The 243,793-nt window shown below is 44.1% G+C and overlaps 1 protein-coding gene and 1 long non-coding RNA gene across 5 annotated transcripts; one reads left to right on the plus strand and one right to left on the minus strand.

Annotated features, from left to right (window-relative positions):
- Positions 1-50,489: 50,489 nt before the first annotated feature.
- Positions 50,490-199,126, plus strand: PTPRJ (protein tyrosine phosphatase receptor type J). Of its 4 annotated transcripts, XM_075928125.1 has the most exons (24): positions 50,491-51,239; positions 138,729-138,868; positions 139,932-139,950; positions 141,262-141,483; positions 145,758-146,024; positions 148,999-149,262; positions 152,343-152,609; positions 156,126-156,392; positions 161,294-161,560; positions 167,762-168,046; positions 170,761-171,033; positions 171,538-171,669; positions 176,565-176,778; positions 176,926-177,047; positions 179,452-179,539; positions 182,127-182,168; positions 183,122-183,209; positions 185,577-185,667; positions 186,670-186,743; positions 186,876-187,010; positions 190,920-191,039; positions 191,744-191,904; positions 192,712-192,847; positions 195,598-199,126. In XM_075928125.1, the coding sequence occupies exons 2-24, from the start codon at positions 138,806-138,808 to the stop codon at positions 195,754-195,756; spliced, it is 3,756 nt and encodes a 1,251-aa protein (XP_075784240.1). In that variant the 5' UTR covers positions 50,491-51,239; positions 138,729-138,805; the 3' UTR covers positions 195,757-199,126. The 4 variants fall into 4 exon arrangements, with proteins under 4 accessions (XP_075784242.1, XP_075784240.1, XP_075784243.1 ...); XM_075928127.1 differs by lacking the exon at positions 156,126-156,392 and having other exon boundaries at positions 50,490-51,239; XM_075928126.1 differs by lacking the exon at positions 138,729-138,868 and having other exon boundaries at positions 50,493-51,239.
- LOC142829236 (uncharacterized) lies at positions 175,899-226,368 on the minus strand. The gene is made up of 4 exons (XR_012903667.1): positions 225,414-226,368; positions 201,368-201,413; positions 195,410-195,507; positions 175,899-176,031 (listed from the first exon to the last, which is right to left on the minus strand). It is a non-coding gene; the product is annotated as an uncharacterized LOC142829236 (long non-coding RNA).
- Positions 226,369-243,793: the final 17,425 nt, after the last annotated feature.

The raw sequence follows: 243,793 nt of genomic DNA on the forward strand, positions 1-243,793 counted from the left end.
CAAGTGGCAGCCTTTCCTGTGTGTCAGTACTCAGGGAGTTATGGGGTGGCTTCCTCCAGGCACCTCCTCCATACATTGTCACAAATAACAGGGCATATATTAGGCACCCGGGCACGGCCACCGCTCTGTACTGAATTGCACAGACAAGTCACTGTCCCTCTGTAGCAGGGATCTTGGCCGGATGCAATCACTCCCAAATCTCCTCTTCCCTGCAGCTCCTCACTAGCCCCTACTTAGGGAATTAAACTACATGGCACAGTGTGGCTCTTAAGCCTTGATTTTCTAAGGCTGACTCAAGTGCCAGTTGATTTCTACCGTGGGCACTCATCACTTCTGAAAATGAGTTCTAACTGAATACAGGTAGGTCTAGGTAGCATTGTGGCCTAGAGTCAGACTCAGGCTAGCCAGGCTCATGCAAGTGCTCTAAAAACAGCTGTAGAGGCAGTGCTTTGAAGTTGTGGCTTGAGCAGGAAATGAGGCTCTACCAGCTTGAATCTTTAATCATAGGTGTGGGAAGCAGTGGTGCATGAGGGAAGGTGGCACCCCCAGGCTCCTCACCCGGTACCTGTGGTCCCTGCTGCCACCCCGTGCACTGGGTTCTCAGCTGCTGGCTCTACACACTGGGTTCTCAGCTGCTGGTCCTACACACTGGGTTCTCAGCTGCTGCCCCGTGTGCTGGGGTCCCAGTTAGAGCCCCACACTCAAGGGAGGGGAGGTAGCAGAGTCCCTGGTGCAAAGGGCAGCAGCTGAGAACCCAGGGTCTCAGCTGCTGGCCCTGCATGCTGGGGCTTTGCTCTCATCCTCAGTTAGGGGGCAGAGGTGGACAGAGGCAAGGGGGCTCAGCACCCCCACTTTTAAAACCATTCCCATGCTACTGTCTTTAACTTCAAAGCACTGTCTAAACAGCTGCTTTAGAGCCCAAGTGACTAGAGACTTACTAGCCCAAGTCTGTCAGCCTGGGCTTCAAGGCTCATTCCCAAATGCTGTACAGACATTCTTCAAGGTAGTAATAGGTCAAATCCTTACTGGGTATTAATCCGCACCAATGGAACTGTGTGTGTTGACACCAGCTGAGAAGCTGGTGTGAAGTGTCTTTCATGAAAAATATGGAAAACCTTCACAGATATTCCATGTTATGTCTTGAGAACTTTCCCTCTACCTTAATAGGGGCATTGTACTACATAACATCCAACAACATATTTTAAATAAATCTCAGCTGCTTGAAATCAAAGAGGACTGTTTTTCACTATTAAGATCTTCCTTATTGTCAAGTGGCAATTCCCTTTGGCTTCTCTGTCCTTTTCTACAGGTGTAGATGTTCACAGAATCTATTGCTGACCCACGTTAGGGCCAAAGTCCTAAAAAATGCTCATTTGCATTTTCTGATTCTGCTGACAATGTATTCTACAATTAATCTGACAGCAAACAGAGACATTAATCTGGGGTTGTATAGCACTTGTACTTCCTGATGTGACTCAGGAAACCGTAGCTCTAAGGAAAAAGTGTTTAACCTTTTTGTCAGAGGTTAAACATATAAAAGGGGGATTTCAAGCTTTTATATTCCTGTTGTTGCCATATTAAAAGGAGCAATTGAGTGTAATTGTTTAATGGACTACATTGTAGTAGATAATTATATATCTATGATGTTCTTCCACCTAACTGTTTTTTTTCTTTCCCTGTAACTGATTCAGAGCTGCCGTGTATGAGCCTTCTTAATATACATGTTTCTTTGTATCTGATTATTTATAATAAAGTGCTATTAATTAATTATATTTGTTGCCTTGGACTGCTGTCCAACCCATTTCTGTATTTAGAGCTGCTCAGAAGTTTTCAAAGTTTGAAATGTGTATTACCCAAAACAGAGGTAGAAAAAAACTTGTGAAAATTCTCCATTTTTTCAGCCAGCTCTATTTATGACTGTTGAGGATTTTTGTCTAAGAATTAATAGGTGTGAGAATGATATTGGTTTGCTGATCATGTGTAATGCCTTTTTGCATTCATAAATTACTGTTTATTCAATTATCTATTTACCTGCACTGTGCAAGCACCTTGGAGCCCTAGTCATGGACTAGGGCACATTGTGCTAGGTGCTGTACAATTGGAATAAAAACATGGCCTCTGTCCCAAAGAACTTCCAATCTAAGTAAAATAACAAGCTCCCTTTAGCTCAATCCTATCTTATTTTAAAGCATTATCTCTGCTAATTTTTAAAGACACCCTGTATGTCAGACAGGATTTCTCTTTGTCAGGACAGATTTTCTGATTGCACACCAAGTAGTTGGAATTGTTTGAGTTTAGAAATGTCATCAAAATTTGAAAAATAAAAACATTCTAAAAAGCTTGTGAAAAGTTTTGGTTTAATGTCATTTGTTCTCCACTTGCCTGTACCACTTGCTCAGCAATTTGGGAAAAGCGTGGGGGGAGGGGAAGAGAGAGAGTTTAGGGTTGGATTTTGTAAACCTTAATAATGTTCTATCTCTATTAATTCCCACAACGCCACAGGTGAGTTGCACAACCATTCAACCATTAATGTTAGTTCATCTACATATATTTTGAAGAGGCACATTTGTTCAAATTTATGGCTGTATCTGAAAAATGTAATTTAATCCAGTTGATGGCAGAGGACAATGGTTTATCCTCTTCAGTGGTCTTGGAATGATATATGTTATATATAGCTCAGAGTATCACTCATTGTGTCATCTCATTTTATGTACAGCCCTGATTTAGTGTCATTTTTTTCACACGAGGGATGGACTCTGAAATGTACCTACTGATCTCCGATGTTTCTTGTAAATTCTTGGCATATAGGGCTCAAACAGTTAATCTGTTAGGATCTGAAATCCATATTTAACAGAGAGATATAGCCTGATTTTCAAATGTGTTGAGTATCTAGGAGATACTATCAAATTCACTTCTGAAAATGCTCCCAGTTTTATTTAGGTATCTAATTATGGCTTTAGGAGCCTGACTTAAGACACCAGTGTTTGAAAATGTTGAGCGAGGAGTCTCTTTCACAAATAGGAATGGAGACATTCTTTCATCTGTTACCAAGAAGACAATTTATCTTTGTCTGATGGAATGGAAGAGAATGCTAGCAACTCAAGCTATGGTTGCAAGGAAGAGGAAGTTACATGGGGGGAAACACAGCCTTCCTAATAATAATACATAATAGTTTACAGCTTCTCTCTGAGGATCTCAAACACTGTATAAATCTAGCTATTTCCATAGTCTTTGCTACTGATGTCACTAAATTCTTCAAGTCTGTGACCCAGTCAGGATCAGAACTCGGTCTTCAAAGGGTCTGTCCAGTGCCTTAATCATAAGGCCACTTTTCCTCAGTGAGTTTGAAGCTCACCACAATCCCCTATGTGGCATTCCTACCCCCTCCATTTTACACATAAGGAAACTGAACTACAGAGAAGCTAAGTGAGTGGCCCAGAGTCATTCAGCAAGTCTGTGGGAGAGCCAGGATTAGAACACATATTAACCACTATGTACAGGTTTGCTCCTGAATCGCTGTTGCCTAGGGCCTCAATTCTGCCATATAGTTAGATTGTTGTTACCTGGCTTGCGCTGGGTTGCTGCTCTCTAGGATTGTGTAAATAGGTGGTTCCAGATACAAGACCTACAGGGTTGGAAAGACAGAGTTTTGCAGGGGAGAATAGGATAAAAAACCAACCACAACTAGAAAATAAGAACAATTTTTGAGAGAATGTCCAGGGCTGGCCTTACCATGAGGAGAACTGAGGTGGCCACCTCTGGTGCCAGACTGTGGTGGTGGTGGGAGGGAGGGGGCACCACTAGCACCCAGAGTGTAGAAAATTGTGTGCTGCTGCTGGTGCATATGTATTCCCTCTGCTCTAGATGCACAGAGATGGTGGAGTGCCATGAGAGGAGTAGAACAGGAAGAAGGAAGAATTGAGACCTTTCAAAGTTTTGGCCCAAAAGAGGAGGCATGGAGGTGTCATTTGAGCTCCCTGCCTCAGGTGCCAAAATGTCGTGGACCAGCTCTGAGAGGGTAGGTCTACACTAGCACCCTAGTTCGAACTAGGGTGGTTAATGTAGGCAACCGAAGTTGCAAATGGAGCCCGGGATTTAAATATCCCGGGCTTCATTTGCATCTTGCCGGGCGCCGCCATTTTTAAAGCCACGCTAGTTCGGACTCCGTGCCCGCGGCTACACGCGGCACGGAGTAGGTAGTTCGGATTAGGCTTCCGATTCCGAACTACCATTACTCCTTGTGGAACGAGGTGTGCCGGTAGTTCAGAATAGGAAGCCTAATCCGAACTACCTACTCCGTGCCGCGTGTAGCCGCGGGCACGGAGTCTGAACTAGCGGGGCTTTAAAAATGGCGGCGCCCGGCAAGATGCTAATGAAGCCCGGGATATTTAAATCCCGGGCTTCATTTGCAACTTCGGTTGCCTACATTAACCACCCTAGTTCGAACTAGGGTGCTAGTGTAGACATACCCTTAGTGTTCATAGACATTCTGTTAAGTTGTTATCGGCACATTCATAAACTCATCCTAAAAATGTCACGGCCCTTAACGGAGCAGGACATATCTCTGCTGACAAATTGAGGGAAATTTGCACTAAAGAAAATGCATCATGTGAAATTAAACCTGTAATAGTGGGCCAGCCAAAAACGACATAATGGAACAGGAATTACTTTAATTTAACAGTATCATAACCTGGAGTTCAGGGCAGATTGAACAGAAGCATTAGTAGCTGAAAAATTATTATCTATTTTAATAATCAAAATTATGGCAACACAGAAAACCCACTCGAAAGCAAGCCAAAATCTCTTTTAGTCTGGTCTAATTTTCTTCATTCAAAATATTTATCTATTGTACATTTATCAAATAAAAACCAATGTAGTGATATGACCTATACTGCAGACTTTAGGCCCATGAATAAATCATATATTACAAAACAATTCAAAGCTGTCACAATGTCATTGCTAAATTACAGGAACTGTGGAGTAGTTTTGATTTTCCGTGGCTCTTTTACATGCTTCAGTTGCTGCAACTTTGTCTTCTTGTGTTATGCAAACTGGGACTGGCTGTGCTTTCTTTAATTACATCACTTTAACTGAAAGGATGAGAGTAACCACAGGGAATCATGCTGTCGAAAATCTGTGCGTCACCCCATGCATTTTTTCTTCTAAATCATCATTATAAAACCTCGGGGTGCCAAATTTTCACCCTTTGCAAAGCCTGAGTACATGAGGTTTTGTGTGTGTGTGTATGTGTGGTGGGGGTGGGGGGCTACTACCATTCAGGATGGACTCCTGACCCTCTAACTTGGAGTCAAAGTACAGAGCAGCAAAATACGCCACAACTTTTAGATTATAGTACTAGCCTTAAGCTACTGTTGTGCTATTATGGGGGACGGAGGTGGGGCTTTGAGGCGGTAGATGTATGTAGTTTGAGAACTTCTGGACAAACATCAGCCCTTCCTCCCACTTGCATCAGCCTAATGTGGAGGGAAGTAATGAAGAATAGAGTCACACTGCATGTGTATCTGGAGTCCCTCTACATAGCTTCTCTGTGGCTTGCACCCATGTCAATTTAAGGGTCTTGTACACTACCACAAAGGGGGCACAATTTGCTCCTAAATTAAATACTTTTGTGCACTTCTTCATCGTCCCAGGCTTTCCCCATCTCCAGTAATAAAGCCAGACATTGAACTGTCTTAACTTCCTGGGGTCTGCTATACTCATTCCCTTCTCTTAGCTTTAACAAGCAGCATCTTTTAACCTACTCTCTTGAACAGACCATTCACATTTTCTTTCCCTCTCTCTAGGGATCCTTAGTACCACATTTGCTTTTTCATATGGAATGGGAAGATCCTTGCTTGGAGGCGAAGCACCATCTAATGCTACCTTGCCTGAAGAATACCAGCGTGTTAATGTCCGCTATAGAGTGATGAAACCAATATTGAATTAACTGAATGGAAGCAAATAGTAACAACACTCTGCTGTCCGAGTTCAAGTTAGGGGTGGGGGGGGGGAGAGAACTGACAGTTTTACTATGTTCTAAGATGACTGACTGCACACAAATAACTTGCTGTTGTGACATTATGCTAGGATGTGATGAATCTTAAGTTGCACTGCAGTGTGACACAGCACCATTACCAGCAGAATTACTACGTAGCAATTAATAATAACAGTGGTTCAATCACCCTTGGGACTAGCCTTTTAACCTGGCTCTGTGTTTAGCTGCTGGTGTTGAATAGACAAGAATTTAAAGCTGCCCTGACGAATTCCTGACCTAAGAGTCTGTCACAGAATGGTAGAGAATCTAGTAGGGATTCAGAATGAAGGCAGTGATGTCTCCTCATTCAAATGGAAGAAGACATGCTGGGACCTTACGTTGGCAGCCTCGTGCACCATGCTTGAGATATTCACAAGTAGCCTGCGAAAGTCTGATATCCTGGTCATCTCTAATTTTATATACACTCGCACACGGTGGATCTAGAGTTCTAAGCTTCAGTAGGCACCAGTTATTACCTATCTTGCCATTCAGTGAAAGCAAAGCATTTTAGCAAGTAGATATGCATGCTGTTTGATATAAGCTGTCGCCTCCATATGCCGTGGATCCAGAGTTTTTGCTGAAATCCTCCTAAAACAAGTCATCAGGCAAATACAACCCAGCATAGTAGGTTTTTTTTTTTTGTAAGAGCCAAGATATCAAGGAGAGAAGGCTCTGAGGTTAAAGACATGGCACTGGGCATATTTGGTCCAGGTTACATGCTATGGTGTTTGGGAAAAGGGAGGTATCAGTCCCAGAATTAGCTTTTGTCATTCAGTTAATGGTAAATGATATATATTGAGGCTTGTATTGGGAAACACCCTGATGCAGAAAAGCTCTTATGGATGTAAGTCATTCCATTGGCTTCAACGAGACCGGTCACATATTTAAGTGAAGCATGTGCTTGAGTGTTATGCTGTCTGCATCAGGAAACAGGCTCTTGCACTACCTAACCGTGATGCCAGTTCTCATGACTTCACTGGGAATCTTGCAGTACCTGGTCTTTTCCTTAAAAGTCTCCCTCATGGATCATAGAATCATAGAACCATAGAGCTGGAGACAGGATGGCACGGGAACCTCAGCGTTCCTTTTAAAGCAACGAGTAATCTTCCAATTTTTGTGATTGCTGAGAAAAACTGGGAAGTGTGAACCCCAAATCTCAAAAAACAAAAAGGAAAGATCTCAAATGTAACCATCTCATTTTTATGCTAATCTTGTGATTTTTGGAGGCCGGATGGAGGAGTTTTGAACATGTTGGGTTGGCAGTATTTCCATGATGAGAAGGAGCAACCAGAAGTTTAAATCTGGAAAACTATATCCTTGAAGGAATGGGGAATAGGCTGGAGGTATCTTTCTCATGCAGGTGACCTTTGTGTCCCATTAAGTATCACATTTGTTCTCTTCCATTAATCAATTTTTTTTAGTATAGTCTTATACATGGCAAATTTTCTTGTCTTTCCATCCTCCTTAAGGAGATCTTACTTGGCTGTCTCATATATCCTCCAGTATTAAATACTGAAATACCTTCATAACACTAGGTTAATCCCCATATTAGTATATTCATTGGGAATTTGGGAATCAGGAGATCAGGTCTCATTTCCTAGCTCTATCGTATACCTCCTGTGTGATCTTGGGTCTGTCTATGTTTTCTGTTTTATTAGACTATAAGCTCATTGGTGCAGGGACTGTCTCTTACTATGTGTTTATATTGCACCTTTACGCTCAGGCATGACCATAAAACAATAATAAAATATCAGTAATAAGTTGTCAGGTGGGATAGGCATGTCTCCTTCTAGTTGTCTTTGCAACAAATTTAATAGTGAGAATGTTGTCTTCTCTGGAAAACAGGCATTTTAAGTGACCCTTCATATTTATTTTTTTCTTTATCATTATAAATCTCTTCCAACTCCCAAATATAAAAAAGACTCATTGGTGTAGAAATTGAACTTTGAATCCCGGGGCTGGCTTTTCTGCTGCTGTAAATCAGCAGAGTTCCACTGAAGTCAAATGTCAGTGTAGAGCCTAATTAAATACACAATACACTTGTCTTCTTGCTTCAGTATTTAAGGGGAAAGGAATTTCTTGGACAGCCAATTCTCCAGTATTTCAGTTGCAGTGACTTTTAATTGTGTTTCTTTGTAATTAGGCGTTTCCACATTTGGAAATCCTTTTGCATTGTCACATTAAAAGATGTCATAATTAAATGCTGTTATACATATTCAGCCTTATTGTATAAAACATAATGACCCTGAGCTTTTATCTCAAGAAACTCAAGTTTCAATACAGCAAACCCAGATGACGAATGTGAGTTGATCTGGAGAAGAAAGGAAACAGATGCATCCTCTTATTCTTAACATAAATTGTTGGCTTTTACTTTTTAGTTGAACTGCAGTCATATCTTTCTCTCAATCGAGTGCAGAGGAAAAGAGTAATTAGCAAAGTATTACTGTTATTATTATTTCCTGATATTAACTCTCCTGCTACTTGTCCATCTTTTTTGCAGGCAGAGGAATGCAACTTGTGTATTTAGAATTCAAAATGGGTTTTGTGTTGTTTGTTTTATCGAGTCAGTTCTTTTCTATATATTTTGTGCCACTTAAACTATATTGGTATAACTAAAAAAACAGCAAAGGGTCTAACAGCACCTTAAAGACTAACAAAACATGTACTGTATTTTCCAGCGTATAAGACGACTGGGCGTATAAGACGACCCCCTAATTTTCCAGTTAAAACATAGGTTTTGGCCGATACTCGCCGTATAAGACTACCCCCCCTTCCGAGGCAACACCATTTAATAACATCAGATTTGATTTATCGTACTTGCGCGCCCGGGGGCGACCCGCCCCATAGCCACGCGCCCGGGGCCGGCGCCCCCACCCGCAAGCACCGCGCGCCTGGGGCCGGCGCTACCTGTGCCAAGAGCCATGCGCCCGGGGCCGGCACTCCCCCCCGCCAAGCGCCGCACGCCTCGGGCCAGCGCTCCCCGCGCCAAGCACCGCGCGCCCGGGGCCGGCGCTCCCCCCGCCAAGCGCTGCGCGCCCGGGGCCAGCACTCCCCCCGCCATGTGCGCCATGTGCCCGGGGCCAGCCCCGAGCACTGTGTTGGGGACCAGTATCAGCACAGGTACGTTCTATACCCGGCGTATAAGATGACCCCCGATTTTTGGGGGATGTTTTTTAGTGTAAAAAGTCGTCTCATACGCCAGAAAATACGGTAGATGGTATCATGAGCTTTCAAGAAGCGGGTTGTACCCATGATAGCTCATGACACCATCTACATGTTTTGTTAGTCTCTAAGGATATGTCTACACTACCCTCCTAGTTCGAACTAGGAGGGTAATGTAGGCATACCGCACTTGCAAATGAAGCCCGGGATTTGAATTTCCCGGGCTTCATTTGCATAAGCGGGGCTCCGCCATTTTTAAATCCCCGCTTGTTCGAACCCTGTACTGCGCGGCTACACGCGGCACGAACTAGGTAGTTCGAACTAGGCTTCCTAGTTCGAACTACCGTTACTCCTCATTCCACGAGGAGTAACGGTAGTTCGAACTAGGAAGCCTAGTTCGAACTACCTAGTTCGTGCCGCGTGTAGCAGCGAGGCACGGGGTTCGAACGAGCGGGGATTTAAAAATGGCGGCGCCCCGCTTATGCAAATGAAGCCCGGGAAATTCAAATCCCGGGCTTCATTTGCAAGTGCGGTATGCCTACATTACCCTCCTAGTTCGAACTAGCCGGGTAGTGTAGACATACCCTAAGGTGCTACAGGACCATTCATTGTTTTTTAAGTTTTTCCTGTTACAGACTAACTTGGCTACCCCGCTGAAGATTTTATATTGGTATAGTTAAGGAGGAACAAGTCACCCTAGAATGGAGAGAGTTATAGCAATAGAAAGGTGACATACCTTATAAGTACAGCTTATTTATCTATGGGGAAAGGAATAAATTATACAAGCATAAAGCACTTTTATACCAGTACAACTGTATCCATATGAGGTGGAATTCTACTGATATAACTATTTGATGTTAAAAACAAACAAACAAAAATCTTTACTGAAACAGTAATATTGGTACACAATTGATTTGTGTACCAGGCAGGGAACTGGGGGAGTTTGCCCACAGTAATATGGAAATTCAATAGTAAATCCAGGTCTGCTGCCACCGGTGGCATCTGCCCTGGGGCCCAGTAATTCTATGCCACCCCCTTTAAACTGACTTCAGACTCTGACACTGACTCTGTTCAGCATGTTCCAGGTGGCTCTAAAGGCTTGGGGGAAGCATGGCACACTCCAGGCAGCACAGAGGATTAGCTGTCCCAGCTCTTCCACCCAATGCAACCCATGCAGGAGCACGGAACCAGGATCCTCCTACCCAATATGTTGCCTAGGGGCCTGGCATGGCTGTTAGCTCCCCTGAGTACATTCAAGATTTGAACCTATAACCACTATAGGCTAACCCAGGACTGACAAGAAGTCCACCTTTCCTTTGCAGTGCTGATCACGAAGAACAGGATGCCAATGTGCTCCAGCCCTCTTTGCTTGCACTGTTGTAATTCTGTCTGAACATTCCCAGCCAGGTTTAATAAGCACACCAGCCCTTCAAACATCTGGTGAGAATAATTATTCTAGACAGACACCTTAGTGTAAGGAGGAGACTAGTCGTTATCTCTGTATATATAAAATTTTTTCCTGCAGAATGACAGAGTGACGCCATCACATCATAGCATCCAAAGGCTGGGGGGTAGGCATGGGCGGATAACCCCCAACCCCGCCCCTTCCACCAGAGACCCTGGCGCCAAGCGCCACCCACTGCCAGCCTGGCCCTCTCCGGCAGCCATGTGGAGAGCTGGGGCTGGTGTGCTGCGGCCTCGGCCTTCCCAGGCCACCAGGGGCAGTGACAGGGCTGATGTGGCCTCGACCAGGTGGTGGGGGTGGGGTTTAGGGTTAGGCCTCAGCAGGGGAAGATGACGATTTTGAGGGGCCCAGGGTAGCACAATTTCACGGGCCCCCCCTTTGACACGGCGAATGCGCGGGGCTTCTTGAAACCTGAGGCCCGGGGCAGCCGCCTCACTCGCCCTGCCCTATATCTGCCCGTGGGCCTCAGCAGTGGGGGAGGAGAGGGAATGAGCCAGGGCTGCTGTGGCTGGGGTAGGGGGAGAGAAAGAGCCAGAGCTGCCACAGCCGGGGGTGGAGAGAAAGAGTTGGGGTTGCCACAGGTGGGAGGGGAGAGAAAGAGCTGGAACTGGTGTGGCTGTGGCCGGCAGGGGGGAGGGGGAAGAGATGGGGCTGCCACAGCCCCAGAGAGAGGGGGTTGGCGAGCATAGCAAGCAGGCCCCTAGTTTTTTGTAATGGGCTTTGGCTGCATCACTTACTCCTTGTGAAATGAGATTTTCAGCTTCCTCTACAATCATGATAATACTCAGTGCAAGGCAAACACCAACATTTGTGTTATTTCTCAAATAAACAACCTAGTGTGCACTTTTTCTCAGTGTATTACAAAACTAGGCACCTTAAGGTTTTTATGAGAGGATGTTGTTCGTATATATTTGTGGACGAGTCGTGCGGTGTGATCACCCCCTACCGGGTGGGCAGGGGGGCTCAGCGGACCCCTTCGTCCTCTAATTAAGCCCCCGGTCGGGATCCCCGGTCGTGCGTCCCATCAGGTGGGTGCGATCACCCCCTCCCTACCAGACAGGAGAGGGGGGTTCAGCGGACCCAGTGTCTATACCCCGCTTTAGTGGGGTTGGGGCTTGCGCCCCGAGCCTGGCCCCTCAAAGGGGCGATACCCTGGCCGGCCCTGCTGTCCGGCCACCGCAGTTCACCTGTTTGTGTGCGTTCCGGTTCTGAAAGGGGTTAGGTGCTCATGGGGGATTGGGAGGGGGACCTGGGCCCGCCCTCTCTCCGGGTCCCAGCCCGGAGCCATAAGTGCAGGGGCTCGTTGTCGCCCCTGCACAGTAGACGGGGGGTGTTTCCTCCCGTAACACGTCTGCCCACGGTCGCCAAAAGGCTCCCGCCCCGGGCTGCTTCCTCCCTTCCCCTGGCCCCTGGAGCACCCTTGCCGTTCCCCAACTCCTACCGGGATTCTGGGGTGCGGGTCCGGGGTTGTTCCGCAGGAGTCCTGTGGGTCCTTCTGTTCTCACGGATCTTCTCCTGGCCGAGCTGCTCTTTTCACGGGCGGCCAGGTTTGTCCTGGTTGTCCTCCGACCCGGGACTGGCCAACCGCCGGCTGCGGGGGCTGTCCTGGGAGCCCCTGGGATGGGGACGGGCCGCCTGCTCATCTCGGGCATGCACCCGGTCCGTCGTGGGCCCCAGTCCGTCTCTACCTCCCTGGGAGGAGGCTGCCCCCTCCCTCTCTGCTGGCAGGCCTTTTTAAAATGGCCCGCCGGGCCGAACGCGATCCGGAGGCCCCGCCCCTCTGGTGACGTGGTGGCTTCCCCAGCCAAGTCCTGGCTGTCACTCCCCACAACGGTCCCTCCCTGATCCCTCCCCGGGGAGGGGGCTGGTGGCCTCCCGCTGGCGCAGGCGCGGCATCAGGTTCCGGCCCCACCGCCATTCTCCGGCGGCCCCGCAGCGCGGGGGGTTCTGCCCGTGGCCCCGCTCGTCTCCCAGCGGCTCTGGCCATTTGGCGTGTGGGCCGTTGGCGGCCTTTCACAATATTACATTCTTTTTATAAATACTAAGTTCCAAGATATATTGGGGGAAAAAAACCTGTTGCACTTAGAGAGTTTTATTCAAGCATTTATCTATTCAATGTGAAAACATTCAGCAGCCTGTTCAGTCCCTTTTCAGCATTCTGCATCAAATTTTCCTTCACCTTCTACCATCACATGATAATCTTCCGTCATCAGCAGTTTATCATCTTCTCACACTGTGTTTTACATGCCATGCCAAATATTAATGAATAAAGCCAGTGGGCTAAATTCTGTTCCATGTTGCACTGATGTAATCCTGCTACAATCAATGGAGTGGTAACTATAAGCAAAATTTCCAACATCAGGACACTGCTGTACATGAAATATCCTGGTTATTCCTCTGAGGCAGACCTGAATTTGTAGGGAGAACAAACGCAGAAGCTCCTTTACCTGAAAAGCAGATCCTCTCTCTTCTGCAGAAACACACATGTCCACATATTTCTTGCATCTTGTAATTCTGACTCCAACCTCCCCCCCACCCTTAATAGCAGAAAATAGAGGCAACATGATGTAAGTTGTAGTATTTATAGAGCCTTGGTCCAAAAATTGGTCCTGCCTCCCCATGACAGACTGCTGTTAGCAGTTATCTATTGAGCCTTTTGGAAGCCACCCCCTAGCCAGTTAGGGTACAGCTACACTGGAATAAAAGACTCCTGGCATGGCTTAGCTGTCTTGGGACAGATGACGTGGGCTCATTGGGCTGAGGCTGTGGTGCTAAAAATTGTTGTGTCAATTTTCAAGCTTTGGCCTTTATTCAGAAGGAATCACTTAGGGTACGTCTTCACAGCAGGGCTAAAGTTGAATTAAGCTATGCAACTTCAGCTTCGTCAATTGCATAGCTTAAGTCAAAATAGTTTAACTTGGCTTTTGGTGCTGTCTACACAGCCAGAAGTCGAAGGAAGATCACTCTTACTCCTCATTTGTTACAAATCAGACTGGGAGAAGGCAGGTATATTAGTCCTAGAATGCTAAAGGTTCTTTTCCATCTGAGCTGAAAAGGGGGTACCTCTGGTCAGTTAGGGACACCTAAGTCCAACTAAGGGTTGCCTGAAGACCCTGGGGCTTAGTTATTCCAAGCCTCCTGCCCCCTCCCCATTGTTACTGGGTGAAACACTGAGCCCAGCAAGGTGAAGGAAGTACCTTGCCACACTTTTCTCCCCACTCCACTGAGCTTCCTGTGTGCCACTTTCCTGTCCCCCTCTAGGTCAGGGTCATCTCCTAACTTCCCAGTTCCCTTCCCCCTCCCTCCAGGCAGGGATTCTGTGTGCTCCCCATTTCCTACTTTGTCCAGGTTTTTTTAAAACAAGTGAACAAATTGCTACATAGTCCTGTTTTTTGTTTCAGATACACCAGACTAACACGGCTACATTTCTATCACTAAATTGTGTTATGTGCAACTTTAATCTCTGTTGGCTGCTGGTGGTTCCATGTGCTGGGTCCAACCCTACCAGCTGGGACTACCTCTCATGCTGTTCGAATTTAGACAGAATGTGTATAGGGAATACATCTATTGCTCCCGCTATGAAAGGAAAGCATGTATATTGCAGTGCAAAGTATCAAAACTGCAGTCTCTGAGCTGGCAGGAAATTTAATTTAGTACATGGGATTCAATGCTCCTCAGATTAAATGCTTTATTCAGATCAGAATGAATGCCTCATGATTGCCTTATCAACTGAAACATGCTTGGGGTGCCAGCCTCCAAGCAATAAAGGCCGTGATATACTACTGTACGCCACAAAGGTCTTTCTATTCCTTCCTCTTGTGCTGCTATAGATAGTACAGCTAAAGCAGGAAAGGAACCAAGCCCAGAGTTTCCAGTGTCACTTGTGCCCATTTAGCTCAAGCACAAAAAACTTCTTCCCCCAGAATCTGTAGATAATCTAACAGTAGTGATGCAGGAAAGTGAGCAAAAAACAAATGACATTGGTCCAAGCATGGGGCCTGTGGTGGCATTTTCCCTTCCGTGCACTGAATATTAAGCTTATTCATGTACTTGGCTTTAAAATGATTTTTACTTCAATCAAGCGAGAGTGGCTTTGGAGAAGTGCGGGTTTTCCTCCACAGATTTCATTAATATTTTGTTTTCCATGGGTGGTTGTGGTTCTTCTATAGCAGAGAGAAAACCAAAATCCTAACTATGACACCCTAGGGTGGAATCCAGACCAGTGAGGGGGTTGAGACATCACCTGCCTTGCAAAGTGGCTTCCAACCTGGGCCCGTCACAAACAGCATGTCACTCACAACCTGAGCGTTTGTGTGTAACTGCAGTCTGCCAGCATAGTTCAGTCACACTCTGGCTTCCACCAGGCTTGGTTATTACTTGCAAGGTGACCCCAACATGGCAATGAATTCCCTCCTAAAAATGTGTTCTGAGCTGACCAGCTCTATCCTATACAGTTCAGCTATTGTAGTTCCATTGCTCCTCAACACATAAGAGTTTGCTACTATAAATGGAGTTACTGACATCATTCTATTGAAACACAACACTGGATTACTCTTAGTTAAAGAATAAACCAATTTTATTTGACTACAAAGAGAGATTTTAAGTGAGTACAAGTAAAAAGCATTGAGGTCAGAAATGGTACAAGAGAAACAAAGATAAAACAGTTTCTAATACTTAAACTAGATTTGGTTCAAGGTGAAAGCCCGTATTCACATCTTTCCAATAACACTGCTGACCAAATTCTCAGGCCAGGATTTGCTCCCAAAGTTTGTTTCTTTTGTCTTCATAGCAGAGAGGGAGAGGGACAGAGAGATACCGTGGGGTATTTTGCCCCTCACTTTATAGTCCAGACCCTATTTTGAAATACATTTTCCTGAGGATTACTCTTATATAAAGTTAATTTCTGCTGTGAAGTTGGAGTCATAAAGTCTTGTGGTCTAAGAAATTTCATGCTGCTGTTTGCTGAGATGCAGATCTGTTTGTTCTGCCCTCAGTATTGCTGAAGAATGGCCATTTGATAAATGATTGCCCATCGATTTTGATGATGCATAGCTGGAGGCATCAGCGTTTCCATTGTCTTTGATCAATTGGTTTTCCCAGACTTGTCTGGTAAACATATTTCAGACGTAATTTCAGTTTATGTTTGTAACTTTATATATAATGTTGTTACACCCATTTCACCATCCTCCTTGTAAAAAGACAAAAAGTGGGGGAATGTAATAGGAAGAGAGTATGAGACATAAGCCCTTATATCAGAGGCCTCGTATGAGGTAGGACCAGCTCACAAGATGAGGTAAGAAACAGGCTGATATTAAAGCAATCCACATTCCTGGAAAGTGCTAGTCACAGAGCAAACACATCCCAATATCAAGTGGTGCCAGAGCATCCCAATACCAGAGATGGTACAAGAACATTTCTCAAGTGTAATAGGAACATGCTGACCCCTCCTAAAAGATAAGGTCAGGATGACAGTATGTAATAGAGATTCTTTGATGAAACCAACATGTACAAGGTGATGGGTGATAACTAGCCACGCCAGGGAGCAGTGCTATGTCAGAGGGGCAGTGCTAACTTGTTTGCATCAAGGTATAAAGATGTATCTCTGAGGGAGAATCTCTGTCAGCTGAGGGGGCAGTGGAAAGTCCCACGACTAACTGAGCTGAGTCCATTGTTATGGAAATACATCTTATAGCAGTGTTTCTTAAACTTTTTAAGACCGAGGAACACCAAACAATAATTTGTTTTTATGGGGAACACCAAGGATTACTTTGTTGAGAAAAAAAAAAAGCCTCCAGGGAAAAGCTGTTGAGAAAAAAAAAGGAGTCTTGCCTCTTTAAGGGCGACCATTCCCCAGGGAAAAGTTGTTGACCAAAAAAAAAAAAAAAAAAAAATCCCCCAAATCCCCCAAGAGAAAAGCTGTTGACCAAAAAAAAGAAAAAAAAAGGAGGCTTTTCCCTTTAAGGGCAGCCATTTTTAATTCTGTTTTCTCCGTGGCACACCTCCAACTGCCTCATGGCACACCAGTGTGCCACGGAACACACTTTAAGAAACGCTGTTATCGTCTCCTTGCAGAGTGCCAGGTGCTATTACTGTGCTTCATTGACAGTAAGCCTAGCCTGGTGCCTTCACGCCTTAACTAATCTTGTGGTCATTTGGCACTTCACTTGAGGTCTGCTATGCTGGCTGTCTGCACAGACCTGGGGCAGCGCACAGAGAGAACACACACACACACACAGCTGAACATTTGAATATATGTCAACAAAAACATATAGAGGTGAGTTCTGAGTCTTAAAGAAACCAAGCACAGGAATAAAAAAACACAACATTGGAGCGAGTGGTAGATTTAGAGTTAGTGGGACCTTGTGCTCAGTTCCATTTTTGGGGCCCCTTTGGGGCCCCAGCCAAGAAAAAGAACATTCACTCTTCCTGCTCCTCCAATTTTTCATTTTTTTCTTCATCTTCCTCCTATATTATAAGTAATAAGTAAATGAAAATAAAGTGAGGTACCTTGATTGTTTTTGTAGTCTAATTTTTTTTTCCACAGACCACTTGAAAATTGCTGAGAGTGTTGGTAGACCACTTAATGATCTTTCTTGTTTGTACCATTAGCTAACTATTGTAAAGTGCTTTGGATAAGAGCACTTTATAAAAAAAAACCATAATAACCTTTCCTCAGACCACCTGCATGGAGTTCTCGGAGCACAGTTTGAGAACTTCTGGTTTAGAGGAAAGCTAGTATTTGCAATAAGGTAACGTGAAAAATGTGTAAAAATAAAATGTATCAGTTCCGACTTACATACAGATTCAACTTAAGAACAAACCTACAGTCTCTATCTTGTACATAACCCGGGGACTGCCTGTAAACAGTTCCACAAAATAGTAAAAACAGCAATATCATACTATTTAAACTTTTCTGCTAAGGATTTGCTTCAGTTTTTGCACGTGTTTTTTCAGAATTTGATATGACTATATCTAACAAGGTTCTCTTGATCACATCATAGCTCATTTTCAAAGCCAAAACAGCATCTGCATGAGCAAACCACCTGGTGTCACAAATTCTTTTGACTGTCAAATATTTTATATTTGCCTGCTCCAAGAGTGATTGTAGCATACTTACCGATGTGTGGAAACTGAAAAAAAAAGCATAAGTGTTTTGAACAAAGTCAACAAAATGTGTAGCTCCCTCACAAGATTTGGCTGCAGAGTTGCTGATTAAATTTAAGGAATGGCTGGAACATGGTAAGAATAAAGCAGAGGGATGTGCATTGTTCAGCCTTGCCTGTAAACCTAAATATTTTTCTGCCATATTTGTGACATTATCAAAGCTCTGCCCACGACAACATTTGATGTCCAAACCGAAATTTGCAATGATTTCCAAAACCATTGTCTCTAGACATTCAGAAGTGTGGAATTTTAGTGGGACCAAACAAAAAAATCACTCTACAACTTCACCATTGCCAGTCACATATTTTAAAATTAATGTTAATTGGTCTACATGACTCCCACCTGGTGTTGAATCGACTATTATGGAATAATACTTAGTGTCCTTTACTTCATCAGTGAATTGGTTTCTGAGCTGCTCTGCCATTATAGAAATGACTTCATTGCACGTTTGGTGCGTTAAAAAGTTGGTCTTTCCTGAGACATAACACTGGAGAAGTGGGCAGAGACCCACATATGCTCCACCTAAAAGTGGGGGGGCACAATTCCATTGGGCACCTAAGACCCCCCACCTCGGGCTCTCCATCCCCAGCTGCTCTCCCCCTTGTCCGTGGGGCAGCAGCCCCATACCAGGTAGCAGCCAACACCAGCGCAACGTTACAGGGGCTGGAGGATTCAGGAAGAGGGGGGAGCACAACCATGCAGCCAGCTGCCAGAGAGACGCAGTGATTTCCTGCTTCAAAGGGCAGCTTTTTCCTGCCGGCTGTGCAGCTTGTGGGCTCTCCATCCCCCACCTCCTCACCCCACCCCTGGTAGCCACGGCTGGCCGGCCTCCCTACCCCGTGGGCAGCCACCACTCACCATGACCACATGGCAGCCAGCAGCACAGACACAGGCTGGAAGGCTTCAGAGGAGCACTGGGTAGCCACACAGCCAGTGGATAGAGCGAAATGGCACTTTCCTGCTTCAAAGCATCGCTTTTCTCTGGCTGGCTGTGCAGCTGCACCGTGCTCCTCTGAAGTCTTCCAGCCTGTGTTCATGCTGCTCACCAGCTCCTGCTGGCTTCCCTGTGGCTGCAGCCTGCAGGTGAACCTTCCCACTCTCCAGCCTCCCCACAGCCCTCTCTGCAGAAGGACTGGCCCCCCTGCATAGCAGCTGCCCCCTGCATTGGGGCGGGATGAATGCCGGACTTGATGCTGGACTGCCCAGCTCTGGGGGGCCCGTGTCGTTGAGGAGGCTCCAGGCCAGAGCACAGTATGTTTCATTGTAAATCTGCCCCTGATAGGAGCCGCTTGATCTAGTTGACCCAGTGCTTAAAACCTTATGGCAGAGGGTGGCTCATCTATACTTGGACTTCCAATGGCTGTACTGAACAACGCGAAGTGGGAGATGATTTCTGAGGAAACGTCCATTGTATTGGTAGGGCTACTGATAGAAGAATATAGCCCAGTATCCTGTCTGCTGACAGTGGCCAATACCAGATGTCCTAGAGGTAGGGAACACAACAGGCAATCCTCACATGATCCCTCTCCTGTCAAACATATCCAGAGAAACAGAGGCTAGGGACACCATTCCTATCCATCCTGGCTAATAGCCATTGATGGACCTAACCTCCATGAATCTATCTAGCTCTTTTTTGAACCCTGTTAAAGTCCTAGCCTTCATCACATCCTCTGGCAAGGAGTTCCATAGGTTGACTGTGCATTGAGTGAAGAAAAACTTCCTTTTGTCTGTTTTAAACCTGTTCCCTATTAATTTCATTTGGTGACCTGTAGTTCTAATCTTGTGGGAATAAGTAAATAACTTTTCCTTATTCACTTTTTCCACACCAGTCATGATTTTATAGTCCTCTATCATATCCCCCCTTAGAATCTTCTTTTCTAAGCTGAAAAGTCCAACATAGTGCACATCTATACAGCAAGTCATTATTTCAAAATAATATAGAGCTGGAGGACTTTTTACTCTGACTCATGGTAACCCTCATTTCACAAGGAGTAAGGGAAGTTGAAGGAAGAGTGTTCTTCCTATGCCTTCCTGCTGTGTAGACAGTGTAAAGAGCCAAATTAAGCTATTGCGACTTCAGCTATGCAATTGATGTATCTGAAGTTGCGTATCTTAATTTGACTTTTCCCCTGCAGTGAAAACGTTCCCTTACTCTATACCCAAAAAAAGCAGTACACAGGAAAAAACTAATAGAATTCAGATCAAATTCAGAGTTTTTCTGATATTATCAGATACATGCCTGCCAGCATGGAACCCAGACTGATCAGGGCAAGCACATTTGGGAAGGCATCATTCAATCTGTTTGCTAACATGTTGGCTTAAGTTTTGACACCCATGCTCATTAAAGAAATAGATTTGTTTGATGCAAAAATGATAAGATTTTTTCCTTTTTTAGGAATGACCACAATTTTTGCTTCTTTTCATAGATCTGGAATAAACCATTAAGCAATTCAGTTAAAGCTGGAATATTCTGAAGTCTCTTCCTATTAGCTGTGAGTTTGTGTATGTTCATTAAGTGAAGATAATTTTTATTAATAAGATTGATAAAATTCTCTGTTTTCACATGAGCTATGCTATTCTTCAGAGTTATGCAAAGGAGAGAGGCAGCATTTTTGTTGTTGTGAAGTTACAGAAAACGGAGTGCCTTTTATTGTAATTTAGAAGATCAATAGTCCCCCTTGTTTAGTGACTCTGATTTTAAAAGAAAAATCCTCTTCTTTATGTGCTGCCTTGACCTACCAGCCTCTGTTGTTAATAATAAAAGTTCTTTCAGAGAACTCTGAGAATAAAGTCAAGAAACAACTTTCAATAACCCAAACCAGCGAGAGCTCTAGACAGGAAAAAGAGAGGGTGGAGAAAGCCTTTTTTTAAAATTTTACATGGGCAATGTGTACTTTCTGGGTATGAATTTCAGAGTGTGTAGGCAAGGTGCTTCAGCTGGGCATGCAAATATACTCTAAGTGGAAAGAAAAAAATCAGGAAACTTTGCTAACCCTGCCAGTTATGAGGATATATTAGCAATTTGGCAGTGACCTGTTTTCATGATCACGACTTGTACATGCTTCTGAACCGTTATTGCAAAACAGGAGGAAGGAAGGGGAAGTTTAATAATTTTTTGAACATGTCTTTGCACAGCTGTGGGTAGGAGAGCATGAAGCATACACAGTTATGTTTTTGAATGGAAAAAAAACCCTACAGACATTTTCACTGGATAAAGATAAAAAACGAAGCACTGATGTATGCGTGTTGCATACAATACAAAAATGGCCATTTTATGAAAAGCCAAATTGTTGGGGCTGCAACAAGGTTCAGAACTAAAGTAAAGATAATTTAGCAATATTTTTAAAAAAGCAATGCCTTCATTTTCAGGCACCCTTCTTCATTGTGGTTAGAGAGAAAGAAACAAGTGCCTGCTCTGTATTGGAGAGTTTGTCTGTTTGCGTGTCTGTTTATCTGTTTGTTCAAGAACTCCTTCTAAATGGTAAGAGCTAGGATCACCGAATTCCGTATGCAGCTTCCTCTTATCATAATGTAAAGCAAAGTCAGGTTTTGATTGTGCCAGGAAAATGGGATGTGCCTGGAATGGGATGGCTTCTCCTAAAACCATACAGAAAAGAGACAGACTCACCAGGCAGTTGAAAGGGGCTGACTAGGGGCATGCCTTCCCCCCACCCCATCCAAACTTCCTACCCCCTCAGGCACTCTTTAGAGTGGGCAAGGGGGCTGAAGGCCCCCGCCCCCCAATTCATACGAGAACATTGCTGGCTGTTTCCCTTTGTCACAGAGAAATGGGGAAGTGCACAATTGGCTGCATTCCTCATTCTGGCTGTGGAGCACAAGGGCTGATGAACCTGGACCTGTCCCAGCCAGGGGACATGCTTCTCGCCTGGCCCTAAGCTGCTGCAGTGAGAGGGCTGGGGAAGTCCTCTCTGCTTGGAGCAGCCTGCATCCTGAACCCCTCGTTCCCAGCCCCACCCCAGAGCAATAATTTAAATGAAGCATGTACATTTTCATTTTATTTTTCAAAAAACCAAAACTTAATTGAGTTCAGGATCTGAGTGACACTGGGTAAATCTAGTAACAAATATTTAAATAATGGGAATAAAGACAGTCTGTTAAAGTTACATTTCAGAGGGAGTGTCTACATCAGGAATAAGATTTTCCAAGCGCAATGCCTGTAGTTGGGCTCTTTAATCCACATGTAGGCATCTAAGTAGAAATTACCTTATTTTCAGAAGTGCTAAGCACCTACATATTGCACTGAATTCAACAAGAGGAGCAGGTACTCAGCATCTTTGAAAATCAAGCCATATTTGAATTTGAGTGCCTAAAAGTCAATGGGACTTTGACTTCCAAGTTACTTAAGCCATTTTGAAAATGCCACCCCATAGGAGTCCAGCTTTGAAAATATTGTCTTAGGTACTTTTTTGAAAATACAAAACAAAAACAGACATAACCAATTCACCATCATCAAAACCAAACAACTCAACATTGCTTTCTCTCCAATGGAGCTGAACTTCAATGGTAGAAAAGTTGTAGCAAAACCCTAGTGTTGGCACAGCTACAGGGGTTTGTTCCTCTTTCCTGAATATTTCAAGGTCCCCGGTAAAGCACTTAAATATACTTAAATTTAAGTTCATGAGTAGTTCCTCTGACTTCAACGTGATTACTCATGTGCATAAAGCTGTGTATGCTTAAGGGATTCATTAGATCAAGACTCAAATGAGGATTTCAGACCTTTACTAAGGTTTTTCCACACTACTAGCTACTGAAATGTGAGAATCCTTCATTTGGGGATTCCAACAAGAAAGAAACTACTTCACTGGAGATCTATGAGCCACCTTGAGTAGAATCCACTTTGCAGTGTTACCTTGCTTCTATGTTGTGCCTTCTCTCCCCACCCCCCCAATTTGTCAAACATGGTTATTTATTAATAATTATTATTTTACAGGTTTCTTTGCTGTTCCAGTATCCCCCCAGTGATACAATAAATGTCAGTGATGGGGAAGGTTCCCCTCTATATATTAATGTGAGGCCATGTACAAGTCATGGCTCTTAAAAGACAAATGCAGACACTGGATTTCTTGCTAAATTCTTGCTGCCTTCAGCAGGATGAATCTGAGGTCAGTTCTCACTGTCTTGTGTGACATTCAGCAATGAGGAAGCAAGAAACTTTTTTTTCTTAAACAGAGCCTGGAGAAGGTAAAACATAACCACCAGTTCAATACCTAGAATAGTTTGTCCTTTCTATTTACACTGTAAATTGCAAGAGACATGCATTTTAGTTGCAAGTTCATATTGGTATTTATGTGTTATAAAGAAGCCTGAATTTTCTCACAGCTCTCATTGGAGCCATGCCATGACTTGAGACATACAGGGACTTTTGCCTGTGAAATAGTTGAGGGACTATAGAGGGGGATGAGGCTAGAAGTGATGAGAACTTAATAGAGTTCCCTGAGAGCTGCAAATTCTGGGTTTCAAAGGACATTGACAGAGCAAGACCTCAATGTCAACACTTCAGTGAATCATCTGAGTAGACTGAGGTCAGTGGTGGCTCTGACCAATATTGACTGAAGACTACACCAGTGCACTCTTGGGGATGTTGTTTTCTTTCGCCTGTGAGATAAAGGGTTTTTTTTTTTTAATCTTAGAAAACCGGTTTCTGTTTACAAAGCTTAACTCCATTACATCAACTCCAACGTACAAACTGTACCATAGTAGATGGACTCATGTTATTTGCACTAACAGGGACAAATAAAGACTATTGAGACCCTGGGCTGCAAACCTGGATTGAGTCACTGGCTCTGACACAGACTTCTGAGCTGACCTTGGGCAAATCTCTTAATCATTCTCTGACTCAGTTTCCCTGTCAATATAATTGGGATAATATTGCTTCCTTTCTCTGTCTTCTCTATTTCAAATATTAGCTTCTCAGGACAAGCTCTGTCTCTTCCTCTTTTCATGTTCAGCACCTCTCAACAATCAACGAGCCTTCTAGATGCTACTGTAATACACATAAAATAGTGACAATGGTTCCGAAGATACATTTGGGGCTTGTGACTACAGGTACTTTTGATTGCACCATGTTTCCTTAGCTTTTATATCAGGACTTATCCTGAAAGTTGCTATGACAGAAACCATAGCCCTAATGATCACATTTCCCATAGTTAATCTGGTTCCTGGTCTCAGAAATAATGACAGTTGAGCTCTGAAAGTAGAAGTTTAGCCCCATGGATATAGGGAAAGTGCATGGTGGATATAAGGTTACTCCAGTAGTGGCCCCAGAGCCATTGTACTGCTCTTTTGTACTGGGCATTGTTTCATTCCTTGCCTGTGTGCAGCTCCCACTGATATAAATCCCTGCAGCCGGCTTTGCACTAGAATCTCTACTGAATATTCTGCATTCGTTCCACATGAACACCTCCATTGACGTCAGTGTGAGCTTTGCTTGGGCATCAATCATAGAATACGTAGCGAAGATCTGAATGGCAGATAAGAGGCTGCCTCATACAGATCCAAGAGCTGAAATTTCCCCCTAACACACAGAGACTCTCTCTGCCTCTTTATAGGTGTTATTTGAAGGTTTGAAGATTTTATTTGAGTCCTGGCATCTACATGATTCTGTACCAATGGTAAGTAAGCCCCTGAGAGGGAGGGGTATTAGTATTCATTATTTGTATTGCAGCAGTGTCAATAAGCCTCAGACCCATTGTGCTGGGCACTGTACGCACGTCAATCCTTGCCTTACGGATGGAGGCATAAGGATCTTGTGCAAAAAGGGGTTTTTGCGCAAAAAGGAAACATCCACACTGCTTGTTTTTGTGCAAAAACCCCTAGAGCAAAAATGGATTGGAAGAGAGTTTGCAAATGAAGCGTGAGAAAATGATAATCCGTGCTTCATTTGCATTGCCTCTTCCGGCAAAACTTTTAGTGTAGACGTAGCCCTGGAGAGCTGCCTCCGGCATAGGCAAGTTGTGCTAACATTGCAGCGGAGACTACCCCTAAGATCCTTCAGGCAACGATTGACTGCACTGAAAAACAGCCCTTAAGCTGCACAGCATAGAGCAAGACTCAATGGGCTTAAATTGAGTCCATTTTGGTTGGATACTTCCTAATTGTCAGGGTAAGCACTGGAATAAATTGCCTCAGGAAGTTGTGGAATGTCCAACATGGGAGATTTTTAGGAGCAGGTTAGACAAACACCTGTCAGGGATGCTCTAGATAATGCTTAGTCCTGCCATGAGGGCAGAGGATTGGACTAGATGACCTCACAAGTCCTACCTAGATGACCTTTCAGTCCTATGATTTTATAATATGTTTGCATTAGCAGCGCAGAGTGGTCAAGTCCCCACTGCATTAGGAACTCAAAGGTCAGCAGCACTTGGTTTTCAAACCTCCTCCCTCCCACCCACCCACACACTATTTTTGATTGGCAAGCTAGCTTCTGTTTAATGCACCACTTAATTCAAACTATACATTTTTGTGTGAGGATGAGAGTTGTGTTGGGGCAAAACTTGTTATACCTCCAGCCAGCACTGCAGTGAAGACATACCTGTGTCCTAACGGACAGTGACCATCATCTGTGGCCTGGTCTCCACTTAAAACTGAGGTTGATATAGCTACTACATGCAGGGGTGAGAAAAATCCACAGCCCTGAGGGATGTAGCTATGCTGAATTAACCACTGAATTAGACCGAGAGAGGCTGTCAGAACAATGTTTCTACCAACCTAGTTACCATGCCTGGGGGAGGCAGAATTCCACAATGAATAAGAAAACCCTTCTGTAGTGCGTGTGTATACAACGAGGTTAAGCTGGCATAGTTACAGCGCTGTAGCTATCCTGCTGTAATTCCTGTAGTGTAGAAATGGACAGTGTCAGACAGTAACATCAACACCAGTTTTACTGAGAACAAATAAATTGTTGCATGAGGAGCCAAGATCAAGTAACAGACAAATGCCAAATACCAAATAACAGTCAGGTTTACATTCTTCATCAATTTCAGGGGGCTTTTTCAGCTTTCTCAGTCACTTTTCTTACACCTCTCCCCCAGTCTAGACACTTATCTGGCCCCCAATCTCCAGTTTCTGAGGGCTTCCCAAGTATTTAAAAATAGAAAACAACATTTCAAGGGCTCCCAAGAACCTTTAATCCACTCTCTCAGATGCACCTTTCTGAGATACGCAGCTGTTGTTGCAGATTTGCATTTGCGTCAGTACTGCAGCATCATTTCAGGGTCCTTTGGAAAAAATAGCTTAAAGGTGTTGTTCAGGAGAGAAATAAAAAGCAAATCACCTTCAGCCCCTTAGGCCTTGTTTTTCAGAAGTGTGGAGAACCCATATTGCTTGGTAGCTGTGAAAACCAGGCCCACAGTGTTTAGCAGGCTTCTAAGGATCATGGACTAATTCTTGTGAAAAGTGAGAGCAGCTGCTGCTTTTACAAAAGAGAAAGTAAAATGGAACAGCCTCAGAACAGGCCAGCTTTAGTTGAAAAGAACGGTTATGCTCCATTATTCAGGCTTGGGTTTACAGTTAGCTTTTCTTTTGGGAAAAAAATTAATCTGGCAACTGCCTATGAACTATTTCTGGCAAACGGCTTTCCTTATAATTAAAAGCACCTGTGCTGACTTTTCCTCGTCCGAATCACACTCGTTTCATCCAGGGCAGCCCTTTGAGTCCATGGGTTCAAAGGCTACAAGGCTTTTTCAATGGCAACAGCTCTGCTCAGAAATTAATAGGGGTCCTTTTCCCTTTCTACGTGCCTCAAATTTTGGGCGAGCCACATTTAATGAAATCTGACTTGCCTAAAGTATGCCTAATCCAGCAAAGAGCCCAAAAGCTGAGTGAATGCAGACTCCTAGCCATTTGCATAGCAGAGGCGTCTCAAAAAGTCAGGTTCTGATAGAGCATTGTCAGCCCCAAGCTTTCAGAACTCATGGGATTGGCTTGAAAATCACAAGACTTAAATAAACAAACAAACAAACATTCTTCTGGTTTCTGATCCAGTTTAGGTTCCTGGCTTTTAGGTTTTTCTCTGTGACCACAGGGGCTGGAATCTCATGGTATTTAAAATAAAAGCTGAGAATCTCACCACATCACAACCCCAGGAATTGGTGCTTTAAGAGAAACACCAAATATTTCAAAAGCTTCAGGGGGTAGCTGAGTTAGTCTGTAACAGGAAAAACTTAAAAAACAAGAAATCGTCTGGCAGCACTTTAAAGACTAACAAAACATGATGGCTACGTCTAGACTGGCATGATTTTCCGCAAATGCTTTTAACGGAAAAGTTTTCTGTTAAAAGCATTTTCGGAACAGAGCATCTAGATTGGCACAAACGCTTTTCCACAAAAGCACTTTTTGCGGAAAAGCGTCCGTGGCCAATCTAGATGAGCTTTTCCGCAAAAAAGCTCCGATCGCCATTTTCGCGATTGGGGCTTTTTTGCGCAAAACAAATCTCAGCTATCTACACTGGCCCTTTTGTGCAAAAGTTTTTTTGCCTGAACGGGAGCAGCATTTCTTACAGCAGGAAGTCAGTGCTTTTGCGGAAATTCAAGCGGCCAGTGTAGACAGCTGGCAAGTTTTTCCAGAAAAGTGGCTGATTTTCCAGAAAAACTGACCAGTCTAGACACAGCCGTAGATGGTATCATGAGCTCAGCCTACTTCTTATTGAGGACAAAATGGTGATAGTTAGTAACATTACTTGTCTCAATTATATAGAACAGTGGCTCCCAACCTTCTTCGAGCATACAGACCCCCTTCTCAATCTAGTAAAATTTTACAGACTCCCCCCCCAAACAAAATAGCTGTTCTCAAACATTCCATTACTTGATTGTTTGAAATGTAGAATAGTTCATGTTATCTAAAAACAAATATAGTAGTATTGAGAGATAATACCCTGTACTTTACTTAATGAGATGGCTGGAGATGTAGAGCAGATACCAGTTTCTAATTTAAATTTTCTGCAGACCCCCTACAATGCTGCCTCTACAATGTGGTCCACGGACCTCAGGCAGGGAACCACTGTATTTGAGGATATTCAGAGAAACAGAGGTCAGTGGAGTTACCCTGGATTTACACTGATGGAGCTGTGATCTGAAACTGGCCATAGGTGAGTAAACATTGGGCAGTCCCGTTCTAAGAAGTGCCCAGTAGATGGATCCTACTTCTCAGAGACTGTGGCATGGCCAGAGATGTGAGTGGCAGGGCATTTTCAATTAAAGGGTCTCAGCTGACAAATTGCTTACTGCAGCATTAGCCTTTGTAGCCCTCATTTCCCTCTGTATAGGGGGGAAGGAGAACTGAAGGATTTATTAGCAGCCACATCCCTGGTCTACCCTGGCCTAATTACCAAACTTCTCTCTGAATACACATGTGAGGAGTCTCTATGAAATTAGATCCATTGCGCCCCTGGAGAAGGGGGAAAACTGTGCCCCTAAAAGTTCAATAGCTTCCCAGCTAGAAAGAAAATTTTCCTCCTCTCTCTGTATTTTCTCTGTGGCTTATTTGGTAGGCAGGTGATGATACATTATTTATCTTGATCCACAGTTTTGAGACCTTTGCATAACTTACCCCAGTGTCCTCCTCAAGACTGTTATAAATAAATCACAGAGGAGATATGTGTGTTGATCCTAGAAGAAAGGGAGGAATTATTGACTGAGGTTAAAGGGTTTAAGATAAGAGGGTAAATAATCTCTTGAAACAAGAAAAGGCAAATTAGGAATTAGGAAGATACTCTGAACTGTGAGGTTAATCAGGCAAGGGAATCTTAGAAAAGGCAGGCTTGCAATATTCCAGCCAGAGCCCCAGCTGGTATAAATTAGCATAGCTCCACAGATGTTAATGGAGCTATGTGGATTTATACCATCTTAAGAATTTAGCACTTTCATAGTAACAAAAGGTTTCTGACTCCACTGTCTTCTGTCTTGTACCTCCTGTAGCCACTTACAACTCTGCACAGAGAGTGTAAAATGCCATCACTCTGATCTGGTGATTTACTCCAACTACACTCAACCAGGGGCGGCCCGTGAGCCTAGGCAGACTAGGCGGTCACCTAGGGCACCGCCGACCCGGGGCGCGCAATGATGACGTCACAGGGCGCTCGGGTGCCCGATGATTACGTCACAGCCATTGACGGCTGTGCAGGCGGGGGTGCCGATCGCGCCTTCTGCCTGGGGCGCCAGCTGCTGCAGCTGGCTTCAGGCCGCTCCTGCACTCAACTGCAAGAGAAATTGATCTTCTAGCGTTCTACACTACAAAGAATTTGATTCTGGTGTTTGATTTAGCAAGTCTAGTATAGACCCCAAATCGAACACTGAGGCACTGAGGGCAGCCCCCCGCTGGCATCCTGTATTCCTCATTCTGTGAGGAGTAAAGGAAGCTCCCTTCGGCCTCCCACAGTGTAGACGCTGTGGTGGCTCGGCTTCAAGTAAGCCAAATCCAGCTATGCATTTTGTGTAACTAAATGGCATACCTTAAGCCAACCTGCCTGGTCTTCTGTAGACCACGCCTAAGTGACCAGAGCCCTGCAAATCCATGGATCTCTTCTTTATATTTGCAGGTACCCACATCCGTGGATGAGGATGCCGATATCCGCTGCTCATTTTTGCAGATGCAGATGTCAACTCTGTATCCACACAGGGTCCTGCACCCGTAGCTCAAAATAAGCTATGCAATTTGAGCAACACAAATTGTGTAGTTTATTTCAAGTGCATTTCGAAATAAATCGCTATTCTGAAATGTCCCTTAATCCTCATGGAATGAGGCTTACAAGGATGTCAGAATAGCAAACGTGTTATTTTAAATGCTATTTTGAAATAACGGGCTTGTTTAAAAGACGCGGAATAGCTATTTCGGGATACCGAAAGTATCCCGAAACAGTGCCGCTGTCTAGACAAACCCTAAGTGACTACACAAGGTGAAATGTAGTGGGGAATAAGGTTGATCACATTCATTATCATTATTATTTATTTAGTCTTTATTTGTGTTATAGTAGGAATCCATGGATCAGGGCCACAGTTGCGCTAGGCATTGTGTAAGTGCATGACAGAGATGGTCCATGCTTTGAAGAGCCTATAATCAAAGTGATATTACCTCCAAGAAGGTATGTCTACACTACAGCGCTAATTCGAGCTAACAGTTTGAATTAGTTAATTCGAACTAAGCTAATTCGAACTAGCGCGTCCACACTGATTGGATGCTGGGGCGCACTTAAGGGCAGCTGAAACCGGTTCCAGCAGGGCATCAGGTCAGTAGTTGCTTTGTGTGGCTGCTGTCTGAGGCTATCTGAGGCTCGTGCTTAAAGGAATACCCCTGGACAGCCGGTTCTCAGCTTTTCCGCTTGCTTGCCTACCTCGCCGAGGGACAGCAAAGCGTTTTTCTCTGTGCCTGTCTGTGTCGGTGGTTCCCATTCAGGACGCTACCGCAATTGGCAACCCGGAGCCAGAGCTCGCCCTGGGCTTTCTGGTGCAGTTTTTGGACTTGCTGCTGCAAGCCTGCCAGCAATGGCTGGAGGCTGCCTGGCACCACCTGGTGCACGTCAGCCCCCTGCCTCTCCACCTGGCCGCCCTGGAGCCCGTGGAGGAGCCGCGGCGGCGCCCGGACACCAGCAGCGACTGGTGGGACCGCATCATCCTGGAGCGCTGGGGAGACAGACAGTGGACCCAGAACTTCAGGATGAAGATGGACACCTTCCTGGAGCTTTGTGAGTGGCTCGCCCCTGCTCTGCGGCAACAGGACACTCACATGAGGCCCACCATCCCCCTCCAGAAGGGTGTGGCCATCACCCTCTGGAAGCTCTCCATGCCGGACAGCTACCGATCCGTCGGGAACCAGTTCAGCGTGAGGAGATCCACCGTCGGAGCAGTGCTCATGCAGGTACGGCACTCACTGGCCACTGGGCCGGGGGGGGGGGGGGGCCTGCAAGGAGGGGATGGGCCACCACAGGGAAAATGGGGGTGGGGGAGAGAAGGCAAAAGTGCCCTGCACCGGAGGGTTCGGTCTGTCCCGGCCATACTACACGCCGCCCGGGGGGGTTGCTTCCGGGAGTGGGGCATTGAAGGCCTGGCGGGAAGGCCACGAACACTCCCAGCCACCCGGGTGCCCCAGTGATTCGCGGTTTGCTGTGTTTCTCTGCAGGTGGTCAAGGCCATCAACTGGGAGCTGCTCCACAGGGTGGTCCGCCTCACCGACCCAGACGCCGTCATCCGGGGGTTCGGCGCCCTCAACTTCCCCAACTGCGGGGGGGCCATCGACGGGACGCACATCCCCATCCGTGCCCCGGAACACCAGGCCTCCCAGTACGTCAACCACAAGGGGTACTTCTCCGTGCTCCTGCAGGCCGTGTGTGACCACTGGGGCCAATTCATGGACATTAATGTGAGCTGGTCCAGCAAGGCACACGACGCACGGGTGTACCGGAACTCCTCCATGTGCCAGAGGCTGCAGGCCGGGACCTTCTTCCCCAACCGCTACATCAGGGTCGGGGACGTGGACATGCCCATGTGCCTGGTGGGGGATGCGGCCTACCCCCTACAGCCCTGGCTCATGAAGCCGTACACGTGGCACCTCAATCCTTCCCGCCAGGCCTTCAATGCCCGGCTCACCAGGGCCCGCATCGTGGTGGAGGGGGCCTTCGGACGATTGAAAGCACGATTTAGCTGCCTCCTCACCGGCCTCGATCTGGCCGAGCACAATATCCCTCCCATGGTGGCACTGCACAATTTGTGCGAGTGAAAGGGGGAGGCTTTCCTGCCAGCCTGGATGGCTGAGGCTGAGCGCATGGCTGGCCACTACGCTCAGCCCCGCACCGCCGCCATCCGGGAAGCCCCGCGGGTGGCCGTCCGGATCCGGGAAGCCCTGCGGGAGAGCTTCCAGGTGGAGGAAGAGAACTGAACTCTCCCTGCATGCCCCACTGGGGCCTTCTTCCACCTTCCCTCCTACCCCTCCCTAACCTCCCTTCCTAATGTCAAATAAAGACACCTGTTTTGCAAACAAAAATCTCTTTTTATTGTAGATAACTGGGGTGGGGGAGAGAGGAGTGAGGGTGGGAGAGGGGAGGGGGAAACCTGGAAGGAGGGAGCTGGAAAGGGGTGGAAGGGGAGGAAGGGAAGGGAAAGCTCAAGCTTGGGGGGTCCTGCTGGCTCTCCCATCTCACAGCACTGCGTCGTGGGGGAGTGGGTGTGGAGGGTGGGGCAGGAGGGACGGGGGGTGCGGAGGAAGCGGGAGGGGAGCAGGGGCGAGAGGAGGAGTGAGAGCTGGGACGGCCGCAGGGGCCGGAGCAGGAGGAGGCAGGAACCTGTCAACCAAGGTCTGGAGGTGGCCTCTGAGGGCATGGCCCTGCTTCTCCAGCGCCTCCACACTCCGCTGCCTCAGCCGCAGGTCCTCCCGGATCCAGTGGTCCTGGGTGTGGAGCTGGTGCTCCAGGAACCGCAGGGGCCACCGCTGGTACTCCTCCTGGTTCCTGGCGCGCCTGCTGGCCTGGGTGCGGGTGGCTGTTGCAGGCGGGGTGGTGCTCCCTGCAGTCCCAGGTGCTGCGGCTGTGGTGAAACAAGAGCAGCGGTCCATTCTCCCTGGGGACAAGGTGGGTGAAACCCAGCCCCCCTCTGCAAGGCCAGGGCCCCTGCATGACACCCAGCTACTGCTCCATGGTGGGCAAGGCCCAGGTGCACGGTTCCTGGGCTCTCTCTCCCCCCACCCCTCCCGTACACATAAGGGGAGCATGATGGCACTCACATGTGGACTCCCCGGCCTCGGACAACACAGGCGATGTGCTTTGTGAGGTGCCTCGGGGGTTCTGGGTCCTGGGCAGGCTCCCTGAAGGCTCCTGGCTCTCGGCCTTCTCCTGCTCCTCCTCCTCCATGTCTGGGACTGGTCCCTCTGCCCCGGGGTCAATCACCACCCGGGGGGCAGGGACGGCGTGAGTCCCCAGGATGCGGTCCAGGGCCTCAAAGTGGGGGCAGGCCTCCGAGTCAGCCCCTGGCTGGTATGCCCTGGAGTAGGACTGCCGCAGGTCCTTTATTTTACAGTGGACCTGCTCCCAGGTCCGCATGTGGCCACTGGCGGCCAGGCTGGCAGCCATGTGGCTGTAGACAGCTGAGTTCCTGTGGCTAGTGCGGAGATCATGGACGTTGGAGGCCTCCCCCCAAACCTTGATGAGGTCCACGATCTCCACACTTGACCAGGCGGGCGCCCGCCTGTTTCGGCCCCGGGCAGGCTCCTGGGAGCCGCCAGCCTGGTCCTGGGAAGAGGCGGAGGGCTGGGTGGCAGCGGGTGGCTGGCTCATGGCGTGCCAGGTGCAGGGTCTGCTGGCTGGGTGCTGGCAGGCTTGCAACTGGCACAAGCACTGTAGCCAGACCGTGGCCCTTTAAGGGCTCCGGTGCCGGGAGGGGGACAGAAGAGTTTTCCTGGTTTGGCCAGAATGGCCACCAGGGCAAGCTGGAAAGGGCTAGCCTCCCACTAGTTCAAATTAAGTGGCTACACAGCCCTTAATTCGAACTACTTAATTCGAACTAGGAGTTAGTCCTCATAGAATGAGGTTCACCGAGTTCGAATTAAGCGCTCCGCTAGTTCGAATTAAGTTCGAACTAGCGGTTTGTATGTGTAGCGTCTATTAAAGTTAATTCAAACTAACGGCTGTTAGTTCGAATTAACTTTATAGTGTAGACATACCCAGAGCTATTGGCCCCATGGTCCTTGCCATGTTACCTCTGTGGCTGTATCAGCACTGAGATTTTATTCTTAACATATCCCACACCATCTCATAGGAATAGTGGGTGTGCAGCTATACACAAGACATTAGCACTTTCATCACCATGCCATTTCTGCTCAAAACCTCTACACAACATGGGCCAAATCCACTCCCATTAACAAGGCGTCACTAGGTTGTATCATGTGAACATGCCCATATTCATCAGGGTAGTATCTCCATTGGCTCTCATCATTGGTACCATCGCTGGAGCTGTGCGAGCGGTAGTGCAGCAATGTGAAATTTGAAGGAAATGTTCATTGAAGGCAGCAGTGGCGGCAGGCTGGTCCTGTCCAGTACACTGCACCAGTGAGACCTCTGTAGCTGGTATGGTGTACCAGAAGGACGCTGTTCCACTCCCAGCTCCTCCTTGAGGCGGCCTCTCCCTCAGCTGCACAGCAGCAGCCCCGCAGGAGGACAGGGCTGGGGGGAAGCTGGGAGCAGTATGGCAGCTGGATGAACTTCTAGTGTTCTGCTCCTTCCCCTGCTGCTTGTTCCTCTCAGCAGGGAAAGGAAGAGAACTCTCAGCTTCCCTCCCTCTTCCTCATGTCCCATCAGGGTTCTGCTGTACAGTGCTGGAGGAGACACAGCTCCATGGAGAGGCAATGGGGAAAGCAACAGAACTGCCAGCAGCTGCTTCAGGTGTTGTTCCACCCCCAGTCTCCTTCCCAGATAATGAAGGAGGTATCACGGGGAAGAGAAGAGTGTGGGGACCATGGCTAGGGGCAGGGCAGAGTCACATGGAGGGTCATGTGCCCCACCTTAGCTAGTGTCTCCCCTCCCCCGGTACTGGTAAGAAATTGATTTTACTTGCACCACGGATGGGTTTATTTACTAACATTTCCATGGTGCTTGCAACCAAGGCCCCCAAGCACCTCGTCAGGTTAGATCGCTGGGTCCAGGCTCTTTTAGATCAGTGGTGCTCAACTTTTTTTCATTTGAGACCCCCAGGGCCAGGAAATTTTTTGTTGACCCAAAAAAACCCCAAACGTGCCGGGAACATTTTGTTGCAACCCCTTTAATTTAAAGTGCCAGTCGCTCTTCTGCCACACACTCTGTTCCCGTGGTGTGTATGCCGGCCATGAGCCCACAGGTTGCGCCCCACTCTTTTAGATGATTTTTAAAAAAGCAAATGAATGTGTTTACATTTTTTTTTAAATGCTGGATGAACTGAGTGGCTCTTTCCCAGCTCTGCAACTACCCACAGGTGCAACCGCAGTGGGGCTAGAAGAATGAAGTCGTCCCAACTCTTGTGACTTTTTACCATGCTCTTGATGGTCCCTCCCAACTCCCAGTGAGGCTTCATTCTCCCACCTAATTCCTTTCCAACCTACCCACTCTCCGGCAAGTTTTTGGCTCTGACTTCACTGCCAACTACTAATACTATTTTAAAGGATATTTACTGAAATAGTATGTGCTAGGAGATGTACCCAGCATTGTTCGGGTCCTTATCTCAATTAATTTTCACTTTTCTTCACTTAAATCATTGCGATGAGAAACTCAGTATGAAGGTTGCCCTAGGGAGAGAGGACTATCCCAGCCCTTTCTCACCGCAGCAGATTGGGGCCAGGGGAGAAGCTCCACTCCATAGCCACTGCAGTGGGCACAGCCGGAGAGGGGTGCATGTCTCCCAGCTGCGACAGCCAGAGTGAGGAATGCAGCAAACTGTGCACTTTCCACTCATTTCCTGGAAAAGGAGAACAGTCAGCAATCGCCACATACAAATTGATGGGGAAGCTTCAATTAAAGGGCACCTGAGCAGTGGGAGGTTCGGGGCTGGGGAAGTCCTAGCATGCCCCCAGCCAGCCCCTTTCACCTGCCTATTGATTTTGACTCTTTTCCATATGGTTGTATGAGAAGCAATCCCATTCCAGGCACATCCCTTTCCCTGGAACAACCAAACCCTGATCTTGCTTTAAGTTAGGATAAGAGGAAGCTGCATATCAAATTTGGTGGTCCTAGCTCTTACCGTTTAGGGGAAATCTCTTGAACAAACAAAGGCAAAGTCTCTCAAATATATAGTATAAAAATACAAGCTGGTGTTTTCAAGGGGGCCTATGGAAGTGAGGCATTCGGTCCCCACTGAAAGTCATGGCTGCTGAAAATCCTAAGAAATTACCTGGCTCAACCTCAGCGTGCTTGGTAGGCTCTCTAGCATTGTGGTGCCACAGTCAATAGCATTCTATTGCCAAAACGTAATTTCAAGTCAAGCAGGATGTGTAACAGTGAACAAAGGCGACTAGAGCCCATCACTGGGGATTAGAATCACAGGCGCAGCGATTCAAATTCAAAAATCCCGAGTTCAACCACCCTCAATGTAATGTGAACTGTTGCTTCTTTGATGTCAGCTTTTGTTTTCCTCCCAGTGATTTGTGCCACTGACCTTTTTGCCAGGTTGCTTTGCACTCGTCATTTCCAAGCGATCTGAAACCATTCCAGTTCAGAAAAGTCTGGTTTAGCGCCACAATCCACTGCCAATATCCATCAGGGAGTGTCACTTTTGGAATATTTTGCTGATCTTAATCCATCTCAAGCTACATATATTAGCGTTACAATGACTGAATCTAGCTTCCCCAATCTTTTTACATCCGTTTAACCAGTTAATCAATAAGCTCTGCATGGGGCTGGCAGCTGAGGGCTGGGAGCCAGGAGTCAGCTGCTCTGCAGAGCTGGGACCCCCAGCAGCACCCTGGGCCTGGCAGGAGCCCTGGGGCAGCCATGGTAGCCTCACCCAGCCAGGAACTGGTAGCTCCATGGGGCCGGGATGTGGTAGCCCACCTGGGGTATGACCCCTGGCAGCCCCGGGGGCCAGCAACTAGCAGGAGCCCCCCGGTAGGCTGTGTAACCAATATAATTTTTATCGATGACGCGGTTCATATTTTTATTCATTTTTTACATCCCTAATCCTTACTATGCAAAAACCAAGTGATGTTGAGCTACAGCAGGTAGTTGCAAAAGGCAATGTTGATTAGATGGGGAATAGGTCACTTGTGTTTGTTCAATTATTATTTTATTACTAAATTAATTGATCCTGCTTTCTCCTTGCAGTGCTGTCTGACTCTAAACAGCTGTGAGTTTTTGGGTCTTGGAATAATCCTTAGTTCAATAACCTGTGTGACATGATGAGGTTGGTTTCAGGGATCTACATTTCAACTGGCACCCTTTAGCTTTGCCTGCACTTCTAAAATAAAAGCCCAGCAGCACTTTAAAGTGAAAGTATGGCCCTGGCATCAGCTCTTTCCCAGCGCTTAAGTAAACCACTTCCATGAGGGGAGTAACTAACTGCTTGTTTATACTGGCACTTTACAGAGCCGTAACTTGCTGCACACAGGGTTTTTTTTTTCACACCCTTGAACCAGACAGTTGCAATGCAATAAAATGGCCATGTAGACTTAGCCTTTGTTGGCTATTTCTACAGCTAAGTCAAGGACTAAATGGGCACTAGCCACAGGTCTGCCAGGGGGGATGGAGTGGGTGATTGTCCAGGGGCTCTGGCCCATCACTGCCAGCAGCACAGCAAAGCTAAGGCAGGCTTCCTTTCTGCATTGCTCTGCACTGCTCCTGAAAGTGACGGGCACGCCCCTCTGGCAGTGGCTACTAGGTCAGGAACCAAGGGGTCTTAACACACTGCTTTTGCCCTAAAAACACTAGTTCCACAGCTCCCATTGGCCAGGAACTGTGGTCAATGGGAGTTAGAGGGGTGGTACCTGTGATGGAGTAAAATCACAGAAGTTCTCTTAGGGTTGTACCCTGGTGTGGGATTAACACTGGTATTGTTGCAAAGCGAGATGGGGTCTGTCTGTTACTGACACTGATTGCACAACACAATACATCTGAAATTTCCACAGTATGCTCTTACCTACCTGCATTTTGGGAGAAAGGAATGTGATGCATTGGCTCACACATTAGAATATTGTATACCAATTGCTAACCCAGGGGTGGGCAATAATTTTTGCCCAGGGGCCACTTCAAACATTTTTTAATTAGCCTTGGGCCACCCCGGAAGGGGCAGGGCCTAAACAGGAAGGGGCAGGGTTACCCATGATTGGTCTGAGGGTAGGGAAGCCCCTTTGCTCCCGCTTCCCACTAGGTACCCATACCCTGGAAGAGGCTTGGTATTTTTCCCCATCTCCAGGCCAATCAGGGCCTGGCGGCGGGGGAGCGCTTGAAGCCTTCTCTACTCTGTCCCCGCCCTAATTGGCCTGGGGGCGGGGGAGCGCAGGGTTAGGGAGGTGGTGAACCTGGGGGCATATGAGGGCGGCAGCTTAAAGTGCTGTTAAACCCAGCCCACTGATCCCGAGTCCAAACAACACCCCTGAGAGAGAGTGAGGGAGAGAAAAAGAGAGAGAAGCAAGCAGCTTAACAATGAAAGTTCTTTATTTCTAGGTAGTAATAGGGATGTGTCGACTGGTTGACACACTAGTCAATTAGACACTCCTCCTCCCCCCCCCCCGGCTGCCTCTATCAGAAAGAGGCAGCGGGAGGGGGGGGGGATGGGAGTGAAGGAAGTGCTTCAAAGCGTCAGCGCTGCCTGGAGGCCAGGGCCAAACCCTGGGCTCCACGTGGTGCTCCCGCTTTGAAATGCCACATGCATGCAGCCCAGGACCAGCTGGGGACTCTCCCGCTGACCATGTGGCTCCTGCTGACCATGTGGCTGACCCTGGACTCCATGCAGTGCTGCCACTTTGAAACACCGCAGGTAGCACGGGGCCAGCTAAGGACTGCTTGGGTCCCCCGCTGCTGGCCCCGTGCTCCCCGCAGTGCTTTCGCCTTTGAAGTGTAGCAACAGCCTTGAGGCTATTGCTAGACTTCAAAAGTGGAGGCGCCCTTATCGACTAATAGAATAGTCGATGCAACTTGCATCGACTATTCAATTAGCCAATTAATCTAAATGTAACATCCCAAGGTAGTAACCATACAAGGGGAGACAAAGGGGAGGGTAACAGCTTGGCATTGTGGCATTACCCAGCCTGCTGAGTCCAGTGAAATATAACGAATGAGTCAGCTTGTGAGTGCTGATTAACTTGTCCTCTCAGGCATGCTCTGTTAGTGGATGTGAGTGTCTGTGTTCATCTGCTTCTAGGGCAGAAAGAACCCAATTTTGGGGAATATAGTTCCTGCAGAAGACTTTCATTGGGAGGGACTTGGCAGCAGGGAGAAGTATAGCTCTATATGAGAGCACAAGCAGCACACTAAGGCTATGTATACACAGCAGTGTTATTTTGGAATAACGACCTCTATTCCGAAATCATGTAGTGCGCGTCTACACAGCAAGCCTGTTATCTCTAAATAAATTTGAAATAACAGGCTTCTTGCTCCAACTCCTGTAAACCTCAGGCTACATCTACACTGGCATGATCTTGCACAAAAGCTTTTTTGCGGAAGAGTTCTTGTGCAAAAACTCTTCCAGAAGAGAGCATCTACACTGGCATGTGCTTTTGAGCAAGAGATGTGCTTTTGTGCAAGAGCATCCATGCCAGCGTAGATGCTCTCTTGTGCAAGAAAGCTCTGATGGCCACTTTAACCATGGGGCTTTCTTGTGCAAGTAATTCATGCTGCCTGTCTACACTGGCCTCTTGAGCAAGAACAGTTGCACAAGAGGGCTTATTCCTGAGCGGGCGCATCAGAGTTCTTGCACAAGAAGCACTGATTTCACACATTAGAACGTCAGTGTTCCTGGGCAAGAACTCGTGGCCAGTGTAGACAGGAAGCAAGTTTTTGCACAAAAGTGGCCGCTTTTGCGCAAGATTGCGGCAATGTAGACACAGCCTCATAGTATGAATAGTAAGGGGAGTCAGGGGAAGAGTGCTCTGTTTCAAAATAACTACTGTGTAAACAGCACCAAAAGTCGAAATAAGCTATTTCGATGTAAGCTATGCAATTAGCATGGCTTAAGTTGCATAGCTTATTTTGAGTTTAGCTGTGCTATGTAATGCACCCTAATAGAAATATTAACTTCCCTCCCCATAGGAGTAATCCTAATAAATAAGCATATCCCAGAGTAATGGGCAAATCTGGTAACAAATTGGTGGAATAACATGGGCAGCACGTGATCATAATCACAGGGTACTTGTTGAGTAGTAGCTGCAGAGTGGGGAAACTGAGACATAAACGTGAGCAAAATTTTTTTCTAGCTTCCTTTTTTTTTTTTTGGTAGCCTAAGCTCTTTTAGAGAGGTCCTTCTATCTTTCCCATAGAATATTAGGTAAAACTCTGTAAGATTTAAGTTAAGAATTGTGCTTGGAAAAATTGTAGGACAGTGCAATAAGGAATTAAATATTGTAAAAGTTCTGTGTGGTTTAAGTTAAGATTTGTGCTTGGAATTATTGTAGGACTGTGCAGTAAGAAGTTAAATATTGTGCCTTGAAAGTAAATATTTAAAGCTATATTGTGACTGAGTGCGTAAAGATCACTAGTAAAATAAGGGAAGTGGAGATGTCTGAGAAAACCCTTTTGGCTGCTCGCTTGAGACAGGAGAAACCGAAGAGGTTAGAGAAATGGGCAATGAAGAAGGGGAAGTGCCCCCTGGGAAAGGGGGTGTTTTAAGGGTGAAACAAGTCTGAACTTTGAGCAATACTGAACAACCATTAAGCCACAAGGTAGTGCAGTTGCTGCATAGGCATTGTGTTATGCATGTCTAGATATGGCTGAAATGGTAAAGGGATGGCAGGAACTTGGGGAATGGGTGGGGGGCAAGCAGAAGGCCCCTGGCAGTGAGGGAACTGGTGTGTGAGACAAGGGCGGCCAGGGAGGCTGGGGAAGAGAAGGCACTTGCCAGCTGTGGGAGCTGAGGGGCGAGAAAAAGGCCACTGGTTGGGGGAGGGAGGGGAGAAGAAAGCCCTGCAGAATGGGGACCCCCCATCACGAGCCCTTTCTCATCTCCCCCAACCCTCACTCTTGCACCCCCCACACGCCTCTAATCTTCTGCTCTGCCCTCTCTCCCCCATCCTCAAGGCCCTGCCCTGTCTCCTGCACTCCCCACATCACCAGCCCCCTCCCCTGAAGGACCTGGGCAACACCGGGTAAGTCTTCTAGTTAATATAAACATTTATTAATGTACACATATAGGCTACGTCTACACTGGCCCCAAATTCCGGAAAAGAGATGCAAAGCAGGTAAGTCAGCATAGGGAAATCCGTGGGGGATTTAAATATCCCCCGCGGATTTAAATAAACATGTCCGCCGCTTTTTTTCCGGCTTGGGGAAAAGCCGGAAAAAAAGCGTCTAGACTGGCGCGATCCTCCGGAATAAAGCCCTTTTCCGGAGGATCTCTTATTCCTACTTGAAATCTTATTCCTACTTAAATCCCCCGCGGATTTCCCTATGCTGACTTACCTGCTTTGCATCCCTTTTCTGGAATTTGGGGCCAGTGTAGACCTAGCCATAATGTATTGATGCTCTTTTCTTCTAAGGATTTAAAAAATAATTATATATGTCTAAAAGACAATTATTTTAAAAAATCATTAGAAGAAAAGAACATTAATAAAGTCTCGGGGCAGTCTGCATGTTGATTTTCTTAGCTAGTTTTTGTCCCAGTCTGTCTCATGTTGAGATACCCGCAGTGACTTCAGTGGCAGATGGATGTGCTAAGCCCCTGATCATACCCTTCGGGGACCTGATCCCTGCTTTAGTTAGGTATATCTATGGACACTAAATGCAATAGTGCAGCTATAGCAAATGGGACAGAATACTTATTTAGAATTTTATGATTCAGAGCCATGGACACTGGTTGACAGGAGGAAGGATGGTTGTGTGGTTGATTTCTTGGGATAAGACTCAAAAGACACAGGTTCTGTTTCTGACTGACCCTGTCACCTTACACAAGTCATTTAGGGCTTGTTCTTACCCAGAGCTAAGCTCCCCTATGATGTTGGCTCTTCTTCAATGGAAAGTAGGAGTGCAGAGAGAGAAACACTAAACCACTCCATATCTCAATTCCCTATGTGTTCATCTGTGATAATAACACTTTGACTGTCTTCTTTATTTAAATTGTAAGCTCTCTCAGACAGAAATTGATCCTTACTATGTATATATATGGCACCTAGCACCATGAGACTCTGATCTTTGTTACCTCGACTGCAATTAATAGAGCACAATACTGTGCTGGAGTATGTTCCTTTGTAAGCAGTAAAGAACTGTTGTGCTCAGTGTTCTTCCTTTCTGTTTGGACAGAGGTTCTTTTTCTCCTGACATGGAAAAGAACACAGTGGATTTCACCTACAAGTTGAGCCTTCTCACCATAATTCACTCTCCTTGTCACTCTGGGCAACTCCATTCTCTTTTGTACATTTTGTAAAATCTAGCCTCCTCCCAGACTGATTATAGGAGGAGCCTGAGGCCAACCCTTGAGCTCAGGGCTCAGTTCAACAACCTGATTATAAGGATTTAGAAACATTTTTCTCCTGACCCTTCTTTTCTGGGGGGTTCTACACCTTACAGCCTTGTTAACCTTTCTACCGATATATAATTTAAAAAAAAAACCCTGGGTATAAACAAAATTTACTGTGCAAGCCTTGAAGCAATAACACCAGGGCATTTCCAGAGGGCTAATGACCAGCTGTTAAGAACCAATGGTCCTGAGGTACTGTCATGAGCCACTAATTCCTAGGAAATGACTTGTGCTGTGACAGTGATTGCTGCAGTAGGATGAGTAGACAGAAAAAACATTTTGGGGAAAAAAAACCACCCACATTTTGTTAATTTTTCATGTGCTGTCCCTGCTGGTAGTGTGAATCACAGCTCTGCAAGCCAGACATTGCTAGAGATTCCTTTGCCCCGACCACTGGCAAAGTACGCTGTGAAAAGCATAGATTCTGAGTCAGCAAACCACTTCAGCATGTGCTTAATTCACTTACACACATGCTTTTGTGAATTGGTTTGTTTGCTGAATCAGGGCCTTAGGGAGAAAGAATAGTTTTCTGGCTCAGACATAGGCCTGGGATTTGCAGAGGTAGGTTATGTGGATCTTGTTGCTGACTTTCTACATGCAATTTACTGGTAACAGCCTTTCCCTCACTCTCTTTCCCAGTGTGTAAAACAGTGACTCTAATACTTGTCTACCTTCTAAGTGTTGTGAAGCTTAATTTAGTACTGGGACTTTTTTATTTATATTTAGTGACTGCTGTGGTCCTCATCACTGTAGTATTACATTAGAGTGCCGTTTACAATGCTTTGGAATCCTTGAATGGAGGGTGCTAAATACATGCAAAGTATTATTTTCTCCTTTTCAAAACTAGTTTAGAATGTGGTTTGATTATGGTAGCTATTTAAAACCAAGGGATATTTTTCATGAAGATTTTTACTGTTAACAAAGTTCAGGAAATACCTATTTACCCAGTAGAGTGTGATGTTCTTTAATGCTTGTATCAACAAAATCTTGCTTTTAACATTTATTAGGAGCTGGCTTGTGACGAAGACATTGTTGTGCTGCTCATATGTGTGTGCGAGGAGCTGGGAGGGGAGACGGCGCAGCTCTGTGGAGCTTGTTACCTGTGCACTCTAGAAGCAGCAATACAATGCAACAGCACAAAGCAGCACAGGGTTTTCTTGTAGCTCCTTTCCTGCATGCAGGCTGGACACAGTCTGCGTTGGTTTGGTTTAAGTTTCTCCTGTGGAAGGCACTGTCCCTGCTTATGACGGTGGAAATCAGGCATGACACCAATATAAAACTGATGTGAGGTCCAAATCAAGTCCTCTAAGTACATCCACAAGAGTAGAATTCAACAGCTTGGAATGAGCCCATGTGTTTCAAAGCAAGTGCTCCTGCTCTCCTGAAACACTCAAAAGACTAAACACAATACACACATAAACAAAAGACATTGAAATAGCTTTAGAGATCTGCTGCCTTAACTGACTAATGAAGAAAACGCTGTCCAAATTGAAATGTTTATGGTATGCAACAATATGATATGTGTGTTTTAAAAAAAAAAATCACTTCCGGCTTCCTGGGGAAAGCTAGAGAATGTTTCACAGGGAGGCAGATTTTGCAAAATTAAATCAGTACTTCCTATTCATTTTTTCTTTGTGTTGTTACTTTTCACTTTTGTTTTACTTCTATGTACGCTGCAGCCATTTTTTAAATCGTCTATGTGTGTTTCCCAGATCTGTTTGTCCTCTTCTATAATTCTGTATTTTTCTGTTTATGCAATTGTTTAGAACAGTGTTTCTCATCCTTTTTTTATAAAGTACGCTTTTTCAAAAAAAATATATATACAGGGCTTGCCAAACCGCGGCGAGCCCTGCTTGCCAGCTGCGGTGTCCAGCGATCTGCGCATGTGCAGATTGCCCGAACCCGGTTCTTCCAGGTTGTAATCTACTCACCACGGGCGAGTGGATTACATTATTTGTCGAGCCCTGTGTGTGTGTGTGTGTGTGTGTGTGTGTGTGTGTATATGTATATACACACGCGTGTGCACACACACAAGTACCCCCAGTACCTACAGTTTTTAGACACACACAAATTTTTTCTACTGTTGCAACACATTTGTGTAAACAACGTAATCATAATCAGGCGGGGGATGAAATTTTGGGGTGTAAAAAGTACAAAAATAATAAAGCGCTATAAAACTTAAAACACATTCAATTTTCTCCACATTTCAGTTGTGTTGACATACCCCCTAGACATCTCTTGAGTACCCTTAAGGGTACTCGTACCACTGGTTGAGAAACACTGGTTTAGAAGTCCATCCTTAGGGTATGTCTACACTACCCCGCTAGTTCGAACTAGCGGGGTAATGTATGCATACCGCACTTGCTAATGAAGCCCGGGATTTGAATTTCCCGGGCTTCATTAGCATAAGCGGGGAGCCGCCATTTTTAAATCCCCGCTGCTTCGAACCCCGTGCAGCGCGGCTACACGGGGCTCGAACTAGGTAGTTCGGACTAGGTTCCTATTCCGAACTACCGTTACTCCTCGTGAAACGAGGTGTACCGGTAGTTCGGAATAGGCACCCTAGTCCGAACTACCTAGTTCGAGCCCCGTGTAGCCGTGCTGCACGGGGTTCGAAGCAGCGGGGATTTAAAAATGGCGGCTCCCCGCTTATGCTAATGAAGCCCGGGAAATTCAAATCCCGGGCTTCATTAGCAAGTGCGGTATGCATACATTACCCTGCTAGTTCGAACTAGCGGGGTAGTGTAGACATACCCTTATTCACTTAAGCATTTGACAAAGACCCATGGAAGTCAATGGGATTTAAACATGTCCTTAAAGCTAAGCACATGGGTAAATGCTTTGCTAAATAGAAATGGAGTTAAGCAGATAAGTTTAATTCAGTACCTGCTTAAGTGCTTTGCTGAACTGAGGCTTTATTTAGCACCTTTGGTGTATGGATCTGGAATGAAAACATGGTTCCGGAGGGTATTGATTCAAGGACATAAGAATGGCCATACTGGGTCACACCGAAGATCCATCTAGTCCAGTATCCTGTCTTCTGACAGTGGCCAATGTCAGGTGCCCCAGAGGGAATGAACAGAACAAGCAACCAACAAGTGTCACCCATTCCCAGTTTCTGACAAAAAGAATGTAGGGACATTATACCTGCCCATCCTGTCTAATACCCTTTGATGGATCTATCCTCCATGAATTTATCTAGCTCTTTTTTGAACCCTGTTATAGTCTTGGACTTCACAAAATTATCTGGCAGGGAGTTCCACAGGTTGACTGTGTGCTGAGTGAAGAAGAACTTCCTTTGGTTTGTTTTAAACCTCCTGTCAATTAATTTCATGTGGTGATCCCCAGTTCTTGTGCTGTGGGAAGAGTATTAAGTGTTATGGGAAGAGTCAAGGGGTGAGTGCATATTTGAAACCTATAATTTACCTTTGTGTGATACTGCTGCAGAGAGAACTGGAAACTGAGTCTTGTGGAGTTTCTGACTGATTATTCCCTCGTGAGTTGGAGAGAAAAGTGGGATTTACCCCATTGCAAGTCACAAAATTTGAGCCCATCTGCCAATAAATAGCACCAGGTTCTCCAGCCCTCTGAGAATTTCAACACAGCCCGCTCTGATTGGGTATCTTCCCTACTTCCTCACCTTAGAAAAAAGCAGTCAGTCCAGTCAGAAGCAGGCTTTGCTCTCTTCCTCTACCTTTAGGAGCTGAAAGCATTTTCATGGGAGGGAAGGCAGAAGAAACAGCCAAACAGTGCAGCAGGATTCTGCTCCCTTTTCTTCCCTCCCCAGTTGTGAGCAATGTGATGCCTCCTCAGCTCCCCTTTTCTCTCCTCCCTGCAACATTAGGCCTGAGAAGAAGCAAAGGAAACCTTACTGCCATCTCTCTAGACATAGGAGAAGGTGATGAAAACCCCCCAGAGCTGCAGGAGGGAAAAACAAATAGGTATGGGGTGTGTGTGTGTATGGAGGGCAGATATGGAGGCAGAATTCATAGGGGCTGGAGAGACAGGACAAGACTGATTTCAGAGTTGGAGGAAAGAATTAATTGGTGGGCATGGGGGAGGGAGCTAAGCAACTAGTTGACTATTCGATAAAGAAAAGCAAAAAATTGGGGGTGATGGACACATGATTTTTTGAACCTTTATTTTCTCTGGACCTTGATTATACCTTAACCAAGAAATTTGGACTAGGGATGTAAAATCCCATTTAATTGGTTAGATGTTTAAACATAGTGTTTAACTGGTTATCTGCTTAAAGGGGAGTGCCCTTCCCCCTCCCTCTCCTCCCCCTACCCCCCGGCTGCAGGCAGGGGGCACTCTAGCTGGCGCAGAGCAGCCTGGACTGGGCCCGCTGTGGACACGCCAGACCTGCCATGGATAGGGGCTGCTCCAGTCGGTTGGAGCAAGGGTGAGGTTTACTGGTTAACCATTCACATCCCTAATTTGGACCTTGACAAAGAAAATAGTTATGCCTAATGTACAGCATCCTTGTCAGGAATAACCTTTGGTAGACATCTTGGAATATGTTTTATTCCCTGGGGCAGTGGTCTCCAACCTTTTCAACGACAAGGTCATTTCTTCAGGGTAAGTGCAATGTAAGATCTACCTCAAACCCAAATATCCTTGCCCCACTTCCTTTCCACCCCTCCTCTGAGGCCCTCTACCAACATGTTTCCTATTCCCCAACCATGGAATATCTCTCCTAAAATTGCAGTGGTTTGTGACCTAGGCTGGGAGATATTCAGCCTGGACCAGTGACAGATATAAGGTTAGATGCTTCATGATTCCACAAGACTAGAAATATTGGGTGAAATCCAGACCTCAATGAAATCAATGGGAGTTTTGCCATTTATTTCAAAGTTGAGGATTTCGTTTATGACCTTTATACTATAGAAAAGCAGAGATTTCCAACTTTTCAGTGGGACATAGAGCATTTGTTTCTGGTCCTGGAAGTTCCCAAGATATCTGACCTTTAAATCACTACATCGTGTTTACAAAAAGCTATTTAAAACAATGTTAAAGGTTATTAATATAATAATGTAATAGATATTAATTATTAACATATTGTATTTCCTGTCAGGGTGTATGCAGTTGGATTTATGGGGCAAGATTCTAGATCTTGTACTAGGCTCAGTTCATCCAAGACCTGAAGCGTAGGGGAAAGCAACTGTTACCCACTTTTCCATTCCTCTGATTCTGGGGCATCCAGAAGAGAGGGCAAGGTGGAGTGTCTATAGAATAAAGGATGGCCCAGTATGGTTTAAACGTTTGGGGGTAACCTGCACAGCTCACTTGTAGAGCCTGGGAAACATTTTCAAGCATATTTTTATTGTTGAAAAATGCTTTTTCCTCAGAATCAATGTATTTCACAAACCCAGTGTGATTTCAATGATTTAAAAAAAAAATCAGAGAAAAAATTCAAAATTTAAATGAAAATCTTTTTGTTTAGAAGGGGGAAAAAACCAAATTTCTACAAAATATTTTATATATAATTGTTTTATTTGAGAATGTTTTATGGATTTAGTTTGGGATTTTTCCAATCAGCTCTAGCTACTTGTTTAATGAACATTCGTGAGCCATCCCAAACAGATGCTCATAAAGCTTTGATTACCACCCCATCATGCATTCTCTTTCTTCTCACTAAATGTGTGTATAGAATATTTTAGTGAGTCGCTATCTAATCTTAGATGTATCTGTAAATAATAAATCTAACCTTAATTAGACAACAAAAAACAGTTACTGCCATGCTTTACAACAAAGGCTCTAATTCAGGGCCTTACTTTTATCTGTGACTATCCCCCCATGCTTTATGAAGTTTGGTTTATGAATATAAGAACATAAGAATGGCCATGCTGGGTCAGACCAAAGGTCCATCTAGCCCAGTATCCTGTCTGCCGACAGTGGCCAATGCAAGATGCCCCAGAGGGAGTGAACACAACAGGTTATCATCAACTGAATCCTCTCCTGTCGCTCATTTCCAGCCCCTGACAAACAGAGGCTACAGACACCATTTCTATCCATTCTAACTAATACGTATTAATGGACCTAACCTCCATGAATTTATCTGGTTCCCTTTATTTGTTTTAAACCTGCTACCTATTAATTTAATTTGGTGACCCCCTAGTTCTTATGTTATGAGAACAAGTAAGTAACTTTTCCTTATTCACTTTCTCCATACTTGTCATGATTTTATAGACCTCTAATCTCATAAGGCAACATTTCCAAACTCCTAATAATTTTTGTTGCTCTTTTTTGAACCTTTTCCAAAGCTGACATATCTTTTTTGAGATGAGGAGACTACATGTGTACACAGAATTCAAGATGTGGGAGTACAGTAAAACTCCAGTTGTCTGGCATCCAGTGGTCCGGCACTCCTTATAGTCCAGCACCACCTGGAACCCGGAAGTGCTCCAGGCAGCCGGACAATTGGAGCTGCTGTGCCCTGGGCTTCCCGGAGTCAGCCGCTGGTCAGTTTCAGCAGTGCCTGAACTGGGGAAGTTTGGGGCAGAGCAGCTGGAGTGCTGCTGGGTTGGTCCCGCAGCGCCGAGGGGCGGCGCTAGGGGACCAACCCAGCAGCACCCCAGCTGCTCTGCCCCGGTCTTCCCCAAGTCAGCCGCTGGTCAGTTTCAGCAGCGGCTGACTTGAGGATGCCTGGGGCAGAGCAGTTGGGGTGCTGCCGGGTTGGTCCTGCAGCACCGCCCCCCCGATTCCCCCACCCCACTCCAGACCCCTCATAGCCCCCCCTTCCGATAGTCCGGCATATCTGATAATCCAGCACCCCTTTGGTCCTAAAGGTGCTGGATTATCGGAAGTTTACTGTACCATGGATTTATATAGAGGCCATAAGAGATTCTCTGTCTTATTGATATCTTTTTTTAATGATTTCTAACATTCTGTTTGCTTTTTTGACTGCCACTGCAGATTGAATAGTCACAGAGAGGTAGCTGTGTTAGTGTGATCTTAGTAAAACAAAAACAAGCAGTCATGTAGCACTTTAAAGACTAACAAGATAGTTTATTAGGTGATGAGCTTTTGTGGGACAGACCCACTTTTTCAAATCATATTCTGAAAGCGAATTGGCATGACCATTATATAACACAGGGATACACTGAAAAAAGACAAACATTGGGAATGTTTACACAGCAAAGTTATTTCGAAATAACAGCAGTTATATCAAAATAACTTACCTAGCATCTACACAGCCATTCTGTTACAGGGAGTCCCTGGGGGTATGTCTACACTACCCCGCTAGTTCGAACTAGCGGGGTAATGTATGCATACCGCACTTGCTAATGAAGCCCGGGATTTGAATTTCCCGGGCTTCATTAGCATAAGCGGGGAGCCGCCATTTTTAAATCCCCGCTGCTTCGAACCCCGTGTAGCGCGGCTACACGGGGCTCGAACTAGGTAGTTCGGACTAGGGTCCTATTCCGAACTACCGTTACTCCTCGTGAGACTGAATTTTTAAACTGCTGTTATGTGCTGTTGAGATATGCACTCAATATCTGAACTTCTACTAAAAAGCATTTTACTTAGAAACGTAAAGTACCTGAAAGAACTTTTCTAAAGGAGTTATCTAGATTTTTCAAATCTGAGTGGAAGCACCTTTATTTTTACAAACAAGATAATGACAAATCTGTTTAGGTTACAAATTTTAGCTCTCAATCCTGCAACTCAAACATAAAGAAAACTTTGTGTGTGCTTAGCTCCACTTCTTAGGAACTGTAAAACTATATAGTTGTACACGTGCTTCAGTGTTTTAAAGATTTTACATTTTGTAAAAGCGATGTCTTTAAAAAAACTTTTTTCAACAATGGTTTTATCATTAAAAAGCAAACTAAAATAGATTTTAAGCAGATTCAGTCATTAACTTGCAGTGGTCCTAACTCAAGCATTACAACCTTGAAGCACCTCTTAGAGCTTGAAGGTGAGATTAAGAGGAAGCTGACTAGGAAACAAAGAAAACCCAACAAATGGTCTGGTAGCACTTTGTAGACTAACCCAACATGTAGATGGTATCATGAGCTTTCGTGGGCACAACCCACTTCTTCAGATAACTTTGGTCATCTGAAGAAGTGGTCTGTGCCCAGGAAAGCTCATGATACCATCTACATGTTGGGTTAGTCTATAAAGTGCTAGCAGACCATTTGTTGTTTTTTCTGTAACAGACTAACTTGGCTACCCTTGAAGTCTATGAAACCAAACTGAAGCTAACTTGTCTGTTTTCATTGTCCAAAGAGAATGACCCCTAAAAAAATACATTACTGTGAATTTGCAAAATGGGACATATAATACTAGCGTCTTTTGACACTGAAAGGAACTATTTCAGACAGCTTCCTGGGGGTGAAGTGTTTCACTAAGTCATTTCTGAGCACCCGTTTTCGTTTTCTCCCCCACTCGTGTTTCCCTAGTAGTTGAACGTTCATAAAGTACAAATCTAAACGTTAGCGGGGAGAGGAAATGAAAACTTCTTTTATTAGCATACTCAAGAACTGACTGGCCCTGGTAAATCTCACCCTGTTTGGGTGGTATGTGTACTCACATCAGTGCTTACGGGAAATCAGGAGTATCACAATGAAAATGTACATGCCTGATGTGCGTTGGTTTGGATCTGTTTTTCGAGTCCTGCTGTGGACAGTCTTCTGCTCTGGAAACGTTGCCCCCAGCCCCATGTGCTCCGAGGAGCAGCGGGCTGCAGGGCGAGAGAGAGAGCCACCCTGGGGAAGAATGTCCTTTTGCCAGAGCCCGAAGGGGGGAGGAGAGCGTCGCGCTCCGGCTCCATTTCCAAGTCGATTGCAGAAAAGAATGTGGGAGGGCTAGAAAAGTTTTGAGCGAGCCACTTCCTTGTCCAGCGCGCTGGGAGCCAGAAAGAGGGAACGTCCGAGTCAGGGGAGGAGGGAAGCGCGAGCAACCACTTCCCAGCAGAAAAAGGGCCTTTTAAACCCTTGACAACAAGCGGCCAAGTCCTCCCCCTGGCAGCGGCGGAAGCAGTGAGTGCTCGGAGGGGAGGCGACTCTCCGCCGAGCCTCGCTGGGAGTCCTGCCCCGCGCATCGCGCTCCACCCTGCCGGGGACTTGCTCCCGCATTTCCAGCTGGGGCGCGCTGCAGGCGGAGCCAGCTAGGGACCCGGGCCGGCCGCCGCTGTGAGTGTTGGGGGGCGCAGCCCTGCCATGCCCCTGGGAAAGCCAGGATCGGGCTAAGCGCGCAGCGGGGAGAGCTCGTCGGGACCATGAGGCAGCCAGGGCAGCTCTTCTTCCTCCGCCTGCTGCTCCTGCTCTGCCTCCCCAAGGTAAGGCGCCCTGAGGGAGCGCGGCCCTGCCACATCCCCCGCGCCGGGCAACCTGCCCTTTCTCTGCCCCTGGCGTCTCCCCCGGGCTCCCCGCCTCCCCTCTCCTCCGCGCCCCCCGCCTGCCCCACATCACCCCCCTCGCCAGCCACCTGTCGGGGCGTTCGCCGCTGCTTTGGCGAGAGGTTCCTCCCCTGGCCCTGGGGACTAGGCTCCGGGGCTAGGGCGCTCAGCGGCGTCTCGCTAGGGATCCAGTGGAAAGCAGTTCCCGAGACCCCCGGCGGAGTAGCGGGCCGTGCTGGCTGGGAGATGTGGGGCTGGCACCCCGGCGGGGAGGTGGGTCACAGCAACAGGGGCTGGAGCGGGGCCACCTGCCTGTGGGGCGGTGGGGGAGGTTTCAGAGCCAGGCAGGTGCTCTGCTCGGTCAGCTGGGCCGGCTGGGTGTGTCTGGAGGCCAAGTGCGCTGCGCTCTGACAGGGAATGCACTTCAGTTCATCCCAAGGGCACGGTCCTGAAAAGCGACCAAAGGTCTGGGGGAGGGTGGGAGGTGCTCCACTTGCAAAATTCCGTCAAGGAGCCTAGGCTGCAGAGGGCAGGACCCCAGCGCTCACCAAAAATCAGGCCTCCTCAGGGTGTTTCTGGTTGAGCACCTGAATACCAAAGAGCCCCACATCACTACTTACCAGTTTTGACAATCCTGGCCTGCAGATGAACTTTAGCTCATTCACTGGGAACAAGCACTGCCCAGAAAGCTTCTGAAGTAAACAGGCCAAGTTCAGTTATTAGCTTAAGGGCAGTGGAGAATTGGAAACTTGATGTCTTGAAGCAGGCCAAGAAAAGGTTTGATTCTCTGCTTGCTTAGACAAGTTTCACACTTGGGAGAAAGTCCACTTAAATCAACAATTTAAAGCAGGGGCAAGCAGCTTGCCATTGTTCAGTATCCAGCTGTGGAAGACCACCAGATATTATCAAAAAAGACACGATGCGGCTATTTCTTGCACATTTCCGTTTCTTTTAAGAATACTCTTCCCAACGTTTTCCACTGTGTTCTGATCCAAGTTTGGTAAAGGCTTATCATAGCCACTCAACATTTAACTGTTTATACCTCAGACATTAGCAGGATGCAGGTCACCGGCTGCGTTAACTCCTTCTAGAAGTTGGGAATTTTTAGGGAAATAGCCCACTTCTGTGTGGGAATTAAGCAAATCTGGAGGGATTGATTCTGGTAGAATGGAAGGCTTTTACCCTTCAAAATCCATTCCAATCATTGCCTCATATTTGTTGCAAAAATAATTTAGAGATCTAAGAGTAATTCAGAAATGGGATCCAAGTATGTCCCTTTCTAGATCTGAATACTTCTAAATATGGCAATTATTTTATTTGTTGAAACTTAGGCAAGGACTGTCTTTGGCCACCACCTCACAGTCTGACATCCTGGTGCCTTCATTGAGCTGCAATGACTTCTTTGCATTGAAGTAGATAGGATTCTGTTCAGGGGTCTGACTGCAGCATGCCTCATTGATTTCAGTGGGACTCTACACTGGCACGAGGAACTGCTTGCACTAATCAGCTTTCAGGATCTGGGCCTTAACTTTGGTTCAGCGTATTAATAAAAATCTCTCTTTAAATCATGACACCTTCCTAATTAAACTCTGCGAATCCTTTTCCATTTCTTTCTTTCTATCCTAAAAGGCCCATCGCATGCAAAGTAATATATTTGTATAACTTCGTTTCACCTGTGACTTATTTGCGACACTTCTGTGAATGTCAAGATCTGCTTGAGTGTTTAAAGTTATTATTTTGGTTCTTCTTGATCTTTTGGTAGTGTTTGAAAAATGGTGAAGTTCTTGCTTGAATAAAACTTAATTATGGTGGAGATGTGTCTTCTCTGAGGGCCTAATTCTGCAGACGCTTGCTCACATGAGTCATCCTAACCTGGGCCACTGATAGGGAGAAAGAGGGCAGCTGCCCCGGGGCTCAGCGATTTAAAAGGATTCAGGGCTCCTTTCTCTTACTGCCACTACTTTGGCAGCAGCCAGAGCCTGGCCATTTTAAATCCGTGTGCTCCAGTGCTGGCTGAAGTTCTGGCTGGGGGAGGCTCGTCTCCAGGTCTGCCCCTTCCTCCTGAGGTCTTTCTTCTTCGGGAGGCCCAGCAAAATCTGTCCTCAGCCTGGTCCTAATTCACATGATTTCAAGAGGGCTACTCACATGAGTAAAGATAATTTTTGTGATCTGGCTGCTACAGTGGTATAACTATATTGACTGCAATGATGAAATTTATAAACTTATTAAGGCTACATCTAGACTGCACTGCTTTTCCAGGATACCAGAGATATCCTGGAAAAGCAATACCGCGTCCAAGGAATGTGTCCGCTTTTTCAGAAAAAATTTCAAAAAAGCAGACATGCTCTTTCACCATCCCTTTAAACCTCGTTTTATGAGGAATAGGGATATGTCAAGAGCACCAAAGGGATGTGTAGATGCACCAAATTTCGGAAAAGCCTCTTTTGACAGTAAAACGGAAAAAGATTTGCAATTTGTGGTATGCAACCATTTCCAACTTACCATTGCAGTGTATATCTAGCCTAAGTTATAGCAAGATTGCATTTGTGAGTATTAACAACCTTAAAATTACACTAAATATTTTTGATATTAGAGATTTGACAGCACAGGTCCTGTTTTCAAAAGTGAGGCCTGTAACAGCATATTTCAGCCCTGGATGTGGTTGTTTGCATTGTTACTTAGGTGCATAAATGCCCTTTAAAATACACCTAATAACCTGAGTCTATAGGTGTACCATACACAGAACTCACACTGCAGTTACATCAATAGATTAGGTATAGAACTGTGATGTAATTGTTGATCTGAGTTTCCAAATAAATGAGAGGGATGTCTTATTAGGGGCACGATGTTTGAAATACAGGCTTGTTACGTTTAAACATAATTGGGTCAATTCAATACCTGCTGTAAATTGTTGAAGTCATTTCCTTTGTAGCACGTATGTATTTGAACCGTTTTTTGATTGTATTCTACATGAATAATAGCCAATGTTAACTATTACTGTTGAATCTTAATATCTTCGGCTTAGTAATTTTCATTATGTCCTAAGCGTTGGTTAAATTTCAGTTTTGAAACTGGAGTTGTTATAAGTCAACTTTGTTTATACTTCAAAATAAAAACAGTTTAAAAATAAGAGTTTAATAGAAATATAGAGCAAATTGGTCTATAGCAAAGATATAAAGTGAAGCTGATTTAGGGCTCAGTTAAACTTTAAACACTAAGAAAAATACAAGGCTTAAATATTTTGTTTCTGGGGTGAATTGTTCATTTCAAAGTTTGACCAGCTCTTAAACCAACTTTGTTAGGTAGATAGGTAGATAGGTAATGCTTATCTGTGGAGGCTAAAAAATTGATTCATAATGAGATGTATTTTGGAGTGCTCTCTTCTGTAAAATATTTTTGTATGCTTTAAATTTGTGAAGTTACACTTGGGTATCCCCTCCCCTCAAAGCAAGAGATTGTGTACGTCATCAAATATTTGTGCAGAATGGCAAACACTGGGATATGTTCTTTCATTCCTGTCTTTAACCCCAATCAGTGTGGAACAGTTGTCTTGAATGTTCTAAACAATGAACAGATAACTTTGATTCCTTCTATAATACTTTATAAATGCTTCATTTTTAATATTGCAGAAAATCATTGAATGGTTTCCTCTACGATGCATATAATGCATGTGTAGTCTGCATGTTCCGAAGGCTTGTAGTTGGATTCTAATTTCAATGCTTGCTGTGCTTCTATTAATGCATGTGTACACAGGCACAAATTCTCTTCTGCATCTTTGAGATCATAATCGAGGCCCACAGTGTGGATATATTGTCTGTGCAAACAGCATCACTATTAATAGTACTTCCTTAACTATACTACTTACGTGCACTCATGGTCAAGAATTTTCATACCATGTAAATTTTTTGGTTGGAATTACTAAATATGAGCAAGCAAGAGAGAGAATGCGAATGAATAAAATATTGTTTGGTTGTTTATCATGTAAGGCTGGATTTTACTAACCCATATCATTTTAATTTATGTACTTCCTTCTTCCTTCTAGAATGACAGCATACTGATGGGGAGCATTTTCACATTTGCTAAGGGTTAAAGGTTAGAAATTGTGGGTTTGAGTTCTACTAGCCTTAAAACCTACCACTGTTTTAATTAAATGCTTCCCCATTTAACTATGGGAGGAGTTGAAATTAATCTGCAGTTCCAAAATTGTGGTGTGTAGACTTGCCTGCAGACCTAGTTGGTCAGATGGTGCTGGTTTTTTCCCCCTTCGTGTTGCAACTAAGGCCATGTCTACACACTAGCACTTATGTCGACCAAAACTTTTGTTGCTCAAGTGTGTGACCCCTGCTTCCCCATTGAGTGACATAGGTTTTGACAGCATAAGGGGTAGTGTACACTCTACAAATATTGGTTTGCCTGCTGAGGTAGCTACCGCCATTTGTGCTAATTTTAATATGTCAACAGGAGAGCTCTCTCTCATCGGCAAAACGCAGCTACACAATAGCGCAGCTGCATCGGTACATTTATGCCACTCTAAGCTTGTAAGTATAGACATGGACTAAGAGCTGGAACACCTTGAAAAATAACTGAAAATGAGGAGGAGCCAACCTAGTTTGTTCTACAAAGGAGGGACCATTGTTCTGAGGAGGGTAAAAAGGAACCCCTCCGCTCAGGGGTGGCCCTAGACTAGCTGCCAGCAACTGGTGCCCTAGGCGAACCATGCTATCGGTGCCCCCACCTCCAAACCTCTCAATTATATTGCGCCACTATTTGGTGCCCCATTTAACTTGGCGCCGTAGGCGACCGCCTAGTTCGCCTATATGGACAGGCTGCCCCTGCCTCTACTCAAGGAGTGGGGCTGCCAGTAACAGTGTGCCCCCAGCAGGAGAGAGCTGTTCAGGAGAGACAGGTTTATGGAAATCCAGGATGAAGATAGCATATCGTGCCTAGAGGAGAAGGGGCCAAATGCAGGAAGAGTGTGCAGAAGAAGAGGAACAGAGCAGATGTACTTCTCCCCCCATCAATTTTACTAAACTAGTCGTCTATATCAAAGCTTTTCTCTAGGCACAGATGGAGTTTTCTCTAGGCACAGGCCAGTTTTCCCCAAATCAGTTCAGGCACATTTGAGTGCACTGCTATGGGTACGTCTAGACTACATGCCTCTGTCGCCAGAGGCATGTAGATTAGGCTACCAGACATAGGAAAATGAAGCGGCGATTTAAATAATCGCCGCTTCATTTAAATTTACATGGCTGCCGCGCTGAGCCGACAAACAGCTGATCAGCTGTTTGTCGGCTCAGCGCGATAGTCTGGATGCGCGGGTGTCGACATCAAAGGCATTTGTCGACCACCCAGGTAAGCCTCCTGGGATGAGGTTTACCTGGGTGGTCGACAAATACCTTTGATATGTCTGGTAGCCTAATCTACATGCGACAGAGGCATGTAGTCTAGATGTACCCTATGTCTGGGCATGGTCAGGGCTTTAGATTTTTCTCCAACTCTTTTTGGTACTCCTGACAAGGTGGAGAAGAGGAGTGTGGCCGGTATCTCCAATCAGATTAACAATATCCTCCTTGGGAGAAAAAGAAGTGGCCCCCAGTTAGGATACCTGGCAACTTCCCTAAACAACACAAGGAAAACATTTTTGAGCTACTGATGTACATTATACCTGCCTGTTCTGTGTTGGCCTGTTCTATTTTACTTCCATCTCTTTTTTTTTGTTTGATGCCTTGCCCCCTCCCTGTTGCCCTGCCACATGCGTGCTATTTTTTGTCACACCAAGTTATTTCAAAACTGAAATAATTTAAAAAAATTTAGCATGACTTAAATTAGATCAGAACTCGTGCAAATCTATGCACACGAGCTGTGTAATATCAAAGTGTATGTATGCGTGACACTATTTTCAACCTTAGAAAAGCTACATTCTTTTTAAAATGTGCTTTTTTTGGGAGCTACATGAAAGCTAATGTTGTATTTGGTTTTTGTGGTGCGTGGGAGCATGTCATTGACAAAAACAAAATTGTTCTCTATATTCTTGGCATGATATTGGTCTGAGATTTGGTCATGTGAATTTTGAAGAAGAATAATAAGGAAAAGAGAACAGTTTTGCCTGATCAAATTATTGATGCTGCCGAGGTTCTGACTCTGAGCCTCTAGCAAAAGAGGCAATAGACATAGTATGTCCATATTGCCTGGTCAAAGGCTTTCTTTGTATGAAGAGAAGGTCAAGATGTTTTCCCATTTTGGGTGTATATATTTCAAATCTCCAATTTTTTGGTATTCACAACAAGGGGAAGAAGAGGAGTGTGGTCTGTATCTCAAATCAGATTAACAAGACCCACCTTGGGAGAAAAAGAAGTGGCCCCCAGTTGGGACACCTGGCAGCTTCCCTAAACAACACAGCCTTCTCTCCCTAAACATGGTGTGAAGGAGGCAGGCGACTAAAAAAATCCTGGCCAAGAAAATGACTAATCTGTATTGCAAAGGCAGATGACTCTGTATGCAACTTATTTCTGTATTAATTCCTTGCCTTCTTTTGACAATATCGCGATAGTTGTCTGTCAGTTTGAAGAGTTATATTGAAGGTGGCCTTATTAGGAGGGCTCCCAGTAACCAGTTATTTATCCAAAGCGGCTTTGGATAAAATCTCAGCCCTGTATTTACTCATTAGGGCCAGTGGCTATGTATTTTCTTGAGAGACTTAATGGAGTCTTCTAATTCCTCTTCTTTCCCAGGCAATGTGAGATTTGTTGCTCCTGTGCAGTAAAATGAGACTGTCTGGTGGTTAGGAGGAAACTCTGGAGGTTTTGTCTGCTTATGCAAAGATTGTCTTTTTTTGTCAAAGTTAGACAAATGCATTCAGGCTTCAAGGAGCTCTGCTGCTCTTCCTCCTCCTCCTTTCTCTACTTAATGTTGAAATAGAAAGAACTTGTGTTTTGAGGGCTCTAGATCTGTTGCTATGTGGCCTGAACTCCCAGTGGAAATAGAGGAAGCCCTCATGATATGCAGCATTGAAAACTGGACCAGTGGTAACACTAGTTCATATAGAAAAGGGAACAGCTCTGCACCGGCCAGAATTTGGGTTCATTGACATAGTCTGTCTTTGAGGCCAAACTGTAGTTTCTGTGGATACTCAGTAGGCTACCGTGACACTATGATGTTACAGCAGTGCAGCTATACCACTGCCCCTGTGTAGCTGCTCTATGCTGGCAGCAACATCCGCATAATTAAACCACTCCCCATGAGTGGTGGTTGCTCTGTCAGCAAGAGTGTCTCCCGTCGATGTAGCATTGTCCACAATGGCACTTTTGTTGGTGAAACTCATGTCGGTCCAGTGTTTTTATTCACTCTCCGGCTGACAAAAGTTTTGCTGACAAAAGTGTTAATATAGACAAAGCCCTAGATGATTCCACTGCTCAGAGAGAGGGAAAGAGAGAAAGCTCATGTTAGTTTCATTACCATATGCAGAGTAGCTTTCCGGAACCATCAAAAAAAATGGCCGTAAAACCTAACCAATGATTCTATCACTGTATCAGGTACACCCTGCCTTAAACACTCGGCACTAGTTCTGAAACCCAATATTTTCAGAAATAATAGTGTCTTTGGCTGACAGTAAATTTCTATATGTATAATTGTAGCTTATTAATGTAAAAGCTGAAGAGGAGTTGAGCACTTATGTACATGTGGAGAAATGGGAGGCTTTTGTGATTACATTTGATTGCATTCTTTGGTTCTTCAGGAGACTTTTAGACCTACACAATGCTTCAGAATGAAATGGGAGGTAAAATAATGGAACTTCTCTACATCTCTAAGGACTCCTGAGGACTCTAGGGGTTGTTTGGTTCTGTTTTTCCAGTGACAACAGTCATAGGAATTCTAATGCCTTACTGACACTGGCGAACACATGCAAGTCTCAAAATTGCCTTTTAAATCTTATTGTAGTTCTGGGAATTATTACAAACACAAGTTTTTATTCTGTGTAAAACACTCTTAGTCACATAGTGTGTTTCTGGTCTCCTTGCAGGACTAGTGACTTCTTGTAAATCTTACCACAGTGTGTATGGCTCTTTAATAAAAAGGAGTCAGCACCAATTACAACTTGATTTTTTTCTGTGCCTAGTTCTGCTCTATGTGCCTAATATATGAGAACTTTGCAGTTTTGTCATCCACAGATTATTTTTTTTTAAAGAGAATACTCTTTCTGAGACAAACAAGGTAAGCCTGTTAGTGTGTGCATATATTGGCTTTTATATTACCATTGAAAGGTAAAATTCTAAAGCATTGCACTGCATGTTAACTATGAGTTTTTGACTTTAAGAGAAGTTGCACGAATATGACTGTGCAGTGCTCTGAAATCTCATCCTGAATCTTAATAAATTGTTGTGTTAGCTTTGAAACTGTAGAAAGAGAAACAGAGACTGGGAATGATCAATATCTGTAACTACTTTTGGGGGAGAAGAGAGTGTAAATAAACTGAACAATGCAATTTTGTGCACCTGTGTGGGAGAGAGAACGTCAGCGGGGCTTATCTGAGGTCTAACTCTGGACTTCTTTATATTGGTGAGATTCTCTGAACACAACTTGCACTAACACTGTAATCAGGGCTGTTAACAAGGGTAGGGTAAGCAGGGTGCTCACCCTAGTGCATCATATTCAGGGGTACAAAGACACAAAAATTAAAAATAGTAAGCTGCAAAAGTAAAGAGCATGACACATGCAAACATAAGGAGAGAGTGCACATAATTCATAGTTTGCCCTGTGAGTAAAATACCTACTTACCGCACTGGCTGTAATACCGGTATAAGAATCTGAATAGAAAAATCTTAAAGCCCCTGAGAAACAGTGTTATGTCAGACAAGGCTGTTTGTTCTTTGACATAACATAGAGGTGTTCTTGGACATAACGTAGAGGAAAACTTAATGCCAGCAGCATGAAAATCTGAATTCTTCTAAATGACATTTTAAAAAATCATTAGAAGATGGACAATGCAATTGGAGCTGATTGAGAAGTTTTGAATTTTCAAAATGTCAGTGAAAATATTTTGAAATAAGTTTACCTATTGCATAAATTTTGCAGCTTGTTGAAACCAGGCTAGAGCAGTCATCATTTTTTGAAAATTTGAAATCTTGCCCCCAAATTTAGGTTTTGAAGAGTTTTCACAAAAATGTGTTTTTTTTCCCTCCAGCTAGCTGTGTTATTAATATTAACATTAATGGTCTATCAGTGAAAATGGCCTTCATATTTTATAATTAACCACTTTCATGTTATCTGAAAGTACAAACTGGATTCATAGTTGGAACAGCATATATATGTACAGCTGTTTTACCAGAGCTGTTAGATAACTTTTTATTATGAGTCCTGGTTACTTGCAGTTACTATTTTAAATGCCATGTTGGAGGATGGGGCCGTTAAATCTTAGATTGGATCTATAAGTCTTGAAATTGTCATAACAATTCAAATACTTGTACTGATGCATGCTGTGCAAGCATTGAAGCCACACCAAAACCTTGACAGTTTGTTTATTTTTTAAGAAAACTCCTTTGCCTGTAGGTTATCAAGTATTTCCATTTGAAAATCTCCTGATGGACGCAGGCAACAAAACTGCTTTTCAATTGACTCATGCAGTCACAGGCTGCACACTGGAAAACCTGAAGCAATTTCATATTTAAGATGAAACCTCTGAACACAGTTTTTGGTCTTCCAGTTTCATGGCACGATGTGTCACCATCTTAACACCAGCCAGTCTCTTTCTTCCAATTCTAATTGTGGCTCGGTATTGCTCAGTGGTAGTGAGCCCAAACTGCTCTATTGGTTTTAGACAAAATTCTGTAATTAATTCTTCCCATCCTGCCCGAGTCTTTGAGCTCCTCCTTGGAGCTCAGAGAAGTCTCTCCTGCACTGTAGATTGCCCTAGTGGAAAGATGCAGTTCTCTCTGCTGTCCATCAAGATGACTCCAGAACTGGCTTGCTTCAAAGCAAAGCAAGGGTGTTCTTCCCACTGCAAGGGGCCAGCTCCCACAGTACTTTCAGCCTTGCCAGCTGAAGAACAAGGAGCTGTGTTATATACTCAGACTTGAATCTCTTGCATAGTATTTTTGTGCACTATTATGGGAGTGTGGGGCAAACGCCTACTGCCAGTGCCATGAATGGGGAATTTTGCTATTGACTTCAGTGACAGCAAGATCAGGCCCCAAGTAAAAGAACCCGTAATGGATTGCTCTTAGTGAAAAGCAATTCATACATTAAACTTTATTTTGCATTCATTTAGTTGACTAAAAAAAGCTAGAAATTCACATCTTAAGCAAAGTGTGAAACAAAGTTCTTGCCATCTTTATTAATCCAAGCTCTGTCTCTCTCTGTATAGTGTTGTGTGTATGTGTATAAAACTATAGTCTGCAAAGTATGGACACTAGTTTGAGGCATTTTATGCTAAGCTATATTCAGCAGAAAAAAATTGCAGGTTAATGTAACATTTGGAACTGCCCTAAATGGTGTTAATTTCCTAGCACTACAATATAGACCCACAGAATGTGGTTTAGCTGGTATTTAGCTATTGTCTTTGAATCAATCTATGTATTTTGCATGCATCTGTTGAACTATTTCCTGGTTTCAGAGTAGATGTACATGGTGCATGAGAAGTTAACAGAAGACTAGTGCTGATAAGTATTCTTTTTTTTTATTTGGAGTACAATAGCATTGTAAATAGTATTCGGTCGTCTTTTCTTCTGCAAAATGATTAAGGCCTGGTTAGAAGAATTCCTTTTTCAATGATATAGTTTAACAAACCTCCTCCACACAGTAAAAATGAAACTGTTTTGCTCTAGATTTGCAAAAGGCTGATCTGTCTATATACTCCATTTCCTCCTCTAAAACTCCCACAGTGTACCCTTTTTGGCTCAGCAGAAGTGCCTCTAAATCACCCAATATCACAAACAATTCTGGGCAATTGCCAAAGCAAACCCTATTCCATACAAGTGAACTGATTCTGTGGGCTTGCCCTCCTAGCATGGAGTTGAAGGTCACTCGTGCTGAGAAGGGCTCCAGTCTTCCTCTTAAAGTACACAAACACCCCAAACGTGTATGTGAATATGTGTGGGTTAATTAGCACTGCAAATGAACAACCAACATCCTGCTTTTGGGCAAATCTAAAGCAGTTCAAGTGCACACATCCACTTGCACAAATCTGACTTTTCAGCCTCTGTTTGGAACTATTGGGTCAATGTCCACATCATAGAAGCGACAGTAAGAAGCACCAATCAAAGTGTGCCGAAGACTTACTGTTGCAGCAGACTCTTGATACATCCTGGCCTCCCTTCATTGACACTTTCAGAGCATCTTTCTTACTGTTCCATCGCAGAAAGAATACTCACAGATTTCCATGTGAAACAAAAAACAAGTGTAGGAAAAGAGCTGTTTTGTGCACTAAATATCGTTATCAACCATTGTTGTGGGGTCTGTTTATCTCCTTTGCCTGCAGGATGTCACATTATCGACAGAGATGATCTCTGACATAACCTATCAATCTGAGACTTTCAACTTCAGGATGACTATTTGGCCCCAGTTAATACAGACCTGTATAGGAGAGGTAGGAGGCATTGTGCTTCACAACTTAGCTTCCCTGATAGCAAAGCCTTTTTTTTTTTTTACACCAAGAAAGACCTTTTAAGACTTCCTCTTCCCCTAAAATTGGAAGTCTTGCTGCTTTGCCTTCTGTCATAGCTAAAAAGAGGACCTGAGGTTCCTAGTAACAACTCTGAAGAGGTATAGGAGTAGCAGTGCATAGGCAAAAGTTCGATGGGTGGTGGGTACTGTTGGCAGGGGTAGGGATGTTAAATTTAGATTAATAGGCTAATCAAAGAGTCGATGCAATTCGCTGACCCCAGGCATGGAGCATGTTGACCCTGGGCTCCATGCGGCGCTGCAGCTTTGAAATGCTGCGTGCAGTCCCAGTCCCAGGCTGCGTGCAGCGTTTCAAAGGGGCAGCATCACGTGGAGCCTGGGGTCCGGCGCTGGGCTCCACGCAGTGCAGCTGCGTTGCAGCACCCGCTTCTCTTCCCCCCCCCCCACCTTCCTGCCTCTTTCTGATAGAGGCAGCAAAGGGGTGGGGAAGCAGCTAGTCAACTAGCTTGTCGACTGTCTGGTAAACATTTACTTATCACGTGGTCAACTGGTGGTTCACATCTATAGGCAGGGGGAAGTTGAACCTCTCCAGACACCCTGGTGTGGCCTCGCCCAGCCTCTGTTTCCAGTGTTCCTGCTCTTTCTGTTCTAGCAGGCCTGGGCTGGACTGGGGCCTGTTACAGGGACTTGGGGAGGCTAGGGTTAGTTCCCTGCCTAGCGCTGCAGTTGGAAGCACTGTGGTGGCACAACTCACTGGGCGCTCTGGGGGCTCTGCGGCTGCCCTGCACTACAGGGCCAGGGTTGGAGGTCCTGCAGGCTCTGTGCTCCCTGCCTGCCATGCATTCCAGGTCTTGGGGTTGGGGCTGGCCTGGGACCAGGGTGGGGTGGCAGTGGGAGAGGGCAGCTCTGGGCTCCAGCAGGTGACAGAAACAGAGAGGGAGGGATGGGGCCTCATGCAGAAGGGGATGAGGTAGGGGAGGTAGGGGAACCTAGCTCCCTCCCTATCTCTCTAACTGCTGGTTCACCTGCCACCAATGAAAAGCTCTGACTTGATGCTTTCTATCTCTCTCTTCCATGGTAGAAACCCTGCTGGGGAAAACGACCACTTCTTTAGCTTCAGGATAATAACTGAGACGTTCCTAAGGAGTTCCTTCCTTATGCAATACCATTGCCACACTTGTAGACTGGTAAGAAGAGATTCTGATGTCTCTTCTTTTGTGAATTTAATACAGTTCTCAACTCCTGAGCAGGCCCTGATCCTAAGTTCAGATTGTCAGCTTATGTGGCAAACTCCCATGCACGTGGGCAGGTTTTGTAAGCTCCCAACATGACACTCAGGTAGCAAAATGCACACGCAACCAGGCAAGAGGACCATGCCTTTCTAGTGGTGGTCTTGTCTTCATCTTCCTCCTATGGGGGGCTGCACCAGCTTGTCATATCTTGTGACCTTTACATTGTAAGCTTTTGGGGCAGCTATTACAAATTGGTATTGTGCCTAGCACAATGAAACCACAATTTGATTGGAACCCCCGGGCACGGCTATAATTTTTTATTTCCAGCTGATTTGTAGGAAGTTAACATAAAAGTTGATGATGCATTGTATCCATAAATATTCCCTTTTGAGCATCAACAGCATCATAAATGACAGCTGGAGACAAAATCTTCTCTGCAAGTACTTCCTCCTTTCTATGAATAAAGTATTCCTTCTTTCTGGTCATGAATAGGTTGTAAATCAGACAAAAGCTGGGTTGTCTTTTCATTTCTGAGTGAATTGATCGATTCTTGTCGCATTTATGCATAGCAGAGGTCTTCTTTACAACAGGCACAGATTAAAGATTGTTTCTCGTACTGTCAGGGGAAATTCACCTCTAGGCGGAGGGCATGCCTAAAGTTGGGATCCATTTAAGCTTTTACAAAGATGCTTAAGTATGACTTAAGCAGTGCACAGACTTTAGGCTGGTCGTCTGCACAACAGAAAATGTCACCCTACCACCTTTGGATTGATCCTGCAGTGCCTTAAGCCACAGTTAGTTCAAAATGGACTGGGTAGTGATGCTGCTTGCATGCAAACCATTGCACCATCAGGGCCTAACAGACTACACTATAACCTTGAACCTACAAAGGGCCTTTATGGCTGTGCAGATCCCTTTGCAAGATCAAGGCCAAAACGACTTCCTATTATATTGACACAGTATGTTGCAAAAATTGATATTATCAAGCTGCTTAGCCCTACATTGTCCATAACCATACAGACTATTATTCATTAAAATACACCTACCTGCAATCTTGTATTAACAAATGCTTTGTGTCTGTGTGTGTGGTTTTAGCACTAACCTCTTCATAAGTCCCACATACAGATAACATTGCTTGTGGGTTATCTGTGGTTCATGTGCACTTGCACAGCTGAGTGTCATATAAAATAAAAATAGCAAATCTGGAGTGTTCGTCTGCCACTCTTTAGAAATGAAAAGGTCAGTATGCAAAATGTGCAGGGCTGTAATTTAGCAGGCCATGGAGAATCAACAGTTTTAAAGGTCTGATACATTTCGGGCTTAGACTCTTTCCTGCTTCCTCTCTTAATAAACTTCTAAACCCAAGAGTTTAGAACAAGCAGAGTCTTCTAAACCCAAGAGACCTCAAAATGAAATGGGGTGGAGGTAGGGAAAACATGCTAGCTGTGTCTACACTGGCATGAATTTCCGGAAATGCTTAAAACAGAATACTATTCCGTTTTCAGTTTTTCCGGAAAAGTAGCGTCTACATTGGCAGGCTGCTTTTCCGGAAAAGCCCTTTTTCCGGAAAAGCGTCTGTGGCCAATGTAGACGCGCTTTTCCGGAAAAGAGCCCCGATCGCCATTTTCGCGATCGGGGCTTTTTTCCGGAAAAGACTACTGGGCTGTCTACACTGGCCCTTTTCCGGAACAGTGTTCCGGAATAAGGACTTATGCCCGAGCGGGAGCAGAATAGTTTTTCCGGAATAGCGGCTGATTTTGTACAGTAGAGCATCGTTGCTTTTCCAGAAATTCAAGGGCCAGTGTAGACAGCTCGCAGCTTATTCCGGAAAAGCGGCTGATTTTCCGGAATAAGTGGCCCAGTGTAGACACAGCCGCTAAGAGCAAGATATCTGCAACTTTTAAAAATCTGCAACATCTGTGCACAGTGTTTCATTACTGTAAGGTAAACTATATTAATCTTTAAAATAAGAACGAAGCAATCTTCTTGCTTCTTGAGATGGTCTTGTAAGAAGAACATGGGCTCACTCCCTGAAATTAATGGAAGGCAAATAGTGTTGCCAGGTTTTGAACCAGACAGTTCAGTATTTGAGCTTTCTGTTCGGGAAACCAACTGAGAAAATATAAACGTCCAGTATTTTCTAAATAAGATGTAATGTAGATTGTGATGTAATGTCAAGTGTTCCCAGTATTTTTGTTGAAACCATCTGGCAACCCTAAAGGCAAATTTAAAGCTTAAAGTTGCTGTAAGGTCCTGACCTAATGTCAATTTAAGCCTATGGGAATCCATCCATTGACTTCAGTTGGTACTAAATCAAGGCCTACTTGAAGATAATGTTGTAATATATAAACCCTCTCCTCTAGGTCAGTGGTCCCCAATGTGGTGCCCGCAGGCACCATGGCATTTATGTGTGCCCACCAAAACATCTGGGCTGGTGCCCCTCCCCCTCCTTGATGCGCGGCACATGTGTGGTGCTGGCCCCAGATGCGTGGCGCATGGGCGGCCTCTGCCCCGGGCACATTGCACGTGCGCAGTGCTAGCCCCGGGTGCGTGGCTCGTGGGTGGCCCTGCCCCCGGGCATGCGGTGTGTATGTGGCCCCAACCCGGGCGCGTGGTGCATGAGCGGCCCCGCCCCCAGGAGAAAGGTTGGGGACCACTGTTCTAGGTGATGGAATGTTCTTTTTTTCCCCCTCGCTCCTTTTTATGACTGGCAGCAGTGATAATAAGGCATGAACCCCAGGACCTCTGGCCCCTAACATGAGAACTATTTGAAGCCAGTAAAAAGAAATGCTTATTCATCTAGATTGTAGTCATCAGGTACTGTAGGTGAATTTAAAAAAGTATGCTACGTATCACCAATGACCTTTGTAGTTTATATATGTGAAGATAAGAGTAATAAATGTCATGCTGTAGAGGATATCAGCTGATCATCAAAGTCCAGGAAGAGATGTGACTATGCTATCTGTGTTCCATACTTCTTGCCAGAAAGGGTATATTTTCCTCTTCCTCTAAAAGTTGAGCTGACCACTGTAGAAGAGGGTATATGGTAATGGATTATACTGTGTCTTGCTAATGTTAAACAATATTATTTATTGTTGCATCCACAGCCACAAGCAATGTTTCCTCTAACTTTTTCCATCCATGAGCGGAATCAATTTTGTTATGTGCACTGAGGCATGTGCAGATGTGCACCACCAATGGAAACACATGCTGCTGGCTGTGGGTACTGTGGGTGCTCTGCTAAATCAGCTGGGTGGCATTTGAATCTTTCTTGTGTGGTTGCCCATGCACTCAGCCCAAGTGAGGTGCACGCACATGTGAAGCCATCTTGCTAATTTCTGTGCAGGCATGTATGAAGATGCGGTCTTTGTCCTAAGGTGCCTACCATTCTACATTACTATTATGCACAGATAAGACAGTGAAAGAACACTACTAAGGTTGCAAAGTCAAGCATTTCAGAGCTTAGAAAATGCCAGAATTAAAGTTCCATGTGTAATCTTTAATTTTGCCCCTTGTACCTATGTATTATGATACAGTCTTTAATTATATGATCACATTCTTCCATAAAACCCCTTGCCTCCTTCAGTGCACAGAATGGATGATGCTCATTTAATGACCAGCTATTAAATATTTTGTTTTAGCCTGACTATTCAGTGTGTGGTACTAGGCCTTATTTAAGTTGCTCACTATTCTACTCTGAAGGCGAATTATTAATTTTTTCAGCGGCTTTTCTACGACAGTTACCAGTATAGTGTCCGGGTGCTTCATAAATATTAATGACCTTCTCAAAATTCCTGTGAGGTAAGGGTGGTATTTTTTCCATGTCACAGAGGCACAGATTGATTAAGGCCAACAATCTCCACTGATTTTGGGAGCTCAATATGAGAAACCTATGATGTGATCTTTTGCAGAATCGTTTGGACCTGTGTGAAGCACTATATAATACTAAGCACAGTTCCTGTTTATTTCAGTTGCAGCAGAGTTTGCTCAGCACTCATGCAGATCAGACCTCAGGGTTTTAAGTTGGAAAATTAGGAACGCACAGTTAGTGACTACTACCAGTGAAATATCTGGCTTATTCCATGGGGAATTCTGTGCCACTGTGTAAGTACAGAATTAATGTCCCCAACAGTCTCGCCCTCTTCCGCAAAAATCATTGATTCTGACATGGAGGTGAAGGGATGCTGGGAAAGCAGTCACATTGTAATTACACTTTTGTCCACCAGGGAATGATGGGGTGCCAAAAGAAAAGGCAGTTGGCTCACAAGAAGCTGCCGGCCATGGAGACAGAGGGAGCAGAGGCTACCTTCCTCATAGTGCACTGGCCATGATGCCAGGTGAGAAAGCATAGGATTGATGGGGGGTGAAGATAGACACAGTGGAGCACACAGAGCTGCTGGAGGGTTACACAGATGGGGGTTCAGAAGGGCTAGTCTGAAGACAGGCAGGGTCAGGGTCACAAGAGCTAGTGGGGTTACAACATTGAGCTAGGTGCTGAATAGAAGTGGAGGTGCAGGGTCTCATGGAAATGGGAGAGCGGGGATAGGGACAGTTATGTCTGGCTGAGTGAGAGTGTAGGGATATATGGGGATAGGGGGAAGTAGGGGTTGTATGACCACATGAGGACAAGTGCAGATAAACCTGGCTGAATGGGAAGTGGAGGACAGGAGCAAATGTGCCTGACTGAATGAGTGATCCTGTGGGTCAGTCAGAGTCTACCCAGCGGAGGTTCCTTAAATCCATAACAATTCTATGCCTCCCCACCCAAAAAAAGTTCCATACTTCTCCTAGTTACACCCAACAACCCTCCATGTCCACTCCCTGGTTCCTTCCCCACAATTACTTCCCTCTCCATCAGCCACTGAGATGGAGGACCACTCATGTGGGCCACTCACTAGCCTAGGTTGTCCTTCATTGTTCTAGTGACTGTTCAAGCATCGTATAGGAACTTTGTGGGAGAGGCAGGTTGGAATTCATTTATCCAGAGAAGCATTCAACTGCCTTCACCTGAAGTTTCTGTTCTTGAAGTTTCCCATGTCATTCACTACATACCTTCTTTCTCTGAGCGTATGAAGCAAACGTATGAAGCCTCCTTCACTCACTCCACAGCTCAAATACACTTCCACATTTGGATGGATTTTCAGTGGTGATAGGCATATCCCTGACACAAAATCATCCCTCTGGTAAATTTCAAGTTCTTGCTTCAAAGCATGGAAGCGCTCGACCTGTTCAAAGAAAAGATTGCCAGAATATTTAATAGGAACAACATTTTCCCATAGGCTACAACTACACTGCATCTCTCTTGTGCAAAAGCCAATGCAAATGAAGTGCAGATTAGCATATTGCCATGCTTCATTTGCATAATTAAGTAAGGGCCATTTTTGCACAAGAGGCTTTTGCTTCTTCAGGAAGTATGACTCTTGCGCAAGAAGGGAGTTTTGTGCAAAAAGGAGCCATCTACACAGCTCCTTTTTGCGCAAAGCCTCTTATGCAAAAATGACCCCTAATTAATTATGCAAGTGAAGTGTGGCAGTATGCTAATCTGTGCTTCATTTGCATAGGCTTTTGCACAAGAGATGCAGTGTAGACATAGCCCTAGATATGTACTCAGAAACAGCTGAACTCTTCTGACTGATATTTAAAAAATAAATAAAATGATAATATTCAGTCTGAGGCAGACATGCAGCATGAAAAATTTCAGCCCAGACAGCTAATTTGACGAAGTTCTTAGCACCTGAGAACAGGATATTATAATGGGAAGTACCAGGCAACCTTAATAAGTGGTGCTTATAAAATTGGGTGGTATTAATGGATTAGAAACATGTGTGACTTCCTTCACCCAATGCAACCTCTCCTCTTCCTCCTCCTGTCTGTTCCTGTCATTGCTCTTCCTCCACAGCAAGCTTCTCTATGGTTTTGATGATACTATATTTGGGTGTTCTCAGTTTAAACCAGTGAGCCTGCCGCAGTGCTCTGTAGAAATCTAGTGCTCTGACAAGAGGAAACCTCACTGCACGCAACTGCAATGGAGCAGTGAAAAGACCCAGTATAGAGTTGATGACGCACTGCTAGAGATGACAGTCTTTCTCCCTCATTCGCCGTGGCCATGGGATTGGGAGGGAATGATCGGAGAGTCTTCTCAGAAGGAATTCAAATGGGAAAAAGGAGCCTTAGTGTGAAGTCATGGAAAAGGAAGGGGCCTTGCTATGAGTGGGGATGATAGAATTCTTTGGAGTGGATGATTCATGTAGCCTGGGGTGGGGAACCTTTTGTGGGCTGGGGGCTGCTGACCCACAATAAAATCAGTCAGGTGAGGGGCAGCGAGGGCTCCCCAATGCTGCGGGGGAGGAGCCCTGAGCTCCAGGGGCTGGATTCAGGCAAGCTAGGGACTGCATCTGGCCCCTGGGCCTTAGGTTTCCCACTTCTGATCTAGCTCATCTTCTGACAGGATTGATTGCATTATCCTTAACCTGTAATGACCCATGGAGGTCAAATCTAGCTTTTAATCTAGCAGTTGAAGCAGATGAGTTAGCAGCTTGTTCCACTGCTTAGCTATTCTCCTCCATCCCATTTAACCTAAATATTTCTTGCTGCAGTTTAAAAACATATCTATTCAATAAAAATCCTTTTCAAATATATGGGTTTACAGTTACCCTTCCATCAAGCTACCTTTCTCCAGAGTTCAAACTGAAGATTTCCATTGTCCTTAAGCCTCTTCTGAGACTTTGTTTCTTTCCTGTGAGGTTTTCTCCACTTTATCTGTGTTTTTAGTTTTTTTTTAAATGTGCCAAAAAGTACTGAACACAATACTCCAATTGATGACTAACCAGTGTGAAGTGGTGTGGAATAATTACTTTACTTGTTTTATATGGTAGAACCCAATATAGCAAATGCCTGTTTTGCAACAGTGTCTCATTGTTGACTCATTCAATTCATCATCCATTTTAACTCCCAGATCCTTCCATGTAGAACCAATTCCTGGTTCAGTATGTGTCCATTGTGCCTGTATATATTTGTCTAGTCTTTCATATTTGTACTTACTGAGGTGCACTAATTTTAAAAAAATCAGCCAATTTCTTTAATAATCTTAGTGTTATGTTTTCTTCTAGCTTTGAATTTAACTAAACACTCTTCATTTCCCCCTCCAAATTAGTGTTCTGATATGGTGAAGTGAACAAATATCAGTTTAATGAAAATACAGGTTGAATCTCTTGGGACCTGATTGGTGCTGAACCAGAGAATTTGCCAGACCCCAGGAGGCCAATATTGTCTAGCAGCATTACGAACACTTCCACTGCTTCCTGGGCTCTTAGAAGATAGTTAGGGGTAAATTAGAGCTAGCAGCACAGAACACTGAGAGCCAGGACTGGTGGCTATAAACAAACTTTATGAGACCATGAGAAAATTGGCCACATCCACGATAAGTGGACATCCAGCTAATTAAAGTCATGGCAGACCACAAAGGTTGCCAGACCAGAGAGTGCTGGACTGCAGAGTTTCATCTTATATTAGATTTGGAAGTCAGTCTTGTAAAACATCTCTCAGTGTCTCTCCCACATTGCTGCAGAATTCTTTGTAATTAATGTGTTCATTTTAAATTTATTTGTGATGTAATTGTTTTTTCTAATCTGCATTTCTCTTACTTTCCTGATGAGAATTTGAAGTGGAACCGCAGCCAGATATTTTATAAAACTGAGCAATATTATGTCACAGAAACATAGGAATTTCCCTACTAAATGGAAAATAGGTCCATCAAGTCCACTATGCTGTCTTTGATAGTGGCCAGCATTAATTGTGGCCTGTTGTAATTTTTTGCCTTAAATTTGTTATCCCCTTTTGTTATAAATAAAAACATTCCAAATTATTAATTTTATTAGATGTTACCTAATGCTGGTTTTCCTCTTGGGTTCGCTTTTAATTGTTCAGTCATTGAACTTACTTGGTCTCTGATATCTTCTTTTCCCTTTTTAAAACGAGATTGTTTTCTCTTTTTATGTGCGTGTGAAATCTTACAAGGAAAGGCTTCAGATTATCCATCCTTTATAGCCAATCTTTTATAGTTACCTGATTCGGTGGTGTCACTGTCTAGTTTTATGACTTCCCAGTTGATTCCACGGTGATGAAAATGAAAAGTGTTGTTAGTGAGATGAGATTGTGTTACCAATAAATGAATCATGGAATAAGAGGGAACTGTTTGTTAAATATTACTGCTATAGCACCTCCTATCAGAGTATTTTAAAGACCTTTATAAAGATTAGTGAATTAACCTTCGCAACAAGTCTCAAAATTAGGTATTATCACCTGTATTTTATAGATATAGAAAACGAGGCACAAGGAGGTTAGGTGACACTGTGAATTAATGGCAAAATAGAACTCAGATATTCTGAATCCCAGACCTGTAGATTAGCACACAGGACATTCTTCTTCCATGTAGTTCTAGGACAAAACTTGTGTTGAGTAACTAAAGGTAAGTATAGTCAACTGTGTCCTGCTATGAGATTAAGGAATAATTTTAGCACTACTAGTCAAGGCATATGGCGATCTAGGCTTGCCTGAATGTAGAACAAGAGACCAAAAATGAGCCTTGTGTCCCAAATAATTTGTTTTAGTACTTGGCTTTTATTTATGTAGCATCATGTATTGTTTGAAAGAGGAATATTTTTTGTTAAGGAAAAGGAATTGTGCATTGAGATAAGCAGCAGGAGAATAAAATATGACATGTATGTGGCTTAAAACTTGCCTGTCGAAACTTAATTTGATGTTTTCTGGACTTACTATTTTCTTTCTTTATTAATATTATCAGCAGGTTTTTTTTTGTTTGCTTTCGTTAGGTCTACAGAAAAACAAAAACAATTAATAAAGTAAGTTGTACTTGAAACACACATTGCTCTTGAAACATGAAGGAAACACTTTATTACAGTATTCTATACCGGGGGTTGTGGCAGAGCTGTGCGCAGTGCATTTCAGGAGGTGCAAAGGTGGGAGAGAGCCTCCCCTCCGTCAGCATGGGGAGACCTGCTTTCCTGCCTCTTTCAGAGCAGTGACTGGAGATTGCTGGCAGCGGGGGAGACCTGCCTATGTCAGTAATGAAAGGAGACAGATTTACCCTGAATGCGGGGCGGGGAAGACACCTGGCTGGCCAGCCACCACAAACAGAAAATGCAGGATTACTGGCCTATCACCACTGTTCTCTGGGTAGGCCCCAGGAGGATAACACTTCCCAATACTTTTGCTGCTAGGAGAAGCAGCTTTTAAGTTCAAGACTCTCCATGCAGTGCTGTGGAGTGAGGAATTGTGGGGTATCGGTGGCAGTGTTGGAAAGATGATTTTAAAATTTTGACCATAATAAATTACCCCAGTGAAGCACAAAATCTAAACTCTGCAACCAAGCTTGATGCCTCGGCTCCCAGGGGACTGGTGTTTGAGGGAGGGTAAGTGCATTAATAATCTCAAACAGTTTACTATCTGGCCAGTCCAGAAATGGCATTGAACCAATCTGCAGTGACCGTGTTTGGCCCTGCTAGTCTGAATTAATGATCAGAACAACCATGACAAATGGTGGGCAAACCAGAGCAGAAGATCTCCCTTAAAAATTAAATGCAGTAATATTTGTAGTGGATGGAGGTTGTGTATACTGAGGGTGTGTGGGTGTTCGATGGTTTTTGTGGAAGAACATATTTAACAAAGGGATTAATGAGATTCTGTGAACTGAAAACTATTTCTGAGAGTTGCTTTGAAGATTTTGTCTGAAGATTAAAAGATTAAATGGGGGTGGTTTTGTACTAAATGATGCTTGCAAGCAGAGCATAACATAGGGGAAGGAGTATTTGTCCAAAGAACTCCACCAGTGCTGCCGCATGAGCCACTGTATTGATAAAAATGCCCATTTGAAACAATTATCAATTAGAAAGTTTTAAAGCAGAGAAGACTATCCATATGCTATTTTTGGTTATTATTATGCAACTGAGCATGGTATAGTGCAGTGGTCCCCAACGCGGGCGCCATGGCACTCCCCGGGCCATTTATGTGCGCCTGCTGAATGATCAGGGCCAGCCCAAGCCATTCTTGCACCCCAGGCTCTGGGTGCGCGGCACATGTGTGGCCCTGCCTCTGGGCGCCCAGCAGCCCCAAAAGGTAGGGGACCACAGTCACATTTTAATTTAGATTGCAAGGGACACAGCTAACTCTTTTTTTCCTTTGGTTTTATCTAGCTAGGCCTAAGTGGAATTCACTATTGTTTGCAAAACAAACACACCCTCTGTCTCAGTATGAATCGTTTTGAGGTGACTACAAAGTATGATAATTAGTGCAATACTTTTCAAAGCCAATGTAAGGTCAGGCTGTTTCTATTTGTAAAAACCACAGAGCACATGTTGGAGGGTCTAGCTGGTGGGGAGTACAGAAGATGGGAGGCAGGGGAAAGGAAATTAATGTTGCATAGTGAATATTTGTTCTATAAAACTTACTCTTCTTCAGTGTGGTTTCTTGTTTTCTGTTAGAAAACAGCATTATGGTGCTTGAATTCTTTCCTTTTATTTTGACTAGTATCTGGTGCTTGTTGTGTCTCTTAGCAGGAATATAGAGCTTCTTCTGGAAATGCTATCCTGATTGGGTCTGCTAGTTAAAGTCTTGTGGTGCATGCGTATTAGATGGGACACTTAAAATTAAAAAGTGACAGTGGGATATAGGCAATGAAGTGTACTGCAATGGTTAGAAGGGCAGCAGCTCACTCATGTAGAGCACAGGTGTAGATATCCATTAGTGACATTTCACTTCATTTTGGTACTAATAATTTTATTTTAGAATCCTGTAGAAATGTTCAGATTATCATTTTGGACTCTGGCTTTTGTTGCAAATTGCTCTGATACTGTAGTTTTTAAAGCAGGAACAGTGGTTTTTTTTTTTTTTTTTTTTTTTGCTGGAGGGATAATTTTACCAAATAACATAGTTGTTTTTGGTTTTTTAAATCTAATAGCAGTTGTCTTGCAACACTGCCGGTTATCCCTTTGATAATAGTGACCCCATGCCACCGCCATGTATGTAACTCTGTCAATCATTGGGCAGTGGAATTCACACAGTGGGAACTATGCCCTCAATCAGGGATACTCAACGCATGGCCTGTGGACTGTATGTGGCCCGCGGGCCCTTTGTTTGTGGCCTGCAGTGCTGTTTGGATTTATGTGGGGCTCAACACGCAGTCCCACAGGTGGGATCCCTTAAACATGGCCTCCACTGGGAACATGCTCCACAACGGCAAGACATCTCCTAGGTGAGGTGAGCATTGAAAGACACAAGCAGATGGGCTGGCTTGAGCAGACAGGTACATGGTGTCAGCGTTTCTAGCCCCCAGGGAGGAGGTGCCGGGAGCAGCGGGGCATTGTGGAAAATGCTTTGAATTTATGCCCATCAGCGTGAAATAAGCTATTTGCATATATTTACATATATATTTGCACGTATATACAATCACACTTAAGTTGTGGCCCTTGGCATGTGCTGTGAGTATCATTGTGGCCCCCGAGGCTTCCAAAGTTGAATAGTCCTGCCCTAAATAATAATCTTTTCTACTATGTGGGTTGTCAGAGCTTTTGTTTAAACTAAGGGGCTAATTGCAACATTTGCGGCACTTGAAATCCCCCTGGAGTTGATAAGAAGGCAGTTAATAGCTTGTGCTTGCTTTTGGTATTTCTGATTTAAGGTTATTTTCAGAGGGTCTCAATTGCCATCAGATGTATTGCTCTGTCTGACTTTAAAGGAATATTGTATTCGTACTTGTTTGTCAAACCCACAGTCTGACATGGATAAGAATATACTGTATGCGATGGTGGGAGTGGGAATTATTTTAGGATAGCAAAGAACAGCTGGATGAATCTTCTTTTCAATGTGAGTATTTTAAGTCAGAAGCTTAGAAATTATTTTTAACATTGCTTTCAATTAAACAAAAGAATAATTTGCCAAAAGAGATGACTGAGCACCAACACTAGCGGTTTCCTGCATCAGGGAGGTAACTAATAGATTAGAAAAATCCAATGCCTATACAAAGAAATATTTTCCACCCATATCTCTCATGATGAATCACCCATGCTGCAATTAATATTGAGGCACAAGTCTGGTTCCCAGAATAGGATTTTGGTTTAAAAGATATTGTGCATATTTGGGCCAAAGGAAACCATTTGGTGAATTTTTATTAGCAATATTGTAATTCACTTCATATTATTGGGGCAGTAGGTTGTATATTTCACCATTGCAAAAAAGTGGTTTTTTTACAACCCCAGTGGGTTGGGTGGGTTTTTTGTTTGTTTTTTTTTTGTTTTGGTCTTTTTTTGTCTTACAACATAACCATTCTGAACAGGGGGGGCTTTCTCACAATTTTTTTTCAATATTTTTACAAATCCTAGGCAATTGTCAAAAATGCTTTCATAGCCATGATCTGTTAAATGGTAAATGCCAAGAAATGACAATTCGTAGAAGCTAGATGAATGCACTGCTTTTGATTGTACTGGCCTAGCATAAATACTGTACATAGATATTATAGATTAGTTATCTAATCCTGCATACTTCAGTAATATGCACTTTTATGATAGACTTATACATGTTTTGCACTCAGTAATTCTCTAGCTGTTAAAAAAAATTATCTATTTTGTACATATAATTTATTGATGTTAATTTTGAAGATTATCGATGTAGTCCTTCCCAGCTTCTCTTACCCATAGAACAGGTGATTTAAGTCAGTGCTGGTCACCTGTTCAAGCAGCAGTAATTCTATTTTGTATGAGCTGGTAAATTTCCAGAAAATGGAAAGGAATTTACAGTTTAATTCTTCTTGGTTATTAAAATGCAATAAGTAAATCAGTCAGTAGGTACTAGAGAAAGTCCCGGGATCACCTCTACTGCCAGAAATGCATAAGGTGTTAAAATCTCGTCTGGGGTGATGAAGAACAGATGCTACAGAGCAATGTGGGGCAGATGGGAAAGTCTGTCTTAGATGGAAATAGCATCAGTCATATAAAATCTTTATCCTCTAAAACCATGCAAAACCAGAAAAAAAAGCTGTGCACTGGTAGATAAATTGGATCTTCACTCAAGGGATTTTGTTTTGTTCTGTTAGCAGTGCTGAGCAGGAATGAGCAGTGAATACAGTGACCTGGCCAGTTTATAAAATGGGGGAATCTGCCATTTAAGTGAGCCCTATTAATAACTAAAAAGGTCTTCCTTTAAAAAAAAATCATCATTGCAGTGTACACTGGTAAGTCTCTGTCTTGGTACACAAATGTAATATTGTACTCTGTGCTATTTATAAACTGGGTGGCAGGGAAGAGGCTCTGGAGTAACTGATTCACAGACACAAAATACAGTGATAAACAGTGTTAACAGTGTGGTTTACAGTAATAAATTCAGGGTTGAGGACAAAGAACAAGTCGCTGTTCTCAGCTAGGATTGTGGCAAGGGTGCTGTCTCTCTGACCCACCTACTTCCTCGGCTTGGCACAGTGTCTTGTTATAGGAGCTTAAAGTCATATTCTCAGGTTGGCTCCAATGCTAAAGAACTGGAGGACTTGTAACTTAAAAGCACAAACAGTGGTAATGCTCTGTGTGTGGGGTATTCACCTGTTGATTAACTGCCAAAAGGGCTTGTGGGGATGTTGATGCCGAGAGAGGCTTGGAGCAGAAGAGTCTAGAGCTGATTTATTGGTTCATTAGATACATTTTTCCTGCTCAGTATTGGCACTAGGGTGGGAATGGGAGTGTGAACCTACCTCTTTTCCTCCTTTGGAAATTAAAATTTCTTTGATGAATAGAGCCCTGCATATCTCGGCCAATGGAGCAGGTACCCTGCTGAGAGACTTTTCACCCTTACTTGTGTAGGAGGTAGTATCACATTTTGCAAATAGTTTCATTAAAATCAAGAGGGCAATTTCGCTCATGGTGTAAATTAGCACAGTTCTCTTGACTTCAGTAGAGATGTACCAGTTTCCATCACAGGAATTTCTCCACCAGTAATTTCACTGAGCTAGTTAATATGAGTAAAGACAGAAGAACTGGGCCCTAAACTATTTTGGAAAAAATTCTGTTTTATTGAAAAATATGATAAAGAGATGTCAGTTATGTTATGAGTCCTGTCCCTGTACAGATAACCAAAGATTGTTCATATACCTCCAGGTATAGAGTATCTGTCAATTAACACTACAAAAATAGTGATAAAATCTAGAACTATGTACAGAAAGGGAAGTGGAAAAGAGGAAGGACACTCTCACGATTGCTTGTATTATGGTAGTGCCTAGAAGCCTCAGCTGATATCAGGGCTGGTCTGTGCTATGCCAGGTCCTGTTTGCATAATGAAGGAAGTCCTTGCTGGGGATTTAAATTTTGATTAATCAGCTAATCGAGTAATAAATGGAATTTCCATCGACTACTAGATTAGTCGATAATGGGAAATGGGGATGTGTGTGCTATCCCTGCTGCACATCTGTCTTTGAAATGGCGGGTGGCTCTTGCTACATTTCAAAGGCAGAGGCACAGTGGAGAACCCAGGGTGAGCGGGGACTGAAGTGGTCCCCGTTTGTGCCCAGTCAGAGGCACAACTTCTGGCACTGGGTGCAAGCGGGGACAGCTGATTCCCAGCTCATGCCCCCTCCACCTCTGTGGAGATGGTATTGGGAGGAGTTGGCTTTTAAGATGGCTCCCGCAGCACTGGCTCCTGCTCCCCCCACTTGCTGCCTCTGTTAGAGGCAGCAAAGGGGTGGGGGGAACTAGTTGAGCAGTGACTTGACTACCTGATAAGATAGAATGCTAGAACTGGAAGGGACCTTGAGACGTCGTCAAGTCCAGTTCCCTGCACTCAAGCAGGACTAATCAACATTTAGATCATCTCTGACAGATGTTTATTTAGCCCGATCTTAAATTTTTCCAGTGATGGAGATTCCACAACCTCCCTAGGCAATTTATTCCAGTGCTTAACCACCCTGACAGTTAGGAATTTTTTCCTAATGTCCTACCTAAATCTCCCCTGTTGCAATTTAAGCCCATTGCTTCTTGTCCTATCCTCAAAGATTAAGGAAAATAATTTCCCTCCATGTAACAATTTTTTAGGTACTTGAAAGCTGTTATCTTGTCCCCTCTCTGTCTTCTGTTTTCCAGACTAAACTAACCCAGTTCTTTCAATCTTCCCTAATAGCTCATGTTTTCTAGCCCTTTAATCATTTTTGTTGTGCTTCTCTGGACCTTTTCCAATTTCTCCACATCTTTCCTGAAATGTGAAGATGGGTGGGGAAAGAAACAGGAAGACAGTGATGAAGTGGCTTGCCCAAGGCCAAGCATTGGATGAGGTGGAAAGCTCGTACCAGATCTCCTGACCGAGTGTTATATTAGCTGGACCATGCTGCTCCCATTATGTGACGACAACTAGCAACTCAGTGTGTCATTCAGGAGAGGAGAATGTGGAAGGTTTTCATAAAAGGTGTCTGTGTATGAATTTAGGATAAACCTTGCAGAGGGCAATGGTAGGATTTCCAAGCTCTATTCAGTGGCCCTTGATGCAGGTCTATGAAAGCAACATTAAAAATACATTTAGAAGTTTGAGTTTTCAACTAAGCTAATGATGATATATAGTCATGTGTTTAAAAAAGTGTTCTGGTTAACAAGCATGTATGTACTTATCTGGCAGGAAAATCCCATTATTTACTTTTTTCCATTAGCAAGTCTGTGTTGGAGGGGACCATCGCTGCTTTCACTGGTAAAGGACATCTTTTTTCTTTCTAATGTCTGTGGGAAAGGAGAGTTGTCTGAATCGAGTCTTTGAGATGGTGTATTACAGAGAGTCACAGAAAATGTTCTATGTAAATGACTATCTGCCCTGATTAGATGCCTCAATAGAATCCATTGTCTTGATATTGCTATTATTGGAGATGGCTGGACACTGAAGTTTTTCAGACTGATGGTAAAATAATTTAGTGTTAGAGCCTCATTGGTTGGGTAGTGGCACTGCTTTGAATTAAGGCATAGAATTGAGTTAAAGGGAGTAAAAGATCTATTGCGCTGTGTGTGTTTGCCTGTTTTTCAAAGACTGTGCATCATTTTAGCATCCACAACAAAATACTTGTGTCTTAACTCGTCTTTTATTGCTGGTTTTTCAAAATTCTCTCTTGTTGGGCAAAAATGCAACAGTACCTACAGTAGTTTTGTGTGAATGCTTTTAAAAATGAAGTTCGGCAGGTCAACCCCTCAATTTGCATCATACTATAATTGCACTCAATCTGAGGAAGTGAACAGAAAGCCTGCTCCCTTCCCTCCTCACCCTCCAGTCCTCAGTTCCCTGAGGACATAAATTATATGTATTTAGCAACATTACAACACGCTGTAGTTTTCTTTGTAGCCTTTTGGACTTCCCTCTGCAAAAGTCTAAATAATCTGAGGGAATTTTCTTATAGCAAAGGACAAAGTCTGTACTTTTAAAATTATTATTATTATTTTTTTTTTTGCTGAGATAAGGTGAGGTCCCTTCTGCATCTCTCTGAATGCTGGTCAACTAGAGCACTATTTGTCTGTGCTGCTTATAGGTTCTCAAAAGGGAGTCCTTCCTAAATCTAAATTTTTTCTAGGGCTCTAGCTGCTCTGCAGCCTATAATGCATCAGATGGTATCTATGAAAAAAATCTAACTGCAAAGGTAAAATTTTATTCTGTGAAATTCACCCCTATGCATAGGGCCAGGAGAAAAATCTATGCATTGCTTAGATCTCTCTGAAGCTTTCATTTGAGATCTTAAATTGGATTTAAGTGGTTCACAAACCTAGTCTTTTTCTCTGCATGGAGGTGAATTTCACCCATACATATGTATTTCTTGGAGGGCAGTTGCTTGAAAAGATACTTCATTGGTTTTGTTGTTGGTTCATTTTAAAAAAGACCATCTTACTTAAAAATACAATAATATGACCAATAAATTGGCTCTGAAGACTTGGACTGGTTAATCGATGATGCTTGATTTTCATATAGGAGTCCCTTTTAGAATAATGAGACTTTTCTGAGAAGCTATATTGTGGGACACGTGTGTGGGTGGGAGAGCTTTTGTAATACAAACTACAGTAATTCCCTAACAGAATCTCAAGGAATAAGGGCACAAATGACACTTCATTCCAAATTGATGAAAAAAACAGAAACACCCTCAACATGATGCATCCAGTCAAATTGGTTCCATTCTGACTTCAGGAAAGAAACTCTGACTGGGAAACATTGATCTGCACCTTGTTTACAGTTCAGTTAATGTGTATTAAAGTTAATAACTTACTAGAATTAACCACTATGTTCATTAGAACATACTGACCTTAGTTCTTGTCACTGAATTTTTAACAGCATAAGGGGGGAAAAAAAACCACCACCACCCTGGCCAAATGAATGAAAGAAACCCTCCCACCTCCAACTCTCACGTTTTTCTTACATTTCACGAAGTGCTTTGAAAACTATAATTATTAGTTCACAGTACAGTGAATAGCACATGTAACATGGGCTGCAAAGAAGCCCACAACATTTAGAACATATAGAAATAGATTAATAGGATTCAGCTGGGCTACGTCTAGATTGCATCCCTTTTTCGTAAAAGGGATGCAAATTAGACGCATTGCAATTGCTAATGAAGCGGGGATTTAAATCTCCCCTGCTTCATTAGCATAAAAATGGCTGCCGCTTTTTTTCGGCACGGAGCTTTGCCGGAAAAAAGCGCCAGTCTAGACGCGGATCTTGCAGAAAATAAAGCCTTTTCCGAAAGATCCTTTATTAAGGGATAAGGGATCTTTTGGAAAAGGCTTTATTTTCCGCAAGATCCAGGTCTAGACTGGCGCTTTTTTCCGGCAAAGCTCCGTGCCGAAAAAAGCGGCAGCCATTTTTATGCTAATGAAGCAGGGGAGATTTAAATCCCCGCTTCATTAGCAATTGCAATGCGTCTAATTTGCATCCCTTTTACGAAAAAGGGATGCAATCTAGACGTAGCCCTGGTGTTGTTCTGCCTGAGTATTATACATTCTAACCACCAGAGCCAGATTGTGCAAACTGTGTAATACACTGTGTAATACTCACATGGGTAGTCCAGTGGACTTCCGTGGAAATGCTTGCATGTGTCTGTGGTACTCCGCATCAGTAGAGATTGGGGTTGCCAATACTGTGTTTTGCTGGGAGTCTCCCAGAATCAGGCTTTCTCTCCTGGAGGGGTATTGCAGCCAATCTGGGAGATTTTAAATTGCAAGTTCAGTGGAGCCATGGGACTCAGACAGTGATGCTGTGGGGCTCCCTGCCTGCCCTGCTTTAGCTCCACTGTGCCACTGACTGGAAGCTGCTGGAGGAAGGTGCTGCTTGGCCAGAGCCCACACTCCATACCCCTCCATCCCAACTCTCTGTCCCAGCCCTGAGCCCCTTCCTGGAACCAGCACTCCACAGTCCGAGTCTCCTCCTATACCCCATCCCCCTATTGCAGTCCTGAGTCCCTTCGTGCACTCGAACTCTCTGCCCTAGGCTCAGAGGAACACCATACAATTTTTTTTATGCGGAACACCAAGGATTTTTTGTTGAGAAAAAAAAGGTTGCCTGCCCCTTTAAGGGTGGCTATTTTGAATTCTGTTCATGGCACACCTCTGATTGCCTAAACCCAGTTTAAGAAACACTGCTCTAGACACCTTGGTCCCAGCTCAGAGCCTGCACCGGATCCGTTTGGCCCATTCTGGTGAAAGCGAGTGAAGGTGAGGAAGAGAGGATGGAGTCATCGGGGGAGCCTTGGAGAAGGAGCAGGAAGGGGGGGGGCAGTGAAGGGGAGGAGCCAGGGTCTTTGGGTTTGTATGATTAGATAGTTTGCAACACTGGTATGGGCTGCTAAATCTGGGCCTTAATTTTAGAACGTTAAGAATGATCTCTGTAAATAAGTGCCTGCAGCTGCACAGAGGGACCATATTCTGTTCAGTCAGAAGGATGTACATGAGGGCAGAATTTGAGCCATAATATTTGTTGGCTTTTCTCTGCAAAGAGCTTTGTCAGGAATTAGGGTCTGCAGCTGGGCCTGGGATCAGCTAGCCAGAAGGGATGTGAATGTTTAACTGGTTAACCTTAGCAGGCGAAGTTTACCAGTTAAGGTTAACTGTGGGGGAGGGGGAAGGTGAGAGGTGCTGCAGACAGGGCCTGCTCTAGCCAAGCTGGAGCAGCCCCAGCCTCCAGGATGTGGGGCCACTGTCAGCAGGGGCTGCTCTATCCTGGCAAGTGCAGCCCTTGCCAGATTAATTTCTCAAAATTAATGCATCTCTCCAGCCTGGCTGGAGCAGCTCCCGCTTGTCCCCCTAACTGGTTAACTAGTTAAACAATATGTGCAACCAATTAGCCAATTAAATGGGGTTTTACATCTCTACTAACCAATCCCTGCTGATGCACTTAATTGACCAGATCTCCAGATTAGCTGAATGGTGTTGCCAGGATTGCTCCTAAACCCAAGCATTAGCACTTGGCCAATAGCTGCTCAGCACTTAAGACTGCAGCTGCGATGGGCTGAACCTGCCTTCTTCTCAGCCTTGCTGCAGTGTTGTTCTTGCCTTTCTTGGTTTTTTGGTCCTGGTAACCAAACCTGGCTCTGACTCCCAGAGCTTGCCTCCTGCTCACACCACTGGACAAGCCTGCCCACATTTTAGTGTGTGACAGCAGTGCTCATGACATTAGCATTGCTTAGATATGTTGAGTGCACCTTCCTCCCCACCCCACTTTTGGCTTTATAAACAACCATTCAAAAATCCTTTCTCGCTTTGGTAACCTAGGATTTTGAGAGATTAATTTTTTAACCAAAAAAATGTGGCTGCAAAATATAACATTAATTCTTTGTTGTCTTTTTATAGATAAAGTTTTAGGCTCATTTCAGCTGTGTCATAGCTTCTCCAGGTCGAAAGCCAGATCATTAATGCCATTTGATCTTGTAGCATTTTTGTGGGTTATATAGATACGACTTCAGTAAAAATGGAAGCTGCAAAGACAGGAAAGGCATGGACCAATTTATGTGTCTCAGAGGCTAGAGCTGGGTTCACCACGCCCTACCCCTGCAGAACTGCTTGAATAGGGCTCAGAGATAGAAATCAGTCAGTTTGTACACACAACTGGTGGAAAATCCAAGTCATTTGTCACTGAACTGTAACACTATGAATGCAAAGAGGTATTTTAATGCCATGTTAAATTATTGAAGCGGACTTTAAAATTACATTTCTTTCCTGCGACTGTTAAAGCTAATTCTTAAAATGGCTGTAACTGAATATGATATGAGAACATTTTTTATTTTGACAACTCTATGTATGTTGTCAGTTCTGTAGCTTCCCTGATAGTCAGTTGGTCCCCTTGTGTGTGTTTCTCACTGGAGCACAGAAGTGGAAAACATCTAGACAAATAGGAGATGATCATGAAGCCAATAATACTGTCAGACATTCACGGATAAGTGTAGAATCTGAAACTACTTTTAATTTTTTTTCAATGGATAGGATTTCAAGTCGACAGTTCAACATTTCAGCTAAAATTCTAATTACCCCAAATTTGCTCTATAATGTGAGTATAGTGTATCCTAAAAGGCCCAATTGTGATTCTGTACACAAGGGGGCAGTTGCTACTGCGGCTACTTTAATGCTGAATCTCATGGAGATTTGTGGAATTTACAAATGCCTACTTTCTTTTGCAAGTTCATTGCGCTATTTAAAAAGTTGGGGGGAGGGGGAGAGCGTTAATTTAAAAAGCATGTGACATTTTTGAATGTCTGCATCTTGGTTCAACTTTTCATAACATTTTACTGACAGTCTGGAAAGAATTGCAAGACTTTTTAGCTCCTTTCACTCTCAATTTAAATAGGGAAAGTCTGAAAGTTTCTTTCTCAGTAGCCCTAAATATCTGCTCTGTATTCTTACTTGAATTTATACCATTATTAAACTACTTAGCAGAAGAAAGCTGAAAAATAAATATTTAAAACAAGAAAGCTTTATTCATCATGAGGAAGAGCTAATATATGGGTGGGCCACTGTTCCCTCTTAAGATTTTCCATCTGTGAGCGGAGTGGGTTGTGTCCTGTGCACCAATACTGATGCCATGGACGCTTGCTCGGATGTGTGCCACTGTGGTATGCACCAGTTAACAATTTAAATTATATAGATATTTTTGAAAGTATGTAAGAAAAATACTAAAACAAGGGATAATTAAAAAGGTGCATGATATGCACCCACCCACTCTGAAAACCACCCACTTGGCACCTAGCCATGCTCCCACTGTTCCATGGGCTCCCCAAGCCCTGCACTCCATCCTGTGCACCCTTTCCCATTAACCCTGCATTGTGCCCCATTTGCCTCTAACTTTTTCACAGTGCCCCCTTCATCCCACTCCCTACACTTTTGTCCCAGCTGGGTCCCCAACCCCCACCCTGAGCTTCCAGCATGTCCTGCCACACTGTTCTCCTGTCCAGTACCCTCCACTCCCTTTGCTCAGCAACACCCATGCCCAGCTGCCTCTCACCGTCTGGCTACGGCACCCTGGACATGGGCCTAGTTTGCCCAGCCCTAAGGCCGGCCCTGTGACAGGGCAGTTGCCTGCCACGTGGCTCCGGCCCTGGCCACCGGAGCTGCCACCGCCTCCCACCACATGGCAACTCTGGCCCTGGCCCCAGTACAACCCATATTCCTTGGTACAACCAAACCCTTGTTTTGTTTTAAGTTCTAATAAGGGGAAGTTCTATACCACATGTGGTGGTCCTAGTTCTTAATGTTTTGGAGAAATTCTTGATCAAAGAGACAAGCTCTCTAAATATATATATAGTAGATAAAGGAAATAGAACAAGGAGGCCTATAAAGCTGAGTAAGCAACAAAAAAAAGGCAGGATGGGCAAAGAAGCAGATGCTGACTTCTCCGAAAAGCAGCTAGAAGAGCTGTGTGTACAGCGAGGCCTGTCAACAGCCGATCAGAAAAATTCAGAGCTAGTGGCCATGGGGCAGTGTGCAACACCTGGTCCACACCAAGAACCAGAAAGAGTCATACAAGTCATGCAGGAGACCAAACAGATCGTTTCCCAGATGATCCCGCAGAGGCAGTGGCAATGGTGAGAGGTCCAGAGCTGCGGCAGCTGGAGGGGAACAGGCTGTCACGTGGTGTCTCCTGCCTCGGCCACCGGAGCAGCCGCCTGCCACTCAGCTCTTCTGGCCCTGGCCACCGGGACAGCTGCTTGCCATGCAACTGCGTGGCTCTGCTTAGGAGGTGGATGGGGAGGAATTTTTTTCTGTGTACCCATGCTGGCATGCAGCTTAGAGGGAACCCTAGGGTAAGCAATAATTGTTCATGGGGAGGGGAGATGTCATTCCCAAGATTTTGGTCAGTGGTCAAGGACTGCACACGTTCATGATATTAATGGAGGAAGTGTGGGGCGGGAATGGAGGACAGGTGTAGGGTCTGGGAGAGAGTTGTCTCCTGAGGCAAGGGTACAGAGGTTTGGGTTGTGACCTAGGGCAGGAGGGGGTTGTGACCTGGGGGAAGAGATTGGGGTGCAGGATCTGGAAGGTGGTCTTAGGAGCCACGTGTATGCTCTGGCTAGGAGGTGCTTACCTAAGTATCTCTCGGCCAGTAGCCCAGCGGGAGCCTCGGGCAGGCTCCCTGCCTGTCGTGCCCCTGCACGCCACTCAAAGCAGCTGGCTGTGGGGGCCATGTGCTTTCTGGGCGCTGCCCATCTTGATGGGAGTGCCCTCTACATACTGCCTGTGCCTGCAGACACATCCCAGGAGGCTCCCATTGAGTAGTTTCTGGCCATTGGGAGCTGTGAGACTGTGCTGAGGGCAGGGGCAACAGGCGAAGCACCTCTTCCAGGGGCTTGTCGTGCTTAGAGAAGAACATAGACCCTAAAATTGGTTGTCTTGAGTGGCATATGGGGTTGCAGAAGGCAGGGAGCCTGCCCGAAGCTCCCGCTTGACGATGGAATGGCAGTAGGATGAATTCGGCCTGAGGGCCATATTTTGCCTGCCTCTGGGCTCATCTAAACTACATTCCTATGTCCAAAGAGGAATGTAAATGAAGCAAATTGAAAGTGCAAATGAAGCGTGGAGTTAAATATCCCGCGCTTCATTTGCATATTTGTGTCTGAGCGCTTTTTCAAAAAGGGTTTTTCTAAAGTGAAAGCGCAGAATAGACGAGGTTCTTTTAAAAAAAACAAACCCTTTTTCAAAAGAACCCATACTTCTCATTTTTTCAAGAGTATGGGTTCTTTCGAAAAAGGGTTTGTTTTTTCCAAAAGAAGCTCATCTAGACTGCTTCCACTTTTGAAAAACCCTTTTTCAAAAAAGCGCTTGGACATGAATATAGAAATAAAGTGCAGGATATTTAAATTGTGCTTCGTTTGCACTTTCGATTTGCTTCATTTACATTCCTCTTTTGTCAGAGGAATGTAGTCTACACATAGCCTTTGAATTAATATAAAGGGCAGTTAGTCTGTCTGTACAACACACTCATTCTCTTCAGGTGTGAAATTTCCCTTTTTTCCTAGGCACCCCTTGACCTCCTCTTATCCATGTATGATATTTTGGGAACTGTACTTCAATATGTACTTAAATTTAAGGAACACAAGAGTTTAATAGGAAGTGCTTTCTCAACCTTAACCACTAATTACTTTGATGCTATAATCATAACTCAGATCCACAGAACACCGAAGCCAACTCCCTCCCCCTTTAATTTAGCTTTAAAGAAGATAAATTACTATTTTGTCAGGAAGGTTTGTGTTTAATTTAAAAGCAAAATGATTTACATCATAAAACAGGATGTTCAGGTAAAGCTAAAATACTTTCTAAATTAATTAGAATACTTATGATAATAGAGAGCTGTGGTTCACGGTCCTTTTTTAGTAAGAACAGTTTTAGTAAAAGTTACCGGACTTGATTATGTAGTAAAATAAATCACTGTGTCTAAATATTATTTTAGCAGTAAAACCATGCCATGAAACTTACAGACTTTGGGGGCAAAGGTTGGAGGAAGTTCCCTGAGTTCCCCCACTTTTCTTGTCTTTAATTTTCTTCTCCCACTGCTTTCTAAGACCTATGAGATTTGTTACTCTTCACACCTTTCTCTACATGCTTTGCAGTGCCAGTGTAATCAGATAATGGGAATATAATGAGACACTTCCCCTTACTGTGGATTTATTATTTTCATCATATTAGCTTGCACTCTCCATAGGTTTTTTTTCTTTTTATGTACAAATCTGAAATACTGTGGCTTGGCCAACCCAGAAGCCAGAGAAGATCGCTGCATTCCCAAACTCAGGGGATGAGGCTAAAAGAGGAGGAAATATGCCTGTAAGGATCCTGTTGTAGAATTCCTCCTGAATTATTCCAATAGAGAAAATGTTGTATTTGCACCATGCATGAAATTATGGCTCTATTAACTTGATATGTCAAAACTCAGATTGACTTCAGTGAGGCCAAGATTTCACAATATGGTTCTAAAACTGGTTTGTATACGTTTTATCTAGAACTCTAGTTCAATAGGAAGAAGCAAGATAACTGTTAAACTACTGCATCAGGCCTTTAACTTTGTGTTAGTGGCTGCAGTTTTATACCTAGCCATGACTATTTCTGCCTCTGGCGAACTTTTGTTTCAAACAGAAGAATGTAGTTTTAGTTGTCTGGGAGGGGGAAAAAAACAGACCAAACCAAAACCCAGATCCTCCTCTTGTTAATAATAGGAAGCAGAACTGCAATACTAAGACTACTTTATGTTTCCGACATCTGTCCCTGCCTTTTGCTCCACTTCTGCACTGAAGGAAATGGAGAGGATGTTTGCTGCTATTAAAGAAATGGTTTGATCTGCTTCTTAACACATTTAAAATTATTATTTTTTTTCACACCACTCTATAATTCAATTATTCTCAAACCCATTACTCCAAGGCCTCCAAGAATCACCACCACTTCTATTCCAATACATAAATAACTGCTTGGAATTTATTTTAGAAGTTGGAAGTAGCGCCCTTCCCTCTGCAGCCGCGGGGCCCTGCATGGCCAGGCTCGGCCTGTCCTAGGTGGCCCCGGGCTGTGTGCCAGCGATGGCCGGGCTGGGCTCGTGTGTCCTGCCACCGCCAGCTCCGCGTGCCCTCCCCCTCGCGCGGGCGCAGGGGTGGGGCCGTGCATGTGCCCTCCCCCAACCCGGGGTGCCGGAATGGCTTGGTCTGGCCCTGTTCCCAGCCAATGGGAGTGTGAAGCTAGTGCTCAGGACTGGGGCCCTTTGTGCTCTTCTCTCTCCACCTAAGAGCCGGGCCTACTGCCGGCTGCTTCTGGGGTGCAGCACAGTCTGGGGTGCCAGGACAGGTAAGTAGCCTACCTTAGCCCCCCCCCCCACTGGTCACCTGATCCCCCTGCAGCAATGAGACCCAGTGCCTGACATTTCATGACCCAGTAGTGGGTCGCATAGTTTGAAAACCATTGCTATCATATGCTTGAGAGGGCTGCGTTCAGGTTGCTAAAAAAGTTATGCTATTTTTCCATCTGCAGTCTTCAAGTTCTGCTTTTTCTTTCTGCATTAATGTTCTTGTGCAGGGGTAAGTGGGCACTTTTATTTACAAACAAATAATTCATGGTTGTTGATCTATGCAGTGTTTAGAGGATTATATGAAGAACATAACGTGTCTTTTCTGTTATTAATACAAAGTAGCTGTACTAGCGACAAACACAGATCAACTAATCAAATATTTTGCATCACGTGGTTTCCAAATGTTCCTTTCATTTTATTGTTGTTGCTGGCTTGAAGGTTGTTTGTACCTACTCTGAAAGACTAATCCTTTTCAGGAGCACCAAATCCAGATCATAATATTTGTGGAAATAACCTACATCAGAGGCGTGGTTGGAGTGGTGAATGCTTGCCACCTCTCAAAAATAAGGCTAATGCAGTATGTCTATCTCATCAAAGTAGCATTACTAGTGCTGACAAATATAGAGTTTTTATATTTCTAGTTAGCATGAAGCGAGAGGTTCCTGGATTCATGCCTACACTGGGATTCATGCATTCACTGTTTGAATTCAGACAAGTTACTTGACCTTCTCTTGCCTTGGGCTAGGTCATGTAGGGAGGAGAGTGAAAACTTGGGCAGGAAGTTAGTATAGGCCATCCTTGCTGTAAGTCCAAGATACGTTCCAAAAAACTTGAACTTATAGTGAAACAACTTCAAGTGAGGAATTTTTTTCCCGTGGCTGACTTCCATTTGCACAAATTGAGGATTTTTTTTGTGCAACTTAAGAGCAGGAAATAGGAGGACTTATAGCACAGCAGTTCCGACAAGTGTCCACCACTTTGCGCAGAATGGATGTATACCAGGGTGACTTAGTGGGGATGCGCTGTAACTATGGGTTACAGAAATGGTACTTCTGGGATTCTAGATGAATGAGCCACATGACCTCTCCCTGTGTGCAACTGGCAAAGGGGTTAGCAAACTGTCTATTTTCAAGTTGGCAGCTTTATGTCCATCACTCCCCATTTGAAACAACTCAAGTCTTTGAAAGGTACATGCACCCTATGTAGCCATTGGCAAAAAGTAAACAAGTGTATTTACTGTGTCTCATCACTTTAATACGAGTAAACTCTAGTCTCTGCACGTTTATTTCATTAAAAATATTGTCTAGTTTAGAGATGTTAAATTTAGTTTAATCAACTAATCGACCAGTTGGTGGAATTTCCATCAACTAATCAATTAGTCGATAAGCAGGGAGTTGTGGCAAAGTTAGCTCCTGGCCCAGGAGTTAACCCCGCTGCGACTCTGCCTTTTAAATGGATTAAGAGCTGACAGGCTCTGGGTCCCTCCTGCTGCACTGTAGTCTTTTAGCTGGTAGGCTCTTAAGCCATTTAAAAGGCAGAGCCGCAGTGGGGATAGCTCCTGGGCCAGGAGCTAACCTCTCCGCAGCTCCCAGCTTATTGACTAGTCGATGGAAAATACATTGACTAGTCAATTAGTTGATTAAACGAAATTTAACATCCCTAAACTCAACAATTTTCTGATGAAACAAAAAGAGCCTATCGGCTCTTACTACATTTAAAAAGCAGAAGTGCATCTGGAACTACTCATGAGCTGGGAATCAGTTGATTCTTGGCACGTGCCCAGTCCCTGCTATCCCTGCTTCCCTTTCCCCCGACATGGTGCTGACACAGTGCTGAGGGAACATGGCCACACCCATGACAAATGGACATCTGGCTAACTGAAATCATGCCAGATCATGGATATTACTGGACCAGAGCATGCTGAATGAGAGAGGTTCAACCTGTCGCTTAAACAAGCAAAGTGGGGTGAGTTGGGTTTGTCTGCCTTAGGGAACAGCTTGTTTTTTCTCTTTCTGTTTACGCATTCTTATGTGCTACCACTCTGAATTCTAAGAAATAAACTAGTGCTACCTTGCAACATTCCAGCAAGAATATTTATAGGTTTATTTTTTTAACTTGTCACTGTGTATTCTGTGAACTTAACACAAACTGAAGTCAAGCATGGCTTTCCACTCATTTGACAAAAGCCTGCACAATCAATGAGCAGGCATTGTTGCTTTCACAGGCCTGGCCTTCCAAATACTTGATGCCTGGACCAAATTCTGTGCTTTTGACAGAGCATATCTAATTGATGCAGTGATAAAAAGGCTAGACGTGACTCCTGGAGCTGGCTAGTGAAGTATCCCCCGCTGTTTACTCTCAGTGGAGCTGCACTAATGATAACAAAATATTAGTAATTCCTCCCCCTCCCCAAATTTCACTAGCACAGACAAGACTAAAGAGTCACATTGTGACAGGTGTGATGTTATCTGATTGAAATATGACTCTTCTGATTAAAATGTGGCATGGCCAGAAAGGGTTAACTAGCTTATAGGCTGACTGACCCAGGATCGACCTTTAATGATAAAAAGCTTCAGAGGGGTAGCCGAGTTAGTCTGTATAGAATCAACTTAAAAAACAACAAATAGTATGGTAGCATTTTAAAGACTAACAAAACATGTAGATGGGATCATGAGCTTTCATGGGCCCATGAAAACTCATGATACCATCTACATGTTTCGTTAGTCTTTAAAGTGCTACCAGACTATTTTTGTTTTTTAAGTTTATCCTTTAATGGATAAAGTGGACTGTTACATTAGGCTCGAAAAGAACTTTGATATGCAAATTTGCATTGTTAGAGCTGTAGAGTAGTAGGTGTTTGCTTATGACGTGAACAAACAATCCTTGTCTGTTACTATAGCTTTGATTCAAGATCAGAAGGGAATGTTAATATTTATGATGAAACTTGATTGAAGTGGAATGATTACTTCCATGTCTCTTTGAAGGTGGTGGTAAACTGTATGGGAACTCTTTAGTGGATAAATTACCTAGTGCTAATTGCCATGATATTTGGGAGATGGAAGAAGAGAGTAGTCCTGTGGCACCTTAGAGACTACACATAGACACACAGAAACACCCCCCTCTGGGGACTCATCTCTTATGACTTCCTGCTTTCCCCCCCTGAGCATCCAAGCAGGTATGGGACACAGAGGGATCTTGTCCAAAAGTGCTTTATGCCTTTGCAGCAGTCTCTTGGCCTGGAACAGAACAATAGGATTTTGACATAACCTTCTGTCCCCAGACTCTCAGAGGGGTGGTAGCCATATTAGTCTGTAACTAAAATCATGCTGGACCACTAATGTTGCCGGACAAGCAAGTGCTGGATTAGAGAGGTTCAACTTGTATTACTATCAGTGCCTGCTTTTCAAGGACTTTCAAGAATAAAGCACATACTTCTAGAAATGAGGATGATTAACCTTTTGAATTTCCATTGACCAAGCTTTGTGGTAGATTCTCCATCACTTGAAACCTTTAAAACAAGATGGCATCTCCCTAAAGGATTCGGATTGTTCACTCTAGTTCACTGCACATAAGAATGGCCCTACTGGGTCAGACCAACGGTCCATCTAGCTCAGTATCCTGTCTACCGACAGTGGCCAATACCAAATGCCCAAGAGGGAGGGAACACAACAGGCAATCCTCATGTGATACCTCCTCCTCTGTCACCTATCTCCAGAAAAACAGAGGCTAGGGACACCATTCCTACCCATCCTGGCTAATAGCCATTGATGGACCTAACCTCTATGAATATATCTAGCTCTTTTTTTTTAACCCTGTTAAAATCTTAGCCTTCACCACATCCTCTGGCAAGGAGTTCCAGAGCTTGACTGTGCACTGAGCGAAGAAAAACTTCCTTTTGTTTGTTTTAAACCTGCTGCCTATTAATTTCATTTGGTGACCCCCTAGTCCTTATATTGTGGGAATAAGTAAATAACTTATCTTTATTCACTTTTTCTACACCAGTCATGATTTTATAGACCTCTATCATATCCCCCCTTAGTCTCCTCTTTTCTAAGATGGAAAAGTCCAAGTCTTTTTAATCTCTCTTCATATGGGACCCATTCCAAACCCTTAAACATTTTTGTTGTCCTTTTCTGAATCTTTTCCAATGCCAATATATCTTTTTGGAGATGAGGCGATCACATCTGTATGCGGTGTTTAAGATGTGAGCATACCATGATTTTATATAGAGGCATTAAGATATATTCTGTCTTATTCTCTATCCCTTTTTTAATGATTCCTGACATTCTATTTGCTGTTTTGACTGCCACTGCACAGTGAGTAGATGTTTTCAGAGAACTATCTACAATGACTCCTAGATCTCTCGAGTAGTTGTAGCGAAATTATTCCCCATCATGTTGTACCTATAGTTGGGATTGTTTTTTTCAATGTGCCTTACTTTACCCCTATCAACATTACATTTTATTTGCCATTTTGTTGCCCAATCACTTAGTTTGGTGAGATCTTTTTGAAGCTCTTCACAGTCTGCTTTGGTCTTAACTATCTTGAGTAGTTTGGTATCATCTGCAAAGTTTGCCACCTCACTCTTTACCCCTTTCTCCAGATAATTTATAAATAAGTTGAATAGGATTGGTCCCAGGACAGACCCTAGAGCACCCCACTGTTACCTATCTCCATTCAGAAAACTTACCATTTATCCCTACCCTTTGTTTCCTGTCTTTTAACCAGTTATCAGTCCATGAAAGGACCTTCCCTCTTATCCCATGGCAACTTACTTTACTTAAGAGACTTTGGTGAGGAACCTTGTCAAAGGCTTTCTGGAAATGTAAGTGGTTCTCAAACTGTGGCAAAGGGTCCCAACCAGTGTTCCCTGTAAGCTGTGGGTTTGCGCGGCTACTCAGGAGAGATTCCAATGCTGCCCAGCTGATTAGCAGAGTTCCCCCAGTTAGGTTTTGTTTCTCTACTGGAAGTGCATATATAAAATTATTCTGCACATGGATGGAAACTATTTTAATGGGTTTGTTGTGGCGGGAGTTAAACATGATTGGGCCAAGGGGTAAAGCTTGAGGGCTTCAGCCCTGGTTGATAAGGCTTAAGCTTCATGCCTAGATGGTGGGGCTCAGGGTTCAGCCCCCACTTCTGGGGGCCTGTATTAATTTTTATTGTCACAAATGGTTGTGGTGCAATGCTGTTTGAGAACCCCTGCTCTAGTTCAACCAGAAGTTATGGGCTTGATACCAGAATCACTGAGTAAAATTCTGAGGTTTGTGTGATGCAGGAGGTCACACATGGTTATCAGCACAGACTTAAAATCCTATGACTTGCATTTGCTTGCCCATGATATTTCCTGTTGAGCAGGTCTAGGACATGTATATTACAGTGCTATGCAAAATGACTATATATTTTTCTTATTTAAATCTCTTCGGATATTAGGCGCCTAAGAGAAAGTAAGTCAGAGTAACTACAATACTTTAGTATCACACAACATGCTTTTCATCCTTTTTGTTTGTGAAACCATGAGTTGGTTATTTTAGAGCAGTGTTTCTCAACCTTTCTTTATAAAGTACCCCCTTTTTAAAAAAAAATATAAGTGCCCCCTTTAAAAAAAAGGGGTAGGTACCCCCAGTACCTACAGTTTTCAGACACACAACATTTTTTTCTACCATTGCAACATATTTATATAAACAACTTAATCATAGCTGGGCGGGCGATGAAATTTTTGGGTGTAAAAAGTACAAAAATAATAAAGTGCTGTAAAACTTAAAACAAAAATTCAATTTTCTGCAAATTTTCAGTTGTTGATGTATCCCCCAGACTTCTCTCGAGTACCCCTAAGGGTACTCGTACCACTGGTTGAGAAACATTGGTTTAGAGTTCATAACATGGGAATCTACTGTCCGAATTTTGTTTTTTCTCCCTTTTCCAGTTTACACCAGGGAATTAATTTGTATTTCTTAATAGTTTATTTTACCAAAAGACACTGTTTTAAAAAAGATGCATAATATTCTAATTGTACAAAAGCTTGTTACATTTTTAACTGAAAATGCTGATGCTGCTGTTGTTTTCTTGGCCTTGAAAATTATTTTTATTTGGTAGGTTGTCAGCTTTGAGCCCTAAAACTAACAATAAAACTGACTGAAGGTCCACAGATGTCATCTCCATTAATTTTTAAACATCTTCCACCAGTTGTTCCTTATGGCAAATGTTGTTATATCTAGTTTATTCCAACCTGCATCATCTCATGGGAGTCTAGCTGAGCATATGAAATAGAGCTGAGTGTTAATGGTGATGGTGGGTTTTGCTTGACCAATGCATTTTCATTTCATCATCTGAGAAAGATGCCACCAGCAGATGGTTAATATTCTTTTTTGGTGGTTTGGATTCTGTAGCTTCCACACTGGTATGTTGCTCCTTTAAGTCTTCTGAGAGCATGTTCTACATCTCATCCCTTTCAGATATTGGAAAACACTTCAGATTCCTAAACCTTGGGGTGAGTGGTGTAGCAATCTCACACTGGTACCTTCTTTAAGTTAGGTCAAATCAGCATGAAAATGTTCTTAAAATGATCAACGTGTGCTGGGTCATCATTTGAGACTGTTATATATGGTGGAATGTGGTAAAACAGAGCAGGAGGCGTACAATTCTCCCCCTAGGAGCTCAGTCAGAAATTTAATTAGCACGTTATTTTTTACTGAGCATCATCATCAGGGAATGGTGGACAAAGCATGAAGGGGCATGCAAATAGTCAGCATATCTGCCATATAAATACCTTGCCATGCTGGCTACACACGTGCTATGAAAATGCCTGTTCTCACTTTGAGGAGGCATTGAGGAGTATAATTAGGGAGAGAATCATGCTGATCCTCTTGGCCTCTTTTTACTTTTTAATTTTCACTCCTCAAGCATATCTAAGATGGATTCAAAAGAGAACTGAGTTCTAATAACTGATATGCATACTTCTGGGGTGAGAGGGATAGGCCTTACTCATGGAACTTTCCAAGTCAGCAAGGGAAAAGAAAAGAAAATTAGTCAATGGTTTTGGCTACTGCTGCAAAGGACAGAATATGGCACAAATCAAACAGTAGCAAGAGCAGGACTGATAGAATAGTTTTAATTTGGATAAGATGACACAAGTATAGTTGCACACAAACAACAGCATAATTAGGACTAGTAGACAACTAAGATAGTTGGTCACCAGCATCCCACTGTGCACCTCAAACTGAGACATGGCAGTAAGGTATAATACCAATCTTTTTAAAAATAATCTCAGATAGGAGCAACAAGAACGGATCTAGAAGCATCTTGACTGCTAGCCCTCAACCGTGATTCTTCCCTACTCTTGTACATGCATAGCCGAAGTATTAGTTAAGTTTTCCTGCAAGCTTATGGGTGTACAAATGTAAATATGCACCACACTAACCATAAGCATTCTCTGCACAATAAGGGTATGTCTACACTACAAAGTTAGTTCGAACTAACGGACGTTAGTTCGAACTAACTTTAATAGGTGCTACACTAGCGCTCCGCTAGTTCGAATTTGAATCGAACTAGCGGAGCGCTTAGTTCGAACTAGGAAAACCTCATTTTACGAGGACTAACGCCTAGTTCGAACTAGCTAGTTCGAACTAAGGGCTGTGTAGCCCTTTAGTTCGAACTAGTGGGAGGCTAGCCCTCCCCAGGTTTCCCTGGTGGCCACTCTGGCCAACACCAGGGAAACTCTATGCCCCCCTCCCGGCCCCGGACCCCTTAAAGGGGCACGGGCTGGCTACGGTGCCCGTGCCAGGTGCAAGCCTGCCAGCACCCAGCTAGCAGACCCTGCACCTGGCACGGCACAGAGCCACCCACCCGATGCCCCCCAGCCCACCCCCTCTTGCCGGGACCAGGCTGGCGGCTCCCGGGAGCTTGCCCTGGACCGCAAGAGGCGGGCACCTTCCTGGGCTAGTGCGGACATCGTGGACCTCGTCCACGATCTCCGCACTAGGCACAGGAAAGTGGCCGTCTAGGGCAGGAGAGCTGCCAGCCTGGCCACCCAGGACCAGGTGTGCATGAAAATCAAGGGGGTCCACTGAGACCCCCGACACTGAGCCCTGAGCTTACAATGGCCGTCCTGGGTCAGACCAAAGGTCCATCTAGCCCAGTAGCCTGTCTGCCGACAGAGGCCAACCCTAGGGACCCTGGAGGGGATGGACCGAAGACAATGACCAAGCCATTTGTCTCGTGCCATCCCTCTCCAGCCTTCCACAAACTTTGGGCAGGGACACCACTCCTACCCTCTGGCTAATAGGACTCCATGGACCCAACCTCCATCACTTTATCTCACTTCCCTTTAAACTCTGTTCTAGTTGTAGCCTTCACAGCCTCCTGCAGCAAGGAGTTCCGCAGGTTAACTATTTGCTTTGTGAAGAAGAACAACTTTCTCTTACTAGTTTGAAGCCTGCTACCCATTCCTTTCCTTTGGTGTCCTCTAGTCCTTCTTTATGGGAACTCAGGAAGAACTTTTCTGAATGCACCCTCTCCACCCAACCCCTTCTTTTAGAGACCTCTATCCTGTCCCCCCTCCGTCTCCTCTTTTCTAAGCTGAACAGTCCCAGTCTCTGTAGCCTCTCTTCATCTGGGACCTGTTCCCAACCCCTGATCATGTTAGTTGCCCTCCCCTCTCCCAGCCTTTCTCTTCCCCTCTCCCACCTCCTTTTCCCAGTCTCCCCCAGTTTTTTTTCAATAAAGACAGAGTCAATGTTGGAAGAAACGTTATCTTTATTTTGTACATCAATAAGAAGGGGGGCTAAGGAAGGGTAAGTGGAAGGAGGTGAGGGAGGAATGGGGTATGAGCCCCCGATGGGGAGGACTGGGCTGGCTCTGCGGGCTTCTGGGGGTGGAAGCTCTCCTGCAGCCCCCCAATTACTCCCTCTCCCCAGATGGCAGCCTGCGGCAAGTGCAGCCGGGCTGATGGCCGAGTGGTGTGATGTGCCCAGTGTGAGCACTCAGGGCACTCCAAGCCAGAACTTCTTTGCAAGCGGGGCACCCCTTAGAACTGTGTGTCCGGGGTGGGGGTCGGGACCCTTTAAGCGCAGCCCTCGGCTAGCCTGAGACAGCATCTCCATGCTCTAAGTCCTCCTTTTATGCCCTGCCGGCACTGCTTCCGGCCATCCTTAAGCCCTGTTCAGAGTCCACTCAATGTGGACTTGCTAGTTCGAACTAGCAAAACGCTAGTTCGAACTAGTTTTTAGTTCTAGACGCGTTAGTTCGAACTAGCTTAGTTCGAATTAACTAATTCGAACTAAGTTAGTTCGAACTAGCGCTGTAGTGTAGACGTACCCTAAAGGAGCAAACAGTTTATTTGGGCCGCACAGTCATTCCGGCTAACCCTGGCTGCAATGTCCTCCCTAATTTTAATTCAGAAACTCATACTGAAATAAATTCCTTGTCCTTTTAGGGGGAAAAAAAGTAAATTAAATAATCTTTGCACTTTTTTCTAAGACTAGAAGCGGAAATAAATTTTAAAAAGTGCAAAACTCCATCAGAAACAAATAAATGCATGCAGCCATCCAGCTTCAGTATAACAAAATGTACATGTCAGTCCACCAGTGGGGAACATTTAAAATGCTTAAGTTAAGCATGCAGGAGTTTGAATGCTCACCTGAAACCATGGAGTCCCAGACCTGTAAGATCTGTGGCCCTCTAGAACTGCACAGTCCTTCTTGCAACAGAGCTTTTCCCTCACAACCCCCAGAGTCCTTGTTGGTGTTTTTATTTTGGAGGGAAGGCTGGGGGCTTGCTACTTCTCTTCTGAGTTCTTCAGTGAATGGCAAAGCTTCCTTCCGTGGGTCTTTCAAGGAGTCTCCTGGATAGTCCTATCCCCCTCCCTCCCTCAGTCCACTGCAGCAGAGAGCAGACCAGAGCTGCAGGCAGACCTGGGAGTGGAAACAAGTTCTAAAATTCTCATAAAGCTTGCAAACAGTTGATAGGGGAAAATAAGTCAGACCCTCCTTTTCTCTGAGCTTTCCACTCCAACTGCGAGCCAGCGTGCAATGTAGACATGTCTTCTGGGAAAGTGAGTGAAAACAGCTTCCACTGACCATGAGAGAAGTTGTGAGAAATGCAACATAGGTAATCCCAGCTCTGGTTTCCAAATACGCTGTGCAAAGAGAGCTTGCAGTTTTCTGGAAGTTCCTTTAGCTTGCACTAACTGCTTGGCTTTGACAGTTTTTCACTAGTGTGAATTTTTTGAGAAAAGAACAAACAATGCTGCATGTTTGCAAATAGTCAGCAAGCTGAAAAATGCACAGACGGCAAGTGATTTATTTTCACAACTGATAGTTTGCATTGATGTTAGATAGCCTTAGCCTTATTCCTAGAAAAAAAATTACAGCAAACAAAGAAATCCATGTGTCCTCATTAGCTTCCATGTTTGCTTAATTTCTTTTGCTATCTCTTGTTGGGACTAGCCATGTTTAAAAAGTTCATTCGTACTCATCTCTCATTAGAGGGAATGGAAATAATAAGATACGAAATGGCAAGGCCAGATATATGCTGACTTATTTTTGAAGGCTTTTTTTATTTCTGAAAGTGACGAGCTGCCTTTTTCTAAAGCCACAGATATAAATCTTTTACTTAAATAAACTTTTAAGAAATACAATGAGCCAGTTAAAAACAAAGCGTGGAAGGAAGGGAAGGCAACTTGTTGGCTCGCTGTGATGATGGCATGTTAAGTACACAAGCACAGAACAAGTAAATTAAAAGGACCTAGTTCTGTAGTCTAATTCAAACTTTATTAAAACATATTTTACTGTGTGTCTAGAAAGAGAAACAGTCCTGAACTCTCTTGGCTGAAGATCATGGTAGGGCCTAGCTATTCTAAATATCCTAAAAATTAATTTAGTAGTTAGCAGAAAATAACTAATTTTAATTATCCAGCTTTACTCAGTAATTAGGCTTTCTTTTGCCAAAGCTATCAGACTGTAAATTTAAACCAGTGAGGGTAATTAACCATAGGAATAATTTACCAAAGGTCATGGTAGATCCCCCTTTTTTTGTTTTTTTGCTGGTGGCGGGGAATTCTGTGGCCTGCATAGTAGGGATGTGCATAGTTATAGGGATGTGCATGGTTAACTGGTGAGGTTAGAGCAGTCCCCTCACTACCTCTAGCCTCATGTGCTCCAGAGCAGTCCCCATCTGCAGTAGGAGGAGGAGCTACTTAGTCCAACCCTGCTTAATCGGTTAACTGGTTAAACATAACATTTAACCGGTTAACTAATTAAACAGGATTTTACGTCCCTGCTGTGTTATACAGGAGGTCAGACTAGACAACTGCAATGACCCCTTCTATGAATCTATGAATTGGTGATGAGCCAATGCGATTATAAGGCAGAGGTGGCCAACCTGCAGCTCTCGAGCCACGTGCAGCTCTTCAATTAAGGAAATGCAGCTCCTGCTGCTTCTGAGCCGCGCACCCGGACTGCTCACGGCCGGCCACTCTGCGCACGCGCCCCAGCACCTACTCAAGGCCGGCCGCTCTGCACACACGCCCCAACGCCTGCTCACGGCCGGCTGCTCTGCGCATGTGCCCAGCAACTGGAGGGAGAAGCATGTGGCAGCAGCGGCAGCTCCGGGACCCAGGCATTAGGTTAGAGCCAGAGGGGTGGTGGGGGTGGGGAAGTGCTTGGCTCTGTGGGAGGGAAGCGGGGGTGGGGGTACCTGACTCTGGGGGAGAGGAGGGAGATTGGGTTAGAGCAGGGGGGCTGCGAGTGCCTGGCTCTGGGGGAGTGGGAGGGCATTGGATTAAAGCGGGGAGGAAGGGGGCTGGGAGTGCCTGGCTCTGGGGAAGGGTTGGGGCATTGGGTTAGAGCGGGAAGGGGGCGGTTGAAGCACCATAAACTCAAAGTCTTTGTGGATGCAGACTAACGCAGCTAACACAGATGTCATATTTAAATTACAGGACAAAAAAGAATCAGCATGTTCCTGATTTACACAGTGTTTCTTTAAAGAAAATTCAAAAGGTGATTGTTTACCAGGCTGAAACAATTATTCTGAGATATGAGTCTCTTCCTTATTGTTTTTGAACCTCTCATATTTGCAGTCTGGGACACATCTGAATTTTTAGAACTTTAAAAAAAAAGCCATAATCTTCATAAGTAAAATAAATAAATAAATAAAAAATGTGGAAACCGTACCAGAGATCAACAAGCTGGAGAGAAACATTTCAAATTGTGCTAATTTACTTCTCAGTTCAGTTTAATTTAAAAAAAACTCACAGAACATAATAGGGCAGTAGTGTTAAATTTAAAAGACAGATTTTTTTTTTTTTTTTTTTAGTGTGAGAATATTACTGTATTTTTAAGGTGTTTTTTTTTTTTTAATTTGATGATTGTTCCTTATCAAGTTCTCTGAAGATGTATGGACTGGCTGTGAACTTTTTAAGTCACTTTTTTATTGGTTTTTGTCCAAAATGTCCTGTAACGTTATTTTTATCACTACATTCTGTGTACTATATCTATCTATCTTTCTATATATAGATATATAAAAATAAATATATAATATGTGGCTGTTCGCACTCTATCCACCACTGTTTTGGCTCTTCGTCTCTAACTGGTTGACCACCCCTGTTATAGGGCAAATGAATTGGAGGTTTTCCAGTTTGTGCATCAATAGAATAGTTAACTCACCTCAAATGGCAAAGTCCCTATTAGTGGAAATGGACTAATCAGAAGATTTTTTTTATTTTTATAGCACAAACAGATTAAAACCAGCTTTTCTTGTAAACCAACTTAATGTGATATGCAAATCACCAAGTCACACTATATGTGGAAACATGTCATGTTATTTTTACAATTCAGTTTCAGAATTTGCTCTATATCAACCTGTGGTTTACAATTGGAAAACAATATAATTTAAGCATACAATTCTTGTTTATCATTGATGTTGGGTTTTTTTTTTCAGTATAGAATTTTTCTGCTTTGTTTTAATTCTTACTATAGAATCCTGTGAGAGAGTATATTCTTTTCAAATGGATATAGCAAGAATGTGGATTTTCTGTTAGTATGTTTAAACACAACTTTTCTTATTTATTTTTTGTTTCAGACTTGAACTGGGTTTATTTAGAATGTAGCAGAAAACCACAAAAAGTTAGTGAAGCAAATAAAGGAGGAAGTGGTATAAAGATGTTACTTTTTCCTTAAAATATCATTATTAAAATCAGTAGGTTACAAAAGGGCTGGGAAATTATGCTTACAAAGAACAAGAGAAATTGAAATTTCGATCTATTGTCCTATATATAAATGAACAGGTGGACAGGGATTGAGTTGAAAATATTCTGCAAGAACTCAGTCCTCATGAGGACCTGCACTGATGGTGCATAGCCCTGTGGCGGGGAAGAAGAAAGCAATTCTGAAACAAACATAGAAGAGCAGTTTGTGTTCATTTGGGTAGTGTTATACCCACAGAGATCAGGCAGGTTGCCCAAGGTTCAAGGTCTTCTATATTTTGAGTTAACTAGTTATATTTCACCAGCCAAATATTTATCATCTTCCTTGAAAACTTAAAGTAAAAGTTGTGGTCATGAGTTACACTTGCAGAGGAGGGTCAAAGAGAGAGAGGTCCTTTACAAGTGGACTCTAGAAAAGATACCACTTTCCCTACAGTTGTTTGGACTCAGTATTGTAGGCGAGGGAGTATTTTCCTAAGAAAGTACTGGTATTTAACATGACTATCCCTCTGGAGCAGAACCCGAGAAGGGAGGTTGGGGGAAATACAGAGGTAAGCAGAGAGAGATTTCAGATTTTTCAGCACTGGAGGAAGGGGATTGAAGATGCACCTTGACCTGTCAGAAGGAAGCAGCTGGGGCTTCTATTTTATAAGAAACAATAATAGTAAGAGTGTGAGGGACCTGTACGGGCTCTGTTGTTTTTGTGTCACTGGACATTGCCCTGATGACTCACTCTGAGGTGATTCAGATTCAAGTCTCTCTGGACACCCAAAGGGAACAGGTGACTCTCTTTAATGTGCTTATTCTTCTCAGCCAAGATTTGACTTAAACCAGTGGTCTCCAACCTTTTTAATCACAAGATCACTTTTTCAATTTAAGTGCAATGTAAGATCTACCTCAAACCCAAATACTCACTTCCTTCCCACTCCTTTGATGCCCTGCTCACTTCATCCTCCTTCCTCCCCTGTCCTCACTCACTTTTACCAGGCTGGGTCAGGGATTTGGGGTGCAGGCTCTGGTCTTGGGCCAAGGGATTTGGAGTGTGGGAGAGGCTTCAGGCTTAGCCCAGGGTGGGGGATTGGTTTCCAGGAGGGGTTTCAAGGTGCAAGCTCTGGGAAGGAGTTTGGGAGCAGGGGGACTCATGTCTGGGGCAGGAGGTTGGGTGTAGGAGGAGGTTCAGGGCTGGGACAGAGGATCAGGAAGCAGGCTCTGGCTGGGCACCATTTAACTGAGATGGCTTCCAGGTGGTAGAGCTGTAGGGTTAAGTCAAGCTTACTCCTGCCCTGGCCCCGCACCACTCCTGAAAACAGCTGGCATGTTCAGCAGTGGCACCATGTGCTGCCCCTTATCTACAGGCACCGAGCCCACAGTTTCTACTGGCCACAGTTATCCATTACTGATCAATGGGAGCTGCAGGAGTGGTGTCTGCAGGAGACCCCCTGATCTGCCTTTCTCAGGGGATGCAGGGACGTGCTAGCCACTCCCAGGAGCAGCAATTACCATGGGGATAATTACTCCAGCCAGGACAGGTTAGGCATTTTAGAACTCACTACTCAAAGAATTAAATTTAAGTGTAAGAGAGAAATGAAAATTATACAGACTTAAACCCAACACTAACACACTTTTTAAGTAGTAAAAGAAGTAACAACAACATCCCCCCCCATGTATATGTTGGGTCAGGAGATGAGAGTGAAGGACTCTGTGTATGTGTGAGAGAATGACAGACACACACAATGTATGAGTGACAGATTTGCATTGCCAAGCTCCCTCCACCTCCTTCTATCTGTGTGGAGATAGGGTTCAGAAGTGGGGGGAGGAGGGATGCCCTGACATCAGCACCCCCCCTTCTCTTCTCAAACTCTGCACAGCAAACAGGAGGCTCCCAGGGGGGCAGCTCCAAGGCTGAGGGCAGATGCAGCATGACAGTGGGTGGAAGGGCAACTGAATTGCTAGCACTTGAGAACTTCCTGGCCAAACCAGTCAGGATCACCTGTCAGAGGCTCCAAGATCTACCGGTAGATCCGGATCTGCTGGTTGGCGACCACTGACAAACTCAATTGTGAATGAAATTCAAAGATTTTATTTCTGAGCTCGCCTCTCTCCAGTTCAGAGAGGTTCCTGCCACACTTCAAAATGTCCGGTTCCTGCCACACTTCAAAGGCTTCAGACAGACCAAGAGCAAAGAAGGCTTCAGTTTAACTCACTAGCTTTAGCAAAGATGCTTCCTGAAACCATAGCTTCCCAGGGATTCCACTTCTATTTCCCTGTTACTTGTCTGAAGCAGGGGGAGGGGGTGGGGTGGGTGTGTGTGTGTGTGTGTGTGTGTGTGTGTGTGTGTGTGTGTGTGTGTGTGTGTGTGCGCGTGCGTGCGCGGGACAAGCAATGTACGGGGCTGAAAGTTGGCAGTACTGCCCTAAAAGAGTGAATGAAAAGTCCACCCATGGACCAGCTTCTTTAGGAATTGCCTGACTGGATCACACTCAAAGCGCATCTAGTCCAATATATTTCTCTGGCAGTGGCCAACACCAGATGCTTTAGAGGAAGGTATGGAAATCAGGCAGATGTGGGCAGCACACAGATGGGCTGTGTCTACACTGGACCACTTATTCCGGAAAATCAGCCGCTTTTCCAGAATAAGCTGCGAGTTGTCTACACTGGCCCTTGAATTTCCGGAAAAGCAACGATGCTCTACTGTACAAAATCAGCTGCTACTCCGGAAAAACTATTCTGCTCCCACTCGGGCATAAGTCTTTACTTCGGAACACTGTTCCGGAAAAGGGCCAGTGTAGACAGCCCAGTAGTCTTTCCGGAAAAGCGCATCTACATTGGCCACAGACGCTTTTCCGGAAAAAGGGTTTTTCCGGAAAAGCAGCCTGCAAATGTAGACGCTCCTTTTCCGGAAAAACTGAAAACGGAATAGTATTCTGTTTTAAGCATTTCCGGAAATTCATGCCAGTGTAGACACAGCCATGCAGAAGTCGGGCAAGGAGGCCATATATCTGAGATTCACTGGTCTTGCCTTGTTTTCAAAGGGTTGATGCTATGGATGTTAAATTGTGGTTACTTAGCTAATTGTATAGTCAATAGGAATGCTCTGCAGAGCCGCAACTGGGGTAGCTCCAGAAGCCAGCTCCAGTGGGGATTGAGTAGTTCTGGATTGTGCCGGCTCTGGGAGCCACCTGCTTGTGGCTCTGGATTTTAAAAGCAGTAAAAGCTGCCGGCTCATGCCGAGTGCAACAGTCTCTGTTTGAAGTGGAAAGCCCTGTCCACTGCAAACAGGGACTGGTGCTGGAGCAGCTTCTTTTCACAGCAGCCAGGGCTGGCCATGGACCGGCCCCTGCAAACAGGGGTTGCTTCGCAGCACCCCAGCACTGGCTCGGTCCTCCTACTCCCACTGCCTCTGATAGAGGCAGCAAGGGGTGGGCGCTGCAGGGAGCACAGCACGAGCGGGGATAGAAGCAGTCCTGCTTACCCCATGTTCCCACTGCGGCGTTTCTGCCTTTGGAATGTAGCAAGAGCCCTGGAGCGAGCGGGACTGCTTATGTCCCCACTCGTGCCATTTCCCTGCTGTACCTCTGCCTCCCCTGGAGATGATGCTGAGGGGAACCAGCTTTTAAGACGGCTCCCCCCAGCACTGGCTCACTACTCAACTATTCAATAATCTTTTGCTTATTGGATAGTCAACTAGTCGCTTACATCCCTAGTTGATGCTGAGTTGGGATTGAAGGAGCAGTGTCAGAGAGTGGTGAGTCACCTTTCTGCTTCCACAATAGTTTCCCATGTAGGCAAAACTGGCAAAAGCTATTCCCCAAAGTACAGAATAGGGACGAGTGCACATCTGAGCAGTATGCCTCCACACGGCCAGATGTTAATGCCTTGGGTGAAAAAAGCAGAAGTTAGCTGGCGTCCGTATATAAAAATGGAAAATTCAACTCAACCTGAGCAATGCAGCTGTGTTAAAGGGGGAGGATATTTAAAGTTTTGATATAATCTTAAAGATGCAAAAGATCAGTCAAATGTGAGAAATGATTTGATATTATTCCCTGGTAAATAAACAGGTTTTTTTAATGTTCAAAACCATGAAGTGAAACCATCAACTCCCCTAAAGAACTGATTGCAACCTGCCTGATGTTACAACAGGAGTTAAGTATGAAACCTTATAAAAGGCAAAGAGGAAAAAAAAATTGTTAGGCTCCCAAGAGTCTAGCCCCATTATAAAGAAATATTCTCCCATGTGCTCTTCCCCATGTACTTTGGTCAGCAGCTGTTAAATGTAGATCTGTGATTCCTATGCAATAATTGATCAGCTGCCCTGGAATACCATAACTCTGGTTGGTACAAATAGCAGGTTATTATCCTTTTCTTTTCAGCTGACTTGTAGGCATTATAACGCTGCTTAGACAAAGGTGGGAAATAAATGGTTAACATTAGCCATGAATTGATTTCAATGAATCATACAGTAAACATTGTCTCCAAGGAATGCACTGTCTTCTCTGACTCATTTGGGAGTGGCTAGAGGGGGAGTATAGAGGGAAGTAAGGAGTAGCATTCCTATCACTGTGCCCTGTATGCTTTTGATTCAGTGGAATGTATCAAATAGCCTGTGACAGAGGAACTTCACATTTATTCCTGAAGTTTATCCACTGCCTTTTAGTGGAAGCTAAAGAGAAAGAAAGGAGAACAACCTATTGTTTTCTGTGACTGTGTTCTTCTGCCAACACCCCGCCCCCCCACCCTTCACATAACCCAGCCTGTTTTTTGGTTGACATTTACTTTGTGTACAGCAGTTAAATGGCTCTTTGCGAAGTTGGTGCTGCCATTTGCTGGTGTCTGGTGTAACTATACACCTTGTCACAGGTACGGCTTATGTAATGGAAAACATAATAAAGAAAGGAAACTCCTACATAAATAGTATAATGCCTTTATGAAAACATCTGCTTGAGATCAATGTAATTGGCCTTAAGATTGCTGATTGTGATACATTAAGGATTTATATTCTTTGGCGGGGGTGGCCAACCCACGGCTCACGAGCCACATGTGGCTCTTCTCTCCCAAAAATGTGGCTCACAAAGCCGCTCCTGCATGCCTCCCCCCCCCCCCCACAACTCCTGTCCCCGGCTCCCTCCTGGTCCCCGGCTCCCCTGTGCTCACCAGGGTGGCGATTCAGAATGTCCCTCCAAGATGGCAGCTGTCAATGGGAGCCTGATATGGCCAAAATGCCTGAGCTTGTTTCTTAAAGGGGCAGCCTTCCCCCCTCCCCTTTTTTCCCCCTTGACAATTCTGGTGTGACTCTTCGCATTTTTTCCGCTGCTGTTTCAGTTCTCTTTGTTAAATGGGTTGGCCACCCCTGTTCTATGGCATCTGTGTTGATAGAAGATCTGCACTGAGTGCAGTAACTTCTTTTTGTTAAAGGGGAAAACTGGTGTCATTTTCACACAGTAAATGTTAAAAATATTGAGTGATGAGTGTAAGAAAAATTTCAAAATTGGGAATGTCTTTGTGTTCAGAAAAAAATTATCTGTTAAATCAAGATAAAATGTGAAAAGGCTAAAGTATTTTCCCCTCAGATTAGTTATCAATTTGCTGTCTTCCAAGTGAGTAGCATATGAATTTGAATGTAGGGTGTAAGGAATATGCTGCAGAACAGATGGTCGCAGAAATGTTTTGCTCTGTTTATTATGTATCCCAATGAGGCACTGATATTTAAAGACAGCACTAGTATTGATCACTTTCTTAAACAAACAAAATTAAGTACGCTGTCAGAGATATCTTTGGGATTTACGGGGTCATATGCAGTACTTCTGAACAGGTGCCCCTCTGCCCAACAGAGGGTGGGGAAGATGGCAGTTTTTTAGAGATATGATTTTATAATCTTCAGCAACACACTAATGAAATATTTTTTAAAGAACATTTTAAACTAAGGTCCCATAGACTAACACAGTAAATTCAGAAATTGACAGTATATGGGTGTGTGGGGGTGGGGGATTGATAAATGCCTGTTAAATGACTTAATTCCCATTTGAATGGTTCTTTCTCAGGTACAGAGTTCTGCTATTAGGTCTGGCCTTTTCCACTTTTATGTTAACTAGATCTCTTCTGGAGGAAGCAAAGCCATAGAACAGGAAGAGGAGGGTGGGTGGACATTAAGATCCAGTAATGCCCCAAATATTTAGATGCTCTACGCAACTGCGTATTCTCAGTATGGGTAAGGATGGCCCTGTATGCTGTAAATTAATTGAAATATTAAATCCTGATAAATCCCATAGTCTGATTAGCTAATGTAATAAACTATATTAATTTTCACAAAATGCCCTGCATGTTATGATGATGTATGCTCCAATGGGCGTATAATAGATACAAAATAGTAAAGGATTTATTGAAAACTTTTGCACTAATAATGTGCTTAAAATGGCAATAGAGGCCGTTTCAAATTGTCAGAGATGAATGATTGGCCAAGTCCCCATCTCTTCCCAATCTCTCAGCAACTCTCTGTATTTTTTGGTCATTTATTGTTCAAATATCATTCTCTTTTGTTTCTTTATCTTCCTGTCTCCACAGAAGTCATACCTTTCAATAAAAAAATCATTTATCACTTCACTGCTATTTGTAATGTAACACATAGTAATTTCCAGTTTGCTATCTATATTATAATAGCTCAATGTGAAATGTTATTGCTTTTGATGAGCTACATTGGGCTTATTCTTATTTGTCTTTGTCTAAAATATGTATGTAACTACATACAACAAACTGATTTTTGGCATCCTTAATGGGTCATTGCTGGACTTAGAGAACTGGTGAGTTTTGACCGTTTGCCCAGCCATACTTTGTGAGGCAGCTACTGAAACAACAAGAGAGAGTGTACATCAGTCTTACCAGATGTACAAAAGAGCTTTTTAATCTTCAGTCTTCTTTCTGGAGTGGCATAACTTTTTGGTGCTCACCTTTGACACAAACTGAATCTTTGCATCCTGCAGGGTTACTCTGGATGTGTAAACTCCCAGGTTTGTCTTTAACTTTTTAAATCAAGGCAAAACCCCTTAGTTTCTGCAACTATAGTTCAAATGCTTTCCTGCTTGTTTTGGCTAATGAGGACCAAACAGTTTTGCTTGGAAAGAGGGTGCTTTAGTAACCCTGCCTTTGGTAGACATATCAAATGCTATATAATCAAAAAGGATTGTGAACACAACATTTACTTTACAAGGCCAGTTATTCATTTGCTGGAAGAAACATGAAAGTAAAAGTCAATCATACGGTACACTGATTTCCGAAGAGCTAAAAAGTTCCAGGTTCTGCAAAGCGAATACTTTATTAAAAGGCACCAGCTCATTATTTTGTAGAGTTCCCTAGACTTCTGCCTAGATCATGGTGTTTGGAGGCTGAGCAGAAAAAGTGACTACATGACACTCCATGCCCAGTTAACACCAATTGAGCCAGGTGGCCTTCAAAATGTTTTCTAAATTAAGACCTTGTTCACACTACAGAAGTTAGACTGGTTTGATACCCCTCTACCACCAATCATTCACAGAGCACCTTGTGTACTTTTTCTCATGCTTCTCTCCCACTGCTGAGGAGGCAGCAACCAAAGAAACTTACCACACAATTGTTAATAGGGGTAAGAACTGAGGGAGTCTGAATGAGCTGAGGCTCAGTCACCTGTGAGGTCAGTGTCTTCTGTCCATACTATCAATGACCACGTCCGAGTTGACAGACCATCAGTTACTCCTGGAAGGATTCTGCGTCACTGTGCACATGCAGAATTCCTGTCCCCTGCAGATTTGTTTTTTCCTCTGCAGAATCTACTGGAGAAGTGCTGCAGTTACACCTTTTGTCCACTGGGGTACCAAAAGAGAGGGCAGCCAGTGGGCAGAGAGGGAGGTGACAGACTGCATTCCTCACTGCAGTGACAGGTGAGGAGGCACAGGGTAGAGAATAGGACACATGGGGCTATCAGGGGGATCACAGGTTGGCTAGTGGGGGGACAGGCTGGGGTGTGGCCTCAAGAGGTAATAGGATGACAGCATTGAGCAGCGGCTGAATGGGAGAGGGATGCAGCGCCACATGGAGATGGGGGAAGATGCTGCAGAGACACATGGTGACATAGTGTACGGAGTGCAAGGACACTTGGTGCATCTACACTGCACCCTTACCTTGAAATAAGCTACACAATTTGTGCTACGTAAATTGCATAGCTTATTTCAAGGTAATTTTGAAATAGCTTATTTCAAAATTTGGTGCTGTCTACACAGTGCCAAATTTCAAAATAAAGTGCTATTCCAAAACATCCATTAACCCTCAGGGGAATGAGGGTTACAGGGATGCCGGAATAGCACTCCTGTTATTTTGAAATATATTTCAAAATAACGGGCGTAATCAAAAGATGCGGAATAACTATTTTGGGATACTTCCAGTATCCCGAAATAGCGCTGCAGTGTAGACGTAGCCTTGGAGATAAGGAGTAAGAGGTGCAGGGACAGGGGCTAATGTGTCTGACTGAACTGGAGAAACTAGGGTCATCCAGAGTCAGCCTGAGGGAAGCTTCCCAACTCCCTAACAGTGCCTTTCCCCAAAAAAACCCATGTTCCATACTTCTCCTCCCCATGCTTAACAACCCTCTAGTTTCATTCCTAGGCTGCTTCTCTCTCTGTGTCTCAGCTTTGGTGTTACCCCTGAATTCCCCGAGTCTTTGCACTGCTTTGAGGGGTGCAGGAAATAAGTTTCTTCATTGTAGTTTTGTATTAATGTACCTTGTAAGGAATCTAGTTATCAGAAAAACATTTACTGAATTTTGTGTGTTTATGTAGTATTACAAGAATACCTGCTGATGGGTGTTTTGAAATCAATGACTAAAATAACTGAAATGGGTGTGATTATAGTGTTAGTTGGGCAAATAAAATAGAAAGAATTTTAAAGTATTGTGCACAGAATTTTTAATTTTTTTGAGACAGAATTCCCTCAAGAGTAATCAGTGATGGCTGTGACAGCTGACAGCTTCTTCAAGCCGTAAGTTTCCTTTTGTTCCTGAACCCCTTTGAGGAAGACTAGGGCAACTTCATAACAGGAAACTTTAAGTTTTATTTCACTTGCACTTTAACAAAGCTGATTTTTTTCCCTCATCTCTCTCCTCCCCAGGTGAATCTTGGGGATTGTAGTTCTTGCACTCAAAACTACAGGAACCATTTAGGGACAAAGTTACAAATACAAACTTGGGATGTCAGCATGTAGACAACTACACGATTAACTGAGTAGCCTGAGCTTATCGGTTAATCCTGTTGACTACAAGCATTCCCCTCCCCCCCCCCTCCAGCTGCGTCTATATCAGAGGCAACAAGGAGGGGGAGGCAGATCCAGTGCCCGGGGGAAGTCGGCTTTAAGCCGACTCCCCATGAGCACCAGATCTGCCTGTCCCTCCCACCCTCATGCTGCTGCGTCTGATAGAGAGGCAGCAGCGTGGAGGTTAAGGAGGGCAAGGCAGGAGCCAATACATGCGGGGAACCGGCTTTTGGCTGGCTCTCCATGCATGCTGGTTCCATGGACCCACCTGGCCCCAACTTGCTGTCTCCTACCGAGGCAGCGGGGGGAGGAGGGCAGGTAGGAGCCGGTGATGTGGAGAGCTGGCTAAAAAGCTGGTTTCCCCAACATCAGTGGAGCCACCGACCTCCCCCTTCCCCCTCCTCACACTGATAGAGAAGCAACACCACGGGGTGACAGGGGACTCCCTGGCAGTGGGGCTGGAGCGCACTGGCTGTTGGCCCTGCCCCCGGGGACTATCGAATAGTTGTGTAATGGCTAACATTTTGTGTGGGTACATGACTGTTCAATCACACACCATCTAACATCCCCAATACAAATTGGTGGTAGCTATCTGCACCTAACTAGATAAAACACTTCTTTAGTTCACTGATTGAGATTGGCCTTTCTGCTACCTTCCAGAGCCTTGTGAGCATGTGTCATCTTTCTTGTGCGTGCACACACAGAGGCTCCTTGGAATGATCCACTTGTGTTTCACCGGCTCAGTCCGAAATCTTTCTGCCATCACCACTGCACTGTTCCCTTTCCTCTCCCCTAGCTATGTTCCCCCACTGTGATGCACCTCCCCTTTAGTACTGCCCCTGCTTTGAGAGATGTGCTCTTCCTTCAACACCAGATGATGGCTGCCACACCTGAATTAAGAGTGAAACTGACGTATAAATGGAAGGTCACAACCCCTCCCCCCTACTGTTGCTAGTGCTGGGTCACCTATGCCGGTGAGAGCAAAGTTAACAGCAATAAGGTAGACTTGGCCTATTACGTACTTTATCTAATTGCTGCCTAGACCAGTTCTTATCAGCATGATGCTTAAAGGTATAGCGGGACATTGGATGGCTTCATCTATGGCATTGTCATCATGGCTACGTTTTTGTTTTTTACTTACGGGTGTGAGCTATCCTACAATTAAAAACTCAGCGAAGACAAGGCATTTCAGTTCTACTGCAAGGTAAACAAGGCAAGGTCAGCACCAGGCCCATTGATGGGCGGGGGGGGGGGAGGGGAGAAAAATTGGGGCAACTGCCCCAGGTCCCAGTGATCTAAAAGGACCCATAGTTCCCAGCTGCCATCACTGCCACTACTGTGGAAGCCCCTGGCCCTTTAAATTGCTTCAGGAGCACCACACGGTGCACTCTGTACAGCTCTGAGGGCTGTCTGGGGGAGGCGCAGCATTTTTCAGGTAGCATTGAGGACTGACTTATCCTGAGCCCCACCCCTTGTGCCTGAGGCTCTGCCCCTTCTGGGGCCACAGAGCATGACATGCCCCAGCCTTGGCCAGGAGCCTGGCAAGGCTGTTGACTTTACCTTACAGTGTGTATCTTATAATACAACTAGCACATATACCTGGCGTTGCTTGGGTCCTTAAGGAGGAGCTCAGGGCAAGGGGCTTGGGACTAGGGTTGCCAAATACTCTCCCAAAAAATACCAAACACGCGGGCTAAAAATTTGTCGACCAGTCTCATCCAAGCTACATCCCATTTTCTTGGCTCAACCAAACTGTCTTATCATAACTTAAAGCAACATAAGAAAGCTGTACACCAAATTTACCATGTAGGAGGAGTTCTTTAACAGATACAGATAGACAAACCAACTCTCTCAAATATATAGTAGACAGGCTGTAATGGGTGTGTCGATTGTTCCGGTTGCTAATTAAACTTACAGAAGTCATACATTCTCTTCAAACCTGTTTTGCAGTTACTCATATTTTGCCTAAGGGTTTCTTGGCATTGCTAGGTAAATCTTTGACTGAATGATTAGCTCTATTGCTAAAGATGGAATAGATACAAGGAAATGTTAACCTTTAAATTGATCATTTAACTGTTTTGCATAAGAGGAGGAAGAGAAGAGAGAGCACCAAAACAAGTGTGTAATTAGCTTTTCTTGAACCATAATGAAACTACCAGTACTGTGTAAGTCTACATAATGTTACATAGTAGATTGTTAGCGGTCATTTTAGCAGCTGAAGTGCAATTACTACTACTTACCATTAATTCTGTTTCCTTCCTTACCCCCTGCTTATTTTATACAAGTGATCAGGATGCAGAGCATGGTGAAGGGGAATTATTTGCTTAACTTCTTTAGCGTAGCTGAATCAACAGTGTACATCATCACTCTGACCTTTTTGTGTGTGTCCTCCTTCTTCCTTGAAAATGAGCATATCTTTAAAAGTTTATCACTGATTTCATGCGCATAAGGAGTCTGGCATGCAATGCATTATGGTCTGTAATTTGTGTGTATAGCGTATTGTGACTATAGAAAGTTTTGTCATCATGAATTTGGTATGTATTTGTGAGGCAAGGGTGTGCTTCCATTACACATGTCATCAAATTGAGGCGGTTTCTTCTCCACCCTTTCTTATTCTATGCAAACTCTCATTCCAAATGCACCTATGCATTTATTTAAGTAAGGAGTTAAACTAAACTTGCATATATGTGTGCCAGTAGAAAGGTTGTGAAAAAGTATTAAAAACATAAGAGCCTGTGCCGTTATTTAAGTGTAACTTATAAAATGTGAAAAAGCCCAAAATGGCAGAGAACTTTCATAGAATACTAGAACTGGAAGGGACCTCGAGAGAGGATCGAGTTCAGTCCCCTGCCCTCACTTTGCATAGTAACAGGTCATGAATCCCGGGATAATGGAATATTCTAAACAAGGAGACATCTCAGCCATGCTGCTAGCTGTTTCCATCACCTCATGATGACTCTAGGCTATTCTAGGCTAACCCAATCCTGGAGTTCAGTTATATAGATAATAATAAACCAGCATGCATATGTGAAGAAATATATATAACATAAAATTGACGGATGAACCAAAAGCATACTAGCAAGTTGGATATTATTTTTGTTCAAAAATTCAAGTTTCTATGCCTCTTTTTGAGATGCTCAAATAGTTTTGGTTCTTTGGGGTTTTTTAATGGTGTTATTTTAAAATGGCAGTAGTCCTGTGTGTGTTTACATGCAATAGTACACGTGTACTATTTTTTTAAACTTTCCTTCTTTCTTCAAAAATGGCAAAATAGTTTTTCTTTACTTCCTCAACAGTAAAACAGTTCTCTGTTGTCACACTTGGTCTCAGCCCAAGCAGTTTGAGAAAATGTTATGCAACTGTAATATACCCTGTGATTGAAAATACTTTTTCACTATTAATTATAGGCATGGCTTCATCTGTATGTACTATAAATAAATGTATATCTATAAACTGAGAAGCTCTTGTTCTCCTAGGATGCGGCTAGTGTCTTGGTGATAAAGAGTGGTGTTACTTACATATTTAGTCCACAGCTAGAGATGAAGTAGTGATATTTTTGACAATTGCACTGCTTCCACGATGTGGCTACTTTGAGGAGACTGCAGCAGAAGACAATGAGTTGTGTATTCCAAAGAGTATAGCTATGACGGCTGGGTCAAATCATGAGGGTCATCTTCAGGGTTAACTTCAAAACCACTCTGGCAGTCTTGAATTGAATGAGAGAATGAACAAAACAAGAAACTACCTAGCAGAAGAGTGTTGCTGAGGACTTCATAAAAGTCCCGGCCTTTGGGCAAGGCGAGCGAGGCGGTTGCCTTGGGCCCTGCGCATTTGGGGCCCTGTGCTGTTCAGCTCCTGGCCCCGCCTACTCAGCCACTCACTTCCTGCCCTGACTGGGAGCATGCTGCCTTGGGCCCCACAAACTCTTTGGCCCGCCTGCCCATTCCAGGAAACTAAGGATTGTGGCTGAAGACTGATAGATAAGAGTGTTTGCTGGCTTTGCTCAGTGTATGTGAGACCCAACAAGCCACACATTTAAAATACTTGTATATTTTTAAATATACTGTGGCAAAGCTCCGGCCATGCGCCATGGGTCTTGTACTACTGGTGGATAGTATTAGCCTCAAAGGCTTGCTGTGGCCCTCCACACAGCCTCTTTCCCTTTAAAAGATGCAGAGACCACAGCTTACTGAGCCATACTCATCACAGGCTGGTTCATGGTTTCAGGGTGAAAACCCTGCTATAGTCCTGGTCTCCCTTGTCAGGGCAGTCTCTATGTTGGCATTGGGGAGGTTTGAGGGGAACCAGGGACCCTAAGACAGCAGCAACAGACAGGGTTGTTTTGCTTCCAATCTTGTAGCTTTTTTCCTGGTCCACCTCCCCAAATGATCTGTCTAAGGGCCTTCCCTCTGGTAGCTGCTAGCTAATCCTCAGCACACATGCACTCTTTCACTTTCACTCTCAGGGTATGTCTACACTACCCTCCTAGTTCGAACTAGGAGGGTAATGTATGCATACCGCACTTGCTAATGAAGCCCGGGATTTGAATTTCCCGGGCTTCATTAGCATAAGCGGGGAGCCGCCATTTTTAAATCCCCGCTGCTTCGAACCCCGTGTAGCGCGGCTACACGGGGCTCGAACTAGGTAGTTCGGACTAGGGTGCCTATTCCGAACTACCGGTACTCCTCGTTTCACGAGGAGTAACGGTAGTTTGGAATAGGACCCTAGTCCGAACTACCTAGTTCGAGCCCCGTGTAGCCGCGCTACACGGGGTTCGAAGCAGCGGGGTTTTAAAAATGGCGGCTCCCCGCTTATGCTAATGAAGCCCGGGAAATTCAAATCCCGGGCTTCATTAGCAAGTGCGGTATGCATACATTACCCCGCTAGTTCGAACTAGCGGGGTAGTGTAGACATACCCCCACTTTCACTTTCACTCTCACTTTCTCCCCTGTATCCTCCTTCCAGTCTGTCACTCTTTGTCTCCCACCTCTTCCTTTTAATGCAGCCCCACAGGCTTTAATTGTCTGCAGGTGTTTAATTAGCTGGCTCCTTAAGGCAAGTCATTAACTAGCCCCAGGTGTTCGCCTGCCTTCATTTAGTGACAGCAGTCTCTAGGAGTTGATTTGGGGAAGAGCAAGCTATTTGCCCAATGCCCTGAATACTTGTCCTCCAGGAGAGTGCAGCAGCCTGCTGGGTTGGGTCTGTCACAATAGATTTTCTATCTTTTTTTTCATAATAAACCGACACGTTTTAGGTGCCAGTATATACAGAAAAACTTCAACAAGTACAAAAGTATTGTCCCTCAAAAATTAGAAAAGGCCAAGTTATTGACACTGTGCTTAGATTCTCACATATTAACTGCTCTAGTCTCAGGGCACAGATTCTGTGGTACAAACCTCAACAAAACAAAAAATTAAAAAAATCCATGTTGAGAGGGAAGACGGTGGGCATGGGGAAGACACTTAGGAAAGGGGAAGGGAAGGGAGGCCTTTCAGCCAGGCCTCCTAGCAGCAATCTGTAATCACCGAGTTCTAGGATACTGTGTGAAGTAAATAGACTGAATATGTTCCAGGATTTGCTCTCTATCTCTATTGTTTGTGATTCCTTTGCATCCAAGTTCATTCAGTGTATGTTTGTGGGGGGAGGTGTTGGGGGTGGAGGATGGGGAGGAATAAACATTATTCTGTAGGGTCTGGATAGGCAATAAGAGAGTTTTTCTTTGGATTCCAAAATGTCTCTGGCACTTTTTAATTAGTTTTTGAAGAAATAGATTTGGGATATTGCAACCTCTTTCTTCAAACACAGAGAGAGGCATGTGAGCAGAAAAGTGTTAAATTCTTCTGCAGTAGCAGAGGCTGGCATGCCTTAATTTTTGTGCTCTGTTCTTCTTTGCAATAACCTGCTCTTCACTGATAACAGTTGTCAGGAAGTCTTGCTGCTGCAGGTGTACTTACAGCAAGCTACTTCCAGGTGAGATATTGCTTGTTCTGAATTGCAGCCATTTCTGTTCTCTTTTCCATTTTCCCTGAGGAAGTGTTCTCAAATAAGGTAAATGAATGTAATAAAATTACCCTTAATAACACTCAGTAATTTCTAATAGTTCTCTTAATCCCAGATATATTTCAGTTAAGTTTTCCAGTCTGGCAAAATAGCAAAAACTACAGTGAAAATGGTTGTTTTATGCTAAACAAGAGGAGCTTAGTACACATGTCTGCTAATTTTCAATATGTTTAATATGTAAAGTAAGACAGGGTATGTCTACACTAGCTCAGTAGTTTGAGCTAGGTAGGCAAATGAGGGCAACCGGAGTTGCAAATGAATCCACAGGATTTAAATATCCCGGGCTTCATTTGCATCTTCCCGGGCGCCGCCATTTTTAAATCCCCCTTAGTCCGAATTCCGTGCCCGCGAGTAGGTAGTTCGAATTAGGATCTCTGGGGCATTGTGGGAAGTGCTTTGTATTCATGCCTGTCAGTGTGCAAGGAGCTATTTGCATATATTTACATATATTTGCATGTATATACAACCACACTTAAGTTGTGGCCCTCGGCATGTGCTGAGAGTATCATTGTGGCCCCCGGGGCTTCCAAAGTTGAGTAGCCCTGCACTATGGCATATTATGTTTATATATTGATGACTAACCAATGAATTTGAATAAAAATGGGAAGAATCACTTAAACCCGACCATATTGCAAATCTTTCTTAAAATTTGAAATGTTTAGTAACTTTCTGTTTTACAACTTTTGCACTAGCCTGGATTGCTGGACTTGGACCATAATGTGGAAAGAGACTTCATGCTTACACACTGTGGTAATATGGGTAATAGAAAAATATCTCTATATATATTAAAGAAAACTTTTCCTGTGGGGCGACACAGTGACACAATCATATCACTCTGACATCCCACAGCTCTGCCCTCAGCCCCCCTGCCCAGTACTCTGGTAGGTATCTGGAGCCAGGTGGCCTCCCCCCTTCTAGGGGGCCTGGGAACCAGGTATCCTTCCCTCTCCTAGGGGAGAGGGGGCAAGCCGCACGGCCTTTCCTCCTCACAGGGAGGCCAGAGCCAACGCTGGGTGGCTTTTCTCCCTTGTGGAGGGTGGGGCTGCAGCCAGAGATCCATGGCTTTTCCTCTTCGCGGGGGCGCAGAGACGCCCCAGCTCTTTTTCACCAGCCAGAGGGGGCGCCAGAGGTCTGGGCTGGCTGCAGGGGGAAGAATGTGGTGTGTCCCAGAGGCCTGGTGTGCAGGGGGACTCCAGAGGCCCAGGCTCCCCTCCCTAGTGGCTGGAGGGTAGGGGCAAGAGGCTGAGGATGGTGTGGACCCTCCCTTCTCCGGTTGCTGGGGTGGGAGGCGGGGTTGGCGAATGCAATGAGCAGGGGTCACAGCCCCTTAGTAAAATTATATCAAAATACCAAAGAGGCTAGGTTGGTGGTATTTCCACCTATCCAAATGACAGTGGAAATATCAGAAAGGCGGTTTTTCTTTTTAAAATAAATATTTCCTTTAATATTTTTAATATAAAGCACAAAACCAAGCAAATGACGTGTGATGCAGCATGCAAACTATTTAAATCCATACGATTATTACCAGCCTCAGAACCAAACACATATGTACGTCTGATTCCTAGACATAAGAGGTGAAATAATATCTGAATTTCTGGAGGCTTATCTGATCTAATCCAAACCTACAAAATAGCCAAGGCCCCCTTGCTATGGATTGGAAAGAACTCAAACCAAGAAAAAATAAAACACGAACACTTAATTTCTCCACTAAAAGTTCTCAGTTAGTTAGGACTCGCGTTCTTCGTTGTTCTGCAGCTGCTCCACCCCATACACAGCTCTACCACAAAACCAGGCCCTTTATATTTAGCATCTCGCAGCAAACAAGTTGCTGTCAAATTGACCACTTTACAGTCATATATACTGTACCTGAATTGAAAGAAACTCAGGCTGTTATCAGTGAATTAGCTTTTCAAGTCTTAGTTTATTCATAGAGGCCAGTAGGATGGTAGAGTGATGACTGAGCTAGTTCTTATTCCTGTTGCTATTCAATTTCTTCTGGGGAGAGGAGCGGGAGAAGGAGGGGGGAAAAGTGGGAGGGGTTGGTTGGGGGTAGAGAGGGTGACATTCTGCCAAAGCACAAGAAGATGAACTTGTGGGAGCAATACAATGGGATCTGTTGTTTTCTGTTCTAAGTAGTACTACATGTTTGGGACTTCAGTAGTCTGTTAGCCTTTTGCTAAAGTTTAAGTCCATTAAATGACATAAATGTACAGTTGATTAAAAGTAAGCTGGAAAGACTTGAAGGTTCAATTTTTTTCCTTATTGGTCTGTGACAATAAGGAAATGTTCACTGAGGGTTACTTGGAACCATCCTGGAGACAAGCCTGAGAGACAAAGACTGGGAGCTGAATTTCATAGTTTGAAGACATTTAGATCTCTTTTTTGCCTTTGCTAAACTTTAAATTTTTTTTAAGTTCATCAAATGCTAGTTTTATTTCAGGAAATTTTACATATAGGTTTAACACTACCTACCTACTGCAATGCAGGATTTAGGAAGCAGCAGATGAGTTGCTGCTTAGAAATTCGGAGGTCCAGCCAATAACATATCAAATAAAATATATTAAAAAAGGAAGTTGGCACATTCAGATAACCAGGTTGGTAGTATGGAAATGCCGGTCACTATGAACAGAAATATAAAATAATTAATCTGGATTCAAAAAGCTAAGCAAGGAAGAGCTAACTGTAGGTCTGGTACAGTGTAATTACTCATAGAAGGATTGGGGACAGTTGCCAAAAAGTCTTCTGCTCAGTGCACAGCTTGTGTCAGACACAATTAGTGGTATGTTGTGTTATATAAGGCATTTGTTTGTTAACCCTCATGTGGAATGCAGTACTGATCACAGTACAGTGGGAACAATAATATTGCATCAGGGAGGATGTGAAGTAGGGCAGCAAAGATAATATATCTAAAGTATCTAAGTTATGAAGAAAGGTTAAAGGGACAAGTTGAGGTGATCCAACTGACGTAAATGCTTCTGACAGTGATTGCTAATGTTCACAGGGAGAAATTCAGTTTGATGAACCTTTTCATTTGAATGCACACAGTACTTTGTGCATAGTTACTTCATTTCAGGTATTTGTGATATTTAAGGAGCTAGGGAAGTTATATCGTCCAACGGAAGGTTGTGGAATCACCACCATTCTTTGACAAAAGAAAAACAAAGGGAGGGGGGAAGTAAAGTCTTAATGTATATTACTAGTTTAATTGATATCAATCATTTTGTAAGCACCTAAAGGATAATTGTATTATGGGGCATAGCCAGAGTGGATTTGTCAAAAACTAATCATGCCAAACCAACCGAATTTTCTCTTTGACAGATTTACTGTCTTAGTGGATAGAAGAAAGTAGTAGATTATATATATTTATTTTAGTGAGGTTTTCAATACATTGCCACATATTTCCATAAGGTCTAGATTAAATTACTATAAGGTGGGTGCACAACTTGTTGAAAGATCATACTCCATAGAGTAATTATCAATGGTTCATTGTCAAACTGGAAGTGTATTTAGTGGGGTCATGTAGAGGTCAGTCCTAAGTCTGGTGCTAGTCAATATTTTCATTAATGACTTGGATAAAGGAGTGGAGGGGTATGCTTGTAAAATGGGTGAATGACATGAAGCTGGAAGGGATTGCCGACGCTGACAAATTGGAAGTTTGATCTGAAATCAACAAGATGAAATTCAGTAAAGATGAATACAAAGTACTTCACTTAGGGAAGGAAGAATCAACTGTACAACTAAAATATAGGGAATACCTAGCTAGATTTGTATTACTACTAAAAAAGATCTAGGGAGTATAGCTGATCCCAAATTGAATACGAGTCAACAATATGATGTTGTGGCAGAAAAGGCTAATATTCTGGGGGTGTATTAACAGGAGTGTGGTATGTAAAAATGGGAGGCAGTTGTCCTGCTAGACTTAGTGCTGATGAGGCCTCTGCAGGCATGTAGTGCCCAATTTTGAGTGTCACTCTTTAGGAAAAATATGGAGACATTGGAAAGGGTCTAGAAAAGGGCAACAAAAATGATTGGTCAGGGTTTCAAAACCTTTTATGTGGAAAAAAGGATTTTTTTAGTTTTGAGAACAGAAGGCTGTAGGGGACCTGGTAATTGTCCTCAGTTGTGTTAAGGGCTGCTTTAAAGAGGATTCTGATTAATTGCTCTCCTTGTTTGTTAAAAGTTGGACAACGAGTAACCATGCTTAATGTGCAGCAAGAGTTTTTAGCTTAGCTATTAGGAAAAACCTTTTCCTAACTAGAAAGGTAGTTAGGCTTCGGAACAGGGTTCCAAGAAAAGTTCTGGAATCCCCATCATTGTAGGTTTTTAAGAACAAAAACCTGCAGTGGTTGGTCTAGGTTTACTTGGTCCTGTCTCAGCGCAGGGACCTCGAGAGATTCCTATCAGCCCTACATTTCTATGATTCTGTGAATCATGGCTCAATCATATGCATCTGCCATAATCCAATGCATGCCGATATAGTCGTTCTAAGATATGTGCTTTCACAATGCATTAACTTATCTGGCAGCCTGGGCTTGATAACGTTTAATCATACAAGTGCAGTTTTGGTGGTTTTATTGTGGCCTCTAGTGGCCTGTGGTCTGCAGCACAGAAACCTAAGTGCATAGCAAGAAAGTCTCCACACTGAAGGGACCCCCGGTATTTTTTGTCTGCTGAAATTTGTCTAGATGCTAAATGTAAGGAATAGGTCAAACTAGAGAATCCAGGACTAAAGAATCAAGACTGGAACTGAGTAGGTTTCGTACAACACGTCCTGTGTAATAAACAGATAATATTAGGCATCTGAGAACTAGCATTTAAACAGGAAAACATTAAATGGAAAATATTAGGAGGAAAACATGTTAAACATTTACAGGATAACATAACCATGCATTTATCAAGAATTAATCTTACCAGGAAATTGTGCTTGCTTGCTTGTTTGTTAGTTAGTTGTTGCTGTTGTTGCTGATGATAAACTTACAAAATGAATGCATTGAGGGAACACAGGGCATACATCTTATTTGGATTTTAGTGAAATATTTTGTAGTGTTCAAAGCAACATACAACATTGTATTGAGAAATGGCTGAAGAACCATTAACTAATAGTAGAAGATGGCAACGCATCAGATTACAGGGAAGTATCAGTTTGGCCTCAGAGGTCACCGCTAAGCCCAGTATTCATCAGAGGGTGGAGTAACACTGACTTTTGTAAATGATATTAAATAGGAAAGTTTTTGATGCCTACTGATGACAAAGAGGGATTGAAAATAAAAAGGGACCAGTTGTGATAGAACCTGCAGCCAGACCAGAATACTTAGCTGCCATGACTCACTCCTCCAACAGAGCCTGCAGTGACTCATCCCCCAGGCTCACCCCACTGCAGCAACCTATCTCTGAGCAAGGCCCAGGTCAGATGACCCCCCAGGTGCAGGTATTTCACAGACCTGGCCACAGCTGCAAGTGCTGAAACAGCACTACTTGGCCAGGAGCCCTTCTGCTGCCTGGTAGTATTACAGACTCCCCAGGCTTCCAGCCTGCTTTTGGACCAGTGCCTGTTCTTGCCCCCAGCCTTCTCCAAGCCTTGTTCCAGCCTGCTTCAGCCCTGTCTGTGCCTTACCCTGACCCTCCTGCAGCCCTGCACCCCTCTCCAGATGCTTGCACTGACTCCTGGACTCTGGTTTTAGCATTACCCTCAGCCCAGTCCCAAGCCTACGTCTGGCTTCTACTACCACGTCAACCTAAGGATGTTAAGGACTAGTAGGCTATATGATAAGCAAATGTTTATTGGGTAGTTGAGTCAACTAGTTGCTTCCCCCCACCCTTTGCTGCCTCTATCAGATGGGGGAAAGATGGAGAACTTCAAAGTGACAGCACTGCATGGAGCCTGGTAAGGGCTCCGTGTGGCACTGCTGCTTTGAAATGCCGCCACGGTGTTTCAAAGCAGCAGTGCTGCATGGAGCCCGGGTTCAGCTGGGAACTCTGAGTCCCTCACTGACATTAGGTTGCATGAGGGCGCTTCCGTTTTGAAATGCACAAGAGCCCCTGCTGGGGACTCTTGTACGTTTCAAAGCTGGCACCCGCGTGCATCCCAGGGCCAGCAGGAAGTCCCACTGACTCCGGGCTCCATGCAGGCGCTTCTGCTTTGAAGTGCACAAGAGCTCCCAGACTCTTGTGCATTTCAAAGCACGTGGAGCCCGCAGTAAGCGGGACTTCCCACTAGCCCTGGGCTACACACAGAGTTCTACTTTCCTCCTTTGAAATGTCCAACTTGTACATTTCAGAGGAGGAATGCGGAAGTGCCTATCGACTAGTTGAGTAGTCGATGGCAGTTTCATCGATTACTCCACTAGTAAATTAACCAATATTTAACATCCCTACTTCAACCATCAGGGTTGACCAGTGTTCCCTCTAAGCTGAGTGCTTAGATGGCCACCCAGGAGAAATTCAAATCCTGCCCCCCTGGTTAGTAGAGCACCCACAGCAGGCAGCATGTAATTCTATTGCTGGTGCACATCTGCACATGCCTTAGTGCACATAAAATTTATTCCACACATGTATGGGAGAAAAATTAGAGGGAACAGTGGTGCTGACGACCTATAGCAATATGGCAAAATACACAGGCTTTTATATGCCACTGTTTCAGCATATTCAAACAAGGGGGTGTTTCACCTGGGAATTAGTGTTGTCTAGTATTACACACAAGCAATCTGAAGATTGTCAGGGTTCCCCATTCCTGAAGACAACATTGACATTTGAGTTGTAGTACCAAAAATTATAATCTCATTTTGTTCTTATTTTATATTTGAACTCAAATTGCTTCTCCTACATGTTGTTGTTGAATCTTACAGGTGTTTTTAAAATACCTTTTAAAATATATTTTTAGTAAGCTTTGCAACTACAAGTTGAACCTCTCTAGTCCAACACCCTTGGGATCTGACCAGTGCCCAGCCAGAGAATTTGCCAAACTATGGAATGTCAATATCATCTAGCAGCATTACCAACCCTTTCAGTGCTTGCCTGGCTTTTAGAAGAGATTTAGGGGTAAATTAGAGCTAAATAACAGCGCAGAACACTGAGAGCCAGGACTGCTTGGTGTAAATAAACTTTATGGACTGCAGTAAACTTGGCCAGAGGCATGATAAATGGACATCCAGCTAACTAAAATCGTTCTGGACCACAAATTTTGCCAGACCAGTGAGTGGCAGGCTAGAGAGGTTCAGTCTGTAGAAATATGATTTCTTTTTTTAATATGTAATAATTGTTTTCTTTTAATACTATTTTATATTTTCCTAAGTTAGGAATTTGTAGATTAGGTTGTCAGGGGTGTGACTCCAAAACTATAAACTACTTCTGGGAGATGCAGCACAGCAACAGTAGAGGTGACAACAGTTTGTTGTGAAATAAACCTATGATGGGAAATTTTCAAGGAGGCTCCTTGTCTCTATGCTGTATTTTTAAAAACTGATCTGCCTCATCAGGCTGTTACAGACCATTTTGTGACTTTCATTTGTTGTCTGTAAGGCTGCTTGCAGGTGATCTTTACTCTAGACGAGATGTGAACGGTTAGCCGGTTACTCAGTTAACTGATAAGCCTCACCTTAAATGGGTAATGCTTACCAGTTCCGGTTAGCTGGTAACTGGTGGGGGCAGGAGCAGCTCTCTGCCTGCCATGGGCAGATGGCTACTCCAGCCCTCCAGAGGGCCTGCCATAGGCAGGGGCTGCTTTGGTGGGTGCTGTGAGCTGGAAGTCAGCAGGAGAGCTGGGGCAAGATCGCCGTAAGCTGGGGGCTGCTCCAGCCAGACTGGAGCGGTCCCCAGCTCAGATCTCACTTTAGTTGGTTAACCCGTCAAACATTAGGCCAACCTAACATTTAATCGGTTAACTGATTAACTTGGATTTTACTTCCCTACTTTACACCATTACAAATGTGTCATCACTGTGAGAACCTATTCATTTTTCCATTGCACACGCTCTGTTACGGTAATAGAGGGTGTGCCCAGGCTAACGCTTGGTGTCTGTGCAGGAATGTGCATAGCTTGTTTATTTTGGTGGTTGACTGCAAACTTTACTTTTACACAGAACAATGTTGAAAAGTCTCAGAGGGGTAGCCATGTTAGTCTGCAACTTGAAAAACGAGTAGTCCTGTGTAGGCACCTTAACAAAAATATAGAGAGAGTCTCGTGAGCTTTCATGGGTGAAATTTCGTGGGTGAAACTATTGTAATTCATATGTCTGAAAAAAACCATAAATAAAAGATAAGATTACCCGGTACTGCTTGCTCAGTTTAGGTTCCCCAGCTGTCTTGCTGATGTGGGTGTGATTGGTTGGTGAAAATAAGGCAAGTACAGTTTGGCCCTTAGGAAGGAGCTCTTTCAAATAGTACTTGCTGTTGTCACTGTCAAAAAGGCAAATTGTTTTCATTTGGAAACTCTCGCAAGATGCAAACTTGACTGTCTTGTCACTGAAAAGAGATCTTGTATAACTCAATATGAAGAATTAGGATTACTTTGGGTGTGTGTGTGGGGGGGGTGTCTGTGTAATACAATACATAATTTTCTACAAGACTAATTTTACATTTTTTTCTATTTACATTGTCTTTAGGGGGTAACTTTTATTTTTCTGTGTATTTATTGGAACTGGTAGAGGGTTAATGACAGGTTTCTTGCTTTAGAAAATTCCAGAACACTAGCAGGTGACACCATTGACTAGTTGATTCGTTTTTCAAGGCCATGAGCCACTGGTATGTACATAAATATATATTTTTCAGGAAACAACGTAGGTAAAGTTGAGATTGGGGAAAGACCTTTAAAAATAACTCATAATTTGACAGCTGTTAAAAAAGTGGCTTTCCCCAGCTCCGTGCAGAAGTTAGAGATTGGGGAAACTGTAAATGGTATATTTCTGTGTGGAGTTTTGGTTGCAACTTAATGCTAGGGATCGTGAGGGGTCACAATCCCAGAGGCACTGAATCATCATGGCAAGAATATATACCTCTCCTGTTATTCCAGGAGGATAAGGAGAAACACTATTCAGGCACCAGCTGGCGGTGTTGTGCATAGCATTAACATTTCTCTTAACTCTTGGGGAAATGCTGGTTGTTATCTGTGACATATTTCTTTTTAGTAGTTCAGCATATTGTCAGGCAAGTCTCTTCTACCTAAATCTCTCTGGAAGAATCATGTTAATATGTTCTGGCAGTTATGCATTATGTAGATACCACCAAATAAAGCATTACCTGGTGCCACGTCGCTTCATCAGGGAGTGGCCGTCTGCCTCCAAAGAGCCTTTCTGGGAAGAGGAGGAGGAGGAGAGCGTAGGTGAGATGGAGCAGCAGATGCAATGGGTGATTTTTCCCTTCCTCCCTCCCAATGAGAGTTCTTCACATAATTTAAGATACGATTTTTTTCTTTTAATGTTAGATCTGTTCTACAGAAACATATATTCTGAAAGCTAACTGCTAGATCAGGAGCCTGGTCCTTAAAAGGTCAGTAGTAGACAGACTGGAGACTCCACAGTCCTTTCTTGGTTTGTATTTTTTAATTTAAAAAACCCCACAAACTTATGAAAGCCTGTTTATCCTTTTCATATTTACCTTGATCAGTAGTAGGGTTGTTAAATATTGGTTAATTGAATAGTCAGTTAACTTCATGGGGCTCGTCTACGTTGGCCCCTTTTCCGAAAGGGGCATGTTAATTTCAGAGATCGTAATAGGGAAATCCGCGGGGGATTTAAATATCCCCCGCGGCATTTAAATAAAAATGTCCGCCGCTTTTTTCCGGCTTTTAGAAAAGCCGGAAAAGAGCGTCTACGCTGTCCCCGATCCTCTGGAAAGAGCGCCCTTTTCCGGAGGATCGTATTCCTACTTCAAAGGGCGCTTTTTCCGGAGGATCGGAGCCAGTGTAGACGCTCTTTTCCAGCTTTTCTAAAAGCCGGAAAAAAGCAGCGGACATTTTTATTGAAATGCTGCGGGGGATATTTAAATCCCCCGCGGATTTCCCTATTACGATCTCTGAAATTAACATGCCCCTTTCGGAAAAGGGGCCAGTGTAGATGTAGCCATGAATTCTTACCAGTTACTTGACTAGTCTATAGTCCCCAGGGGGTGGGGCCGGCAGCCAGTGCATTCTGGCCCCACTACTGAGGAGCCTCTTACCATTCTGCACTGCTGCCTCTATATCAGAGGCAGCAGCGTCGGTCGGATGCTAGGCAGGAGCTGATCCGTGAGGGAAGCCAGTTTAAAAACCAGATCCCCTCACGGACCACCTGCCTGTCACCCCGCGCTGCTGCCTCTGATATAGAGGCAGCAGCGCAGGGTGGCAGCAGCCCCTGTCTGGTGGCGGTACTGAGCCTGAACTGTGCCAGGCTACTTGCCTACCTGGCTCCTAATACACTTAAAATGCAGAGCCACAGCAGAGGTAGGGCCCAGATCTGGCACAAGCCAGGACTAAGCCATGCTGCTGGCCATCCTGCTAAAAAAATTTACTGGCAGGGGGAAATGCGTGTAATTTATAGCATTAACTTATAAGCATTCACTTATCATTTACTCAGTTAATCAACTACACTATTACATCTCTAATCAATAGCAAGCTTCAGTTGCAGTTCTTGGAAGCCAGCTATATGTATAGATTTTGAGGGTGGGGTGGGGAGAACTACTATATTGTCTGAAGTTTTATTCTTTTGGCTCAAGTAAAATTCCAGATCAGGCCCCTTCTGGGATGTGTACAGAAATTTAGACCACATGTCAAAGTTTAATCATTCCACTGCATTTAGTGTAGTGGGAGAACAATGTGGATGCTAGTGTAAGTCAGAAGGAATTTTTCCTTTGCTCCCACTGAAACTTCAGTGTGGGTTATTTCCTGATTTACCATCCAGTAGTAAGTTCCAGGTTCACTACACAGCATTTCAAATAAGTTATACAGTAACTAAAGGCACTTCTGCTATTTCAAGCCATGGCAATGTGATAAATAACTCTAACATCAATGTAATCTTTTTTTTCCCCCTAAATAAAGATTGTTCAAAGATGCCAAGTTTTGATTTTCAGATTCTTTCTTTCTTCTGAAACCAACACTACTAGGTTAGGCTATAGGGAGTGTAGCTTTAATTTGATCAAATCCACCAACATTTTGGATGGAGTAGAGGCTGGGTGAAAAAAAGACTCCATTTTGGACTGATTTATAGCATTAAGGTTATCAAACAAAGCCCTTTTAGCTAGAAAGACAATTCTGCTATTGTTTTGCGCATTGCACTCATTTTACAAACCTTGATAATGAGGCAGGTCACCTTATGGTCACTCTTGTTGAAGTCACTGGATTCCAGGAGAGACTAAGAGTATGTCTACTCTGGGAAGATTTGGCGACAAATGTGTTGTCGACATGCAAAAGTTGCCAAAAGTGAAAAATGGTCAAGGCAATTTTTCTGCCTCCCATTGTTGTCTTCTCATGGCCACATTACTAGCAACCTGTTGACTGAGGGTATGTCTACACTACCCCGCTAGTTCGAACTAGCAGGGGTAATGTAGTCATCCGCAATTGTAAATGAAGCCCAGGATTTGAATTTCCCGGGCTTCTTTTGCATAAAGCCGGCCGGCGCCATTTTTAAATGCCAGCTAGTTCGAACCCCGTGCCGCGCGGCGGCACGGAGTAGCTAGTTCGGATTAGGCTTCTAATCCGAACTAGCTGTACTCCTCGTGGAATGAGGAGTACAGCTAGTTCGGATTAGAAGCCTAATCCGAACTAGCTACTCCGTGCCGCCGCGCGGCACGGGGTTCGAACTAGCTGGCATTTAAAAATGGCGCCGGCCGGCTTCATGCAAATGAAGCCCGGGAAATTCAAATCCTGCCTGCCACTGTGTTCCTAGTGCAGGGCGGAAAAGAAGCACTCCAATAAGTTCTTTGTTTGCTCTCAGCTCACTCAGCTCTCAGTTATTTCCCAGAGCTTTGAAAGGGGAGGGGCACGTGCCTACAGGGCAGCAGAGATCACAAAACACTGTGCACAGCCATCAGGGCAGGCTTTGTGGGATACTGGCAGAAGCCAGTTCTCTGGACAAAACAATCAGCAGAGTCCACACTGGATTTTTTTCAACAGTAAAGGGAGGAGGAAAAGACAAAAGTCTCTTGCAAGGGTGGAAGTTGTTGTTGTTTTTGCCAAAACTGGGTGTTTTTCCCAACAAAAATCACATTGCAGTGTAAATGCTCTCACTGCTTTGTCACCAAAAGGCACTTTTTGGTGACAAAATGTGCCAGTGTAGGCAAGGCCTGAAAATTGGCAAAACACTTAAAGGAGGATGCAGGGGAAAGGTGGGAGGATGAGGCAGGGAAGGAATAGAGCCTCAATATATTAGACCCCAAAGAAAATCACAGCCAATCTACAAGGCTAAGAGACAGGCATGTCTTTGATATAGTTTCTGGTTATGGGACAAAAACATGGTTATAACACAGATTTGAAGTCCATCATTTTTGTCATAAAATCCCACTGAAATACCAAAAATGGGTGTAGTGTTTGATCTTTGCTTGGGGCTGGGAACAGGGCAGGGGTGGGCAATAATTTCTGACAGGGGGCCACTCCGAGGTTTTGGAAAGTGGTCAAGGGCCACACTTTTCCACGATATTAATGGAGATGAAGGGTCTGGGATGGAGTTTGGTGCAGAAGGGAGCCTGGGATTTGGGTGCAGGAGGGAGTCTGGAGTCTGGGAGGGAGTTTGGGTGAAGGAGGTGATTGTGACCTAGGGCAGAGGACTGGAGTGCAGGGGTTTGGGATGTGACCTAGGGCAGGAGTCGATTGTGATCTGGGGCAGGAGATTGGGGTGCCAGATCTGGGAGGGGGTATGGGTGTAAGAGGGGGACAGAGGGTTTGAGTATGCTGAGTGGTGGGTGGAGGCATAGAGTTTGGGAAGGAAAAGGCTGGGGTGGCAGAAGCAGGCTGTGGCCAAGAGACTTACTTGCCAGCTGCCAAACTAGCCTGCCTGCAGAGCTCAAAATGTTTCCCAGCCAGCCTGGCCATTTGCTTCATGAATAACTAAGTCGAGAAGAGGGGGCGTGGTTCTTGTTGGCTGCCTGTTACTCCAACAAGCAGCTAGCATTGGCTGGGGTCTGCTAGAAACTAGCCAAAAGGAATGTGCTAGGGACGAGGCGGCTCCTAAAACTTCCCCACTCCCTTCCGGTTTTAAAACAGAAATGAAGTCCTGCAGCCATGTTTCTGCGCGGGGCTGCGGGGCAAGCTGGGGAGACTGCCTGGGGCTCCCTGCTGCCTCTGCAGGCTGGATTAAGTGGTTAGGTGGGCTGCATTCAGCCCACGGGCCATATTTTGCCCAGGCCTGGCTTAGGGGGGATGAGAGAACTGTTACAAATATCAGAGGTCAAATCTAAATACACACAAAAACTGAAAAAATGCCATGTGCAAGAGAAGAGGCCACCAATGTTATTCTACGAATATAGTTTGACTTTATGTTTTTCACAGCTTCTTTCAGTGAAGTTGCAATGCTACTAGTGTGTGAGGCTTGAATAATGTCAGTGGATTGTCCATCTAATAATGAACACCAATTGATGGAATGTTTTTCTTCCTATTTTGTTTTTTTCTTTGCTGTCTTTAATAAAATGGCTTTATTCAGGGTTAAAAGGGGAGGAGGGGAAATAAAGCTTTTATGGAAAGAAACTTAACACGGCTATTTCTAAAATTAGAGCCAGTTTCCTTAGAGATAAACCCTCAACACTCAGCAAATGAGGAAGTCAGTGTGTTCTGTTAAAAGGCATTTTATGGATTGACCCTGCGTGCCTGCAAAGATATCCAAGGGGAAGTTTTGATGTTGGCATCTGCTTCAAATGTATTTTGAGTTCCACATTGAAGTGAGTTAAAGTTTGTTGTTTTGTGGAGTTAGTGTATATAGCACAAATACATGTGTTTAAAAGTGTATAAATTCAGCAGAGTAACTGATAAAAGACCTTGGGGAGGTCAGAAATCTGGAATTTATTATTTTCACTAGATCTGTACTACATAACTAAAGGCTATTTTATGGTATTCAGATAACTTGTTTTATTAACTCCCCTCATAAATCCAAGGTCCTGATTTTCAGAAGAGGAGCTGAGCATCCACAATTACTACTGAAGTGACGGGAAGCCATGGCTTTTTAGCTCTTCTGAAAATCATCAAATCACTTTCACATTCAAATCTATATTCCCTGACTCCTCTCTCCCTACTCTGGGCTTAATTCTTCATCCACTGAATTACTCTCAGGTGTTGTCCTTTTGGGTGCATGTTCCCTCAGCTCTGCCTATTACAAACATAGCGGGCTGATGTAGCATTTTGTTTATTTTGAAGAAGTTTGGTTATTCTTTCATATTGCTGTGTCTGAGTTTTCATATTGCTGTGTCAAGGGTTGCATGTTGTGCATTATTCCAAGTCCCAGGAAAACCGACATGCTGGGGATGTGCATATGTTGACCTGCAAACTTTCTAGACAATACATCTTTCTTTATTATCAAACTTAAATGAAAACCCATTCTTGCAGTAACATTTTTGATTGTGACTCTTTACAAAAACGTTTATTTTAAAACTTTTACAGAAAAAACTTCTCTATACATGAAATATTATACTTTGCTGATAAGCTGTGCCAAGAGTGCTCTTCCCCATCAATTAAGTTTCTAGCTAGCTCACAGTTAAAGAAAAAGGTGGGAGGAGAGTGAGGGGAGGGGGGCGGAGAGAGTGGGAGGGAAGGGAGTAGCGTTGTTATTTATTATAGTTCCTAGAAGTCCTAGTAGTCATGGACTAGGATCCTAGTGTCTTAGGCACCGTTTAGGGTTACCAGGTAGACGCCCCCCCAAAATACCGGACACACTTGATCGTGGGCGGGAGGGGCGAGAGAGACCGGCTGGGAGGGGGGCGGGGCTGGCCGGGAAGAAGGGGGCAGGAGGCAGAGCTGGCGGGAGGTGGGGGGTCAGAGGCTGCAGGGCTGGCCGGGAGGAAAGGGAGCGGGAGGCAGGGCTGGCCGGGAGGAAAGGGGGCGGGAGACAGGGCTGGCAGGGGGCGGGGTTGGGGGCCGCAGGGCTGGCCGGGAGGAAGGGAGGGCGGGAAGCAGAGTTGTGGGGGGCTGGACGGGAGGAAGGGAGGCGGGAAGCAGAGCTGGTGGTGCGGGTGGGAGGGATGCAACCACTGGCCACAGATGGAGTCCAACAGGCCGTGCCCCCAGCAGGCCCTCCCTCTAGTTGCTAGTAAAAGCCAGGCGGGAGTGCGGGGAGTGGCTGGGAGCCACTTCCCCCACTCGGCTTCTGCACGCAACCAGAGGCTCCCAGCTGGGAGACGGGGCCTCTGGTTGTGTGCAGAAGCCGGGCGGGGGGAGTGGCTGGGAGTCCCGGCCACTTCCCCTGCTCCGCCTCGCCTTTCCTGGCCCGGCTTTTGCACAGGGCTCCCAGTGCCAATTGCGGCCCCACCTCCCAGTCACCCTCTACTTTGCTTGCAATGTGACACAGTCATACCTCTTAGACACATTATTAAGCAGACTCCTTCCCCTCTCCCCCAACACACAGCTAGGTCTATGGAAGAATATTTCGATCAACTTAGCTATCAGGTGGCTTTACTATAGAAATGGAAGAAAAAAAAATTGCCATACTCTGTACACCATGCTTGTAGTATAGACATAGCCATAGGTCTCTCAAACTGAACGTCACAAAACACAACAACCTTCACACCAGAGAACACCCAAAAAAACCCACAGTACTCTTGTAAGAGTCAGTCTTGCCCAACTGAGGTTTTCTACACTACAGCTTAAGTCATGATAATGTATGCTGCTCAGGGTGGCTACATCTAGATTGCATCCCTTTTTCGTAAAAGGGATGCAAATTAGACGTATCGCATTGCTAATGAAGCGGGGATTTAAATCTCCCCAGCTTCATTAGCATAAAAATGGCTACCGCTTTTTTTCAGCACGGAGCTTTGCCGGAAAAAAGCGCCAGTCTAGACGCGGATCTTTTGGAAAATAAAGCCTTTTCCGAAAGATCCCTTATCCCTTATTTTAAGAGGGATAAGGGATCTTTCGGAAAAGGCTTTATTTTCCGAAAGATCCGCGTCTAGACTGGCGCTTTTTTCTGGCAAAGCTCCGTGCCGAAAAAAAGTGGCAGCCATTTTTATGCTAATGAAGCGGGGGAGATTTAAATCCCCGCTTCATTAGCAATTGCGATACGTCTAATTTGCATCCCTTTTATGAAAAAGGGATGCAATCTAGACGTAACCAAGCACTGATGTTATGTTGGTAAGAGAGCTTCTCCTGACGACCTAGGATCTGCCATTGGTGGAGGTAGTTTTATTTCACCCACAGGAGAGCTCTCTCCAGCTGTCACAGAGTATCTTTCCCCAAAGCCATGCAGCATAACAGCTGTGCCACTGCAGTGCTTTGCATGCAGACATCCAAAAAAAGTCGTACCTACAAGTCACAAATGGAATGATTCCTTTGCTCAAATATTGTTACTTAAGGAGACTATTTATACAAAACATTTGATCATTATCTCAGAGGATATGCACACCTAGTTTGCCTCATATTCGTACCTGATAAATTAGGAGTCTCTGCATTTCCACTTTCCTTTTCAGTTGTATTTAATTTATATAATCACATATGGAGCTTTTAAAACAAAACACTGGGATCACAGGGAAACCCAATAAAACACCAGGAAATAAGCCTTTAGTGATCAAAGGTTGAATATGCAGTAAAAAGAGACACTTGATATTTAGCTGCACAAAACCAGGGGATTCAGCACCAAAATTTTAATTGCAGTTTCAATGACCACACCTTTCTTGTGGCATGTAGCAATTCTCCCAGCTTGATCTAAGGGGCTAAATTCTGAAGTGGGATTGTCACCGTTACGCACACTCTGTTCAGTTTGGCCTACACTGTCAGGTACTCATTGTAGCCTGGCTGTATTGGCAACAGTGCCACAAAGCCTCCTTTGGGTTCTTACTGAAATGACGAAAGAGACAACAAAAGGAAATATGAAGAAAAGAGAGGAATTATTCTGATGGAAGAGAAGTTCTCTGAGAAAGGGAAAAACAGGGTATGAAAAGCTGAGCAAAAGTTGTGGCTACTTGCCATGTGGTGATATGCAGTCCCTGTGCAAAATGATTAGGCATTGTGTACAATGACTCAGTGTGGGAGGCATTTTTTTCCCCTGGGTTCCTGGAGAAGGGGAAAAAACCCTGCCTTTAGGACAACACCTGCCTTATCCACTCATGTTTCCAAAGCAAAGTCGTTTTGTTAATGTAAATACAGAAGTAGGAAGCCATTTGACAGAACATTAAGGGTACGAAAAAAATTAAAATCCTGACCTGACTTGTGAGAAGCAGCTTTATTCTGTGTTGTGTGCTTTGCTTTGTGGGCTCAGCTCTCTGTACCTTAGGATATGTCTACTCTACAGACCTTATAGAGTGGCAAAGCTGTACCTGGGCAACTGTGTTACTGTAAAGCAGGGCTACTCAACTTCGGAAGCCCTGGAGGCCACAATGATACAGCACATGCTGAGGGCTGGAACTTAAGTGTAGTTGCATATACATGCAGATATATATATGCAAATAGCTTCGTTCACACTGACAGGCATGAATACAAAGCACTTCCCACAAGAAAAAGGGATGTTAGTAGGGATGTTAAATATCACTTTATTGAATAGTTGATTAACCTCATCAATTCTTATCCATTACTCAACTATTCTATAGTCCCCATGCATTGCTGCCTCTGTGGGAAGACGGCTCGCAGGAGCGGGGCATGTTCAAGGAGCCGGCTGAAAAGCTTCCACCTCTTTGTTCCCGCATCCCCCTTGTTCCCTTCTTGGGGATCTGTGAACATGACAGGCTCCATATGACTAATTCACATTGACATGAACCAGAACTTTGGGTGAAATGTGTAATCATTAAAATGTAGCGTCTTTAACAGCATGACCAAAGGTGGCTTATCACTACAGTCAGAAAATGCAAAGTAGTCCAGTGGGTGGGAGGAAAGAAAGTGTTTGCTAACCTCATGTGGCATTAAAAGATGATATCCATTTACTAAACAAGCAGCCTCAGCCGGGGAGGCACACCATTGCAGAGAGGAGAGGTAGGAAATGTGTGTGCCAGATGATTAAGGTACCATACAGCTTTTTTGTGCACTGAATATTCAGTCAGAATTATGTATGGACAGCATTTTCCAAGCACCTTAAATAGTTTGTGGAACATGTAATGGTGAATATGTAGCAGAGCAGAGGGGAATCCACATCCTGTGCTAATTTTATTGTGGCGGGTACTGGAGTCAAGAATGATTGACTTCCTAGCTGGTTTGTTGATGAGGGAAGTCATATCCTTACCTTTATTCTCTGAGGGTATACACTTGCTCCCTATCTTGAGATAGGGATGCAAATGTAGTGTACCGAAATTGATAATTAAGTGTGGAATTTAAATTTTGAAATCGCATTATTGCAAAATAAAATGCCCCATGTAGCAGCATTATTTCGAGAGAAAATCCTTCTCTCGAAATAACTGTTAAACCTCGTTATTTAAATCCCGCGCTTCATTAGCAATTTCGGTACATTACATTTGCATCCCTATCTCGAGATAGGGAGCAAGTGTAGCCATACCCTGAGGTAAAACTGGTAGGCCAGCAGAATTGATGATCACTGCAGCCTGGAGTAACCCTCTGAGAGGCACAAGTACATGAAGTGAGACCAAACCTGAACCATATAAGATGAATGTGCTATTCACCTGAATCTCTAATCTCTCTAAATTTGCACAGTACCTCATCTACATGAAGTTTTACATTAGTGCAAAGCTAGGCATGATCTCATACAGGCCCCTAGTGTCTCCTTATCGTAGTATGGGGTGAGTCACATCGGAATGGATGACGAGTCTGGCCTTTATAAATCTGGAAATAATACTAGCGGGGGAGGTGCCAATGAAACAGTTTTTAGAGCGGGGGAGCTGAGTGGAGTCCCTCCCCCATCCACCCATACCTCTGTCCGTGCCCCTTACTGTCCCCTACAGCTGGGGCCGGGAGCAGGGCCATGGCTTTGGGAGAGGGGGACCCAGAAGTGGCAAGGGAGCTGAGACTGAGGGCCACAGCTGGGAGTGGGTGCAGAACATTGGACATAGGGCTGGCAGCGGGAACTCAGGGCTCCAGGCTAGCAGCCAGACCCCACGCAAAAGCTGGGGGTGCTGCAGGCAGCTCCTGCACCTATAGCTCCCATGCCTATGGAAGGTGTTGGCCAGCTGCTCAGTCCATTCAGGGTCTGAGGATGAGTCCTAGCCAATGCCAAGGAGAGAGAAACCTTCCTGTTCCTGGAGAATTTCCTTATACTCATGGGCTACGTCTACGCTGACACCCATTTCCGGAAATGCTTAAAACGGAACAGTTTTCCGTTATAAGTATTTTCGGAAAAAGCGCGTCTACATTGGCAGGATGCTTTTCCGGAAAAGCACTTTTTCCGGAAAAGCGTCCGTGGCCAATCTAGACGTGCTTTTTCGCAAAAAAAGCCCCGATCGTCATTTTCGCGATCGGGGCTTTTTGGCGGAAAATACTACTGTGCTGTCTACACTGGCCCTTTTCCGGAACAGTTTTCCGGAAAAAGGACTTTTGCCCGAACGGGAGCAGCATAGTATTTCCGGAAAAGTGGCTGATTTCTTACAGTAGATCGTCAGTGCTTTTCCGGAAATTCAAGGGGTCAGTGTAGACAGCTGGCAAGTTATTCCGGAAAAGCGGCTGATTTTCCGGAATAAGTGGCCAGTGTAGACACAGCCATGCAGATAAGGACTGCTAGTGCTAAAGTGATTCGCCACTTGTCAGAACTACAAAACCCTGGGTTTGAGGATTTTGAGGAAATGAAGTAGGGGCAAGAGGTGAATGAATGATGCTATTACAGGGTTACTTTCTTCCTTTTCTCAAAAGCTTATTGTGCTCGGTATCTATGTACTACTTGAATGAACTGTTCATACACATATTTGCAAGTTATATTAAGTAAATAATTTTGTCTGTTTAATTCCTACATGTCATTGTTAAAATAAATTACCATTATGCAGCAAAGGAAGTTTGCACCAGTAGGTTATGAAGATCTGAAAAATTTAGTTTGTTTTCCTGTCCAGTGTGCCTGCAGAACTGCTGCTTTGGTTTTTAGTGTGCATTTTCTAGTCCATGTTGTCTGCTGCCACCTACTGGTGGAAGAAAATAATTGTGGGTCAGTTCCACCACATCACTGGTTTTCAAAGGGGCACCTTAGGTGGGAAGGCAGGTGCCAAGATTATCAGGTGGGTGTGAGGACCTAGCAGAGCCTGCAGCCACTGTTGCCAGACTGGAAGAACTAGGAGGAGTTTGGGGCATAGTGTCTCCCTCTGCAGCAGCTTCAGGGAATGGCAAGCATGTCTGTTTCCTCTCCTCTCCTCTCCTCTCCTCTCCTCTCCAGAGGCTCATGTGCATCTGCCCCCTTGTAAGAGTTTCTCCCTGCCTGTGCAGGCTCTTGTGTATGCATGCTGAGGCTCACATCAGGGCCAAATGAGCCTGTGGCCTGTGAGTGATTCTGGGGAGTCCCAGGGACCACAAGGAAAGAGGTGCAGCCCAATTGGCTATCACTCATTCAGAACATATAAGAACACAAGAACAGCCATACTGGGTCAGACCAAAGGTCCATCTGGCCCAGTATCCTGTCCTCTGACAGTAGCCAATTCCAGGTGCCCCAGAGGGAATGAACAGAACAGGGAATCATCAAGTGATCTCTCCTCTGTCGCCCAATCTCAGCTTCTGGCAATCAGAGAGGGGATGCTCACAAGTGAGGAGTGGGACACCCTGCCCAGTTTCTTAGAAAGAAGTGGGAAATGAATCTCCAAAGCAGAATGCAGCAAGAAAAGCTTGGGAGCTTCCACCTTAAATGTGTGCAGGTACTAATGCAGCTTATTCCAGAAATTGCAAAGCACCTGCTTGAACTTTTGCTCTTATGTCGGCATTGCTATCTGAAAGGCTGGCGATTACAGTTCTTGGAGAATGTGCTCATGTTCAGACAGTTAGACATATGCAACAAAAATAACACTGTTTACAGTTTATTAATCAGATTTTTCAAATTTGCGTAACTTCAGTGAGCTTTGGATCAGAAACATATGAACTAGTCCTCCCTGAGTAATGCTTATTGTATAGTACTCTCTAAGGAGTAAGGAAGAATCCTGTAAATCATAGGTGGAAAAGACTATAGGCCCAGACTGGTCCCTTCCAAGGGAAGATGGCTCCCTAAGACGCATTTTCTAGTATTTTTTCTGAGATTGTACAGGTTTCTTTTATAATTATTTAGGTACAGAATAAAATAAGAAGTTGTTTAAACCTATTTTTATAACAACATATTTAATTGTTATTATTTTTCTGCAACCCCGCCATAGTAGAGCTGTAATCTTTGAACATGTTTTTGTTTGTTGGTTTTTCCTGTTAAATAAGTATTTTCTTGCCACTACAGGTTGGAACCTCTCTAAACCGGGGCTCTCTGGTTCAGAACATCCGTGGTCCAGCAGGACCACAAATGTTCCAGGATCAAAGAGTCCTGGGGGAGGGCTGGGCTGCTTCCAGCAGGGCTTACTGGGCTACCTGGTGAGACTGGGAAGCCTGGGGATGGGGACAGGGGAGCTGGCAGTGGGAGCGGAGGAGCTGGCTGGGAAGCCAATGGCTGGGGCAGGGCTCAGTGGGCCCGGTAGCAGAGAGGCCAGAAATGACCTCCCCTGGTCCAGCAAGATCCCTCTTCTGGGACCACTCAGGTCCTGGGTGTGCTGGACCAGGAAGGTCCAACCTGTATTTTGTATGTTTGTAAATGTTGGGTGTCCGTTTTGCATATCAAAAGTTTTGATACCTGCTAACAAAAATAGATTTGGTCTGATTAGCTATTCATTTTATGATGTTTAATTTCTCTTTTGTGCCTCCAATGCTTAGTTATCTAACTTCTATTAATTATTTTGTTTTCAGATAATACCTGCGGCTGTCTGTAAGTACCAGTCTATTGCTTCTCTATGATTTTGTTTAGTATTTTTGTTTACTCTTTGGACACAAGAACAAATGGCTATAAACTGGCCGTCCATAAGTTTAGGCTTGAAATTAGATGAAGGTTTCTAACTATCAGAGGAGTGAACTTGTGAAACCAGCTTCCTAGGGGAGCATTGGAGGCAAAACTCCAACTGTCTAAAAGACTTGAGCTTGGTAGTTTTATGGAGGGGGTGGATCTGATAAAACAACAGACAGTGGCACGTAGCCATTCTGTGCCTGCTGGCGCCAAGTACCTCCCATGACTGGTGATGGTACACTAGATGGGGAGGGCTCTGGGTTACTATACAAAATTACTTCCCAGGTATCTGTCTGGTGCATCTTGTCCAGAAGCTCAAGGTCTAACTAATCAATATATTTGGGATCAGGAAGGAATTTGACCCTGGGTCAGTTTGGCAGAAATTCCACAAAGTTTTTGCTTTCATTTGCAGCTTGGGCACAGAGCAGGGCAGCTTGACGCTTTGCTGGGAGCCAGCTGTTGCCCGTGCCAATCTCCGCAGCGGGGGGGGGGGGGGGCGGGAGACACCATGCTGTGAGGAACCAGCTGGTGCCCAAGGCACTGCCCCCTGCAGCATCAGCCCTCGCCTGACAGAGCCAAGACACACTCTCTCCCCCCGCCCTTGAAGCAGGGCAGCTCACTGCTTTGCTGGGAGCCCTCCTCTCCCAGAAATGAGTTGCCTCTCCCATTCATGCTTCCAGCTACAATAGCCAGCCGGCAGCACAGAACAGCAGGTGATGTGGACAGCATGTGCCCTTGAGCCGGACTGGGGTTGGGGTGCCCACAGGTCAGTGCTCACCAGTCAGGAGGGTGGGGGCCCAGGCACCACTGGCAGTGTTGGGGCTTGCCCTCCCCTTTGTCTGGCAGCCAGGTGAAGGGGATATTCACTCCACTAGCTATGAAAATGGTCCCTGGAAATCCACATCCACAGATATCTGCAGATAGACAGGTCTCTGCTTACCTTTCTTTAAGAATAAAGAATAAATGTTTATGGCCTTGGTTAAAAGTGGGGAGTGTGTTCATGTTAGCTTTTGCAAACCTGTTAATTGTCTTGGGTTAATTGTTTATTCCATTAACTCAAAGTGAAAAAGGCTGAGGAAAAAGCAGGGAACAGGAAAGCAGTATTAAGTGGTGATTTTGTAGTCTGAAGAAAACTTAATTAGCAGTAACAGAAATGAATGCACATACATGAAGTGAAATGCCAGAATCATATGAAGGTGCTTAACCATTTTTCTGTATTTTTTCCTCATCTTATAGGCCTTAACAATTGCAGCTCAATAAATGTAAATACAACGTCAACAGAAATAATTGTTACATCATCAGGCAACTTTACAATAAGTAACATAACTTTTGCAAATGGAACACAGTTCTTGAACTCATCATTGAACAACAGTTCAGTAAGCGGTCTTTTCCCTGGTGTACAATACAGTGTCTACTTTTCTAATGGTACAGACGAATGCTGCAAAAACATTACAACAAGTAAGTGACCAGAGGTTGGGACAGGAGAGAGTGTCTTTTCATTTTCTAGCTTTCCTACCATCTTTAATTCCTGTCTACACCAGGAGAAAGCCAGCAGCATAGTGGAGAATGGCTCTGGCTTGATTTCTGGCAAAGTGGTGAAGCACATTATGTCAAAGCCCCATACCTACTTAGCAGCCTTTGAAAACAGTTTGTAAACATGTGGCCATACAATATTTCATGAACGCAAGTGCTGTCAGTCTAGTGGTAGACTTTTTATGTAGGAAGGGTTCCTTTCCTTTCTCTTTGACGGTTTCGGCTGGCAGCATAGACAATTGTATAGAGTTGGGCTAGAGGAGTCTTTGGACTCTGACTTTTATATTTGAAATACATGATAAATCACTCCTGCAATTACTTATATAACATACATGGCTCTGTACAACATATCCAGATTGTGTGTGTGTGTGTGTGTGTGGGCGGGGGGGGGGTGACCTTGTATTCTAGAGCCTTCTCCTCACATTGTCGTACGTTCAGCAAGGCCCCTTTTCCCACAGTTGCAGTAAGTATCTTCTAGAAAGAGCAGCAGATAGTTGTAACAGCCTTCAACACCCTGAATGGTATGGGCGAGAGAAATGAGGTAGGCAGACATGTGAGTGTTGTGGAGCTCAGTTGTGTTGCTCCTCAGTCTTGGCTGACCAAACCTGACATTGAGGGGTGAAGGGGAAGCAGTGATTCACCATTAAGAAATGCCTCATTGGGGACAAGAATTGTTACTAAGGCCTCCTGAGTCCTGACTTCCTTCTGGCATAAGTAGAATATGTCAAATAAATCCTTACATGCACATGAATGAAAACCTAGGCCAGAATATCCTACTTGAATATGTCAGTGAATTCTTAACAAGTTCTAAGGACTGTCCTCTTATCAGTAAATGTCTAAAAGAAAGCCAGTTGTATAGTAAAAGATGGCACTTTTTAATGTCAAGGCCATGACACCGAATAAGGGAAATGCTTGAGAGATCAAGCATGTGATAATCCATGTAATGACAAGTCCTAGAATGGTATTAAGAACTTCAAGGTCAAAGTCACTAACAAGAAATTACATGAAAGCATATTGAGGTATTTTCACAAGCAAAACAGCTTGTCTTGCCAGGTCCATAATGACAAAAATTAATATTCATATTCAGTAGTTATAGGTCAAAATAAAACATGATTGTAAGTGACAAACGTTTGCACAGATTGCAGAGATTGAAGGAAAATCTACCACCGTAGAGACCTACATAAGTAAGTAATTAAAAACCTGTTTCAAGAAAACATTCTGAAATTATTATCTGTCATTTCAAACTCTGTCACATCATCACTTGGTTTGTTTTATGAAATTTCTACACATGTTTGACAGAAAACCCTAGTTTTAGTTAATCAGCTTGTAATGATTCTGTTTAGGTTACGTGATTTCTGCCCACACACTACTGCTGCAGTTTGTGTTGATTAGTAGCTTTAAGAACATAATGTAGGAATCAACTTGCAGTTGCGCTTTTAAGGCTGAAAAGAATAAATAATGAGGTGAATTTTAGGGAAGAACTATAAATATTAAATTATAAACTATTCCTTAGTTTGCATAATGGGGACAATCAAAGATTTCCAAGAGGTTTCTGCCTGTTTGTCTTTTGTTAGAATTATAGATAAATACTGAACATCAGCCTTAAATAAATTATCTTAAAATATAGGCCTGAGTTTTTATGAAAATTGGCCTTACAGTGGGCATCACTGCCAGAGTGGTAAAAAGGAGCTTTTACATGAAAGAGAACCTGATTGATACATTCTTTTTTTCACTGTTAGACACTGTTTGATTAATCCAAAATGGTTTGAGTGCAGATTTCTTATTTTGTGATGGGAAATCCTGGGATGTGAAAATTGCTTTGTAGACTCAGGTAGAAGTGATGTGCACATTTGACTGCTTCTCTTAGGCCTGTGTACGGTTTTTGATCCACCAGAACTATTTCAATTAGGGCATGATTTTTCTAGCTGGAATAAACGTACCTCTGGGTTTGAATGCAGTTGTATCGCTGTAAAGGCTCTCTCAGAGGTTTCTATACTGACCTGGATGTATCTGTTGATTGCAGATGACTATGAGCTACCAACGTGATGCAGCCATGTAAAAGACTGATGCAGTCCTAGAATGCATGAGGCGAGGTATTTCCAATAGAGACAGGGAAGCATTAGTACCATTAGAGAAGGCACCGGTGAGACCTCATCTGGAATAGTGTGTGCAGTTCTGATCTCCCGTGTTTAAGAAAGATGAATTCAAACTGGAACAAGTGCAGAGAAGGGCTCCTAGAATGATCCAAGCAATGGGAAACCTACTTTATGAGAGCAAACCCACAGACTTTGGCTTGTTTAGCCGAACCAAAAGAAGGCTAAGGGGAGATATGATTGCTTAACCCATCAGAGGAATAAACACCAAGGGAGGGAGAGGAGTTATTTCAGTGCCAATGTTCACACAAGAACAAACTGGTCATGACTGAGTTTTTACTTGTTTCTAACCATCTGAGGAGTGAATTTCAGAAACTTGCTTACAAGGAGCGGATTGGGATTTCAGAACTGAGCTTGATAGGTTTATAGAAGGGATGGCATGATAAAACTACCTACAATGGCATGTAGCTGATCTGCAACTACTTAGCAGCATTTATTTCTAATACAGGCAGTCCCCGGGTTACGTACAAGATAGGGACTGTAGGTTTGTTCTTAAGTTGAATTTGTATGTAAGTTGGAACCGGTACATTTTGTAGGGGAAACTCTAGTCAAACATTTCTCCAGAGCTCAGTTTTATTCTCTCACACCTCACTTCCCTCAGTCCTTTATTCTCAAGCTGAGGTGTCTGCTGAGAAAAGACGCTTCGCGTCTCCCTGGTCTGCTGGGGGGGGGGGCGCTAACTTCGCGTCTCCCTGGTCTGCTGGGGGGAAGCAGCTAGTGCGGGGTTGCCTCACCCCGTTTGTAAGTAGGGATCCGATGTAAGTCGGATCCATGTAACCCGGGGACTGCCTGTACCTGGTCATAGGACAGTAGGTGGGGAAGGCTTTGAGTTATTGAGAATTCCTTCCCAAACATCTGGCTGGTGGGTCTTTTCCACATGCTCAGGGTCTAAGTGATCAATGTATTTGGGACCTGTTCTGACTGGAGCCGCCAGGATCCCCTGTTTGAATGGGAGTTCTGGTCCAAACCTAGATACTTGGTCACCCTAGTCAGTGGGTCTCAACCTTTCCAGACTGCTGTACCCCTTTCAGGAGTCTGATTTGTCTTGTGTATCCCAAGTTTCTCCTCGCTTAGAAACGACAAAATCAGACATAAAAATACAAAAATATCATAGCACACTATTACTGAAAAATGTAATACCTTTTCATTGTACTGTATAATAAATCAACTAGAATACAAACATTGTGCTTACATTTCAGTGTACAGCTTATAGAGCAGCGTAAACAAGTCATTGTATGAAATTTTTGTTTGTACTGACTTAAGTAGTGCTCTTTATGTAGCCTGTTGTAAACCTAGGCAAATATCTTGATAAGTTTAATGTATACCCTAGAAGACCTCTGAATACCCCTGGATGAAAATCACTGCAATAAGTAGCTTATAGAAAGGACAGCAGATGGTGCTAGCAGCCTTCAAACACCTTGTATGGTGCAGGCAGGAGAAATGAGGTAGGCAGACATGTGGAGGTCAGTGGTGCTGCTGCTCAGTCCTAGATGACCAAACCCGAAGGTGGAAAAGGGGATCAAGAGGGAGGGGGAAGCAGTGATTCACCACTAGGAAATGCTCAGTTGTGGATGAAGAAAGTTACTGTAAGGCCTTCTCAGTCCTTACTGCCTCTTAGCCTAAGCAGAATAAATAAACCTTTGTATGGACACGAATACAAATTCTGTAGGAGGCTATGAATTAATGAAGTCTTGTGGTCAGATGTGTGTAAAGCAAAGAAATCTCCTTTAATACATTTCATTCTAATAAACCTGGCAGATCCATAGGGGTGAAATGTAGCGCAACACTGAGTGACTCTGTTGGCATATTTTATAATGAGGATATTTAATGTATATTCTTCTAATTGTAATTTTTCTGAACCTTGAGTGTCTGTATAATAGCCCATACTATAAGTGATGAATGTTTGGATCACTGCTATTGAATGCTGTAATAAATAAATCTGTAGAGTAAAACCTCAGTTAAATAGTGTGAATTAATATGGGAGCACTAATGGCTTTGTTTTCCTTTCAGCCATACAACTAATGCCTATATTTTTTTACCAAATAGAACCCAGTGCAGTTGGTGGTCTCAATGCTACAAATGTCAGTACAGAAAATATAACTTTGACTTGGGAAAACAGAGATCTTCAGGCTTCTAATTACACTTATAGAATACTCTATGGAATTAAGGGAAATTCATCTCTGAAGAACATCACTTCCTCAAACAAGTCTGCTACCATTACAGGATTACAACCTGGTACCTTGTATGAAATTAAGGTCTTTGCACAAGTTGCAGGGATTGAAGGAGAGTCTATCCCCATAGATATTCGTACAAGTAAGTCATTGAAACCTCTTTCAAGAAAACATCCTGAAATTATAATCTGTCATCTCAACGTGTGTCACCTTTATACATTTCATGACATTTCTGTACATCTTTGACAGAAATCTCTACATTTCAGTTAATCACTTGGTAACTGTTCAGTCTGAGTTCAGTCATTTCTGCCAGCACAACCCTGCTGCAGTTTATAGTGCTAGGCTGATTGGTAGATTTCAGAACATCATTTTGAGATTCTGTAAAACTGAAAAGAATAAATCATGAGAAGTTTTAGGGGAGAATGAAAAATACTGATTTCTTATTCCTTCCCTTCTGTAGTGATGCAAAGTCAAATATTTCCAAGTATTATAAATTCTATTTGTTATATAAATATATGTATACCTGACTAATAATCAAGCCAGCCATGTGTTTCAAAGGAAAAGACAAAGCAGATGAAAAGTCTGTAAGATAGATACTATGGATTAAGTAAATAATTATGAATTGTTATGGTTATATACACAAACATACTTTGGTATTACACTGTTTCATATGTTTCACAAAACACACGTGTAGATGACACATCATCATTCATTGGGTTATGTGAAGATTTAGTAATGTTTGTAAGATTTATTTTTATGTTCCTATAAATCCAGTTCTGTGGTGCTTGCTCTCACACAATCTTCCTTCAATAGGGGCTGTGACCTGCACACTGAAAGATTGATTATACAGAGAGCAATAACAACCAAAGATTTTAAAAAAAAGCTTGAGTGGGGGTGGGGAGCAGCAGAACACCTTGAAACATACTTCAGGACAAATAAATGTAAAAAATATGGCTCCTCAGTTTACATAAATTAGCAAAGATTCACTGAAACCAGTGTTCCTCCAGCTGAGGAATTGTGATTGATAAGAGTCTGGTCCGCAGAATTGATAATATAACCTAGCACTTCAATCAATAGAAAAGTGTTACAATGGGGGGGATCTTCCCACCATCATCACGGCCATCCCACTCTGTCTGTGGGAGAGAAATCTTCACCCGTTAAGATTGTGGCCTTCTTCATGACGGAGTTTCTTATATGTTGAATGGCAGTTTCCTTCAGAAAAAATGCCCAGAAGTGCTGTATTTCATTGTAAGTGTCCATCTTTGTCAATGTATAAAGCAAAGAAATCCCTTTTGATCATTTCATTCTAAAAAATCTGGCAGATCTATGGATTTGAAACTCAGTGCAATGAGGGATGTTAAATTTCGTTTAATCAACTAATCAACTAGTCGATGGATTTTCCATCGACTAGTAAATTAGTCAGTAAGTGGGGGAACTGCAGTGGGGTCAGCTCCCAGCCCCGGGAGCTAACCCCGCTGCAGATCTGCCTGCTGCAGCTCTGCTCACACTGGGTCCCTCCTGCTGCGCACCCAGGAGCGGCCCGAGGCCGGTTGCAGCAACTGGCGCCCTAGGCGGGGCGGTGCAATCGGCGCCCCTGCCTGCACAGCCGTCAATGGCCGTGACATCATCACGGGGCGCCCCAGCGCCCCATGATGTCATCATCAGGCGCCCAGGCCAGTGGCTCCCTAGGCAGCTGCTTAGCTCGCCTAGGCTCACGGGCCGCCCCTGTGTGCACCAGCTTTTTAAATACATTAAGAGCCAGCAGATGCTTAATACATTTAAAAGGCTGATACTCAGCGGGGGGATCCAGTGCGAGCCAAGACAGCTGATTCCCAGCTCACACCAGGTCCCCCTGCTGCACACCAGTCTTAATCGAAAAAAGGCTGGAGCGCAGCAGGGGACCCAGCTGTCCCGGCTCGTGACAGGTCCTCCCAGCTGCACTTCTGATTTCTAAATATATTAAGAGCTGATTTCTAAATCTATTAAGGCTGGGGGAACTGGCTTTTAGGCTGGCTCCTCCTCCCCCCCCACACACACATTTGCTGCCTCTATCAGAGGCAGGGGGGAAGGAAAGGGACTAGCGACTAGTCGACTATCCAATAAGCTGACATCCATAAGTGCAACACTGAGTGACGGTAGAAGCATATTTTGTAATTACAGTCTTTTATGTATATCCTTCTAGTTGTAATCTTTGTGACCCCTTGACTATCTGTATAATTGCCTGTATTATTATGTAATACAACTCCAAAATCTAACATTTCTAAGGTACTTTTCAAGATTGTTCCATATTCTTTACTGGAAAAGTTACTTTAAATTTAGAAAATTAACAGGTGTGAAATATAGATGGATTTTGTACACAAAAATACTAGCTATCTTGTAGAGCAGAAACTGAGGAACAATTAAAGTATCTCAACCTCACAATCAAGTCTCAGTTAAAAGGCATGGTCAGATGTGCACACAGATTTTGGCTGTCACATAGCGAAACTGATAATGCCTTAATGAATTCCTATAAAAATAAAGTGCTAAATTCACTGGCGTTTTTTCACTGGTTCGCTGAGGCAAGACCAGGTCTACAGTTCAGAACAGCCAGAATGGTACACTGGGACAAAAATTGCCAATTAGTCTAGCTCAGACTGTCTAGATTAGAAGACCAGTTATAGTAAAATAAGGGACTTAGTAATGTTGAGGCCATGAGGCTGAATAAGAAAAATGCTGGGAAGCCAAGAATGTATTATTTCATGTGAAGACCATTCCTAGAATGGTGTTAAGATCTTCCAGATCAAAACCAGCAAGACGTTACATGAATGTGAATTGAGGTATGTTAATAAGGTACATTATGCCTTGTACATAATGACAGAAGTGACATTTCGTTCTGTACCTCATAAAACTGGTATAAGTATTCAGTAGCCATAGGTCAAAATAAAACATGATTGTAAGAGAGACCTTTTTCGATCACTGTTATCAAATGTTGTGGTAGATGTTATAAAATAAATCTGTAGTATAAAACTACAATTATATTATGTGAATTAATATTGGAGCATTTTTTTGTTTTGTTTTCCTTTCAGCAAATGTTTTTGCTGTATTACTAATTCCTTTTTTTTTTTTAAACCAAATAGAACCCAGTGCAGTTGATCTCAAAGCTGTAAATATCAGTGCAGAAAATATAACTTTGACTTGGGAAAGCAGAGATCTTCAGGCTTCTAATTACACTTACAGAATACTCTATGGAATTAAGGGAAATTCATCTCTAGAGAACATCACTTCTGAAAAGAAGTCTGCTACCATTACAGGATTACAACCTGGTACCTTGTATGAAATTAAGGTCTTTGCACGAATTGCAGGGATTGAAGGAGAGTCTGCCACCATAGTTATTCGTACAAGTAAGTCATTGAAACCTCTTTCAAGAAAACAGCCTGAAATTATAATCTGCGATCTCAACATCTGTCACCTTTGTAAATGTCATGAAATTTTTACACATCTTTGACAGACACACCTAAATTTCAATTAATCAACTTGAAAGCGTTCATCCTGAGGTAAGTGATTTCTGCCAGCACAGCACTATGGCAGTTATATATGCTGGCCTGATTGGTAGCTGTTTAAATATCGTTCAGACTCTGTATAACAGAGCAGAAGAAAGCATGAGATGCATTTTAGGGAAGAAAAAAATACTAATTTCTTATTCCTTCCCTTCTATAATGAGGCAAAGTCAAACATTTCAAAGAGTTTTTAATGCTGTATTTTTTATAATTATATATACACATGACCACTAATCTAGCCAGCCATGTTGCAAAGAAAATATAAAGCAAGTGGCATGTCAAGTTGGTATCATACATTTCACTGTTTCACAAGATTCACTAAACACATTCCCTTAGTGTTTTGACTACATGCCATAATTAATTGGATTACATGAAGACTTAGTAATGTTTGGAGATTATTTTTATGTCAGCATAAATCCATTTGTGTGGTGGTTGCTCACATAAAATCGTGTTCCAGTAGGGACAGTGATCGGGGGCACTGAGAGATTGATAATAGAGTAGTAAGAACTGAAAATTTAAAGCAGTGGGTGGGAGGGAAGGGGCACCTTTAAAAATAATTGTAAAAAAGAAAATGGGTTAGATCCTCTGCTTGCGTAAATTAGCAAAGTTTTACTGAAGCCAGTCATCTTCAAGGTGAGGTTTTGCAACTCTTAAAAGTCTGGTCCACAGAATTTATAATATACTTTAGCACTGAAATAAATAGAAGAGTAAGTGTTACAATGAGCGCATCTTTCCACAGTCATCGCATCACGCTGAGTGTGTATACACTATAGGGTTTTTCCGGAATACCAGAGGTATCCCAGAAAAACTCAGCGGCGTCCAGGGAACACGTGTGCTCTTCCACTTCTTTTTGCGGAAGAGTACATATCCTCTTTCAGAAGCCCTTTCTTCCTCCTCCCACAAGGAAGAAGGGCTCTTCTGTCAAAACTATTGTAGTGTAGATATAGCCTATGAGAGAGAAATCTTTACACATTAAGATTGTGGCCTTCTTGACGAAGGAGCTTCCCCCGTGTTGAGTGGTTGTTTCCACTTGAGTAAATGCCCAGAAGGAAGTGCTGTTTCATTGAATTGTCCAGCTTTTTCACTGCATAAAGCAAAGAAATCCTATTTGATCACGTCTTTCTAGGAAATCTGGCAGATCTATGGATTTGAAAAGCAGTGCAGCATTGAGTAACTGTAGTAACATATTTGGTAATAGTGATAGAAATGTAGCCGTGTTAGTCTGGGGTAGCTGAAGCAAAATGCAGGACAATGTAGCACTTTAAAGACTAACAAGATGGTTTATTAGATGATGAGCTTTCATGGGCCAGACCCACTTCCTCAGATCAAATAGTGGAAGAAAATAGTCACAACCATATATACCAAAGGATACAATTAAAAAAAATGAACACATATGAAAAGGACAAATCACATTTCAGAACAGGAGGGAGATGCGGGGGGGGGGGGGGGGGAAGGAAGGAAGATAAGTGTCTATGAATTGATGATATTAGAGGTGGGGAGAGTGGGATGTTTGTGAGTTAATGGTATTAGAGGTGATAATTGGGGAAGCTATCTTGATAATGCGTAAGATAGTTCAAGTGTTTGTTCATTCCTTTTTGGAGAGTGTCGAATTTTAACATGAATGACAGTTCAGAGGATTCCCTTTCAAGTGCAGATGTAAAAGGTTTTTGTAGCAGAATGCAGGTGGTTAAGTCATTTAGAGAGTGTCCTTTCTGGTTAAAATGGCAAGAAACTGTTTTTTCTTTGTGATCTTGTCTGATATCTGTTTTGTGGGCATTAATCCTTTGGCGAAGTGTCTGAGATGTTTGTCCAATGTACATAGCAGACGGACACTTTCGGCACATGATAGCATAGATTATATTTCTGGATGCGCAGGAATATGTGTTCTTGATCTTATAACTCACTTGGTTAGGTCCAATAATGGTATCAGCAGAATGAATATGTGGACAAAGCTGGCAACGGGGTTTGTTGCAAGGGAAGGTACCAGGATTGGTATTAGTGTGGTATGTCCTGTGGTTGTTGGTAAGAATCATCTTGAGGTTAGGTGGTTGTCTATAGGAGACATGTAATTTCATGTGCTGACTCTTCCCAGAATGCTAGTAAGAGCTTCCAGAACAAAGCCACGTGGAAGATATTACATCAGGACCGGGGAACCGTTTTTGGCTCACGGGCCACTGACCCACAGAAAAATCCGTCGGGGGCTGCAAAAAGCTAGAACCTTAATGCACGTGACCCCAAACTGAGAAGGACAGTGATCCTCCCTACATTTCTCTCACAGACCAAAGCCTAGAGAGGCCCAGTTTAGTAGATTTGGTGTGATCCAGTGGAGGGGCTGAAATGCCTGTGTGGGCTCCCCAATGCTGTGAGGGTGTGGGGGAATTTGAGCCTCAGGGGCTGGATCCAGGCAAGCCGGGGGCCACATCCAGCACCCAGGCCTGAGATTCCTCACCCCTGCATTTCATGAATGTGGATTGAGCTACGTTAACAAACAAAACAGCTTGTCTTGCCATGGAATAGCTTTTTTGTGATGGTACTGCCCAGTACACAATACAGGCACCTCCAGTCAGAGCTCAACAACTTTTTCCCTGGAGTACTGGCATCTTTTTCCCTGAAGGACCAGCATCTTTTTTTTTTTTAATTAACAAAAAAAAGCACTGTATGTACATAGTGACAGAAGTGACATTTGGTTCTGTTCCGCATGAAATTGATATTAGTACTCAGTACCCATAGGTCAAAATAAAACATGATGTTAAGCGACAGATGTTTAGATCACTGCTATCAAATGCTGTGGTAGATCTTATAAAATAAGTCCGTAGTGTAAAACTACAATTATGTGAATTAATACTGGAGTATTTTTTGCTTTGTTTTCCTTTCAGTATATATTTTTGCCGTATTACTAATGCATATGGTTTTTTACCAAACAGAACCCAGTGTAGTTGGTGGTCTCAATGCTACAAATGTCAGTACAGAAAATATAACTTTGACTTGGGAAAACAGAGATCTTCATGCTTCTAATTACACTTATACAATACTCTATGGAATTAAGGGAAATTCATCTCTAGCGAACACCACTTCTGAAAACAAGTCTGCAAACATTACAGGATTACAACCTGGTACCTTGTATGAAATTAAGGTCTTTGCACGAATTGCAGAGATTGAAGGAGAGTCTGCCACCATAGATATTCGTACAAGTAAGTCATTGAAACCTCTTACAAGAATACATCCTGAAATATAATCTGTCATCTCAAAATCTGTCACCTTTGTAAATTTCATGAAATTTGTATACATCTTTGACAGACACTCCTATTTTTTCAATTAACCAACTTGTAACCATTCAATCTGAGGTAAGTGATTTCTGCCAACACAGCACTACGGCAGTTATATATGCTGGCTTGATTGGTCACTCTTAAACAACATTCAGATTCCATAAAGCTGAAAAGAAGAAACCATGAGATGAATGTTACGGAAAAATAAAAATAGTAATTCCTTATTCCTTCCCTTCTATAGTGAGGCAAAGTCAAACATTTCAGAGAGTTTTTAATGCTATATTTTTTATAATTATATATACACATGACCACTAATCAAGCCAGCCATGTTGCAAAGAAAATATAAAGCAAGTGGCATGTCAAGTTGGTATCATACATTTCACTGTTTCACAAGATTCACTAAACACATTCCCTTAGAACATGCTTTGACTAGATGCCATAATTAATTGTGTTACATAAAGACTTAGTAATGTTTGGAGATTATTTTTGTCAGCATAAATCCATTTGTGTGGTGGTTGTTTACATAAAAGCTTGTTCCAGTAGGGACAGTGGTCAAGGGCACTGAGAGATTGATTTTAGTGAGAACAGTAAGGACCAAAGATTTAACGCAAGATGGGGGAGAGGCACACTTTAAAAATAATTGTAAAAAAGAAAATGGGTTAGGTCCTCAGCTTGTGTAAATTAGCAAAGTTTCACTGAAACCAATCATCTTCAAGGTGAGATTTTTGCATCTATTTCCCAGTCTGGTCCACAGAATTTATAATGTACTTTAGCACAGCAATAAATACAGTAGACTTCCGATAATCTGGCACCTTTGGGACCTAGGTGGTGCCGGATTATCAGATATGCTGGAGTATCGGGAGGTACTCCGGCACGGGGGCTGTGACGGGTCTGCTGGACCCGCACTGCGTCCGGGGGCTGACAGGAACGGCGTGGTGAGGAGTGAACCCTCCGCCGTTTTGCAGGAAGATGGGGGAAGCCCCACGCCGCCGCTGAGAGTTTCCGGGAGGGGAGGGGAGCAGGCTTCAAACCCCCCAGACTGTAGTAGTTATCCTCAAGCAGGGGGGTGAGGGGCGGCGCTGCAGGACCAACCCGGCAGCACCCCAGCTAGTCTGCTCTGCAGCTTCCCCAAGTCCGCTGCTCCTCATTTCAGCAGTGGCAAAGGCGGACTTGGGGAAGCGTTGTGGCGCAGAGCAGCTGGGGTGCTGTCAGGTTGGTCCTGCAGTGGCGCCCCTCACCTGCCTGCTCGGCGCCTGGCAGCACCCCAGCTGATCTGCTCCACAGCTTCCCCAAGTCTGCGGCTGGTCAGTTTCAGCAGCAGACTTGGGGAAGTGGCACAGAGCAGCTCCAATTGTCCAGCTGGCCAGAGCACTTCTGATGGTCCGGCACCAATTGGAACCCGGGAGTGCTGGACCACTGGATGCCGGACAGTTGGAGTTTTACTGTAGAAGAGTAAGGGTATGTCTACACTACCCCGCTAGTTCGAACTAGGGTGGTAATGTAGTCATACCGCACTTGCAAATGAAGCCCGGGATTTGAATTTCCCGGGCTTCATTTGCATAAGCCGGCCGGCGCCATTTTTAAATGCCGGCTTGTTCGAACCCCGTGCCGCGCGGCTACACGCGGCACGGGCTAGATAGTTCGAACTAGCAAGCCATTCCGAACTATCTGTACGCCTCGTTTCACGAGGCGTACAGATAGTTCGGAATGGCTTGCTAGTTCGAACTATCTCGCGTGTAGCCGCGCGGCACGGGGTTCGAACAAGCCGGCATTTAAAAATGGCGCCGGCCGGCTTATGCAAATGAAGCCCGGGAAATTCAAATCCCGGGCTTCATTTGCAAGTGAGGTATGCCTACATTACCCCGCTAGTTCGAACTAGGGTGGTAGTGTAGACATACCCGAAGTGTTAACCATGAGTGCATCTTTCCACAATCGTCCCATCACTCTGGGTGCGTATGTGTGTATATGAGAGAAATCTTCACCCATTAAGATTGCGGCCTTCTTAATAAAGGAGTTTCTCCCATGCTGAGTGGTTGTCTGCACCTGAATAAATGACCAGAAAGAAGTGTTCTGTTTTATTGAATTGTTCAGCTTTTTCACTCTATAAAGCAAAGAAATCCCATTTGATCATGTCTTTCTAAGAAATCTGGCAGATCTATGGATTTGAAACGCTGTAGTAGCATGTTTTGTAATGACAGTCTTTTATGTGTAGTCATCTAATTATACTCTTGTGGCCTCTTGACTATCTATCCAAAATTGGACATTTCTAAGGTGCTTTTCAAGACTGCTCCATATTCTTTAGTTGAAAAGTTACTTTAAAATTGTTGGGAAATATAGATGCATTTTGTACACAAATATACTAGATATCTTGTGGGGGCCCACAGCAGAAAGTAAAAAGCAACTTAAGTACCTCACTCTCACAATCACATCTCAATTAAAAGGCATGGTCAGAAGTGCACACGGATTTTGGCAGTCCCATGGCGAAACTAATAATGCTGTAATAGTTTCCTATCACAGATACAGTGCTAAATTCTCTGGCATCGTTGTACTGGTTCTCTGAGACAAAACCAAGTCCACAGTTTGGCACAACAAGAATGGTGCACTGAGACAAAAATCACCAATTAGTCTAGCTGAGAATGTCTAGAAGAAGACAGTGATAGTAAAAGAAGGGACTTTGTCATGTTGAGGCCAGGAGGCTGAATAAGGGAAATGCTGACAGGTCAAGCACATGTAGTTTCATGTGCTGACTCTTCCCAGAATGCTAGTAAGAGCTTCCAGGACAAAGCCACACAGAAGATATTACATCATGTCTGGGGAACCTTTTTTGGCTCGCGGGCCACTGACCCACAGAAAAATCTGTCGGGGACTGCACGCAAGTGAGAACCTTCACTAATGTGGCCCCAAACTGAAAAGGACAATGATACTCACTTACATTTCCCTCACAACCAGAGCCTAGAGGGGCCTAGCCTAGTAGATTTGGTATGCTCCAGAGAAGGGGCTGAAATGCAGCGTGGGTTCCTCAATGCTGCGGGGGAGAAAGGGGAGGGTTTGAGCCTTAGAGGCTGGATCCAGGCAAGCCAGGGGTCACATCCAGCACCTAGGCCCTTGATTCCTCACCCCTGCATTACATTAATGTGAATTGAGCTACATTGATAAAGAAACAGCTTGTGTTGCCATGTACATAATGACAGAAGTGACATTTTGTTCTGTTCCCCATTAAATTGGTATTAGTATTCAGTACCCATAGGTCAAAATAAAACATGAAGTTAAATGATAGATGTTTAGATCACTGCTATCAAATGCTGTGGTAGATCTTATAAAATAAGTCTGTAGTGTAAAACTACAATTATGTGAATTAATACTGGAGTATTTTTTGCTTTGTTTTCCTTTCAGTATATGTTTTTGCCATATTACTAATGCCTATGGTTTTTTACCAAACAGAACCCAGTGCAGTTGGTGGTCTCAATGCTACAAATGTCAGTACAGAAAATATAACTTTGACTTGGGAAAACAGAGATCTTCAGGCTTCTAATTACACTTACAGAATACTCTATGGAATTAAGGGAAATTCATCTCTAGCGAACAACACTTCTGAAAACAAGTCTGCTACCATTACAGGGTTACAACCTGGTACCTTGTATGAAATTAAGGTCTTTGCACAAATTGCAGGGATTGAAGGAGAGTCTACCCCCATAGATATTCGTACAAGTAAGTCATTGAAACCTCTTTCAAGAAAACATCCTGAAATTATAATCTGTCATCTCAACATGTCACCTTTGTAAATTTCATGAAATTTGTATACATCTTTGACGGACACTCCTACTTTTCAATTAATTAACTTGTAACTGTTCATCCTGAGGTAAGTGATTTTTGCCATCACAATGCTATATCATTTAGATATGCTGGCCTGATTAGTGGCTGTTTAAACAACATTTAGATTCTGTAAAGCTGAAAAAAAATAATTATGAAGTAAAGTTTAGGGAAGAACAAAAATATTAATTTTCCATTCCATAGTGAGGCAAAGTTAAAGATTTCCAATAATGATAAATTATATATTTGTACAAATATATGTGCACATTACCAACAGCCAAGCCAGCCATGTTACAAAGAAAATATAATGCAAGTGACATGTCAAGTTGGTATTATACATTTCATTGTTTCAAAAGATTTACAAAATACATTCCATTAGGATATAACTACATTTTATTCCTCTTGAGAGAGAGAGAGAGAGAGAGAGAGAGAGGACACCCAAAATCACAAATGAAGCGGGGAATTTAAATATCCTACACTTCATTTGCGTAATCATATTGTGGCACTCTTGCGAAACAATGCTATTTCGAGAGAAAAAATGAGGTTATTTTGAGATACAACGCTTCCCTCGAAGTATCCCTTACGCCTCATTTTTTGAGCACTGCAATAAATGGGAGAGCAAGGCCTTTTTTATACTTATCTGCAAGGTCAAATTAAGATACACAGCTCCAGCTACATTAATGGTATAACTGGAGTTAACATACCTTAATTTGACCTATGGCACCATCTCCACAGTGGGAGGTTGACAGGAGAAACCTCCTGTCGTTTTTCCTAACTCCTCGTAAGGAGCAGGAGTTTCAGCGTTGTTGGGGGTACCCTTAGCAAACATATTAGTGGGTCTTGACTAGACCTACTACATTTAACTTCTGAAGATCAGCTGCTACAGTGTTCATCTTCTGGGCAGTAATGACAAGTGTCAGTCTTCCATAAAGTTACAAAGAGGGCATCATCCCAGAGTCTTCACTGTGTGCGTGTGCGTGTGTGTGTGCGTGCACGCACTTTCCTATTAAGATTATGGCAAACTCGATGAAGGAGTTTCCTCTATGCTGGGTGGTTGTTTCCCCTGAATAAATGCCCTGAAGGGAGTGCTGTATTTTAGAGATGTCCATCTTTGTCACTGTTTAAAGCAAATAAATCCCCTTTAATGCATTTCATTCTAAGACACCTGGCAGATTTCTTATATCTGGATGGATGTGAAACTCAGCACAATGCTGAGTGACTCCCATAGTATATTTTGTAACGATGATCTTTATTATGTATATTCTTCTAACTGAAATCTTTGTAACCCCTTAACTGGCCGAATATCAGCCCTATATCAGCCATAATGTTAGACTCCAGAATCTAACTTAAAAGGCACTTATCCAGATTGTTCCGTAGTCTGTATTGGAAACATCACTTTAAGATTTAGAAAAATAACAATCGTAAGGCAGTATTCTACTTGTCAATTATGTAATTATACAAACCCAAACACCTTGCCCTGGTCCCTGTTCCACCCCTTCTTTGAGGCTCTGCCCTGCTGGCTCCATCCTCTTCCCTCTGTCACTCACTCTCCTTCACTTTCACTGGGTGGGGGCAGGAGGCTGAGGTTCAGGAGGGAGTGTGGGGTGCAAGCTGTGAGAGGGAACTTAGGGGCTGGGGGGGCATTGTAACGACTGGGGCAGACGTTCTGTGTATGGGAAAGAGTGTACTGTGCAGGCCCAGGAAGGGTGCTCAGAGCAGCTGATTGAGGTGCTGGAGAGAGTGAGAGATATGGGGTCTGGAAGGAAGTTTGAGTGCAGAAGGGGGCTCAGGACAGTGGCTTGGGATGTGCTATCAAATGCTGAGGCAGATCTTATAAAACAAGTCTATAGTGTAAAGCTACAATTATATTATGTGAATTAATATTGGAGTACTGGTACTTTTTGTTTTGTTTTCCTTTCAGCGAATGTTTTTCCCGTACTACTAAAGCAGGGGTGGGAAATAATTTTGGGCTGGGGGCCACTTCAAAAATTTTTGAAGTGTCCCAGGGATGCCTGGAAGGGGCGGGGCCTAAACCGGAAGAGGGGTGATTGATCTGGGGCTGGGAGAGCCCCTTTGCCCCCCCCTTCCCACTAGGCACCCATGCCCCTCGCAGGGTGGAAAGAGGCTTCCCACGCTCCCCCATCCCCAGGCCAATCAGGGAAACCTCTTACACAAAATTTTGCTCCAGTAGTGGCAGTGATTGGGGCATGGAGAGCAGAAGGGAAAATAGTTATAAAAAAGAAAATGGGTTAGATCTTCAGCTAGTGTAAATCACCAGTGATCTATTCTAGCCAGTGTTCCCCTAACTGAGAAGTGTTACACTGGGAGATCATCCCACAGTCTTCGTGAGTGTGAGCGCATGTGAGAGAGAGAGCGCGAGTGAGAGAGAGCGCATGAGCGAGTGTGAGCAAGTGAGAGAGTGAGCAAGTGAGAGAGAGTGAGTGTGAGCGTGAGAGACTGTGTGAGTGAGAGCGGGAGAGACTGTGTGAGTGAGTGTGAGAGATCTTCACCCATTACAATTATGGCATTCTAGATGGAGTCCCTCCATATTAAGTAGTGGTTTCTGCGTGAATAAATGCCAGGAAGGGAGCACTATATTTCATTGTAATTGTCTAGTTTTATCACTCTTTAAAGCAAATAAATCATCTTTGATAAATTTCATTTTAATAAATCTGTTTCTTCTGTGGGTGTGAAATTCAGAGCGACGCGGTGTGACTTGAATGGCATATTTTAAATCGCTGGGGGACCTCTGGACCACTTGCTGGACATGGTTCATCAGGGTTCATGGCTGGCAGGCTCCTGGATGCTTTATTTACCTGTGCATTTGCAAACACGGTGCCCCACAACTCCCCATGGTGCAGTTTGCCATTCCCACTCAATGGAAGGTAAGGGACAGTAGCGTAGCCTGCACCACTTCTCTGAGTTCTTAATGGCCGGGAATGGCATATTGCAGCCACTGGCAGTGGCCTTTCCTGCAGATGCTCAGGTAAAGAAACCATCTCCTGGCCCACCAGCAGCCGTTGCTGACAAACTGTATCCAGCCCATAGGCCAAAGGTTCCCTATCCATTTTTGAAATGATTATCTTTTTATGTCTGTTCCTCTGATTGTAATAATGGCAATTGCTTTACTGTTTTTATATTTGCCTGTATTGTTATGTAACCTACAGAAAGTAACATTATAAAACACTCTTCCAGATTATATTGCATGCGATTTATTGGAAAAATTACTTGAAGATTTAGAAAATGAACAGGTGTTGGGCAATATAAATGCATTTTGTATATAAGAAGGCTATAAATCTTTTAAGGCCATGGTAAAAACTAAGAAACAGTTAAAAGTAACTCACTTTCCCAATCAAACCTTAATAAAAAGGTGCAGTCAGACGTTTACAAAGATTTTGAAATTCCCATGGTGAAACTGCTAATACCCTAATGGTAATTTATGAAAGACACAGACCTACATTTACTGGCCTGCTTTTACAGGTGTTTTGAATTGCTTTGCTGAGGCAAAACCAAGTTTACAGCGTGGCATAACTAGAATGGCGCCCTCAGCTAAAATGGGCCAATTAATCTAGCTGAGAATGTCTAGAAAAATGTCAGTTGTGGTAAAAGAAGGGACTTTGTACTGTTGAGGCCATGAGGCTAGGTAAGGAAAATGCTGAGAAGTCAAGGACATGTTATTTCATGTGATGACCATTTCTAGAATGGTATTAAGAGTTCCAGAACAAAGCCACTAGCAAGACATTACATGAATGTGAATTGAGGTACATTGGTAAGCAAAACAGCTTGTCTCGCCCTGTACGTCATAATCACAAAAGTGACATTTCGTTCTGTACTTGATAAAATTGATTTTAATATTCAGTAGCCATAGCTCAAAATAAGACATGATGTTAAATGACACATGCTTGGATCACTGCTACTGAATACTATGGTTATGTTATAAGGTAAATCTATAGTGTAAAGCTAAAATTATATAATGTGAATTAATATTGGAGCACTTTTTGTTTTGTTTTACTTTCAGCACGGCTACGTCTACACTGGCCCCTTTTCCGAAAGGGGCATGCTAATTTTCCAGGTCGTAATAGGGAAATCCGCGGGGGATTTAAATATCCCCCGCGGCATTTAAATAAAAATGTCCGCCGCTTTTTTCCGGCTTTTAGAAAAGCCGGAAAAGAGCGTCTACACTGGCCCCGATCCTCTGGAAAAAAGCCCTTTTCCAGAGGATCTCTTATTCTTACTTTGAAGTAAGAGATCCTCCGGAAAAGGGCTTTTTTCCGGAGGATCGGGGCCAGTGTAGACGCTCTTTTCCGGCTTTTCTAAAAGCCGGAAAAAAGCGGCGGACATTTTTATTTAAATGCTGCGGGGGATATTTAAATCCCCCGCGGATTTCCCTATTACGACCTGGAAAATTAGCATGCCCCTTTCGGAAAAGGGGCCAGTGTAGACGTAGCCCATATGTTTTTGCCGTATTGCTAATGCATATATGTTTTTTTTCTTAACCAAATAGAACCCAGTGCAGTTGTTGGTCTCAAAGCCATGTACATAATGACAGAAGTGACATTTTGTTCTGTTCCCCATGAAATTGGTATTAGTATTCAGTACCCATAGGTCAAAATAAAACATGAAGTTAAATGATAGATGTTTAGATCACTGCCATCAAATGCTGTGGTAGATCTTATAAAATAAGTCCATAGTGTAAAACTACAATTATGTGAATTAATACTGGAGTATTTTTTGCTTTGTTTTCCTTTCAGTATATATTTTTGCCATATTACTAATGCATATGGTTTTTTACCAAACAGGACCCAGTGCAGTTGTTGATCTCAAAGTTGCAAATGTCAGCACAGAAAGTATAACTTTGACTTGGGAAAACAGAGATCTTCATTCTTCTAATTACACTTATACAATACTCTATGGAAGTAAGAGAAATTCATCTCGAGAGAACACCACTTCCTCAAACAAGTCTGCTACCATTACAGGATTACAACCTGGTACCTTGTATGAAATTAAGGTCTTTGCACAAGTTGCAGGGATTGAAGGAGAGTCTACCCCCATAGGAACCTGCACAAGTAAGTCATTGAAACCTCTTTCAAGAAAACATCCTGAAATTATAATCTGTCATCTCAACATCTGTCACCTTTATAAATGTCATGACATTTCTCTACTAACTTCTTATTCCTTCCCTTCTATATAGAGAGAGGCAAAATCAAAGATTTCCAAGAATTATAAATTCTATTTGTTTTATGTTTTATGCGTTATAAAACATATATATAAATGACCAATAATCAAGCCAGCCATGTTGCAAAGGATAAAACAAAGCAAATTAAATGACTGTAAAATAGTTATACTGGATTAAGTAAATACTCACGAATTGTTATGGATATATCTACATAAACATAGGTTGATACCATGCATTCCACTGTTTTGTATGTTTCACAAAACACATTCCCTTAGAGACATGGTTTGATGAAAACTTAGGGTGTGTCTAGACTATTGAGTTTTGTCGACAAAAGTGGACTTTTGTCGACAAAACTATACCTGCGTCTACACTACCGCTGAGTTCTGTCGACATAACGTCGACAGAACTCAGCAGTTTTGTCGACGCTGGTAAACCTCATTTTACGAGGCATAACACCTTCTGTTGACAGAGTTCTGATGACAGAAGGTGTTATTGCCTGTAGGGTTGCGTCTAGACTACAGGGTTTTGTCGACAAAGCAGCTTGCTTTGTCGACAGAACAGAATGTGTCTAGACGCTCTATGTCGACAGAAGTTTTGTCGACAGTATCTGTCGACAAAACTTCCGTCGACAAAACCCTGTAGTCTAGACATACCCTTAGTAATGTTTGGAAGATTATTTTTATGTCACTGTGTAGCCAATCCTGCAGTCCTTCCTGACATGAATTCTTGCTTTAGTTGGGGAAGTGATTGGGGCTCTGAATGGTTATATAAAAGCAGCATAAACAGAAGATTTAAAATGAGAGGGGGAAAACACCTTGAAAAATACTCCAGAAAAAATAAATGTTAAAAAGAAAAAGGGTTAGATCCTCAATGTACATCAACAAAGATTAATTGAAGCCAGTGTTCCTGTAGCTGAGGATTTGCAGCAGTCAAATTCAATTAGTGCTCTAATAAATAAGGGTATGTCTATATTACCCCCCTAGTTCGAACTGGGGGGGTAATGTAGTCATACGGAGTTGCAAATGAAGCCTGGGATTTGAATTTTCTGGGCTTTATTTGCATAAAGCCGGCTGGCGCCATTTTTAAATGCCGGCTAGGTCGGACCCCGTGCCGCGCGGCTACACACGGCACGGACTAGCTAGTTCGGATTAGGCTTCCACGAGGCGTACAGCTAGTTCGGATAGGAAGCCTAATCCGAACTAGCTAGTCCGTGCCGCGTGTAGCCGCGCGGCACGGGGTCCGACCTAGCCGGCATTTAAAAATGGCGCCGGCCGGCTTTATGCAAATGAAGCCAGGGAAATTCAAATCCCGGGCTTCATTTGCAACTCCGTATGACTACATTACCTCCCCTAGTTCGAACTAGGGGGGTAGTATAGACATACCCTAAGAGAGTAAGTGCTAAAATGGGGGATCATCCCACAGTCTTCACTGTCTAGTCACGCTGTGTGTGTGTGACAGAGAGCTCTTTTCCCATTATGATTATGGCCCTCTTGGTCAAGCAGTTTCCCCTATGTTGAGTGGTTGTTTCTACCTGATAAATGTCCAGAAGGGAGTGGTACGTTTCTCTGAAGTTGTCCATCTTCATCACTGTTCTTGAATCTTATTCATTTATATTTGATAACTTCCATAGGCATTTTGTCCAGTAGATTTTTATGCGATATCATTTAGCATTTCTGATCTGCTAGAGCATGGATTGTTTTTTTGTTTGTTTTTGTTTTTTGTTTAGTTGCTATGTGGGTTCAGAGAAAACATTCCTTTTCATTTGTTCTCAGGGGAGCTAACAAAGATGGTTTTTGCCTGCATTTGCACAGCTTGCTGTTGTACATAAGTATTCAGGAGTCTTGTTTGTCCTGGCAAGAGTGTTATCCTACATTGAACAAGGCCAAGGCATGTGTATAAGGGACCTTTTACCCTTTTTGAATTCCCATGATGTTTATTTGTAGATTTTGAGGGAAGTTCAATTCATACATCTTCAACAGCCTACCCCCCAGACTGAAGTCTATACAATGCTTTCATCTGCACCACAGGCATGTATATTGTAGTCCACACTACCACATCACACAATAACTAGGGCGTGAGGACTTCCTGGCATACATTCAAAGTTCCCTATTCATAGAATCATAGAACACTAGAACTGGAAGGGACCTCGAGAGCTCATCAAGTCCAGTCCCCTGCCTTCATGGCAGGACCCAGTACTGTCTTAGACCAAGGGCCAACCCGCAGCTCTTCAAAGGACAAATTGTGGCTCCCACACCCATGGCTGTTCTGCATTCCCCTGCTCTGACCTTTTTTCTGGTCAGGGTGCCGCTTAGGGCAACGAGATCTGACACTGTGGCCGACAGAAGCCTGCTTGGACCACATGTGGCTCTTAAAGGGGCAGTGTTTTTTTTGGGGGGGGGGGGCGGTTTGCTCAGCAATTTCTTTCTCTCGGCTCTTTGCACTGTATCCACCACTATTTTGGCTCTTTGTCTGTGATGGGTTGGTCACCCTGGGTCTAGACCATCCCTGATAGATGTCTCTCTAACTTGCTCTTAAATATCTCCAGAGATGGAGATTCCACAACCTCCCTAGGCAACTTATTCCAGTGTTTAAACAACCTTTTGTGTGTTCATGTAGTACTGTGTGAAACTGGACCATGTTAACAGGACTAGTGATATTACTAGTGAACTTTTAGTGAGCGCCATGGGACCCATATGGGCCAGTTACACCAGAAAGATGTCAAGGATGTGGACTCAAGCACCATGTAGATCTTAAACACACTAGATACAACTGCCCACTGGCATGAATAGGAAATTCGATATTTTCTTAAATTGTTGTAAGGTAAATTCTGTTTTCTTCCAGTTAATTATCAGTCATTTAACAGCACAGTGTAAATTAACCCAAAAAACACACGCCAAACTGAAGGGGTGAGGGTGTGGGCTAGCCTCTTCCCACCAGCCCTTCAGTGCTTCCTGGCCCACAGCTTCCATGGCTCTGGTGGTGATTTAAAGGGCCAGGGGTTCTTGCTTCTGTCATGGTAGCAGCAGCTGAGAGCCCAGGGCCTTTTTAAATTGCAGGGCCCCAGGGCAGCTGTCCCCTTTACCCCCACCCCGTCCATGGGGTCTATTCCTTCTGCTGATTGAAGTAAAACAAAACATTTTTGCCAATCTACATAATAACGTATGTTTGAGTGCTCACATATTGTGTATGTGGAAACCATTAACATCTCGACACTGAGACGCTAGATAAAAGCATGTGAAATACTCTCAAGAAAATTCAGAATATAAATGTGCGTGTGTATACCTTCAGCTCAACTTGTAGCTGTTTTGCAGTGTTCAGGCACTGAACAGCACCTGGAAAGTGCCCTTAATAGGTATTTTTAGATTCCTCTGACTCTTCAATGGATTCATTGTCTTGTGTTCTGTCTGATAACTCATAGATAGCTGACATAGTTCTCTTGCACTTTTGAATGTGGTTGGAAAGTCTGTGCTTTATCAAATACTATTTGTATGGCAGTTTTTCATGCCTTATAGGATAGTTCAGAATTTATCAAGTGGGATAATGGGAATCTTTCCTGGAACCCATGTCACTGGAATGCTTAAAATACTATGATCTGAATAGGAAGCTGAGAAACAGAGGGGCAGATTTACTAAGATAATCAGGTACTTCTAGGGGCAAAAAGATGCCAGGTGGGATTTGCAAAAGAATCTGAGCAGGTTAAGTGCCTAGTTCCCAATGAATTGCATTCTTAGGGAAGCACTTTAGAAAACCTCACTGTAACAGTACTACGGGATTTCCAGAATTATGAGTTAGTGTGTTACCCCCTCAGCCTCTGCAAGTGAGTTTTGCTAGTGCTAAGCTTCCCGATGACTCCCTAAATACACCAACTTGGCTGTCTTGCCAGCAAACCCTTTAGGATTCTGCCAGGTCAAACCTTGCTCAGCATGTTACAAAAGTGAACCTCACGATCCCCAGAGATTTCCCAGTTCCCCAGAGCGTCTCCCTGCAGCATCCTCTCCTGCAATATTCACAGAAGTGAGTGCTCCAAGGGACAATATACTGTAGCCTGTTAGCTAAAAGGAGATTAACCCAACCTACCCTTCAATCAATGTACTGCATAGGTATACAAAGAAAGTGAAACACATTTATTTAACAAAAGGATTAAGTGATGCCAAGTGCAAGGAATAAAGATAGAAAGGGTTACAAGAAAACAAAAGTGAAACTCTACCTTTAAGGCTAAGGCCTGATTTAGTATGTCCAACTCCGTTCTTCAAAGCCGTGTTTCTCATCCAGTCCCTCTTCAAGCATGGCTGGTCAGAGTCTCTTGACAGGATCCTTCACAGACTTTGGAGTGCTTGATTCAGATGAAGGATCTGCATCACAATGGCTATTTCCCCCCATCCTGTGTCCTTCTGAAGTTAACTGACCTCACTTCAAGAAGCAGGAAGGCTTCCTGGGGGTGCAGTCTCCATCCTTGGTGGAGATGAAGTGCTCATTTTTCCCCACTTGCTCTCCTGATAGCTTTGTATAATTATCTTGCATGGGAATGTACATTCATTGCCTTCCTGATGGCCAGGTTGATCAGACTAGCTTATAGATATGCCTGTGTCTGGGGCACACTGTGCTTAGGCATTGCTTGGCAAACACGCTGGCTGTGTCTACACTGGGCCACTTATTCCGGAAAATCAGCCACTTTTCCGGAATAAGCTGCGAGCTGTCTACACTGGCCCTTAAATTTCTGGAAAAGCAACGACACTCTACTGTACAAAATCAGCTGCTATTCCGGAAAAGCTACACTGCTCCCGCTCGGGCATAAGTCCTTATTCCGGAACACTGTTCTGGAAAAGGGCCAGTGTAGACAGCCCAGTAGTCTTTTCCAGAAAAAAGCCCCGATCGCGAAAATGACAATCGAGGCTCTTTTCCGGAAAAGCGCGTCTACATTGGCCACAGATGCTTTTCCGGAAAAAGGGCTTTTCTGGAAAAGCAGCCTGCCAATGTAGATGCTCTTTTTCTGGAAATACTTATAACGAAAACTATTCTGTTTTAAGCATTTCCGGAAATTCATGCCAGTGTAGACACAGCCAGTGTGATAATATAATACTGGCTTATATTTATAACTCTCTGTAAGCATCCCAGGTATCAGCGGTGAAAGTGGGTCCATACAGCAGGCTGGTAAGAACCTGCTCTGGAACGTGTCTGTATACGGGTAGGGCAGTGCTTTAACATCAGTGCCCCCTTTGCTCTCCTCCCTCTCCCTGTCAGTGGCTATAAGGTCTAGCAATGCTGTTGCAGCAGCAGCATTCAAAGGCTGCCAGGGCGGTGCTGCCAGACTCTAACAGCAGGGCCGCCAACTGTGGGGAAACACAAAAGGGTCAGCTGCTCCAGGGACTGGTGATTTAAAAGGTCCTGGGGTTCCCAGCGTCCTTCAAATCGCTGCCAGAGCCCCAGGGAAAGCCATGAAGGACTGCCTGGTGGGGGGTGGGCACTGTCTGCCCTCAGCCCCTTCCGCTTAAGGCCCCATGCCTTGGTGGGTCCAGAGTCACCCCTCTCTCCCCTCTCCTCCCCCGCCCCCAGGATGTCCGGCCTGGTGCAGGGCACACCAATAAGTCCCGGCATCTGCTTTCACCCCTGCCAGTATACACTACCCAATGCTTTTTGAGGCCAGACCAGCGTGTTGTTAGTTGGTATGTGCTACCTTACAGAACACCTTTTAGATGCATATTATGCCAACAGTGCATGAGTTGGTCAGTCCTGGAAAGAGTTTCTGACTCAGAGAAATTAACTACAAATGGGCCTCTCTGTCACACAGCCAAAGTACCTGTTTGCATCTGTGTCTCTGTGAATTTTGATAATTCTGGGGGTATGTTTCTAATCTTATTTATCGTGTTGTAACTCCACTGATTTCAATAGTTGTTCCTGATTTATGCCAGTTTGTAAACATGATCGCAATCAGTGTGTAAATACTTCAGCTTCATAGCATGGATTAGGCAATACGTGGGATGAGTTACAATTTAGAACATTAATTGTTGGTTTGTTAGCTATTGTATCTTTCTTTCAGCAAGTTTTTCTGCACAGCTATTAACTAATGCCCACTATGTCTTGTTTTCAATAGAACCCAGTCCAGTGTTTCACCTCCAAGTTGTAAACATCAGCACAACAGAAGTAAACTTAAGTTGGCAAAACAATGATGCCAATGCTTCTAACTACCTTTACATAGTAATCTCAGAAGAAAATGGATCACAAACCAACACGAGCAAGTCATACCCCCTCACAGATAATACATTTGGGGCTACAATTATAGAATTAAACCCTGGCACCTCCTATACGTTCACAGTGTTTCCACAATTGCAATGTAATGAAACAGAGGGAGACCGAATAAGCATAACTAACTGTACAGGCAAGTTCCAAGAAATATACTGCTTTTATTGAAATTCTTTGTTGTTTATGTATTGGATACCCAGCAACTGATTTGCTTGTTTAGCACTCATTTGGGGTTCACATTCTAATCTGACTTAACTGTGTGCACATCCATCACTTCCAATAGCATGGCAGAAGGTACGTATCAAGGTAGAATATAGCCCTTGGTCTTTATGCTGTGCAGCCATGTAAAGATAATTGCAATCTTCTTTGCAGAACAGTCATTCATTCATGAGGTGTACACTGTCACTTACCTTTTGGTGGCATACATTCTTTTTGAACTACAGGTGAACCTCTCTAGTCCAGCACCCTCAGGATCTGACTGGTACTGAACCAGAGAATTTGATGAACCACAGGAGGTCAATATTGTCTACCACAGGGGTGGGCAATAATTGTTGGACTGGGGCCATTTCAAAAATTTTTGAAGTGGCCCCAGGTCACCCTGGAAGGGGCGGGGCCTAAACAGGAAGGGGGAGCCAGGATGCTTCTGGGCTTCCCCACCCACAGACCATGATTGGTCTGGGGATGGGGGATTGCCCCCCTCATCCCACTAGGCACCCAAGCCCCTAGCAGGGCCTGGGGGTGGGGGAGCATGCGAAGCCTCCTGCTGCCCTGCAAGGAGTATGTGGCTCTTTGAAGTGCTGCGGGCTCCTCGCAGGGCTGGGGCAGAGCGAAGGAAGTTTCCTGCAGCTCCCCTGATTGGCCTGGGGGCAGTAGGAGCATGTGAAGCCTCCTCTCGCCCTACCCCGCCCTGTGAGGAGCACGTGGCACTTCAAAGTGCCACACTCTCCTCGCAGGGTGGGAGGAGGCTTCATGCGCTCCCCCGCCTCCCAGATCAATCAGGGCCTGGAGACGGGGGAGCTGTGTGTAGTTTCCTTTACCCTGCCCCTGCCCCTGCCCCGCATGAGCGTAGGGCACTTTGAAGTGCTTCACGGTCCTCGTGGGGGGGCAGGGGAGGCAGAGGAAACTTCAAGCCCTCTTCCTGCCCCCAGGCCAATCAGCGCTTAGGGGCAGGGGAGCAAGTGACATCTCCTCCCACCCTGCGAGGAGCACGTGGGGCTTCAAAGGGCTGCGTGCTCTTGGCAGAGTGGGAAGAAGGGGAGTGGCAGGGCTTCTGCGGGCCGGATCAACCCACTTGGCAGGCCCGATCCGGCCCGCAGAGGCCATTTTGTCCACCCCTAGTGTAGCAGCATTACTCACACTTCTAAGAGCCCAGTAAGCAGTGGAAGACATTTAAGGGTAAATTAGAGCTAAACAGTAGCACAAAATACTGAGAGCCAGGACTGGTGGCAGTAAATAAACTTTATGGGACTGCAGGAAACTTGGCCACATGATAAGTGGACATCCGGCTAATTAAAATCACGCCAGACCATAGATGTTGCCGCAACAGAGTGCCAGACTAGAGCGGTTCAGCCTGTAGTTGCTTCTTATTTTGCACTTTTTCCTGCATTTTCGGACACATTCTAAACTCATGAGTCCAGGTTAATGTAAAAAGAAGAAAGTGGACAGAGAATAAAAACAAACTAAATACTGTAAAGGAGTGTAATAATTTGGGGAGAAAGAAGACTGAGGATGTGGTATGGAGATAGAGAGCAAGAGAATGGAAAAATAGCCGAAAACATAAAAGGATATAGGTGCTAGATAATATTTATTATTTGTATACTACAGGCAGTCCCCGAGTTACAAGGATCCGACTTATGTCGGATCCGCAGTTACGAACGGGGCTTTTCTCGCCCCGGAGAACGGGAGCGGCGGGGCGCCCAGATGCGCCGCGGTCCCGCCGCCCGCATCCTCCGGGGCGAGAAAAGCTGCACCACATCTCCCTGGTCTGCTGGGGGGGGGGGGGGAGACCCCTACCCAGCAGACCAGGGAGACGCGGAGCAAAGCCGCGGAGCACGCGGGCAGCGGGACAGTCCAGACGCGCCGTGGCTGTTCCGCTGCCGGTTTCCTCCGAGGCTTTGCTCCCCGTCTCCCTGGTCTGCTGGGGGGATTTCCCCCCAGCAGACCAGGGAGACGCAGAGCAGCTTTTCTCGCTCCGGAGGACGCGGGTGGCGGGACGGCTAGTGCGCCCCCCCCCAGCAGACCAGGCTTTTCTCACCGACTACGCCTGGGGTAGAGCTGCTGGGGCGCTGCCAGGTTGGTCCCACAGCGCCGCTCCTCGGCGCTACTGGACCAACCAGGCAGCACCCCAGCTGCTCTGCCCCAGGCGTCCCCAAGTCAGCCACTGATCAGTTTCAGCAGCGGCTGACTTGGGAACACCTGGGGTAAGCAGCTGGGGTGCTGCTGGGTTGGTCCCCGCAGCGCTGAGGTGCGGCGCTGCGGGGACCTACCTGGCAGTTCCCTAGCTGCTCTGTCCCAGGTGTCCAAATTCAGCCGCTGTTGAAACTGATCAGCGGCTGATCCCAGGAAGCCCAGGGCAGAGCAACTCTGCCTCGGGCTTCCTGTAGTCAGCCACTGGTCAGTTTCAGCAGCAGCTGAATCTGGACGCCAGTTCCGACTTACATACAAATTCAACTTAAGAACAAACCTACAGTCCCTATCTTGTACGTAACCCGGGGACTGCCTGTACAACAAATGTGTACGGTGGTTCGCAGAGAGATGAAAACCATAGATTCTGCCCTGGAGAGTGTAAATTGATTGAACAGATAAACATCCAATTTGCTCCATTACTTAACCTTGTTTCTTCTTTTGCAGTTGCTGCATCAGTGTCTCAATTTAGCTGTACACCAGTGGCTAAACAGTCTGTGTTAGCACTAAGGTGGAGCAGCCCTAACGGCAGCTATACTAGCTTCAAAATTAACACAGTCAATGCCGTGTGGAGGAATGAAACACCATTTTTGACCAGTAATCTATCTACAACTATAACAAATTTAAATTATTCCACCACCTATAGTGTTAGTATTATAACCTGTTCATGTGGGAAAGAAAGCCTTCCAGTGCAAAAAACATGTGATACAAGTATCACTGGTGAGTATAAAAAGTTTGAGGGAGGGGGTGTGGAGGTAGCATATGGGACCTCTTACCTCCAAAGAGCTCTGAGTTACAACATGCAAAATGTCTAGCATTATACAGTATTTGTCAATATTCAAACTATGAAAGACTTTTTCTCCATTCATAGTTGTGTATGAAAACGTAAATAAGTATGTAGAACAACTAGTATGATCAATTATATGGATGTTCTTTTCCATAAAACATTTTTATAAGAACTACCCACTATTTCTTTGTTGGCTTGCTTGATTTTAAAGCTGCTATCTCTTAAGTGACATTAAAATGTGTTAATTTATATGATATTGCTCAGTGTGCAAATTGTAATAATCTGAGACCCTGGGAGAAAATGGTGGGCTTTCTTGTAATTTTCCTAGATAGTTGGAAAAGGTAGATATTTTGAAGTAAGGTGTCTTTCACCTTGATTTACCTTTTCCTTCCAGCATATTGAAAAGCTAATTTAATGTTAATATTTCTCTTTTACAGACCCTCCTTCTCCAGACGAGAAACCTGGTGTAACATCCGTCTCTTACAACTCTTTTAAAATTAAGTTTGGTGGATTTGAGTCAAAAAATGGACCGTTAATTGCCTATGCATTAGTAATCACAACAGATAATGGTAAGATCTTAGGATGTTAGCTCCCAGATGTACTATTCAGTATATCAGACATTATGCATATATCAATTGAGACAAACTTTTTAGATCCTAAACTACATGAAATATTACTCCTGATATTTGCAGTCAACTATTCAGAAACATAGAGTGAAATTTTGGTTCAAGGACAAAACACTGTTTGACTTCACAAGTCAGGATTTCACTCAGGTTTGACCAGCCTGAATTGTTCTAGTTTATAGGCCTTATACAATGGTGCTACGATCAAGTGATAACTCCTTATTGGTTTGCCAGTAATAAGAACTTCAACATTTTACAGTATTTTTTGTACCGCAATTTTAGGGGCTGGCAATTAATAACTACTGTATTTTGGGGTGTTTCTCAAGGTTGTGAAGATTACTACAATAAAAATGTCAGAACTTTGGGGAGGTGAAGCACTGTTTTCCAGTTTTACTACTAATAACCTATGGTTGTTGGGAGCTTTTTTATGGATGAAAGGGTGAAGGTGCATTGTCAGCATTATACGCTAAGGGAAACAGAGGAAGCCATAAGGCTTGCTATCAGGAGTTGCTCTAAAATACATTAGCTTTAAAGCATCAAAAAATTAAAAGAAAAATTGTACTTGGTTAACTACAATGATAACTCATGAAATCAGCAAGCCTTTTCTTTTCAGGTTTAAATATTTTTCATTCCTGCAGATGAAGGCAGCTGAAATAAGTGGTTCCCCAATGCAGGATTGTATTGACTCATGAACAGATATAATGATCCTGCAACTTGCCTGTTGTTTTAACCATGAGTATGCATTTCCCAGCAGCTGCCCTTGTAGATCTTCACTCCCTTTTTTTAAAAGTACACTTTCTTGTACAATAGTGAGTATACCAGTGGTAGGCAAATACCAGCCTGTGCTCCAGATCTTGTCCACGAGTGTTAGCTCCTGGCAAGCCCCCACACTGCTGTATTTATCTGTTCTTCTGCAGGTACAGGTGATTGCAACGCCCATTGGCTGTGGATCGCCCTTCCATGACAATGGGAGCTGCGATCACCCATACCTGCAGAGGTGCAGGTAAATATAGTGGCAACAGCCCACCAGGGGCTAACTCCGGTGAACCGCCATTATTTTATTGCCCACCTCGGCTTATACCATCAGTGATACTTGAATAACTTCTTGTACTCCAGTATCCTCAGTTTGCCTTAGCTGGCTGCCCCAAATTGTTTTTTAATGCCAGCATTTTATCAGCATACTTGTATTTTTAGATGCTTCTAATTGCTAATTTTTACAATTGAATCACATGCAAAGCGCAGTTCTCTGTTGCGTTTGTTCATTAAGGCAAGAAATGGATTTTTCTAGTTGTGTCAGTGTCAGATTTATGCTTTACTATGAGGGGGAAAGATTTTAGCAAAGGACTCGTCAGCCTGGTAACTGTAATATTCCCACTGTATAACACTCAACTGTCTATAATCGTTGTACACTAAGTGTAGGGTGGAGTTGTGGTGTTTGGGACAGTAACTGTTTTTCATCATTATCTCCAGTGTAGAAATTGCATCAGATGCTCTAATGTGAAGCAAACAGAGTGCTCCAGACACTCTTCTGCCTTGAGCCTTGCTCCTGCACCATTAAAGGCAGTGATTTCAGTGAGCCCTAAGTGTCCCTGTAGTATGCACAGAGCTGGCTTTTTAGCTGTTAGTTTGCTCACAAAACAACCTTCCTTAGCCTTCCGCCAACCTTTCGTTAGTTATTAACTTAATACTGTTTTCTCAAAAAAGTTGTTTTTAAAATCAGTAAGTGGGGAGGGAGGCCTGTGATGAATGGGAGGGGTAATACTGTTTTCTGGACACTCCTTCTATTCAGTTAACTAGTGCCAGAGTGGGGAACAGCCTTTTGATGGTCTTGGAACTGCCCCAACACTACCACCATGTCAAACTCCATCTTGTCTATAGTGAGAGATCTTCCTGTCTAAGGACATCCTCCCACTTTGGTGTCTGTCATATGGCTGCCACCCTCTGTTCCTACCCCTATGAGGTCATTTCCCACTAGCCCCACAGGTACAGTCTCCTGGTTCTCATCCCTGCTCTGCATGTCTGTCACTGAGTTGGATGTCTGGGCCTGATCTGGGGCTGTTGTCTCCTTGGCGTGCTACTTTGGAAAGCTTGGCTGCTCTGCCCCACCACAGATGGGCTGTTTTCCTGCCCTGCTCTAGCCTAGAGCTATCTAGTTGCTGCAAAAGCTAGAAAAACAAAATAAACTGTTTGGTTTGGTCTCCCTGGCTTTGCAGGTGTAACCTTTAGAGTGCTTTTTCCCTCCTCAGGCAGCAAAATTAAAAAACAAACAAACAAAAACACTCCTCAAACTTCCAAACAGCCAAAAAGAAAAAAAGTGTCTTTTTAAAATCCCGAGGGTTGTGCTCCTGCTTTACAATTCCACTAGAGCTGCCACCATGTCAAGGCTGTACCTCACTTTGGCAGAAGGTGGGGCCCGCAAGAGATATCAGTTAACTGAATGGCTGGAATGGCCAGTAAAGGGTACCCCCCCCATACATCACAATGCCCAAGGGCAATCATGAGCTCAGTCAGATCCCTTCCAGTCCTACGCTTCTAGGCTACATCTAGACTGCCCCCACTTGCGCAAGAAAATATGCAAATGAGGCGAAGCGGTGAATATCGCTGCGCCACTTAATGAGCCGCCATTTTGCGCAAATGATAAAAAACTACATTTAGAACATTATTTTAAGCAGTGATTGCCTGGCTTGAGAGTATTACTAATGTTCCACATTCAGGGGTGTCTACACAGCAAAGTTATTTTGGAATAACAGCCATTATTCTGAAATAACTATGCGAGTATCTACACAGCAATTTTGTTATTTTGAAATGATTTTGAAATAACGGCCAACTTATTCTGACTTCTGTAAACCTCATTCTATGAAGAATAATGCCTATTCTGAAATAGCTATTTTGAAATAAGGCATGCGTAGACACTCCACTTCTGCTATTTCGAAATAGCTCCTCACCAGGGCCATTCTAAGTTATTCCTCATGGGGCTCTAAATCGAGATAGCACGTCTACATTAGGGAAGCCTGCCTCAGACTAATTTTGAGGCTTCCCTGCAGTGTAGACGTGCTATTTTGAAATAAGCTATTTTGGAATAACTTTTCCGGAATAGCTTATTCCAAAATAACTGTGCAAGTGTAGATGTAGCTTAAGAGTCCAGTAAACACAGTAACTACTTCTTCTGAGTCTTCTCTTTTAGGAGTGGATGATTCTCAAACAACTCCTATTTGGTCTGTGTTGACCATTTCTCTGATCTCTCTACAGCAAGAGGAGGCTGAAAGAAGCCATTACATCTCAGTTGTTTGAGGTTTATGTACTAAATCCTGGCATACTAAGAGCTTATCTTCACAACCAAATTAGGTTTTATTAAGTCCAGATTAGGACCTTCACAACCAAATTAGGTCCTTAACTCCTCAAAGTTATTTTCTGACTCAGTATTAAGCACAGCTTTGCAGACAGTGAAGACAGGGACAATGTAGTACCTGCCAGCTCTGGCTTAGTCTAGCCGCTGTTTTCATTTCTCCTTCCTCAGGCTAGATTTCCCACTGTCAGAATCTGGTTTGGTTCCTGCAGTAGCTGGGGGCTAAATCACTGTAGAAGGCTAAGCCATTGCAGAAAAAGTCCACACTTTCCAGGGTCTCAAGCTCCAAAATAAATACAAGAGTCTTCCTCTCCATTCTCAAGCTGGACAGAGCCTCTCCTTCCTGAAGGTCTATTTGACTCCTTCCTTTACACTCTAGACCCTCTCTAGCCTGTCACCTTTTCACTCCCCCTACCTCCACTTGGTGCATTCCTGGGCTTTGTTGATTTCCTCCCAGCTCTCCACCAAGCACGGACTCCCAGGGCTGTCTGTCTGGATTATCCCATCACTGCTTTGGGTCCTCTACAAGCCTCTGTTTTAGCTCCACCCCAAAAGGCTTAATTTAGCCCTATGACCTGTCTGTTATGTGATTTTGCTCATTTTCTTCACCTGCGGAAGCGGGGAAGTGTGTTGCAGGTGGCAGTGGACCTATCTCCCCTGAAGGGGCCATCCTTAAAGTCACCCTGTAACAGGCAAATTGTCTGTCAGCTGTGGTAAACCTGTAGGTGTCAATGAATCTAGGTATCTAAATGTGACTTGTCTCATATATACTGACTGCAAAGCTGTGTTTGTTACAGTAGTTAATGCAGTTTCTTAAGGTCAGGTTCTACAACAATCTAATTTGTCAAGTGAATACTGTCTTAGAGGACTTTCAGCAGTGTGCGGTGATGTTGCAGTGGAGAAGACTTGAGTGCAGGTCATTTTCTGCAGAAGTTATGTTGTACAACAAGTCTTCAGCATATCTAAGAAATTAAAACCAAAAAGTTATGAAAACAGTGACTTTCTTGGGGTAGGTTAACATAAGAGTGAATAGAGTATCTGAGATTGCCCATAATGCCCTCAGCTTTTAATTTCAGGCAATATTTCACATTTCCTGGAATAGTCACAATCGTTAATATTTTATTGTTGCGCTCTGTCTACACAGCAGTTATTTTGGAGTAACTAATGTTATTCCAAAATAACATAGTCTATGTCTACACACAAGCAGTTATTTTGACATAATGTTGAAATAATGTTCAGTCGGAAGACTTCTTATTAGGTCTCTAACTCTGACTTCCTGCTATGTAGACAGCGCCAAAAGCTGAAATAAGCTATTTTGACTTAAGCTATGTAATTGATGTAGCTCAAGTTGCATAATTTATTTCGGATTTAGCCCTGCTGTATAGATGTGCCCTTATTGTCCTTGAGCCAGTCACTTTGTTAGAGTATAATTTTACAAAAACCTTCATTTTCAATTTAATTTTAGTTGATGTTTATTGTATGTTTGTTTTCTCAGAAGGCAATAAACCTACAAATAGCAGCCTGAAATATACATACAAGGACTTCAAGGATAAGAAAACAAACATTTACATAACATATATCATAAATGCTACGCAAATGAGAATCGTTTCCTCCCGTTTGGATAGTTCTCAATATGAAGTGGAAGTAGGAAACAGCCGTACCTCATATGGCTATTACAATGCACCTCTGGAACCACTTGGTTCATACTGGTATTTATCTCATTGTTTGATGTAATTTCCTTGTACACAATTGAAATTTAAGTAATAATTGGATCACCAGATCACAAATACTGCTCGTCAGGCTAAGATTGTTAAAGTTATGTAATGTGACTTTTCATTTTTCTTCCCTCTTACCAGGGCGAGTGTTGCAGGTTTCACTAAAATTGAACTTAGCAACAATAGTGGTGGAATCATTGAAGAGAGAAGTTATGTATCATTTACAGATTTTTCTGACAAAATTTCATTACCCCAGAATCCAGGTAAAGATAAAATAAAATATTGCATCAAATGTTTAGTATATATTGGGCCTATTTGTGTGCTGTTCCATATTAACACTTGATATTGACATCATTTAAAGGTGTTTTACAACACCAGAATAAGAGGGTGGTCTAGTGGTTAGGATGCTCCCCAGGGACTTCAGAGACCCAAGCTCAATTTCTTGCACTGCCGCAAGCTTCCCGTGTGTTTAAGTTTGTGTTTTCAGAGGTGTTTAAATGCGTAAAGATCGAGATCCTAGTGCAATTTTGAAAAAAAGTCCCACCAGTAACTTAGATGCCTGTCTATTTTTAGGTGCCTAAATACCTTTGAAAATCTGGCCTCTGTATATCACTTCCCCTTGTATAAAATGGGAATAATAGTACTTTGTACTGCACAGAGTGGTGTGAAGATGAATACATTAAAGATTGTAAGGTGTTCAGCTACTGGACAAATGTGGGGTCAAAATACCCAAAATAAATGAATCTTAGTTTCCAATGCCAGTTCAAAAACTCTTGTAATCTCAGTTGAGAGGTGGTGCAGAAATGCCAAGTTTTTATTCAATGAAACATTATAAGTTAACCCACATACTCTGATATGAAACTTGCTGCAGATAGTAGAAGTCAAAATGTGCTACCCCTTTCTAGTATGACACTTTCCTCTAAGACTTGTCCTTTCTGTTAGTACGCAGTTTGTGAAATGACTTGCAGGTTCAGATTTAAATAAATGCATCTCAGACTATCTGTGTTGCTCCCTTATTTGTATAGCTGGAAATGCAGCTTCTCAGGCTTTATCTTGCAATTGAAATCCAGGTATAAAAATTGAGCTGCCTTTCAGAAATTGTGTATGATTAAATAAAACTTGAGAGAGGTGAATGGATCTATGGCAATTTACACCAGCTGCTCCTTGGTTTCTTTGCACCATTTCTTCACTTTGAATACAGAATTTTCTCTATACAGGCAGTCCCCGGGTTACGTACAAGATAGGGACTGTAGGTTTGTTCTTAAGTTGAATCTGTATGTAAGTCAGAACTGGCGTCCAGATTCAGCCGCTGCTGAAACTGACCAGCGGCTGACTACAGGAAGCCCAAGGTAGAGTTGCTCTGCCCCGGGCTTCCTAGAATCAGCCACTGATCAGTTTCAACAGGCTGAATCTGGATGCCAGTTCCATACAGATTCAACTTAAGAAACCCAGGCGTCCCCAAGTCAACTGCTGCTGAAACTGATCAGTGGCTGATTCCAGGAAGCCCGGGGCAGAGCAACTCTGCCTCTGGCTTCCTGTAGTCAGCGCTTGTCAGTTTCAGCAGCAGCTGACTTGGGGACGCCTGGGGTAGAGCAGCTGGGGTGCTGCTGGGTTGCTCCAGTAGCGCCGCTCCTCAGCGCTACTGGACCAACCCAGCAGCACCCCAGCTGCTCTGCCCCAGGCGTCCTGATTCAGCCGCTGCTGAAACTGACCAGCAGCAGCTGAATCAGGACGCCTGGGGCAGAGCAGCTGGGGTGCTGCCGGGTTGGTCCAGTAGCACCCAGAGCGGCGCTGCGGGACCAACCGGCAATGCCCCAGCTGCTCTACCACAGGCGTCCGGAGAAAAGCCTGGTCTGCGGGGGGGGAAAGGGGGGGCGGGAGGGGGGCGTACTACCTGCGCCCCCCCCCAGCAGACCAGGGAGACGTGGGCGGCGGACCGAGACGCACCGCGGTCCCGCCGCCCGCGTCCTCCGTGGCTTTGGTCCGCGTCTCCCTGGTCTACTGGAGACCAGACGACCAGGGAGATGGGGAGCAAAGCTTCTGAGGATGCCGGCAGCGGGACAGCCACGGCCCGTCTGGGCTGTCCGCTGCCCGCGTGCTCCCTGGTCTGATCCACAGTTACGTTGGATCCGCAGTTACGAACGGGGTTTGCTCCGCGGCTCCCTGGTCTGCTGGAGACCAGCAGAGCAGGGAGACGGGGAGCAAAGCCGGGGAGCATGCGGGCAGTGGACAGCCCAGACGCGCCGCGGCTGTCCCGCAGCCGGTGTCCTCAGAGGCTTTGCTCCCCGTCTCCCTGGTCTGCTGGTGTCCAGCAGACCAGGGAGCCGCGGAGCAAACCCCGTTCGTAACTGCGGATCCGACATAAGTCGGATCCGCGTAACTCGGGGACTGCCTGTAGTTAATCGTTTATTATTGTTAACTAGATTGAGAGGTAAAAATAAATTCTTATAACTGCTTTATGCAGCTGTGAACCACCTTGGATAATTCATTTTATTTTTGTAAAATCTTTAATTGCATTATTTTCTTGTTTTTTGTTTTTTTATGTCTATCATTCTGGACATTAGAAATTCACATTAGCTTCTGTTATCGTCTGTTGATATGTTGGATTCGTATTTGTTTGATATAGAGAATTTATGAAACATGTCTCTGTTTTTAACCTCCCATAAGATGTCATCACTGGAGCTGTGGTTGGATGTATTTTAGGCGCAGTGGCTATAAGTGCTGTAGTGGGATTCATTTTCTGGAGACGAAGAAGGTAACACATGTTTAACTGTGACACTAGCATTTCACTATTACAATATGGTAAAGTGATTTAATTAGGATTGGGCCTGCTTTGAGCAAAGGGTTGGACTAGATGACTTCCTGAGGTCTCTTCCAATCTGCTATGATTCTATGAATGAAAAAAATAATTAATATCTAGCTCTTCTGTCATGCTTTTCATATAGAGGCAGAAGTCATTGCTATTCCTGTTTTATAGGTTGGACCTCCCTGATCTGGCACCCTCAGGAAACTGACCAGTCCTGAATGAGGGAGTTTGCCAGATCAGGAGAGGTCAATTCTGGCCCCCTGCTACCAGCTTCCAAGTTCTTCTGGGGAGTCTGCCAGCTTCCCAGCTGCCAGGCTTCCCTCCCAGTTGTGCTCCCTGCCTTGGCTCTGGCTCCAGCACCAGCTGTTGAACGTATTTCCCGACCCTAGTCGTAATTCCAGCCCTGCCACCAACACCAGCACTGGCTGCAGTCCTCGAGCAGCCAGTCCCCCTAGCCCCAGCTGCTGGCTGTGCTTTCCAGCCCCACTGCTAGCCTCGCTCTTGGCCCTACCCCAGCCACTGGCCATGTTCCCTGGCCCTAGCCATGCTCCCAATCCTGCTGCCAGCTCTGGCCTCTGCTGCTGACCACTGGACTCCCGGCCGATCCCTGCTCCCTCTTTGGTCCATCAACATCCACAGATGTTACCAGACCAGAGAAACCTGGAGCAGAGAGGTTCTGCCTATCCCTTAAAAAACCAATGTTTTAAAATGAGCTCTGTCGATACAGAACGTTCACTTGCCTCACACGAATTCATTCCGACTTATTTAGGTGATTTTGTTGTACAAATAAAGCCTTCAGTGTGACATCGTATTCCTGAGCCAAATTCTGCTTTGTTACACTGGTGTAATTTCAGACTTACATTGGCATTTGTGTAATTCGGATCAGAATTAGACTTAGTGTCATGTATATACCGTGCTCCATAGCACATTTGTAATTAGTACTTGAATGTGTTATGTTAAGCTATTTTTTCAAAGCAGAGAAGATCATAGCACATTATATTAGAATAAATCACAGCTCATAGCTGTCAGTGTGTGTCAGCGGTTTGCATGGGGACAGTGAGAGCATGGCTACCTTATGCAGGATAGATTTACAACCCGGCTTGCCATAAACAAAGACTGCATAGACAAGAGGTGTATAGGGGTTTTTTTTTCTTAATTGGCCACATGGGAACCCAAATTGTGGTCCGGGATTTCCTCTCTGGAGCTACATCTACACTACAGAGTTTTTTCAGAAAAATGGCTATTTTTTGAAAAACATTCACTTATGTCCACACTGCAATCGTGTTTTTTTGAAAAAAATCAAAAGAACAGAGGGTTTTTTCTGACATTGGTAAACCTCTTTCTATGAGGAAGAAGCCTTTTTCTGAAAGAGCTCTTTTGCAAAAAGGCGTGTGTGGACGGGGAAGAGGGAGTTCTTTTGCAAGAAGAGGAAAGAGGAAGAAGCACAGGTGCCCTGGTGGTGACTCCATCCATAGTAATCACAGCTTACATGCGAGAGAGTCCATTCAGTGCGAACGCTATCTGTCGAAAAAGCAGATCGCTTTTTCGATGCACTTTGTGAGTGCGGACGCTCTCTTTCGGAAGAAGTTTTTTCAGAAGATCTCTTACGGAAAGGCTTCTTCCGAAAGAAGCCTGCAGTCTAGACGTAGCCTAGAATTAATGGCAAAGCTTAGTGAAAAAGATCTGACAGACGAGGTTTCAGAAATTGTCTCAGTAAATCTGTGAGAAAATCCGTAGCTGCTGTGTTCCTCTAGAAATCTGAGATGTGCTATGTGTGTCTCTAATTCTTGAGTCTTTTCTAGACAGTCTGGAATCCATCAAGGCACTTTTTATTCTTATGTTACCAGTCAGAATAATGCTGAGCAGACATTCTAAAATGCTACTAAAAGACTTAGCAGTCATCTTTGACTTTCCTTTTCCTTTCCATAAGCTTCCCACATTGACTAACACTTGCTTTCTCAGTAGAAGATCCAGGAGAGCATCTTTCTTTGAAGCTGTGAAGATCCTTTGTATTCATACAGCAAGGATGTAAACACATTGATATCTGACTTCTTAAATCACTATGCAGCATTTGGGCCCTATTTCAAAGGCATTTTCAACACTGCTATTTTAGCCACGGGTGCATATTCTTAGGGTAGGCACAGCTTACATTGGCGCGACATGATTTTTACTGATATACTTGATCCTGGTTCCAAACTAAGAAAAGCTGTAAACCAGGGATCTGCATTGGTACAGCTACACCAATGGCTAAGACTGCTGTTTACTCACAATTAGGATCAGTTTCCTGTCGCTCAACTGCATTAGAACAGACTAACACTTGTCCATTGTTCATTCATGATCACATTTCTTATTGAGCATTGTACTGCTTTCAGTAAGTGCAGGGCATAAGGGCAGCCGCAGATAGGGCTTCTTGTACAAGATCACATGGTATATGAGAAACTATCATGCAACAGTCATTGAAAGAGCTTCTGCCAGGAATCTCATTTGTGTTTTGCATAAATTCTACTAATCTCTCCCTCTCTCTCTACCCCAACAGGAAAGATGGACAAAATAGTGAGCTTCCCTTTTCTCCAATTAAGTGAGTTAAACATTCTTTCATCCACTATTTTCTGAGTTTATGTAATATTGGCAAGATTATTCCAATTGTTGAAACTTATGTTCTGTACAGTTTTCAGAGGCGGAGTTCCTGGCATTAAATCTGTGAATACTTTGTTTCCTTGGAATTCAGAGAGCCAAACATAACCTATTGCCTGCTAAAAATAATTATGTAGAGACTTTCAATGCTGCCAAATGGATTTGAACACCCACTTCCCTTGAAAATTAATAGGACTTGGTTGACTAAGTCTCTTAGGTGGCTTTGTTGTAAATTTTTATGACCACTGACAAAATAATCCAGATTGCAAAGTGCAGTGTTTAGAGGCCCTGTCTTCATTGTCTGTGTCTATGCAAGATTGTACTCTAGAGCCTAGATTCTCCCCTGTGATAGGGCTCCTTTGTGCAGAGCCACCAGTACAAAACAGCCTGAAAGTCAGGATATCTGGACATGGCAGGGTCACTCCAGTACTGGGGAAACCTCAGGTAGTGCATAGTCACCATAAAATGGCTCGTATATTATGTAAGGACATGGCTAGGGTATCACAGTGAGTCCCAGTAGCCCTTTGAGGCCATTGGCTGTAAATTATACCCAGTAATTGATCCAAAACACGATCAACCCAGGATCAGGAACTCCCAAAGGTGACTTAATGCCATCTTTTTACATCCTCCTTCCTAAATTGCATTGACACAGTATAGCATTGGCTCTATATGTCTAGCTCTCCAGCAGTGCTTGGGGTGTATAATAAAGCCTGCTAGAGTTGCATAGTGAAAGTATAACTGCCATGTGTCTAATCCTTTTTCTCTCTCTCTTTTTCCTGCCTCAAGACCCAAGAAGTAAGTAAATCACATTTTGTAAACGTGCATGCATGCCATTAACTGACGTTACAGTTTAATTAGCTAATAGCAAATACTAATAAATGGCTTTGCTTGTTTTAGATCAAAGTCGGTTAAAGTTGAAAACTTTGAGTCCTACTTTAAGAAACAGCAAGCTGACTCCAGCTGTGGATTTGCTGAAGAGTATGAAGTATGTATTGCCAACTGGCATGGAATTCAGTTAAAGTATTTTTGCAAAGGGAAAAAAACCAGCTTCTCTTTGGGCTATAGCCAGGGTTTGTTTGAGAGAGAGAGAGGTGAGCTGCATCAGAGTCTGGACATGCACAAAGAATACGCTTTTGTCACAGTACAATTATATATAAATCCTGGCAAAATCAAGGTGAAAAATAGATAATTCCATGCACTGGGCACCGCAGCCTTGTGGACTATCCTGCTTCACATTCAGATTTTTAGTTCTCCTTGATCTAGTCCTCCTTGCAATGAGACTAGAGCAAAGACAATGAGCTCTCAATCAGCGCTCGTATTATGGGGCATCCTGCTGTAAAGTCCCTGTAAGATGTAGCGTATTAAGTGCTGCACATGTGCGCAGGGCTGCAGCACGGAGAGATTCCTCTCCTTCAGCTCCAGACTTGCCAAAGCAAGGAGAGGCACCCCAGCCTCAACCCAGCTCAGCCAGGTATCTGCCATGGCCAGGGGAGAAGCTCATCTCCTGTTGCCCCAACCCAGCCCTGGCCTGGTCCTACTGCGGCTGTGGGAGAGGCACTTATCCTGCAGCTCCAACCCCAGAGCTGCTGCGGCTGGGTGAGGCCTCTCTCCCCTCCAACGCAAATGCTGCTGCAGGGAGTGGAAGCTGGGGGGTAAGAGAGGAAGAGTCCTCTCTCCCCATTGCAACCCTGAGGCAACTTGTATCCCAAACCACTCATCCCCTGTCCTACCCCCAGAGCCTGCAATCCTTGCTGGAACCCTCATTCCTCAGCTCTGAACTCCTCATTCTCAAGCCCTCACTCCCTTACACCCTAACCCTCTGGCCCGGCTCGGAGCCCATCCTCCCAGAGCCCACACCCCCAACTGAAGCTCTCTCCCTCATAATGCCCCAGTCGTGAGACACCACACACATTCCGAACCCCTTGGCCCCATCCACAGCACATGGATTTTATTATGTGTACCCGTGTTGAGGTGATGTATTTGTAGGGTTGCTAGGTGTCCAGTATTTTGTCCTCCTGTCCAGTAAAAAGAAAAAAAATCAGAAAATACCAGATACCTAAAATGTCTGGTATTTTCTGATTTGTTTTCCCAGCCAGGAGGCGAAAATACTGGACATCTGGAAACCCTACGACACACTCAGCAACTGGGCCCAGCCCCCAGCCTCCCGTCCTCCCCTGGGGCCCTGACGCCCCCAGCCTCCCACCCCTGGACCCTCTGGTTCCACAGCGAAGCTGCATTCTGGCTTGATCAAGAAAACAAAATGGCCACCAGCACAAAGTCTAAAGACCATGGGGAAGCAATGCTTTCCCTGGGTCTTAGTGCTCAACCACTCCTCTGTTCCTATCCTTCAACAGTTTTGCTCCCTCCCCCCCGTTTCCTCCCCCAACAGAATTTTTTTTTGGGGGGGGGGGAGGTGTTCGGTATTTTTGGTTAAACCATCTGGCAACCCTATGTATTGCGGTACCTTAACTTGCTTTTAGAGCTGTAAGTTGCCTTACAGATGCTAACTGTTGTTTCCCTCACTTGAATAAATACTTTTTCTGTAAAGTGTATATGAACTCAAAGGTAATGTGAGAGAGCCCAAAACAAGGAAACAAGCCATTTGTTAGTGTAGACACTTGTAGAAAAGTATTGAATAGCTCTATTGTCTGCTGTGACAGAAAACTTTCCCCTCCTTCCTGAAGCCAATCACTGGCTTCCTGTCTCTTTCCACATCAATTTCAAACTCTTTATTTTAGTTTATAGTGCACTATATAACTTTACGCTGCCATCATTTCAGGTTATGTATCCTCCAGCCCCTCTTTCCTCAGTGCCCTCTTCATTATCAACCCCTGGCCCTCCTCTTTGTGTCAGCTCCAAGTCATCCTCACACCATCTCCTGTTGCTAAATAAGGTTCTCCTCCTGTGCACAGTTCCTCACCCTGCACAGTATGCTTAGAGCCTGACAGCCAGAGTTCATATTCATCACCCCAATTCAGCAAGGAAATGTAAGAAAGCCAAAGGGACTTTAAATACATGCTGGATATTCTGCATATACCTAAGTGCTCCCCTGTCTCCGGGCCTGAGTGAACATGGCTAGGCGAGCATACTTTAGAGTGAGTGCAAAAATCAATTTGTGAGTTGTACATGTTTATTAATCATCCTCTCCTCCCTATGAGGTTTGCTGCTTTCTCCTTTGTACTCTGTTTTAAAAAAGAAGAGTTATTTTTATTATCACTTCTCCAAGGCCTACAGACTTCACTACTGCAGGGACGCCATACATGTTAGCACCGTTGGCATGCCCCAGTGATTGGCTCTGCCCTGTCTGTAAACCAGTGTCATCATGAATAAAAAAATCTTTATTTTACTGTAGGAACTCAGGTCAGTGGGCATTAATCAGCCTAAATTTACAGCTGAACTTCCGGAGAACAGAGGAAAAAATAGGTACAACAATGTCTTGCCATGTAAGTCACTTCTTTAGTTTTTGCATGTTGTGTTTGTGGTTGAAAGTTTCAGGTTGGGTTGGTTTTCAATGATGGAAGGTGCCGGAGTGTTTCAAGAATGGGTACTGATGTGAATTTCAGCATAAGGACACCTGCCATAGACATTGTTCAGCTTTCCATAAACAACAACATTCACAAAGTGTAAACAGCTTTTCATCAACACACATCTTTGTGAGTCCATTTTGGTGGCTCATCCATGGTGAAGCTCCGTCCAACAAGCTTGGACTCCTGTGTAAGACCCAGGCCAACAGATGGCTACAGATAGGCAGGGGAGCATAAGGAAACTGAGACAACAGCGGTTGCATGACAGGCAGTGGTCTCTGCACACCAGCAGCCTAAGTGCTGTCAAGTTGTTTGTTGGTGTCACAGCAAAGAGGAATTTGAAGGAGTAATTTGAAGGAGAATAATGAGGCTGCTTTGCAAATATTTGTGAAGCAGTCCTCCCACAAGTGAGGGTCAGCATGGGAAAAGGCATTTATGTTCTTGTGGTTGCCAATTAAATGATACTAAATTTCATGTTCTGTATTACTGATGTCAACTCAGCACTGTGCCCCACAGTCCCTAGATTTTTTCTAAGTGGATACCTACATATACTGCTGTCTCCTAATGAAATAGCTTATACTTTATCATCCTTACCCATTTTTCTGTGCTTTAAATTATATGGCATTTAAAAGCTGCCTGGCTTATCCACATGCACACATACTGTATAGTCTATATTAAAAATAATCAGTTTGCTCAATATTCTGAAAATTAAACTTATTTTGTTGAACACTTGTCTTTTATAGACATCATTCACTAAATCTCTTCTAGATTGTAAAATCTTTCTAGTTCTGATTCCTATAGTAACATATATTCTAATTTTTAAAATGCATATTGGCTTTGAAGCCTTGTTTTCAGGGCTTGAACATTGTAATATTTTGCAAGGAGCTTAAAATCCTAACTCTCACTTTTTTTTGTTTGCAGATGAGATTTCTCGTGTTAAACTTTCAATCCACACCCATACAACTGATGATTTTATTAATGCAAACTATATGCCCGTAAGTCTACTAAAATCACTAAAATTCAGAAATTGGGTCTGTTTTATGACAGACTTGAAAAGTTGCATTATGCTTTTAAAATGTTATTGTCTGATAAGTAAAAATAGTTATATAGTTTTATTTTTATTTTAGGGTTACAACTCCAAGAAAGAATTTATTGCTGCACAAGGTCCATTACCCAACACCATAGAAGACTTCTGGCGCATGATTTGGGAAAAAAATATCTATGTTATAGTTATGTTGACAAAATGTGTTGAACAAGGCAGGGTATGTTTTTGTTAAAACCACATTTTCCTTTCAGATATAATCCACTAACTAATAAGCAAGATCATAACTATGGTTATGTAGCACCTGTTTATACTGGGGTTCCAAAGTCTTTAAAGATTATAGAACAAGTATGAAGTTTATTTTATTCACTTCCATGTTTTCATTACTGTTTGGGGTTTAGTAGCATTTTTTTTACAAGGGGAGGTGGAGTTCAGCATTGCACAATTTGTCTAGGTACAATTATGGACATTATGATACATTATGCTTCTCCTGAAGCATCTGGTATTGACTCTTGCTGGAAGCAGGATACTTGACTAGATGAACCAACACATCAGCTCAATACTGCAAGAACAGAAATGCAGAAGCATAAAAAATGCTAGAAAATACATCCAAGTCCTCTAATTGATTTCACCCATGATAATGTCTTAAACCGCAAAAGTGAAAGCCATTGTATGCGCTTCTTGAGCATGTTCTGGTTGTTTGGCTAATGCTCAAACAGAAAATGCCAGAGCTAAAGCTACTCGAGCAACCTTAACTTTGCTTAATTTGTATTTTTTGTGTCAACTTTTTGTCCCTCTTTCACTGTACATGTTTAAATGCATTAACTTTCCATTTGGGCCTGATATGCTTCCACTGAAGTCAGTGACAAAACTCTCAGGCTATGTCTACACTACAGAGTTTTGTAACTTGAGGAACATCCACACTGCAATCGCGTTCTTCCGCAAGGAAATCAAAAGAACAGAGGGGATTTTCCGGCATTGGTGATCCTTATTCTACGAGAAAGAAGCCTTTTTGCAAAAGAGCTCTTTCGCAAAAAGGCATGTGTGGACCGGGAAGAGGGAGTTCTTTCACAAGAAGAGGAAAGAGGAAAAAGCACAGGTGCCCTGGTGGTGATTCCATCCATAGTAATCACAGCTTACATGCAAAATAGCGTCCATTCAGTGTGGACGCTATCTGTCAAAAAAGCAGATTGCTTTTTCGATGCGCTTGGCAGTGTGGACGCTGTCTTTCGGAAGAAGTTTTTTCTTCCCAAAAAAGCTTCTTCCGAAAGAAGCCTGCAGTCTAGACATAGCCTCAGTGACTGCAGTGAAAGCAGGAGCTAAACCTTTTGAAAAAACTAAACCTTTTGAAAAAAAGGTTCTTTTGACTATCTAGCTAATCTCAGTATCACACAGCTGAAGTGGACTAAAAATCCTATGAGATACACATGCTAAACAAAAAAAACCCCTGATTTTGAATCACTAGGAATATAATGTACTTATTGTAATAAAATATATCTAGAAAGGTTACAGGCATCCTGCCATTCATTAACAACATAATCCCAGCAGTATAAACAATCAGTCTGACAAGAACTTTGCAAAAATGCTCCCTTCACTGTTTCAGGAGATTTTCTTCAAACATCTGCAGAAACCCTTTCAAAAAGTCATTTTTTGCTGCATATACAGAAGGTCACAGAATCATAAGACTGGAAGACTGGAAGGGACCTCAGTGGGTCATCTACTGCAGTCCCCTGCACTCAAGGCTGGACTACATATTATCTAGACTAGGGATGTGATAGTGTAGTCGATTAATCGATAAGCAAAAGCTTATAGGTTAATGTTATAGACGATACGCATTACCCTTCTTCCCCTGGCCGGTAAATTTTTTAGCAGGCTGGCCAGCCGACCGGCTCACTCATGGCTTGCGACAGGTCTAGGACCTACTCTGCTGCAGCTCTGCATTTAAAGTGTATTAGGAGCTGGGCCAGCTGGTAGCGCATCTCAGTCCTGGCTCCTGCTGGGTCTGGGACCTACCTCCTCTGTAGCTCTACAGTTGAAGTGTATTAGGAGCAGCCTGGGCGGGCAGCCACGCTCAGTTCTGACTCATGCCAGGTCTGGGAGCTCAGACGTCCCCTAGGCAGGGGCTGCTGCCTCCCTGCACTGCGGCTTCTTTATGAGAGGCAGCAGCACAGGGCAACAGGCAGCCTGTCTGCAAGGGGAGCTGGTTTTTAAACTGGCTCCCTTCGCAGACCAGCTCCTGCCTGGCACCCTGCACTGCTGCCTCTGTATCAGAGGCCGCAGCACAGAGTGGCAGAGGGCTCCTCAGGTTTAAGGCTGTAGTGCACTGGCTGCTGGCCCCACCCCCAGGGACTATAGATTAGTCGAGTAATCGATTCAAATTCATGAGGTTACTTGACTATTCAATTAATGGATATTTAACATCCCTAATCTAGACCATGCTTGACAGGTGTTTGTCTAACCTGTTCAGTGATGGAGATTCTGTGACCTCTGTAGGTAACTTGTTCCAGTTCTTGACTACCCGTTTCTCATATTGTTTAAGTTGATTTTTAAAAGTATGTTTGAACCCAGGGAGCTTCATGCTGTTGTTGATTCATTTCCATTTTAAAACACAAATCATAAAATTTTCATAGTATGAGGAATTTTCAGTTGATTGGAACCTGGAAATTCCTGTTCTATGGGAAATCATGAAATCTCCAAATAATTTAAAAAAAAAAATTTCTGCATTGAAATGAAAGCTCTAAATTTCCCAAAGAATGGGAATTCTGACTTTTTATTTTTATTTGAGGAGAAGAGGAGGTGGGGGGAAATAGCATTTTGCATTTAACTTTTTAAAAACACAAATACTGAAGTTCTGAGATACCCAGAGACCAGGCTGGGTCCATGCTCCTAGATGAGGTAACCAGAGTTGGGGACCAAGTATAAATATAAGAAATGAGACAACTTTGTTTCATGTTAGAGACAGAATTTTTTGAAGCAGCATTTCCTATCAATGGACAGGAGCTGTACATATAAAAATCTCACTAATAGTAACAGGGCAGGCACTGAATAAACCTTTGTTGACCAGATATTAAGAGAGACTGAGCATCCATGACTCTTGTTGACTTCATTGGGAGCTGTGGTTGCTCTGAACCTTGGACTCAGATGGCTGATATATAACCTATGACGCACATGTGGCTACATTATAATTCCTTTGGCATAGGGTGCTCCAGGATGGAAAGATGGAGGAAGCTTTCACTCCAACACCGTTAATTCCCAATATATTTGTATGGGAGGCAATCATAGCTCAGCTGCAAGCATTGAAGATCATAAGGGGGTATCTAGTGCTGCTGGCAGGCCCAGAGAGGGTTGTTTGGATAGGGCAATAAAGTTACATGAGTGATAAATGCAACCCACTGTGCTCATACCAAAGAAATATTGCATACTTCAGGACATTAAAACATACGGAAGCAATGAAAATCAGGAACAGAATTGCATTTTGTATTCCTTTAAGCCTGTTGTCATCTAGAATCTTATATAAGTGAGTAAATTGTATTACAGTATAAGCTGTGTCATCCAGCACTTTAATATCCAGAAAACTCGGTTAACCGGCATCTGTCACAGATGGCAATACAATTCCTCCTTCAATGAACTGGAAAAATTCTGATAGCCATTTGGCATTATTTTTCAACATTTTATTGCACTTTTGAAAGTCAAGGTTGTAAACTTGTGGCAGTAAAATTGGTTTGTGTCATGCTTCTGCATATAATACCATTATTGGATTTTATCTAACGCATCCTGCAACTATAGCAATGGTGAAAAATTCATGAACCATCAGTGTAAAACGCAGTTAAATGGCATATTTGATTAACCAGCAACCCCCATTCCTCATGAATGTTGGATAACAAAGCTTGTACTGTAGCTTGTTTTCTTATTAATTTCCAAAACGCTAATCATGATTATTATCATTTACATCTATCTATTGAATGTCCTCAAGTCCAAGATGGAATGCAATTTAGGAATAAAAAGGGGAAATATACAGTTTATCCTCACACTACTTTCCCCTCCCTGACTTTGCTTTTTCTTTGCACTCCATAAAAGCTTTCTGCATTGCTGCTGTGCGGTATGGCTAACTTTATCACTTGCTTTTTAGACAAAATGTGAGGAATATTGGCCAGTCAAAGGGTCCAAGTATTACGGTGACATTACTGTAACATTGATCTCAGAGTTTGTCCTTCCAGAGTGGACAATAAGAGACTTCACCATGGAAATTGTGAGTAATTCATTGTATGTGTAACACTCTAATGTGGAAGTATATTTACTGCATCTCTGTGCAGAGAAATGCCAGATCAGTATGGGGAAAGCAATCCTTCCTCCAGACTACACAACAGAAGTAGAACTTAGCTAAAGGAAAAATATAGTCCGGCTTGTTTTAATTTGGCACTAGTCTCCTTGCTGTGTAAGGTGTATCAGCAATAGACTTCATGTGTACATATGGTCACGGACTATATGTATATCTATGGATTGGGCCCATAATTTGACCTGTCAGTGCTCTATTATATAATCTTTTGATGGGCCTGCTAATGAATCAGTATGGGGACTTTGTTTGTGATTTATGTGTTCTCTGCATGAAAATTTGTCGACAAGATCCAGTCACATTATGGCATCACCAGCAGCTGTGATGCAGAGCCCATGCTGTGATCCTGCAGCCCAAGTTGACATGAGCAGGCCTCACTCATACACAAAAGAGACCACAGTATAATGGCAAAGGCAAAAAAGAAGAATTTCAATTGTTTATCTAAGCAAAGGGTTTCCTAAGCAAAGGGTTTTCTCAATTGTTTATCTAAGCAAAGCAGTGCACAGTTCACAGGAAGCAACTATAATAATGCCGAACTAGCTGCAATATTTTCCTACCATAATTAGTTTGCAATGTTCTTCTGAGACCTAATTTCTCATCTCCAATGTATGTTCTTTTAGAATAATGCAACTGAAAGCCACACTGTTCGCCAGTTCCATTTCACTTCCTGGCCTGACCATGGTGTTCCAGAGACAACAGACCTTCTTATCAACTTTAGACATCTAGTAAAGGAAAACATGATGCGATATCCCCCCGAGTCTCCCACTCTGGTGCACTGCAGGTACGGTAATTCCACAGTAGCTTCCTTTTCAGAGCAAGTTAATTACTGAAGTGTTTCATTTAAAGCAGTTGAAAAAACTCAGCACCTTTACTATTGAAGTAAAAGTATTGTCCATCCTAGCAAGCTATATGAAAGGGCCTTTTACTATATACCCGAGAAATGCAATAAAACAAAATGGATGCCAAAATGCAATACATTCCAGTAAACCGTTCAAAAAGGGGTTTTGTTGCTGTAACCCTTTTGGGGGGGGGGGTCTCTCATAGACAGGAAAGTTTAGCATAAAAATTGCCTTAGAAGAACACTTTATATATAATCATAGACTCAAAGGACTGGAAGATGTCATCTAGTCTGGTCCTCTGCACTCATGGCAGGACTATGTATTATCTTCCCATTCCTGACAGATGTTTATCTAACCTGCTCTTAAATATCTCAAGTGATGGAGATTCCACAACCTCCCTAGGCAATTTATTCCTGTGTTTAACCATCCTGACAGTTAGGAAGTTTTTCCAAATGTCCAACCTAAACTTCCCTTGCTTCTTGTCCTATCCTCAGAGGCCAAGGAGAACAATTTTCCCTAATGTTAATGGGTTTTTTGAGCTTAGAAGAAATCCTACACCCCTACTGGCAGTGGTAATAAGAACTCCAACAGACTGTGAGGGCCTTGATCCCAGTGGCTCCTGAAGTCAGTGAAACATCTTCCTAATAACTTCAGTGGCTTTGCATTAGACCCTGGGTTGTGTGTAATTGTGAGAAAATAGTAGATGCAAGCCTGTCAAGCTTCTGTCTAACATAGTCATGTTACTGCAGTGCTGGTGTTGGCAGGACTGGTACTTTCATTGCAATTGACCGCCTGATCCAGCAGATGGAGCTGGAGCACATGATTGATGTGTATGGAGTAGTATATGACCTTCGAATGCATCGACCTTTAATGGTGCAAACAGAGGTAAGGCACATTTTTCTTCCATTTAACATACCTGAAGATAACTGCATAATATCTCACGAAGGGCAACGTAACTACGCAACTCAAATACGTTCCATTTCAGAGGCTTTCTCCTAGTCACACCCAACATTTCAAAATGGTCTGCTTTTGTCAGCAAACAGAGGAGTGCCCAGTGAAGGGACACGGAGCTCCTCACAGTCATCCCCAAATCAGATTTCCACTCATCCTGCCCTGTATCTTCCCAGTGAAAGCAGCTATGCCCATGGACCATAGTAAAACTCATTAAGCTGCCACAAAGAGGTGGGGAGCTGGGAGCAAAGTGATCCCCTTGTGGTGAGCCGAGAGAGCTTGAGGCTGAGGGGGAAATTATTCCAGCTGGCAGCACCATTTTGGAGCTCTACCGTTGGGCCTGTGTTTTTCCTTTAAAATTTTCCACAGTTGACCATTACCCATTGAGATCCAGATCCATCCCTGTGCGGACAGGGAGTTCTGCACAGACTCCCCCTTCTCTTCCATAGGTCTGAAGTGAAAGCTGGAGAAATCACAGACTCTGCTCCTTAGGCTCGGGGGAAATATTTATGCTTCCAGGTAGTCACTGCCACAGCTCTTGGTGTGGAGCATCTCTGTCAGAATTACAGAATTCCCATTTATGAATCAGTTTGTTTATTTTGTGGGTCTGAAAACATTGGATAGTCAGTTTCACTGTTTCTCCAGGCTGACTATTCCATGTGGTTTGTGTAGGTCTTTCACATATCAACAAAGGGGCGTAAAACATTTAAAATACCCAGGAAAACAGAAATGTAAAAAACCACAGAAAATGGCAGGGCAACTCTGGCACAGCTTTGGTACCTGAAACTCTACTGGCAGGCACTTAAAGAGTTAATCTGGAGGGCCTAATTTCAATGCTGACTACTTGTGTCACTTGGCTCTATTGCCAATAAAACGCTTTTCTCCACTGGTACATGGACCTCCCTCAGCTCCTTGCTCCCCCTCTGCACTCACATCATGACAGGGACTTTTTTTTTTAACTTTGAATAGATTCGACTTGATGGGGTCAATTTTTAAAGGAGCAAATAGTAAAAAGCCACTGTCAACTTGATTTCTTTCAAACTGGCTAAAGGGTGTTCTGTCAGATTACTTAAAATGATAAAGTACGTCTTCTCTTTCACAAGGGGGAGTTGTTCGTCTGTCCTTGATAGCTAGAAGGGTCTTGGGTCTACCACTCCTGTCATCTTCCCTTTGTTTTTCTGCCTACTCCTGCCTCTTCATGTTCATGTTCAGCTGTGCTGCTGCCATAATGAGCAGCAACCTCCCCCCCCCCCATGGGCATCCATCTTCAATTGACTAATTAATTGAATGACATACGAAATATTGTCAAATGCCCCAAATAACCATACTAATTTGTAAGTATTACTTGCAAAAATAGTGGTACAGGTTGAACCTCCTTATCCGAAACCCTCAGACCTCACTGGTCTCGAACCCCTGGGAGTTTGCTGGAGCAGGGGAGGTCATTGCCAACCCCTCTTCTGCCAGCCTCCAGGCTCTCCCCTGGTACCCCCGTACCCATTCCAACCTCCCTTTCCAGCCACTGCCCTGCTGCCACTGGCCCAGCAGAGCTCCCGGACGCCAGCCCTTCTCAGCTGGACTCCCAGCCAGCAGGTGTCTCTGGTCGAGGAACATGTGTCCTCCAGCGGAACCATGGATGTTGCCAGACCAGAGTCCCGGTATAGAGTGGTACAACCCATATGACCATTCAGATGGAAATATGAGTCTGAAATAATTTTCTGTATGCGTTGGCTTCTACCAGTAGCCGCAGTTGGTTTAACCGACACCTTGGGCTCTGTGAAAAGCCATAAGAACCTTGGCATAGCCAAAATCCATGAAAGAAATACTCCACCACCTTGAAGATGCCCTGTATCAGTGGTCCTTTTTTCTAAAATCTTTCAAAGGATCTGAACACCTCTTTCCTGGATTATGAGGCACATGCTATGGCTACGTCTACACTGCAGGCTTTTTGCGCAAGAACAAGTGTTCTTGCACAAAAGCTTGCTGAGCATCTACACTGCACATGTTCTTGCACAAGTAAATTTATAGTACGGCGTCAGAACAGAGGGCTTCTTGCGCAAGAGTTGTTCCTTGCCCCACAAGGAATAAGCCCTCTTGGGCAAGAGCTCTTGCGCAAGAAGGCAGCATGGACGGGCAACAGGGGTTTCTTGCGCAAGAAACCTCTATGGCTAAAATGGCCATCAGAGCTTTCTTGCACAATAGAGTGTCCATACTGCCATGGACGCTCTTGCACAAAAGCACATCTCTTGTGCAAACGCACATGGTAGTGTGGACACGCTCTTGCGCAAAACAGTTCTTGCACAAAAAGCCTGCAGTGTAGACGTAGCCTATAGCTGCTGCTGATTCTGAACGTGTGGACAACATTGAAGTCACTAGAGCTCACTACAGGTGTCCTGAACCCTTCCATACAAAGTCAGTTGCAGACTGAGGCCTAAATTTAGGGAAAATAAAATCCTCTTATGAGTATATTTCTGCTTCTAACCATATCGAAAATGTTACCTGTATCACAGCGATCTATGGATTGTCGGGGCAACGGTCTTCTATTACTTTTACATCATCAGCAGGAATATTGATACTGCAGTGCATCTGGCCAGTGTCTGAAAAGCACCACGAACATTATAACCTTCACAATGATGTAATTGCTACACTCTATAATGTCTTTCATTATTTTTTCTTTTTTTCACTAGGACCAGTATATCTTCCTAAACCAGTGTGTTTTGGACATTATTAAATCCCAAAGTGACAAAAAATCAGACCTTATCTACCAAAACACAACAGCAATGGCAATCTATGAAAATATTACACCAGCACCAAACTTTGAGAAGGCAAATGGCTACCACACATAACAAGAGAGAGAAGAAATGTCTCTAGAAGGCCATTACTGTCCTGCACATAGGAAAACAAAATGCACTGTTAATTTTATGTGTTTGTGTACAGTGTCTTTTTTTTCAGTCTTGTACAATACTCCCTCTAATTTTTTCCACATATGTGTGGAATACATTTTATGTGCACTGAGGCATGTGCAGATGTATAGAAACATATGCTGCCAGCTGTAGGCTCTCTGCTAATCAGCTGGGCAGCATTGCATCTCTTCAGGGTGGCTCCCTAGGTGTACAGCTTACAGGGAACACTGGTCTTGTATATCTAATTTGAAGATGCTCATGTAAAAATTCTATTTGGAGATGTGAGTTAGTATAAAAAGAAGCTGTAAGTAACAGGGAATTGCTTTATCTTGGGAACTTCACAGTACTCATAGGTGAAACAACATTTGAAGTGGAAACAGTGAGGTAGATTTTAAATATTAAAAATAGTTAATTATACAGGCTCTTTTTAAATTGTAATTTTGTCTGATTTCTTATACAGATACCTGGCTTGTGAGCTGTGGAATATATTTTATAATAGTCAGGAACATATTTTATCTACTGTGCCTAGCTACTTACTTGACGGATATATGCTTCATTGTGATTTGTCCTTACTGTTTCTTTCGATTTATAAGAAGGAGTACAAATGTCTTGTACAAATGGATGCTGATATGTGGAAATTGTGCCTTTTCTGGTTATTACTCTGTAGACAAAAATAATCAAGAGCCCTATATTTTTGTACTGAAACTGCTAATTAGAGTATAGATTTTAAGTAAGATTAGTATCAAAGTTTTAATTGTAGTAACATTGCTTCCCCTTTTTGTATTCCACCACAACCTCCAGAGGCCTTACATCACAGTGCCTCCATGTAGAAAAAAGAGGGAGGGTCAGGGTTGTGTGTCATTCTGTGTGTGTGTGTGTGTGTGTGAGAGAGAGAGAGAGAGAGAGAGAGAGGGGAACGCCTCTCATTTCTGGCTGATACTTCTATTTTAGAGCATTTTTAAGGATTTACGTAAAGGTGCAATATGTGATTTATTGAATAATGATTGCTCACTTTAAAAAGAGCATTACTCAGGTTGTCTCATTTTTAATTATTTTTTTTCTTAAATATATAAATCTGTGAAAATTTCAGACTGAAAATTTACATGTTCAATGTGCTCCCAAACAGGTTCACTGGCTTTATTGTCTTTAGCAAAAGCAAATGCACAAATATCTACTGTATATATCAATTATTAGAATCTATGTTTTAGCCTGTTAAAACTGAGATGTGTGTTTTATTTTGGTGCATCTCAAAATATAATTTAACTGTTTTATAATTGTTTCCGATATGCTGCTGCTATTTTTACTGATCCTTTAAAAATCTAGATATTCATATTACATGTCAAAGATTTGGATTTGTTTTGCTGGTTTTAATGCTAAACTTATGAAGGCATTATCAATGAAGGACTTATTTGTTAATTTTAAGGGGTACTTTTTTTTCTTTTTCTTTTTTGGATCAGTGCACTGGTTGCATTGCAAAATATGAAGTTCAGGAACATCCATATATAGCTATTAAAGTAGTTCCAAGTCTTATGAAGATTTAATAGTCAGAGTCCCTGGGATTCTGGAGCATTTGAAAGCCAATTCATGTGAATACAGTGACAAAAACTACAGCAGATTTTGGAAATTACTCTGGCACTACAGTGGGAAGCTGGCTGCCCTGTAGAATCCACTGTTGGCTAAAATATCCCAGGCATCCTGGGTTCTATAGTCTCACATCTGTGAACTTAAGTATTGGCAATGGTAATTGTTAAAACCTGATGGGAAACTGAAGTGTGTCATTTAAGGAAAATTGGAAATCCACAATATCATTTGTCCATGACTCATAACAGCCATTTGTTGTGTTTGTTTTCTTCTCCTCCTCCTCCTTTTTCTCCTTCTTCTCTCCCTTTTCTTCCTCCTCCATTTCCATTTCCTCCTCCATCTCCATCATTCTTAAAATAAGTTAAACCATTCCATCAGTCGGCTTCTCAAATGGAAGTTGCAGTAGTGACATTTATTCTAAGCTGCGGTTAGTTCTCAACCAAATACAAATGCAGCAGCTTCACTTACCTTGGCAGCACAGACCAAAAAAATCTTTAAGGCTTCACTAAAGAGAAGGGCCTGCCCCTTTACATTATTGGGGGTCATGGTGGTGGTGCAGTCATACTACTACTATTCTCTATGGTGGTGCAGTCTTAGGATGCCATGAGAGTGCCTGGCTGATTAGTAATCATTATTCCTGGGACAGCCAAGATGGTCCTCGAGGCCAAGTATACTGCTCTTGGTTTTAAAAGTGCCTATTTTGTATAGCAAAGAACATTTTACACGTGCATTATAGAGCAGCTGTATCTGCCTTCGAAAGCAGCAGAACCTCAGAAAATTAGCTATAACTGTGACTGTCTATTTCAGTGTAAACACCTACAATACATTGTTGCGGTAACAGGTGATTAAACTTGGGATCCTAGGTACTATTCCTTTCTGGCATGAAAACAATAGTTGTCAAGAGATTTCTAAGTAGTAAATAAAAACTTGTATCCATTCAAACTCTTTTATGGATTCCCGGATCCCAAAATGTATATCTGCTAAATCAGCAGATCTCTCTAGTTAAGGATTAAATGTGGGTAAAACACAATAGATGAGATTACTGGGCCAATCCTATCTGACTAAAACAATCACTATTCCCAGTCAAATGTATTTCTCATAGAGACCAAGAAGATTCTTCCCCGAGCAAGGCATGCTGGCTCAGGCAATACAGTTTTTAGTGGATAGAAAAAGTAGATTAACATTTAAAGTGATGTATCCATGAAGTTGGGTGCAGTTCACCTGTGACTAACTAGGACAGGCCACATAGGAACTCCCACTGGAAGGAATGGGTCTTAGAGGTAATGTTTTATCTTAGAGACCCTCCAACCAAGACGACTTGAATAGGATTCTAGTGTATGTTTCTCCTATACAAATGGATGTTCTGTGTATAAGTTTCTTTTGATTCAGGACTAAAATTTTCTATTTATACTGTCTTGTTGCTCTTCTGTTCATTCAGTACTTATTGTTGGTGGTGCTTGCTTAAAGTAATCTGCTTTCCCAGCCTCAGACCTCTACTGTGTTACAATAGTAGGTTTTCTGACTGGGGTTGGGTGGTTGTTTTTTTCTATTTGGGACCCTTTTAAAAAGGGAAATGTTCATGTGTGTCAAATAAGGGTTGCTTGTCGCTGATATTTTGATGTACAAATTTCAATGTTTTCATATAGCTGTACAGAAACTGGCAACACATTGTCTTAATTTTTAATAACGTGTTTTTAAAGATATGAAAATAATTAAAAAGCATTAACATCAAGTGGCTGTTTCCATTTTGTTTCTTATCTATTTTTTCCTTTTTAACTTCACACAGATTTTCCATGTCACCGATTTGGCTCTGAACAAACTTGAAATCAATAGACTAACTTAAGCCACAATCCTGCAAAGTGATGGGTGGGGTCAGATCCACTTTGCAATCAGAGGGCATCTGTGATGGGATACAGCTCTGTATGTCACTGTGCAAGACTGGGGCTTAATGTTAACATCTGAGAGAAGCTATTGTGTTCTAACTCGGGCCCTAGGTGTTAAAGGAGTGAGGGTCTGATACAAAATCCACTGAAGGGAATGGAAAAATTCCCATTGAAATGAATGGGTTTTGGTTCAGGGCCTAAGCATCTTGAGGATTTAAACATCTACTGGTAGAATAATTGAAGGGGATATGGTGGGGATAGACCTCATCAGGGGTAGGGAATCAGTTGGGGCACCGCACACAAGTGAAAAATCAGATGGGGTGCCACACACATGTAGGAAGATTAAAAAAAATTCCTCACGGACATGGTCCCCAACTGAGAAGGAGAAAGACACTCCCCACATTCTCCTCACATAGCAGAGCCTAAGGAGGCCCATGGATAGTAGATTTTGTGTGCTTCTACCCCTGTGGGGTGGTGGACAGGGGCTGGAGTGCCAGCGTTGGCTCCCCAATGCTATGGAGGGGGAACCCTGAGCCTCAGGTGCTGGATCCAAGCAAGTCAGGGGCCTCATTCAGCCCCTGGGCCTTAGGTTCCTCACTTTTGCCTTATCCTCTGCAATGAATATTCTGCTTTCAACAGAAATGCCTGGGAAGGGTTACAGAATTAACTATGAAGTAATTCCTGATTGTTGTGGTTGGTTGATTCTGGAGCTAAATAATTACAGATAAAACTCCTGTGCCTGATCAATTTCTTCTAAAATGCCCAGTTTCCTTCTCCTTCAATCATATTAATTATAAACAAGCAAGGTCACATACCCACACGCTGGTGTGACATTGGCACTCAATAAATGCAAAAGTCCTACCGAGACTCATCAGTACAAAATCTTGTGATGGCTCAGAATTACATCATTTCAATACATGAACGTTTTGGGTGGTATGGCGGGATGAATGATGTGAGATCACACAGTAAGTTTCATTTGAGCTCTTGTGGCAATTGCACAATCACTGTGTATGAGAATAATATTAGAGAAGAAACCATGACAAGTCTTCCCTTGTAGAATGCATAAAATGTGACAGTGGCTACATCTAGACTATGGGTTTTTTCCGGGATACCAAGGTATCCCAGAAAAATTGCACTGTGTCCAGGGAACGCTTCTGCTCTTCCACTTTTATTTGCTCTTCCTCCCATGAGGAAGAAGGGCTCTTCCGAAATTTGGCCCAGTGTAAATGGACCAAATTTCAGAAAAGCCTCTTTCGAAAAAACGATTGGAAAAAGTACACAAATTGCAAAGTGCAATTTGCGTACCTTTTTCCAATAGATCAGTGTAGTCTAGATGTAGCCTGAGATTGCAGGAGGCAATCTGCTACCAGGAAACTTTTAAGCAGGATGTTTGTATTTTCTTAACTCACAAATGTATGTTTCAAAAAAAAAAATGTATAACATAACTCAAAACTTCATGGATGTTTTCAAAGAACTTGGAGCATTTATTTACAAAGCCAGTGAGGATTCCTCATGGCTGCAAAAATAACATCTCTTTTAGCCATTTTTAACCACTGTCTGTCTCCAAATTGTGGTAGGTGACAAGGAAAGCTAAAGTCAATTTGCAGCTTAGTCAATCTGTTGTTATTTCCTCTAGAAACATAATGAAAGCAGATTGTACTTAATTACAACATAAGCCCTATGTGAACACGAATCCGAAGGGGGTATCAGAAAGCCTGTTCCTATAGTCATAGTAACTGATGAATCTAAGACTGCTGGAGTTGTGCTTCAGCGTAGGATGTGAAGGCTCCCGCTCAGCCCAACCCCCACCTGACCATTGGCCATGGCTCCGGAGGCTCTGTGATGTCAACAAAGGTGCCCAGACCTCGCGGTACAGGGGCCCCTGAGATTTGTAGTTCCCGCATGGAACTTGGATCTGCCTCTGTGGCATATACTGGGTTCAATGTTCAATAAATCCTCCTATTTTATGCTGGCTGGGAGCCTCTGTGGTCTGGAGGACAGGGCTGCACTAATCCTTCTGACGGGCAGCTTTGCAATACACAATGGTAAAGATGGGTCTAAAATGAGCAGCAACGGAGACCAATGCCTACCTGAAGAATTCAAAAGCTTCAGAGGGGTAGCCAAGTTGGTCTGTAACTAGAAAAACAAAAAAACAACAAATAGTCTAGTAGCACCTTAAAGACCAACAAAGCATGTAGATGGTATCATGAGCTTTTGCGGGCACAACCCACTTCTTCAGATGACTGGAGTATTAAAAGTCCAAATCCAAGAATAAATAAGAGAATGGAAAGGAGAAGGAAAAAAAGAAGAAAAACAGTAAATAGATGAGTGGTTCCCAAACTTTTCGGCATCATGCCCCCTTTTTGATTTTTGAGAAACCCTCATGCTCCCTCCCCCACCCTCCCAAAATAACAGCAAAACTTCTTAGGCAAAAAAAAATGACTGGGGCCGAAAAACAGTCATGGCCCCTTTAATTCCCGGGACCAGTGTAAAAAAAGGTGCTGTTACTCCAGGGGAAAAATTGTTGACGGAAAAAAAAAAAAGGTTTCCCTTTTACGAGCAGAACAGTTATTGCCCTTTTAAGAGCAGCCATTTTGATGTTTGCCCAGGACTCTCCATCCTCCTCCCACCCCAGCCAGCCCGAGCTGGACACGCAAGCCAGGAAAAACAGAAAATACCGGACATTTCACATGGTATTTTCTGAATTTTTTTACCAGACGGACTGGGCACTTTCTTCGGAGGGGGGGGGGGAATTGATGAGGGGAGGTGGGGGCTAGGTCACTTGGCTCCCCCCCCCCGGAATTTCTTCACACCCCCCCAGGGCGGGTGCGCTCCCCAGTTTGGGAACCTATTGTTCATTGGGAATAGATTGTCCAGGTAGTTACAAAAGGTGGATGAGAACAATTAGTACCTCCATTGTTTGGTTGGTTGGTTAAGTCATTATTTACGTTCTCTCTTGGAGGAAAAATAACCTGCTAAACTCTGTTTCAGCCTTCAGGTGGTGTATGACACCATTATTCTTTCCAGAGATCTCTCTTTCAGGATATTTTTGTTACTCGACCTGCATTCTTCCCTTTTAGCGACTTCCCTTTGTGCCACACCCTAAGGAACTCCCCTGTCAGTGTGAGGTTTAACCCTTCAAATCTATGAATACATTTATGCCTCCTCTCTCCCCCAAATTAGTTGATTCAACAAAGCCTAGAAGCACCTATTTGACTCATGGACTGAGAGAGAGAGAGAGAGAGAGAGAGAGTGTGTGTGTGTGTGTGTGTGTCCAATTTGTCAATTGCCTTCTGGTACAGTCTGGGCCTCAGACGCAAACTTTGATGGGTTGTTGAACTCCGTCATTTCACTCCCTGCCAGAGTAGGGAACCATATTTTGCCAGGGGCCACTAAGGACATTTTTGAAGTAGACCCGGGCCCCACAGGAAGGGGCAGGACCAGGATACTCCTGGGTTCCCCATCCCCAGACAGTGATTGCTCTGGGGGTGAGGGAGTGCCTTTGCCCCGCCCCACCACATTCTCCCTAAGTGCCCGTGCTCCTGGCAAGGGAGGAGACTTCCTGCACTCCCCTGCCCCTAATAGAGCCTGGGGGCGGGGGAGCACGTGAAGCCTCCTCCGCTCTGCCTCTGCCCTGCGAGCAGTGTGTGGCACTTAAAAGCGCTACGCACTCCTGGCAGGATGAGAGGAGGCTTCACATGCTCCCCCGCCCTCAGGCCCTGATTGGCTTGGAGGTGGGGGAGCAGCATCCACCCCTGGTATAGGTACAGTACAAGCCAGGCTCAAAGTGGGAATCCAGATCTCAACTTCCTCAGTTTTTGAAAGTGTTGGGTGTGATCAATGGGACCAACAGCCACCACAGCCCTCAGGGTAAAGGGAGGGGGGATTTAGCTCCATTCCCTCAGAAGGGGCAGGGCCTCAGGCAGAAGGGGTGGGGGTAGGAGCAGCCAGCCCTCAGCACCTCCCAGACCGTAATACACCTGCCACCCCCAGCCCTCAGAGCCATGTGGAGCGCCTGGCGTGGCACGTGACCTAGAAACAGAAATTCTATTGCTCATCATTGTGAAAATTCCTGCAGAGCAAAAGCCAGGAATATGGGGATATGAGGTATTAGTTGGACTAAAATTTTCAAACTCAGAAGCCTAAAGTTAGGCAACCTAAATCAGTATTTAGGCATCCAAAATTAATGCCTTCGTTTTGGAACACTCACAGCTCCAGTTAAGTTCCTAGGTATGCAATTGACTGAAAAAGATTTGAGGTCCTGGTCATCAATACTTTTTTCTTTGTGACAGTACTTCTTGGTACCTCCAATCAGAGCTTACCTGGAAAGAATGGCACCTCTGCAAAGTTTCAACAGTCGGCTGGTCTGAGTCTTTTTTTTGCTCAACAACTTTTCCCCTGGAGTACTGGCACCTTTTTTTTTTTTTAAAACAAAAAAAGCATTGCTGGTCATGAAGGTTAAACGACTGAACATGAATTTCAAATATAATGCTGTCACATAGGTTGTGCCCACACAGCAGGGCTTAACTCAAAATAAGCTACGCAAAGCTACATCAATTGCATAGCTTATTTTGAAATTTGGAGCATCTACACAGCACTTATTTCAAACTAGCGTACTCTTCCTCTGACTTCCCTTACTCCTTGTACAATGAGGGTTACAGGACTCAGAGTAAGAAGTCCTCCAGCTTGACAGTATTTTGACACTTTCGAAATAACTGCCTGCGATGTAGATGTGGACTAAGTTATTTTGGAATAGCACTAGTTATTTCTAAATAGTGTTGTAGTGTAGACATACCCCAAAAGTGCTAATGAAATCCTGGGATGCACAAATGAGAACCTCAAGTAGGAGTAGAGAGGTAATTTTACCTCTGTATTTGCACTGGTGTGACTACTGCTGAAAAACTGTGTCCAGGTGTGGTGTGTAGAGTTCAAGAAGGCTATTTGATGAATTGGAGAGGATTTAGAGGAGAGTTGTGAGAATGATTTTAAAGGAATAGAAAACTTGTTTTTATAGTCATAGATTCAAAGAGCTCAATCTGTTTAGCTTAATAAAGAGCAGATTAAAGGGTGATTTGATTGTGGTATATAAGCATCAACATGGTAACAAATATTTCAGTCTCTTGAGTGTAAAATGATCCAGTGACTGGAAGGTGACACTAGACAAATTCAGACTGGAAATAAGGTATACGTTTTTAACAGTGAGGGAAATTCACCATTGGAAAAATATACCAAGAGCCGTGGTGGAGTCTTGATCGGTGATGCTTTTTAAATCAATATTGGCTGTTTTCTAGCAGATGTTCTAGCAATTAGTTGCGGACGGGGGCAGAGTATAATGGCCAGTGCTACACAGGAGGCCAGCCTTGGATGAATACAAGTCTCAACAAGCCTTGGAATCTATGAATGAGGTGTCCTTGTTTGAAAAAGCCCCCCTGAATGTATTTCTCATCCTTATCAACATGCTCCACAGCTGTTCCTGGTCATCATGGGTTTATGGCTCTCCTGAATACGATTGCCGTGTCAATAAAGATGACAAGTGTTCGTTCGTACCTCAGTTGCTAAACAACAGTAAAGAAGCCATTTTAGAGAACAGATGTTTTTATACGTTTTGATATGCAATACCTACCTGGCTCCATATTTTTTGTATGTGAATAAAATTTGAGTAAACTTCTTGAGATTTTAAGAAAATGATTAAAATAGATGGAGCTATTTCATGAGTTAGTTTGACCCATTTTGCCTGCTCAGGCCCAGCACAGGCTGAAAATGCACACTGCTGTGGTCCTCCAGCTTACTAGATTAAAGCTAGCTCAACCATGTCTATAGGAGCGGCAGCCACACTCCCTGAATGCAGCATAGACCTTTAATTGTAATAGCAGGTAGAGAGTGCAAGTCTCTGCCCTGAAGAGCTTCCACCCAAAATAGGCAAGCCAGACCAAACAACATAACATATGAGCGGCTGAGGCACAGAGGAAATGTCTACACTGAGATGCAAGCCCAGGGTAGTGGGAGCCTAATCAGCTGACCTGTGTTAGAGAACCCAGAGCATTACTACCTGTACATTTAAAGGTTTCCTAGTTCAGGCTTGAAACTAGGACTCTGGGGCACCTATCATGGTGGACATGGACATGGCAACCTTGGGACATAGGACAGATAAGGGGGGCCCAGAATGTAGGGAGGTTGGGGGGGGGGGGGGGGGCTTCTCCAGTGGCACGGTAGATAAAGTACCTGTCTCCGGAGCCAGAGATGGAAGTCGGGGTGATTTGTGCTCCCACATTATGGCCCAATGGAAGGTGGAGAAGAGCATCTTTGTGAATTTGCTCAGGGGAAGGATGGGGCTAAATGATTTGCAGAGAGTTCAGTGTGCGGAGGGGGTGGGGGCTTGATTGCCATGCAATGTAGGTGCAAATGACCATGCCAGCTTATGGAATGGCAGGGCTGGGGGGAGATGATTCACAGTATGGATTCATATGAGGAAGCCAGTGAAATGTATATTGCTGTACTGCCCTGAACCACGGAATAGTGTTTGTTACTAATTCCTAATTGCTCCTGAGCATGTGTTTTAGCTTTGTTAGTTCAGATTATGATTGTATGATGAGATTCAGTGATAGCAATACACTTTCTTGATGACTTGAAAGGCAATATTTATAAATGTATTTTAAAAGGGTAATATTCACCCATTGCTACCACACACAAACTGCAGCTACAAAAGGAACAGCTCTAGAAACAAAAAAAAAAAAACAACAGAAAAAGAAAAATTCCAACGTGACCGAACTCCCCTACCTCTACATGCCCTCAAACACCCTCTCCCACTCCTCTTTTCCTTTCCTCATTTTCTGGGCAGGTGGCACAGGGAAAGAAGGGTGGAGGTATCCACAGTTAAGGAGGTCAAGATGGAGGGCTACATGGGCTTTAATTTCCCTGCTCAGATGCTCAGGCAGCCAGATTGCACAGGTTACCCAGATATGGAGTTTTCCAAGCTGTTTCTGGGTTGAGGACACATCACAGAGGAATCCTGCCGCGGTGAGGGAAAAGCAGCAAGAGCTGATAATCTTACCGTCACAATTGATATCAGCTACTCAAACAATCATAGAATCATAGGACAGTAGACCTGGAAGGGCCCTTGGGAGGTCATTGAGTCCAGTCCCCTGCCCTCACGGCAGGACCAAGCACCATCTAGACCAGGGGTGGCCAACCTGCAGTTTGCAAGCCACATGTGGCACTTCAAAGGAAAAATTGCACCTCCCACACCCATGGCTTGGCTCCCGCACCCACGGCTGTTCTGTGTTCCCTTGCTCTGACCTTTTTTTCTTGCCTGGTCAGGGTGCTGCTTGTGGCAGTGAGATCTGATGGTGCGGCCGACAGAAGCCTGCTTGGGCCACATGTGGCTCTTAAAGGGGTAGTGGGTTTTTTTGTTGTTGTTTCTGCTCAACAACTTCTTTCCCTTGGCTTTTTGCACAGTATCCACCACTATTTTGGCTCTTTGTCTGTAACGGGTTGGCCACCACTGGTCTAGACCATTCCTGATAGATGTCTGTCTATGCTCTCTGCTGAGCTCTGGTCTCCCTTAGCCACTGTTCCTGTTCCAGGAACTGAGTAGTAAATGTCTTCTCCTGGGTTGAAGCCCACTCCTTAAGCTCCTTGCTGAGCCTAGAGCTTTCCTCCTGCCTCTTGGCATGCCTTCTCTCTGGTCTTAAGCCCTTCTCTTTCTGGTATTGGACCAACTTGATGGCCCTCTCAAGACTTTCTACTAGCAGTTCATCACAGAAATGCTTCCTCCTGGAACAGACCATGACAGTACATTGGGCCAGATTTGTGCTGCACTAGGGGCAAGCTGTGGAGCTATAGCAGTCAGCAGAGGTCGAGGGGCCTGCAATAGGAGACGACACAGATGGTGATTGTCGCAAATAGCTCTATGGAGGACCACAGAATCCATCTTTCTGTCATTTCAAGGAATTAAAATGTGATATTTCAACATGGAGCTGCAATGTACGGTGAAGGGATGTTTCAGTTCGCAGAATCCCCCTGGACACAGCCTGGCTAATTGCAATTAAAGTAGCGCAGAGACAAGGGTACATTTTTTAAAAATCGAAGCTGTTTTTGGTTTACAAAAATTTCAGAATTACTTGGGCTGGGCGTGGGGTGAGGTGAGGTGGGGTGATGTAGTGGCTTTGATACAAACTTGAACTGACATGGACTAGTTTTTCAAAAGGCTTGCATTTTCCCACAGCTACACGCAGCGTTCGCTGTTTCCAGATGGCTGTGTTGATCATTGAGTGATTACCGAGCCAGATACATAAAGTCATGGCGATGTAATGTCTACAGGAATGGCCATAACAAAAATCTGTGCCTTTCTGGTAAATGTAGTCCCCTTACTAAAGGTGCCTCTGCTTATTTTCTGGGAAGACCCTGTGTGCTGCAATCTAGCCTCACAGACTACAAGTCCCACGAGCCCTTGGGAAAAACAGGAAGGAAGTGACTCTTGTGTGGGAGATCGGGGTCTCTCCATGTGTATGAGAAGAGAGGCCGAGCACTCTGGGGCTCTGCCCTTGGATTTTGGAACAGAAAGGGAGCCAGGCTGCTGTGGAGGAGTTTGATCCAGTCCAGGGGCTGTTGGACTGCAGCTACAGACTGGGACAAGATGCCTTTGGAACTGGGATCTAGCAGGCTGCTTCTGATAGGCACAGCATGAGATTGTAAGTAATTGGGCATTTTTGGAAAAGTGCTGCCTGGGATAGAGCTGTTGCCTAGCTTGGACCCACATACATACTGCCTACAGAGAATCTCCATTACAGTTGCAGTTCTTCAAGCGCACCCACGCAAGCAAGAGTCTGGGACTCTGAGTTCAGGGGTGTGCCCACTCTGAGATGGGATCAGTATTGGGAGTAAGGGCGTGCAAATCTAGATATGTTATTGTTGTGCACTTTGTTAATGTTATTCATTGTTAATCTGTTAAACCCTGTTTATTTGTGTTAAGTAAAGATTGTTTATTTTAATGTAATCTATTAGATGTATATGATTTGTAGTTGTTGTTCTGGAATTAGATCCAGATTATTGCTGGAATGAGTTTATTCTTGGAGGCTCTCAAGGCACACCAGTAAGTGTGTACAAGGCCAGCCAGGTGGAGGCACCGCCATTGTGCATTCTTTATGAGCAAGGGACTACAGCAAGGGCGTGGATAGGATTTTCCCCAACCAAACAACATCACCATTGGGGTACTCAGGATCTCCTTTTATGTCAAGACCATCAGGCGCCCTGGCACAGATGTGAGTGTGACCTGCTCCCGAGTAATCCGGGGAGGAAAAAGGAGATTACATAAAGAAACTTGGACCATGAATTGTGAACTAGTTTTAGCAGATTCCCATGACAAGTCAAAGAAATAGGGTGTGAACTCTGAGCCATATCATGACATGGGCTCAGACCCTTTTCCTCTGCAGCTTCCTAGGATTCGAAGTCTGTGTCTGAGAGATTTGTGCGTACCTGGAAGGACTATTTGGACTCAAGCTTGAGTCTGAGTTTACACTGCTGCAAAGACATAGCCAGAGTTACTCAAGGGCCACACAGGAAGTCTATGGCATAGATGGGAATTTGAAACTAGATTTCCCAATGCCCAACCAAGGATGATCCCATCCTTCCTCCCCAAATCAAACTTCCTCCTTTTACACAAGATACGGACTGTCAAATATCCTTTTTCTTCCTAAGGAAATTGGAATCTCTTTCCTAATGAGCTCCCCCTATGAGAAAAAGCCCTCCTTGTCACATAATCCTCTCCCTTGGCTATTACTTGACATGACTGGTTGGATTACAATCAGCCTTCTTCCTGCCTCTTGCTGGTAGCCCCAGCCCAGGAGAGACAACAGCTTGAGAAAGAAGAAATTGAAAACTACTATTATGTTGAAAAAAATATGATCAAGTCATTTCTCTAACCTCTTTACAAATAAAATTTAAAAAACTCAACAAGCTCTCAATTTTAGAACCATTTTAAATTGGTTAATGGCAGCTGACCAATAACTGTATTGCTGGATAATTTGCCTTTCTGTTTTGCAGTTGCTTTAAGATCTTCTGGGAGTTACATGATCGATTTTTTCAAAACACTTATTTTGTCAGCAGTTTTAAGAAACAATATATACAGTGTGGTATTCAGTGATCTAAGAGGGTTTAGCTGGATAGGTCACTATATCACCGGTCATGACAGACACATTCCATTCCTGCCTCAGGTTTTACATGTTTAATGCATGAGTAGAGTACAGATCTTTTTTATATACTGGCTACTCCAAGGCACTGCTATATAGATTTATTCATATATTTTCTTGTGCCTCTACAAATTGCTTTGTGTGGATTGCAGGCAGAAATCATTCCACTGGTCTCTTGCACTGCTCGCTTCATCTCATTTTACACACACAGCAAAATTGGCTTTCGATTCCATCAGTATTAAGGCATAAACAGACTCCCAACTATTTTGATAATTGAATAGGTGCTATAGTAAAAGCTCTGTTATCTGGCATATTGACAGAATGCAGGGGGCTAGTTAATCGAATATTCTGGTTAACTGTGTGTCATACCTTACTGATGCAAGATCAATTTTCAAAGAATTAGAATACAACATAATAAAGTATAAAATAGGGTAGATGTACTCACCAATCCCATTGCAGTTTGTGTCTTGAAGCACTGAGGTGTATCCAGTTAAGTTTTGTATGCTCTAGGTTATATTAGGATGTTACAGATCACTGTGGACACTTCACGGACACTACACTCAGGTCACTAAAAATATATTTGCCACTAAAACTATGCTGGACATAATTGAAACTTTCTTTGATTCAGAAGGCACTTCAGGATCTTGCAGTGCCTCGGGGTCATCATTATTAACATCACGTATCCTTGTGGAGATAGAAGGTATAAGTATGGGTGGTGGGTGAACCTCGGGCTGCAGGAGGTAAGGCCCCAGTCCTGTCCCTGGGACCACAGAGGGTAGTGTATGGCCCCAGCCTTTGCTGGCCCTGGCATCTTCCCTGGAGAGCTCCAGTTTAGATGGGGCTGAAGCCAAGACAGAGCCAGGAGACTGGAGGAGACAGGCTAATGGGCAGGGTCAGATTATCCATTAGGCACAGAGGCACAGTGCCTAGGGCCAACAAACAAGTTAAGGACCTACAAAAAGTTTAGGGGCCTACCAAGAATTCATAATGGACTTGAAAGTAAGAAAAGAAAACTGCTGAATCAAATTATACAGTCGTCGCAACAACATCCCCTTATTTTTCTTTATCAGCAGAGTAGCTATCAGCTACATCAGCGTTTCCCAAACTATGGGTCATGGCCTGCTACCGAGCCACGGGAAAAAAATACTGGGCCTCAACGTGGCTGCCGGGAGGGCTGGGAGGAGGTGTGTTTGGGGGTGGAACTGGCCGCCAGGAAGCAGGGTTGGGGGCAGCCAGGCTGCCCAGCAGAGATCGGGGAGGGGACAGCAGCTGGAAGCAGGGTTGGGGGTAGCGGGGCTGTCCGGCGGAGATTGGGGCAGGTGGGCGGTGGAAGCAGGGCTGGATGGGGGGTGGGGGAACTGGACAGGGGAGATCGGGAGGAGAAAGACTGGAGAACCACCCTCCGGAAGCAGGGCTGGACGGGAGCAGCAGAGCTGGCCAGGGGAGTCATCTGGGGGAGCAGGACTGACAGGGGGAGATCAGTGGGGGGAGGGAGGGAACACAACGTGAGCACATCTACTAGCCAGGCAGTTCGCGGCTACGGACTGATACACCTAATAATAATAAAACTTACCTAATTAGAAAATACCGGACATTTTATATATCCAGTATTTTCTCAATTTGTTTCCCGGACAAAATCCTCAAATACTGGACTGTCCGGTACAAAACTGGACCCCTTGCAACTCTACCCCTCCTTGCACCCTCTGTCCTAACCAGATACCCTACCTTCAAACTGCTCCTGCTCCTGCCTCCTGGAGTGCCTATGCGGTGCTGGGTCCCCCAAGCCCTGGCCCAGGGTGGGCAGAGGATGCAGCCGGGTGAAACACTGAAAATTTATTCATTTTTAATTCGTTTTTTATATTCATTTATATTTTTGGGCTGCAAAAAACAGTACTGAAAAAAACCGGGTTCCAACTAAAGTATAAATTTTGGGAAACCCTGATCTAGCCAGCTTTCTAGCCATCTTACAGTCCATTTATCCAATCCATATTCTCTTAACTTGCTGGCAAGAATATTGTGGGTGACCGTATCAAAAGCTTTGCTAACGCTGGTACTGGGGACTTTGGGAGGACCAGAAACAACTTATTTGAATATTCATCATTTGCTTAATGAATATGCAAATATACAAATGATTTTTACCTGTGCTCCAAAAGCTCATGAATGGATTTACTAGTTCCCCGTGTCAAAAAGTTTGGGAACGTCTGAGCTACATCCTAAGTATAATTGTAGTACACATAAAAATGGCTGTTATTTTAGAATGAAGTACCATGAATTGCTCACAGAGCGCATCACTTTCAAGAGTGAAAATTAGTGGGCGATAGTAGGCATATAGGCAAGAGGGCATTTCTCCTTTATATATTTGTATATAATCTGATTAAAAGGCCTATGATTAGGAGAGTGCGTAGGCCCTATGAAGACCTCAATCCAGCCCTGCTGAAGGGGAGATGAACACGGGGGGAGAGTGTGGGAGGAGCCAGGCTGACTGTTTGGGAAGGCAGTTCCTTCCCCTGTCTTTTATACCCACTGTCCATGGAGGTAGAAGACTGGGGTAGAATCTGTCGTGACCCTAATACCCACCTTGGAAGCTGCTTTTTAAATAAATCCCTGGTTTTAGATTGCTAACTAGTCTTCTGCCTTTTTTCCACGTAAGTAGAGAGCAGAACATGCAATTGAAAAATGTGCTGAGCAGTATATTAGTTGCCATTACTAGATTGAAGATTTGTGCTGGGAGATATCAGAGAAGCCCGTTAATTGAGATTTCTGGTTGAGTGCCCGATAACAGAGCTTTGACTGTATTTATACTTTCCCTTTGTTTGCTGCAGCAGACCAATGGTAGCTAAATCTGAATTGCTGTGTTTAACCTTCTGTAATCTCCACCCACAGCCCCAGTCTGGCACTCAAATGTTTCCTTTTAAATAAAGGGTAAATCAAACACATGTCAATGCTCCCAGTGCATCTTCCTTAGTAAAACAGAACACAGAGGGCAGGTTTGGAGAAAGATGAGGGACTGGTGAGAAAACCGGGTGGCACTTAGACTGGGTGGTCTAAACTTCGGCTGGACCTGACTGACGAACTCATTGCTAACAAACCTTGTTCTGATACCAGCCCTTCGTTTTCTTTGTGTGTTTGCAAGCCAGTCCTGATTTCTGGGCATGCATTTGTTATTCATACATGTTCACCGCTTAATTTCTGTGAACAAAATTCAGTCTAAGGCAGGGTGGGAAACCTCATGCCTGGAGGCTGGATGTGACCCCCAACTTGCCTGGATCTGGCCCTCGAAGCTCAGCATTGGGGAGCCCATGCTGGTGCTCTAGCCCCCCAGCCCCCTACCTGCAGGGCTGGTGCACACAGAATCTATTAGCCTGGGCCCCCCTAGACTCTGGTGTGTGAGGGGAATGTGGGGAGTGTCTTTCTCCTTCTCAGTCAGGAGCTTCTCACTTTACTTCTTACTTGTGTGTGGCCCCTGGCTGATTTTTCAGTGGGTCAGTGGCCCCCCCAAAAAGGTTCCCCACCCCTGGGCTAAGGGCTCCATGTGGACTGTTCACTTTGCTTGTCCCCAGTTGATTATTTGCAGGGTATGAGTGGTGAAAAGTCACCGGCTACTGTTTCCATTTCCTGACTTTCTCACACCCACTGTGTTGGAAGGTGTAGTTTGCTGGTGGCATCACTCAATGATCAGGCAGTTGGCTTCTGTTCCCTATGCCTCTACTTTTTCTCTGGGGCCACCTTAACATCTGTGGCAGTCTGTCTTTTATTAGGGGTCAGATTATCCCTCTGTCTTAGCAATTCCTGAGGTGATAGGGACAGTAGGAAGATATACAGTTTGACTATTGACCCCCCCCCCATGAGTATCCAGTCCCTGTGGTGGTTCCAAAGGATATTTATCCTTTCCTGCCTTCCCCTGCAAGGTCAGGGGGAGAGACTAGAAGGTGAGGGGTTTGGTGCCTTTCTTAATGAGTGCAGGTGGGTTGTTTGAGGAGCTTGGGCGCGGGCCCAGGGCCCTGTAAGGGTTATCAAATGTTCAGCCCCTTAAGGCTGCCACCCTGGGCCACTTCCTGCCACTCACTCTCTTGTCAACATCTTACAGTCTGCCTCAAAGGAGTAAGGCAGGTTCTTTCTCACCAGGAGGTCTCCGCAATGTCTTTCCTCAGGAACCTTCAGAATCGTTCCTTCTCCCTGCCTTGTCAGGCCCCTTCTGAGCTGTCTCGCTCCCTTTGAAAGTCCTCCTCGCGCTGGAACAAGTGCTAAAAGCATGGGTGGGCAGGATGGTGTGAGCCTGGTGTTGAACCTTCACCCCTTCAGTTCTAGTGTGGGGCTTATACGCTGGTCACACTCTCCATTAAGAAGCTCACTTAAGAACTTCCCCCATTTTTTCTGTAGCATTCTTAGAGACTATTTTCGTTCTTTATCAGACTCACTTTGAGGTGGAGATCCCTCCCTCTAGGCACTGGTACCCGCATGGAATGCTCTCACATTACTAGTGCTTCTCTCCTGCTCCATCTTCGGCCATGGGGCATCTCTTTTGGCTTTTTCATAGGCCTCCCAATTAGATCAGTTTTGAAGACAAGTGATCTTTGCGCCCCATTGACCTTGGGTTGATTTCGTACAGTCTTCATCAGCTCATCCCTTGTTCTCCATTCTTGGAGTTATGCCATAGTCAGTTCTGTGGTTCTCTGTATGGTGTCTCTGATTATCTCCCATTCAAACTACTCACCCATCGTAGTCTTCTTATGCAGTGGACAAACCCCAAACCTGCTACCTGATACTCCTGTCTGTTTTGTATTCCCCACAGATTCCGTGCTTGTAGTGAGTCTGTCTCCGCAGCAATGCACATCACAAACAGCTCCCTTAGACGTCTGATACCCTGAATTATATTCTTGTGTCTTGAATGAATAAGTATGTTGTCGGGCTTGTAGATAGCATCCCTATCTCGGGGTACCTTTGTATGCTAGGAATGTTCTTATGAAGGAACAAGGTATTTTTCTCAATCAGATCTTCAGGTGCAAGAAAACTGATTACTCTCATCTCATTATCATTAATTATTATGTCATGAAGACTCTAGTTGGTGTCCATGCATCCTCCTTTAACGTTTCACTCACTCATACACAACGTGTTTACCTGAACAAATCAAAACCTATACATTTTGGAACAAAATTAAATCTATAGGGGCAGGCAGACCTGCTGCTTATGAGATGAGGAGTCTAAATATACTTGTAAAAAAACCCTGATTTTATGTTGTTGGTGTACCTTTAAACATACTCCATATGGTGACCTCAACTTCTGCCCACACAGATTCCATGGCTGTATGGGACTAAAGGTATGAATTATGTGAGCACTAATGATAGCTTTCTTCTAGGTATATTTTAAGCCCTAAAATAAATCAAAGTGCATTTTATATCAGAGTAATTTTCTTATGTAATATTTATTTTAAGGTAGAATTTTAATCTGAGCAATTGTGGAAAGTTTCTGCTTTTTTTGGAAGACTACTGCTTTAAGCAGATTTTTAAAATTAATTATTTATGTATTTATTTTCCTTCTAGTGAAGTTATCCCAAAATGATCTGACTGTGCATGGCTGGACAGGCTACAATTTCTACAGGTCTTTCTGAGAGAGGCAGATTGATTTCTAAAACTGAATCTTAAGAGATTGGGTAAAAATTACTGGCATCAAACACTATTAAGAGAAGCAGTTCTTTGAAGATTTTTTTTCAATGCAACATGACCAGTTGGTTCCCAATGAAACATAGCTAAATTAAACCATGTATTCCATAAAGAGCTCAATATGCTGTAACTGTTTTTATTAGACACACCCAGAAGAAACCACATGAATGTGCAATACTTGGCTGTCTGCCAAAACAGTGGTAGGGTTACTAGTAGTTTAGGAGAAAATATGCCATTGTAATGTTTGGAATTCATGTTAGACAGTTTAAGACGTTCTGAGTGATGCATTTTAAAACACTTAATGATGCAACTAAGTGCCACATGCATCTCCCAACATACAGCTGCTGGTGGTGAAAATGTGCACATTTTTCTGGAGGCACATTAAGACTCTGCAGATCAAAGTCTGTGCTGCCTTTACATGCTGAAGTACATGGAATTGCAGAGGATAAAAATCAGTGCTGCAGACTTTGGCCCTCTGTGTTTTCCTGCTGAAGGGAAAAAATGGGTGGTATCTGTAATGGTGATCATCTCTGTAGAATTACAGAAATGTCAAGCTTTGTCCTCCAGAGACACGCACTTTTCATTGGTTTCATTCTCCATTGTATAAAATGTTACAATTATCTGAGGGTGCAACTTTGCACCATCTGCAATAATTGTACAGCACCTGGATGAGTGGGAGCCTGATACAAATAATGTAATGCCTAGGATGTGTCTTCATTGCACAAATCAACTCAGGCTCTTTCCTGGATGTTTCCCCTAAACCCATGTCTGTGAGTATGTGCACACACACACACTCACTTTTCACCCTTGTATGGTGGTGCTTTATGTCCAGGCTATTTGGTCTGGTTGGACTGTAGGCTAATGCCCAGGACAAAGGACCATGGCCTACGTCCTCAGAAGTCTTAGCAACACACTCAGGTCAGTGTGATATCAGTGGGGACACAGTAACTAAAGTGTGTGGCTTTTCACACTTAGCACGGCGGCACCCCCATCTCATTTGGGGGCGGTAACCCTTACTTGATTACAAATAATAATTTGTAAATAATATGACCCCACCAAAACAGCTCCTGAGGTTGCAGATGGAACTTGTCCCTTGCATACACAGTTAACCAGTGACATCCCTAGTGTGTGTGTGTGTGTGTGAGAGAGAGAGAAATAAGATATGTGTGACCATGAGTCAGTTTCATATGAAGAGAAGAGCAACTAAACACCAATAAAAGCACAGGTAAAAAGGGTGGCCTTGGTCTGGCACCGAAACAGTTTCAACGTTGGTGCCAGGGAAAGTCCCGGGGGAAAGCAGCCCAGGGGAAATGGCTGAAAAGGCTCTGCTCCATGTAGATGTCAACTGTTCCTCCATAAGTGGAAGAACACGGAGCAAAGCCTCCCCAGCCGACCTCAATCCCCAACCCATTCAGGGATTTATAGGTCATAACCAAGACCTTGAATTGTGCCCAGAAACGTACCAGACACCAGTACGCTGCCAGAGCATCCGCATAATGTTAATCTGCTTCCTCCGCTAGTTCTAACCTTTCAATCTATTTATTTAATTTATTTCATTTTTGGCTCTGAACTGCGAATTTCAAAACTTCCCATGGAGCAAAAATTCAGAAAAATGTTCATTGGGGACTATTGAAAAATTGGTTTAAATAATGTCAAACTTCATAATATAAAATATCTATATATTATTACATATAATAATACTTTATAAAATCTAAATGGCATAAAATCATTTCATTTTGACTGTTGTTTTAAACCTATTGAAATAAACATTTTTACATTGAAATGAATCAATATCACTCATTTTGACTTTTGTCCATTTGCATTGTCTGATGGAAAGCCATTTCAATCAGCTCTAACAAAAAGACAAAAGACTGCCTGTAATGGGGTTAGGCCCTAAGGCTAAGAGGACCATAAAGAAGTCCTCCCAAAGGCTAGAGTGGCTGTGGGGAATCCAGCCAATCAGGAGCCAGGGAGGAACTACAAAAGGAGCAGCAGAACTTAAGGCAGCCTAGTTGAGGCCCAGACCTGGAAAGGAGAAGGTCAGAGGTGGCTGGCTGGCTGGCTGGCTGGCTGACCTAGGGATAGCTCCCAGTAGAGAGCTGTGGAGATACTGATGGACTTGAAGGTAAGGGTAAAAAAATTGCCTCCCGGAGGGGAAGTCCTGCAGGCATTGCTCTCATTCAGAGCAAGATAACAAACGGAGGGAATGGCATTGATCTGAGAAACACTCTATGGAGCACTCCGGGAGGGGCCTCTGTTAGAGGTGTACCCCAGAAGGGGTTTGTGATCGCACAAAGCGTGTGACTGCGCTTGAGGGCTGAGTAGCCGCAAGGCTTTTGAGATGGGCAGTTCACAAGAACTTGCACTTGGCCAAATGGGCATGAGGTAAGTGCCACCTCCACCCTTTCACTGTCCCAAAGAGCTTTCAATCTAAGTGTATCATAGGAGGATGCAATAGCCAGACTTCTGGGAATCCATGGTGGCAGGGAAACAGTTATCATCAGCTTCAGGAACTGTGGTCATAGCTCATAAGCCACATAGTCATTATCAAGAGTTATTGGCCATCACAGCAGGGATCAGTCTTAAGGCAATATTTGAAAGACGCTAAGGTAGTGCTCTGCCACTTTTTATAGCGGGTCCTTTCAGACAAAATGGGCATCACGGGAGGCAGTCTGGAAGGTGCTTGTCTGGAACTGTCCCTAATGGAACAATAAATGTGAGCATTGGTGGTAGTTCAGCAGCTTACTCATGTCTAGGAACTAATACAGTGTGGAACTAAGCCAGGAAGGGTCTTAGAGTGAGGATCAGTTGTTCAAGCAAGAGGTTCTTGAAAATGGGAGCCCGTCCTGGGGTACATGGATGGGGTGATGAAGTTGAAGCTCTGACTCTGTGACCTGTTCAGCACTGCTGGCTTTCTATGTGCCCTGGGAGCCGAGGGCAAGCACCCCATGTGGCTTTAGGGCAGCAGCAAAGCAATAGGTGACTTTGTGAAATCACAAAGCATTTCCCACATCGAATGTGCATGTGGCTGTGTCATGCTGTAGCATACTTGCCACCTGAGCTCTGGAAACTGCATGAGTGAAATCCTGCCCTGCGCCTTGAGCCAGATGCCATGTGCTGACAGCAAGGCAGACTCCCTACTGCATTAGCCTCAAAGGGAGCCAGATAGTCTCCCACATGGGAAGTGTGTTCGTCTCCCACTTAGCTAGCTCAAGTCTTGGAGAGGTGGCCATGTTAATCTGCACCTGCAAAAATAACAAGGAGTCCTGTGGCACCAAAGGCTGTGTCCAGACTCCATGCCTCCGTCGACGGAGGCATGTAGATTAGCCAGATCGGAAGAGGGAAATGAAGCCGCGATTAAAATAATCGCGGCTTCATTTAAATTTAAATGGCTGCCCCGATCTGCCGATCAGCTGTTTGTCGGCAGATCGGGAGAGTCTGGACGCGATGCCCCGACAAAGAAGCCTTTCTTCATCGACACAGGTAAGCCTGGTTTCACGAGGCTTACCTGTGTCGATGAAGAAAGGCTTCTTTGTCGGGGCATCGCGTCCAGACTCTCCCGATCTGCCGACAAACAGCTGATCGGCAGATCGGGGCAGCCATTTAAATTTAAATGAAGCCGCGATTATTTTAATCGCGGCTTCATTTCCCTCTTCCGATCTGGCTAATCTACATGCCTCCGTTGACGGAGGCATGGAGTCTGGACACAGCCTTAGAGAGTAACAGGAAATCCAGTGCCATAGGACTCCTCTGGTTTAGCTAGCAACAACAGCATGCATTCGCTAGAGCAGCAGTTACCAACTGCTGGTCCATGGACTGATGGTAGGCCATGAACCTCTGCCTGAAGGGTTGTGGCAAACTGCCAGACCATGCCCCCACCTGCTAATGAGTCCCGCCCACTGTGGTTCCCCATTCAGCAGCAGAATGAGTGGTGCGGAGGGCAACTGGGTGTGCTATAGCTGGAGCCAGGGCCATGGTGAGACTGTCCCTATGGGGCAGCCTCACCGTGGCCCCAGTTCCAGCTCTAGTGGCCCCTACACTCTCTTCCCAGCTTTCTTCCTTTGTTTCAGAGGGTTGCTGCCAGGCGCTGTTTCGTTCAGCCTGTGATCTGTTTTTCCTCAAGTGTCCCTGGTTGGTTGGGAAGTGCTGCAGCTTTGTCTGCCCAAAAGGCATGTCGGCCAACTGTCCCCACCTGGAGCAGCAAAGATCTCTGCCTCCCCCTGGGCTGCATCTGGCTGCTAGCAACTTGCCTCTTGTCCTCTAGTGAAAGTTACCGGAGTCTTATGGAAGGCGTCTGCATCAGCAGCCGGTCCAGCCTTCTGCACTGTGGCATGGGGGTGCTGGGCAAAGTAAGAGCCATGGGCTGGCCAGTATTGGCAATACACCACTCCATTTCCCTAGGGATCATTCTAGGCGTGTCTGCAAATTCCCAGCTGGAAGCGGGGCTGAATACTGAGAAGGGCCCCTGGGTTTCAATGGGGAATCACTACTGTAAGTACTACAGTTCCTGGGGTTTGCTGCTGGATGAAGCCCTAAATCAGTCTTAGCTCTTCTCCTCTATCTGCTGGTTCAGAAGCCACCTGCCTGCTGCTTGGGTCCAGTGGCTAGGCAGGATTTCTGTAGCCTAAATTCCACCTCCCAAATACTTCTAGGTAGAAAGAAATACTTGCAATGTTAAAGTTAATAAATCGCCTTACAAATAGCTGGCTACAGTCAGTGCTGTATTAACCCATTGTCCTACATCCCTTCAACTGCTCTGGCCCAAGGAACAGCTGGGAAGAGGCAAGAAATTTGAAGTTTATATGTGTGATGGGTGGTTTATGGCAGGGGCTTGAGTGCTCAGACTTTGAGTGCCCCCAAAAGCTGTGGGTAGAAATACCCAGTCGTTGGCTCAGGGTAAGGAATGCACATTTCCACATGAGTAAATGGGAGTCTGATAAGCCAGAAAATAAAAGCTGCAGGGGTGGGAGTCAAAGGGTGTTAGGCACTGGGGAACAAGGGGTTGGTTCAGGGCTAGGAAGACAGGTAACATTTTATTGGCATAATGAATATGCAAATAAAATGTTACTGGTCTGCCAAAAGTTTGTGAATGGGTTTGCTGGTCTGTGGTATAAAAAAAAGTTGGGAATCACTGATCTAGACCATCTCTGTCTATCCAACCTGCTCTTAAATATCTCCAGTGATGGAGATTCCACAACCTCCCTAGACAATTTATTCCAGTGTTTAACCACCCTGACCGTTAGGAAGCTTTTCCTAATGTCCAACCTAAACCTCCCTTGCTGCTGTTTAAGCCCCTTACTTCTTGTCCTAGCCTCAGAGGCCAAGGGGAACAATTTTCCCCCTCCTCTTTGTAACACCCTTAAACTATCATGTTCCCCCCCCCCCCCAGTCTTCTCTTTTCTAAACTAAACAAGCCCAATTCTTTTGGTCTTTCCTTATAGCTCATGCTTTCTATACCTTTAATCATTTTTATTGCTCTTCTCTGGACCTTCTCCAAATATTTCCTGAAATGTAGTGCCCAGAACTGGACACAATACTCCTGCTGAGGCTTAATCACTGCAGAATAGAGCAGAAGAATGACTTCTCATGTCTTGCTCACAACACTCCTGTTAATGCATCCCAGAATCATGTTTGTTTGTTTTTGCCATAGTGTCATACTGCTGACTCATACTTATCTTGTGGTCCACTATGATCTCTAGATCCCTTTCTTCAGCATTCCTTCCTAGACAATCACTTCCCATTCTGTATGTGTGAGCTGACTGTTCCTTCCTAAGTGGAGTACTTTGCATTTGTCCTTATTAAACTTCATCCTGTTTACCTCAGACCTTTTCTCCAGTTGACTGAGAGCCATGCGCTCCCTCTGCATCCAATCAAAGTGCAGTTCAATCAGCACACCCCACAAATTCTAGGTACACAAATAAGGGAGAGAAAAAATTTTAAACACAGGAAGTCACAATTGAAAGACATAGACATTGGAAGTAGATATTGATAATCTGTGGTACTACATTGGGGCAAATGTAGTACCACAGACTATTATCAACTCATCTGTGGAAACGTGCTATATTTCAAGCTGATCCGACACTCACTTGCATAGAGTCATAGGGGCTAATGGCTGGGTTTTCAGTTTCCTTGATGAAAAGACAAGAACTTCTAATATAACAAAGTGAATTTTTCCTGATTATAGGAGCATCTACCTGATCATAGGAGCATGTACTATGATTGAATAGTCTGTCCTATTCTCTGTCAAGAGTGAATTGCATTGTCTTGATGGAAAGTGCAGTTGACTTGGGGTAAAGGTAATTTAATTATTAGTGACAACCCTGACAAAAGCCCTTTGTCACAGATCCAGGATGGGTAAGTATTAGTAGGAGCAGGAGGGACTGATTCATTTGTTCATTCAGTAACCTAGTCAAAGATGATCCTGAAACACAACCAAAAGGCCAGAGAAATGAAAGACTGATAGCAGTCTGAAGTGAGCATAGGCAGACTAGAGAGGCTCATTAATTCTCTATAAATGAGTCTCCCTGTGGTGAGAAGCCAGAGTAAAACAAGTCTTTTGAAACTGTCGTATCTTGTTCCAGCTCTTCCTATGCGAAAACAATCCAAGGGCCTGATCCAAAGCAAACTTAAGTCAATAAGAGGCCTTTTTAAATATACGTCACTGGATTTGGATTCGGCCCTAAATTATGTATGCAAGTATGTTAATTTAGGCTTGGGAATGTACATATTCCATGAGGGGCTATCAATAGTTTAGCAACAGAGGCAGGGTCTCCTCACTATAAAGCCAGCAGTTTGGAAAACTTGAGAGTTGGGTGCAGGCTGAAACTCCCCTCCATATTTAGAACAAAGAGTTAGACCAGTGGTGGGTAACTTGTGGGCCACATGCAGCCCATCACAGTTTGTGTGGCCCACAAGACATTTGGTTTTCCTATCGGTATCACTAAAGTGATATGCATGTGAACTGAGGGGTGAACTGAATGCATGCAACGTTGACTGTGCCATGAACTCCCTTTGCATCGAATCAAAGTGTGGCTCAACCAGCACACCCTGCAGGTTCTAGGTACACAAGCACAGTTAGAACAAGTGCACTTATCCCTGAAAACCATCTTAGTTAGGACAATCTTGCAGCCCAGTGAGATGGAGGATGGCTACTTATGCAGCCCACTCACTAGCCTAGGTTGCCCAACATAGAGCTACACAGTCTCATTACTCTGGGAGCTGGGGTACAAGAACCAGTTTAGTGATGGAATAAAATGTGCAGGCTCAATAAGAGCCATGTTGTTCTGTTCCCTTCCTTGATGGCTGGCCAGTGCACCAACTGTTGACACGTCCATTTTCAGGAGCATAAGAGAAGGCTCTGCTCATGACTGAACACTCACAAAGATACTCATGAAGGCCTAGCAGGCCAAAGTGACAGTTGACTCTGTTTGGAGTCCAATCAGTTTCCTGTGAGGTCTGACTACACAGCAGAGGGGAAGGTAGAGAGGAGAATGAGGTGAAGATGAGCCAGAATACTTTTACATGGTGCCTTTTATGTAGCCTATTCTAAACTGTTCTCTTAAAAAAAAATTAAAAAAACCTCTAGTGATCAGAATACACTTGGATGTAGCTATACTATCTGAAAACTCCATTTTATTTTGTGAAATAAGTGTCCCTTCACCTGGGTTCTGTAACCTTCATCATGAGCTACCCTGCCTAGAAGATGCCAGGAGAAATTCAAACACCTGCCAAAGAGCTAACAATGGAGGCTTGTTTAACTTTAGTGACCTTCCCCTTTAATGGCTGTTCTTTTGGACAAAGAGCTGGCTACTATCCAGGGAAAACCACTCTCCTGCAAACAATGGGTCACCTGATAGCAGACTCTGATTAGTTGATGGGGGTTTGAGACTAGGGAGGTCACCTGACAGAGGGGACTGAAAACTATGAAAGGACAAGGTCTGCTCTACGTTTTCTCTCACAGACCGTAACCAGAATGTAATTAGGGAAGGGACTAGGAGGTTACTGACCTTCCTGAACAGACACTGACATCCAATAAGTGTCTTGGAGTGATGAGGAAGCTGAGGCAGGGATTTGATTTGTGTTTTGTTGTTGTTCCATAGAGCTGCATATCTTGTGTGCTATGTGGGAGTAAAATGTGATTGGTTTAGACTTCCTTTTACAAAGTCTGTGTGTTCTTTGCTTCAACTACTATGGGCCCACTATTCCATGTCCCTGCAGGATTAAGCTGTGGACCAGCATGCCCACAAGGATGGAGCCCTGGAGACTACATGCTTGCGCAACTGAGATTGGTCAGCACTGAACCTAGGAAGAGGGAATTTATATCATGGGCTTCCATTCCCTGGAAGTGGTGCCATACAATCTGTGCCCCAGAGACTGTGGCTGAAGCCTGCTGAGATGCAAAGGTGCTCAGAAATGCCATGAGCAAGGCTTGGATCCAAGCACCAGAGGCTGGTGAATGTGCAGCAGGGGAAGCTTGAGAAGTGTCTTTTTTTTTTAAAGGAGGCAAACAGTGTCCAATCGTCAACACGCAGTGCAGTCACAGGCAGTGTATTGCATTGGATTGATACTCAGGAGACCTGGGTTCCATTTTCATCTCTGCTACCACCTTGCTGTGTAACCTTGAGCAAGTCACTTCATCTCTTTGTCTCAGTTGCTATCTGTAAAATGGGGACAATAAGACTTATTTCCTTGGACAAGTGTTTGAACTACATGGATGGAAATGGCTATATAAAGAGCTAGATATTGTTGCATACATGTGTCTCAGATCCTAATGCATGGTCCCTAGAACTGCTGTGAGGGGAATCCAAGCCTCTGGGCTTTGGATCCTCACAGGTTGTTAGGCAGCTTCTAGAGCCTCATAAGCTGTGGCATTGGTTCCTCCCCTGGTGTTTTTGGCATGTTTGTTTGTGCATTGTTGTCCAGAAATCTGCTACCCCTTCCCACAAATGGAGCACCTTAGCCCACTTGATTTAGTCCCCCAGGATTTGAGCTGATCCCCAAAAACATCTTACTGAAATACATCTTTCTTCAAGAACTCCAGCTCTCTTAGGGTATGTCTACACTACCCTCCTATTTCGAAATAGGAGGGTAATGTAGGCATACCGCAATTGCAAATGAAGCCCGGGATTTGAATTTCCCGGGCTTCATTTGCATAAGCCGGGCGCCGCCATTTTTAAATCCCGGCTGGTTCGAACCCCATGCCACGCGGCTACACGCGGCACGAACTAGGTAGTTCAAACTAGGCTTCCTAGTTCGAACTACCGTTACTCCTCGTGGAATGAGGAGTAACGGTAGTTCGAACTAGGAAGCCTAGTTCAAACTATCTAGTTCGTGCCGCGTGTAGCCGTGTGGCACGGGGTTCGAACCAGCCGGGATTTAAATATGGCGGTGCCCGGCTTATGCAAATGAAGCCGGGAAATTCAAATACCGGGCTTCATTTGCAATTGCGGTATGCCTACATTACCCCGCTAGTTTGAACTTGCGGGGTAGTGTAGACATACCCTTAGGGTTGCACAATAGTTGTGAAACATGTACACACTTCACACAGTTTGACATTTTTATGCTTTCATATTTATACTTAAGTTCCTCACTTTCTAGTTCACTCTTCTTCTGAGTACTTAGGACCCCATCTGACACCCATCAGGAAGGCTGTTTCCTGCCTCATGAGGCATTAGATGCCGGGTTACTTATCCCTTGTGGACTAGGAAAAAAGGACCCTTGTGGAGAACAGATCTAGCCCTTTTAGAACCTCCAGCCCCCTATGTCAGGTCTCACTCTTGCCAGGTTCCCCACATAAGCACAGACTTCTGCCAGGTGACTTCAATGGCAAGGTGTTCTTCCCCTCACTGTACTAGTTTTTCTGGGCAGGAACCAAGCTAAAGTATCATGTCAATAGATTAGAACTGGCTACTTAAGTTAACAACCCTCTATTGTTCTTTTGCCTCCGGCCTTTGGAATTTTTCAACACAACATGGAGGCAAACAGCATAGAAAAGACAAAAGTATATTGAAAATGAAGACATACCTGCTCCATAAACTCGTGGAGGATTTGGAAGTTGTACAGACATGTAACTACATTTTGTGTCATATTAGGAACATTTTAAATCTCTTAATTCTTTAGAAGTTTGCATAGGATAATGAAGTAATTAATATATTAGCTTACCATTGTAGGATCTGACTGTAGGCAGTGAAAGTTCTACTGACTTCCACTGGTTTGGGAGCAGACCCACACAATGCATTCAACACTGTAATAGCTCTTAACTACCACAGTCCACATAGGATGGTTCCTACCTGATGGCCTTTTTCTTTCTTGCCCTGAAACAGCCAGGATTTTATTCCTCCTCATTCTGCTGCTTTTCCCTCCTGCAGCTGCTACTCTGGAAAAGCTGAGTAGGAGGACACAATGGTAGAAGAGTCATAACTGCCAAGTTTGCTCCACCTATGGTGATCCGGGAGCTTCAGATAAGCTGAATATTGTTATGGGCACACAGAGAGCTAATGTTCATCAGGAGAATTTATTTCATAAGATGGAATCTGCAATGCCCAGCTGGAATTGCCTGTGGCGGCAGAAGAAAGATGTGCGATTAAAGAACACAGAGCTCGGTTTTACAGGTAGGAAATTAAGAGGTCAGCTGAGTAATGTGTTGCAAGCTTGGAGGATGGAAGGAGGAAATTTAATGTTCTTTTTTAACTTGAGGTAGCCCAGTGGCAAGGCTGACAATGCAATTCTCTGCTAATTGAAGTTTGGATCCAGTACAAGTAAGGAAGTTGGGCAAACAAATTAGCTGTGTTGACACTATTCTAACCCATTCATGAATCAGCACATTGGTACTATTAAAAGATGCAAAAGTTATTGCTCAGAAATAGCCGCAGGTGACGACAGACTGTTTGGCAAAGGAGCTTTGATAGTAAGTGGATCAAAGGAAAATTCCAAATGAAAACAAAAATATTTAGGCTAGTATTCTTCTTAAATTCCAGCAGCTAATAGTTTACTGCCTCAAACTGGTTTGTTCTTAATGTGACCTTGTGAGTACAGAGGTAGAGGGCTGAGTCAGCAGAAATGCAGAGGAAAGCATCAAGAATGTTCTTCACCAAATGATTTTGAGGGACCCAATCCAGCAAAGCATGTACATAACTGAAGCACACGTGTGAAAGAAATTAAGCTTTTCATCATTCAAATTTTTCTACACTTTCAGACAATGTAGAAGTGAGCAGCCAAAATCATGTTTCTCACAATAAAAGGGCAACACTAATTGTGTGTCACACTGGAGAAGTTCCAAAATAAGAACAGAGATCTCACAAATTATTTAATCTATTTTTAAAATAAATCTCTTTGGGGGGGGGGGGGGAATCTGACTCTTGGGTTTTTTTTGTTTGTTTTTAAATTTCTGGGATTGGCAATGCTGGGGTGGTAGTGGTGTCCCTCTATTATGCTTTGTATGTACACAGGACTTTGTGTGTCTGTATACAACTAAGTCCTGGCATGAATCTCTGATGCAGCAACATGCTGGATGGTCACACAAGCAAACAGATGCGGAGCTTGCACAGATCGGTTCTAATGTGCAGCCTCCAAATGTTAGACACAACTTGCCATTATGTTAAATATTGGCAGCAACCACACGAAGCTAATATTTCCCTGACTGACACTTTGGAATACCCAGCTCCCAAGAAGTAACAACTACTGCTGAATCTAAGGTTGACCCAGCAGCTGGATTTTAATCAGGGAGGTAGGGGAAGAATGTAATGCTGTATACAATAAATCTTTGTACACAGTCAGTCTCAAAACACAATGGCAATATTGCTGTTTAAACCAATATCCTTGCCCATGGCAAGGGAGCACTTCTGTATACAGGTACCACAGAGGCTGCTAAGAGAATGCCTGTGTTGGGATTGAGGGGTTTGAAAAATCAAAAGATAAGAGATGCCATTATAACAAATGAATGCTTAGGAGCAATCCTACCATCCCCAATAACCCATTGAAACATACCACATCTTCAAAGGATAAGTAAATAATAAAGATCCCTTCATAGACCTAATGGCAGAAAAAAGATCAAGTGAATAGTTAACAATTGGCAATAATATGTAACCACTGGCAGCAGCAAGCCTTAGGAGTGTGGAAGCAAGAGCACAACAGATGAAAGCAGTGGTGGGTCTTAATTCATCAGACTTCACTTCCTAAGGCACCAGGTTGAAAGAAATATGAAGCCACAATCACAAGCAGTAACAGCTCCCCCAGCTACCAGAAGGCCAGCAAAATGGGTAAGTTAACATGGCGAGGGGGGAGGGGACGGACCTGAGTCTTATTCCCAGTGTCCATGAGATTAACACAGCAAGGCAACTTTTCAACGGGTCTGATGATGAAAATCATCAAAGGATAAACCTGAGTCTTGATAGTCCTGATGACCCAGGAAGTCTCGTCCAGTTCCTTGTAGCCGTGGGCAACCCATCACATGAGTCCATTCACAAATGTATCAAGTTCCATTTTAAACTAGTTAGGTGATTTGCTTCTCTAACTCTTATTGGGTGACTGTTCCAAAACCTCTCACTGCTGAAGGTTAGAAACCTTCTTTTAATTTCCAGCCTAAATCTATTCATGGCTAGTTCTTTTTACCCGATGTGCCAACATTGTCCTTTAGCCTAAATAGCTCTTGTTCCTCCCTAATCTATTTATAGAGAGGAATCAGATCCCTTTCATTTATCCCAGTGCTAGGGCAAGGAAGCCAGCCTCTTTTAGTCCCCTCACCATTCCCATGATCATCCTAGTTAGCCCTTCTTTCCTTCTGTTCTAGGTTGAATTCAACTCTCTTGAATTTGGGTGACCTGAATTGTACAGAGTATTCCAAAGGAGGCCATCTCTGGTACAATGACATTCATGCTTCCTTATTTCTGCAGGAAATTCCTCACCTGAGATACTAGGACCACATTATATCAGTAGCATACAGTTATGCTGCAATTGACTAATACATCCAAGTCGTTCTCTAGTATAATTTAGCCTGTGTAACATTCCAGTTCCCCATTTGGACAATGCTTCCCAACTTTGTGTCATCAGCTAACTTCAGTAGCACATTTGTGCCAAGATCATTAATGAAAATATTAAGACTGGTCATGAAACTAAGCTTCAAGGAACTCCAATAATTTTCATCCCACCCCACTTTCCATCGCTAGTTTCTTAGGGTATGTCTACACTACCCCGCTAGTTTGAACTAGTGGGGGTAATGTAGTCATCCGCAGTTGGAAATGAAGCCTGGGATTTGAATTTCCCAGGCTTCATTTGCAGGAAGCCGGCCGGTGCCATTTTTAAATGCCAGCTAGTTTGGACTCCGTGCCGCGCGGCTACACGCGGCACGGACTAGCTAGTTCAAATTAGGCTTCTAATCCGAACTAGCTGTACACCTCATTCCAAGTGTAGAAGACTAATCCGAACCAGCTAGTCCGTGCCGCGTGTAGCCGCACGGCACGAAGTCCGAACTAGCAGTCATTTAAAAACGGCGCTGGCCGGCTTCATGCAAATGAAGCCCGGGAAATTCAAATCCCGGGCTTCATTTGCAACTGCGGATGACTACATTACCCCCGCTAGTTTGAACTAGCGGGGTAGTGTAGACATACCCTTACTCACTTTGCAATTTTTGGACTAATCCCCATTTTTCTCCAGTTCAGCCAATAATGTTCCAGGTGGTATTGTATCGTATATTTTACCGAGGTTCAGACAGATTAGCTCAACCACGTTGCCCTTGTTTTAAAAAACCCCAAAACATTGAGAGAGATCAAAATTGTGTGGCATGAGCTACCTTTGATAAATCCATGTTTCATTTAATCTAATTTTCTATTTACCTGTGTCTTTAATAATGCTTTGCTTCTAAAACCTGCATTCTACTGAGGTCAGGCTAACCTGTCTGTAGTCGCTTGGAACATCAGAGCAGCTGAGGTGGGACAAGTTGTGCTTTGCAGAGCACAATGCTATCCTTATCTGCCCTATGGCAACACTCAGTGTGGACTCTCTCCTTTTATAACCAGGTACTTAAATCACCGGGCCAAGCCAGTAAGATGATTGGAGCCTGATGATAATTTGGGGTCTGATGCTGATCCCAATTACATTGTAAATCAGGGGCAACTTCACTGAGATCCATGGAACTGACCCCAATGTAGCTGGCTCTGGGACTTAATTTCTATTAAAAATAGGAAGCTGCTATTTCAGTGGCAATTACATGGCTTTATAACTGTGGGCTTTTTGCTTTTTGACATATTATGCCTTCAGCTCTTAATATTTTTCATCCTTCTTGCCCATAGTCTGGTTTGCTTTCTGTAAATGAGAGGTTGGCAATGGGAGGCCGAGGCTTCTGCTACAGATGTGAAGCAGGGCAGGAGTGAGATCTAGCATAAGGGAAGTGTGGGTGATGGTGGGAGATGATACAATATGTCAGCTGGTCCTCAGGCAAGTGGAATGAGAAGAGAGTGGGTGGGGGGAAGGATGTAATGCATAATAAAATTCCAAGGAGCAATATAAATAATATATGATCAACTTAATCCAAAACCCAGCAATGTCAGCAATGGGTAATGCTTATTTTAACGTGTGCAAAGTGGGATGTGACACAATATTCCTCCCAGAATGAGTATGTGCTGATATTTTCCTTTTATTTACATGGCTTTCTTCCCTATTAGACATTTGTCCATCCCATGCTTTGCTGCGAATTCGGCTACTCATATTTGCCATCCTTGTCTGTTGACTACCCTTCTCTCCCAATCTTCCCACTTCATATTAAGAACTTGATGTCCTACAGAACTGTTCATTTCCATGTTATTCACGGTCATCTTCTCTTTCTTTTTGCTTTTTGTGGCTCCCATTCAAGGACAGTGTTTGGTAAGCGTTCTTCTTCAGCATACCTCCCAGCCACTAATGTTGTCTTTTGTAGATTATTTGGATGAGGTGCCTTGTCCAGTCATTTTTCCAACTTATTTGATCTTTCTTTCTTCATATGTTGTTCACAATATTCTCAGATGTTTGTGATGCAATGCTAGATGGCTTTTGTGTATCATTATTGATAAGCTGCCATGTCTTACTGCTGTATGTTGTGATGGTGATAACGGTTGCTTTTACACGTTCAGTTTTGTCTTCAGAAGGTGTGTTTGAGTCTTCCAAATGCAGCCTTTGCCTTCTGGAGTCTTCTTATTTCCTTGGAGCTAGTTCCATTTTAGCTGATGGTAGCTACAAGAACATGAAATTGTCCCCCTTCTCCAGTTTCTCTTCAGTTTTGATTTGTCTCTCTAGTCCCCATTAACATGACATTTCCTTTTTCTGCATTGAATCTCAGACCTGTCTTCTCCATTACTACTTGTACTTGATTTGTGCAGTTTTGTCATCTGCTGGCATTTTTATTGATAAGAGTGATGTTGTCAGCAAAGTCTAGATCAAAAGGCCTTGGAATTGTTCCATTTTAGGCCACATGTATCACTGTTGCATTGCTTTAATCCATAGACAATGACTAGCATGAATAGAAAAGAATATAGGATGCATTCCTGCCTTACACCTGTCTTGATGCTGAATGGTTTGCTCAATGCATTTTCCATTTTAATGTAGCATTTTGAGCTGATATAGAAAGCCTTCCTAATATTAATTAATCACCATTTTCACATTGTTTCTCTATTTACACTATCAAATGCCTCTTGAAAATCCACAAAATTGATGGCAAGACTGCCTTGGAATTCAATTGTGTTCTCAATAATCCGTCTCAGGGTGAAAATTTGTCTAAATCCAGATGGTTGTTCCTATAAGATGGTATGCATCTTTACTTTCATTCTGTTCAAGAGGACTGTTGCTAATGCTTTTCATATGGCAGAAGTGTTACTCCACTCCAATTTGAGCAATTGCTTAGATCACCATTCTTTGGTAATTTTTGTGGCACTTTCTCCTCTGTCCATATTTTGTTGCACAATGAACAGATGTCTGATTCCATATCTTCACCTTTCATAGCTAAGAATAAATGCCATCCAAACCAGGTGCCTTGTTGTTTTTTAACTTTTGCCCCTGATAGATCTATAGTTAGGTCTACAGTCATGTAATTGGTTCTGGGTGGTTTAGCACTTCTTTGAAGTATTCCACCCATCTGCTTTCTTAGTCCTCCTGTGTGCTGAGAATTTCTTCTTGTTTTCCTTTCACTGGGACACTTCCAAGATTTTATCTATATCCTGTTAAATGTTTCAAGATCATATGAACTGTTCTTGTATCATTTCTTTCCCCACTTCTTCAGCTTCACTATCCTGGCTTTCTATCCCATTTTGCGTGTATTTTTTTGCATTGTTTCTTCACTGCTTTGTCTAGGTTTCTGTAGGGTATATTTTTTTCTTTTATCTATAATGTCCTATCTTTTTTTTTTTTTTTTTTTTTGCTAGGACCCACTGTCCTTTGTTGCTTCCTCTCTTTCTACCAATTATCTTTTTGGTTCCTTCAAACATACCTGTGTTGGAAAAAATCCTAATATTTTTCCACTTCATTTTCTTCAAGATTTTAAGTGCTTCAAACCTGTCCCTGACCTCTATCTGATACAAAGAGAGTATCCAGCAATCTTGTCACTTCTGTGTGTTGAAAGATCTTGGGCTGTGTACTTTCTTTTTGAGCACTTTTCAATTTGATGTTTGCTTTCAGCAAGTAGTGGTGACTCCCACTGGGCCATTGTCTGTCATTGTTCCAGTTGCATGAGAGCCATGACTGTTTCCCAACCTCTTCTATTTCCAGTCTGGGCATTAAAATCTCCCATGACCAGAACAAGATGGTGGCTTAGTTATTTATTTCATTATATCGTTCAATTCTGTATATAATCTCTTGGTCCTCTCCAGCCGCAGCATTGGTTGAAACATCTGCCTGCATATAATGTGCTGAGAGTAGAATCTCAGGGCCAGTAGCTTATCTGATATTGGCTGACAATTTATAAGTGATTTATGTGCAGCACTATTCATGATGATCCCTACATTGTTCTGTCTCCATAGAATCATAGGGTTGGAAGAGACTTCAGGAGGTCATCAAGTCCAGTCCCCTGCCCAAGGCAGGACCAATCCCAACTAAATCAACCCAACCAGGGCTTTGTCAAGCCAAGACTTAAATACCTCTAGGGAAGTGGTGGAATCTCCATCCCTAGGTAACCCATCTCAGTGCTTCACCACCCTCCTAGGGAAATAGTTTTTCCTAATATCCAACCTAGACCTCCCACACCTCAACTTGAGACCATTGCTCCTCATTCTGCCATCCGTCACTACTGTGAACAGCCTTTCTCCATCCTCTTAGGAACCTCCCTTCAGGAAGTTGAAGGCTGCTATCAAATCCCTCCTCACTCTTCTCTTCTGCAGACTAAACAAACCCAAATCCCTCAGTCTCTCCTCATAGGTCATGAGCTCCAGCCCCCTAATCATTTTGGTCGCCCTCCGCTGGACCCTCTCCAATACATCCACATCCTTTCTGTAGTGGGGGGGCCCCAGAACTGGACACAATACTCCAGATGTGGCCTCACCAGAGCCAAATAAAGGGGAATAATCACTTCTCTGGATCTGCTGGCAATGCTCCTCCTAATGCACCCTAATATGCCATTAGCCTTCTTGGCTACAAGGGCACACTGTTGACTCATATCCAGCTTCTCATCCACTGTGATCCCCAGGTCCTTTTCTGCAGAACTGCTACTTAGCCATTCAGTCCCCAGCCTGTAACAATGCTTGGGATTCTTCCATCCCAAGTGCAGGACTCTGCACTTGTCCTTGTTGAACCTCATCGGATTTCTTTTGGCCCAATCCTCTAATCCATCCAGGTCACTTTGGACCCTATTCCTGCCCTCAAGATGTTACCATAACTTGATCTTTCCATCTAACATCAGGGTAAATTTGATATCCAGGGTGTTATTTTGATATCTGTCCATTTATTTGACCTGTACTAATTTTCCTGCATTATTTAAAGTTCGTACATTCCAGGTAGCTACAGATGTACTCCTTTCTGGCCCCCTGGATATGGTTCATTGAGTGGATGACTTCCTGAAGGATTTGATCATCCATTGTCATCTGTGCATGTGAATGCGTTCCATCCTCCTTGGGCTATGATATTTGGTTTATGTGAGTGGCTTCTGCACGTAGGATTTTTTTTTCCAGTGATGGGAAGTTGCCCCATTGACTAACCCTCTCCTTTTAACCAGCCTTGGCAGAGTTAATAGTATCTAATTATTTTTAGTACAAAGCCCATGTGACTGAGCTGGAGTTTGAACCCAGTTCCTACATCCCAGGCCTCACTTTTTTTTCCCCCCAAGCTGATCATCCCTTTCCCACCACAGATAGGCTAATAACTGCTTCCCGCACTTAAACCCATGCTGTCCTTTTGCTTCTAAGTACTTTCTGTTAAAAAGGGTGTTATAATGATTTATGACTGAATTAAAACCTAGAGCTTTTTAAACAAGGGACCATGGTGACACATACTAGGCTGTTCTGACCTCATACATAAAGTGCATTCTCCTTCCAACCAATAGCTGAAAGTGATGTAAATTATTTACACATTTTAAGCTGTTGCCTCCCTTATGGATGGTTTTGCAGTTGCCAAAAAGAGGGCATGGTACTTATGCTGCAGCATCTGAATTTTTTAAAATAAAGTCTTTCTTAAAGACATGCACCCCCCTCCAGCTGTGCAAAGGGGCTGAAGCCCATCTCCCCCCTCTCTCCCCATCCCACCCCTCCTCTCTCATTCATACAGGAACATTGCTGGTTTTTCCTTCATCAGGTAGCAAGGGGAAAGTGCACAGTTTGCTGCATTCCTCACCCTGGCTGTAGAATGCAGTGGACAGATGAACCTAGACCTGCCCTAGCTGGGGGACATGCAACTCTCCCATGGCTGTGTCTGCTTCAGCAGGCATGGAGAGGTGCTTCTCACCTGGCCCCAAGTCCCTGCGGGGGGAGAGGTCTGGAGTAATCCTCTCTCCATGAGGCAGCCTGCATACTGAATCACACATCCTCCAGTCCCACCCAAGAGCAATAAGGGTATGTCTACACTACAAAGTTAATTCAAACTAACAGACGTTAGTTTGAATTAACTTTAATAGGTGCTACACATGCAAACCGCTAGTTCGAACTTAATTCGAACTAGCGGTGCGCTTAATTCGAACTAGGTAAACCTCATTCCACGAGGACTAACGCCTAGTTCGAATTAACTAGTTCAAATTAAGGGCTGTGTAGCCACTTAATTCGAACTAGTGGGAGGCTAGCTCTCCCCAGCTTTACCTGGTGGCCACTCTGGGCACCACCAGGGAAACTCGTCTGCCCCCCTCCCAGCTCCGGAGCCCTTAAAGGGGCATGGGCTGGCTACGGTGCCCGTGCCAGGTGCAAGCCTGCCAGCAGCCAGCCAGCAGACCCTGCACCTGGCACGGCTCGAGCCTGCCACCCAGCCCTCTGCCTCTTCCCGGGACCAGGCTGGCAGCTCCCGGGAGCCTGCACAGGTCCACAAGAGGCGGGCGCCCACCTGGTCTAGTGCGGAGATCGTGGACCTCATCCACGACCTCCGCACTAGGCACAGGAAAGTGGCCATCTAGGGCAGGATAGCTGCCACCCTGGCCACCCAGGAGCAGGTGTGCATGAAAATCAGGGTGGTCCAGTGAGACCCCTGACCCTGAGCTTAGAACGGCCGTACTGGGTCAGACCAAAGGTCCATCTAGCCCAATAGCCTGTCTGCCGACAGTGGCCAACACTAGGTACCCTGGAGGGGATGCACTGAAACAATGACCAAGCCATTTGTCTCGTGCCATCCATCTCCAGCCTTCCACAAACAGAGGCCAGGGACACCATTTCTACCCCCTGGCTAATACCACTCCATGGACCCAACCTCCATGACTTTATCTCACTTCTCCTTAAACTCTGTTCTAGTTCTAGCCTTCACAGCCTCCTGCAGCAAGGAGTTCCACAGGTTGACTATTTGCTTTGTGAAGAAGAACTTTCTGTTATTAGTTTGAAGCCTGCTACCCATTCATTTCATTTGGTGTCCTCTAGCCCTTCTATTATGGGAACTAATGAAGAACTTTTCTTTATGCACCTTCTCCACACCACTCGTGCTTTTATGGACCTCTATCATATCCCCCCTCAGTCTCCTCTTTTCTAAGCTGAGAAGTCCCAGCCTCTTTAGCCTCTCTTCATATGGAACCTATTCCAAACCCCTGATCATTTTAGTTGCCCTCCCCTCTCCCACCCTCTCTCTTCCCCTCTCCCACTTCCTTTTCCCAGTCTCCCGGAGTTTTGTTCAATAAAGAGAGTTTCTATTTTTGAACACACGAGTCCTTTATTTTGTACATCAGGAAGGGGGGCTAGGGAGGGGTAAGCAGAAGAGGGTGAGGGAGGAATGGGGTACGAGCCCCCGATGGGGAGGACTGGGCTGGCTCTGCGGGCTCCTCGGGGTGGAAGCTCTCCTTCCGCCCCCCGATTGACCCCCTCCTTCCCCCGAATGGCAGCCTGCGGCAAGTGCAGCCGGGCTGATGGCCGAGTGCTGTGATGTGCTGAGTGTGGGCACTCCAAGCCAGGACTGCTTTGCAAGCGGGGCACCCCTGAGAACTGTCTGTCCAGGGTGGGAGTCAGGTCCCTTTAAGCACAGCCCTCGGCTAGTCTGAGACAGCAGCTCCATGCTCTAAGTCCTACTCTGATGTCCTGTCAGCACTGCTTCCGGCCATCCTTAACCTCTGTTCAGGGTCCACTCTGTGGACATGCTAGTTCAAATTAGCAAAACGCTAATTCGAACTAGTTTTTAGGTCTAGATGCACTAGTTCAAATTATCTTAGTTCGAATTAACTAATTCGAATTAAGTTAGTTCGAATTAGTGCTGTAGTGTAGACATACCCTGATTTAATGGGGAAAAAAATATTTGAGTTAAAAGACCTAAGCAATGCTGGGCAGTATGAATATGTTACTGCCCCTGGGCTGAAATTTTGACCCCCTTATAATTGCTTCAGATTAAATTGATGCATTGGAATTCACTAGAAACAAAGGCATTAAGGGTACATCTACTCTTGCTCCTTAGTTCAAACTAGGGATGCAAATGTAGCCGACCGAAATTGCCAATGAAGCGGGGATTTAAATAACCTGTGCTTCATTAGCATAATCTCACCTGCGTGCTATTCTGCTCATCAGCTGATTCGAACCAGGAAGTGCGCTCTGGGCCATGTTAGTTTGAACCAAGGAGTTTGATTCGCCCTAACGTTACTCCTCAAAAATTTTCAGTCGGATACATTTTCATCTGTAGTTCAAACTAGGGAGCAAGTGTAGACATACCCTAAGAGAAGGTGGTTATGCTGTCACTGAATGGTTCCTAAATTAGCCAGCATCTGTTGGGCTATGTCTACACTTGCGACTTCTTGCGTGAGAAATATGCAAATGAGGCTAAGCGTGGAATATCGCCAAACCTCATTTGCATACCTAATGAGCCACCATTTTTGCAGAAGAGGCTGTTGCGCCAGAAGGAGCTGTCTACACTGCCCCTTCTTGCACAAGAAAAACCCTCTTGCACAATCCCACTACGCTGATTATTTTTAGGAATAAGGGCATTGCGCAAGAGCGAGAGGTGGGGGGAGGCTGGGAATGCCTGGCTTTGGGGGAGAGGAAGGGATTGGGTTAGAATGGGGAGTCTGGGGGTGACTGGCTCTCAAGGAGGGGTGGGGCATTGGGTTAGAGCAGGGAAGTTGAAGCACCTTAAACTCAGGGCTGTGTCTACACTGGGCCACTTATTCTGGAAAATCAGCCGCTTTTCCGGAATAAGCTGCGAGCTGTCTACACTGGCCCTTGAATTTCCGGAAAAGCAATGACGCTCTACTGTACAAAGTCAGCCACTATTCCGGAAAAGCTACGCTGCTACCGCTCGGGCATAAGTCCTTATTCCGGAACACTGTTCCGAAAAACGGCCAGTGTAGACAGCCCAGTAGTCTTTTCCGGAAAAAAGCCCCGATCGCGAAAATGACGATCGGAGCTCTTTTCCGGAAAAGCGCATCTACATTGGCCACAGATGCTTTTCCAGAAACAGGGCTTTTCCAGAAAAGCAGCCTGCCAATGTAGACGCTCTTTTTCTGGAAATACTTATAACGAAAACTATTCTGTTTTTAAGCATTTCCGGAAATTCATGCCAGTGTAGACACAACCATGGATGCAAAATAAGGCAGCCAACACAGATGTCATATTTAAATTCCAGGACGCAAAAAAAAAAAAAAAAAAAATCAGCATGTACAGTAAAACTCCGATGGTCCGGCATCTGACGGTCCGGCACTCCTGATGGTCCGGTACCATCAGGAACCCGGAAGTGCTCCGGGCAGCTGGACCATTGGAGCTGCTCTGCCCCCAGCTTCCCCGATTCAGCCGCTGCTAAAACTGACCAGCGCTGAATCCAGGAAGCAGGGTGCAGAACAGCTGGAGTGCTGCCGGGTAGGTCCAGTAGCACTGCCCCTCGGGGCTGCGAGACCAACCCAGCAGCACCCCAGCTGTCCCGGTTTCAGCCGCTGCTGAAATTGACCAGCGGCTGACTCCAGGAAGCCCAAGACAGAGCTGCTCTGCCCCGGGCTTCCTGGAATCAGCCGCTGGTCAGTTTCAGCAGCAGCTGACTTGGGGACACCTGGGGCAGAGCAGCTGGGGTGCTGCTGGGTTGGTCCAGTAGCGCCGCTCCTCGGTGCTGTGGGACCAACCCAGCAGCCTTCCAGCTGCTCTGTCCCAGGTGTCCTGATTCAGCCGCTGCTGAAACTGACCAGGGCTGACTCCAGAAAGCCCGGGGCAGAGCAGCTCTGCCTCTGGCTTTCTGGAGTCAGCCGCTGATCAGTATCAGCAGCGGCTGACTTGGGGAAACCTGGGGCAGAGCAGCTGGGGTGCTGCTGGGTTGGTCCAGTAGCGCCGAGGAGCGGCGCTGCGGGACCAACCCATCAGCACCACAGCTGCTCTGCCCCAGGCATCCTCAAGAGCAGCTGGGGTGCTGACGGGTTGGTCTCGCTGCACCAAGGGTCGGCGCTACTGGACCAACCCAGCAGCACCCCAGCTGCTCTGCTGCAGGCGCCCCCGATTCAGCCGCTGCTGAAACTGACCAGCAGCGTCTGAATCAGGGACTCCAGGTACAGAGCCGGACTATCAGAAGGGAGGGCTAGGAGGGGGTCTGGGGTAGCATCTCCCCACCCCACCCCGGACCCCTCATAGCCCCCCCTTCTGATAGTCCGGCATATCTGATAATCCGGCACGCCCTGGGTCCTAAAGGTCCCAGATTATCGGAAGATTACTGTACCTGGTTTACACTGTGTTTCTTTAAAGAAAATCCAAAGGCTATTGTTTGCCACGCTGAAGTTATTATTCTGAGATATGAGCCTCTCCCTTGTTTTTGAACCTCTCATATTTGCAGTCTGGGACAGACCTGAATTTTTAGAACTTTAAAAAAGCCATAATCTTTATAAGTTAAAAAATGAGGAAACCATACCAGAGATCAACAAGCTGGAGTGAAACAGGCACTTCAAATTGTGCCAATTTACTTCTCAGTTCAGTTTAATTTAAAAAAAACTCACAGGACATAATAGGGCAGTAGTGTTACCTTTTTAAATACATGGTGGGGGTGCTTATTTTTAGTGAGAGAATATTACTGTATTTTTAAAGGTTTGTTTTTTTTATTTGATGTTTGTTCCTTGTCAAGCTCTCTGAAGATCTATGGACTGGCCATGAATTTAAGTGACAAGAGACTGTTTTATTGGTTTTTGTCTGAAATGTCCTGTAATGTTGTTTTTATCACTACCCTGTCTACTATATCTATCTATCTCAGTAGATACAAATAAATATATAATATGTGGCTCTTTGCACTCCTATCCATAGCTATTTTAGCTCTGCATCTCTAACTGGTTGGTCACCCCTGTTCTATTTGCTTTTTGACTGCCGCTGCATGCTGAGTGGCTGTTTTCAGAGAACTATCCACAATGACTTCAAGATCTCTCTGTTGAGTGGTTGTAGCTAAATTCGTCCCCATCATATTGTATGAATAGTTGAGATCATTTTTTCCAATGTGCATTACTTTACATTTATCAACATTACATTTCATGTGCCATTTTGTTGCCCAATCACTTAGTTTGAGATCTTTTTGAACCTCTTCACAGTCTGCTTTGGTCTTAACTATCTTGAGCAGTTTCCATGCTATCCAAACACTCCCTTTCTACTCATGAGGAGTAGGAGTACTGGAAGCCAGCCAGAGCTGCCCTCGGCATTGGATGTATGGTTCCATACTCGATCCACTACATCAAATGCCAGAAGATCGACTTCTAGAGCGTCGATCTTCTTTGTAGTGTAGATGTGCCCCCTGTGTGTAGAAGATCCAGATAACATTCCCCCTTCTGCCTGAAGGAAGAAAGGGGCCCCCTGTTCAAAACCTTCAAAAGTATCCTCTGTCCCTGAACTAAGGGATAGCCTGATCTGGGGCTTTCAATCTCTCCTGTTGAAGCTTTCTACTGTGGCTCAAAAATGAAAGAGTGGTTGGAGCTTTAGGACTGGATATTGACTCTCCCACCTCCCAGGTGCATGCGCTAACCATTGAGTTACAGAATCATTTTCCCTGTCTGTCCGTCTCTCTCGCCCAAGGACTATATAAGGATTTATCCACAGTGGAACAGTCATTGGGCCAGAGGGAAAAACAGGGAGGGCAGGAGGAATATAAATACTTGACTGATATAAAAATCAATATATCATCTGCTACTACAGCAAGCTAAGTAGAAAGTTTTTGCAATACTTTTTGGTGTGTTTCCCTGAAACAGTTACAATGAAGCACTACTTTGCATAGATAGCAATATTATGATTTCCAGCACCCCGAATTGAAAAGTCTCTAGCACAACAGTGATAATAAAATGCTGTTAGCTTTCTAATTTTGTCAGAATATTCATTCTTTTCTTTCCTTGTTTTTCCTTGATTTGCACAGGCTTTGCCTGTTTAAAAATAAATGGGGCGCACAAACATAACTGAGAAGGGAAACTGCTAAGTAGTCTGTTATTAATCATTTAGAACCAAAGGCACCTTGGCTAACCGTAGAAAGACCAGAATACACTATCATCCAGTGCCGTTAAAATTTACAGTTATAGTTAGTGGGTGGTGAATGGGGGCGTTAACCAAACATTGTCTGTTAGAAGCTCTTAGTACATTTTTGGCCACTGTTCTGTGAGTAAGAGAAAATCCCCACACATTTCCTGTTTCTACTATAATGTACAAGTCTATTTTGGGGGGAGGGGGAAGCTGAACAAATAACGCCTATCACTATAGAGACTAAGAAAAATCAATAAATAGTATCATGAGCTTTTGTGAGTACAACCCACTTCTTCAGATGACAAATATGGAACAAGAGCTATAGCGTGAGATGCCAGTTCATCACCTCCCTAAGGAACCCATCCCAGTACTATGATCCGCTCTCTTCAAGGCACACTCCTCAACCGCCCTGCAGTGTTTAGCTGAGTCTGGTGCTTATGCACTAAGACCTCAGAAACAAAGACAACTGTAAATAAAACCTGCTAACCTAAACTTTGTTGTCCAGGCTGGGGGACAGTCAATATGGCTGGCAAGACAGAAACGCAAAAGAGGAAACAGCCAGTCTAGCTAGGAAACTGCCTGAGTGGAGGTAAGCAGCCTTGTATCAGCTGAGGAGCTTCTTCTGAACTCTTACAAACTCTGTTAGTTTTAACATTCTGAGGGGTCAGCAGTGGGGATGTAATAGAGTAATCGACCTATTCCTGCGGTGGCTCTGCATTTAAAGTGTATTAGGAGCTAGGCGGGCAGGCAGCCTGGCTCAGTTCTGGCTCCACCAGATCTGGAAGCTCAGATCCCTTCCCAGACGGGGGCTGATGCCTCTGTATCGGAGGCAACAGTGCAGGGCGCCAGGCAGCCAGTCCACAAGGGGAGCTGGTTTATAAACTGGCTTCCCTTCAAGACCAGCTCCCGCCTGACACCCTGCACTGCTACCTCTGATACAGAAGCAGCAGCGTGGAGTGGCAGGAGGCTCCTCGGGAGTGGGGCAGGAGCGCACCGGCTGCCGACCTCTCCCCTGGGGACTATAGAATAGTCAGTTACCTGATAACAATTAATGAGGTTAATCGAATATTCAATTAATTGACATTTAACATCCCTAGTCAGCAGTAACTGGGGTTAAAACAAATACACATCTGAACGGTGGACAACAGCCTCTGTGCTCACCTCCCTTCAGAGCAGGGATGCAAAGGGGACCCGAGCTCTCCAGAGGGGCCAGGGAGGAGAGGGCAGGAGTGGGACTAGGTCTCAAAGGGGACAGAGCAGGAGGGAAGAGCACAGACCAGCACCACGCCTCACCACACTGCAGGGAAGGAGCTGAAACGGCTAGAGCCCTGCTGTCTGTGTCGCTGTTGCATCCTCTCTGACTGGTGAATCCACAGATGTTCACAGGAGCCCAGAAAGGGACATTTTTGTCACACAGGGTCAATCTTTTCTGACCATTTCCAAAGGCAATATTAGCTCATTAAGATACTTACCCTTCTACATGCCCTTCTGTATTTCCCAGGCTTCATTTAAAGCAGCTGCCTCTAGCAAGCATCTGCCCTGCTCCTAATTGCAGTGGAGACACTGTGTCCTGTTTTTCTAATACACTGTGAATGAGGCCTGTTTACCCAGCACACACACATGACTTGGGGCATTTCCCATTTTATAATCTCCCTCAGGCTGGCAATGCCACTTCCAAAGCCCTGGTACGGAACACTGCATACGGTAGCACTAAAAAATATCAATGCCCATGTTTTCCACATGATACTGTAGAGCAGATCCTCAGCTGGGGCAAATCAGCATGGACTTCAGTGGGCTTAGCCTGTTAATTAGCAACCTTTGGGTCCAGATTGTGAATCCCAGGCACCTGAATTCAGTTTGTGCTTCTAAAAATAAGATGGCTCTTCCTCTATTTCGCCAGGAGTGGTATCTTTCTGTCACTTTTCCCCTCTGCCTTCCGAAGTGCTTTATTGTAAGCAGAGCACAAAGAGAGCCGAACTCTGATTCTTCTTCCCCAGGTAGGGCCCAGAACAAGTCCTTAAAAAAATAAAGGTTTCACTTGAAGAAGAAAATTATGCAAGAATGAAAACTGAAGATGATGAAAGGGCAGAGCAGCAAATGCTAACAGGAATCCTCTGGACTCTGATCTGGGACAGTCCTTTTCCCACCACAAAGTGCTCCCTTTTAAAATAAAAATCTCTATTTTAAGATGCAAAGTCCAAGCTTTCCACAGCAGGAAAAAAGGTGGGGTTTTTTTTACCATGTAGTACCGAACACATGGTGATAGCCTAGTGAAGATAAGGCAAGGAATAGCTCCTCTGCATAATAGCTGGTTAAGGTAAATGTTTATAGTAGCCAAAGGTGTTATCCTCACCTCCAAAGAGGTTACATTTTTACAGTGAGAGAGTCATCACAAGTTAGCTATTTTGTTGTAAAATCATACTGCACAGGCAGTTTTTATCTTTAGGTGGCAAGTTGTGGCCAACACTATATCCACTCCTCCTCTTTGCCCACCTGGGATTTACCTTGACTAGTTATCTCAAAGTAAAAATGACAGAGCCTTTACCTTTGCTGGGATTTACTGTAAGACAGATAACTTGAGTGAGCTATTTTGCTGTCAAAATTCACTTTTTTTTTTTTTTTTTTACAGCGAGGGCATAGTCTAGGGTTTCTCTTGACCGCTTTATATGAAAACTCCAGACTGCCTTGTCTTCACTAGACAGTGACTTATAGTAGCTAACATGAGGGAAGAACATATTTTCCCCCTAGTGAAGATAAGACCTTTGGCTTCTCAAGATCTTGAGGCCAAGCATGATGCGAGCTACACAAAACTTGGTGACATGGTAATACTGCTACAGAACTTAAGTCCAAGGGACCTCTCCCAGAAGACTGGGAAGACCAGATTATGGCAGGCAGCTGTTCTCCTGCATTGAGGGTACTGTAGCTTCACACCCATTGTACTTCCAGTGACCACTTTTTCAATCTTTATCCACCAAGTGCTCCCCCAGCCTGTCTCTTCAGAGTTTGTTGTTGCTTAGTACTGTAATCTCATCAAGTGGGGAGCTGTGAAATCAGCTCCCAAAGGAGGAAAAATCTGACAATTCACTGCTTGTATAGAACCACTCCACTCTTCTTTCACCACTTCCTTGGTGTTATGACCCCCAAAGCTCTTGGGTCAGAGGCTGTTTTCCTGCACTGGCACTGAATGTTCACATCCACAGGTGAGTACCTGGCATGCGAAAATTGTCTGTCATGGGCACATTCACCCCATAGTGTGCATCTACCAGAGCAATATGCTCAGGGAACTCCAGTTACTGTGCGTTGCAGGTTGAACCTTGCTGATCCGGCACTCTCTGGTCCAGCAACATCTATGGTCGGGCATGATTTTAATTAGCCACATGTCCACTTATCATGGGTGTGGCCAAGTTTTGCGCAGTCCCATAAAGTTTTGTCGGCAGCCACCAGTCCTGGCTCCTAGGGTTCTGTGCTGTTTGGCTCTAATTTACCCCTACTCATCTTCTAAGAGCCCAGGAAGCATTGGAAGAGTTGGTAATGCTGCCAGACAATACTGACTTCCTGTGGTTCGGCAAATTCTCTGGTTCTGCACTGGTCAGGTCCCGAGGTTGCTGGACTAGAGAGGTTCAACTTGTACCTTCTTTTCTTTGAACTATCTG

This window comes from Pelodiscus sinensis, chromosome 4, assembly GCF_049634645.1.
Source record: "Pelodiscus sinensis isolate JC-2024 chromosome 4, ASM4963464v1, whole genome shotgun sequence".
NCBI classification, from domain to species: Eukaryota; Metazoa; Chordata; order Testudines; family Trionychidae; genus Pelodiscus; species Pelodiscus sinensis.

Bases quoted from the DNA above. Each gene is read 5' to 3' on its own strand.
- PTPRJ (XM_075928125.1), top strand. From the start codon at position 138,806: ATGAATCTCCAAAGCAGAATGCAGCAAGAAAAGCTTGGGAGCTTCCAC. The intron at 168,047-170,760 runs GCAAGTTCCAAG...CTTCTTTTGCAG, and splicing joins AAGCATAACTAACTGTACAG to TTGCTGCATCAGTGTCTCAA. The intron at 171,670-176,564 runs GTAAGATCTTAG...TTGTTTTCTCAG, and splicing joins AGTAATCACAACAGATAATG to AAGGCAATAAACCTACAAAT.